This window comes from Gossypium hirsutum, chromosome D06, assembly GCF_007990345.1.
Source record: "Gossypium hirsutum isolate 1008001.06 chromosome D06, Gossypium_hirsutum_v2.1, whole genome shotgun sequence".
NCBI lineage: Eukaryota > Viridiplantae > Streptophyta > Magnoliopsida > Malvales > Malvaceae > Gossypium > Gossypium hirsutum.
The window spans coordinates 767,044-1,008,571 of NC_053442.1; the positions used below are offsets into that span (position 1 = coordinate 767,044).

The 241,528-nt window shown below is 31.1% G+C and overlaps 24 protein-coding genes and 3 non-coding genes across 55 annotated transcripts; 17 read left to right on the forward strand and 10 right to left on the reverse strand.

Annotated features, from left to right (window-relative positions):
- Nucleotides 1–6,610: 6,610 nt before the first annotated feature.
- LOC107940089 (protein RADIALIS-like 3) lies at nt 6,611–7,044 on the reverse strand. The gene has a single exon (XM_016873510.2). It carries the CDS (start codon nt 6,983–6,985, stop codon nt 6,719–6,721), a length of 267 nt encoding a protein of 88 aa, XP_016728999.1. The 5' UTR covers nt 6,986–7,044; the 3' UTR covers nt 6,611–6,718.
- Nucleotides 7,045–22,128: 15,084 nt separating this feature from the next.
- LOC121218149 (probable LRR receptor-like serine/threonine-protein kinase At2g16250) lies at nt 22,129–24,625 on the forward strand. Of its 2 annotated transcripts, none has more exons than XM_041094881.1 (2): nt 22,129–22,688; nt 22,806–24,625. In XM_041094881.1, exon 2 carries the CDS (start codon nt 22,845–22,847, stop codon nt 24,348–24,350), a length of 1,506 nt encoding a protein of 501 aa, XP_040950815.1. In that variant the 5' UTR covers nt 22,129–22,688; nt 22,806–22,844; the 3' UTR covers nt 24,351–24,625. The 2 variants fall into 2 exon arrangements, with proteins under 2 accessions (XP_040950815.1, XP_040950814.1); XM_041094880.1 differs by having other exon boundaries at nt 22,809–24,625.
- Nucleotides 24,626–28,749: 4,124 nt separating this feature from the next.
- On the forward strand, nt 28,750–34,283 carry LOC107940090 (probable LRR receptor-like serine/threonine-protein kinase At2g16250). 2 transcript variants are annotated; one of them, XM_016873512.2, is made up of 5 exons: nt 28,750–29,346; nt 29,465–31,443; nt 31,531–31,659; nt 32,374–32,402; nt 33,302–34,283. In XM_016873512.2, exons 2-5 carry the CDS (start codon nt 29,504–29,506, stop codon nt 33,901–33,903), a joined length of 2,700 nt encoding a protein of 899 aa, XP_016729001.2. In that variant the 5' UTR covers nt 28,750–29,346; nt 29,465–29,503; the 3' UTR covers nt 33,904–34,283. The 2 variants fall into 2 exon arrangements, with proteins under 2 accessions (XP_016729001.2, XP_016729000.2); XM_016873511.2 differs by having other exon boundaries at nt 28,780–29,346; nt 29,468–31,443.
- A 981-nt stretch (nt 34,284–35,264) lies between these two features.
- Nucleotides 35,265–41,409, reverse strand: LOC107940103 (5'-nucleotidase domain-containing protein 4). Of its 2 annotated transcripts, XM_016873529.2 has the most exons (18): nt 40,877–40,895; nt 40,576–40,662; nt 39,780–40,099; nt 39,605–39,682; nt 39,260–39,480; nt 38,808–38,900; nt 38,544–38,627; nt 38,143–38,259; nt 37,908–38,013; nt 37,749–37,811; nt 37,585–37,638; nt 37,339–37,396; nt 36,970–37,046; nt 36,647–36,717; nt 36,503–36,563; nt 36,342–36,401; nt 35,833–35,895; nt 35,265–35,553 (listed from the first exon to the last, which is right to left on the reverse strand). In XM_016873529.2, exons 3-18 carry the CDS (start codon nt 40,014–40,016, stop codon nt 35,431–35,433), a joined length of 1,566 nt encoding a protein of 521 aa, XP_016729018.1. In that variant the 5' UTR covers nt 40,017–40,099; nt 40,576–40,662; nt 40,877–40,895; the 3' UTR covers nt 35,265–35,430. The 2 variants fall into 2 exon arrangements, with proteins under 2 accessions (XP_016729018.1, XP_016729017.1); XM_016873528.2 differs by lacking the exon at nt 40,576–40,662 and having other exon boundaries at nt 40,877–41,409.
- A 15,692-nt stretch (nt 41,410–57,101) lies between these two features.
- On the forward strand, nt 57,102–62,989 carry LOC107940099 (DUF21 domain-containing protein At1g47330). Of its 2 annotated transcripts, XM_016873524.2 has the most exons (12): nt 57,102–57,549; nt 58,581–58,657; nt 58,742–58,825; nt 59,552–59,665; nt 59,818–59,904; nt 60,048–60,187; nt 60,284–60,371; nt 61,118–61,191; nt 61,371–61,531; nt 61,627–61,886; nt 61,988–62,034; nt 62,631–62,989. In XM_016873524.2, the coding sequence occupies exons 1-12, from the start codon at nt 57,372–57,374 to the stop codon at nt 62,785–62,787; spliced, it is 1,467 nt and encodes a 488-aa protein (XP_016729013.1). In that variant the 5' UTR covers nt 57,102–57,371; the 3' UTR covers nt 62,788–62,989. The 2 variants fall into 2 exon arrangements, with proteins under 2 accessions (XP_016729013.1, XP_040950817.1); XM_041094883.1 differs by lacking the exons at nt 61,988–62,034; nt 62,631–62,989 and having other exon boundaries at nt 61,371–61,539; nt 61,627–61,725.
- Nucleotides 62,990–64,413: 1,424 nt separating this feature from the next.
- On the reverse strand, nt 64,414–67,766 carry LOC107940100 (probable phosphopantothenoylcysteine decarboxylase). Its single transcript, XM_041094893.1, has 3 exons — nt 66,588–67,766; nt 64,993–65,340; nt 64,414–64,919 (listed from the first exon to the last, which is right to left on the reverse strand). Exons 2-3 carry the CDS (start codon nt 65,335–65,337, stop codon nt 64,674–64,676), a joined length of 591 nt encoding a protein of 196 aa, XP_040950827.1. The 5' UTR covers nt 65,338–65,340; nt 66,588–67,766; the 3' UTR covers nt 64,414–64,673.
- Nucleotides 67,767–67,977: 211 nt separating this feature from the next.
- Nucleotides 67,978–79,977, reverse strand: LOC107940093 (phosphatidylinositol transfer protein 3). 15 transcript variants are annotated; one of them, XM_041094887.1, is made up of 9 exons: nt 72,159–72,568; nt 71,357–71,441; nt 71,020–71,084; nt 70,327–70,403; nt 70,062–70,167; nt 69,636–69,812; nt 69,442–69,540; nt 69,118–69,363; nt 67,978–68,443 (listed from the first exon to the last, which is right to left on the reverse strand). In XM_041094887.1, the coding sequence occupies exons 5-9, from the start codon at nt 70,125–70,127 to the stop codon at nt 68,144–68,146; spliced, it is 888 nt and encodes a 295-aa protein (XP_040950821.1). In that variant the 5' UTR covers nt 70,128–70,167; nt 70,327–70,403; nt 71,020–71,084; nt 71,357–71,441; nt 72,159–72,568; the 3' UTR covers nt 67,978–68,143. The 15 variants fall into 15 exon arrangements, with proteins under 15 accessions (XP_040950821.1, XP_040950822.1, XP_016729008.1 ...); XM_041094888.1 differs by having other exon boundaries at nt 70,304–70,403; XM_016873519.2 differs by lacking the exons at nt 71,357–71,441; nt 72,159–72,568 and adding an exon at nt 79,843–79,977.
- On the forward strand, nt 79,833–84,421 carry LOC107940092 (uncharacterized). Its single transcript, XM_016873513.2, has 5 exons — nt 79,833–79,965; nt 80,566–80,627; nt 80,719–83,067; nt 83,143–83,251; nt 83,636–84,421. The coding sequence occupies exons 1-5, from the start codon at nt 79,857–79,859 to the stop codon at nt 84,262–84,264; spliced, it is 3,258 nt and encodes a 1,085-aa protein (XP_016729002.1). The 5' UTR covers nt 79,833–79,856; the 3' UTR covers nt 84,265–84,421.
- A 3,333-nt stretch (nt 84,422–87,754) lies between these two features.
- On the reverse strand, nt 87,755–90,740 carry LOC107940104 (uncharacterized). Its single transcript, XM_016873530.2, has 3 exons — nt 90,299–90,740; nt 88,698–88,913; nt 87,755–88,042 (listed from the first exon to the last, which is right to left on the reverse strand). The coding sequence occupies exons 1-3, from the start codon at nt 90,575–90,577 to the stop codon at nt 87,953–87,955; spliced, it is 585 nt and encodes a 194-aa protein (XP_016729019.1). The 5' UTR covers nt 90,578–90,740; the 3' UTR covers nt 87,755–87,952.
- A 2,474-nt stretch (nt 90,741–93,214) lies between these two features.
- On the reverse strand, nt 93,215–93,303 carry LOC121218975 (small nucleolar RNA R16). The gene has a single exon (XR_005915457.1). It is a non-coding gene; the product is annotated as a small nucleolar RNA R16 (small nucleolar RNA).
- A 119-nt stretch (nt 93,304–93,422) lies between these two features.
- LOC121218974 (small nucleolar RNA R16) lies at nt 93,423–93,510 on the reverse strand. Its single transcript, XR_005915456.1, has one exon. It is a non-coding gene; the product is annotated as a small nucleolar RNA R16 (small nucleolar RNA).
- A 1,957-nt stretch (nt 93,511–95,467) lies between these two features.
- LOC107940080 (uncharacterized) lies at nt 95,468–101,476 on the reverse strand. 3 transcript variants are annotated; one of them, XR_005914382.1, is made up of 8 exons: nt 101,286–101,440; nt 101,008–101,130; nt 98,367–100,198; nt 98,211–98,286; nt 97,054–97,433; nt 96,672–96,770; nt 96,111–96,413; nt 95,468–95,685 (listed from the first exon to the last, which is right to left on the reverse strand). XR_005914382.1 is itself a non-coding variant. In XM_016873497.2 (7 exons), the coding sequence occupies exons 3-7, from the start codon at nt 100,131–100,133 to the stop codon at nt 96,228–96,230; spliced, it is 2,508 nt and encodes an 835-aa protein (XP_016728986.2). In that variant the 5' UTR covers nt 100,134–100,198; nt 101,008–101,130; nt 101,286–101,461; the 3' UTR covers nt 95,841–96,227. The 3 variants fall into 3 exon arrangements, 2 of the variants coding, with proteins under 2 accessions (XP_016728986.2, XP_016728987.2); XM_016873497.2 differs by lacking the exon at nt 95,468–95,685 and having other exon boundaries at nt 95,841–96,413; nt 101,286–101,461; XM_016873498.2 differs by lacking the exons at nt 95,468–95,685; nt 101,008–101,130 and having other exon boundaries at nt 95,841–96,413; nt 101,286–101,476.
- Nucleotides 101,477–102,866: 1,390 nt separating this feature from the next.
- LOC107940079 (outer envelope pore protein 24A, chloroplastic) lies at nt 102,867–105,591 on the forward strand. Its single transcript, XM_016873496.2, has 3 exons — nt 102,867–103,155; nt 103,249–103,605; nt 105,308–105,591. The coding sequence occupies exons 1-3, from the start codon at nt 102,958–102,960 to the stop codon at nt 105,386–105,388; spliced, it is 636 nt and encodes a 211-aa protein (XP_016728985.1). The 5' UTR covers nt 102,867–102,957; the 3' UTR covers nt 105,389–105,591.
- Nucleotides 105,592–107,419: 1,828 nt separating this feature from the next.
- Nucleotides 107,420–110,885, forward strand: LOC107940105 (uncharacterized membrane protein At1g75140). Its single transcript, XM_016873531.2, has 4 exons — nt 107,420–109,692; nt 109,800–109,937; nt 110,139–110,304; nt 110,479–110,885. The coding sequence occupies exon 1, from the start codon at nt 107,564–107,566 to the stop codon at nt 109,409–109,411; it is 1,848 nt and encodes a 615-aa protein (XP_016729020.1). The 5' UTR covers nt 107,420–107,563; the 3' UTR covers nt 109,412–109,692; nt 109,800–109,937; nt 110,139–110,304; nt 110,479–110,885.
- A 4,373-nt stretch (nt 110,886–115,258) lies between these two features.
- On the forward strand, nt 115,259–117,651 carry LOC107940083 (zinc finger protein GAI-ASSOCIATED FACTOR 1). Its single transcript, XM_016873503.2, has 4 exons — nt 115,259–115,669; nt 115,761–116,163; nt 116,258–116,403; nt 117,015–117,651. Exons 1-4 carry the CDS (start codon nt 115,588–115,590, stop codon nt 117,524–117,526), a joined length of 1,143 nt encoding a protein of 380 aa, XP_016728992.1. The 5' UTR covers nt 115,259–115,587; the 3' UTR covers nt 117,527–117,651.
- Nucleotides 117,652–124,290: 6,639 nt separating this feature from the next.
- LOC107940084 (G-type lectin S-receptor-like serine/threonine-protein kinase LECRK3) lies at nt 124,291–125,547 on the forward strand. Its single transcript, XM_016873505.2, has one exon. The coding sequence runs from the start codon at nt 124,291–124,293 to the stop codon at nt 125,545–125,547; it is 1,257 nt and encodes a 418-aa protein (XP_016728994.2).
- A 21-nt stretch (nt 125,548–125,568) lies between these two features.
- Nucleotides 125,569–126,837, forward strand: LOC107940085 (G-type lectin S-receptor-like serine/threonine-protein kinase LECRK4). The gene has a single exon (XM_016873506.2). The coding sequence runs from the start codon at nt 125,576–125,578 to the stop codon at nt 126,626–126,628; it is 1,053 nt and encodes a 350-aa protein (XP_016728995.2). The 5' UTR covers nt 125,569–125,575; the 3' UTR covers nt 126,629–126,837.
- Nucleotides 126,838–134,559: 7,722 nt separating this feature from the next.
- On the forward strand, nt 134,560–137,145 carry LOC107940088 (G-type lectin S-receptor-like serine/threonine-protein kinase LECRK3). The gene has a single exon (XM_041094895.1). It carries the CDS (start codon nt 134,596–134,598, stop codon nt 136,933–136,935), a length of 2,340 nt encoding a protein of 779 aa, XP_040950829.1. The 5' UTR covers nt 134,560–134,595; the 3' UTR covers nt 136,936–137,145.
- A 4,882-nt stretch (nt 137,146–142,027) lies between these two features.
- LOC107940087 (G-type lectin S-receptor-like serine/threonine-protein kinase LECRK3) lies at nt 142,028–144,813 on the forward strand. Its single transcript, XM_016873508.2, has one exon. The coding sequence runs from the start codon at nt 142,222–142,224 to the stop codon at nt 144,586–144,588; it is 2,367 nt and encodes a 788-aa protein (XP_016728997.2). The 5' UTR covers nt 142,028–142,221; the 3' UTR covers nt 144,589–144,813.
- Nucleotides 144,814–148,095: 3,282 nt separating this feature from the next.
- On the forward strand, nt 148,096–151,188 carry LOC107940096 (arabinosyltransferase RRA3). The gene is made up of 2 exons (XM_016873523.2): nt 148,096–148,559; nt 149,824–151,188. The coding sequence occupies exons 1-2, from the start codon at nt 148,389–148,391 to the stop codon at nt 150,937–150,939; spliced, it is 1,287 nt and encodes a 428-aa protein (XP_016729012.1). The 5' UTR covers nt 148,096–148,388; the 3' UTR covers nt 150,940–151,188.
- Nucleotides 151,189–161,359: 10,171 nt separating this feature from the next.
- Nucleotides 161,360–161,466, forward strand: LOC121218967 (small nucleolar RNA R71). Its single transcript, XR_005915449.1, has one exon. It is a non-coding gene; the product is annotated as a small nucleolar RNA R71 (small nucleolar RNA).
- Nucleotides 161,467–165,868: 4,402 nt separating this feature from the next.
- LOC107940081 (J domain-containing protein required for chloroplast accumulation response 1) lies at nt 165,869–174,780 on the forward strand. 4 transcript variants are annotated; one of them, XM_016873501.2, is made up of 10 exons: nt 165,869–166,336; nt 167,359–167,741; nt 168,740–168,862; nt 169,381–169,497; nt 169,684–170,022; nt 170,877–170,938; nt 171,666–171,731; nt 172,401–172,478; nt 173,272–173,448; nt 174,542–174,780. In XM_016873501.2, the coding sequence occupies exons 1-10, from the start codon at nt 165,915–165,917 to the stop codon at nt 174,578–174,580; spliced, it is 1,806 nt and encodes a 601-aa protein (XP_016728990.1). In that variant the 5' UTR covers nt 165,869–165,914; the 3' UTR covers nt 174,581–174,780. The 4 variants fall into 4 exon arrangements, with proteins under 4 accessions (XP_016728990.1, XP_016728988.1, XP_016728989.1 ...); XM_016873499.2 differs by having other exon boundaries at nt 165,870–166,336; nt 169,684–170,064; XM_016873500.2 differs by having other exon boundaries at nt 165,870–166,336; nt 169,696–170,064.
- Nucleotides 174,781–179,001: 4,221 nt separating this feature from the next.
- On the forward strand, nt 179,002–182,082 carry LOC107940101 (deSI-like protein At4g17486). Its single transcript, XM_016873526.2, has 3 exons — nt 179,002–179,282; nt 180,953–181,206; nt 181,277–182,082. Exons 2-3 carry the CDS (start codon nt 180,999–181,001, stop codon nt 181,786–181,788), a joined length of 720 nt encoding a protein of 239 aa, XP_016729015.1. The 5' UTR covers nt 179,002–179,282; nt 180,953–180,998; the 3' UTR covers nt 181,789–182,082.
- On the reverse strand, nt 182,058–186,173 carry LOC107940102 (lysophospholipid acyltransferase LPEAT1). 2 transcript variants are annotated; one of them, XM_041094897.1, is made up of 9 exons: nt 185,261–186,173; nt 185,057–185,170; nt 184,872–184,909; nt 184,035–184,099; nt 183,882–183,950; nt 183,639–183,772; nt 183,214–183,354; nt 182,828–182,891; nt 182,058–182,356 (listed from the first exon to the last, which is right to left on the reverse strand). In XM_041094897.1, exons 1-9 carry the CDS (start codon nt 185,768–185,770, stop codon nt 182,334–182,336), a joined length of 1,158 nt encoding a protein of 385 aa, XP_040950831.1. In that variant the 5' UTR covers nt 185,771–186,173; the 3' UTR covers nt 182,058–182,333. The 2 variants fall into 2 exon arrangements, with proteins under 2 accessions (XP_040950831.1, XP_040950830.1); XM_041094896.1 differs by having other exon boundaries at nt 182,058–182,891.
- Nucleotides 186,174–188,695: 2,522 nt separating this feature from the next.
- LOC107938886 (methyltransferase-like protein 2) lies at nt 188,696–194,017 on the reverse strand. 2 transcript variants are annotated; one of them, XM_041094899.1, is made up of 11 exons: nt 193,587–194,017; nt 193,291–193,516; nt 193,069–193,199; nt 192,848–192,881; nt 192,151–192,226; nt 191,837–192,014; nt 191,643–191,732; nt 191,449–191,548; nt 190,021–190,679; nt 188,970–189,091; nt 188,696–188,869 (listed from the first exon to the last, which is right to left on the reverse strand). In XM_041094899.1, exons 1-9 carry the CDS (start codon nt 193,872–193,874, stop codon nt 190,534–190,536), a joined length of 1,269 nt encoding a protein of 422 aa, XP_040950833.1. In that variant the 5' UTR covers nt 193,875–194,017; the 3' UTR covers nt 188,696–188,869; nt 188,970–189,091; nt 190,021–190,533. The 2 variants fall into 2 exon arrangements, with proteins under 2 accessions (XP_040950833.1, XP_040950832.1); XM_041094898.1 differs by having other exon boundaries at nt 188,696–188,886.
- Nucleotides 194,018–198,201: 4,184 nt separating this feature from the next.
- LOC107938928 (NAC domain-containing protein 82) lies at nt 198,202–206,103 on the forward strand. 4 transcript variants are annotated; one of them, XM_041094901.1, is made up of 8 exons: nt 198,202–198,308; nt 199,210–199,243; nt 202,293–202,339; nt 202,908–203,076; nt 203,370–203,596; nt 203,685–203,864; nt 204,292–204,640; nt 205,653–206,103. In XM_041094901.1, exons 4-8 carry the CDS (start codon nt 202,920–202,922, stop codon nt 205,889–205,891), a joined length of 1,152 nt encoding a protein of 383 aa, XP_040950835.1. In that variant the 5' UTR covers nt 198,202–198,308; nt 199,210–199,243; nt 202,293–202,339; nt 202,908–202,919; the 3' UTR covers nt 205,892–206,103. The 4 variants fall into 4 exon arrangements, with proteins under 4 accessions (XP_040950835.1, XP_016727679.1, XP_040950834.1 ...); XM_016872190.2 differs by having other exon boundaries at nt 198,205–198,308; nt 203,709–203,864; XM_041094900.1 differs by lacking the exons at nt 198,202–198,308; nt 199,210–199,243 and adding an exon at nt 201,481–201,921.
- Nucleotides 206,104–216,248: 10,145 nt separating this feature from the next.
- LOC121218151 (uncharacterized) lies at nt 216,249–219,011 on the forward strand. The gene is made up of 6 exons (XM_041094902.1): nt 216,249–216,714; nt 217,618–217,744; nt 218,087–218,226; nt 218,310–218,372; nt 218,454–218,522; nt 218,606–219,011. Exons 1-6 carry the CDS (start codon nt 216,505–216,507, stop codon nt 218,675–218,677), a joined length of 681 nt encoding a protein of 226 aa, XP_040950836.1. The 5' UTR covers nt 216,249–216,504; the 3' UTR covers nt 218,678–219,011.
- The last annotated feature ends 22,517 nt before the right edge of the window (nt 219,012–241,528 follow it).

The following is a 241,528-nucleotide window of genomic DNA, read 5'->3' on the forward strand; positions in this document are numbered from 1 at the left end:
AATTGGCTGAGGAGTTTGACGATATCACCTTCTATTACCTCCCACGGGAGGAAAACCAAATGGCTGATGCATTAGCTACTCTAGCTTCGATGATTCAGGTGAATAGACTTGAGGCAATGAGGCCTGTTCAGATGAGTATCTCTGAGACCCCGGCTAATTGCTGCAATATTGAGGAGGAAGGAAAAGATGATTGTCCTTGGTATCAGAGTATCCTACAATATGTGAAGAATCAGGAATACCCTGATCAAGCGACAGAGAATGACAAAAGGACTCTGAGAAAGATAGCCATTGAATATGTCTTAGATGGAGAAGTGTTATATAAAAGAAGGAAGGATCAAGTACTGTTAAGATGTGTGGATGCTGTGGAAGCCAAGAAAATTTTGGAAGAAGTCCATGAGGGTATTTGTGGGACGCACGCCAGTGGTTTCACGATGGCCAGACAGATCATGAGATTTGGGTACTATTGGCCCACCATGGAAGGAGATTGTATTGATCATGCCAGGAAGTGCCACAAATGCCAGATTTACGGGGACAAAATACACGCGCCCCCTTCACCTCTTCACGTCATGACCTCTCATTGGCCGTTTTCCATGTGGGGTATGGATGTTATTGGGCCAATATCACCAAAGGCTTCTAATGGGCATCGCTTCATCTTCGTAGTAATTGATTACTTTACCAAGTGGGTGGAGGCTGCTTCATATGCAAATGTCACGAAAGCAGTAGTTAGCAAATTCTTGAAGAAGGAGATTATTTGTCGATATGGAATGCCTGAGAGGATCATATCTGACAATGCGATGAACTTGAATAATAGCACAATAGCTGAAGTTTGTAGCAAATTTAAAATCAAGCATCATAACTCATCACCGTATCGTCCAAAAATGAATGGTGCAGTGGAGGCGGCCAATAAAAACATTAAAAGGATTGTGGGGAAAATGACTGAAACCTACAAGGATTGGCATGAGAAATTATCATTTGCTCTCCTTGCCTATCGAACATCTGTTAGAACTTCTACTGGGGCAACGCCTTTTTCTCTGGTTTATGGAATGGAGGCAGTATTACCCATTGAAGTTGAAATCCCTTCTCTACGGGTGTTATCTGAGCTACAGTTGGATGAAGCCGATTGGATCCAATCTCGGTACGATCAGTTGAACCTAATAGAGGAAAAGAGGCTAAGGGCTATTCACCATGGGCAAATGTACCAGAAACGAATGATGCGAGCCTATAATAAAAAGGTTCGCCCCCGAGAATTTCGTGAAGGAGACTTGGTACTAAAAAAGATTCTTCCTATGCAAAAAGATTTTAGAGGAAAATGGATGCCAAATTGGGAAGGCCCTTATGTTGTAAAGAAGGCATTCTCCGGGGGAGCTTTGATCCTATGCGAGATGGATGGCAAAAGTTTACCAAACCCTGTAAACGCAGACTCCGTCAAGAAATACTTCACTTGAAAGAAGGGGGAACCAAAGTGAAACCCGAGAAGGGCGATTTGCTTCCTAAAAAAAAAAAAAAAAAAAAAAAAAAGGGGACTTTGGAGAGGCTAAGGTGAAAACCCGTAAAGGGCACTTTGAGACCAAAGAGGGCTTGAGTCGAAAACTCGAAAAGGGCGACTCAAGTATGGGCAGGATTGGAACATCAGGACTTGAGCGGATCAAATTTTGATCGGGGGGGATATGATGATCTTCCTTTACTTGAACCAACAAGAAAGGATATGCAACGTCTTGAAGCATTGACAGAGTATTGCAGATCTCCTGAACACCTGACAAACTCAGAAGGGTCTTCGGAAAGTTTGTACAGAGAAACTCAATCTGCGATAACTGGGGCACCTAGTTCTTATGTGTATTCTTGAAAATACATTCTTTCTTCCCTTCTTTTTGTAAAAATACACATTCTCAATACACTTCTTTGTTACCTTTCTTCCGCCATCTTTGATGTTTTATTTGGGTTATGATCAGAACCAACTTTATTCTTTATCCATTGTTATGACCTTTTCGCAAACATGTTGCATTGGAATAACGATTAATGGACTAATAAAACGTTCACAAAGGAAGTTTTGCATATTACTCTGAAAAGTTCTAAATAATATAGGAACCTGAAACAGGACTATTGTTTAGAACACGCCAATTTTAAAGGTTGGAAATATCTAAAAAGGAAGAGTCTAAGTTAAAGACTACCTTTTCAGATTTTGTTGTCTAAACATTGATTGAACAAAATGACAAGATGTCGTGTTGGTGGCAAAGCTTCAATGAGCCAAAAAACGATGTTTACCAGACAAGAAGAAAAGGTCTTCTATGAGAAGAAAATTTTGCATTTGTGCATGAGCATTTGGTATGACACCTTGGGGATGAGATAAAGGACCAAAGAGTTTCACATTCAATGTCATTGAATTGCGATAGGAGGAGATCGAGAAAAGCCATACCTTTCCACCCTTGGGTTACAATGGGAGATTGATGGTACAAATTTTATGTCCCAGTGGATTGAACTTTGACGTGCACAGTGGGGGGCAATCAGATTAAGTGTTTCTTTGGATATGCTAACCGAGCAAGAAGGCGGTGTAGCGCGTCAGTGATAAAGCCTTAATAAGCTTTTGTGTGATGATAACCTAAGCATTAAGGAATCGTTTTCATGACATTTTGCATGTCATTCATACACATCTAGTTAGGAGCATTTGTTTTATTTTGATAATGTCATCTTAATCATTAAGCATAATTAGGTTCATTATAAAAGGTCTTATTCCCCTGAGATTACGGTGGAACAGACCAAAAATTGCAGATCTTATCTCCCTGAGATTACAGCGGAGCAGATTGAATATAGTAATCCTATCTCCCTGAAGTTACAATGGAGCGGATTAAAGGATCTTATCTCTCTGAAGTTACAGTAGAGCAGATCGCACCAGGTCTTATTTCCCTGAGATTACAGTGGAACAGATTAAAAATTTCAGATCTTATCTCCCTGAGGTTACAGTGGAGCAGATCGAGGCCAGAAATCCTATCTCCCTGAAGTTACAGTGGAGCGGATTAAAATAAAGGATCTTATCTCCCTGAGATTACAGCGGAGCAGATCGAAGACACTATCCTATCTCCCTGAAGTTACAGTGGAGCGGATTAAAATAAAGGATCTTATCTCTCTGAGGTTACAGCAGAGTAGATCGCATCAGGTCTTATTTCCCTGAAGATGCAGTGGAATAGAATAAAACCACAAATCTCGTCCCCATAAAGTTGCTGCAAAAGAAGATTGAAGCTACAAGTCAGATCTCCCTGAAGTGCAGTAGATCGAAGCAACAAGACACAGTGGACTAGAGTGAAGCTGCTAGAAGAAAAGCACCACGACGAGTCCAAAACAGGCGACCGGGCAAAATTGGCCTTTCTTGGTCTTTGCTCTATTCTCGTTACACGACAATGAGCAAAGAGGGGCAGCTGTTGCAGGCCCATTTACCCGGTGGCCCGCTACCCAAAACCAACCCGAATAAAGCAGAGACCCAAGGACCCAATCTACCCAAACAGCCCCGTTACAAGCCCAAATCTACCCAAACAGCCCATTACAGCAAGGCCCAACAAAGGTCAGCATAGGGTTTCAGCTTTTCTGAAACCCTAGCTAAGGCGCCGCACGTCCCTGGGGCTCCTAACGTCTACCGCCGTTCTAGTTTCTGCCACCGACGCCACCAGCTGCTCCCATCAATTACCTGCAAGGACAGCACGCAAAGCAAGAGCAAAACAGCGCAAAATAATAGAAATAGAAAAAGATGTATCAAAATCGGCTATATAAGGAGAAAAAGAAAAAATGTAAAAGGGAAGGGTCTTTTTTTTCGGATTAAGAAGAACTTAATAAAAAAGAAGAAAAAACCGAGAAGGTAGATTACCTTTCTTTTCTGTTCCGGCGTTTCCTTTTTTGTTTATTTTTTACACTACTCTTTAAAAAACAAAAGAAAAGGGGAAGGAAGTGGACCTATTTGTTTTCGAAGGCCGGCGTCGGAGCCCGTCTTCGTCGTCGCCGGTGGAGGAAGAGACGAACGGTCTCTCCTCGTTTCCGGGTCTTGGGCTCGTCTTTCTCAACATTTCGCCATGGATCCGTGGTCTAGAGGCAGTCGGCTTCGAGAGGGACCGAAAAGATTCGATTTTGTGCCTCCGACCACCGTGCACGGTGGTCGACGGAGGGTAGCCCGATGATCGGAAGCCGCCGGATCTTGGCCGGCCTTGGAGGGCTTGAGAGAGAAGGCTCTCTGTTTTTTTTTAGAAAACAGATAAAAGTGATTTTTTTGGGCATTTGTTTTATACTTATACAAGTCATAAAACGGCGCCGTTTTGAGGCCCCCTCGACCCGCGCGGTGACCCGACCCGGGGGAAGGATCCGCGTGTTTCCTCTAAATGGCATAATTGCGCGCGCAGTCCCTCAGACTTTGCAACGCGTTGCAATTTGACCCTTGTTTCGTTCTTTTCTGTTTTTTAATTTAACCGCAAGCTTTTATTTCTTTACAATTCTAACCCTCTGCTGTACTGCATTTTGGGCTTCGGTTTATTTATTATTTTGGTCCACCCCCTTTTAGTGCACGTCACAATCTGGTCCTTTTAGTTTTTTATTTTTGCAATTTCGCCCAGTATTTTGTTTCCATTTCGACTTAGCCCTTTTATTATTATTATTATTTAGCTCATTGTTTTATTGCTATTATTATTAATGTTATTATTATTATTGTTTCTATATTTCCTATTATATTATCATTATTATTATATAAGTGCATATATATCTTATATAATTTATTTAATACACATAAATACTCACATTTTATCTATTTTATAATTTATAAAAGTATCTATATATCTATATATACACTAATTTTATATACATATACGTGCATAGGTGTACTTACATAAAATTTTTTATTAGATAATTCAAAATATATATGTATATACATACATATTCATACGTACCTTTTAATATATATATATATACATACTTACATATATTTTCATGTACATAGATTTTTGATATTTTCACGATTTTATACTTTACAATTCTAACATATGTATATGTATATTATATTTTTATTCATTACCATTGTTTTATTTTGTATTTACTATTTATTTATTTCATTTTATTATTATTCTAATTGAATATATTAATTTTATTCGTTTTTATATTTTATTGTTTGTATGTTGTAAGGTCAACTTTTATTTATTTTATGTTGATATCGCATTTCATATCATTTTTACTTTCATATTCATCATGGTTTTACCATGCATAAAAAATGTAATTTGCTTTCACTATGATTTTGTGTTTAATTTTACTTGATATAATAACATCCTTTTTTAAAGTGGCATTTCGTGTTTGGATTCAAGAAAATCATGCCCTAACTTACTGGGTTTTGATTTTCTCGATAAATCTAAATACACGAATCTTTTCAAAATCAAGTTTTGAATGATCTCGAAATTAAAAGAGGGTCGCATCCTAACTTACTGGTTGTGATCTCATTTTTAAATTCGAGATGGCTAAAATGTCTTAAATAAACTTTTTCATTCGCGTATCGGGAATTCGAGATATTGTATTCTAACTTACTGAATATGATTCTTTTTCTCGATTAACGTGGAACGTGCCCCTCTTTTCCCAAATTTTCAACACTTTAATACAAGGATCGTATTTTTAAAATTCTTTTAAATTCTCAATTTTCGACATTAAGACATTAAGTAATCAACTAGGTACCAATTTTGGGCGTATCGAGGGTGCTAATCCTTCCTCGTGCGTAACCGACTCCCGAACCCGTTTTCTAAATTTCGTGGACCAAAACCGTTGTTTTAATAAAAATCAAACCGTTTATTATAACAACCATTTCCGAGGTAACCCAATCACACCTCATATAAAAAAGGGATTGGTGGCGACTCCCATTTTTGTTTTCATTTTCCAAAACCCAAGTTGACCCCGTCTTCATCAAAAATGGTGTCAACAATGAATATCTGGTTTTAATATTTATATACATACTAGAAAAATGTGTTATTACACCATAGAGTAGATCTGATCATGAGTCAGATCGAGTTCGGGTCAGGTCGATATAGAATTTAGATTTGGGCCTGGTTCGACCTAAAAAATGGGTATAAAATTTTGCTCAAGTTCAGCTCATATTAAAAATGTTAAACCCGAGTCAAACCATAATAATTTTTAGATTATTTTTTATGTAAAAACAAATTTGTAAATATAATACATCAACTACACTAAAAATATAGAAATAAATGTTTCCCAACAAATTAAAAATATATAAAAAAAGTATCGAGATGTGATTTGAGTTTAGAAAATGAGCCTTATTTTTTGTCCAACATCATTTTTCGAGCCTATATTTTTGCTCAAACCCTCTCACTTTTCAAATAAGCCTTTAGGCTTGGGCAAGTGATCCAACCCATGATCAGGTCTACCACAAAGTTCGTAAAAATTAATATATATTTTTATTTTTAAAATGATAATAATATATAAATGTCTTTATAACCACGTAGATTCTATTTTAATATTTGAATTTTTATATATTTCTTTATCGATTAAGTTGTTATTCAATTGACTAATGATATCGAATTCAATCAAAATAATACTTAAAAATATTATAAAAAGTAAAATAACAATTTTAAAAATTGAGTAACAAAACATAAATAATAACAAAAAAAAGGCATTTATCATAACTATCCCATTTCATTATTTCCATCTACTATTTTAAAAAAATCGTAAAATGGTTCGTATTTTACCAACCCTACCTTTGTACGCTATCCATGCAATTATATCCTTTGCTACCTCCTCCTGGTTTCTTACCATAAGGGGGTAAAGGCACATTGCCAGACTCAATCTGCTTGATGTCTTCAACAAGATTGTAGTAATGCATCTTCACTTCCTCCACGGTTTTGCCCCCGACAGCGTTGGCCAGGTTCTGCCACCGGTCCGGACTTTCCTTGTCGTAAATTACCAAAGCATTTTCGAACAACTTGTTTTGCTTTGGTGTCCAGGTCGAACTTGAACCCATTTTTGCTGACTCTCAAAAGTTTAAGAGAGAAAAAATAGAAAAGGGGATGAAATTTTTAGAGATGATTTTGTATGTCCAAAATAGAATGTTGGTGGCACTTATATAGTGGAGAGAAAGGGAGAGAAAATGGTTTAATTCTAGTTTTAGCCCCTCAAAATATACTGAAATTTGAGATTTAATTTGATTTCATCTACTTTATATAGTATTAAGGGACAAATCTCATAATTATACATGAACTTTGATAATATACAATTTGATACTTGATCTTTGATTTGGTACAATTATACACATAAACTTTAATTGTGGTTCAAATATATACATGAAACCTTAATTTTGATTCAATCATACATATTTAAAGAAATAAATACTTCAATTTACTTTTATATTGGATAAATATAAATATTTTTGTATGCAATATATAAACATAAAATGTTGCTACATCAATAATTGTGTTAACAATTTGTGAGCATTGGATCAAATCAAAATTTCATGTATAAAATTGCACAAAATCAAAGTTCATGTATGAATTTGCACATTAAACCAAAGTCCATGTATAGTTTTGAGATTTATCCCTAATGTTAAAATCATATCCAAGTTGATAACATTGTTAGTTGCAACCATTGAAGTGGCGATGTGAATCTCTTTTATTGGTTTTTTTTATCTAGGATGGCACAATAACAGTAAAAGTATCATTGAGGCCTTTGTACTAAGAGTTATATTGTATTTTTCCTCATCTACTAAAAAATGGGCAAATAAGTCCCTATATGTCAAATCAAAGAGCAAATCGATCATTTCTATTAAAAATTTTATCTATTTGTAGTGTTAAAAAAAACTATTAAAAATTTCATCCTCTGTCCTGGGATGGCAAATTACCCCATCTCTTCTAATAGTCGTTAGATTCAAATATTTCATTGTATTTTATATTTATACAAATTTTAATAATTAATTATTTAAAAAATATAAATTAAGGATGACAATAAAGCAAGCGATAATAAAATTTGCCTCATTTACTTTTATCTTATGTTTATATGGAAGTTGAAAACACTTACGTTCTTGGATGTACTTTCATAACATATAGCTCCACACACTGATAACAGTAAATGTTAATTCTATTAAAATTTAGTCTTATGTGATTTTTTTTAATAGTATAAAGATTAAATTAATCCATTTAATGGTAAAATGACTAATTTAATCCAATATTTATAATAGACAGACATACTTAAAAGTAATTTGAATATCAATCAATGGGAGCAAAAATGTTAACTTCTGTTCACCTCAAGTAAAGAAATAAGCAAGGGAACAGAATGTGTGGTTAACCATAGCGTTACCAACTTTTGGGGGAATATCCAGAAAGAGGATTCATTTCAAGCACCTATCATGTTGGTCATTAGATTCTTTATCATCTACTCCACTTTAAGAATATATATTAGATCGCACACCCATATTTATAAAATCAACAAGTACCGGGTATAATGGTAAAGGCGTATTATATTCTCAATGAAGAACATTTAAATATTGAAGATGACGTTATTGGAAAGGACAGTCTTAAAATAGACCGTAAAACGGACATGAAAAGCGCCAAAAAAATATGTTTATAAAAGAAATTATATAAGAGCAGATGAAATTTTAACTTAAAATGACAAACTTGAAATTTTGGATTTATTTTGGGTTTAGATTCACTTTTATAGATATAAAAGTACATTAAAAAAAAAGTAGCCCTATAAATGCTAACTCGTAACATCAATTCAACTAGACATTTTAAGTTAGGGTGTGCTTGATAAACCATTGAAAATTGTCAACATTTACTATTTTAAATGTGTTTGATAGTCATTTTAATTTTTTACCCAATACAAACTTTTCAACAAAAATATGTTGAGTAAATAAGTAGATACGTAGAAACTTATCAGTTATTGTAAACAATATTTATTTTATTTTATTTTATTAAAAAATTAAAATAAATTATCCTTTTTTTAAAACATCTATCTAAAATAATATAAAATATTATATTAATAAGATTAAAATTAAAAATAAATAATAATTTAAAATCTGTATTGATTTTTATCAAACAACACAATTAGATTCAGTACTAATATTTATTAATTTACCAAAAAATTTAATACAATTTCAACACTTAAATTTTCAATCACGACAAAAATATATATTCATATTACATTTTCACTATATATATGTTATTTTCTATTTGCAAGCTTATGATGTTTGCATGCATTCACTCATTTCTTGCATGGTAATTTTATTTAAGCATTGTGGGTAAAGTTGATTAGTAGAAATTGATTAATTTGATGGATTCGATTATGAAAATTCATAAATTATAATTTACTGACTGAATTTATTTTAATCTCTTATAAAATTAAATTATTTTAGTATAATTAACTGTTTAATTCAATTTCAAACTTGTTCTTACTCACCCCAATCACACAACATTCTATCTTTTCTTCTTCTTCTTTTTATCCTTATCGTACCCATGTCATTATCACAATAAAGTGGTCACAATTGATACCATTTTCCTCCCATCACTAGCTTTGAGGGAATTTTTAATGATAATTCATAAAGTTGCAACACCCAAATTTTAAATTAGGACCAGATGGAGAGAGCCTTTTCTATGTAATCGAAGTTGGCTTATCTTCTTCCATGCAATGGTGATCATTGTTTGTTGACAAATCCCTATATCTTTTGGAATCCTTATCGTATCCATTTCATCTTCACAATAAAGTGGAGACGGACGGCCATAGAGCGAAAGCCTAAAAAGAAACGAGCGAATGATTTTCTATAACTATTGAAAAAATTATTAATTTTACGATAAATTATAAATTAATTTAATTAAGCCCACCTCATAAAATTATTTTTTTTTTCAATAGTTACAAAAAAAATAACTATTTTATTCATTTTCTAACCTTATGCTCATGTTAACATCTAAAATTGCAAGATGTGGTCAATTGTCCCGGCTAAAAAAATATTCCAATGTTAGGATGCTATCTGCATAACCTTTTTTTTTCCTCAAAGGATAATTCTCCATTGCGGGGGACCTAAAATGATGCATCCAACAAGCAAACAATAAGCTTTTGGGGAAATATTTGAGGAAATTTAAGCAAACTGTATAAGGAAATTCAAAGGTTGTTGATCGAGTTTGACACTTAAATTCAAATCATTTCGGATTCAGGTTATTTTTTGTTTTGGTCATTTATGGTCCGAATTGCAGCCTTTCTATGACTAAATAGAATTGAATTTTGAGATTTGAATTAGAATTCATAGTCTCTGAGAACCAGGTAACTCAAAGAATTGTTGATGAAAACCTGTTAGATAGAGGGAAAAGGGTTAATATACCATTTGATACCTGAGTTTAGTTTTAATGTTCAATATGTGTTGTAATAAAAAAAACGGTACTTAATTGGGACAAAAATAAGCTCAAGTGTTAATTGAACATTTAAGTCAAACTCAACTACTTAACTCGAACAAAAGAAAACTCAAGTACCAAATTGAAAAAAGATTTAATAACTATTTGAGACTTGAACTTGACAAGTGTTACCACATTGGGGCCTAAACGTTTTTTTTGTTCAAGTTAGTCCCTGAATTTAGTAATTGTTTCTACATTTGGGCTTGAACTTTTTTGTCCAAGTTAGCCCTTGATATTTCCTTGAAAAAAAGTTGGACAAAAAATAGTTTATTCACCCAATATGAAAACAATTGTCTAGTTCAAGGACTAACATGGACTACAAATAATTCAAGCTCTAATGTGGGAACAATTACGTAGTTTAGATTTTAATGTGGGAACAATTGTCAAGTTTAGGGATTAACTTGGACAAAAAAAAGTTTAGGCCCTAATGTGAGAATCATTACCAAGTTCAGGCCTTAAAAAATAGATTAACACTTGGAAAAACTCAAGTCCCTAATTAAAAAATAAATAAATACCAAATTGCACATTGAAACTAAATTCAAGTACTAAATAGTATATTGACCCAAAAAAAACACCTCAAAAGACCACCCAATAAAGATTGAAGTGAATAGGTCAAAAAAAAAGAAAGAAAAAAAATGTAGAAAAGGAATCCATTTTTGGTGAATCCCACTTTTGCCAAGCAAATGAAGTTCTTAAGATCACATCAATTAGCAAATTCTTCCAGGCTGTATAAAAAGGTGGAGAATCTTCACATCAATGGAGACTATCTTGCCTTTAGCACTGCTTTTCTATTAATTTTGTGTTTTAAAAGTAGTAGTAAGATACATTATACTTTTAAAAAAAATTAAATTCAGACCTTGAAGATGATGTTATTGGAAGAGGCAGCCATGAATACCCAAAAATATTAGTCTCTATTAGGAGTGTAAATAAGACACTGATACTCGCAAACTTATAACACCCCTAACCCACATCCGTCACCGAAATAGGTAGTATATTAACCCAAAAAACACCTCAAAAGACCTACCAATAAAGATTGAAGTGAATAGGTCAAAAAAGAAAGAAAGAAAAAAAAATGTAGAAAAGGAATCCATTTTGGTGAATCCCACTTTGGCCAAGCAAATGAAGATTCTTAAAATCACATCAATTGGCAAATTTTTCCAGGCTGTATAAAAATGTGGAGAATCTTCACATCAATGGAGACTATCTTGCGTTTATCATTAGCTCTGCTTTTTTATTAATCTCGTGTTTTAAAAGTAGTGGTAAGATGCATTATACTTTAAAAAAAAGTTAAATCCAGATTTTGAAGATGATGTTGTTGGGAGTGGTAGTCATGAATACTCGAAAATATTAGTCTCTATAGGGGTGTAAATAAAACATTGATGCTCGCAAACTTGTAATACCCTTAACCCACATCTGTCACCAAAATAGGGCTTCAGAGCATTATCGATCGAACAGACATAATTTCAAACATTTTATATTATATAATATTCAAGTCAAAACCAATCAAACTCATACATCCTCGGTGCCTAACCAATGTACCCTCTTTGGTACCACAATTATATCATCAAATCATATCATCAACGTATCATTCAAGTCTAATTTGTAAACATGCCAAATTCACTATTTTGCCTATTTCATGTTCATGTAAACATTAACTTAAACATGCCATAATATGACCTTAACTTAAACACATATTTTTATGTATACAACCAACCAATATTAACTTATAATCTTATTTACAATCATTTCACAAAATAACTATCAATTAGACATCCTAGGTACAAGCCGGCACATTTCAAAAGGATAAACATCACCACGTTTGAGTTCGGAACCGTTGTTGGATGCTGAATCGGTGATCAAAATTAAGTACCTAACCTGCGCACGGAAAACAAAACTGTACGCTGAGTAAAAACTCAGTGGTATTTCTATAATCCGAATATTTAAAGATAAGAAATTACAAATATACGATTGAAATATAAACACATATTAATATTTATTTATTACAACAATCATATCGTATTTCATTTGTTTCACAACTATCTCAATTCACATGCTTGCCATATAAATAGATTTTCACAATTTATTTCACATTTCTTTATACAATTGCATTATCCTTTCCATATTCATTTCATGAGTATATAACTCATATATTCCATATATTTGCAACATATTTCACATTATATTTTCAGTTCACTATATCACTTCCATTTTTCATACCATGTCATTTCAATATCAATTATAGAACTTTATTATTCACTTACCCCTATTAACACGACTCGGATTCGAACGGATACACGGATCCAACCAAACACACCAGTTTGGCACCCAGTGCCTTATTGGATAATTCGAAGTAATAAATTGACACACAGTGTCTCATCGGCTAAACTGAAGTAAATTGACAACCAGTGCCTCATCGAATATATCCAAAGTAATAATTTTGAAACCCAGTGTCTCATCGACTCGAAGTCGAAGAAAACCCTGAACTCTTCCAATCCTATGGCTTGCCATCTATATCCGACTCAACTCGATACAGTTAATAGGGTTCCAATTCACTTTTCAAATACAACCAATATTCATTTCAATTCAAATAATCAATATATTTAATAATATATATCAATTCAATCAATATAAATTTAATAAAGTCATCACATACTAAATCAATCCATTTCAATTGCAAAACACAATAATTCTCACTTCAACACTTACCATAAACATTAAATTGAATTATAACAATTAACAACTAAATTCGGATTATAGAAATACAAACCAGAAATTCCGAGCTATTCCTCGTCGACTTTATCTTTCCTCTTTTTAGTCAAGGATTCCAGTACGATGTTAGCTATGAAATTAAAACAATTAAAAAATCATCAATACAACACAATTCAATCTCATAATTAATATTTCAATTTTTATTCCATATTTGTCTAAATTTCAATTTAATCCCTAAACTGAGACTATTTTTTTTCACATTTAATTCTATATTTTCATTCAAATTCTATTTTAAGCTAAATTTAACTTCGTAATTTCACTTAAATCCCTAAATTTCAATTTTTTTACAATTTAGTCTCTATTACTCAAAATTTACAATTTATTCTACAATTCAATCCTTTTTCATTTCTAACTTAAAAATTTATCAATTTAATCCCTAATACTAAAATTATTCAACATAGACAATACTTAAAAACTTAATAATTTCTAAAATTTTGACATGAGTCGGGTAGTACTTAACACCGAAATTCTAAAAACATAAAAAAAATTACAAGAAAAAGGGACTAAATTGACTAATCAATTGAGCCTGAAACTTTAAAACCCCTCCGTCTTTCTCCTTTCTCCCTTTTGTTTTTCTTTCTTTCTTTCTTTTCTAATTCGTTTGGCTTTTTCTGTTTCTTTTTCTTTTTCTATTTCTTTTATTTATTTAATATAATACATATACTTAAACATTAAGATTTAATATTATATAATATTATAATATAGATATTTTTGTAATTTTTATAATAATATACACTTATGCCGCCTCATTTAAGAAAAATGGCATAATTTCTTCTTTAGTCCTTTTAGTTTTTTTAAATCTATAATTCAACTTTTACCATTATACAATTAGTCCTTTTACCTAATTGCTCTTAATTCATGCAAATTCACCTAACAAAAATCTAATTAACCACACACATAACTTCAAAAATATTTCTAATAAATATTTATGAGTCTAATTTACGAAAACAAAGTCTCGAAAATACATTTTTCCAACACCCGTGACTATCGGGTTGTTACAAACTACTCAAGTTTGACTCGAAAAAAATCGAACTCGATTCGATAATTATCGAGTCAAGTCAAGCTCGAGCTCGAGCTATCGGTCGAGACAAATTCGAGCTTAGTAATACTTGACTTCAACAGTTCACAAGCCTTATTGAGCTTTTCACATTTTTATATATTTAAATTATGTTATTGCCCTTAATATATATTATTAACCCTAAGCTTAATTACCAAGCTAGAGCTCAAGCTTGATTACAAAATTGGTAAACAAGCTTAATCAAGTTCGAGCTCAAGTAGTTCGATTATATCTCGAGTCAAACTCGAACTTAAAAACAAGTGCTTGATCAAGCTCAAGCGAGTATCTAGCTCCAAATTTGAGTTGATCTCGAGCTCAAGTTTAGCAGTATTCAGATTCGGCTTGACTTGATTACACCCCCCAGTCTTTATGGATTGTAAAATGGACATGAAAGATACATTGGTTCCATTCAACTTGATTAGATCAGGAAAAAAAATCAACAACCCAAATCTAAATTAACACACACCTAAATTCACTCGAACACAAAATGATCTAAGCAAGTAATTGTAAATGACTCAAACCTGAAATGTCCACGACTTGAAATAATCCAATCCAAAAACCCAAGCCTCAAACCCCAAATAACTTAATCTAATACTACTCATACCTAAAAGGACCTAATCCAAAATCAACCAAATTCGAAATAACTCAAACCCAAGATTAACTCAAATTCCCAAAATTTTAAAACTCGAATTAATTTTATTTAGATCAATTAGACCCAAAACATTGGGTGAAGTTGGACTAGGTGATTTTCAGAAGGGCCCAGTTTCTCATTTAGTTTTATCCTAAGTTCACAAACAAGTCCAACCTACAAATTTAGGCCACAGCCCAAAATTCCAAACAATATTCAGCCTATTTCTCTCTGATTTTGATTAAATATATAATGTAATAGTGAATTTTAATTTAATGTAGTTATTAATATTTTGATTTTAATTTAATTTTATATTATGAAAAGTAAATTTATTTTTATATTTGATAAATATATTATTTTTATATATAAAATTTCATCAAATCAAAATCAATATATCAAGAATCGTAATATTTATCTTTTAGTATTATTATAAAGTTTCTAACTTTTTTTTGGTAAATAATAAAATTAGAACAATTCTAAGGAAACATTAGGAACTATAGAATTCTATTTGTGGCCAACAAAAACCATCAAAAATCCTCTTCCAAAAAGTCTCTTGCATAACTTGGGGGATTGTCAAGAATAATTAATTGGTCCATCACGTTACCATCTTGCCTTAGCAATACAGTTTGCAACTTTATTGACATCCCTCTGAATATGTCTAAACTTAATTTCTCAAGGTTTCAAACACCAATCATGAATGCATCTTATTTCATCAACATTACTCACTGATGCCCAGCCATTCCAAATGAATTCAATCAACATTGCATTATCACTTTCTAACTCAACTTGCATGAATCCTCGGTTCCAAGTCAATTTCAGACTTTCTAGATCTGCTCAGGCTTCTACCTGCAAAATTTCAGTTAAACCAATTGTCATTTTGAAATCCACCAACCAGTTGGCCTCTCAACCACCTGTAAAATTTAGTTATTTCTCTTTGAAATATATATATTTTTTAATAAAATTGTATCGAATTGAAATGAAAGCGATTATAGTATTGTCTAATCGTGGGGTTATCATTGTAAATATGCACAATTATGTTTAATCTTCAATAATATTGATTTAGTCTTTTTTTAACTTAACGAATTTGGTCCTTCTACTTTTATATATAATGTTATTAGCAAGTCCAAATTAATAACATCAATAGTTGTTGTTGTTGAACTAATGACATTAAATTTTAAAATAGCCTTAGCCCTTAAGCATTCAACTTACATGACCTACAAATAATATTATAAAAGCTAAATAACATAATGGTTAACGATATTATCAATTCAAACTAGACCTGTCCATGGGCCGGGCCGGTTCGGGCCGGATTCGAAAATTTTTTTGACCCGCCTCCTAGGCCCGGGCCTGACCCGGCCTGAAATATGGGCCTGAAATCTTGCCCAGGCCCGGCCCATTTTTTAATAAACATTAAAAAATTATTTTAAAAATAATAAAAATAAAAATATTTTAAAAGTATTTTAAAATTTAAAAATAAAATAAAAATATATATTTATTATATTCGGGCCAGGCCGGGCATGGGCCAAAAAAGTGGTGCCCGAGGCCCGGCCCATTTTTTAAACGGGCCTCATTTTTTTCCCAAGCCCATATTTCTGGCCTATATTTTTACCCGAACCCTCCCATATTTCGGGCGGGCCATTGGGCCGGGCCGGGCCGCCCGGCCCATGGACAGGTCTAATTCAAAACCTATGCATAACATAATAAGAGGACTCAAAGCATGAAAAATTGTGATAGAGGATTAATTTTCAAATTTTAACATAATAAGAGGACTAAAATCAAATTTAAACCGAAGAAAATACTTCGGTTTTATTTAGCTAAAGCAAACTTTGTAAAGATAAGGTACCTTTTCTTTCCACGATAAATAGATTTAAGATTTTTTTTTAAAAAGTATTGTTCAATTGTGAACTCTATCCCTCCACTTTATGAATATTAAGAAATTAGTCCTTCTACTTTAGTTTGTCATAATTTGATCTCAAACTTTACAAAAACTAAGAAATTAGTCTAATTAAATAACATTGTTAGACCTTTTCATTAAACCATCAAATGAAAAATCAATAGTTCAATCATTTATATGCAATTAATTATAAAAAAGAGCAACAACAATTTTGTAATTTACATACAATAAATTACCAAATCCAATGGTTTAAGCTTATGCGTTTATCAACAACTAAATTAACTTTTCAGTTTTATAAAGTAGAAGGATTAAATTATAACAAATTTAAAATAAACAAACTAATATAACAAATTTAAAATAAACTAACTAACTTTTTAAATGTTTTAATATAAAACGATCAACTTCATAATTACACGATAAAAGTACCACGAATACCCTTGTACTAGAAGTCAAATCGTATTTTATCCCTCTACTTAAAAAATGGATAAATTAGTCCATATACTTTAAACCAGAAATTAAATTGGTCATTTCTGTTAAAAAATTATTTATTTGTACTATTAAAAACTGACGTGATTGAATAACAATATAATGATACATGATCTACCAGATGTTGAGGTACATGACTAATTTTTAACAGTAGCAATTGATGAAATTATTAACAAAAAATCAGTTTATTTTTTATCTAATATATAAAAACTAATTTATTTATTTTTAAAATAGAATAGACAAAATGTAATCTAATTTTTAATAGCGGTATTCATCACACTTTCACCTCGGCAGTATTATTATTACTTTATTCTTGTGTTCTTTTCTAACAGTTTTCAACTTTTTTTATTTAAAAAAATTATCTTTTTGTCGGAAATGTTTGGCAAAGACCAAGTCAAAAAACACATGCTCACACTTTCGTGGCGGCTACTGATAAATCTTGTCAGCCAACCAAATAATGAAACGTATAAAGTTGATGATTTCAATAATCTTTGTCTCCTTCATTCGTTATCGAATTGGTGGGGCCCTTGACGTGGAATAATTGGACACGTAGCCTTTCTTTTTCCTTCTTTATATGGCAATTTTAGACACGTAATTTTCATTGCTTTCATTTTCATCGTTTTCCTTCCTTTTTTTTTATATTTTCTTAATTATTGTACTGGTGAAATTCCTTGGAAGGTCCTTCTATTATAAGAATTGGATCAAATTAATCATTCTATTATTAAATAAATTGAATTAATCTCTGTATTATTCAAATAAACTCAAGTTTTAATAAAATGTTAATTCGTTATTTAAAAAATATCATTAATTGTTTAACAGATTTAACATCATGGTTCTATAAATAAAATATTTTGTTTTTAGTTGAACATTAATTGGAAAATAAATAAATTTTATGTCATTCTTTTTAAACAGTAAATGTTAATTCTGATACAATTTGACTTTATTTGATTCTTTTCAAAAGTGTTGGGACTAAATTGATTCATTTAATAGTAGAAAGATTGATTTAATCTAAATATTATAATAGAGAAACTTAGCAAATACTTTCATCTATTTTTATTTTGATCCAGTTTGAGTCTTTTTTTTTTTTAATCTGGCTTATCTTATAACATACTAAATTGAACTGAATCGATTTTTTCAGTTAAAACCGAACCGAACCAAATTTAATCTATTTAACTCGACAAATTTATTTGGCTCAACTCTTATTTTATTTTACTCGACTTATTTCAAAAAAAATTCAAATTAATTCAAGATAAAAAAAATCCTTCAACTCAACTAATTTAAATTTTCTTCAACTCAACTAATTTAAATTTTCTTACTCGATTCAATCCCCTAATTTTAACTATTATACATATACATACATTGAACATGATTATAATATAAAAATAATAAATAATTATATTTATGAAAATCATGTCATAAAAATGATTCAGATCTTTTTGCTTTCCTATCTAAATTCCATAAAAAAATAGATATAGGTGTTTATTATTCCCATGTGAACGGTTTAAAATTAAATTAATAAAATATATTTAAATAATATTATTGACTAAACAATAATAATTGGCTACGGAAAGAAATGATGTTTGATGTTACACGTGAGCGAATATATTGTCGTTTTTTAAGATAAAGTAAGGAAAAATAATAATAAAACGCGTTTGGATAAGGGGTCCACGTGGAAATCCGCGTTGAAATGCCACGTCAACGACTATCTTATTTGTTTTTTTAGGTTAATGATTTATAATTCATGAAAAATATCTAATACAAATTTTTAGAGGTAAAAGTATGTCATTGTACCGAAAGTCAGATTGTATTTTGTTCTATCTACTTAAAAAATGAATAATTCAGTCATTATATGTTATATCGAACAATAAACTTATCCTTCTGTTTAAAATTAGTCAATGTACGTCAACATGAGATATACACGCATGACATGCCATGTGTAACTATCTAGTTGTCTTGTCAATCGTGCAGATTTTGACTGTATAAATGAATGAATTTTTTAATAGAAAATGATCATTTTACTCTTTCATCTAATGTATTAAGACTAATTTATCTATTTTTTTGAGTAAAGGGAACAAAATATAATCTGACTCCTAATACATGGACCTCTATGATACTTTTTAATTTATTTAAGTACATTTTTAATTAGGTGATATATAATTATAGATTTCACATCATTATAAATAAATTTTAATAATTTTAATTTTAATTTTAATTTTTTATGATATGTAATAATTATGTTTACTAAATAAAAATATTATTTGATATACCTGAATTTTTTTAAAATAAATACGACACGCCAAAATCTCTTAATCCAGATTGTAAAATTTAAAAATCCACCATAAATAATTATAATAATAATAATTTATTATTTTTTTATTGTATTGAAAAGTACTTTGGATTAGACCTTTGACCATAAAAACTTGATCGTTGACTCCTAATAGTTGCTTCATCTTTACAAATTGTTCCATGTATTATAAAATTCCAAATTTGCTTCGTTTAAGTAATACGAATTTAAGTTTATAAAGATGGGTTAATTGAATATGCATCCCAAAATTATAAGCCAATTTTTAAATTAGTCTATAAACTTCAAAATGTTTCAATTTAATCCTTAAATTAAGGCTTAAATGAAAAATAGGTACTCAAACTATCCAACTTTTCTAATTTAGGTACCTAAAGTTTTTTGGCCAAAGTAGGTACCTATAGTTTTGTTCCGTTACCACTTTAGGTATCAACTTTTAATTTCTGTTAAAAAAATCTTTGGATTAATCAAATTATGACATGTGACATTTTTAGTTAAATGGCTACTAAGTGATTTTTTTTTTAAATTTCGAAGTATCAAACAAACAAATTTAAGATGAAATTCATACTAACAAATTTAAGACAAAATTTTTAATAATGTTAACAATTGGACCTAAAATTTAAAATATGAAAAATAGAGGGATTAAATTATTAGAATGCTTAATTCATGATTTGGCCCCTAAAGTATACCCATTTTCCCACTTTGGTACCTAAACTTTTTTTTGTCCCAATTTGGTACCTAAAGTACACACAAATTTTTAATTTTGTACCTAAAGTATGTCTTCGTTATATTTTTTAGTCCATTTTTTTACAGGTGTTAAAAAAATTATTATAGCTAATCACAAAGCACCACGTGGCATAGATATGTAAAAAAATAAATATTTTATTTTATCAAATGTATATACACATTAAAAATATAAAAATGGAAATAAATATATAAAAATTCAGAAATTTATATATAATCTAGAAAAAAATATAAATTATAAAAAATATAAAAATAAAACTTAGAAAAAATATGATAATTGAAAAAAAATTAGTTGAAATTAATAATATGATTACAAAAAAAATTAAAAAAGTTTTTAAAATATATAAAATATATAATTCTAAAATTCTAAAAAGCTATTTAAATTTCAATTTTTTTTTGCAATTACTTGAAATTTAAATACTTTTTAAATTTTTATAACATTTTTCAATTTTTATATATTATTTTGAATTTTTAAAATTTATAATATTACAATTTTAATATTTTAATATTATAATTTTCTATTTTTAAATTTAAATTTAATATATTTATTTTAAATAAATCTAATTGCAATGTGGTATTTTTCATTGGCCAAAACATGCCATGTGGTGCTTTTTATTGGCCAAAGTTGTTTAACAATTTTTTTAACATCTGATAAATAAATGGACCTAAAATAAAAGAAATTGATACTTTAAGTACCAAATTGAGACAACAAATTTAAGTACCAAAATAGATAAGCATACTTCAAGGACTAAATCATAAATTAAGCCTTCTTAAAAATAAAAATACAATAATTACAAAGAGTACTAATAACATATTTTAACATATAGTTACAAATCCAAACTGACAACTTGGTATGGGAACAGAGAGAGTGGGCCAAAAGAAAGCAACTCCATTGATAATTCTTTTTCCGAGAAAAATTAAAAATGAAATACTTAAAGAAAAAGAAGACTTTAGGTCAAATTATGATTTTAGTCCCTCTATTATATTTAAATTATAAATTTAATCTCTATTCTTTAATTTGATACAATTTAATTTTATAATGTATTTACGAAGTCCATCTCCAAAATAATTAAACACTAAATAACTATTCTGCTTAAAATCCCAAAGTTGATTTTTTTCTCCTGCACGTTCTAGTTCATTATGCTGATGTAAACGTTTTTGCATTGAAAGGGTTCTTTTTCCGTAAAAATTTATGTCATCATTGGAAATTATTTAAATAAACTAATCACATTATAAAAGCAAAGATTAAGTAAAGTTGAGGGACTAAAATATTAATTTGACCAAAACTTTATCACTTCCCTTGTATTCTCAAATCAAAGATTTCATCTTTATACTTTAAATTTGCATGATTACGCTCTCAAATTTTTTGGTGTATTTTTAAGAAAAGATATCCACCCTAACATTTTAATTGGAGTAGTTAACTATTAATGACATTATAAAACGGTTTAAATGTAAAATTGGCTCTCAAACTATATCATTTTTTCATTTATGTATTTATATTTTTTTATTAAAAGTGGTACTTAAACTATCAATTTTGTCTCATTTTATGCCACGACATGATATCAGCCAATAAGAACCTGACATGTTACTAAACTTCATACACTTTTCTGAGTAAAACGAAATGAAGTTTACAATTTAGATACCACTCTTGACCAAAAAAAATTAAGTAGTTAAGTGAGAAAAACAGTATAGCTTAAAGAATAGTTTTGTTGTCTTTAGAGGATAAATTTACATTGAATTGAAGAATAAAAAAAATCCAAATTTGATAATAATAGAGGGACCAAAAACAGAAATGAACCAAAACACTTCACTACTCAACCTCATATCATTTCCCAAGCTTTTACAATTTGATTGACTACAAGCCGCAATGATATGAAACGAAAGCATTTCATTGTTTTTTCTTTTTCACAAATCATAATCACAAATTTTGTTGTTTACCTCAGCGGCCATTCACGACTAAAATCAAAGCACCTTTTTTTTCCCAGTTTTTCCAAGTCAATGGAAACAAAAATCATAAAAATCCATCCACCATTGAAGCTAAAAACCCCATTGCTTTGCTTTTTTTGCTGAGTTTTAAGTAAATTAGGAGTATAATTAAGTGAAAAGGGTGTTAAAGAATCTTTTCTACAGTTCATTGGAAGACCATTTTTTTTTTCATTAAATAGCTTCGGTGGATAGTGAAATGAAACCTTTTTTTTTTTTTGAAACTCATTAATGGCTTATGACCCCCTATTCTCTTCAAAGCTCGTACCATCATTCTTTTATTCTTCTTTTTAAAAAAATTTCTCGGGAAACAAACAACAACCCTTTTTTAGCCATTTTAGTTAGCTTAGCTTAATCTTGAAGATTACCCTTTTTTAGCTATTTTTCATTGGTTAATTTTTTTTTGGCAGAATTCAAGTTCGTGATCGAAGGTATGAATTTTACGAAGAAACAAAAAATTTCCCATTTCTTTATTTTTATTGGATAATTTAATGGTAATGAACAAGATAAGGAACTAATTTTTTTTTGTTTTTATTTTTTAATTGAAGAAGATGACACAGAGCTTCATGAGGATTTAATTTACATCAATGGGAGCTCAAAGAAATGTGTTACCAATCTTATTTTTAGCTCTAATCTCGTTCTTGACTCATTCCGTGTTAACTCAGCGAGTTACAATAAACTCACAAACCGAACGGCGAGCATTACTCGACCTCCGTTCATCGTTGGGTCTCCGAGGCAAAGACTGGCCGATCAAAACCGACCCCTGCACCACCTGGACCGGTATCCGATGTCAAAACGGCACCGTTACGAACATCACCGTTTCCGGTTTAAGAAGAACCAGAATCGGACGGTTGTATCCCCGGTTCAACGTCGATTCATTGGTGAATTTGACCCGTTTAATCTCTTTCAACGCTTCCGGGTTCCATCTTCCCGGTTCAATCCCTGATTTGTTCGGAAACCGGTTGGTTCATCTCGAAGTACTTGATCTCCGATCATGTAATATCTCTGGTTCAATCCCTAGTTCACTCGGTAACTCGTTCCGACTCAGTTCTTTATATCTTAGTAACAATAACCTTGCTGGTTCAATCCCTTCCGTATTGGGTGAATTGAAGAACTTAAAATCACTTGATCTTTCGATTAATTCACTTACTGGGTCGATTCCATCAAGCTTTGGGTCACTTATAAACATTGAAAAGCTTCAACTTAGTTCAAATTACTTATCTGGGTCAATTCCACTTAGTTTATCTTCATTAAAAGCTCTTAAAGTCTTAAATGTCTCTGATAATAACCTCTCTGGTTCAATCCCTGTTCAATTTAGTAACCTTTCTAAGTTACTTGAACTTGATCTTAGTAAAAATTCATTGTATGGATCATTACCTGTTGAATTCACCATGTTGAAAAGCTTACAAAAGATGATAATCGAAAACAACGAGCTCGACGGTCGTTTACCGGTTGATTTGTTTTCGAATCTTGTTGAGTTACAAGTTGTGGATTTGAGTGGGAACAAGCTTGATGGTAATGTTAATGGTAGTTTTTGGTCAATGCCTAATTTGACATTCTTCGATGTATCGAATAACAACTTTTCGGGTCATTTACCAGCTCCTAGTTCTAACCATAGTGTTGCTCCGGGTGCCGTGTTTAATTTGTCAAACAATCAGTTTTACGGAACTTTGGATTTTTCGCTCGGGATGTTCAAATTCATTGATGTATCGGGTAACTATTTGCAAGGCATAGTTAATGATGGTGAAAGGAATGCTAGTGTTAACATGAATTGCTTTTATCGACCAAACCAGAGGAGTTTGGATGATTGTAGGATCTTTTATAACGAAAGAGGGTTACATTTTGATAATTCTGGGGCACCACCATCAACTGCTGCAAAATCTAGTTCTGGGAGCCGAAGATGGATATTTATCTTGGCCGGAGTACTTGGTGGACTTGGCTTCATTTTAGTTTTGGTATTGGTGCTAGTGCTGCTCTTGAGACGGTATAATACGGGGCTTATGAATCAAAGACGGAGTACCGATATAGGGCCTGTTCGGGAAAGTGATAGCGCCCCTCAACTTCCTAAAGATCCTACAAATGTATCCGGTTAACGTATAAAGTTGATGATTTCAATAATCTTTGTCTCCTTCATTCGTTATCGAATTGGTGGGGCCCTTGACGTGGAATAATTGGACACGTAGCCTTTCTTTTTCCTTCTTTATATGGCAATTTTAGACACGTAATTTTCATTGCTTTCATTTTCATCGTTTTCCTTCCTTTTTTTTATATTTTCTTGATTATTGTACTGGTGAAATTCCTTGGAAGGTCCTTCTATTATAAGAATTGGATCAAATTAATCATTCTATTATTAAATAAATTGAATTAATCTCTGTATTATTCAAATAAACTCAAGTTTTAATAGAATTAACATTCGTTATTTAAAAAATATCATTAATTGTTTAACAGATTTAACATCATGGTTCTATAAATAAAATATTTTGTTTTTAGTTGAACATTAATTGGAAAATAAATAAATTTTATGTCATTCTTTTTAAACAGTAAATGTTAATTCTGATACAATTTGACTTTATTTGATTCTTTTCAAAAGTGTTGGGACTAAATTGATTCATTTAATAGTAGAAAGATTGATTTAATCTAAATATTATAATAGAGAAACTTAGCAAATACTTTCATCTATTTTTATTTTGATCCAGTTTGAGTCTTTTTTTTTTTTAATCTGGCTTATCTTATAACATACTAAATTGAACTGAATCGATTTTTTCAGTTAAAACCGAACCGAACCAAATTTAATCTATTTAACTCGACAAATTTATTTGGCTCAACTCTTATTTTATTTTACTCGACTTATTTCAAAAAAATTCAAATTAATTCAAGATAAAAAAATCCTTCAACTCAACTAATTTAAATTTTCTTCAACTCAACTAATTTAAATTTTCTTACTCGATTCAATCCCCTAATTTTAACTATTATACATATACATACATTGAACATGATTATAATATAAAAATAATAAATAATTATATTTATGAAAATCATGTCATAAAAATGATTCAGATCTTTTTGCTTTCCTATCTAAATTCCATAAAAAAATAGATATAGGTGTTTATTATTCCCATGTGAACGGTTTAAAATTAAATTAATAAAATATATTTAAATAATATTATTGACTAAACAATAATAATTGGCTACGGAAAGAAATGATGTTTGATGTTACACGTGAGCGAATATATTGTCGTTTTTTAAGATAAAGTAAGGAAAAATAATAATAAAACGCGTTTGGATAAGGGGTCCACGTGGAAATCCGCGTTGAAATGCCACGTCAACGACTATCTTATTTGTTTTTTTAGGTTAATGATTTATAATTCATGAAAAATATCTAATACAAATTTTTAGAGGTAAAAGTATGTCATTGTACCGAAAGTCAGATTGTATTTTGTTCTATCTACTTAAAAAATGAATAATTCAGTCATTATATGTTATATCGAACAATAAACTTATCCTTCTGTTTAAAATTAGTCAATGTACGTCAACATGAGATATACACGCATGACATGCCATGTGTAACTATCTAGTTGTCTTGTCAATCGTGCAGATTTTGACTGTATAAATGAATGAATTTTTTAATAGAAAATGATCATTTTACTCTTTCATCTAATGTATTAAGACTAATTTATCTATTTTTTTGAGTAAAGGGAACAAAATATAATCTGACTCCTAATACATGGACCTCTATGATACTTTTTAATTTATTTAAGTACATTTTTAATTAGGTGATATATAATTATAGATTTCACATCATTATAAATAAATTTTAATAATTTTAATTTTAATTTTAATTTTTTATGATATGTAATAATTATGTTTACTAAATAAAAATATTATTTGATATACCTGAATTTTTTTAAAATAAATACGACACGCCAAAATCTCTTAATCCAGATTGTAAAATTTAAAAAATCCACCATAAATAATTATAATAATAATAATTTATTATTTTTTTATTGTATTGAAAAGTACTTTGGATTAGACCTTTGACCATAAAAACTTGATCGTTGACTCCTAATAGTTGCTTCATCTTTACAAATTGTTCCATGTATTATAAAATTCCAAATTTGCTTCGTTTAAGTAATACGAATTTAAGTTTATAAAGATGGGTTAATTGAATATGCATCCCAAAATTATAAGCCAATTTTTAAATTAGTCTATAAACTTCAAAATGTTTCAATTTAATCCTTAAATTAAGGCTTAAATGAAAAATAGGTACTCAAACTATCCAACTTTTCTAATTTAGGTACCTAAAGTTTTTTTGGCCAAAGTAGGTACCTATAGTTTTGTTCCGTTACCACTTTAGGTATCAACTTTTAATTTCTGTTAAAAAAATCTTTGGATTAATCAAATTATGACATGTGACATTTTTAGTTAAATGGCTACTAAGTGATTTTTTTTTTAAATTTCGAAGTATCAAACAAACAAATTTAAGATGAAATTCATACTAACAAATTTAAGACAAAATTTTTAATAATGTTAACAATTGGACCTAAAATTTAAAATATGAAAAATAGAGGGATTAAATTATTAGAATGCTTAATTCATGATTTGGCCCCTAAAGTATACCCATTTTCCCACTTTGGTACCTAAACTTTTTTTTGTCCCAATTTGGTACCTAAAGTACACACAAATTTTTAATTTTGTACCTAAAGTATGTCTTCGTTATATTTTTTAGTCCATTTTTTTACAGGTGTTAAAAAAATTATTATAGCTAATCACAAAGCACCACGTGGCATAGATATGTAAAAAAATAAATATTTTATTTTATCAAATGTATATACACATTAAAAATATAAAAATGGAAATAAATATATAAAAATTCAGAAATTTATATATAATCTAGAAAAAAATATAAATTATAAAAAAATATAAAAATAAAACTTAGAAAAAATATGATAATTGAAAAAAAAATTAGTTGAAATTAATAATATGATTACAAAAAAAATTAAAAAAGTTTTTAAAATATATAAAATATATAATTCAAATTCTAAAAAGCTATTTAAATTTCAAGTTTTTTTTTTTGCAATTACTTGAAATTTAAATACTTTTTAAATTTTTATAACATTTTTTAATTTTTTATATATTATTTTGAATTTTTAAAATTTATAATATTACAATTTTAATATTTTAATATTATAATTTTCTATTTTTAAATTTAAATTTAATATATTTATTTTAAATAAATCTAATTGCAATGTGGTATTTTTCATTGGCCAAAACATGCCATGTGGTGCTTTTTATTGGCCAAAGTTGTTTAACAATTTTTTTAACATCTGATAAATAAATGGACCTAAAATAAAAGAAATTGATACTTTAAGTACCAAATTGAGACAACAAATTTAAGTACCAAAATAGATAAGCATACTTCAAGGACTAAATCATAAATTAAGCCTTCTTAAAAATAAAAATACAATAATTACAAAGAGTACTAATAACATATTTTAACATATAGTTACAAATCCAAACTGACAACTTGGTATGGGAACAGAGAGAGTGGGCCAAAAGAAAGCAACTCCATTGATAATTCTTTTTCCGAGAAAAATTACAAATGAAATACTTAAAGAAAAGAAGACTTTAGGTCAAATTATGATTTTAGTCCCTCTATTATATTTAAATTATAAATTTAATCTCTATTCTTTAATTTGATACAATTTAATTTTATAATGTATTTACGAAGTCCATCTCCAAAATAATTAAACACTAAATAACTATTCTGCTTAAAATCCCAAAGTTGATTTTTTTCTCCTGCACGTTCTAGTTCATTATGCTGACGTAAACGTTTTTGCATTGAAAGGGTTCTTTTTCCGTAAAAATTTATGTCATCATTGGAAATTATTTAAATAAACTAATCACATTATAAAAGCAAAGATTAAGTAAAGTTGAGGGACTAAAATATTAATTTGACCAAAACTTTATCACTTCCCTTGTATTCTCAAATCGAAGATTTCATCTTTATACTTTAAATTTGCATGATTACGCTCTCAAAATTTTTGGTGTATTTTTAAGAAAAGATATCCACCCTAACATTTTAATTGGAGTAGTTAACTATTAATGACATTATAAAACGGTTTAAATGTAAAATTGGCTCTCAAACTATATCATTTTTTCATTTATGTATTTATATTTTTTTATTAAAAGTGGTACTTAAACTATCAATTTTGTCTCATTTTATGCCACGACATGATATCAGCCAATAAGAACCTGACATGTTACTAAACTTCATACACTTTTCTGAGTAAAACGAAATGAAGTTTACAATTTAGATACCACTCTTGACCAAAAAAAATTAAGTAGTTAAGTGAGAAAAACAGTATAGCTTAAAGAATAGTTTTGTTGTCTTTAGAGGATAAATTTACATTGAATTGAAGAATAAAAAAAATCCAAATTTGATAATAATAGAGGGACCAAAAACAGAAATGAACCAAAACACTTCACTACTCAACCTCATATCATTTCCCAAGCTTTTACAATTTGATTGACTACAAGCCGCAATGATATGAAACGAAAGCATTTCATTGTTTTTTCTTTTTCACAAATCATAATCACAAATTTTGTTGTTTACCTCAGCGGCCATTCACGACTAAAATCAAAGCACCTTTTTTTTCCCAGTTTTTCCAAGTCAATGGAAACAAAAATCATAAAAATCCATCCACCATTGAAGCTAAAAACCCCATTGCTTTGCTTTTTTTGCTGAGTTTTAAGTAAATTAGGAGTATAATTAAGTGAAAAGGGTGTTAAAGAATCTTTTCTACAGTTCATTGGAAGACCATTTTTTTTTTCATTAAATAGCTTCGGTGGATAGTGAAATGAAACCTTTTTTTTTTTTGAAACTCATTAATGGCTTATGACCCCCTATTCTCTTCAAAGCTCGTACCATCATTCTTTTATTCTTCTTTTTAAAAAAATTTCTCGGGAAACAAACAACAACCCTTTTTTAGCCATTTTAGTTAGCTTAGCTTAATCTTGAAGATTACCCTTTTTTAGCTATTTTTCATTGGTTAATTTTTTTTTTGGCAGAATTCAAGTTCGTGATCGAAGGTATGAATTTTACGAAGAAACAAAAAATTTCCCATTTCTTTATTTTTATTGGATAATTTAATGGTAATGAACAAGATAAGGAACTAATTTTTTTTTGTTTTTATTTTTTTAATTGAAGAAGATGACACAGAGCTTCATGAGGATTTAATTTACATCAATGGGAGCTCAAAGAAATGTGTTACCAATCTTATTTTTAGCTCTAATCTCGTTCTTGACTCATTCCGTGTTAACTCAGCGAGTTACAATAAACTCACAAACCGAACGGCGAGCATTACTCGACCTCCGTTCATCGTTGGGTCTCCGAGGCAAAGACTGGCCGATCAAAACCGACCCTTGCACCACCTGGACCGGTATCCGATGTCAAAACGGCACCGTTACGAACATCACCGTTTCCGGTTTAAGAAGAACCAGAATCGGACGGTTGTATCCCCGGTTCAACGTCGATTCATTGGTGAATTTGACCCGTTTAATCTCTTTCAACGCTTCCGGGTTCCATCTTCCCGGTTCAATCCCTGATTTGTTCGGAAACCGGTTGGTTCATCTCGAAGTACTTGATCTCCGATCATGTAATATCTCTGGTTCAATCCCTAGTTCACTCGGTAACTCGTTCCGACTCAGTTCTTTATATCTTAGTAACAATAACCTTGCTGGTTCAATCCCTTCCGTATTGGGTGAATTGAAGAACTTAAAATCACTTGATCTTTCGATTAATTCACTTACTGGGTCGATTCCATCAAGCTTTGGGTCACTTATAAACATTGAAAAGCTTCAACTTAGTTCAAATTACTTATCTGGGTCAATTCCACTTAGTTTATCTTCATTAAAAGCTCTTAAAGTCTTAAATGTCTCTGATAATAACCTCTCTGGTTCAATCCCTGTTCAATTTAGTAACCTTTCTAAGTTACTTGAACTTGATCTTAGTAAAAATTCATTGTATGGATCATTACCTGTTGAATTCACCATGTTGAAAAGCTTACAAAAGATGATAATCGAAAACAACGAGCTCGACGGTCGTTTACCGGTTGATTTGTTTTCGAATCTTGTTGAGTTACAAGTTGTGGATTTGAGTGGGAACAAGCTTGATGGTAATGTTAATGGTAGTTTTTGGTCAATGCCTAATTTGACTTTCTTCGATGTATCGAATAACAACTTTTCGGGTCATTTACCAGCTCCTAGTTCTAACCATAGTGTTGCTCCGGGTGCCGTGTTTAATTTGTCAAACAATCAGTTTTACGGAACTTTGGATTTTTCGCTCGGGATGTTCAAATTCATTGATGTATCGGGTAACTATTTGCAAGGCATAGTTAATGATGGTGAAAGGAATGCTAGTGTTAACATGAATTGCTTTTATCGACCAAACCAGAGGAGTTTGGATGATTGTAGGATCTTTTATAACGAAAGAGGGTTACATTTTGATAATTCTGGGGCACCACCATCAACTGCTGCGAAATCTAGTTCTGGGAGCCGAAGATGGATATTTATCTTGGCCGGAGTACTTGGTGGACTTGGCTTCATTTTACTTTTGGTATTGGTGCTAGTGCTGCTCTTGAGACGGTATAATACGGGGCTTATGAATCAAAGACGGAGTACCGATATAGGGCCTGTTCGGGAAAGTGATAGCGCCCCTCAACTTCCTAAAGATCCTACAAATGTATCCGGTTCCGGAGATCCATTCACATACGAGCAATTGCTCCGAGCAACCGGTAATTTTAGTGACACGAGTCTTATCAAGCATGGTCACTCAGGTGACTTATTCCGTGGCATCTTAGAAGGTGGTATCCCTGTGGTCATCAAAAAGGTCAATTCGAGCTCTTTCAAGAAAGAATCATATACCACGGAATTGGAATTATTCAGAAAGCTTTCTCATACGAGATTCATCCCGCTCTTGGGGCACTGCTTGGAGCATGAAACTGATAAGCTGTTGGTCTATAAGTATATGCCGAATGGAGATTTGGCTAATTCGTTTTACAGGGCTATCAACTCGGATGACGATAGTTTAAAGTCCTTGGATTGGATTACGAGGTTGAAAGTAGCTACCGGAGCTGCCGAAGGCCTATGCTACTTACACCATGAATGTAACCCTCCCCTGGTTCACAGGTAAATTTTATTACTTTCACGAGCTTCACAATTCCCTTTTCATTATAGTATCAATCATTAATTCTGTATTTACTTTTTTGGTTAAAGGGATATTCAAGCAAGCAGTATCCTTCTTGATGATAAATTTGAAGTGAGACTTGGAAGCTTGAGTGAAGTTCATTGCCAAGAAGGGGATACACACCAAAAGGTGCTCACGAGGTTGCTTCGGAAGCCGGGGTAAGTATCATACAAGTTACTCTATTTCACCTTTTTTTCGAGTTAGTATTAGTAGTTTTGAAACAACCGACTATACTCGGTTTTGCATTCTCTTCTTATATTCTAGCCTTTTAGTTTCGACTATACCCAGTTTTGCATCTTTCGGTATGCAGTTCCGGCACCCTATTGTTTTCACCAGTCTTTTTATCTTATAACGAAAGCACTTGGTACCGTATTGCTATGCATATTGTAAGCCGGGCCTTATTCAAGCCAATACATTGGAGTTAATACCGGATTGGCTCAAGGTTCATATGTAAGGTTGAATGATATAATCGAACCGTTAGTGGTTTGCAGGCCCAGTGAGTTGCCTGGCTCTTGACGAGTATGTTGTTTTTGACTGTTTGTGCTACGTTTGCATTTGCCGGGTTGTTTCCAATACATGTTTTACAGTATCGGTAATTTCAAAACTTGATATCCAAGGAAACCTAGACATGCACGAGGTTAGCCATACTAGTAATCCGACTCAGTTAAGTAATGGATAAGAGTTATAAACTTGTAAATGGAGTGATGAAATAGCTCGACACGTGTGTTTCTATTATTCATTAACATCCAATCTCAATGCGGCCTCGTAAATGTAAAACAATATGCATACAATCATCAAAGTTGTCAGGATTTGATCTCCGGTATTGTATATTTTGTTCAGAGATTTAATAAATTTCTCTTTGTGATATGCAGGACCTCCGAGCCAGGCCCCTCAGGTTCAGGTACCTAAAATTCTATTTCACGGTTCTTAATATATTTATTTATGTATACATTACCATTTAGTTTATGCGGGCGTGCGTATACTCTTTGTTGAGTAAAAGTACCGTGAATATCCTTTTACTAAGAGTCAGATTGCATTTTGGCCCTTTTACTTAAAAAATAGATAAATTAGTCCTTGTACATTAGATGAAAGAGCCAATTGGTTATTTCTGTTAAAAAATTCATCTATTTCTATTGTTAAAAACTGGCATGGCTAACAGAATAACTAGACAATTACTTGTGGCACACCACATGTACCTCATTCTAACATACATGAACCAGTTTTTAACATTAGAAATGGATAGAATTTTTGACAAAATGATTAGTTTGTTCTTTCATCTAACATACAAGAACTAATTTACTCATTTTTTGAGTAGAAGGGGCAAAGTGCAATCCAACTCCTATTACAATAGCCTCCATAGTACTTTTATCCTCTTTGTTGAAAATGATACGATTTGCATGGGGAACTATGAGTTATCCATAAAAACCATAGTTCCGGGCACAGGCGACGCCAGGGGAGCTGGCAGGGGACTTGGCCCCCTAAAAATAAAAAATTTCATTTTTAATCCCTTTAAAATAATAAAATTACAAATTAGTTTATAATAAAATTGCACTTTGACCCTCCAGAACTTGAAAAAATTATGTCTAGTCCCTTAAAAAATTATGGAATTATAAATTAATATATGATAAAATTACATTTTGACCGCTAAAAAAATTCTATAATTCAATTCGGGCTCCTCCCCCCAGAAATTTTTTTTGTCTTCGCCCTTGGTTTTGGGGTCAGAGATTCCGAAATATAAAACAATACATCATTTCATAGGCTTTTTTCAACATATTCTTATGTTTCTTTCGGAACGGACAGGTTCTACTTCAGCTACTTGCGCCTACGATGTGTATTGTTTCGGAAAAGTATTACTCGAGCTTATAACGGGGAAACTTGGGATCAGTAAAGTGGAAGATACATCTACGAAGGAATGGCTCGAGCAAACCTTACCATGCATCAGCATATATGATAAAGAAATGGTGACAAAAATCATGGACCCATCATTGATAGTAGATGAAGATCTATTAGAAGAAGTATGGGCAATGGCAATTATAGCAAGATCATGCCTTAATCCAAAACCATCAAAAAGGCCTTCAATGAAACATATACTTCGAGCATTGGAAAACCCGTTGAAAGTTGTACGAGAAGAGAGTTTTAGCTCCATGAAGCTAAGAACGACTTCATCGAGACGGTCATGGAACACAGCATTCTTTGGTAGTTGGAGACAAAGCTCGTCTGAGAACACCAACATTTCGGGTCAACAAAACCGAGAAGGTTTTAGTGGTATAAGGCAAGCAAGTAGAGTAGGTTCTCATAGTAGTGGGAATATCGATCACTCGTCTTCAAATAAAAGGTCTTCGAATGAAATTTTCCCTGAGCCAATCGACATACAGGACACGGAGAGGTTAGATGAGAACTAGCCGATCGAGTGTTTGCTATTTGTATCAAAGATTGTTAGTGCCGGTTCAACCTTCGGGTTTGATAGCTGTGTTACGAGGAAACCTTATAGGCTCCGACTAGGCCTAACCAAAGCAGCCTAAGCTGGCCATGACGACAAGATTGGGGAACTATCGAGTGATAGAGAATTTTTGGATATTTCAAAGCTTGTTTTGTAGTCAAATTTCTCATTACAAGCAGCATTTTTTCAGTGAATTTGTCACTTTCTATATAGAGTGTAAAGTTGCGTTAGTACTTTTTGTTGCATTATAAGTACTACCACAACACAATATTAAATTAGGGGAGAGCGTTCGATTTAACTGGTTTGATTAAAAAAATCTGAAATCCAAACTCGATTGGTCAATCTCATAGTTGAATCAATTAATCGACAGACTTGAGTTTTAATCGATTTAACATCAGTCAATTCGATTAATTAAACAAGTTGTACTCAATTTTTTTCCTTCTATGTACAATAACTTGTAGCAATTTGTTTAAAGTTTGATCAATGTTGTAAAAATTGGACAAATGATCAAATCAATTAGAGCATTAATTTTGGGTACAATTGTTGTTTAAATATAAATGGGTTGAACTGAAAGTTTTGTCCTAATTTTTATTTTTGGCATAATGATAAATTCAGTCTTCAATGTTTACATTTTTATAAATTTAACCCTTATTTTTTTTTAGCAAAATTTGACCATTAACATTTAATAAAGAGTTAAAATCACTTTTGACATAGCAAATTTTTTACCAATTTGTATCTGTTTGTTTTTTATTAAACCAACCCATCCGAACCGATTATAACATTACTTGTTTTGGTTATAAAACTTTTTTTTTTCAATTTAAGAAAAATATATATCAAAAGTTGATAAATTTGATAAATTAAATTATGAAAATTTATAATTAATAACCAATTAACTATAACATAATTGATAACCGATTTTTGCTCACCTCCTACGTTAGACAATACCACTAAACCAAAAAGTGATAAATCTCAAAATCATACATAAACAAAATATTAATTAAACTTTGTTCTAATATACAATTTTATATATGAAACTTTGATTTTATTCAATTGTCAAATTATTAACACAATTATTAATATGACATCATTTTAAATTTATATATTACATACCACAAATAATCATATTTATAACATGTATAATGAAATCAAAACTAATGTTTCACATATATATCTAAACCACAATTAAAATTTATGTATCAAATTACACATTGAATCTAATTGTTCCAAACCAAAAGGAAAAACAGAGAATCAAAATTAATTGACAAATTCTCTTGCATATCTGAACATATAATAGGGTGCAAAATCAAGGATCAAGACAAAAAGTACAAAAGCATATATGTATCTTTTTCAATCAAGTGAGAATTTAAATGAGTAAATTAAATACAGTAAAGAAAGCCATGATTGCATGGACAAGAACATAAAATGAAGATGTTGAGGCTATGTTTTTAAGCCTCCAAATATGGGTTTTTTGGGGTTTTGCTTTTTTTTTTCAAAGGGGAAGAATATGAAATTCATGGGGCATGAAATCTTCACTTGGTCTATAATACTTATCCGGGGAATACAAGCTTAAGTTGGAGACTTGGCTAGTGTATAGACAAGCAAATCTTTCGACCTGCATCGTGCAAAAAAAATTGAACAACTTCAGTAAATAACGAATAAAACGTTCCACACAGTTTTCTACAAAGTCCTATAACTCTGTTACGACCCACTGTATCATGCACATAAGTAGTTATTGTCCTCTTTGGATGACCAACCGGTCTCTCAAGGCTTTGCCACCCGAAGGTGCGAAATGAGAGTATCCAGTCAGCTGATGGGTCGTGAATCCAGTCAGCTGATGGGTCGTGATCAAACTCTTATAAGAAGGATGATGGATGGTTCGGTTTAGTCATACCTGATGGGCAAAGCGAGAATTTTGATAGCCAGTCTTCATGAGTTGTCCCCAGATCTTATGGAACTATTATGTGAAAAGATAAAATAAGCATTGTTAGTGCCTGGATTCAAGGTTGATCATGGGTAAAATATCAGAGCCCCTGGTACTAAACGTCCGATTGCATTTTGCCCCTTTTAAAAAAATAGGCAAATTAATCCTTAGATTAAAGAGCAAACTTGTCCATCTGTTAAAAATTCCATTCATTTTTACTATTAAAAACAAATCTCTATATGTCAGACATGTATCTATTTAGTTATTTCGTCAGCCACATCAGTTTTTAACAGTAAAAATGAATGAATTTTTTAACAAAAAAGACTAGTTTGCTCTTTAATCCAATGTATAGGGACTAATTTACCCATTCTTTTTAATAAATAAGGCAAACAGCAATCTGACAACTAGTTCAAGAGCCTTCATGGTATTTTTACCATTGCTCATACTATTAAGCGAATAGAAAAAGGAAGTTCCTCCACCTTTTGATGACACTCCCGTTGAGCTTGTTGATGAGCAAGTCGTGCTTGATCCCTTTGAGACTGTTTTAAGGAAGACATTGAACAAAAAAATCTGAGAAACCTTTAAATCGATATTTCATCAGGCGCTACATAAAATAGATCGATGACTTATATAGCCTAACCTCCAGTTCACCCAAAGCAGAAATCATTTTCTGTTTTTCATCATCACGAAAACTTTCAAATCTGAACAATAGGAATGCAACTCTTAACAACAACAAAAACCGAGTATTAATAACATACTTTTGAATGATAGAATAGGCACTTACTTAAGAGACCATTTCAAATGATGAATTTGATCTTCGACAAGATCACGCTCGTCCCTCAACAACCTTAGTTGCTGCATGAAAGCGTCAGTATTAATCGCAAGGGAAATAAAATACCAGTGGTAACAAATATGCATCAAAAGAAAAGCAGCAAGCAAAATGTTCATTACTAGAAAATCATTCAAGCTATGGAATTAATTGTTATTACAACAGATTCTTCTTGATGAATTATAAAAATTTACACCATATTATCCAAATAATATAAGATTGAAAGACCATTGCAACCAACTCAATTTAACATCATATAAAAAACATGTAAAACCCACCTTTCGCATATCTCTTAATTCCCAAAGCAATTTGACCTCCCTCTCAAGCTCTGGAACAACAAGCATTGTTCTCCATCCTAATCACAGGTAAATTACAAAATAAAAAGCACAATATTTGCTCATCTTAACAGCAATGAAAATAACATAACAGTCAATGAAAATAATGATGACAAACATACAGAAAATTAATTGAGGAGTGCATACTACAGAATCTAATTATATTCCATAGACTAGAAGTACTAATTGTCCCATTTAGATACCAAACTTCAAAGGTCAATCTCACGAGATTAAAATAAACAATAATGAACAATTTAAATGCTACAGAAAACAAGGAAAAAGGAGGGGATGAAGAATAAATATAATTCATACCAAGAACCTTCTTGCTCCGCAAAATATCTCCATAGATATGGTCACCAACATAAAGCACCTAAAAGAAGCAAGGAACTAATAGATAATGAAAGAAAAACAATGAAACAAGGACCTCCAAGTTGGACTCAGGGACCAAACTATGTTAGAGAATCTACTATGGACTTTAACAAGTGAAAGATTACATGAAAAGACAACATATGAAGACCACAACTCTTTTATGATTCACCAGATCAAACAAAGAATCACCTGTGAACTTGACTCTATAGAAAGCAACTTATGAAGATGAGCAACATTGCCACCCTGAAAAGTTGAAATAAATTTTAGTCGTAATCTCATAATATCTAATAATACCTTTGATATGAACAAAGAACAATCTGTCAATATCCAGTACTAGATAGTATCCAAAATACCTGGAAGACTCGGCAACTCTTGTTTAATCCCTTCAATAGAACTTCCGGCGATGTACTTCCCACCTTTTATCAAAAAATATGTTCAAATCACCAAATTACCATATGACATAGTCATACTACTGATTGAATCCAGAATTACGATAGTATATTTCAACCAACCTGGGGCATAGGAGTTCCATTGTCAGTATTGAGAAGCATTCCAGACTCAGGTTCAACCTCAAAAATATTTGCACGGTTCTCTTCATGAAAGAATCCAGGTTTTGCACTGTAAGGATACTTTCATCTTCAATGTCAGAAATCAAAGGATGAAAGCAGATAACATGTGTTGTAGATATTAATAAAAAGAAAAGAGAAACTATTACTAGTATTATGATGAACTAGGAGGAAACTAAACCTGCCAGTAACGACAACATCAAAATATTGGAGCCAATCAAAATTGCAACTGAGACTACCATCCAACGTATGAGATGCACAGAGAAAGTTCATTACAATATTTGTGTAGTCCCATAAACTGCAAGAGATGTCAATTGTTAACTTATCATTCTAAACAGCCTTAGAAAATGGAAGTCGGATATGGTAATACAAAGAAGCACTTGTACATACTTTCAATTAAAAAGCAAAAAACTCAAGAATCACTAAGTACAAAACCAAAACCATCTATAGCATGTGTGCCAAAATCTTCCAACATTAGGCAAAATCTCTTCAAAAAAAAAAAGGACAAGAAATTTGCATTGAATCCCTTACTACTTTTCATGCCTAAACAATGAAGATATGAAATCAGCAAGAGATATATACCTATTTGTCACCAAGAATGTAGAACGGCCAGAAGCCCTTAGCATTTTGAACATTGGTACTATAGAGGTATCTTCATTGATATACCTGACAATGAAATGGAAAACTAAATAAAAAAAAATCTCAAAATGCATTATCAGAAAATGTCCTAACAAATAAAAATCTGCCCCGTTTTGCCAGTTCCCTTGAATTTAAATAGAGATTGACAACCAATCTTAGTCTTAGTTGTAACTTAAAATTATAAAACCAATGTCACTGTTTAATTACCTTTTAGGATCCTTTGCAACCATCTGCTTTAAGGTTCCATCCCTGTGGCACAAATCAACAGCAGCACGAACATCTTTGTACATGTGGGAGTAACTGAAAGCATCATTTATAGTAGGGATTGCTCAATATACAAAACCTGATAAAAGGAATCAGGATTTAAGTATCTAACAGTTCTCACTTTATGTTATAATTGAGTGTCAAACCATGTAGCCTTTTTTTTTATATTACTGTTTGGCAATTATATAGTAGAATCAAATAAAAATTACAAACGTGTACTGCTTTCTAACCTAATATATCTCGTTAAAAACTACTACTAGCATGTGGTAACTACCTGTTACACTGATGGCAACTTTTCAAACATTATTTGAATTTTTCTAGAAGAGTAGAAAAAAGCAGTAACACAGAAATTTAAATAGTTATAGAATTCTTGAAGCAGTAGTTAAATTTCTTACTCAGCACCCTCAGGAACTTTTCCAGGATTATTGTCCTTATAGTCAACAAGTTGAGCAAACAAGTAAGCTTCAGCTAGTGAAAAGAGTGTATCAATGAGGGCATAATCTGGCTCATCAAAAGAATCCCGAATGAGCGTATTCCCATAGGTTCCAACTTTATCTTCCTTTGACAACTCTCTGAACCCATGGTATGCTACTTTAACATACTTATGTCGATCCATCTGTTAAAATGACAACCATCACAAGAAACAAACATAGTCAAGCACAGTAGACGACAGATAGCAACAGACAACTATTAATTCAAGCTGGCTAGAGATAACTGTAGCAGAAAATAAATGTGTCAACCTTTAAGATATTTCCTCTCTTTTTGTCTAGAACCAAGCCTCTAACCATGTACTTCGGATCAAAAGTCCACTCTAGTAACTGCATGAAATTTTATCCCTATCAGCATGCCTCCACATATCACTCAAAATCAACATTATTTCTCAGTTGGATGTAAAAACGCTTAAGCTTAACAAACCTCTGGAGGATAGCCCAAATCATACACCAATTTTCTGATTGTGCCTTCATACGCAAGGGACTCAAAAGTCTCAGGTTTATATTGTGCTAAGGTATAATCCATATCAAAGCCAACAGCAAGAATATTCTTCATATTCAGTGACCTGTTGCAGAAAATTTGCTTTCCTATATCAATTTTACATCCTCCTTCAGGAGATGACCATACATGCAGTCCCTCAACACCGTTGCTGTTGGCCATAAGATGAGATTGTGAAGCTTTATCACCTAAAATGGTCCCAGCACTATCGTCCTTTGAGTAGTGAGAGTTCGATTGATTAAACCCTGAATATATTAGCATGGAGAAAAGGAGGTTAGCACTAATGGTAAAAAAAAGATTCAATCCAATTCCCAAATCCATTAACATGTGTCTCATGCCAACAACAATCATCATGTCCCCAAAGAATGAATATTACCCAAAAGCCACTAGAAGCCTGGTTAATTAAACCAGCAACATATTCACAGCAATCATCTTAACATTTTCGATAGATTCATATGAGAATTCAAGTATTAGATATACAAACCAGCGAGATGACTCATACAATCAAATTAGTATGAACCTGAGTGCCTCATTATGCTGATAACACAAAGGTATTATTCGCTTCAGCGGCACCCAAAAAGGACAATACCTTTGCATTATCAACACAATATTACTCAATTAAAACCGTGAAGAAATTACAAAAAAAAAATCTTTTTAAAATCTAAAAACTGTACAATTTCCTAGAGACAAACAGGCAAGAAAGAAAACCTTGACATCTTACCTCAGAAGTCAAATCAAAAGATCAAACAGCGCACCCACGTTTAAGTTCCAAGCCTAAGAATCTTCCAACATATGCGCCAAGTAACACCTAAAAATTCCAATTCCTCAATCAAAACTAATCCAATTTTCCAACTAAATTAACTTTCAAACTCTATTATTCCCTCCAATTTTACACTTAAAACACCAAAAACGAAAACAATTTCCCTTAATCTCAACCACAACAAACCAAACAAAAAACAATCCAAAAAATGAAAAGGATAAATGCCACAACACATACTAAAAGATGAGCTAAGTAGTGTAACCTGCAGTGTGGATAGGTCTAATTTTGGCGGGAAATCCAGTGGAGAATCGAAGTATACGGGAAGAAAAAGGAGCGGGAAATTTAGGGGAGAAGAGGGATAAGCAAAAGGCAACGTTCTTCTTGGGAATTCTCATTGTGGTGGAATTAAATAGGCATTGTTGAGAAATTAAGTGCTAAACTGAAAAGACAAAAAAAGAAAAAAAGAAAAAGAGAATCTGATTCTGATTCTGATGACGAACACAAAAATTTATTGGGAATGTGGGAATACAAGTTGGTGATTAGATTTGTAGATAAACAACGACACGAGGAAGAATGGAAGGTGAAAAGACGAGTTAACAATTAAATTGAATTAAATTGTTCTCTGTTTGGGGGAAAGGAAAATTAATTTAAAAGGAAAGAAAAGGGGAATATTATTATTCCCATATATGAAATTGGAATCGGAATCGAAACTAGATAATGAATTAATTATCCATTTGTTTGGTTAATTGGGAAAAACGTGGAAGAGAACAAAAGGGAGGGAATTCAATTCTTTCTGATCTGAAATTTCTCGCTCTATACTGGGAAAAAGAAAATGAAAATGAAATAGGTATAATTTTAGTTTTAGTCCTTATAATATGTTAAAATTTGAGATTTATTTTGGGTAAGCTACTACTCAACTATTAGTAAATTTATTTTTTGGTCACCCGATTATGAGAAGTTACAAAATGATCACTTGACTATTTGGTTTTGTCTTTTTTGGTCACCCAACTATCTTGAAGTTTTGGGTGTTTTCATTTTTACATTAACTCACTAGTGACAAAAAATACAAAATTGAATAGTTGGGTGGCTAAAAAAAATTTATTAATAATTAGATGATTACTAGTGTAGTTGACCCGATTTAATTTCTCCTTTTATAATGCTAATAGTAGCGGTTAGACCTACTCATAAGTTGAGTTATCTACTAAAGCTCAAAGGTCTAGAAATTTAAGAAGATTTAGATAAAAAAATATTAGGTTCAAAAAATAAATTTGAGCAACAAAATTAAACCCATTTAGAATAGGAATTGAATTTGAGCTTAAACATTCAAAGTCCGAGCTCAGCTCGGGACGTCCTCTAATTTTATAACATATTATATTATATTTGTATATTGTTAATTTTATAACACATAAATTTTAAATTTATAGTAATATATAAAATATAAACATTAAAAAATATTAAGGTGTCTATATATAAAGTTTTAATAGATTAAAAGATATATAAAATTATTAAATATTAAATTAAAAATAATATAGTAAAAACTAAAATAATCTAATGAGAATTTCTAAAAATTTAGGGTAAAAGCCCTTAGATCTCATTTACAAAAAAATTATCTTAATAACCAATTTGGCGGCCAATTTAGGCTTATTAATAACACTATAAAACAAAAAATTATATATATCAAATTAAAGGAAAATGACTAAATATCAAACTTCAACATAATTGGAGTACTAAAACCAAAATTAAACCTAAAATAGAACAGCGAAAATGAAGTGACACGTGGCATCATACTTGTTAAGAGGATGATGAAAACAGTTGTACAATCTTTTGTCGTCTTTTTATTTCACCACGAGGATTACGGGATTCTGTGGTGTATTATTTGTGGACTGTTTTCTTGGTCAAATTTTATAGAGGTCCCTGAACTATGTTTTTTTATTTGATTATTTATAGTCCTTTTACTTTTAAAAATGTATATTTTCAGTAGTTCAACATTTTTCCGTGAAATAGTTTAGGGTAAACTATATTTGTAGTCACCCAATTATAGTTTTTTTTTCTTTTTGGACACCCAATTATGAAAAGTTACAAAATGGTCACCCAACTATCAATAAATTTCTTTTTTTGTGGCCCAACTATGAAAAGTTGTAAAATGGTCACTCAACTATTAAATTTTGTCTTTTTTGGTCACCAACTATCTTGAATTTTTTTATGTTTCCGTTTTTATGTTAGTCAGCTGGTGACCAAAAAAAGACAATTAAATAATTAGATGATCGTTTTATAATTTTTCATAATTAGGTGATCAAAAAATAAAAAATCCATAGTTGAGTAACCTCTATTGTAATTTACCCTAAAAAATGCTAACGTGAATATGCCGCATCATCACATGTAAAGCTAATAAATCATATCAAATTATTTGATGGTATTTGTGAAAAAAAGTTTACTTTAGTGTAAAACATACAAGTTTCTAAAAAGCAAAACATTATAAATGATCAAATTAGAATAGAGGCCTGACGGCCTGCCCGAAATATGAGAGAGTTGGGGTAAAAATATAGGCTCGAAATATGAGTTTAGGCAAAAAAACGAGGCCCGTTTAGAAAACGGGCTGGTCCTCGAGCACCACTTTTTTTGCCCAGGGCCGGCCTGGCCCGAATATATAATAAATATTTATTTTTTATTTTTTTTAATTTTAAAATATTTTTAAAATACTTTTTTATTTTTTTATTTTTAAAATAAATTTTTGGTGTTTATTAAAAAATGGGCCGGGTTCGGGCTTAGGAATTTTTTCTCGAGCCGGACCTAGATAAAATTTTAGGCCCATATTTCGGGCCGGGTCGGACCCGAGCCTAGGATGCGGGCCAAAACTTTTCCTGGGTCCGACCCGAATCCGGTCCAGCCTGGCCCATGATCACCTCTAGAATAGAGGGACTAAATCCACAAAAAAGCATAGTACAAGGATCTTTTATAAAATTTGACATTTTCAAGTTAGATTTGGTAGGGTGTGAATGAGAACATTATACAAAATATACAGGTTTGATTTGAGAATAATCAAATTTGATTCAATCATTCTCGAGTTGAGCTTAAACTCGCTTATTTATAAAATAATATTTTAATATTTATGTACATAATTTGAGGTAAAGTTTTAAACTTGAAGTTGAGTGTATAAGTAAATTCCATAATTAGTCACCTAACTTTCACAAGTTTCATTTTGAGTACTGAAAAAAAAAACTGCATTTTAGTCTTTGCCATAATTAATCTTTTTCATTTTAGTCACCCACGATTAATTTGGGGTTAGAAAATGTTATTTTATACTTATTTTAATTGTCCAACTTTTTATAAGTTTTCATTTTGGTCACTAATTCCCCTTTTTAGAATTAAGTTTATTTTTAAAAAAAGATTTTTTTTACGGGGAATTGAGTTATTTAACTATGCAGATGAAACTTAAGTTTTCACTTTAACTCAATTCCTAAAAACTCAGGTGTTTTCATTTTTACTAAAAACACTAAAATTATCTTAAAAATAATAAATTAAAATGATAAAATGATATTTTTTTATAAAAAGCTAGATAATTCCTTGTAAAATCCAAGATTTTTCATTTTACTAGAAAAAAAACTAAAATTGATTCTAAAAAATAAAGGAAATTAATAATATAAAATGGTTTTCCTATAAAAACTCAAGTATTTCTCTATAAAAGCTTAGGTAATTCCGTGTAAAACCCCATGCTTTTATCTTTTATTTGAAAAACTAAGATTAATTCTAAAAAATAAAAAAATAAAAAGAGTGTTCAAAATAAAATTTTACAGAAATTAAATAACTAAAATGAATATCGAATTATCAACAAGTGACCAAAATAAAAATAGTTGTTAACAAAAATTGCCTAAAACGAAATAGATTTATTTCCAATATTTAAAATAAAAACTTATAAAATTTGGATAACCAATTACGAAATATACCCTATAATTTATAGTGAATGTTTTTAAGTACAGGAGGCATTATTTGTTGGTGGATCATGAAAAAGAGTTGTGCAATATCATTTGTTTTTATTTGAAAAGTTTTTATTTATTTATTTATTTTTCTGGCTTTGCTTTGCTTATGGTGATAAGTGATAACATAAATAATTATTTTTTCCCCATTTGAGTTGCAATGTTGATCAAATCCTCTCCACTATTTTTAGATAATATACATTACACACACATATATATATATATGATGTATGTAGTTATTTCTTAAAATTGGTTAAATAGATTTTTTTAAGATTTAGGGAAACAGATCAATTTTGAAAAGAAAGTATGAAAAGTGTGTCCAGTTGAGTGCACTTTTTGCACAGTTGATAGAGAAGCTTATCCAGCTAGACAAGCTTTTGCTGACATGTTAGAGAAAGCGTGCTTAGCTAGATACATTTTCTTTAGAATTTTCAGAAAACACTTCTAGCTGGGCATGTTTTCCTGACATGACAGCAGAAGTTCGTCCAGTTGGACACGCTTTCACACATTCTCTCCAAAATCGACCTGTTTTCCTATATCTTAAAAAAGAAAAGGTCTATTTGATCAATTAAAATAACGACATATATACACAATTTAGCATATAATGCATCAATTCAATGTATATATTTTTCTTCACCAGAAAATTTTAAATAAATAATAATTGAAGAGAAAAAAAATCTAAATATCATATTATAAAATAAAAATAAAAATTGTATGAAATATTATAAAAGGTTTAGGCGGTATTTGATAATTTATTGAAATTTTAAAATTTATTGAAAATTAATATTTTCAGTGTCAATTGAGTCTTAATATGATTGGTTCGGGTATTACTGTCAATGCAAAAGGACATGGGTTGAAGTGCATTAAAGTACATTATCATTTTATTTATGGGTTGGGAAGGGGTTATTGATAGTTCTAAGCATTGTGTTAAAAAGAGCAGATATAATTATAACTTATAATATGATTATTCAAACAACATTGTTTAAAATGGTAAAATTCAAATATCATTAAGTGTAATTTTTTAGACTTCCCATAAAATACAAAATGACAAAAATACCCATATGTTTGTTTTCTTATAAAAAGAATGGGTTTTCGATAATTTCTCAACTGAGCTGAAACCTAAACCTAATTAATAGATGACATTAACTTAATAAACTATTTAAATGTCGATTGAGTTTTAGCTCGATTGACATAGACATAATTGTTAATGAAAGAGGACGGGAGTTCGAGTGTGCTGAAGCGCATTATCCTCTTATTTATGGTTTGAGGAGGGATTATAGGTAGTTCTAAGTATTGTGTTAAAAAGATCTGGTATGACCGAAACTTATAATAAGATTATTACAAAATATATTTAAATAATAGTATATATATTATTGTGGATTTTGATCCACCACCATGTGTAATTGTATTACATTTTGGCATATATGGTCCATAATGTGATTATCATATGGTGATGATTAAACAAACAAATATGCATGTGATAATTGTATATAATTTATTATGATAATTTATTTTTTATTTTAATTGTATAATTTTAATCAACGTGATCCAACATTCTAGAAGAGATAATGTATAAAGAGAATTTGAATAAATTCCTTTCTATATAATTTTTTAAAAAATCAATCGTGATTCATGAGGTTACATAAAGGCACTTTAAGAACAAATTAGGCACAAAAGAGAATTCCCTAATTTGAATTTATGTTTGATACATTTATAATATATAAAATGATTATATAACAACAAAAATAAAGGTAAGTAATTGATTAAGTCTCAACTCGATTGATGTCAATATTGTTATCAGTGCAAGAGAATATAGGTTCGAGTACACTAAAGCGCATTATCTCCCTATTTAAGAGTTACAAGGGACTATGATAATAAATCAAAAAAATCATGTCATTTTTAAAATAATAAATATTAATTTTATTATAATTTTTTATTGATTTTTTAATAGTATAAAGACTAAATTAATTCATTTAACAGTAAAGAGACTAATTTGATCGAACTATATATACAGAACTTATTATGCATGTAAGTTTTCAAATCGGTTTGAATATATATATATCAATGTTTATTAAATTATTCACAGCTTTTATATAAAACAAATAGTTAGGATATTTATATTTATATCAATTTTGTCATGCATGATTTATATGAATGGAATGTGAAATATGATGGTTGTATCATTAAAATATTAATTTTCGATACACTTTTCTTTTGTCCTTTTGCTTGAGCTACTTGGCGTGCTTTCGATTTTAACTATTGCTTGACACGGTTTTTATTGAAACAACAAACACTAGTTTGGGTCAATTTCAAATTTTGGTAGTTTTGGGTTCGAATTGCTTTTGTTTCTGAATGTACGAGTTTGGGGTTCAATTTTTTGTGTCGAACCATTATGATTCGGGTCATTTCAGGTTACTTGTTAAAGTTATTTCGGGTTAAGATCAATTTTGGTTTGGTTTGTTTCAAGTTTTAATTGTTCAAGCAAATATTAGTTTGGTTGAACGAATTTGAGTTGACTTTATATGGTTTAAGCAAGTTCGATCGAATCTAGTTTCGAATTGATTCTTGGGTTTGAGTTAGAGTTGACTTAGATTCATATTTTTTTTAAAATTCACATCGGCCAAATAACGTAGTGGTAATAGTTTGGACTAAAACAGTAACATTAATAATAGTAGAAAGTATAAAGACTAAATCTTCAAATTAAATATTGTATAATGATGAAAATCATAATTAAATCAAACATGCCCTATTGATTCAATTCTCACACATACCATATTGTAATAGCCCGTTTTCAGTTAAATCGGAACAGTGGTTTCGGGACCACAAATTCGAGTCCGAAAAGAAAATTATTTTAATATTATTTTATGGTCTGAATTATGATAGGAATATTGTATAAAAATTTCGTTAAGAAAATTTTACTGATTGCATGTTTAATTGATAAAATGATCAAATTGCATGAAATGCAAAAGTTGAGTTCTAGTAGCTATAAGTATCAAATAGCTATGGAATTCAAAATTAGATGTCCTTATATGGAAATAGACCATTAAGAGAAGTTAGTAGATAAGTATGATGATTCATCCATGGAAAACTAAATAAAGAAAATGATGAAATTGGAAAGATGAAATAATTAAAGATGATAAGTAATAAAAATCTAATATATCATCATTTATCATCATCTTTCCCAAATTAAAAACATGGAAACCCTAGCTATGAGAACTTGAGCTCAAGCCAACTTATTTTGCTTAATTAGGTATGTTTCTTTGTCCCATTTTTAGTAATTTTTATGTTTCTGAGATTGCAAAAGCTTAATTTAGCTATTTCGGTGATTAATTTACAAAGTTATCAAAGTATTGAAGTTTTGTCATGGATGAATATAGTTGAATTATGAAGTTTCATGGTAGAAAATGAAAGGTTGTTGATAAATAAACAACCTTTGTTAAGGAAATTTGGATGAAATAATGATTTAGGGACTAAATTGAAAAGTTGTAAAATTCATGAAAAATTTTGATTTTTGAGAAATTCATGGACTGTTATTGTTATATGTAAAAATCGACTAGGCTTGGAATAAGGATTAAATTGCATGAATTTTATTTTTAGAGCCTAGGGAAGAAATCGTCATTAAATAAAAGTATAGGGGTAAAATGGTAATTTTCCATAAGATGTGAATTGGATTGAATTGAGTATGAAATTGTATTAAATTGAGTTAAATTTACTCGTATAGATCCGGATAGATTAAATTCAGAATTGGATCGAGAAAAAGAAAAAGTATCGGATTAGTATATTACAATTCACGAACACTTGTCAAGGTAAGTTCATGTAGCTTAATTGTGTAATTATATGCTTCGATTGAATGATATGCATGTGAATTGTGTAATGTCCATGTATATAGAATTTGATCATATATCCGTAAATAGCCGACAAATATTAAGTCCCATTTGAATGAATGAAATTCGATTGGACACAGGGTTTCCGAATTGGTAGTGGTCTTACATAGGTTGCGGACATACCATAGCTCGAAAGAGCATCCCTTTATAAGCCCTCTCAAGCTTCCCGTTATATGGTTCGTGTGAGCTTCTCGATAATAGCTCTTTGGAGCATCCTGATTGGTTGTGATTATACATGTGTTGTAGACACACCACAACTCTTATGAGTGTCCTGATATATGGTTCTTCGTGAGTTTTTCGATTAAATGCTCTTTATGAGTTTCCTGATTAATGGCTCTCCGGAGCTTCCCAATATGGCTCGCTTAAACTTCTCGATATATAGCTATCCGGAGCTTCCCGTTAATGGCTCTTCGGAGTTACCCGTTATTGGCTTACATGAGCTTCTTGATTAAGGCTCTTATAAGCTTCCCGTTACATGGCTCACATGAGCTTCCTGTTATATGGCTTGATAGAGAGTTTTCTATTTATGTGCTCGTAAGAGCACTCCCGAATATGAATTGACAGATTTACAGTAGTGTACACTCCGTGTGTACTACCCATGTATCCATCGAGATTTCAAATAATTCAACGGATGGAATTCTGACATGAGAACATATAAAATCAAAATGAATCATTATCCGTATAAATATGAATTACATGGAACTTGATATTGATGAGCTTATTCTTGTTATTGATAATTACATGAAATAAATAGCTAACATGTTTGATGAGTTTATGTGCTTAGGCTTTGGGTCAAGTTGTTTGGAATGTGTTTATATGCTTATTTTATATGTAAATGACTGGTAAGTTTATTTCTCGTTATACAACCTTACTAAGCATTAAATGCTTACTTAGTTGTATTTTCTCTGTCCTATAGTATCGGAGGCTCGTTGGGTTGGAAGCTTGGCGGAGATCACTCACACTATCCACCAGCCCATTTCGGTACAAATATGAAATAAATCTTTTTGGTTATAATGGCATGTATAGTTTAACTTGTCCAATGTTGACATATAAATGTTTTGGTTGTAACTAGCCATTGGTATAACTTGTGTTTGGTATATGTTGAGATGTATATATATAGCCTTAACATGTTTGATGTGTGAGTTTGAAATAGTTAAATGATGGTAATCATATGGATGAATGGATTAAGATAGCATATTTGATAAAATATGCATATATGCGAATTTGGTCAATTAAGTAAGTTTGAATAAATGAATATATATAATGATACGTCATGCATAAGACTTGGTTTGGCTTGTTTTAAATGTCTTGAAATGGTTGGTGAATGTGTTTAAGTGTTTATGTACGTGGAAGGTGAAATTGGGTGAGAATAGCCTTATTTTGTCCACACGGGCAAAGACATGGGCGTGTGTCTCAGCCGTGTGTGACACACGGCCTAGCACATGGTCGTGTGTTATGGCCGTGTGTCCCCTACATCTTAAAAATTTCAAAACAGAATACTCAGAATTGATCACGCGGCCTGGCACATGGGTGTGTGGCTTGGCGATGTGACCCCTGCACATAATTAATGAAAATTAATATGTTCACAAGACCTAGTACACGGGCGTGTGACTTGGCCGTGTGACCCAAGTCAGAGAGTTACACGGACATGGACATGGGCTGGGACACGACCGTATGCCCTACTTCAAATGTCACACGGCCTAAGAGACGGGATTGTTACTTGGCCGTGTGAGCCACATGCACTGACCACACGAGCGTGAGTGTCCTGCACTTTGGGAAAATTTTGAGATTTTACGAAAAATTCTTTGAGTTTCTAATTTAGTCCCGGCTTGTTTTTAATGTATGTTTTGGGCCTCGAGGGCTCATATAATGGACAATATGATTAATATAGAATTGATTTCTTATATGAATGTAAAGTGATATGAAATGTCTATGTTTGATCTGTAAATTTTCAATAATGCTTCGTAACCTATTCTGGCGGCGGATATGGGTTAGGGGTGTTACACATATGGTCAATAAGCTCAAATATTATAAGGTCGATATAGGTTTGTCAATTATGATGTAAGTTTAAAATATGATTTGGTCATAAACAATTGTTCGCTCAACTCAAATTGATTTAAATTCAATTTGATCCAAACTCAAAAGTTAGTCAAATTTGAACAAATACTTGAAGTAATCATCACTCAAATTTATTTAAACCATGATCACTTGAATTACGAAACCCAAACCCGAATGATTCGAACCTAAAATAACCTAAATAACCTAAAAGTGAAATGATCTAAAATAATCCTTTAACAGCCCGAATTTTGGGCTAGTCGGAATAGTGGTTTTGGGACCACAAATTCGATGAGGAAAAAAATTATTTTCATTATATTTTTATGGTCTACGATTTCATAAAAATTTCGTTCGAAAATTTTGACGTTTGGGCACTCAATTTAGTCTTGACTAAATTGTAAAAAGTGCAAAAGTTGAGTTCTATATGTTAGAGGTGTCCAATTGTTATGAAATTTTAAATTGGAGGTCTTTATATGGTAATTAGACCATTGGTTAAGTTTGTGGACAAAAATGGGCATGGTTAGACATGTTTCCAAAGTTTTTCATTAAGGGCATTTTGGTCATTTAGTTATTCAACTGAATTAAAAACAAAATTAAAATCCAATTTTTTCCCATCTTCTCCATAAGGCCGAATTTAGCAAGGGGGAAGCCATGGTTAGGGTTTTCAAGCCTCCAAGCTCAATAGTAAGTCCATCATTGCCCCGTTTTTAATGATTTTTACGTTTTTGAGATTATCGTAATATGATTTACGTATTTCTACCATTTATTTGAGCTAGAGTTGATGTTTAAAAATTTACCCATGGAGAATATGCATGTATTTTGATGTTATATGGAAGAATATGAACATTTGGAGTATGATAAACGATTTTTACTAAGTAATTTCCGATAAAAATATCTAAAAGTATTAATTTGTAAAAGTTATAAAATGTGTCATAATTGTGTGAATAAGTGAAAATTGTGAATGGAAACTGCCATAAAATGGTTCGGCTAAGCTTAAAATGCAAGGAAATTGAATAAAAATTATTTTACGAGCCTATGGGAAAAATCGTAATTTTGTGAAACTTTAGGGGCAAAAATGTAATCTTTCCAAGTATATTTTTGGACTGGAATGAATAGTGTGAATGTTATTTAAGTTAAATGTATTGTTAAAAATCAAGAAAGACAAGAAATTGAAATTGATCGATAAAAAGAAAAGTGAGAAAAAGTAAAAAATTCCCGAATGAACCTTTGGAATAAAAAGGGATACGAATGAAGTGACAGAAATGATCACATGTGTGGCACATACTGTGTGTAGGCCACTATGTAAAAGTGAAAGTGATGGTCACGTGTGTAGTACTATGTGCAGGCTACTACGTGTACCGAAATGATAGGTCGCATGTGTAGTACTATGTGCAGCTACTATGCGTACCGGATAGTTTCGATCACGTATGTAGTACTATGTGCAACTACTATGCGTACCGGATAGTTTCGATCACGTATGTAGTACTATGTGCAGGCTACTATGTGAACTGGACATCATTGATTAATAATGTGGTTGCTATGTGCTGATTCCACCGGACATCATTGATTAATAAGGTGGTTGCTATGTGTTGAATCCACCGAGTATCTGTTATTATTCTGAAGTGTTCATCGAAAAATTAACTAAGTGTAATTAAATAATGAATATTGGTATGGAATTGAATTGAATATCGACTTAGAAATTGAAAAGTGGATTTTGAATTGAATTGTGATTGAAAGTGAAAAAGTGAAATTATGAAATAGTACATTTAGTAACAAAACAATTTAGAAAGCAACAGTTGTGTGACTTTGAAAAATCACCAAAAATGGTGGAAATTGAATTAGAGGCTGAATAATATATGAAATTGAAGCTGAATGAGTCTATTTTCACATAAAAGAAACATAGCAAGCAAAAGATTTATATATTTTGAGATATTTGAAGTTTAGTTAGATAGAGTCAGAATAAGTTTGGAATCCCCTGTTCTGACTTTGGAAAATTGTAAAAAATTTTAAAAAAATAATTATGGGATAAATTTTATATGTTTAGAATCCTCAGTGAATCTATTTTCAAGAGAAATAAACGGAAACAATATCCGAATTCTGTAAAATGAGATAATTAATTTTTAGTGAAGAGAGGCCAGAACTGTCAAGTAGTGAAACATGAGAAACTTTAAAGAATAAACTGTACTATTTGGAAAGACCAAAAATTCTGAAAATTTTATGGTAATAAGATATGTGAATCTAGTTTTGGGGAAAATTAACGGTTTTTAATTTGGAGCTCTGTAGCTCCAGGTAAAAATAATTTAGTGACTCTGACTTGGAGAGATAATTTTAAGTATACATATAAGTGAATAGTGAAACTATAAAAAATGTTATTTCTAGGAGTGTTATGTACTTAAGATGTAGAATGGAGAGGAGGAGGAGGAAAATTGAAAGAACATATGAATGATTTGTGTATAATTGGCCATATGCTCGATTATAATCGATAAACGATTGAAAAGAAATGATGTTTATAATTGTGCATTATTAGTTATGATTAAAGTTCATGTGAAGAAATAAAGTTTTATAGTATGCGTATGTGGTATACTTGGTATATGATTTGGTATGTAGCAATGTCAGAAATGGTTTATGAATTAACTCATGTTGGTAAGTTTGATACATAAATAAATGTGGTGCTTATCTATGCTTATAATGCTTATACTATATGTTTATCTGGCTAGCATATTTGGTGTGTATGCTTAGGCTTTGGCCAAGTTGTGGCTGGGTTGCGCCACATTAAATTTATAAAATTATGCATTAAGATGGTAAATGCCTATATGAAAATATGCTTGTGATCAAAAAAGGGTGGTAAGATTTAAAGTTTGTAATCTTTATTAAAATGTTTTATCATGTGGTTAGTCTTCAAAAAAAAAAAGACTAGCTTGCGACTATGGTTGAGTGTAATGTTTATATCTTGTGTGATATGCATAGGAAACGGGAGTGGAAAGGAAATGAAATACTAAGTTCATGCTTGAAGTGTAAAATGATGCAAAAAGGGGACGTTAAGTTAAATAATAAATATGTATTAGTATTGAACTTAATGAAATTGAACTGTACGTGAATTAAATGGAAATTGCAAATGATATGATTTGAATTAAATGAATTATTGTGGTATTGAAATGTATATTGGATTGAGAAATTGAATTAAATCGTGAACATGAGAATCGTGAATTAAATGAAATGGAAATAAAGTATTGAATTGCATGAGTATGTATTGGGTCTCAAAAGCCTTATTTGTTACAAATATAGTATTTTGAAGTTATAACGTGAAGATTTATAAAAGCATGTTAAAAATTTGAAGAGTTTAAATTTGAATTAAATTTTATAACTCTGTTTAACATGTTTATAAGTGTATGTGTTCTGGTAATGCCTCGTACCCTATTCCGGTGTCGAATACGGGTAAGAGGTGTTACAAATCCAATCATGAATTTCACCTAAAGTTGAAATGAATTGAATTCAACACTGATGATTAGTGGAGACCTACATGATATTTTTGACAGAATTGCAAAATTCACTTCTAACTTGTGAAGGTTTTTCTCACATTAGCTTTTTTTTTTTCTCTTTCAATGTTAAAAAATTAAATAAGGTTAAGATTATCAGTATTTTATTCGATATATGATGATATGATATTTTGAGTTAAATTTAAAATTTAAAAAAAATAAAAATTATAATAAATAAAAAAATTTAAAATCAAAGAAGTTACTAAAATTTTATTAAATAACTATTTAATGTTTGAACTTGGTAATATTCCCGGTTTAAAATTTCAAGTTAGGTTCTGAACTTGATAATTATTTCCATATTGGGACCTGAGCTAGACAACTATTTTTACATTGAAGCTGTATTTTTTTTCAAGTTAGTCCCTTTTAGCAATTGTTCTCGTATTAAAGCTTGGCCTAAACGTTAAAGTTTTCAATGAAATATTAGGGATAAACTTGGATAAACTCAAATGTAATAACAATTGTCGAGTTAAAACTTAACTTAGTCCAAAAATATTTAAACTCCTATAAAAATAGTTGCTAAATTCAAGTCCTCAATTGCTAAATTCAAGTCCTCAATAATGATTTAACCTTATTAAAAACTATAAATTATAAAAATTAAAATTTATGTAAAAATTCAAATATATTTTGGAAAAAAAAAAGAGCTAGATAAGGCTAGGCTAGGCTATTTCTTTGTAATTGCTACTCAACTTGGCTGCCACCCTACAACTATTGTAGAGTCCTCCCATCAAAGTTGTACATTTATAGGTTGCTTTTTTAAACCCATTAAAAGCAAATATTCCTACATTTTTTTGGTATTTTGATGCCTTAGGTTTCACTTTTATATTATATAAATAATTCATGTTCGGATTTATTTTATTTAAATATGTAGTTTTTTTTGTTAATTGAGTGTTAATTCAATTGATATTAGTATTATTGTCAATGTAGAAGAATATTGGTTCGAGTGCTCTAAAGCGCATTATTCTCCTATTTAAGGGTTAGAAAGGGTTATGAGTAATTCTAAACATTGCATCAAAAAGAATAGATATAATAAGAACCTATGATGAAATCAATACATATAAAAGTTAAAGTTGTTAACTTGTTGACATGAATGTCACATGACAGCGTCTATAAAACAAAATAAATATATGTATATAAAACAAAAATAATGTCACGTTAACAATAAATATATACGAGTTATCATGTGGCATCCATGTGAACAAGTTAATGACAATGTTAAGTTTACCATTTAATTTTGACTTATTTGGTAAAATGTAATAAATTGAAAACTAAATTAAACGTAAAAAAACTCAAAATATTTTTATATAGTTTAAGAGATGTGACCTATTTAAAGATCTCATTATACGGGATACTGTAAGACTCTTTTAAATCAACAATTAAAATACAAAAAAAAGGACAAAAGGAAGGACATAATGATAAATTTAGTCCTTGATGTTTACTCATTTTGTCATTTTAGTCATTATTATTTTTTGGGCGGTCATTTTGGCCCTCGACCTTTAAAATTTAATCAAGTTGTTTCTTTTTACAAAAAAAGACTAAATTGTTAAAATTTTTATTATATTGATGTGATAGCTCACGTGATATTTTACATAGATTTTATTGCTAACATAGGTAATTTTTTTAAAAATTTTTTATGAATTATACGTAGACTGCCATACCAGTGACCACATCAATGCTATTAAAATTTTAACATTTCAATAATTTTTTTTTGTAAAAAACAATTAATTTGACTAAAATTTAAAGGTTAAGGGCCAAAATGACCACCCAAAAAATAAGAATTAAGATGACAAAATGAACAAACATTAGAAATTAAATTTATCTTTATGCCAAAAAGAAACATCATTCCACCATTGATCATGACGCATAGAATTTATATCGAGAAACATGAGTTTACCTTTTAATTAATTTAACCAATTTTAACTCTAAAAAATGAGAGATTAGTTTTTAAAAAAAATATATTCGATAATCAATTTAACAAATTTCAAATCATCGAACTCACCTACGCGGCAGTAGCATAAGGCTTATCCTTTTGCCAATGGTACCTTGTCAAAAATAGGGCTGCATTTAATTCATAGGCAAGGCATGGTCGCTAAAAGTCCAAAGCTGGTTGGGACCACTTCAACTTTATGCAAATTAAAAAATATTGGTCACACCCCCACATAAACATGTACATTAACAACTATAACATGTCCAAGGCATGGTCGCAATACAAATGTTATAATATATTTTCCACGTTAAAATTTGGAAATAATATAATATTATTTAATAAAATTAATAATTATTGTTTTAATGAAAATTAAAATTTTAAAATTAGGAGACAATATAAAAATTAAAAATAACTAAAATAAAATTTAAAAAAATTAAATAGTTTGAAAATGGTCAACGACATAAGAATATCTTTACTTGATCATTTATTATATCCCATCCTTTTCTTTCGGTGGTTGTAAATTTATTAAAAAGGACCTAACATTAACATTTTAAAAAAATAAATTAACTTTTCTAATAAAAATACTAATTAAAATATTAAATTTTGAAATATTTCAACCCATAGTAATTCATATATGCTTTTTAAAAATTTTATAAAATTATAATAATTATTTTAATTTTATGAATTTTAATTTTTTTATAATTTTTAATTAATTTATTAATATAGTGTATAAGACAAATAATGTCATATCAATAAGAAATATACTTAGGCCCTCAAAAAAATGATTTGACTCTTTTTAAAAGATTAATAATAAAATTTAATTAAAAAGAAAAAAATGCTAAATCGACAAAAAATATAAATGTTAAAAGTTAAATTTGACATTATGACTTTTTACAATTATTATCAACCTGTGTTTTTTTTTTTAAGATGGTCGTCTCATCGGTTCAATTTCTGGTTCGGTTTTTTATAAAAAAAAATCAAATTACATCAAATCAATATACAAAGACTAAATCCTCAAATTAAAATGGTACAGGGATTAAAACAATAATTTAACCAAAGTAAAAGACAAAGATTTCTTTTATATATTTAATGTGAAAACAAAAATGGAAGTTGCAGAGATACGCATTCAAGTAGTGGCCAGGCTGTAGGTAAGCTGTATATATGTAAGTGCTGGTAGCGTACTGAAACTATTTTTCTATTTTCATCAATTTTTTCAGGTTCCCCAAAGCAGTAAACTCTTAAAAAATCACCCCCTCCCCCCCAAAAACAAAATCCCAACTCTTGAACTGATTTCATTTGTTTTCTCTGTTATCCGATCAAAATTCTCTAAATCCCAAAAATCCTGTTTTTTTGCTGCTCAAAAACCAGAGTTCGGGGTGTGAAAATGGCTTCTGATGTGCCTTGTTGTGGTGCTGAATTCTCATTGTATTTGTTGATCATAGTGGGGTTAGTGTGTTTTGCTGGGTTAATGGCTGGTCTAACACTGGGTCTCATGTCTCTGGGTCTTGTAGACCTTGAAGTCCTCATCATGTCTGGCCGTCCTCAAGATCGTATCCATGCTGGTATCCTTTGTTTCTAAAACCTCTTCTTTTTAGATGAATCATTGATTGTAATTTCCTTGTTTTTTCATTGTGTTAGTAGTTGGTTTCAAGTATATATCATTTATGTTTGAAGAGTTGAACTGAGTTGAATCACTGAGTCTCTTCGCCTTATTACCTAGTATGTTAGGCTGGTTGCTGAGCTCTGATTTGGTTTTTGAACCGAGTCTCGTTCACTCTTTTACCGTATGTTAGGCTGATTGCACGGTGTAGTGGATGTAGAAAGGGGAGAGAGGCTGGTTGCTGAACTCTGCATTGGTTGTTTCTTTTGCTATTTGCTTTTGATTATTCATAGTAAAAAAGACAGCAATAATTAGTTTCATGGAGAGCTTGATGCTGAGTCAACTCGAGGTTTTAGTGATTATTTGAGCTGATCTTTATGTTATCTGGAACTTGGATCGCTCTGGTTTCTAGAAACTAGAACTAGAACGCAATTTGCTACTTCTATAAAATGTCTTTGATTTGTTTAGTAGGAATGAAATACGATTTATTGGAATGTAAACTGTTTTTTTGAACTTATATGTATTGTTTTTGTGTTTATATAAGTACATAGTTCTACATATATAAATTCTTAAGTATGTAAATTTTGTGGAACTCAGATCGGTCCGGTACGATAAACTAGAACTAGAATTAGAACAGAATTCTCTACTTCCATGAAAATGTAATTCATTACGGGTAGTCTTCTCTGATTTGTTTAGTAGAAACGAAATAAGGTTTATTGAAACCTAAACCGGTTTTTTGAACTTATATGTATTGTTTTTGTGTTTATATAAATACACAATTCTAAATATATAAATTCTGAAGTTTGTGAATTATTTGTTTTACTCAATAACTTTGTAATAAACTATAGGTTAGTGGGAACCTTAGTTTGGATCATTAGTGTTCCCTATTTCAAAACATTGCTACCAATTTGAGAATCACTAGAGAGATTCGATTTATGGTAACAAAGCTTTTAGCTATAAAGAGTTTTTTTGTTTTGGTTTCTTTTCTGGCAGCAAAGATATTTCCTGTGGTGAAAAACCAGCACCTTCTGCTATGTACTCTATTGATTGGAAACTCTTTGGCAATGGAGGTTATTACTACATGAAACCGTTGTTATCATTTTCTTTCTTCAATGTTATTGGTTGTTAGCTTAATCTCCTTTCCTTCCATGTAGGCTCTTCCCATTTTTTTGGACAAGCTTGTGCCTCCATGGGCTGCAATTTTGGTATCAGTCACTCTGATCCTCATGTTTGGAGAGGTTTGTTGTTAACATATTGAACTTAGCCATCATTTCAAGGAATTTGCAATATTGTTTTTAATACATGTTTGTTGAAAATTCTAGAAAAAAGCCCCTTAAAATGAGTTTCTTACGAGCTCAAGAGAATTTTGTAAGAGATTCAGTATTATCTGGTTATAAGAGATTCAATAATTTTGTAAGAAATTTAGTAATTTAAAGGAAACATTACACTATTAGAACAAATTCGGTTATTTTAGTAATTCTAGTATTATCTTCATGCTTGAAGAGGTTGGTTGTTAACATATTGAACTAGCTGTCTTTTCGAGGAATTTGCAGTTTTGTTTTCAATACATGTTTGTGGAAAATTCTACAAAATGCACCTTAAAATGAGTTTCTTACGAGTCAATAGTATTTTGTAAGAAATTTAGTAATTTAATGGAAACATTACACTATTAGAACAAATTCCGTAATTTTAGTAATTCTAGTATTATCTTCATGCTTGGAGAGCTTGGTTGTTAACATATTGAACTAGCCGTCTTTTCGAGGAATTTGCAGTATTGTTTTCAATACATGTTTGTGGAAAATTCTACAAAATGCACCTTAAAATGAGTTTCTTACGAGCTCAATAGTATTTTGTAAGAGATTCCGTAGTTTTGCAAGAATTTCATTAATTTACATTATTAGGAATTCAGTAATTTTAAGTAACTCACACTAGAACTCTCCCCATGTTTGTTCATCTAACTGCAGATATTGCCACAAGCCGTATGCACCCGTTATGGCTTGAAAGTTGGAGCGGCAATGGCACCTTTTGTCCGCGTTCTTCTTTTTCTTTTCTTACCGATTTCTTATCCAATCAGCAAGGTACCGTGCTATATGAATCCTCTGTTATTTCGTCTTGAATAATGGTCTTTTTCTGTACCATACAACCAAGTACTGCCTAAAAGCTGTTCTTAGACATAGTTGAAATTGGTTTTACATATTATGTTTAGTTTATAAATGCCGTGTACTTTCAGGTTTTGGACTGGATGTTGGGTAAGGGACATGCTGCCCTCCTACGAAGAGCAGAACTAAAGACATTCGTGGATTTTCATGGCAATGAGGTATCGGATTCAACTTGGAAGGTTTTAAATTTCAAAGTTTAGGACCTTGTCACATTCGTGTTTGACATTGCGGCTTACGCTTAATGGTTTCATGCATTCCTTAGATTTTCTTTATCTGTCAGCACATATTATGCTTTTTTTAGGCTGGGAAAGGTGGGGATCTAACTCATGATGAGACAACTATCATTGCCGGGGCACTTGAAATGACTGAAAAGACTGCTAAAGTTGCTATGACGCCGATATCGAATGCATTTTCTCTTGATCTGGATACAAGTCTTGATTTGTGGGTTTGTGGATTCTAGTGTGTTGCAACCGTAGGATTTTACTACTCGTATGTTTTCTCATGTTTTTTTCTGGTCTCTTTATCGTTGTATTTCAGGGAAACGTTGAATAAAGTAATGACAATGGGTCATAGCAGAGTTCCAGTTTATTATGGAAACCCCAAAAATATAATCGGGCTTGTTCTGGTAAGGTCCTTTCTCTGCATAAGCTTATTGTTTCTTATAGTGTCAATTATGAAAAGTCTCTCAACTGTTTGATTTTATCTTTTCTGGTCATAAATGACTGATGGGAAGATGATGTGGCAGCTTTTAAAAATGGGCTAATAGCAACTTTAGCCGTAACATTTATACATTGTGTTTATTTAGGCTTTCTAAAAAATTTAACTCCTAATGTTTATACATTGTGTAAATTGGTCCTTTTTTTCTTTGTGACCCTTTCAACTAAAAAGCTAAAAGAAAACAAATCTATCAACTAAATTTGATCGGAAATATACCCAAAATGGAAACACCCAAAATCCAAAATAATAATTATGATTTTTTTCTCATTCTTTTAAAATTAACTCTCAATGTCGCAAATAAAAGTAAAACTGAAAAAAAATCAAATTATACAATGTGTAACTGTTGAGGGTTAATTTTTTCGGAATCAAGACTAAATTGATTCAATGTATAAATGTTGAGGGTTAAAGTTGCTATCATGTCAATTTTAAAAGCTGTCAAGTTATTTTTGTTAGTAATTTAATGGCTGGTGATCGAAAAAAGAAAAATTCGAAAAGTTGAGTGACTAACAAAGAAGAAGTTGAATAGTTGGGTGACCATTTTATAACTTTTCATTGTATATTATCATCTGCGGCATGGCTTTACTTTAATTCCTTTTTCTGTTTTTCTATCTGTAATTATAGATTCATCTCCTTGGTCTGGCTTGAAACATGCAGGTTAAAAATCTTTTAACAATTGATTCAGAAGGTCCGGTTCCGTTGAGAAAAATAATCATAAGAAAAATCCCGCGGTATAGAATCTCCTCATTTTTGTCATACTGTAAACTTTTTTAGTTAGCAATGGATATATGTCCTCTTTGGGGTTATCCAAAATCGGCTTAAAATTCAGTCAGTTATTTTGCTTTCATGTTTCCCCTACTGCGAGGACTGAGCTTAACACATTCTTCTTTGCTTCTTATTCACCCTACAGGGTATCAGTTGACATGCCACTATATGATATTCTTAATGAATTCCAAAAAGGTCACAGCCATATCGCCGTGGTATATAAGGATCTTAATAAGAGCAAAGAACGTCTCGAGTTTAAGGATAGCTGTAAGAAGCGAAGAGGCGAACCCGAGATGTCAAGAAAAGGTGAGCATGTAAGTGTTTGTCATGATTGATTCCTTACGGAATTAAGTTGCCTAATGTGGTCTTTCTGTAGTAATATAACCTGTCTTCATTTCCAGATGATCGTAAGATTGGTGTAAGTGCCCAGAAATCGGGGCTTAATTTGGACTCGCAAGATGTTCGTACACCTGCGGCTAACAATGACGGAGGTCAGCTGACAAAGAAGAGCCCACCAGCTACTCCTGCCTTTAAGAAGCGACACAGAGGTTGTTCGTATTGCATATTGGACATAGAAAATTTTCCTATTCCTGAATTCCCATCAAATGAAGAGGTAGTCGGTGTTATTACCATGGAGGATGTTATCGAAGAACTTCTTCAAGTAAATAATACCTATCATATCCTCTCGCAGTGGCCTGAGACTAGCGGTATGGTTTATAGTATTTACGTGCTAATTTCTTTCGCTATGCTTGCTTATGACAGGAGGAGATATTAGATGAGACGGATGAGTATGTTAATATCCACAACAGGTAAAATTTTCACCGTTTCTCCATGTTCATTTGGTATTGTATCTTGTAGGTAAAATTACCATAGAGGTCTTTATATTAGGAGTCGGATTGCTTTTTGATCTCTCTACTTAAAAAATAGATAAATTAGTCCCTATATATTATTATATTAAGGAGCAAATTAAGCCTTGTGTTAAAAAAAATCTATTTTTAATGTTAAAGCCACTAGTCCTCATACGTTAGCATGAGTTACATGTGACATATCATGTGTCACTATTTGGTAATTCTGTCAGCTACGCTAGTTTCTAACCATACAAGGGGATATAATTTTTAACAAACAAGACCAATTTGTTCTTTCATCTAACATAGGACTAATTTGTCCAGTTTTTTAATTATATTCGGGCACAATGCAATCAGACTTTTGCTATAAGTGCCTTTATGGTACTTTAACTGTTTCTTTTACTTTTATTGAAAAGTATAGTTCAACACGGATTGATCTTTAAACAGACCAACATCGTGTTCGTGTCCCACGCAAATGCAAGTAGTGGACTATAGTTAAGTACCGTAGTGGACTATCGTAGACGTCGAAATAATGACATTAGCAATTCATGGCAATGCAGGATAAAGATCAACATGCATGCACCTTACGAAAATGCTAGCATCCCAACCCCTGCATCTTCGTCACCCTTGGCCGCTCCAGGTCCTACACCAACCCTTTCGGTGTCCACCAGTACTTCAAATACAGGTTCACCTGCCGCAACCCTTTTCCCGATATGATGTGATAGTCAAATACGGACAAAGAAAAATATGTTAATAGTCCGTTACTTGGTAAGAATCAATGACTGACCCTACTTAGTTTTAGGTCGGAATTGCCGGTAAGATGCATGCTTTTATAGAGAACCGGTACTTGTTGAAAAACTCATATATGGACCTCATCCTATATAGAATTAAAGATGGATCATGGTTGTTTTGCCTAAAATATGCTTTGAAATCATTAGTTTCATTTATTTCATAGCAATCTTCACAACAAACTGATATACTTTGAATAAAATGCGATGAAGATAATGAAGAAATATATATATAGGGGAGGGGTAAAAGTACCATGAAGGTCTCTATCTATATTAGGAGTCATATTGTATTTTGTTCCTAGTAACAAATATGTAAATTAATCTTTGTTTAGATTAAAGAGCAAATTAGTTCTTTTTTGTTAAAAATTTTATCCATTTGTACTAATAAAAATTGGCATGGCTGATAGAAAAATTAGACAATCATGTTGTGTTGATATATTGGGACTGGTTTTTAACGGTAGAAATAGATAAAATTTTTAACAGGATCAATCTACTTTTTAATTTAACATGGACTAACCCATTTTTTAATTGAATCAATTGGACCGATGAATTTGTGACTTAACCAATTCAACTACTGGTTTGATACTAAAAACATTGGAGAGAATTCCCTATTAAATTTGATTCTAATCCAAATCTTATGAAATGACTTGGAGAATGTAAGATAAATGGCATAACTAAAAGACAAGGCAATATTGAGATTTAACATGTATTTGGTACAATTAATGTGTGTTTCATGTTTGTTTTATAGTTCATGCAAATAATTATTTTGGGATTTGTTGGCCACCACAGCCAAAATCCACCAATAAACTACTCAACTCAAGTCATTGGTGCCATTTTTCTCTCTCCCTCCATTATGATTTTGTGTATTTTTTTACGGGTTGTTTTCGTTGATCAAAGTTTAGCTGAATCTTAACAATTGAAAATTTAGATTTACAAAACCTCAACCCTTGACGTAGCGGCACTAGGTGTTTACCTTAAAACTCACTTCATGGGTTTGAGTCAAGATGATATTGTGTGCGAATTAATAATGATTTACTCCATTTAAAAGTGTGCGAGTCGCAAGTATATAAAGAAAAAAAATTAGGTTTACAGTAATCTAGAAACATTGGACTTCCATATATATATATTTATATGTAATTGAAATATATTCGTGTGTATATATAATATATAAAAGACATTTAAAACAATCATTAACTCAAAATAGTACACTAAAACACATTTGTATTGCTACGTATCAATATCAAACGGAAGTAATGGTGTGTATATATATATTATATATATCTTTGCTACTTAAGTTTAAGCCCAAAGAACTAATTTGTGTTTATTGTTTGATAAATGAAGGGTTTATTATACTTAAATCATTAAACTATTAGTAAATTTATGTTTTGGTTATTTAACTTTAAAAAATTACAAAAATGATTACTAAACCATTTGAAAGTCTCTAATTTCTAGTAATTACTATATAGAGACAACAGATAATTTTTCTAGTTTTCTCCATATTTTAATACCTTTCAATTTCATCCCCAAACTCAACACAGCATTTACATCAATCACATAAAAAAAAAGTCATGAAATTTAGCTTTTAGCAATGTGCTACTGTTTCTTTAACTCAATATCATCAGCTTGTAAGAGCAATAATGTTTCAAGTACCATTCTTCATGATATGCAAAGCTCAAAAAATGGAGGTATAAATGTACAGTAATCTATGGTAAAAATGGCTAACAAAAGGTGCACTCAATGCACAGAATCAATGGTTTACAACACACAAAAATTGTAGTATTGTTATTCAGGTTCGAAAATCGACCGACCGGCTTTTCAATCTGGTAGAGGCCGAGACTCCAAGTATAGTCTTACGGTTGAATGGATTTCAGTAGGTTCTGCCATTGCATCATCACCGGGGATGAAAGAAACTCCAAGTTCATCGACCAACATTAGATGTTTTTCCGTGAAAGGGTTTCTCCATGTGAAAGTGTTCATACCTGGAGCGATAAACATTGGTTTGCTGTAGTCCCAAGCTCGTACAATACATGTTAACAAGTTGTCACATATTCCACCAGCAATCTGCTACATAAAATGCATATGAACAAGTAATGCAGGAAGGGGATTATATCGAAAAATGGGCAAATCACGTTACCTTAGCAAGTGTGTTTGCGGATAACGGGGCAATGACCATAAGATCAGCCCATCGATAAAGTTCGATGTGAAGCACATTGTCACCTACTCTTTCCCAACAGGACCATTCATGCCTGTCGGTGTAAAGGTCTACATTGTCAGGAAGTGATTCTATATCGATGAAATGTAAAGAGGCTGGTGTCGCAACGGCTTTTACTTCTGCCCATTCAGAGAAACAATGACAAATACTTGCAAATTGTACAGCAGCTACACATCCGCAAGCACCAAGTAGAATCCGGGGCTTTCTCCGAGGAGGATCCATTGGTACCTTTCCCCTTTGCACATATTGAGGCTCAGGGTGTGCCATAACCTATACCAAAAAAGTACCATCCACATTCTTAGAAAAACTCTTTCAATTTCAATGAAAAAATGTATACCTACAAATGAATCAATCTATATGTGTTTACAATATATGATGCTCAGATTCTTCATTCTTTTTGAAGTACCCGTCTGACATTAGTGCTTGATACATGGACATGGAGACACGACCTTCAAAGATCCCTTAATATATGGAAAAACTTGACAAAGTCTAATCATACCCACGTCGGGGATATTCACACCTGAGTCGAGTAACATATGAACAATGCCGGTGCAACGAAGAACTAAAATGAAAAACCATCTACCCCAATTGTTGGCTTCATTCTTCTTGAAGTACCCCTGTCCGACATCAGTGTTTGATACACGGATATGGAGACATGACCCCCAAAGATCCCTTAATATATGGTTTTAAAACATCTAATCATACTCGTGTCGGGGACTCTCAAACCCGAGTCTAGGTAAACCTATGACAATGCCGGTGTAACCAAGAACTTACAAGAAAAACTATCTACTCCCATTGTTGGCTTCATTCTTTTTGAAGCACCCCTGACATTAGTGTCCGATACACGGATATCGATACATGACCTCCAAAGAACCCCAATGTTGAGGTTGAGGACACTCAAGCCCGAGCCTGAGTAACCTATGATAAGAATTAGAAAGAAAAACTATCTGCCCCCATTGTTGGCTTCATTCTTTTTATGTCCGACATTAGTGTCCGATACACCAATGCATAAACATGACCACTAAAGATCCTCAAATATACGGAAAAACATAAGAAAATCTAATCATACTCGTGTCGGGACAGTCACAGCCGAGTCCGAGTAACATATGGTGCAACCAAGAACTAAAAAAAAAAAACACTATCCCCCTATTGTTGAATCCATAAAAAAAATCTTATTAATTGGTATATGGAAACAATTAGATTGATATTTTTATTAAAATCTAAACCATTTTTCTCACTATTCAATGCCAAAAGGATCAAAATAAATATTACAAAAAATAATCAAACTTTCAAAATCTTCTTTCTTCTTTCTATTTCAACCCAACCATTAAAATCGGAACTTAAATAATAACCCCACAAAATCCAATTCCCCCCCCCAACACAAGAAAATAAGTCAAAAGCTGTAAATTATTGACTTGAAAATCAAAACCCACATCGAAAATTTTCATGTTACGCAACGATTATGATTTGAACAAGAACAAGATTAAAATAGAAAGTAATAAAGAAAATGGGGTCACCTGGAGAATCTAAAATATCAGCAAAAAGAAGAACAGGATCTGTGGCTCTGGAGTTGAAATTCTTTGGCGATGTACCCAAATGATTAACGAACAACGAAGAAGAAAAGCAGCTATGTTTTTGCGCAAGTAAAGAAGCGCGAGAGTGGACCTTTCAAAAATGGTGATCTTTTTTTTTTTTTATATAAAGAATTTGTTTTGGGTAAACTACACTGATAGTCACCCAACTATGATTTTTTTCTTTTTTGGTCATTCAACTATGAATAGTTACAACATGGTCACCCAACTATGGTTTTTTTCCTTTTTTAGTCACCAACCATGAAAAGTTACAAAATAGTCACTCAACTATTCAATTTTTTTGGTCACCTAACAATCTTGTATTTTGGGGTTTTTCTTTTTTACATAGCGGATGGGTGACCAAAAAAGACAATTCAATAGCTGAGTGATTAGTTTGTAACTTTTCATAGTTGGATGACTACTAATATAGTTTACCCTTCTTTTTTCACAATGTTTTGGTGAAATTATCGTTTTTATCCTTATACTTTTAGTTTCATGTGATTTAATTTTTTTTTCACGAGTAAAATATTTCTATCATAAGAATCTCATCTCCAAAACCGAAACTTAATTCTAACCATTCATATAATCATCTTTAAATCGTGACATTCAATAAATCTAAAATATAACATCCTCAAGTTGAGAATCAAAAAAATTAAGAACTCGTGTTTTCTAAAAAATTAAAGTTTGAACCTACTTTTATAAATAAATAAAAAATATTCCGAAACGACTTATAACTCTTCTAACTTAATCATAACTCATAATAATTTCATTTTAAAATCGAAACTTGTTCCAAGTAATTCTTATAACATCCCACGTTCAATAAATCTAAATTAGAAAACTTGATGAAAAAAAATGAGATCACAATCTCATGTTTGTTACTACTTTCCATGTGAGCTATAAACATGCATTCTATCAACCCCCCCCCCCCCCCATTGCTTCAATCATCAGTAGTTATGTTCTTTTGACTAAGCAAATTATTCTCTTTTACCATAAAAAGGGGAAATGACATAAAAATGAGTTAAAATATGTCATAAGTTTATGTACTTTTTTATAAATATCAAATTTAATTTTTATATTTTTATTTTTAAAAATTTAGTCCCTGTACTTTATAAATTTCAAAATTCGGGTCCAGTTGCTAACATTGTTTATTTTTCTATTAAATTTATTGGTATAACATTTTGAAATAATAAAAAAAAAACTCACCTGGTAATAACATAACTAAAAAAAATGACATTGTAATGATTTTAAATTTAACAAAATAATTTTAATAATGTTAACGATTGTACCTGAATTTTGAAATCTTAAAAATAAAGGACTAAATTTATAGAAATAAAAGTACAAAAAAATTAAATTCTAAATTTACGAAAAGTATAAAATTTGTAACATATTTTAACCCACCAAATAATGATTTTTTGGAGTAAAAACCAAAGCTGAAAATTTATACCTCATGTCCCTTAAAAGGCTATATATATTTGTTACATAATAAGCCAAGGGCGGTTAGATCAACTAGCTGCCGGTGCGAGACAGATTGGCTCGGCTGTTATCTCGGGCCCAGACTGATCCGTACCGGTAGATTGAAGTTTATTGTCAAATCCCCACAATGTGGCGGATTTAATATCATCTTGGACCATTTGCTTTGAGAATTCTTCATGGTTATATTCCAATATGGCTTTTCCTCCAAAATCAGTTGGGAGATTTTCTTCGTCAAAATAGGATCTCATTAGCTCCACACTTTCTTTGTTTTTAGGGTACACAAATTTCACCTTTTGGAAGGTTTTGGCATCGAGGAAATATTTAACAATCTGTAGAAAAATGAAAGCAAAGTCCGATTAATCAAATTCGAAAATTCAAACTAAACTAAAATTAGAATATGCCATAAGTATATGTGCTTTTTAAAAATTTGGAATTTACTTACTATACTTTTATGTTCAGGAATTAGACTCTTTATTTTTAGATTTCATAATTTAGATTTAACTGTTAACATTGACATTGTTATTATTATTTTTTTAAATTTGTTAGTTTGAGATTTTGAAATAAAAAAATTCACTTAATGGTCATGTAATTAAAAATATGACTTAATAAACTTGAATTTAACAATAAAAAAAATTATTAAAAGTTGAACCCAATTTTTAAAATTTAAAATGTAAAGCGACTAAATTCCTGAAAATAAAAATACCGGAATAAAATTCTAAATTTTTTAATAATACAAGAACTTATGGCATTTTGACCAATTAAAAAATACTCCAAATATTTAAAATGAGACTTAACTTAAAATAATTTGAACTCGAGTGTCAAGCCTAAACCTTAAACTAACCGAACCCGAAAATTTAAAACCTACTAAAAAAACCCAAGTTGCCCAATTGACCATAACAAGTGATAATGCTGGTGTAAATGCACTGATGTTATCTCCATTTAAGTGACATTCAACACTCAATAATTCAGAAATGTTGTTTTACAATGCATTAGAATTTCATACCTTCCAAAATGCTTCGAAAATTCTTGGCGGATTGTATAGAACCGCCATCGCCAACCTTTCGGGATAGTGGTTTTGTAACACGTTAATGGTGTCGCGAGCGGACTTGATCGGAACACTCGTGCTCAAGCTCCAGCCGGTGAAATCTATCAACCATACCATCTGTTCTTGACCCTCTGGAAGGTTTAATATAGCATTCTCAATCATATACACCAAATGACGGAGCTGATTGTCTAAGGATGTAGTGTTCTGCAACGTATCGGGACATGTTAGTTACGGATAACTCGAAAAAGGATTTCGGTTTTCGATTTAACTGAAGTTTATTACCTGTTTTCCCGGTCGCAATATAAGAACAGTCCTACCGTCTCGGTCGTGAAAATTTGCTCGGTATACTTTTCCAGTCTCGCCTTCTACTGCAATTTCATTCTGGCAACAAAAAAAATAAATAAAGAAATTAATCACCACCATTTATGATTTAATTCTCTTTTTACTTAACATTCAAAGGAAGAACAATATGTTACCCAACGTATTTCCTCAGGCTTATAGGTTGATCTCCATTTGAGTGTCTCTTCCAGCATTTTCTTCGATTTGTCGACATTCCAGTTTCGTGCCTCCAAGTATCTCCTCAAGCAAGCATCGGTGCAATATTTCAAACCGCGGTCGGATAGTGGTCTGAGTGCGGCTCTAAGCTCCTTAACCTGCTTGTAAGTAAAAGCAAATATCAACCAAGACAACAGAAAATATGTTTCACCCCAAAGCTGGCATTTGATGCCCTAGCTAGCTAATGGAGAGACTAACAGAAGGACCTTATTAATACAATACTAATACTCCAAGAACTTAATTAGAACATTTTAAAGTTTATTTAAGGCAGCAAATGGAGATTTGTAGACAAAAACAGAGGTTCTGCCATAGTTAAACAAATTCACTTGCAGTAAAAACCTTATTACCTTAGATTCATGCTGCAATGAATCATTCTGTTGGTTATGATGAGAATGGCTCCATCTACTAAACATTGTGACTGAAGCTAGAAATCTAGCAAAAACCTAGTGCAACCTGCAAAACATTGCATAACACTAAATTGGAACTAATTATTAAGAATTAAACAATCTCAAAGAAAACCAGACAAGTTGAGAGGAGATGACTCTTTCCAGGGAAATTTGTAAAGTGTTGTCTATCCAGAGTAACAGACCCCTCAAGGGATAGGTATAGTACTCGAATCAAGCCGAGGTTCACAGAATGAGTGCTTTAGGCAGACCACACTTTTGGAGACTTCTTCATATGGAGTTAACCTGCCCTCAACCAGACAATAAACAAATAGACACAAAATCACATCCAATAAAGCAACAAAGTAGAGGAACAAATATGATTTAGATCAGGAAATTTAGGGGTAGGTAAAAATATAATGATCGTCTTTGTATTATGTGTTAAATTGCATTTTACCTCTCTACTAAAAAAATTGGCAAATTAGTCCATACAAATTAGATCAAAGAGCAAATGAGTTTTTTCTGTTAAAAATTTCATCCATTTATATTGTTAAAAACTGGCATGGCTGACAGAATAACCAAACAGTAACACATGATATGCCACATATACCTTGTGTTGACATACAAAGACTAATTTTTAACAATAGAAATACATGTAAATTTTAAAAGAAGGCCAATTTACTCTTTAATTTAAAGTATAAAGACTAATTTAACTATTTTTTGAGTAGAGGGAACAAAATACAATTTGACTCCGACTCCTAGTACAAGGGCTTCTACGATACTTTTATCATCAATATACAATCCAAACAACAAAAAGCAAACCTTAATAATGGAAAAGATTCTTCAAAGTCAAGCAGCTAATGAAAGTCTATGGAACTTGACATGATACATGGGGAAAAATTCAGGGAGAAAAAAGATATACCTATGGAACACAGACGAAATCTTAGGACATTAAACTTTGTATAAACGACCAGAAAAAGAGCCAACCTGGTTTCATTTATTGCATCATATTCAGCATTAGATTTACAAGCATAAATTTTCACAGTAACAGTAAAACTAGATCACACAATTTTACAAGTTAAATCAATGGAAAAGGCATGATTCAACAACTGCTAAAACCTTCTAACTACTTAAAAAAAGGAATAAGATTCTTTATTCAACGATGCCATTATTAAGGGAGAAAAATAATGCCTGCTACCCTTGAACATGGGAAAGTAATAATAAAATACTTAGGGCGGTCCTGAATCAGTGAACCTTACTCTATAGATCGTGGCACCACTAGTTTGACCAAAGTATAGTTTGGATTCAACTAAAATAATTTAACATAATGAAAGAGCATTTTTCCTGTTGATGAAAAAGACAGAATTAAAACTAGAGTAAACCATAAAATACCAGGAAAAAGCTTCTGCATTCATAAAAAAGAATCTCTAGAACTAGGCTTTAAAAATTCAGTAAAAGTCATTCAACATGAAAATATGATAAAATAAAAAGGGTATTCTAAGAATTAAGCTTTATTTTTAACGAAAATACATAGAATTAAGCTGGGTAAACCATAAAATACCAGGAAAAAGCTTCTGCATTCATAAAAAAGAAAAATCTATAGAACTTAGGCTGTAAAAATTCAGTAAAAAGTCATTCGACATGTAAATATGATAAAACAAACTACAAAAAAAGGGTATTCAAAGAATTAAGCTTTAATTTTTATGAAAATACAGAGAATTAAGCTCGGGTAAACCATAAAATACCAGGAAAAGCTTCTGCATTCATGAAAAAATCTCTAGAACTAGGCTGTAAAAGATTCGGTAAAAATCATCCAACATGTAAATATGATCAAAAAACAGACAGGGTATTCAAAGAATTAAGCTCGGGTAAACCATAAAATACCAAGAAAAGCTTCTGCATTCATAAAAAAGATCTCTAGAACTAGGCTGTAAATAATTCAGTAAAAACCACTCAACATGTAAATATGATAAAGAAACAAAAAGGGTAGAGTGGAGATGAAAAAAAGAAAAAAAAAAAAAGAAACTAAAGCTGCAGCCTTGAAGTAAAACAAGAACAGACCTTCCTTGAGTCTTGCCTGAGAAAAGAAACAGAGCAAAGACACTATTAAGCTTAAAAGACAAGAAAAAGGGTTTGATCACTTGATGTTGATTTTTTTTTATCACTAAAGTAGCATGGAATTCTTCAACATGCCAAAACCAGTAAGTGAGTAGGTATGGCTTTTTATGGTTTTTTGGTCCAGAGATATTTCTTAAAAAAGAGTAGCAAAAGGTGCACGGTATTCGTGGTAAAGGAGACTTGGTTGATGTTTTATGGGTTTAGATTTTTCGGACAGGTGTTAAGGCCAAATGTTATTGCTGTCAATTTTATGACAGATTTGCAGGAAGCAGAACCTATAATTTTATGGTGAAGAAAAACTCTTCATTTTCAGATTTCAGACAGAGAGTAGACAACAGAATTTAACATGGGCAGACTGGGTAAGTAAATCTCTTTCTCACATATATATTGGAGAAGTTTATTGGTTCTTTCCAATTTTGTCGCAAGTGCATTAAATAGTGAAATCTTACCTTTCATTTAAATATTTTTTTTAAAGAGGTAACAGTTACTTTTAACCTCTACAACTTTCCTATTTTAAATCTCTTGATTTCTTTTTTCATATTAATTTTGAAATTTGGATTTTATTATACTTTGTTATTCTACTTGATTTTTCTAATTTTTTTATTTTATATAATTTTTATAAAATTTTCTGAAAAAAATCTCCTAATGCTAAATACAAAATTCATCTAATCTATAACTAATATTATCATAAAAGTAGGACTAAATTATATCAAATTAAGATATAAAAATCAAATCTCAGCACAACAAATGTATTAAAATAAGGATTTAACCATTATTTTATAATAACAGTAAAAGATCTAAACACGTTTCGTGTGAAAAAATCCCTTAAAATCATTACCTCATTTTACCAAATATTACATTATTAAAATTTTTATTTTTTTATATTATTTAAGTATAACTCACGTATTTTTATATTACCACACGTTCTAAACATCATGTTCAAAATTTTTGTTTTAAAGTCTAAACTATATCAAAACTTTTTATTTAAAAAAAAAGTGTTAGCATTTAGATGGAAACAAAGTCAACCATTGTATTTTATAGTGGACAAAAGGGAAAGAAAATAAAAAAAGAAAGAACAAATAGGAAATGAGACCCGGCGCCAGCCATAGGACACTACAGTTTAAAACAAGGTGGACACGTCGAAAGGAGAATTTAAAAATCGTGGGGGAAAAAAGGGCCAAAAAGGAGTTGCAATTTGTGTGAGGATAAGAATGGGTTGATGCTGCTGAGGTAAAAGGCATCAGATTCCATTCTTATATTAAATATGAATATACAATTTATGTAACACAGCAAGCCGTCCATGGCACATGATATTAGCAATGGAATCTGCTGCAAATTTCATAATTATTGATGTACAAAACATTACCACGATTATTTGACCGAGTTTAAATAAACAAAATATTAAAAATTTATAAAATTTAAAAATAAAAAATAATTTAATTAAAATTTTAATTTAACTCAACTGATTTTAAATAATTTTTTAATTTATAAATTTAACTATTTCTATTCCAATCGATTCTCGATTGGTTTCGATCTAATCTAAATTAAACTAACATTGAATATTATTGATATAATGACCTTACTTTCCAAGTCATAATATACAATTTTGTATGACTTAATACATAATTTTGCCCTTGTATAATAAACAATTGCTTAATACTTCGAGAATTTTTTGATTGGTTCATTTCACCACCACATTATTAACTCATCAATTTTTCGTTAAAAAAGAGAAAGCTAACTTGACAATAAGCAGTCTATGCCAAGTTATAATAAATCAAATTTGTCTGAGAAAATGAAATTTTCATAATTCATTTTCTGAAATCATATTTTTTGAAACTTATAATTATACAAAAAAAAATAAAAAATTATGAAATCTGGTGAGGTACGGAATGAAAGTATAAGTATCAAATTGACCAAAAATTTATCAAAGTACGAATTTTTTATCTATTGTATAATGGCCAAAATTAGGCATTACACTAATTTGGGATTGTTCTCTTAATCCATATGTAGAAGTGAGTTGGGTAATTTTTTGAACTATGCATGATAATTTGGTTCGATTAGATTTAATTCTTAATTTTTTCATATTAATTTTGAATTTAAATTTATTTTGATAAAATAAGTTTTGTTTTATAATTTTTAAACATTATTTTATTAAATTTTAAAGTCTTTTTTATAAATACTTCTAAAAAAATAAATTTCAAGTAAATAAAAAAGCTCTTCTATGGTATTTTTTGAAAAATGTTTAAAAAACATTTATTGTTACATCATAAAAATTAAATTAATTGTGAATTAAATAAAAAATAGAATTCAACTCAATTTGACTGACAACAAATTTTCAACTTGTATTCGACAAATTATCGAAACACCCTGATTCATGTCTATTTTTTTATATCTCTTACTCAGCCTTACCCATAGGTTTCTAAAAGATCTATTATCTATTTTAAAAAATGCACTTCTACCTGAGAAGTTTCGAGTTTGATTTTTTAAAATTTGATAATTAAGAATAAGAATAGGATTATTAGGGATTGAACTCAAACTCTCATACTACAAAATATAATATTCTAAACAAAAAAAAATTGTTGGCAAATTTGAATATATCAAATTACACTTGCAAGCAAAGGTGGACAGTAATAAAGGCCTAGAAGCCTTACCCCTATGCCTTTCTATTTTTTAAAAAAATTAATTTTTTTATTTTTTATTCGAAATTCTCATAAAAATTTTAATTATATATTTTTAAACATTAAACTTCTAAATATTTTGAAAATTTTAGTTATTTCTTCCAAAGTTTAATCCCAAAATCCCCTATTGCTTGCAAATAGCTATGACTACCTAAAGAAAATAACTCGATATTATGCACATGAATTGAGCCCGATGGGTTCGGTTCGGATCCCTAAAAATAGTTTAACTATTAAGAGAGTTAAAGGGATCCATCAGTCCACAAACCTCAATTTTTGAGCTTATGGATCCACATCAGGTTAACAGGTATGGGTTCTAATTCCTTCAGTAAAGATATCCCCAAAGCTCTTTGAGTAATAAATAGGGCCCAGAGTATTGGAGTTACCAGCCTAGTCTACACCAAAAAGTGCAAGAGCTGAGAAGAAAAAATAAACTGAAAATCCATTCGAATTTGTGATGTCTGGATTTAAAATATAAGTTGAAAACTATGGTTACGTAAACTGAATACTATTTTTATTTAATTTTAATTTTTCATAATGTAAAAATAAATATTTATAATTGAAACGATGAAAACAATTTTAAAGCACTATATAAAAAATATTTGTCAAAAATATTATATAAAGATTACTGATTATTTTTTATTTATTTAAAAATTATTTTTAAATAAATATTTATGAAAGACTTTAAAATTTTATTAAATAATATTTAAAAACCACGTATAAAAATTTAACCTTAATAATAATAAAAAATTGAACCGAAGTAAATTATCATAAAAAAGTTTAAAATTTCCGATTTCGACCAAACCGAAATCATCCCTAAACATTGCATACTCATTTCCTCCCCCAAGTTCCAAATAGCTGGACTCAACAGTCAACTAGGATGTCTTCCTAGTCACTCTATTTTGCACCCTAATCACTACTTTATCATAACCAATGAAAATTGCGGGCAATTTATCAAAAAAAAGTCAATTTTTTTTTAAATTTATCGAAATGGGCCTAGTTTTTTATTATTTACCGGAATAGGCCCATTTCCCCTAAATCGCGTCCACGTCAGCGCGAAGTCAGGGGATGTGTCAGCAAATCGTGTCCACGTCAACGCGCTTTGCTGACGTGGCAACAAACCGCGGCCTTCAGAACGCGATATGTGTCCACGTGGGCAAAGTGCGTTGATGTGGACGCGATTTGCTGAAACGTGGCCCGCCCCTGGGGACGTGATTTCGCCGTCTTTCCCACGTTAGGATTTTTAGGGTTTTCCAGATTTTTTAGGTTTTGGAGAGAAAAGTAAACAAACAAGGGATTAGAGTTTAGGGTTTCGTAATTAAATTAATTAAAATTTATTCAAAATTGGATTACGTTTCGTGTTTATTTAAGATAAAATCAAAGCAGGATGATTATCAGAAGGATTTTTGCAGTCGCGCCCGCATGTACGCGCTTTTGCTACAGTAGGTCCTGGAAAATAATTTCGAGTTGACATTTCTGAGCAAATAGTATAAAATCGCTTCTACCAGGATGTTTTATGAGAAGAATTTGTGAAATCACGCCCACGTGGACGCGCTTTTGCTACAGTAGGTCCTGAAAAAATTATTGAGTTGACGTTTCTGAGCAAATAGTATAAAAAAACGCTTCAAGCAGGATGCTATTTGAGAAGAATTTTTGAAATCGCGCCCTCGTGGACGCGCTTTTGCTACAGTTGGTCCTGAAAGAAATAATTTCGAGTTGACGTTTCTAAGCAAATAGTATAAAATCACTTCTAGCAGGATGCTTTATGAGAAGAATTTGTGAAATTGCGCCCACGTGGACGCGCTTTTGCTACAGTAGCATGTTTGGGCTGAGGCTATAAATGAGGCAAAAAATGTTCTCAAAATGCATAAGTCATAGCAGAAACAATTTAGAGAGGCAAACAATTTAGAAAAATTTAAAAGGAAATTGAGAGAAATTTTTTCGGTTTAAAAAAAATCAAATTTTTTTAAAATTATTTAAAAATAGGGATTTAAGAGAAATTTAAAAGGAAATTGAGAGCTAATTGAGATTAAATATAAATTTGAGAGAAATTTAGAAGAAAATTGAGAGCTAATTGAGATTAAATATAAATTTGAGAGAAATTTAGAAAGAAATTGAGAGGAAATTTGAGAGAGGATTTGGTTGTGAAAAAAAAATGGGAGGGGGTATTTATAGGGTTTAAATTTTTTGACCATTTGGGGGAAGGGAACGGTCAAATTTTTGACCGTTGCACTATTCACGTGCGGTCTAAATCGTGTCCTCATGGACGCTCCACGTCAGCAAATCATGTCCACGTCAGCGCGCTAGGCTGACGTGGCAACAAAGCGCGGCCTTGAAAGCGCGATTTGTTGCCACGTCAGCATAGCGCCCTGACGTGAACGCGATTTGCTGACACATCCCCTGACTTCGCGCTAATATGGACGCGATTTAGGGGAAAGGGGCCCATTCTGGTAAATAATAAAATACCAGCCCATTTCGATAAATTTAAAAAAAATTGGCTTTTTTTAGTATTTTGCCCGAAAATTGCAATGGGCACAATGAAAATGCATTGGGGAGTAAAAGAAAGGTGAAGTTATGTTTAAATCCCTCTAAAATTTATAAAATTATAAATTACTATAAATAAAATTATGTTTTTTACCTTTCAAATTTTAGAATTTCATTCTACCTCTAAATTTTCTTTCTATCCTCGCCTCCAATGCATATTGCTAACAAAGTTTCAAAATTATAATTTGAAGCTAAACACTAAAAGGTAGTTGTAAAATACTAAAGGTAGTTGTAAAATTTTAAAGAAGAAATTTAATGACAAGGTATTCAATTTCGCACTAATTTCAATCACATTAGTTAGTGTACACCAACCCAATAATAAGCTACATAAGGTACGTTTTGCCCAAATCCGATCGTAACAATAAAAAAAAATGTGTATTAAATGAAGCATAAGTAAAGTGGAAAAAAAATGTAAATTAACATATATGGAATAATCATGTTATTTAATGTATTAAATAATCGTGTTGATTAATGCATGAGTTATTTTGAATTTTTGTTCATAGATTTTTATATAATTGATAAATATTTTATATTTAAAATTTATTGAATATTTTTAAAATATCAATAATTTTAAAATGATAATCAAAAGATGGCATAGCAAAAGGGGTAGGTACCCTTGGCTAACGGATTAATTACTATTATAGTACTTTCTAAATGTAAATAGTTTAATTTAATCCTTTTTAACTTGTTTTAAATAGAAAAATTATAATTTTAATCCTTTTTAAAATTAAAAGGTATAATTTAAGTCATTTCAATACAAAATTTTTAGCTTGAGCCTCTTCAATTTTTTTAAATTGTATTTCAATCCCATCACATAATTCCTAACTTTAATCTTGCGAAAAGAGACTAATACGTATAGCTACCTTTCAATTTGATTTGGTGGTACAGCCTATCCTAATTTATGCCCTTGTGTGCTAATAGTTCTCCTAAATTCCATAAGAAGCCATTTCTTGTTGTAGACAACATAAAACAGAAATTCCTTCTGGTATCTTTTTTTTTTTTGTTATTTTATTTGTTTACCAAAATCAAATGGTGCCACATTCCTATCCAGTAGTTAGCTCAAGATAAAGACCAAAAAGTAGAAAAAAGGTATAAGGTACTTCCATCCACACATCATTAATTTGATGTTTTGTTGAGAAATATTTAATGTTAGCTCGATTTTCACTAATCACATTCAAATATCAGTAAAGCACAAGTATCTGAATTTCATTAAATATATAAAAAAATTAAAAAATATATATATTCGTGTTAAATACTCACACATGATATTCAATTTAAAATTTGAGTAACATAAAGAAGGTTTAATTATACTCCTAATTTCTTAACTCTTCAATTTTTTTTTAGAATTTTCAATTTTTGAGTTAATCTTTTTCATTTTTTTTGAATTTTTTATATATTATTTTGATGTTTTAGAAATATTTATATATTTTTGGGTGTTGTACAAAAAATTATTTTTTAGAATTATCAAAATTTTTCTAGAATATATATTTTTTTGAAATTTTGAGGCTTTTTTTTGTAATTTTCTAAATTTTAACTATGGAATCATCCTTATTTAAGTAATTAAAAAGAAAAATGAAAACAAAAAGGAGGAGTTATTTCATTTCATCACCAAAGATTTATTACTTGACACCCCTTCTCCACCCAATTTTGGTTTCTTTTGTAATGGTGGGGTCTGTTTAAAGCTCTCATCTCTCTCCCAAAAGGGTCTCACTTAATGCTTCTCAGATCACCTTTCAAAAGCCTGCCATTGCTAACTATCTTTAATTTTATTCTGTTACTTTCAACTATAAGAATATCACACAAACCAAATGGATGGCTTAAATGTTGAGTTCACAATTTTTGTATTTTGGTGACCCAAAAAAACCTTAAAGACGGTGAAAGAATAAGAGGGATAGAGACCTTGTTTCCTTTTTTTCTTTAGAATTCTAAGTTACTCCACCAAATGGTCCAAAACCAGTGTTTAGGGATATGCCCCTAAGGGCAAATGCTGCCTATTGAACATTAGTTTTTGATGCAAAGGTTTTCAGGTAACTAATGAAAAAAGGGAGAAGATGCTGGTAATTGGTAAAGAAGGCTTGGGATGGAAGCCCTTTGAAAGGGAACTTTTTTTTTCTTCCATTGCTTGGATTAGAATCAAAGTCAGGAAATGCTTACAGAGACCACTCTAGAGAGAGAAAGAGAGCTAACTTTCACGTCAACCTATCTAAGATAAATTTTCAAACTCCATTTTCATTGCTAAGAGACTGGACTTCCCAACTTACCCAACTTTGAAAGAACTCTCCCAACTAAAAGAGAGAAAAAAACACAAAAACAAAAACATTCATGTTCCTACCTCTTATCTGTAAAAAGGTAATGAGCAAAACACAAATGTAAAAGAGATTCCATCTCAGACAGTGTTGAAGGGTTACCTTGTTTACCAAACATGGCTAAGAGATCAGATTTTGCTCAGAAGCTGTTAGATGATCTTCGGTTGCGAAAGGAGCGGATGGCTGCCTCTCAAAACACAAAGGGTTCAAATGCAATGGTTGCAGGTGAGTATTTTCCTGAAATATCTGCTAAAAACAAGCATGGTTTGGTCATGAACCAAAGAATTCCAACATCCTTCCAAAACATAAGTCAAAAAACCCTGTATTCAACGTCTTCTAGATGTTAGAAAAAACAGGAGGCATGACTTACTGTCTGAACACTCACAGAAGTCATGCACATGCATTCAATTATTCAAATGTATATCCTAGTTTGAAAGCAGTTATTGATTCTAACTCCAATATAATTACTCTGATATAGCTGGCCCTTTTACCTGAAAAAAACCAATTCTTAGCTGTTGGGGACTTTGACCAAAGAAGTTTAGAGGGTGTAGAATCGTTTGATCTTTTCTTTTTTAAGGGAATCTAGCTTTGTCTGGTATACGTTGTGCAGCATAATTGCTCCACTTAGCTACCTCTTCCAGACTAATTGTCTCCAATTATGATTTGGAACCATTGCACCTAAAGTAAAACTTAAAAATGAGAGAACTTTTTATTGCATAGTATGACATAAAGGAGAGTTTACCAGGTTGGTGGTGTGTTTGATCCCTGTGTTAGGTAACTCAAATGCATAATTTACTCTGTTCCTTTTGTTGCGTGTTTGAGCAGATGCATATGCTTACTCCAAGTCAACCTATAAATCATCAAGGGAACCAAAGGCAGTCAAAGCTGTAAGTTTCCATTGATAAAGCATAGTCAGTTCATACAAGAAGATTAATTAGATAGTAAATTTTCATTTAGTTAAATGTTTGGCTCCTCCAGAGTGGTTTTAGAGCTGGAAGCACACAAAACAGGCCTAGCGGAGGCAAGAAATCAGTCACCACTGGGCAGACATCAAATCAGATTGTTCCTTTTGGTGGAGGCCATAAGGCGGAACAAATGGGAGATCTGTCAATGGCCCTGACTTTTGCACTCGAAAATGGAGGAAAGATAAGAACGGAGTCTTCCAGAAACAGTTCAATATTCAGTTTTCTACAAAACATTGGTAGGAGACGGATGGACTATGGGAAGATGGAAAGAGGAAACAGAGTAGTAAGTAGGCATCAGCCTTCAAGTAGCCAACTCCCTACTCTGTCTCATATACACATTGAAGAAATATCAAGGGGTGCACAAAAGTTAAATCAGATCCTCCGGGCCTGCTCTAATGGTCTCAACTTTGACAGATACTCGATAGAAATTGGACAGGAGCTGTTGAAAGGAGCAATGGATTTGCAAGAGTCTCTAAAGTTGCTTGTCGACATGCAGGAAGCTTCGGATTACTTGATAACACCACAGAGAAAAAGTCGGTTAACATTGCTAGAGGAGGATGAAGATGATGATGAGAACACCATCACAATAGCTGACCAGAAGCAATTGAGTAGACCCAGATTTTCTTTTGATAGACCCTCAAGAAAGTATAATGACATTCAAGAAGTTGCAAAGACAGAACTTAAGCTGAGGCTGGCAGCTCTTACCTACTCTACAGATGTTCCTAATTCCAAACATGAGAAGAAAGGTTTAGGTGCCTCAAATTTACGTTCTCACAAGCGATCAGTTAGCTGTGGTACTGATGTTAAAACTCTTAGTGTATTCTCAGAACAAAATCACTCAAGTTCATCGCAGTCCAAACAAGAAAAGTCCAGAATTCCAAATGTAATCGCAAGACTAATGGGGATTGAAGAACTTCCAGGAAATGTAGATTCAAAGGTCAGTACAAAAAAGGAGTCTGGAAATCAAAAATTAGAAGGGACAACTACAAAGAAACCTGCGAAGGGGAGTACCAAGAAGGCTGAACAAAGGGAAAAAGATTCCACAACCTCAGTTCTCCCACCAGCAAAACAGAAGGCAACACTACCCAGCAAGATTCCACTGGTTCAGGATACAGTTACATCACAAGCAGGAAAGACGTTGGCTACTAGAAATGGTAGCACAAGGGTTGATGTTCATGACAAGTTACCACCTCGAAAGGACTTGGAAGATGTAAAACCAGTGATAAGCTTGAGAAAAGGCATGATTAACGTAGACAAACGACAAAGTGACTCTGCCCAACTAAATCATAATTCTGGAAGTAGAAAAGAAATTCAGGAGAGAAACCATGATAGCATAAAGCACAGGGAGCAGAAGTACACTGAAAGAAGTGAAATCAAGGAACCAGTTTTCAAGGATGAGATGCAACAGATGATACCATATATGCATAAAAGATCAGAATCTACACTTACATTGCTAGAAAAGCCAGAGTACGGTGAAAGCATGCTTCATGGGGAAAATAGTTCTGCTAACAAACTTCGTTTAGGCAATCAACAAAAGCTTCAAAATAATCATGGATTTCAACAGGTGCACATGCTCCAGAAATCTGAGCCTCAAGAGAAAAAGCGTCAACCGGAAGAAAGAGAACAACAAAAACAGAAATTGCAGGAGAAGAAACAAAAGAGACCTGAATCGGTATCTAGCAATATCTCCAAACCAATGTCTGGTGCAACCGATTTGCAAAAGAAGCAGCTGCAACTGAACCAAGCAGCAACTAGTAGGAAAGGCTCCACCGAACATACTGATGCAACACAACTCAATGGATTGGTGAATGGTAGGCACCAAGAAAATCCAGCCGGTGAGAGGAGTTCAAGAAACTTAAATTTCAAAATTAAAGATTCATTAAGCAGAAACTCCAGTCAGCATTCAACTCGAGGAGATGTAGAATCTGAATCAGCAAAAGCTCGCATCCCGTTTGCTGTGGATGAGAAACCTGTTCAAGTTCAAACAACAATAAATGGGAGAAGAGCAAAAGGGCATAAACTCGAGGTCCCTCGAAATATTGACGAAGCAAAGACCAAAAAGAGTGCAAATGTTTATAACATGCCGAGGACAATGAAGAATCAAAGTTCCAATTTGCAAGAGAGAAAACAGACAAGGCAGGAGAAACCTGCTATCTCAAGAGAAGCAGATCATGAAGCCAGCAGGTTCGAAGAAGCAGAAACACAGATCATTAGACCCAACGTGTCAGTAGCAAGCCCAAAATCATCACGCGTAGCACAAGAACTGCAGACAGAAGCACAAAAAGATTCAATTTTGCAGAGTCGTTTAGAAGATGAATGCCAAGGTCAAAACGAAGAACAAGTTTTAGCTACAAAACATAGCGTAAGATCGCCATAACTGTACTCATTAACCAACTATATTAGTCAAAGCCCAAATAACTGTTTCGATCTTATGCAGTGTCAGAATACAGTGCCAACATTTACAAAAGAACAGCAAAATCAAGAACCTGGTTTTGGCAGAGACGATGAACATGAGGTTAAAGAGAGTGTATCTGATCCACTTCAAGGTAAGTACAATTTTGCAGATCTTTTCTCAAATTTTCAAATTACAATTCATGAATGGTTTTTTTTTTTTTTCTCATTTTTTTCATTTAACTGAAGTGTCTAAAAAGATGAGCTTACACCAACTTCTAACATATACTACTTCAGAAAAAGTGAATGCACATAAAAACAAACATGCATAATTTCCCACTTCACTATATGGAAACTAACCGAAAATAGTCGACTACATGCATAAGATACCACCCTCTTAAGGAAACGTCAATTCTTCTAATCATTCTATCAATTACGGCATGGTAATAGCAGTATCAGATGTTTTCCTTTTTATTGTTTCTGGAGGGGTGGTTTTGGAAGAGGAAGAAACTTATCTGCTAAAGTTCATTGCTTTTTAGGAACTCGTGAAGAGAGCACAGAAAATTCTTGCATCCCACAGCCACAGAATCAAAGAACTTCTATGGCAAAGAAGCCAGAGCCACTAACAGAAAGTGAAAATCACCTCAAGCAGATACTTCTGAAAAGCCAACTATTTATGAACACAGCAGAGGCGCTTTTCAAACTCAACATTCCTATCAGCATTCTTCATTCAAACAGCTACGACCATCACATCGACCAAGACAGCAAGCTCGTTTTAGACTGTGGCTACGAAGTAATGAAAAGGAAAGGAAGAAGGCAGGAACTAAGTGTTCACCCATTTCTAAAGGTACCCATCACTTCAAACAAAGCAAAATCCTTGGATGAGTTGGTCAAACAAATGTGCAAGGACTTTGATAAGTTGAAGTTATATGGAAAGGACGGCAGAGAAGATTCTCCCTTTGAAGACTACCAACCCAAAATGCTTGAGGCTGATGTCAACAACAAGGAACCAGATCTGAATTGTATGTGGGACTTGGGTTGGAATAACGCCATGTTTGGGTTTCTTGAGAAAGATGATGTTATCAAAGATGTGGAGAAGTATGTGCTTAATGGACTCCTAGATGAGATTACCAGAGAACTTTTCACAAGCATAACTGTCACAGTTTAATTGTAAAACCAAAAAAAAAAAAAAAAAACAAATTAAGCATAATTGCCTGGTTTTGATGTTTCTGTTTGTATCACTAAGAAAAAATTTTCGATAGCTATTTCTTTCCCTGTAAAGTACCTAAATCTGTGATTCTTATTTGCATATTTCCAGTTTCCAATTGTTTTGCATATAAATAATGATTACATCATCTCTCCCTCCCTTGAAAGTACTGTTTTATCTAGTTCTATATACATTTAAAGGCAAATTTTATCACAAAACTGAATGCGTAACCTTAATAACCTAACAAAATTTCAGATCATTACCTATATATATATAATCATAATTGCCTGGTTTTGATGTTTCTATTTGTATCACTGAGAAAAAAAATTGATAGCTATTTCTTTCCCTGAAAACTACCTAAAAATGTGATCCTTATTTGCATATTTCCAGTTTTCAATTGTTTTGCATATAATTAACGATTACTTCATCTCTCCCTCCCTTGAAAGCACTGTTTTATTTATTTATATATGCAAATTTCATCACAAAGCTAAATGCATAACCTTAAAAACCTAACAAAACTTCAGATCATTTCCAAAACAGAAGGATCGTAATAGAATAATGGTCAAGCATACCAGATCTTGATCTAGACGAAAATGAAATGGAAGATCGATTATCCGCACCCGTAATCTGCTCTGAATTTCAAAGATTCAACGTAAAATTTCGAAGAAACACCGGATATTGCACTTGAATTGCGAGAACTACTGTTTATTTTTTAATTTTTTATCCGAAATCCCTCGTAAATTCAAACTTCTCTTCTCTTTTTTTTTCTTTGATTTTTCGTTGCATTTTCGCGCGGCAAAAAACCAGAATTGTTACTCTTTTGTGCGAGGCCCAAAAATATTTTATGGACCTGAATATAAAAACCCAGAGGGGGATCCTCATTAAGACTTAGGGGCCTTGGTCCCCAAAGTTTTTGAAAATTTTAGTTATATCCTTAAATTTTTCTGAAATTTTTAATTAGGTCTCCCTAAAATTTTTGAAAATTTTTAAATATTTCAATTAGACTCTTCAATTTTATTTTTATTTTTTGTAGATTTTCAGAAAACCTCTAAATTTTTGAAAGTTTTAATTAAACCTACCAACATTTTTGAAAATTCTCACTGAAACCCTTAAAGTTTCTAAAAATTTTAACTAAGCCATTCAAAACTTAATTGCAAGATGCACCACTAAAAAATCCCTAGACAATATAGTCATTTAGCCTATCATTTTGTGACATATTTATTATGTAATAATAAATATATTCATTAAAAGTACATGTAAAACATAAATTAATGTTTGGTTTAAATAGTAAAAATAGACATTTAACATTTAAATCTATTATGTGTGATTTTTTTAATTATAGGAATATAAAAAGGCAAAATAAAATAACACCACGATGATGTAACGTTCAAAGAATTATAGAGGCGTATTTACTAAGAGCGAATTACATTTTACTCTTTTTTACTTTAAAAAAAATGATAAATTAGTCCCTAGACATTTGATTAAAAAGCAATTTGATTAAAAATTGGCGTGATTGACAAAATAACTAGATAACTACACATGGCATGCTACGTGTACCTTATGCTGACGTGCAGGGACTAGTTTCTAATAATAAAAATGGATGGAATTGTTGATTGAATGACCAAATTACTCTTTGATCTAACTTATAGGGGCTAATTTGATTTTTTTTTTAGTTGAGGAAGCAAAATACAATATAACTCTTAATATAAGTCCTTGACTCCTTGTTCTTTTATGCCATTTAAGTAAAAAAAAAAAACCTCTTTGAAGAAGTGGCCCTTCTAATTCAAAAGGTTGAATTCTGCTATTAGTCACTGTAATTTGTGAAAGTTATGAATTTAGTCTGTGCACTTTAATTTAATTGAATTTAGTCCCTATACATTGGCGCAATGGTTATTTTTAGTTACTGTACTTTTTGAATTTTGAAATTTTAGTATTGACCCAAACGAAAGCAATTAATTTCATTTGGTTAAATCAATTATTAGTCCTGTACTGTGCATACAATTGTATATTTCGTCCATATTCTCCAACTAGGTCATTCTAAGTCCCTGTACTTTCAAAATTTGAAATTTTAGTCTTAGTGTAAATGACAGTCGTTAATCTATTAACTAGATTTGTAATGAATAATATGTGAAAATAATAAGCTAACATGACATTACACATATGATAACGAATTTGCAGCACTAGATTATGGAAATAGCAGAACTTAACTTAATAAAATTAATAATTTGGTGAGGACTGAAATTTTAAAATTCAAAAAATACGACGACTAAAATTAATTAAATTAAAGTATGAAGATTAAATTTACAATTTCCATACAATAAAAAGAAAAATAGAAAATTTTAACCAATTAAAAAACTACTTATTTCTTTTCTCACAAATTTGTATTTTACTATCTTTTCTATTTTAATAAATATTTTTCTTTTGAAAAATAACTTGATATCATTATTTCTAATAAAAAGAAATATGCAGGCTTAAAAAAAAGACCTACAACTTTGGTAATTTGTTAATCATTTTTAATACCTTGATTTTTTTCATGCTTTTTATGCATTAAATTAATTACATTATTATTATTATTATTATTATTATATATTTTACATTATTGTTCCACTTATAAAATTCTTCAATAATATTTTAAAGGAATAAAGTAAAAATCAACATTTTAAAATAGACTCTTTAATAATTTTTTTATCAAATTTAAAGAATTTTTTTACGCAATTATCAATTAGATTTCAATAGTTAAATAAAAAAAACTAAAATATTGATATATGAAACAAACGGACCAAAATTTAAACGTGCGAAGAGTGTTGTCCATAAAATTAAATTACCTAAAAAATTCAAGATATCATAAAATATTATATATAAATATATAATCAGGGGTGTTCAAATGGTTGGTTCGGTTAATATCCGAACTGAATTTTTTTCAAATACATTAACCGAACCGAAATATTTCGGTTAATTTAGTCTGTTAACTAAATTAACCAAAAATTATATGACTTTGTCTTTTCGTTAAAATAAATATAAAACATATAAAAAACACATTGCTAATATTCATTTTTTTAATAGTTCAAAAAACTTTAAATGGAGGTGACAACAACAAATAAAACATTAAAAACAACTACATAAGTCTTGAAAGTTAACAACCAAATACTGTATTATATATAATATATATATTATTTATTTCGATTAATTACCAGATTTTAAACCGGATTACCCGATAACCAAAATTTCAAAAAATCATTAACCGACTTCCAACTAAACTAAATTCGACCACCGACCGATTAATTAAATTAGGTCAATTAATTCAGTTTTAACCAATCTGTGAACACTGCTATATATAATATACACATGCAAAAACCATTTTTGTTCCTCCATTAGGTTCAAAAACAAAATAAAAAATATCAACAAATGTTTGATCCGACGATAAAATGCATCGGATTCTTAAAATAAATGATTCAAATTCGAATTCTAAATATAACATTGATCAAAAAGTCAATTACGAACCTCAAAATGATTAATCTTCCTAAAACTATAAAACATACATAAAAAAAAATACATTGGAACTTACAACAAAAGCATCCATTTTTATTTTATTTTTACAGTTAAGCTTATAAAAACACTTTTTTTTTTCTGGTAATTGCAAGGCCAAAATTTAGGACTGCAAATTCCCATTGGAAATAACCTTCTCTTTCTTTTTATAAGCTTCTTTATTAGTCTTTTTTCTCCCTTGACTGCTGCTAATCTGTAAATTATAACATCACCGACAAATATATGAGAAACTTTAATGCATTTAATTATAATTAATCTTATTTATATTATTTGATAAAATTTATATATTTTATATTTTTTTATTTTTTAATTTAGATTTTAGGGTTAATTTTAATAAATTTAACAATCAACTTTCATCAAATACACCCTAAAACTCGAAAATATTCATTTTAAAAAATTGAACACAAGTAAAAAAATTTATTCTATTTAACAAAATCATAAAAATTATTTTACCAAATATAGCTATCACATTGAATTAAAAAATAGAAGTATCGTATTAGAAAAAAAAGATTAAAATGTGTAGTAAGTTGATGTGCTTTTCGAAAATTTAAAATTCAAGTACAACTGTTAATAGTATTAAAATTATTTTGTTTTTGTTAAAATTAGGTTCATTGCAAAATCTTTTTTTTTTTCCTTTCAAAATGTCACACCTAACAAATTTAACGATTGAACTTAAATTTTAAAATATTAAAAATAAAGAGATTAAATTCTAAGAAATAAAAGTATAAGAATTAAATTCTAAATTTGTGAAAAATATTGAGACTTATGCCATATTTTAACCTCGAAAAGAAAACGTTAAAACTTAAATATCAAATGATACATTAAACCGAAAAAAAGACAAGACTGACCTTTGATTGAACCGAGGGGGGAACAAGATTTAGGGACTGCATAGATAATTTAGCAATTTCAGATATGGCATTATCGCGAACTCCATTAACATCACTTGATAAATTCTCATAAGCAGCTTCAAAAGCATCAAGCCAAAATCTAGGCAAACGAATGCTTGTGCTATGTGTATAAACATCCCACATCTTCCTCACTACCTTCTCTCTTTCCTCCAATTCCTATTAAACCAAAATAAAAGAAGGGTAGGATTAATTTTGACCCGACCTCGAAAATATAATTAATCTTATTCAGGATCGGACGGAGTCAAGCTCTCAACATGTCCAATATTGTATCCAGTGGTAGATTTTGGCTCCATTAAGTACCCGAATACTTAAAGAGACGGTGGATCTACAAAACGAGAGTGTACGACACTCAAAGCCAAAGGAGGGAGAGAGCAAGCAATGGTCTCGACCCCAAAAAATAAAAAAATATTTATATAATTGTTTTAGCTTTTATAAAATTGTAAAATAATAAAACGATAAAATTACATATTGAGTTTTAATTGTTTTTTACTCGTTTCCGACCGTAAAATAACTTTTTAGTTCACTTATGGGTAGAATTACCCATAAGCCAGGTTGAGTTCAAAACAAACCAACTAAAAAAATATAGACGAGTTTCTTAGGCCCAACCCAAAAAATAATGCTAAAATTTTACCAAAATTAGTTTAGATAAAAATGTTAAAACTCACCTGATCAGGCCATATTAAAATCTTTTATATTTTTTATATAAAAAAATTAAAAAATATAATAGAATCAAATCCACTAAAAAGTTTTCAATAAATGCAAATTTTTAAAAATATATATATACTTGAACAATACTAAAATTGTACAACTTAGCGAGTAAATATTTTTATATTAGTAATAAAATTAATAATAAAATAAAAATTATATAATATTCAAAAAATAATAATAAAATAATAACAAATCAATGAAAAATCAGTAACAATTTTTATCTTTTACAAATTTGAATTGAGTCGGGACTGAATCAAAAAAGCTTATCCGGAGTCCGGCATATTTAAAATGCAAGCCTTACTTTTTAAACAAGCCATTTTTCGAGCCAATATTTTTACTTAAATTCCTTCACTTTTCAGACAACTTTGGATCGAAACGCTGCCCCCGCCATGGACAATTCGACTTTAAGCATTAATGCTGCTATAGGGCATGATTCGTCTTTTCTACTCTATAAACTCATCGTCTCAAGATACTTCTTCAAGTACTCGAATTCGAAGAGAAAACTTCTCTCGAAAAACAATACTGAACGTGTTGAGGGTCGGAATAAAGCAAGATTTCAGAGAAATTATTATTCAATTTTTACTCCCTTAACAATATTCTACCTTCGCCCACATAGAGAAACTAGAATCATAAGAGAAATTACTGAGATTTCCATAGCACCATTTCGGAGAAACAGACCCGGTAAAACTCGATCCGAACTCGTAATGACCCGAAATTAACTCAAAAGCTTACGTGACCCAGCCGGCCTCAAATTCACAATTCTACCCACAAATCCAAGCAAAACCGAAACAAAAATCCAAAGGAAAAATTTGAGAAAAGATTCGATTACTTACAAGAACATCAAGATCTTCACGAATGGAGAAATCAAAGTCGTAGGAGAAACTAGTGAGATTCCCCGAAGACCATTTAAGAGAAACAGAACCAGTAAACATGGACCAAAAAGCAAGTAAGATGATTGCAGTCAAAACCCAGAATTTGTACCCATTTTTACCAAAGAAACCAGCTATAGAAGAAGTCGAAGAGCTATATTTTTTTAAAGGAGTTAACGCCGTTGCTTGTTGTTGGGAATGATGGATTGATATTGAGAACGATGTGGGTGAATTCTGATTCATTTTATTTAGCTCTCAAAAAAACCCACAAAACACCATGAATTATGAAATTGAAAGCTCTTGTGTTTTTTTATAGTGAATTTTAAGTGTTATTAGATATAGAGAGAGAGAGAGAGGAGAGAGAGGGACGCGGGGGGGAGGAAAGGGAGGAGAAAGTAGGTGAGGGGTCATAATAATGGGTGGATAGCTGGTTTTAGCTTAATTTATGTTTTTGGTCCCTGTGTTGTATTTAATTTTTTAAATTTAGTTTATTTATTTATTTTAATTTGATATAATTTGGTAGTATTACTATTATTTATAAGTTTCGTATAGCGATTAGAGTTTAGGATTTAAAACAAATGAAAAATGATAGACAAAAAATAAAGGGATAAAAGTAAACTACGATCCTCAAAACAATGTTGTCTCTCACACTATCTCGAACCACCTCGAAAACCCCGTTCATTGAGGAGAGCAACGGGCCATTGTGCAACGTTGATCTCTCCTTAAAAACGCGTGCTGTTGAGCTCCTTACAAGGGAAATACACGCATAAATTGAATTAATCAAACCACCAGTAGTTTAGATGATTTAATTAAATAAATAACTAATAAATTAAAAAATATTCAACTGACCCATACTAGCTCCCAACTCAACCAATTCAAAACTTTTCTATGCATGGATACCCTCTTCTATTACTGAACCAATTCAGTTTAGATAACATCCCCCAACAAAGACTCCCACCATCAAAACTACCCATAGAGAAAATTTATTTTTAAAGAAATCCAAATCATAAGTTTGAGCTCAATCTTTTTAAACGATAATAAATCAATAAAGGAACATTTCAATTACCACAATATCACCTAAAGCATACATTAATAATTATTAAAATAATAAAATTATGTCAAATTAAACTGTATGGACTAAATACATAAATTAAATATTATACAAGGACTAAAATCAAAATTTGACTCTTTAGAATCTACCGACACAATGCTTGTTTTTGGGTGTGGGTCCTATAAGTACAACGCTTAGACTACCGCGTTCCTTGCAGTTGACTTTTGTGTTTGTGACGTTGCTAACTACAAGATTAAGTACAATAAATTTCTTTGTTAAAATATGCTTTTAGTCACTGTAGTTTAACAGAATTACAGATTTAGTCTTTCTGTTTAAAATGTTAAAAATTAATTCCTCTTATTTTTCCATTTAAAATTCCCAATTTAATCATTATAATTATAAATATTTTCTATCAAAATTTATAAACTCAACATATTAATTAAGTTACTTTTATGTGATGCAACACATGATTAACAAAAAACTATCAATGTCATTAATGATTAGATTAAGAATTTTTCAATATTTACCTAAATTTTTTTATCATATCCGCTTTTTTTTTATATAATGCATAAAAACTATCCATAATCGTTCTCCAACCTTTAAATAAAACTACACTGATAACAATATCAATACTAGTTAAACCCAAATCCTTCTTTATTAATAAAAATATCAATACTAATCGCACTAAATCTCAACCAACTAGATTAAGACATAAAAATTAGAAAGATTAAACAAATAAAATTTTAACTTTCTAAGTAGAATAATTAAATCTCAAATTCTATAAAAATGCAAAAACTAATATCATATTTTAACCTAAAATTTTGGTCTATTCTTCTAGGAGAAAAAAAATTTTGTTTGATTTTTAGACCCTTAATGTTTTGCAATCACATTACACTCTATTAAATTGCAATTAAATTACAAACTATGTAATTCAATTTTAATACAATTGTACTCACTTGACATTTATATCATAATTTAAAATATTACTGTTAAGGGGAGGTTGATCTCGAACCCTCAACGGAAAATGTTGTCGCGCTCAGAAGTTTTTTCAATTGATAGTTGATATAGATACGACAAACAAGCTCACAAGAAAGATGACAATATTACCAGAGTAGGATCATAAACAAATTCATCAAGATTCATGTTGGGGTTGAGGAGGGGAAACACTCACTCTAGAAAAAAAAAATCATAAATTTCCAAAACTCATCTGAAAAACAAAATCTAAAATGTAAATAAATCAATTAATTATTTACTTCAAAACAATTTATAGCAACACTCAATTATTTAATAATGTTAGATTAAAAATAGGCCATTTTTTTTAGAAATGAACAGTTTCGGAGAAAGAGCTTGAAAAGGCATCCAGCTAGGCGAGTTTTCCAAACATATCAGCATGAAAACTTGTCCAGCCGGATGCACTTCCAAGCTCTTCCAAACTTTTTTTTCGACATAATCAGTTAGGTTAGCCTTAAAAACATACTAAAATTTGAAGAGAATAAAATCAGAAATCTCGTGTGGAAAGTGCCACTCATTGCACCAATGATGGGTGCTGCGTTTGCACGAACATCGATTTTCATCCTGTTTTATTTCTTAAGATAAATACGTAATATTGAAATTATGATGTTATTAGTAAAATAAAGTAGAAAAAGGTTTAACAATTTAATTAAAAATCAGAGAAAATTCACAAATAGGGAAAAATGCAGACATCAATGGCATCAGATTCAAACCACACGTCTGCTTCTTCTCTTCATTGAAAACAAGTGCCCTTAAAATCATAATCAGTTCAAAAAATTAGGGTTTCAATTTGTTTTTTTAGAAAAACTAAAACAAAAAATGGCATCAGAATATCAATAAGCGAAAATTTTGAATCTACACGGTTTAATCAGAGTGTAGGATAAGATAACATTCATCCCTTGCCACCCAATAAACTCCAAAAATAAAAACCCTAAAAGAATTTAGAAATATTTGAAACAAAAAAGGGGGAATTACACAATCAATTCAAAAAACAAGCCAAAAATTGAAAAAAAAATGATTAAAAGTAAAGGCATCAGATAATAAGCGGAGTTCATTAATCTACATTTGATGTTTCAGTATATATAAGCAATAAATTTTAACATCATTTGCCTTCACTTCCAAATTCCCACAATCAATTCAAAAAGAAGAAAAATAAACAAAAAATGGCATCGGAGTATATATAAGCGAAAATTTGAATATACACCGTTTAATCAGAGTGTAGAATAAGTTAAGTATCCATCCCTTTCCATTCAATAAACCCCACAAAAAACCCTAACAATTTATAAAAATAAACAAAAAAAGAGAGAGGAAAATTTGTAGGTAAGTCCATTTGACACCAAGGCAAAGAAATAGAATGCAATGGGCTGGTAAGCTTACCCCTTTTTTTTCATTATCTGCATCTGTTGTATATCTTCCTTAGCAAAATCATTTGATATTTTTGCTGAGAAGAGAAGAGGATAAACAGATGCAACGCCTTAAAGAGGAAAAAACTATATTTTGCTTACGAAAATTCTATTGAATCAGGAATTCAAAGAAGGGAAAGCTATGAGCAGAGAAGTGGGAAAATTCTTTGGAGGCGGCAATTTGATAAATAGGAGAGGAGGTAGTGGGTTTTTATAAAAGAAAATTTACGAATTAGGGTTTTATTGGGCTTTTTATTTGGGCTTCCTAAACGAAATAACTATGTTTTCTTTATTTTTTTTATCTCACTATGAAAAATTATAAATCAGTCACTTGATTATAGATGTGCTCATAAGCCGGGCGGCCCGGCTGAAATATGAGAGGATTCGGGTAAAAATATAAGTTTAGACAAAAAAATGAAGCCCGTTTAGAAAATGGGTCAGGCCTCGGGCAACACTTTTTTGGCCCGGGCCAGCCCGACCCGGCCCAAATATAATAAATATTTTTATTTTTTATTTTAAAATACTTTTTTTATTTTTTTTTATTTTTAAAATATTTTTTTATTTTTTTAATTTTTTTTGGTGTTTATTTAAAAATGGGCCGGGCAAGACCGGGCTCGGGCTTATGAATTTTTTCCCGGGTCGGGCCTGGATAAAATTTTAGGCACATATTTTGGGCTGGGCCGGGCTCAGGCATAGGACACGGGACAAAATTTTTTATGGGCCCAACCCGAACCCGGCATGGCCCGACCCATGAGCACCTCTACTTGATTATTAGTAATTTTCTTTTTTGATCACCTAATTAAGAAAAGTTATAAAATGATCATTCAACTATTCAATTTCATCTTTTTTATCACTCAACTATCTTGAATTTTTCAGTATTCTATTTTTACTAGAAAAGACGAAATTGAATAACTGAGTAACCATTTTATAATTTTTACTATAAAAACTATCTTTAATTTTTATTTGTTCAAGCTTTGACCGATCTTTGTACTAGCTTTTTTGTTGAATGAATTTTATATGTATATGCTTGAATATGATGTGATTAAAATTGAAGCAATATTCATGTAATGAGTACACACATGTTAAAAAATGGTCAATATATTTTAAATACGTCCCACATGAAATTTTAGTTAAGAAATACAGTTTAAACTAATGGCTAAGCGGACAAAAATACTATAATACAATATTAATGCTTTGATAACTCAATTAAGTTTTTTGAAACTTAGGGACCAACTTAAAATTTAAACCATTGCTTGAGGACATTAGATGTAATTAACCCTTAGCTTTTTGTATTTTTAAATTTAATGACACTTAATTTCTTTTGTTATAATTCGAGACGCAATAATTAGTGGATTATCATTTGAATTAGGATAAAAGATGTAATCAAATTATTCAAATATTGTTTGCTATCTGATAGAGCATATCATGTTTGATAAGCGTTCTTCTTTTTAAGTGCCATTACATTGGAGAGTAACACAATTTCAAGATTTTAAGAAAAAAAAGTTTGATTTAGATCCGTTTGAAAGAAAATTTAACTTTTAAGATATAAAAATAAATATTTTATATTTAAAATAATAAAAATAATTTAATTTTTTAAAAATATTTATAAAAAATATCTTGAAATTTTGTTAAACAATATTAAATTTATAAAATAAATTTCATTTTATCAAAATAAATCTTATTATGAAAAATTTTTTGTTAAATAATATTTGTGTTATTTTGAAACTAATATGTAGAATAAAAGAATTTTGCGCTCGAGCCTGGGTGATTTGTATCGAGCATATTTACGGAGAATCTAACAAAGCGGCTAATCCCTTGGTTGGTATGATGTTTGACTACCAATTGGGTCTTCATGAGTTTGCTTCTCCTCAACAAATTGATATTTCCTGAATAATTTATAAGACAATGTTGATGTAATTACTATTCTATAATTTGCTACTTTTTTTTCTTAAAAAAAAACCTAAAACCAAAAATTAATATGAATAAACCGAAAATCAAACTTGAACCGAATTATAATAATAATTTTAAAAAATCCAAAATATCCAACCAAACCAATATCACCTTAGTATATTAATAACCTACCATGCATGTATAAATAATATATTTTTTTCCAATAAGAGTAAAGGATAAAGAGTTTTCTGAAGATCGAAATCCAAATTAATTGATCAGTTCACTAATGATTCCATTCAACATAATTAAACATTATTACATTCATCCAAATATGAACAAAACAAACAAATAGCAGCAGAACATCTCACAAATTTAAGTACCCCTCAACTCATGCATATATATATATGCAATAAAAACTAACCTCAATGGAGTCAATGGCGTGGTGTCTTTATTTGCCGCATATTCTGGTTGAATCAACTTGGTATGTAACAACACAAGGGGTCACTGCAAAAACGTAAGAGATGCCCTAAAATCAAATTCAACCAGATATCTCTGTTTCTACAGTGCCACATTGTAGTAAAGAAGCTGTGTTGCTGCTGTCCATATCATCCTTAAAAACCTTGATATGGCAAAGCTTTCCACCGGCCTCATCAGCAAAGGTGATCTTCCTTTCTTTTTGGATTACACGTTCGGAAGCAGCAGTGTCGGAATCCTCGGTTAGTTTCTACAAAATTCAAGTATCCAACCATTGAAGGAATCAGCAAAACTAGTAAGCTATACCTAGCATTGCTTAAGGTTTTCAAAACTGAACCAGTGATTGAACTGATTAAACATGATTTCCGATTTCCAATTTTCTATTAGTTTTGTTTTCAAAAATAAATTAAAATTAAAATTAAAATTTTATACATGTTCGAACCGGAAATCCAACTAGTTCAACCAACAATTCGGGTTTCTTTCTATCACGAAGAAAGGAGAAATATACCATAATTTTACAGAAACGGTTGCAATCTCTTGCCATCATTGAAAGCCATTTTCTTACAGTTTCTTCAGCTTTTGTTGCACTTTCAACAGCTATCCTGACCTGTCATAGCGTAAAACGAAGTTAGATATGTAAACATCATGCATCTAACCAAATATATGAATACCAATTAAACTTTAACTTAATTAACATCGTTGTTGCAACATGTAAGAGAATGTAAGTTCAAATGTGCTTAAATACATATTATCTTCCGATTTAAAAGCTCAAGGACCTTATAGGTAGTAGTTGGAATTGTATAAAGAATATCAGACTTAAACTTTTAAAGGTAATATATGTATAGGTCATTATGTGTTCATTAAATAACCAAGGTTGTGCATCAACACACCTCATCAGCATTTTCTGTGGCTGCAGTGGTATCCAACTCAGGCTGCAATTGCCCCAGCACAATATCTTTCATGGACTTCAACTCAGTTGTGAGTTTAGTTGCTAAAGATTCAATATCGCGCATTTGTCTCTGCGTGAATGCAATGGCACTTTGCGAACAACGTTGGAGAGTGGTGCATGCACTGCTAACATGTGGTGCCGTACGAGATGGATGAACCTTGAGAATGCCCTTAGGGGGGGATCCTTTCTTATCTTGTTTTGCACTTCTCATAAATGGTTTTGGCTTGATAGTGGCTCCATCTCTCCCTAACTGGTCAAGGCCATGAGCTTTTAACATCCTATGATTGGTCTGCTTCCCAAAGTATAATTTCCCTCTACATTCTGATATTATCATAAAAACCAATCAATATCAAGCAGATATGGAATGCAATAAGGACAAACCTAGTTTGAATGGGAAAAAAAATCCAATTATGCAGATCATGAAATACTTAAATTTAAAAGTTTCGTGAGTTCTGAGATCTTCTGTAATTTTAGAGGCAAGAGATATTAGATGTTTGCGAATAAAAATAAACTATATGGAAACAATTAATTGGACATATTATGAACTCTTTCTTTTTCTTCACATTGGCCACTGTTTACTTCTTTTGCTCCAAATGCTTACAAGTTAATTGAATAAACCATTAATGAAAATAAATAATAGGATTTATATTTGATTAATTGACTGTGTATTGTTCTATGCACAATCAATAAACTTGATGATAACACATCATCAGAAAAATAAAATTAACCCTGATTTCCAAATATTGAAATCATACATTATTAGTCCATCAAATATTAACCCAAATTTCCTAACTCAGTGTTGACTATAAAAACATATGGCTATCTTGACTTGTATGAAGACATGATTAAAACTCAACTCTTGTCAGACACTAGTTCGACACAAGTTCAAACCATATGACCCTACCCCCAACCCTAACATTGTATCAGAATAAAATATATATATTTCTGATATATATATATGGCTACCACTTATTTGTTCAATAAATTATGATGAAGCAATCAATTAATATTAGGAGTTTCAATATTTTGAAAACCACTTTAAAAGACAGTGCATAAAAGTCAAGATCCCAATCTAGTAACAAATTTTTGCGTACTTACGTTGACGCTCATCTTCATCCAACCCAGTTAACTCCATAGCCCGACAAAGCCGTTCTTGGGAGGTTGGAGAAATGGCCTGAAAGTCAAAGCATTTAGTTAGAAAAAAAAAGCTTCAACAGAATATGGTAGAGTTACTTAAACACACGTTTTGCACACCTTTCTATATGAAAGAAGCCTTTCCGGATGATGTTGCTGATTCCTTTGATCATAATCTGGATCTCCTGGTGATGTCATAGGCTTATCCGAAGCATCGTCATTAGTTGCCATGGAGGCAGGCAACTGGGATTGCTTCCCTGCTGAAGAAGAAGCGCCAAAGACAGGGACTGAATGTCTTGTGAGATTCAGGCATGACGAACTCCGATGCAACCCATCGTCGCTGGAAGGACTGATGGCACTGTTTAAAGGCCAACCATGTGCAGTTCTGCTCTCATGGGAGCATGTACTACCTTCATTGATATTTTCCAAGCATTGGAGGCTATCATCATTGTCTGTCTCAGGTACTTCAGTTCTGTCATTACTGCTGGTTTGACAAGCCGTCTGGTGGTCAGCAGAATTATTTATAGAGCTATCATCCAAATCAGGAGAACAACCCTTGGTTGGAGGCATTGACTCTGGGGAAATATCATTAGGTAAAGCATAGACCGTATAACTTTCTTGTCCAAATACTTGCGAGCCTGAACATTGGTAACTGATAATTTCTGGACTGTCTACCTTAACAATCTCCCAACCGGAAGAACTGGCACCAGATTGAGGAATAACATCAATATATTCACAAGACACCCCATTCGAAACACTGCGTACAGGTTCTTCTACGGGAAACAATGTACTACCTCCTCCTAGACCACAAGGAATGGCTATCTCTGGAACTCGAATCAAACTATAACCATTATAATCCTTTGTTGGAGACATTAATTCTACGGGGACATCATAAGAAAGAGGACGGGAAATATAATCATCCTTTCTAAATTCTGACAGGTCAGAGTACTCATAACTTACTGTTTCTGGACTGTCTACCTTTACAATATCCCAATTAGAAATATCCCAATTAGAAATCCCCACATCATATTCTGACTCTAAATTTCCCCTGTATTCATAGGACACTTCATTAAGCGAATCGTATTGAGGTTCTTTTGTAGGATAAGGCACCTTAGTCTCTGAACTATATACATTAGCAGTTTCAGGAACTTCATTAGATACAGTAACAGTAGAATCCACTTGCTTACTGTGACTAAACCTTGGAACAGATGTAACACCGAACATGGTTCCACATTTTGAGTAACATGGCTCAGGAACCTCAACTTTGACAGGTGCAAGCGAAACCCCATTTGGAGATGAAACAGAGACGCTCTTCCCTGAAGACTTTCTCTTCCTCTTCTTCATATTCTTGGATAGTTTGGATTTCAAACTAATAAGAGGCTCTTCAAGATCATATCCATCATCCTCGGGCAAAAAGTTCGGCAACTCATGTTCCACACTAGAGCAAGTTTTCATGGTTTCTTTATTTAAACCAACAAAGTTCGAGCATTTTCTTTTCTTTGATTTACAGCTCTTCTTAAGCTGTCTCAACGTCATATTGACAAAGCTAAGATCATGCAAGTCGCCAATTCTTTCATCACCATTGTTACTCCAATTCAAATCACAATCTTCAGGTTCGCTTTTGATTTTTACTCCTCTCACCAAAGAGAAGGCTGTGGTCTCTACCTCAACCCCATTACATTCGGTTGGCGAGCTCTCTAAATCATCACGTAGATGAACTGTTGGAACTTGATCATGATTTTCGGTGTCTCTTAAATTGTATACTTCCTTGATTTCCTTAAATTTGAGTGCTGGTCGTCCACGAAAATCCACATTCATGAACTTTGCCACAGAACCACCTTTAATGGCATTGATAAAGTGAAAATGGGTCAAGCTCCTTAACTCCATCAGATAGTATTGTTGCTGTTTCTGACTCTAGCCTCTATCATTCAAATTTAGGCTTGAATGCTTGCCTGCAACACAGAATTTTCATTTTTTAATAAACTTACTTGTGATTAACCAAAGCACTAATTTCAAAATAACTAGCCAAGCATCAGCAAGGATTAAAATTGCAAGTCTAACTTTTTCTAGATGAAATTGAAATCCCCTTTCTCCAATCTTACCCCGACTAGAAAAATAAAAGGCAAATTAATGGCAATAAACTGAAAATTGGCACTAAATAGTCAAATTTGTGTATGAAATGGTTTACTTTCAATGAACCCTCTGAAACAACTTTCGAAAGCTAAGGTAACCTTAGAATACAATGTTCAAGCAGAACAATGTCACCACAGACAAAACAAAACATAACATGTATATAAGCACGATGCTAGCTTTAATTTTGAAAACATCGAAGATCCAAAGAAAAACAAAAACGTGCAGTTGCAATGGAGAACTGTTAATTCCATCTGTAAGACCGCAAATTCATGGGATTAAACGATGAGTGAGCTAATAATACAAAAACAACCGCGTTACCCTTTTCAAATGCAAATTATTTGTTAAAAAGAGAACACTAAATGATTACTCTCTTGGCTCACTGATATAAAATTTACCAATGCTGGAACCGATTTAGAATGTCTGAAAACAGATACGTCAAGAACAAAATTAAAAAATTACAAAAAAAGGGGTAAGATCTGAAAGTTCCAGATCTATGCTGTCGTTAATTTCGAAAAAAAATCGACATTCCAAAGAGAAAAACTGCGATTCCATTGGCAAGAACGCAAAATTCATGGAACTAAGCGATGCGTGAGCTAATAGTATCAAAACAACAACAACAACGCTTTACCTTTTTCAAATGCAATGTCTGCAAAACGGAAACACTATAGGAAGAACTACAACCGGTAACCTAATTAAGTTACAGCTTACAGTCCTGGACCACTGATATTGATATTCCAATGCTGAATCAGATCTAGAACGTTTCAAAACAAATGTGTAAAGAAAACAAATAAAAAAATTAACAAAATATAATATCCGAAAGCTCCAGATCTACCTAATATTTTTCAAATCTAGACACTCAAAAACAACTGAAACTTGTTGTAGAAAAAAAAACGTGCATACACTCACCTGAGATTGAAGACTTCTTTTTCCTAAGGGGAGAAAACGAGAAGGGGGAGAGGAGCTCGTTGAATTGCAGCTTCGTTATAGATGGAGTGAGTAACAAATGTTAGGGATTTAGGGGCTGGCTGGTTAAAGAATTTGGGGGGAGGGGGGGAGTTATGATCTCCCGCCAAATTGTTTGTGGCGGGAAAATGTATGAGCGGTAAAAGCCTTGAATTGGGTCTCTTTTAGTGAAAAAAAATTAGCGGAAAAAAGAGTGCGCGTGGTTACGAGGCGCGTGTAATATTATATACTTGGGATAATATAATTTTTGCCCCTGAACTTGTTAATTAGGTTCACTTTGGTTACCTATACATTTTTTTGTGCACTTTAGCACTTTAACTTGACAATTGGGTCCAATTTGGTACTTCAACATGAAAAATCTAAAAGTTTGATAATGTGGCAATCTGAGATTATGTCACATCATCACTTGAAATTTTTAAAAAATTATATAATTTTTAAGATGTGTCACATTTAGTCTTTTAATAACTGGATAGGTGATTGAATAAGTCAGAATACCGGTTCTCGATTCGACTAGTTTAACTATTCGACTAGTTTAACTAGTTCGATAGCCAGACTAATAATAATTAATTAATTAATTAATTAAAAATATAATATATATATTAAACTAATTCAACTGAATATTTTTGTCCTGGTTTTCAATTTTTACCAATTTCAAACAGTTTTTGAGTTAATCGGTTCAACCCCTTTGCTCAGACCATTATACCAATCAATTTCACACCATCAATTTTTAACAAAATCTAAGTACATAAACCAAAATGGATCTAGTTGCAAGTTTAAGGACCAAAGTGGATAATACAAAGTACAGGTACCAATGTAAACATAATTATCAAGTTCAGGGACCAAAAATTATATTATCCTTATATATTGTAATTATTATGTGATACTAATTACATAAATAAAGAAAGAAAGGAGGAAATTTTGACATATCCGAAAATGAACTAGGTCTTGAATATTGATATCGATCTATATTCTAAATAAAACTAATTTTTTAATTCATTTTTTAAGTTTAATATTTTTATCCAAAAATTTTAAAATATTATACAGGTTTCTGAGTTTGGGTGAGAAACCTAACCTTTGTATATGTATAAGTATAAGCAAGACATTTTTGTGCTCGTAGACTACTAAAATTCAATTTGAAAAAAAAGGCACCAATTGTATAATTTAACCTAAATTTTTTATTTGGAATGATGATTTAAAATATCATGTCTGTTTAATATTACACCATTAACGGTAATTTTTTATTAAATGTTACAACAAGTTAACGTAAGTAATCAAAATGTAACATTTCAAACATAAATGACTAAAATATAACCTGGGGAAAATAAAAATGACTATTTTGATAAGTTTCCCTATATATATTTATTTTAGTCTATTTCGGAGCCTAATTTCCATTTATTCGATCCATCTCAAATTTTAAACTAGCCAACTAGCTTGCATTAGATAATTCGGCTTTAAATAATTTAAAATTTTGAATGGAATTAGCCCTAAATAAATTTAAAATTACATTGAAAACCAGAGCCTTAAAGCTGTAACAATTACAAAACGAGAAGCCCTCGACATTTTCACCTTCTCCTTCAGTGCCTCACAGTTCCTTGTTACCTTAAAGAACAAAAAAATGAAAGCGTCTTTGAAAGGAAGGTACGCCAATGAAAAGAACACCGCCGGCGCTACATTGGTCGTCAACGCCGGCGATGTTAAGCTACGCGCTTCCATGAGTGACGCCACTTTCGTCGACGGTCCTAGCCTCAACGGCTTGACTTTAGCCGTTGAAAAACCCGGTTTTTTCATCGTCGACTATGACGTCCCCAAAAAGGCAAGCTTGCTTTATCTTAAACAGCAGTTTTCCCTTCGACTACACCTTCAAAGAATCACTTGACTTGCTAATTACGTTTTTTTCTTGGGTTAGGATTTTCGGTTTCAGTTTATGAACACAGTTAGGGTTGCGGAGATGCCGTTGAAGCTCACTTACAGTCACTGCAGAGGGGATAACCGGACGGCAGTGGAGGGGGCGTTTATGTTCGATTCGGCTAACACGGTGTCGGCTAATTACGTGCTTGGTACTAGGAACTGTAAGTTGAAGTACAGTTACGTGCACGGTGGGGATACCACCTTCGAGCAATGCTATGATTGGGGGAAAATGGCGTGGGATTTCGCGATTTCGAGGAGGGTATACGACGACGTTTTTAAGGCAACGTATCAGACTTCGAACAGCGATTTGGCTTTGGAATGGTCGAGAAATTCCAAGTTCAATGGGACTTTCAAGGTTTTTTTTTTTTTTTTTTTTTTTGGTATTGGTTTTTTGTTTACTTTCCATTGCATGGTATAGTGTTAGTGTAGATTAGAGAACTTAGAAGAGTTTCACAGTGACTGATGTGGTTTGAGGAAATGAGTTTTGAGGATTAGACCTGCTAATTATGCCCTATCCCGGACATCTGATCCGATCAATATGAGTTTAAATCCAATTCAATCTGGTTTAATCCTAAAAGTTCAACAAACCGATCAGGTTCAACCAGAATTGGGAATGACACAAACTTGAAATGACTGAACTAGTAACCCAAAATAATCTGACTTGAAGTGATAATGATCCGAAATGACCTGACCATAAAACCTGAATGTCCCAAACCCGAAAAGGCCTGAATTCAAACCAGATTGAGGAGTCTAATGAGGATGGGTTGTTGAAGAAATTGAGTGCAAGAGTGAAAACTGAAGTAATATTAATCATAAGAAATGTGAATTTGGGGTTTGAGAAGACATTTTTCAGCAAAAATGGTGTTTTTCTAAACATGGCTGCTTAGTGTGGTGCCAAGGAAAAACATTAGTAGATAAATGCTGTTTCTTTATATTCTGAAATCCCTAGAGACTCCATTGTTTTCTTGATTCTGTCTTCTGTTGTTTGAAGAGAGGTAGAATGTGGTCAACTACTCATTTAACTCACTACTGGATTTTTTGCTTGAAATGTTGAGAAAAGCATGTGAAGCAAACAAGGCTGTGGATTGCTTTGATCATTTTGCTTATGGTGTCTATGGGTATTTGCTTGTTTTTTGAATTTGTTTATGGCAAGGTTTGTAACTAGTGGTCCAGAATTTGGGGAATGAAAAAAAATGCCAGTGTTGCTTATTAGTTTCAACCAAGTAAATAACAATACCAAAAATGAATTTAGGTCATGTTGCTTTTAAGGCACTGAATCTCATGAAAAATGCTGGGATACCATGCATCTCTCTCTCTCTCCCCCTTTTTGCATTTCTATTACATTTAATTATCGTATGTAGGTTAGAAATTAAGTTTTGACTTTGGGTGACTCAATACAATTTGTTGACATGATGACTGCTGAGGTTTTTTGGTTAAAGGGAGGCTACATCCATATAGGGATCTCAAGCTTACAGGTAGAACTGTCAATTGGTTTGTCGGATTAGTTTTGGATCGAGTAAATTCATATTTTTCGGTCCAGAACATTATGGAGTCGGTGCATAAGAGTTATTTGTTCGAGTCATTTCAAGTTTAAGTTTGTTTTGGAACTGGTCAGTTTGGTTCAGATTGTTGACTTTATATGGTCAAATCTGGTTGGTTTGATTTGTGTTTGGATTGATCGGGTCGGATTTTCGAGTTCAAGTTAGAATCAAGTAGTCTACTTGCTGGTGTTGCTGATATTTTAACCTTAAACATATTAGATATCACATTTTAAGAGTGGCTGCATGGACAAGTCTAATTGCAATTGTTGTTGCTATTTGAAAATTTTTATTAAGCTCCAAAAATTTTAATTAAGCCCCAAATGTTTTTGGAAATTTTCATTAAGCCTCTAGAATTTTTGAAAATTTTAATTACCCCCTCCCCCACAGACCAAAACTTAATTCCAAAATCTTCTGCAGTGTTTACTTAATAGTTAGTCATGTAACAGCATGACCTAAGGTATTTATCCCTTGCCAGAGATGATTTCTAACCATGAATCATTTTTCATTTTTTTCCAGATTTCAGCATACATGAACCTGGCTGAAGAGTCTAAGAACCCTAAAATTATTGCTGAGAGTAGTTGGGATTTGGAAATTTGATTTGTTATTTCGGTTACTTTACATTTGGATAAAAACAGGGTCTTGTTAGCTGCTTCTCCCACATAGGTCCATTACATAGTTTTGCTCCTAAAAATTACCATCTGTAATGGGCTAATGATAGCTCTGTTGTTGGTTGTACCATACCAGCTGCACTATCCATTCGTTAAATTATGAATATCAGAATTATGGTTTTAGTCCCTCTACTATGTTGTTTGATATAATTTGGTCTATTTTTATATATTATAATATTATTAATAGGTTCAAACTTCAAATTGATAGAATTGATAGTTGTTAATAAAATTACAACATTGTTTTTTCGTAATAGCATTAACATGTAAATTAATTATTGGTTGGACATGATTGAATAATAATAAATCCATGTCATCACTTTAATGGCCCCGAGTTGTAACACTTGCCCCAATGTAATTGGTTTTGCACCAATTCTAACCGAAAGTGCACACAGTTTCAACAATATACTGGTGTAATTAACTCTCTTTTCTGTCTCAGTTAAGTTTTTGGTCTGTATCGATTGCATCGGCTTGTTCTGTCCAGTTCGTTTGCATTGGCTAAGGCATTGTGTATTGACTGGTTCATGTAAAATAGTTTGTGTATGCATATTTTATATTTAAAATTTATTTAATATCATTCATTTGATATTTGTAAATTTATATATTATATATATTTTAAAAAATATTAATAAATTTAAAATGGTAAAACGAAATAGAAAACGAGGTATCTATCAATGCAATATTGACAATTTCGTCTTGCCCTCAATTTTTTGTCCTGTCTTAGTGGATCAATCCTTTGTATCCAACATACTTAGGGTATTTTTAGATAACGATACGTTTATTTTCGGTTAGATTAAAAATAACGGTAATGATAAAATTAGTTACTATAACTGTGAAGTAAATGATTTTACCGCTCATGAGTATAGTGAATCCAAAATCACTCTTAAATAGCTAACTAAGCCATTAAAGAATGGAATAAAAATAAATAAAATAAGAAAAAAATAAAAATAACAATAAACAATAATATAAACATAAATATTCATTTTATAAATTTATTTTATAAATTATAATAACAAAAGTAAATATTAAGACCTTAAATTCAGTTCAAACACTATTTTATTTTATGTTTACTCAATTCAATTGATTTATTACATCACTAAAATCATAAATAAACGGATAAAGTCAAGGTCAAAAAATAGTACTACAGTTTCTTTAATCTGCATGGCATGATCCGATTGGATCACAGGAAAATAACAACTAAGTTGATCTGACTGAATCATTATCATCAAAAGATTGTTTTTTTTTTTCAAAATCCTCAAAAGATTTTTTATTACCAAAAAACCGTGATCTTTTATCTCCAAATTCCTTGCCTTAACCTCTAGAGGGTGTTCAGACCGAAATAATATTAATCGAATTAATTAATTTTTTAAAATTTTTAACTGTTAATTAAATTGAAAATTTTTTAAAAAAAATTAACTGAACTGAAATTTTTTGGTTAATTTTGTCGATTAAATGAATTAATCAAAAATTATATGTTTTTTTATTTTTGGTTAAAAATAAACCGAATTACCCAAATTAACTGAATTGAATCACTAAATAATTTAAAACATTACATAAGTCTTTGAATTTTATTTTTATTTATTAAATTATTTGTTTAGACTTTTAGACTTTAGTTTTAGTTTTAGAATTTTATTTTTATTTATTAAATTATTTATGATTTTTATGATTGGGTTGAGTTGGGTAATTAGGTTGGGTTGGATACTTGGATTTGGATTGGGCTTAAGTGAATAGTAGACCTATTTATATATTATAATTTTATTTATTAATTTTTTCGGTTAAACCAAAAAAATTCGGTTAACTAAAAAATTAAAAAAAATTTAATCAACCCTCAATTAAAAAAAATCGATTAACCAACCAATTAACCAAATTCGATGAATTAACCGGATGTTTTCGATTTTACCCCAATTTTACACAGCCCTACAAACTGTCTCATAATGTCTAAAACCATTAAAAAACCCAAGTCAAAAAGTTGCTTACTAACAGTTTCCCCACATCAAATTTAACATTAAAATTATCATTATATCCAAAAACACACACACTTAAGATCTGGGTTTATCTAGAATCATTGAATCAACACTACCTTCAATCAATATTTTGTTCCTTTCCAATGGCAAATCCCCACAAATCCAGGTTCTTTCTTTTCTTCTTCCTCATTTGTCATTTCATTTTCATTTCTACACCTTTTCCCACTGTTTTAGCAAACTCTAAGCACGAATTTAATGATCCCCATGAAGTTTTATTGCACAAACTTGAAGAATTGGTGAAGAATCTTAGTGAAGTAGTTTCTAGATTAGAAACGAAGGTTTTAAAGGAATCTTCAAAAATTGATGATGGGGTTGGAATTAAAGATGAAATTAGTTTAATAAAATATGATGGTAGGATGAAAAATCAAGGAGATGAGGAAAAAAAGAAGGGTGTTTCGGTTACGAAATACAGTCCGTTTTGGTCTGAGAGGTTTCGGTTTATGTCGGCTTTGAAATTAGGGTCCGCCGCGACGTGTATTAACATCTTGCCGTTTCGTGATTATGAGGGATTTAGTAAGTATGTTGGTGTTGGAGATGAAAGAGGAAGGGTTTATGTGTTTTTAAGGAATGGGGATGTTGTAGTCGAGTTTTATACCGAATGTGAATCGCCGGTTGTAGCGATGGTTTCATATATGTCTGTTTATAAGAATGAGAGTTTTGTTGTTACGGGGCATCGAAATGGTGCGATTTTGATGCATAAGGTTTATGAGAGATTGAATGGAGAAGAGTTGAGTTCACTTGTAATGGAAACGGTTGGTAAATTTGTGGAAGGAAACCGGTTACCGATAACTACATTGGAAGTTCATCATGTTGGGAGAATGAGGTATATTTTGTGTACCGATCTTAGTGGGAAAATCCAAGTTTTTAGAGAAGAAGGAACGCTTTATGGTTCCGCCATGCCAAGAAGTAGGCCACTTGTGTTCTTAAAGCAAAGGCTTTTGTTTTTAACAGAGACAGGTGCTGGGTCATTGGATTTACGGAATATGAGAATTAAGGAATCAGAATGTGAAGGGTTGAATCATTCTCTTGCTCGGAATTATGTTTTTGATGCAACAGAACGGTCTAAAGCTTACGGTTTTACATCCGATGGTGATTTGATTCATGTTCTGTTGTTGGGTGATATTATGAACTTTAAGTGCCGGGTTAGGTCCAAGAAAAAATTGGAAATAAAGGAGCCTCTTGCATTTCAAGCTATTAAAGGATACTTGATTATTGTCAATACTGAAAAGGTTTTTGTGTTTAACGTTTCTACCCCGCATTACGTTCGAGCCGGTGTGCCACGGCTTCTTTTTTCTGCCTCTTTGGATGAGATCAAGTCATCGTTTTTAACTTACCAAGTGATGGATACAAATAAAGAGAGAGTACAAGTGATGCCCGTAATAGCCAGTGATCGTGAATCACTAATTGTTCTTGGACTTGGAGGCGAGTATGTGGGGATGTATCGGTCTAACCTTCCGGTTCTTAAAGGGGAATCTAATACAATGCTATGGACCAGCCCGGTGTTGTTTTTCATACTTTTCTTATTCGGGGCATGGCAATTCTTTGCAAAGAAGAAAGAGGCATTCACTTCATGGGGAACCGATGATCCTTTTAGCTCCTCATCAGCTACAAATAGTGCCCCATTAGGATCTAACACTGGTGAGAGGCCATTTATAGATTCTTCTTCACGAAGTTCCGATATGGTTGACTTAAGAAGCAGCGGTCTTCGAGGTCGACGCTATGCATCTCCTTCTCGGTATCCAAGTGGAGCTACTACCACTTCTTTCAGGCGGAATTCTGCTGATCCAATCTCTAGACCTGCTCCCGTTGATCCAAATTATCGAGCTGCTCCGGAACTAAATTATAGGGGTTCAACCCTTGAACCAACCGGCTTTTCTAAACGAAGAGAGAGTTTATTCGTGAACCCCCAAGCCACGGATGACAAAAGTTAAAACTCTTACAAAAGGAAGGGTTCTTTTAGATTCTTTTGGCTGTTCATAAAGATATTATGAAGCCATTTGAACCTGCCATGTTGTAATTTTAGTTTTTTTTATAACTTAAAACAATAATAAATGAAAGAATTTTAAGCTCGATCCTTTTTGAAGGAGACTTTTGAAAACCATTTTGTCCTTGATGATTCTTTGATTTTGTTTTAGTAGGTTTTTATAATTCTTTTAATTTGATTTTTGGAAGCTCGGATCAGTTCATGCGGCTATTCATAAGTGTTTAACAGGTCAGTTTTCGGATTTGAATCTTAAGATATGTTTTTAGCTTGTATTTTATTAAGGGAAAAGTTTATTCGTACCAACTTATTCATTACCAATGCATTTTTTCTTGCAGGCTTCTTATACATGACCCTGATCAGCAGTTAGGCGCAAATGGATCAAATGAGGTTGTACTTCACTATTGAAACTCGAAAGGGCATTTGTGTTACTGTAATTTCAGTGGCTGTTTTCGTAAAGCAGAGCGTTCTTATGGGTACGAGCACATGCTTTCTTTAACTCGGTTAACCCGGATAGTCTTTGCATTGCCTATTATGTGTTGTATTTGAAGATGGCTTTTTATTGCTCTGTTTAGTGCTTCATAGTCGATAACCGTTTCCCTTTGATTATACTGTACACGCTCAAATACTTCTACGAGTATTGATACGGAAATTTCTTGCCTTTTATGGCTGTATAGGTCCCAGTATACAACTCCAAAGACCACTCCATTCGCTTTTTGAGAGAGACATAGGAGAATGGCTGGAACCATCCATTCTACGTTTTAACTGCTTGTAGGGCTACCTTTATATTGACACTCATTTTATACCGACACTCGTGACTTGGACTCAAATACCGGAATCAAGGTAATTCGCAAACTCAAGGCCCGTGCCTTCTGCTTGTGAATCTGATTGACTCTTAAATCAATCTTGGGATTTTCCCGTTTCTTTTTCTTGATGTCATATGTTGTGGTCTCATAATTCATATATATGTTGGAAGCTGTGGTTGCTTATAAACACGAGCTCGTTGTTCTATTGCAGAGTTTGTTGACATGCTTTTACAATCCAAGAAGGATCCGGCCAAGTGCACTGTATAGGTTTACAGCCATTAATTCGAATCCATTGTCGATTCAGTGCCAAAGGTAATCTTTCCATGAACCCGTGTTCTTGTCGATTTTCCTTTCTCGTCGAAAAATTATCAATGAAAAGAAAGAAATAATAGGGTTACAAAACTGTTCGTAACAAGGACTTTCATTGTTACATTTTTTACTCAGTTTTGGCTTCTGAGTGTCGGATGTGTCCGACATGTACCCGAACATGCATATGGTTAATTTTGTAGTTGTAGCCAATAGGGCTAAGAAAATAAAATCGAGTAACTAAAAATTGACTCGAATTGTGGTGATTGGATGGTTTTGGGAATATACAATTAGTCACTCAATTATTAGCAATTAGCCACTCAATTATTAGCGTGCTCATGAGTAATAGTGAGTCGACATAACATTACACTTGTGATAATATGTTTGGTAATCAAATTTTGAAAATAGTATGCCTTAATGAATTTAACAATTACCGTTTGGTCTGGTTATGACCGAAATTTTAAAATTCGAAAAGTAAAGGTACTATAAATAATTAAATTATAAAAACTAAGTCTACAATTTATGCATAATACAGGGACTAAAAATAGAATTTATCTTGGAGTTTTGCAATAATCCCAACTAGAAACCTCTTTTGAAATGTATCATATTGTAATCATACTTTGCTTTGGATTGCACATGCATGCCACTTTAAAAGTCCTAATACATCATTATCCTCGATAATTTGTGGATTATGACTAAAATTACATTGCCCCCACTTCTTTACCATAATAATAATAACAAAAAGAAAACTTTTTTATGAATATTTATATTTAAAAGGTAAAATATTATAGAGGTCTTTATAGTAGGAGTCAAATTTTATTTTGCTCACTCTATTAGAAAACCAGGTAAATTAGTCTCTATAAGTTAGATCAAAGAGTAAACTGATCATTCTGTTAGAAATTTATTCATTTCTGTAGTTAAAAGCTAGCCCCTGTGCATCAGAATAAAGTATATATGTTATGTGTAATTGTTTGATTATTCCATCAGTTTTTAACAGTCAAAATGGATGAATCTTTTAACAGAAAATATCAATTTGCTCTTTGATTTAACGTACAGAGATCAATTTGTCATTTTATGAGTAAATGAGGTAAAATGCAATTTGACTTCTAGTACAGGAGTATTTATAGTATTTTTACCTCTTTAAAGATAATATATCTGTATTACTTTTAACAAATTAAATAATGTCAATCAACTCTTTATTTTATGGTAAAGTTGAAAATTATAAAAATGTGAGGTCTTTCTAAATTTTTTAAGAAAGTGAGTCATTATTTAGTTCCATATTTTTTGGTATTTTTTTGTATTTTATGGTGGATATTTGAGATCTGTAGTTATTTCTTTTAAGAATGTTCTCTTGGTTTGCCCCTCAATTTTTGGATTCTTGCATTTCTCCCTTGAATTTTTTTAAAAAAATTTAATTAACCCATTAATTTTTGAAAATTTTAATTAATTTTGTTTTTGAAATTGTCATTAATCTCACAATTTTTTTTAAAAAAATTAATATTAATCCCCAGTTTTTTTTTAAATTCACGTTAAACTCGTAAAATTTTTGGAAATTTTAATTAGGCCTTTAAAACTTAGTCCTAAGATCTGTCATTACTCTTTAAAATTCAAATTTACATCCTCATTATAAGAATACAATGTGCTTTACTAATGCATTTAATATTAATATTTAGTTTAAATTTGATAATAATTGATTTCGATTAAAACTATAAAAATAATTAATTAAAAATAAATTAATTAGTAAATTATAGACAATGCGGCTTTCAGTAAAAAGTTGACATATCAAACCAATAATAATACTAATAATAAATTTAATTTAAATTTTTGTATAATTCAAAAATAAAAATATTAATATAAAAATATTAAAATTTTAATGAGGTTATTAATATAACAATCTACGTATAATTCAAAAATAAAAATATTTAAAAATAAAAAAATTTTAAAAAAAGTTTATAAAACCTTTTCGAAAATGTAATCATGTTAATAGTATAAATTATCACGTGAGTTACTAAGTCAATGTCATTAAAATTTTAATAGTTCAATCAATTTTTCTGTCAAAAAAAAGAAATAATTTGATTAAATTTTAAAAGTTGAAGGCTAAAATGAAAAAAAAAAGAAAAAAAATAAAGGTTACAATGATAAAATGAATAAACATTAGGGACTAAAATTAAATTTACACACGTGTTTGCCTTAAACACATAATGCATGTTGAAATTTAAATCCCTCGTCATTTTGCAAAAACCGGGTGCCCTTTTTGCCTTTTATATCACAGTATAACATAGGTTTACTTTTATTTATTCGTTGTATCGAGGATTTTGGTTTTGTGAGTTTATATGATATTAGTGGAAGACAAAATATGGGGATAAAATTGCGTATTGACATATAGAAGAAATTCATCGATTTTTAACAGGCTACACTTTAAAGCTTTTTCTTAAGAGAAAGTCTGACTTCTCCTTGATAAGATCAAAACTTCTCTACAAATTTGGCCACGTTTCTCATTGACCCTCCACCTTATTTTAAATCAGGTGACATGATCATGTCTGTTGCTAACTCGTCTAGGTATCAATAGAATGGTAAAAAGTATATTTATACGTATATTTATTTTTTAAATAGGAAAATAATATGTTTCATCACATTTAAACTCACGTCTTTTTGTATTGGTAACAATGGTGATGCTAACTGAGTTAAGACTCAATATGCGATATCAAGTTTTTATTTATATATATATTTTATTTTCTGAAAAACGAGAAATTAAATTATAATAATAAAAGTCTACAAACTTAGGGTCAGTTCTTCATTACTTTTAAAAAGTACTATGAAAAAGTGTTTTTGAAAAGTTTAGTTTAAAATTTGAGTGTTTAGCATTGCTGTCAAAAAGTACTTTTGAGAAATAAAATATCCATTTTAGACATATTATTATCAAGTAACAAATATGTATTTAAATAATATTTAAATTAGTTAATATTATTATATTTTAGTAAGAATATAAAAAAATTATTATAACTTGTTAATATTTTAATATATGAAATATAAATTTTAAATAATTTTAAGCAATAAATATTAATTATTTATAAAATTTAATTAGAATATATAAACTATATTTTAAATATTTAAATATAATCATTAAATATTTGTAATTAGTATTTTAAAAAATATTTTTTATTTTTAATTAATGATTTCAATACATTTATAATTAAGCACCAAGAAAAAAAAGTATTATGTTATTAGAGAGGTAAAAAAGTAATTAAGTATTAAAAATACTTTTGAGAGAGAAAAAATTAAAAACTTCAGCCAAAAACAACTTATTCTAAATAACTCTTCTTTTAAAACTACTTTTAGAATCAAAAATATTTTTTTTAAGTAACGAACCATCGCTTTTACTATAATAATATTTGATTGCATAGTTGATCAAAACACATGTGGGATTGTGTCAGAAAAGTCCAAAATGTCAGCCATCAAGTACGTTGAAAATTTTATTTTTAAAGGGGTCTAATTGACTTTTGGGACGAAACCCAAAGAAGGATCACAAACTATTATGCAGGGGGAATTTAACTAAACGACAACCACCGTCAAGTCGCGATTTCTCCAGATAAATTTAGAAAGCAGGAAAAGTTGACACGTGGCGATCAGATTTGGGAAACCCCCCACGTTGAAGCATAGCTGAGTTTAGCGTTGGTCTAATTCTTATTTTAGTCCGACTACTATGCTAGGATTTGATATTTAATCCTATTATTTAATTTTGCATAATTCAATCCCTTTATTCTTATACTGTTATTAATAGGTCTATTTTCTATTTAGTAAGAGGAGGAGAGATTGGATTATCTAGATTTAAATATTAGATTTTGCTGAGTGTTTTAGAGTTTATCATCTTCAGATGGGTTAAACTATGTATTTATATAATACGGATACTGTTCATAAATGTGACATCATGGGTAGGTTACCATGCATGTCGAGACATACCCTAATCTAGGCTTATCACATGTTAATACAGCATTGGTTCACCTTTATGATGGTACGAACCTACATAATGTGGTCTCATAAAATTATACGATGTGGGTTCACCTATATAATGGTGCGAAGCTACATCATGTGGTCTCATAGAAGCGTATGTGAACTCAAAGGGAAAACTGTGTAGAGTTTGGGTCAGGACCCAATCGGATAACGGATCAATAATAGTATCATAACAAATCTCATGTTATTAAGAAGGTTAAAGTGTAATTTTATCATTATATTAATATATCATTTCATAAAATTTTAAGGGGTTAAATTACAAATCTTCCATTTATAAGGGGCTAAGGACATTTCGTAGCCCTTTGCCTTCGTCCGTAACTTAATACAAGATTTATGCTTTTGTCCTTCCAAAAAAAATTTAGTTTTATTTTTACCCCTTTAACAAAAATTCTCTGAAAATTTAGTTAATCCGATTCGACTAATAATAAATTTACTTGTCAATCGAGTAATTAAAATTGTTTAAAAAAGTTTTATGTCATCACTTTAACGTTATCAACTAACAATATCATCGATATGGATCTGCTAATAACATTATAAAATCAAAAGAACAAAATAAAGTAAAAAAAATAGAATGCCGGGACTAAAATCATAATTAAACAGTTATTGTAAAATCTGGCGCCACTTCAACTACTTTCCTTTTTAAGTAATAATTTGCTTCTCTTTTACTTCAACGCCTCTCTGTAATTACTGACACCTATGGAGCCGCCATTTGAGACTCTCCTCGTGCTCTTCCCTTAGTTGAAAATCATGAACTTTCATTCAATTACCTTCATTAAATCATTATTTTTCTAGTGTCTATCATTTTCCTCGTGGAAAGTGAAATTTAACAATCATACCGTTGAAAAACTTGAAAATCCAAGCCAACATTTGCGGTGAACTGTTGTTTTGAAACCCACGAGAAACTGGGTTTTCATTTCTTTAAGCTTAAAAGAAATTCTGGGTTGTTTTTTATTGGCCATTTTGAGTATAGAAAAACATGGCAAAGTTTGAAAATTAGTCATCAATGGCGGTTTCTCTCATTGAAGCATTTCAACAGACAGATGGTGTACAATCGAAGAAGAAAAGAAATCTCCCTGGAATGCCAGGTGAAATTAAATAAACAAAAACACCCGATGTTTAAATTTCCATATATCTTCTTTCTTTGAATCATCTTTTTGAATTTTTGAATTATTTTAGATCCTGAAGCTGAGGTAATATCACTATCACCAAAATCCTTACTAGCCACCAACCGTTTCATTTGCGAGATTTGCAACAAAGGCTTTCAACGTGACCAAAACCTTCAACTCCACCGCCGTGGACATAACTTACCGTGGAAGCTCCGGCAAAGAACCGACGGCAACGAAACACGAAAGAAACGGGTCTACGTTTGCCCAGAAACGAGCTGCGTACACCATAACGCGGCTCGCGCCTTGGGCGATCTTACCGGCATAAAGAAACACTATTGCAGAAAGCACTGCGAGAAGAAATGGAGGTGCGAGCGGTGCTCTAAAACGTACGCCGTTAAGTCCGATTGGACGGCCCATTTAAAGAGTTGTGGCACCAAAGAATATAAATGCAATTGTGGCACTGTTTTTTCGAGGTATCGATGCGTTATTTTCATTTCATAATTGAATTGTACGAACTTATGATGATGATGGTGGTGGTGGTGGTGGTGGTGGTGGTGTTTGTTGTAGGAGGGATAGTTTCTATACGCATAGAGCATTTTGTGATGCTTTGGCTGAGGAAAACGCCAGGGCTCAAGCGGCGACTTTTTCACCGCCGCCGTTAACACAGTCGACTACGACTATGGTTTCGCCGGGATTGTCAACTCAGAGTTCAGGTCAAATTTTTGTTATCTTATTTTATATGCGTACTTTAATCATTACATGCAGGGTTTCTACTAACGCATACATCGAAATTGAGATAACAGATTGGGTTAATATATCATTTGGTATTTGAGTTTAGTTTTACTATTCAATTTGGTACTTAAGTTTGTTTTAATTTGGTACTTAAGTTTGGCTTCAATGTTCAATCTAGTACCTAGACCAAACGATATCATGTGGCTTGATGAATATTTGACACGTGTTCTAGTAAGAAACATAGATAATTGGGACAAAAAAGAAAAGCTCAAGTACCAAATTGAACAATGAAACCAAACTTAAGTATTTTTCTAAGACAAAAAGACCTAGTATCAAATTAAACATTGAAATCAAAATCAGGCACCAAGTAGTATATTAACACTTGTTTTTTTAACATTAGCATTTTATTGAGTCGCCGAAGATAATTAACAGTGTTAACAATATGGACTAACCAATAATTTTATAAAAGGAAGAGGATCAGATTTGCGTAATTAAAATACAAAGATTAAATTCATAATTTCAGCATAGTAAAGGGACCAAAATCAGAATTTTACTTTTGTTCCCTTATTCCACTCCATATATGCTTATACAGAAATGCTTGAAATTCCAATGGGACTTTCACCACCAGATCCACCACCGCCAACCACCAGCATCTCTGCTTCAAACGGCGACGTTTTAGTTACCATATTTGCATCAACACCACCCTTAGAGACCACATCTCTTTCTCTTTCCTCCCCTCTCTACCTCTCCAACAATAGCTCCTCCTCCATCTTCACTGCACCGTCACTTCAACCAGCCATGTCCGCCACCGCGTTGCTACAGAAGGCAGCCCAAATGGGTGCGGCGGCGACATCGAGCCCTTCACTACTTCGTGGTCTAAGCTTTGCAGTACCATCATCATCATCGACAACACCCTCTACGGGACACAAGCCTACGTCGACGCTTGATCTTCTAGGGCTTGGCATTTGCGGAGGCGGAGGCGGAGGCCGCGGTGGAACTTCAAATGGATTATCTGCTTTGTTCACTCAATTTGGAGGTGGCTTCAATGGTGAACCAGCTGCTACGACGTCGTATGGTGCACCCAATAGCTCATCGTTGCTTTAGAGGTACAATTTTAATTTTGAAAAGATTTCGGAGATCCGTACAGTTTCAATATCGGTTTGTATTAATATGCATTCTACAAAATTTTGATATTTTAAATTAATTTTAATATATTTTTTTGTTCTTTATCATACTTTTTTTATATTAATATAAAAAATAAAATATTAATAAAGTTATCATTTGAGTCTTAGCTCGATTGACATGAGTATTATTGTTAATGTAGAAAGATTTGAGTTCGAGTGTGTTGAAAGTCATTATCTTCCTATTTATGGGTTAAGAAGAGATTATGAATAATTCTAAGTATATTTTAAATTAATCATTGATCTTCGAAATATTCTAATTAAATCCTTAAACTATCGATATTGTTAAATTACGTTATTGCCTTTAATATATATTATTAACCCAAATCCAAACATAATTATTGAGTCAAGCTCGAGCTTAAATATAAAAATTGGCAAACAAGCTTAATCGAGGTTGAGTAGCTCGGTTTTATCTTGAATAGAGCTCGAGCTTAGAAATATATGTTCGATCAAGCTTGAGACATGTATCGAGCTCTGAATTTCGAGTCAAGCTCACTGCATGATTGCACCCCTATGTTAGATCCCGTTTATATCTAACATGAATCATAATTTTAAACATGTGGATCAAATTATAAATACGCATATTTATATGAACAATTTGGATCTAACTGTTAAAAACAGTGTAAATAATTTTATATTTGTATAAAATATCGTAATATTTTTTGTTCGGATAACAAATTAAATTAAAATATAATAAAACAAGTAAATTGGTAATTATTGGACCATGCACTTAAAACTCCATTTGTTTGCATTTCTTTTTCTTGGAATCTAATTTGTTTATGCTTACCAGTAGCCTGACTCTTAGTGCATTTGTTTGCTGTCTGAATGTCAATTCATTTAGGCTGTTTTTGTGTATTTTTGTTCGGGTATAAATGAGATACTGATATTCATAAATTATTTGAGTTCAATTTGAAAAGAGTTTGAATTCAATTCGGTAATTATCGAGTTTAGCTTGATGCATCAATCGAGCCAAATTCAAGTTTAGTAATAATTTGTTCAATTAAATTAATCAAATTAATTGAATCATGAACCAGGAGCGACGCCGGGGGGTTGGCGGGGACCTTGCCCCACTAAAATGGGAAATTTTGACTTTTGACCCTTTACAATTTATAAAATTTTAAGTTGGTATAGGTAAAATTACACTTTGACCCCCAAAATGACAAAATTTTGATTTGATCCTTTACTTTTGGGATTAATATGTATAGATATAATGAACTTAATTAGTGGGATATTTGTGCTTTGACTAATGTATATATTTGGTGTTTTGAACATACATATCTGCCTATGATTATTTTTAATGTATATGTTGTGTGGTTGGAATTGAATCGATTCGGTTGGTTAGATCGGAAATTGGTTAAAAATATCATTTTTAAAATTTTTTAAACACTTAGTTAAAAAGATCATTAGTGTATAGTAATACTATGAATGAACCAATATTGAATATTGGTAATAATATTAGCAAAAGAACGTTCTTCTGTGTTTCCAGACATGCCGAGCTCCACATATTCTTGTAGGGGATCGATTCTGTAAAAGATGGGATCAGTAAACGGGAATTCTTCGAAATTCAATTTTTATGAGATCGTTAATATTGTACCAAATATATTTTTAGAGCATATTGAATCAGTATAGTACCAAAAATCTTGTGTTTTAAAAGTTAAATTTTTTTATATATTTTTAAAATTATTAATTTAATTTGACCACTGATCAAGTTAAAAAAACCTTAACGATTAGTATGGGGAACTACATTGTTACTATAATGGCTTTTTTAGAACGCCAATGCGATACAAACATCAATGGATACACGGCATAAGTCATCCAAACGTTGCTTTACACTACAATTAAGAGAAGAAAAAAAGGAGAGGGAAAAAAAAGTTGTCTCGAGTTTGAACTGTAATGGCCTGAATTTTTAGGGGTGTCGGAATGGTGATTTGAGATCACTAAATCCGAAAAATGAGTAGAAAATATTATTAATTTAGTGAGTATAAGTTAAATGTGAAGTTAGGAAAATTTTTGAAATAGTGAATAGTGCACTAGAAATAAATATTAAAATAATTAGAATAAAAAACGAGGTATCGAGACCTCAAAGATTTTAAACCAAGCCATAAATATTTTTATAAATATTTATGGAGTGTTAAAAATTTAGAATTAAAGTTTCGTCAAGAAATTTTAAAGTTCCGATAATTAATTGAACAAAAAATACTAAATTGTAACAAATGAAAAATTATGAGAAATGATTAAATAGCTTAAATGATAAAAGAAAGAGGGCTTAAAAGGGAAATAGACCCAAGGTCTATTTGGGCTGGACGGCAAATGCATGAAATCAGCAAGAAAATAAGGAGAATTAATGGAAAAATTGGAATATTGCAAAATTTACTTAATAAAGCTAGGATCAAAGTGGAATTATCTAGATTTCTCTTTATTTTTATGCATTCTCATCAGCAAAAACACCATCGAAGGGTTTCCTTAAGCTGGTTCTTCATATATTTACTACAAGTAAGTTCAATTCTTGATTATTTCTTGAAATTTTTGTGTTTTTGTGACTTTTACAACTAGGCCCACTTGTTGAATTCATTAGTTTTTGATTCTATGAAAGAAATTGAAAGTTGATATGAATATGTGCTGGAAGTATATGATGATTTAGGATGAAATTAGAGCTTTAAATTGTTTATATGCCGATTTTATTGAAAGAATTGAATAGAAAGTGAATGTTTGGGACCTAATAGTAAAAGAGTTTGAAGTTAGAGTTTTATGTGGAAATTCTGAATTTCAATAGTTGTGAAATAAATTATAATGTCTAGCTAAAGTACTAATTGTGAAAAATTAGCTTAATTGAGGGGTTAATTAAACAAGGACTGAATTGTATGAACTGTGAAATTTGGGGCAAAATGGAAATCAACATTTTGCACTAAAATAGTTTTGGACAACAGCATTAGTCCAACTTTGAAAGATCACCAAAAATTGTGGGAATCGAATTAGAGGATCAATAAAATATGAAATTAAAGCTTATTAAGTCTAGTTTATTATAGAAGAAATGGTGTAAGCAATGGAATTGTAAATCATGAGATATAATAAATTTTGTGAGACAATGTCAGAATGATTTCAGGTTCCCCTATTCTGAATTTGGAAAATCATAAAAAATTGAATAAAAAATTATTAGGGGCTTAAATTTATATATTTAAAATCCTGAATGAGTCTATTTTCAAGAGAAACAAACAGGAACATCATCCGAATCCCGTACGAGGAGATAATTAATTTTTAATGAAGAAGGGTCAGAACTGTCAGACAGCAGAACAGTGGTGACTTTAAAGAATAAACTGTACTTATTGGCTAAACAAAAAATTCTAAAACTTTTATGGTAAGAAGATATGTGAGTCTAGTTTCATGGAAAATTAGCGGATCCTAATTTGGAGTTCTGTAGCTAAAGATAAAAATAATTTAGTAACTATGACACGGATGGACAACATTGAATATACATAAGTAAATAGTGAAATTATAGATAATGTTGCTTATAAGCGGGTTATAAACATTAAAGATGTGAAATAGAGTGAAGGTGAAGTCAATACCGATAAGTGAATGATTTTACAATGATAGATCAAGAACCCGAAGCAAGTCGAGGAAAAGAAAAAGTAGCTGATTAGTCCCTGAACTTTCACAAATTCTGCAAATCGACTCGGGTAAGTTCATATGGCTGAAATTTAATGGTTAAATGTTAATTTCATGAATTATATAATGTATGATGAGATATATTTGTTGATGAATTGAGAATAAAATAACAATGAGAAAACTGAATAAATGATCAAATTGAGCGGAACGTCGAATTTGAGTACTTCTGATCAGTAACCAGTGACAAGATCTGATCAGTGACAAGTGACAAGTGATAAGTGTGACCCGTGTAAGACCGTGGCAGGGCTATGGCTTCGGAAAGTGATAAGTGATCATACGCAAGACCATAGTTATACTATGGCAAAGTGGAAGTGAAGTACTCAATTTTCTGTAATCGTTTCTTAATTTGATTAAGGATGGTAAGTGACAAATGGACCCAAAAAAATTATAGTAAATGGATAAGTAGTAGTGAGTTTATACTAGGGGACTCACCAGTGATTGTGGTTGACAGGTAAATTTAGTAATGGTGTATAATGTATAAGTGTATGAATGTTTGGTAAGATTTATGTTTTATGCCTATGAACTTACTAAGTTTCTATAAGCTTACTTGAGTGTATTCGATGTCACTTGTAGATTGACGTGAAAATATACGGAGGATCCGATCAACACTGAGGATCACACTATCCAGATTATCTCCGGTAGCTTTTGTAAATTTCCTTTTTGATTTATATGGCATGTATATAGTTTGATGATTATATAAATGCCAAAACTTGTTTAATGAATATGTATTAAAATAAAGAGTGATGAATATGCTAAATGGTATAATTATAATAGAAGTATGATTTGATATCAAATTGATTGAAATGGATTGGTTGGTTTGGATTAGTCTCGGTTTTAAAAAGTTGCAGGGAATGTTGGATATTTATAAAGGGATTATATTGAGTTCATATAAAAAAGAAATTTGAGATTTTGCGAAAAATTTCCTATGGTTTCGATTAAATCCCGGTTTGGTCCCGAAGTATGTTTTGAGCTTTGGAGACCCATCTAAAGGACGTCATGACATGTTTTAGTAAATGAATAGTAATTAACTCGTAATAACAGAAAATTAATTTAGTAAAATCCGGTAATGCCTCGTACCCTATTCCGACGATGAATACGGGTAGGGGGTGTTACATGAACTTATGACCAAAGTTTTCAGAATCAGATCAACGATCAAATTGGTCTAGTTATTAATTTCATTGATTTGTATAGTTTGATTAAATAAATTATTGAAAAGTTTAAAATAAAAATAAAAATTCCTATTCAACCTGTGTTTTGCCTAGTTCAACCAATTTGTACCCATTCCCATGTCAACTAGTCTAATAACTTTTTTTCGGACCGGTGATCAATTGCTTAGGCTACCAATTCGTTGGTCCAATCAATTCAATTAAATAAATCATTAAAGATAAAACAAAATAAATCCATTCAACCAGTTCAATTGGTTTTTTGCCTGGTATTACTGATCTGTACTGGTTCCCAATTCAATCAGTCTAATAAATTTCTTTTGATCGGTGGTCAAATTGTTCAGTCCACTAGTTTACTGTTCCACTCAATTCGATTAAATAAATAATAAAATACATTAAAAATAAATATCCGATTCAACCACCCAATTCAATCAATTTTTTATTCGATTTAACTGATCCATATCGATCCTCAAATCAACCAATCTAATAACTTCATTCGTTACATCTTAATCAAACATCATTTTTGTTTTTAAATTTAAATCTCGTTATATGTTTTTATTATATCTGCTTTTTTTATACAATTCTAAAATTACCTATAGTCCCTTTTCAACTCTTAAATAGGAAGACTCGAACTTATATCTTTTTATACTGAAAATAATATCGATGCAAATTGTGCTATTCAAATATACTTTTCTATAAGAACCGAAGACTTGAAAAAAGGGCAGTAGGTTAATTGACAATAAATTAGTAACGTTGGTTTTCCGTTAACTTAGTACAGTCAACCAAAGAAAAAGACCGTAGAAAAGTCCTTAATCGTGAAACTCAAGGCGTGTACTTTGTTCAATCTTTTATATGCTTTTCTCTTCTTAGACCAGGAATTTTAACGACTTAAAAAGACTTTGAAAGTTCAAATTCTATTATTAGTCCTAGTAAATTATGGATTTAATCCTTATTTTATTTTTTTATCAATTTTAGTCTTTATATTTTTCGTATTTTAAAATTTCAGTCCTGACTTAAATTGCAGCCTTTACATCGACTAGGTAAAAATTCTACTATTAGTCTTGTTCTATGCATAAACGGTGGATTGAAATTCCAGTAATGGTTAAAAACAACCGTCACTAAATCCAATAACTAAAAATGTGGCTTTTTTGTGTGTGTGAATATTACGTGAAAATAACAATCAGGCATAACGTTGCACATATAATAATATAATTGGTGCATAATATTTTCAAAACAGTAAAATATAACGATTATTGTTTGGCCAAGACTAGAATTTTAAAATTAAAAAAGTGAAGGTAAAAAACAAGGGTTAAATATCAAATTTATATACGAACTTTGATCCAATATGTAATTTAATACATGAGTATTGATTTAGTGCATTTATACGTATGAAACTTGAATTGTGGTTTATATATATATATATATATATATGAAACTTTAATTTTGATTCAATTGTAAACTTTGATTTTGATTTAATTGTATACATTTTAAAAAATGAATACAAATAATTATTTTTATATTGGATTAATATAATTATTTGTGTATGTAATATATTAACATAAAATGATGCTAATTCGATAATGTTATTAGTGGTTCGTGAAAGTTAATCAAATTAAATTTTCATGTATATAATCACATAAAAATAATGTTCATGCATCAAATTGTACATTGCATCAAAATTCATGTATGATTTTAATATTTATCTCATCTAAAAAAAAGTTTAAGTACAAGGACTAAACCGATAATTTAGACTAATCCTCCTAATGCACTATTGACAAGGGATCGCATTTACATTTTTTCCTTACAAGCACAGAAAAAAAAAAGGAAAGAAAAAGAAAAACAAGCTTTATCTTCCACTTTAATGGCGTTTCTTGTTCTTCTTCTTCTTTTAAATTTTGTACTTAATGCAACAAATGCTCAATCAACAAGCTCTATTATCAAACCAGGTTCTTCTCTTTCACCCATTAATAATCCATATTTGCTATCGCCGTCCGGCCAGTTCGCTTTCGGTTTCTACCGATACAAAAACGGCTACTCCGTAGGAATATGGTTCGAAAACATCCAGCAGAAAACAATTGTATGGACGGATAACCGAGATGCCTCGCCGTACCCTAGCGATGTCACATTGGTTTTAACCACCGAAGGTACCCTTATTGTTCGACCAAAGCAAGGTCAAGACGTACTCATTGCCGATACTAGTAGTGATGACGTGTCACGGTTAGCAACTTCGGCCTCGATGCTCGATTCGGGTAACTTTGTTTTGTTGAATTCGAGTGGTGGCATCGTATGGAAGAGTTTTGATTTCCCGACCGATACCATTTTACCAGGACAACGTCTAGCGGTGACCGGTAAGCTCGTTTCGAGTGTTGCCGTGTCGGATCATGGTAGCGGAAAATTTCTAATTCTTATGCAAACTGATGGGAATTTGGTTCAATACCCTGTTGGAGCAGTGGAACTTGGTGCTGGTTATTGGGATACTGAAACATTTAATGCTGGAAATGGTGTGAACTTGAATCTTGATGGTAATGGTCACCTATATTTGTTAAATGATACCGGGTTCAACATCAAAAGTATTAATACGAACTATGTTAATGCCTCGGGTAAGTCCGTGTATCGTGCAACAATCGATACGGATGGTATATTTCGATTGTACTCACATAGTTCTAACCGATTTGATGATTGGTACACCGAATGGTCATCCTCTAATGATAGATGTAATCCTTTGGGCTTGTGCGGTGAGAATAGTTATTGTGTTATGATGGATGAGGAACCCGTTTGTCAATGTCCTTTTCATTTCGATTTTATCAATGAGAAGCGACAGGAATTGGGTTGCCGAAAGAACTATAGTTTAGTTGCTTGTGACACAAGAAATGACCAAACTTTTGATTTTCTTGAGGTGAACGATGTGTCTTGGAAAGATGATGCGTATTTGAGTCTCTCGTCGAAGACAAAGAACAGTTGTAGGGACGAGTGTTATCGAGATTGTAGTTGCGAAGCTGCTGTCTTCAAGAACGAGTTGTGCAAAATGATGAAGTTGCCCGTTACGGTTTGGGAGGAGAGGATTAAGTGGTCAAGTTACCACATTTTTAAAGATTGGAGGAGAACTTGCTGGTGTTGAGACAAGGAAAAGGAAAAGGAAGCTAAGAATGGATATGTTAATCATTAGTGTTGCCATGGCATGCTTGACGCTTGGGTTTCTAGTTGTAGCAACGATCGGCGTTCGAAAGCATCGTGCTCATGTTCGAAAATACAAGCGTGTTTTGCGTTTGGTAAACAATCGAGTTGCTGAAGATGTTGCCTTGAAATCATTTTCCTTCGAGGAGCTTAAAGATGCAACCAACAATTTTGTGGACGTGATCGGTAAAGGAGCTTACGGGACGGTTTTCAAAGGGGTGATATTCGATGGCGAAAGAACAGTAGCCGTCAAGAGACTGGAAAAAGTGGTGGCCGAAGGTGAAAGAGATTTCCTGAATGAAATGAAAGCCATCGGGAAAACACATCACAAGAACCTCGTTCGATTGCTCGGTTATTGCTACGACGGGACTAATAGGCTTCTGGTTTACGAGTACATGAAAAACGGTTCTCTTGCAGATTTTCTTTTCAAATCGAGATTAAAGGTAAATTGGGAAGGAAGAGTCGAAGTAGTATTGAGTATAGCGAGAGGACTTTGTTACTTGCATGAAGAATGCGAGACTCAGATTATCCATTGCGATATCAAACCCGAAAACATCCTAATGGACGACAAAGGGTACGCGAAAATTGCAGATTTTGGATTAGCCAAGATATTGATGCCTAACCAATCTAGGACATACACTGAAATCCGAGGGACGAGGGGATACGTTGCCCCAGAGTGGCATCGAAACTTACCAATAACCGTGAAAGCCGATGTTTATAGCTTCGGAATAATGCTGTTCGAGATCATTTGTTGTAGAAGGAGTGTGGAAGCGGATGTTCCGGAAAACGAACAAGTTCTTGCATACTCGGCACATGATTGTTTCAAGGCTAATGAAGTGGAGAAGCTGGTGCAAAATGAATTTGTGGAGAAGAGTAAATTGGAGAAGATGGTTAAGGTCGGATTATGGTGCACCCAAGATGAAGCATCGTGTCGACCGTCGATGAAAAAGGTTATCTTGATGCTAGAAGGGACGGTTAATATACCCGATCCTCCACTCCTTAGCTCCTTTGTTAGTTCTCCTTAGATCATGTTTGTGTCACAAGTTAAGACTTTAACTTTGCCAAGCGTAAAAACCATAGTATCCATGCTTATATAGTTGTGAATTACACTAATGAATCACACCAGGTATATACATATTTATATATGTATATATTATCAGCCTGATGAAATTTACAGTGTAATCAATAAATTTTTCTATAATATTAGAACAGAGGAAGATGTTTAGATTTTGAATCTTGAATTTATTGAATCCTTCTTAAGAGGTAAGAATATATCTTCAGTTAATTCGGTTTTTATATATCAAGAATCTAATGAACTAACTAAACTAATAAAATTGAATTAACCAAACTGAGTTGAATGATATTATCTTCCTATTTATGGGTGAGGAAGATATTATAAATAATTCTAAGCATATTTTAAATTAATCATTGATCTTCGAAATATTCTAATTAAATCTTTAAACTATCGCTATTGTTTAATTACGTTATTGCCTTTAATATATATTATTAACCCAAATCCAAACATAATTATTGAGTCAAGCTTGAACTTAAGAACAAAAATTGGCAAACAAGCTTAATCGAGCTTGAGTAGCTCGGTTTTATCTTGAATAGAGCTCGAGCTTAGAAATAGATGTTTGATCGAGCTAGAGGCAAGTATCGAGCTCTAAATTTCGAGTCAAGCTCACTGCTTGATTTCACCCCTATGTCAGATCCCATTTTAGATTCAATATGAATTATAATTTTAAACATGTGGATTAAATTATAAATACGTGTATTTATATGAACAATTTGGATCTAATTGTTAAAAACAGTGTAAATAATTTTATATTTGTATAAAATATCGTAATATTTTTTGTTCGGATAACAAATTAAATTAAAATATAATAAAACAAGTCAATTGGTAATTATTTGACCATGCACTTAAAATTCCATTTGTTTGCAGTTCTTTTTCTTGGAATCTGATTTGTTTATGCTTACCAGTAGCCTGACTCTTTGTGCATTTGTTTGCTGTCTGAATGCCAATTCGTTTAGGCTGTTTTTGTGTTCTTTTGTTCGGGTGTAAATGAGATACTGGTATTCGTAAATTTTTTGAGTTCAATTTGAAAAGAATTTGAATTCAATTCGGTAATTATCGAGTTTAGCTTGAGGTATCAATCGAGATTTCAAGTTTAGTAATAATTTGTTCAATTAGATTAATCAAATTAATTGAATCATGAACCAGGGGCGACGCCGGGGGGTTGGCAGGGGCCTTGCCCCCCTAAAATGGGAAATTTTGACTTTTGACCCTTTACAATTTATAAAATTTTAAGTTAGTATAGGTAAAATTACACTTTGACGCCCAAAATGACAAAATTTTGATTTAATCCTTTACTTTTGGGATTAATATGTATATATAATGAACTTAATTAGTGGGATATTTGTGCTTTGACTAGTGTATATATTTGGTGTTTTGAACATACATATCTGCCTATGATTATTTTTGATGTATATGTTTTGTGGTTGGAATTGAATCGATTCGGTTGGTTGGATCGGAAATTGGTTAAAAATATCATTTTTAAATTTTTAAAAAAAATATTTTTTAAAAATAATTTTTATAGGTATCCGATCACACTTAGTTAAAAAGATCATTAGTGTATAGTAATACTATGAACGAACTAATATTGAATATTGGTAATAATATTAGCAAAAGAAAGTTCTTCTGTGTTTCCAGACATGCCGAGCTCCACGAATTCTTGTAGGGGATCAATTCTATAAAAGATGGGATCAGTAAATGGGAATTCATCGAAATTCAATTTTTATGAGATCGTTAATATTGTACCAAATGTATTTTTAGAGTATATCGAATCAGTATAGTACCAAAAATCTTGTGTTTTAAAAGTTAAAAATTTTCATATATTTTTAAATTATTAATCTAATTTGACCACTGATCAAGTTAAAAAAACCTTAACGATTAGGATGGGGAACTACATTGTTACTATAATGGCTTTTTTAGAACGCCAATGCGATACAAACATCAATGGATCATAAGTCATCCAAATTTTGCTTTACACTACAATTAAGAGAAGAAAAAAAGGAGAGGGAAAAAAAAGGTTGTCTCGAGTTTGAACTGTAATGGCCAGAATTTTTAGGGTGTCAGAATGGTGATTTGAGATCACTAAATCCGGTAAATGAGTAGAAAATATTATTAATTTAGTGAATATAAGTTAAATGTGAAGTTAGGAAAATTTTTGAAATAGTGAATAGTGCACTAGAAATAAATATTAAAATAATTAGAATAAAAAACTAGGTATCGAGACCTCGAAGATTTTAAACCGAGCCATAAATATTTTTATAAATATTTATGGAGTGTTAAAAAGTTAGTATTAAAGTTTCATCTAGAAATTTTAAAGTTCCGATAATTAATTGAACAAAAAGGAGTAAATTGTAACAAATGAAAAATTATGGGAAATGATTAAATAGCTTAAATGATAAAAGAAAGAGGGCTTAAAAGGAAAATAGACCCAAGGTCTATTTGGGCTGGACGGCAAAGGCATGAAATCAACAAGAAAATAAGGAGAATTAAGGGCAAAATTGGAATATTGCAAAATTTACTTAATAAAGCTAGGATCAAAGTGGCATTATCTAGATTTCTCTTTATTTTTCTGCATTCTCATCAGCAAAAACACCATAGAAGGGTTTCTTTAAGCTGGTTTTTCATATTTTTATTGCAAGTAAGTTCAATTCTTGATTATTTCTTGAAATTTTTGTGTTTTTGTTACTTTTACAACTTGGCCCACTTGTTGAATTCATTAGTTTTTGATTCTATGAAAGAAATTAAAAGTTAATATGAATATGTGCTGGAAGTATATGATGATTTAGGATGAAATTAGAGATTTAAATTGTTTATATGCCGATTTTTTTGAAAGAATTGAATAGAAAGTGAATGTTTGGGACCTAATAGTAAAAGATTTTGAAGTTAGGGTTTTATATGAAAATTCTAAATTTCAATAGTTGTGAAATAACTTATAATGTCTAGGTAAAGTACTAATTGTGAAAAATTAGCTTAATTGAGGGGTTAATTGAGCAATGACTGATTTGTATGAACTATGAAATTTGGAGCAAAATAGAAATCAACATTTTGCACTAAAACAGTTTTGGACAACAGCAGTAGTCTTGAATAAAAATAATTAGGGGCTTAAATTTATATATTTAAAATAATGAATGAGACTATTTTCGAGAGAAAAACGGAAATATCATCCGAATCTCATACGATGAGATAATTCATTTTTAGTGAAGAAGGGTCAGAACTGTCAGACAACAGAACAAAGGTGATTTTAAAGAATAAACTGTACTTATTGGATAAACCAAAAATTCTGAAAATTTTATGGTAAGAAGATATGTGAGTCTAGTTTCAGGGAAAATTAGGCGGATCCTAATTTGGAGTTCTGTAGCTCAAGATAAAAAAAATTTAGTGACTATGACATGGATGGGCAACATTGAATATACATAAGTAAATAGTGAAATTATAGATAATATTACTTATAAGCGGGTTATAAACATTAAGGATGTGAAATAGAGTGAAGGTGAAGTCAATACTGATAAGTGAATGATTTTGTAATGATAGATCGAGAACCCGAAGCAAGTCGAGGAAAAGAAAAAGTAGCTGATTAGTCCTTAAACTTTCACAAATTTTGCAAATCGACCCAGGTAAGTTCATATGGCTGAAATTTAATGATTAAATGTTAATTTTATGAATTATATAATGTATGATGAGATATATTTGTTGATGAATTGAGAATAAAATAACAATGCTAAAACCGAATAAATGATCAAATTGAGCAGAATGTCAGATTTGAGTACTTCTGATCAGTAACAAGTGACAAGTGATAAGTGGTAACTTTAGCTACACTTATTTGATCAGTGACAAGTGACAAGTGATAAGTGTGATCCGTGTAAGACTGTGGCAGGGCTATGGCTTCGGAAAGTGATAAGTGATCATACGCAAGGCCATAGTTATACTATGGCAAAGTGGAAGTGAAGTACTCAATTTTTCGTAACCATTCCCTAATTTGATTAATGATGGTAAGTGACAAATGGGCCCAAAAGAATTATAGTAAATGGATAAGTAGTAGTGAGTTTATACCAAGGGACTCACTAGTGTTTATGGTTGAGAGGTAAACTTAGTAATAGTGTATAATGTATAAGTGTATGAATGTTTGGTAAGATTTATGTTTTATGCCTACGAACTTACTAAGTTTCTATAAGCTTACTTGAGTGTATTCAATGTCACTTGTAGATTGACGTGAAAATATACGGAGGATCGGATCAACACTGAGGATCACACTATCCAGATTATCTCCAGTAGCTTTTGTAAATTTCTTTTTTGATTTATATTGCATGTATATAGTTTGATGATTATATAAATGCCAAAACTTGTTTAATGAATATGTATTAAAGTAAAGTGTAACAGCTCGATTTCGATCCTATTCGGAATAGTGGTTTTGAAACCACAAATCCGAGTCAGAAAAATTTTTAAATATTATTTTCTGTGTCTATAATTCGTGAATTAATATTTCTAAAAATTTCGTGATTTAATTTTACTGTTTGTGTGCTTAATTTGATAAAAGGACTAAATCGCATAAAGTGTAAAAGTTCTATTTTACAAGCTAAAGGTGTCTAAAAGCTATAAAATATTAATTGGAGGTCCCTAATGTGCAACTAAGCCTTGTTTAGGGTGGTGGCCGGCCATAGGGACAAAGAAAAGATTTGGTCAATTGGTTAGGTAAAAATTTGGTGACTAAATTAATTTTTATCATAAAATAAAGAAAAGAATGATATCATCTTTTCTTCTCCACCTTCACCACCGAAAATTAGCAGCAAAATAGGGGTTTGAGAGCCAAAAATTTCGGAAAGCTTTTCTCCTTACAAGTAAGTGTTCTGATGACCATTCTTTGATAATTTTTGTACTTTTGGGAACCCTTGTAGCTTGAGCTAGCTAATGAGGGGACTATTTTGCAAAATGGTTGGAAGTCTAGGGTTTTGCCATGTGAGCCTTTATGTTGGTTGCTGCATTTTTATGGAAAAAAATGAGTCTTAGTTGTTAAATAAACAACTTTTGTGAAAGGTGTTATCATGAAAACACCTAAAAGGACCTTTTTGTAAAGGTTATAAAATAGGTGTTAAATATGTGAAATAAATAACATGTATAGTCTATACTACTTTTTGAAATATATTTTGAATGATGTATATATATACAATGAGCCATGCAAAAATGGCTTGTTTATTTTGATATGTATGGTTTCATGCTTGATTAAATAACATGGTTAATTGTTTGGATTGTGTTTCGAAAAAGGTTGAAATAGGGAACTAAAGTTATTTCATAATGATTAGCTATTGAGATGGCTAATTAAGAATATGTTTAGTGTTATGTATGCCTAAATGCTAGTTAATACAAAGAAATTATGAAAGAGTAAAAAAATTTGCAATGGAATAGTTTTTTTTTCTTGGACAGGAGTAGTGATGTGATTTTCAAAAATTCATGAGGATATTAGAAATGGAATTAGAGAGTGAATTAGGTATGGAATTAAATTTTATCGAGTCTATTTTCATATGAAAGAAACGGTATAGGCAAATGAATTTTATATTATGAGATATTTGAATTTTAGTGAGATAAGGTCAGAATGATTTTGTAATCCCCTTGCCTAACTTTGGAAAATTATTAAAAATTGTACAGAAAGAATTATGAGTTATAATTTATATTTCCTGATTCCTAAGTGCGTCTATTTTCAGTAGAAACAAGCGGAAGCACCATATAAAATCTGTACAATGAGATAATTAATTTTTAGTGACGAGAGATCAGAACTGTTGAACAGTGAAACATGGGAGATTTAACTAATAAACTGTATTAATTGGCCAACCCAAAAATTCTGAAAATTTTATGATAGTAAGACATATGAGTCTAGTTTTAGGGAAAATTTACGGATTTAAATTTCGATTTTTTTAACTCGAGTTATAATTAATTTAGTGACTACTGCGCAGTTGAACAGTTTTATTGTGAACAGTGAAATAAATTATTTTTAATTTGTTTAAGTATTTGGAAAATTTTTAATGTTCCCTGTTTGGACCCGAACAGTTTTCATTGCATGTTTTAGGGTCTCGAAGATCCTTTTTAGGGATATATTGATTGAACGTGAGTGAATTAATTTTAAAAGAAAATTTTTATGCTCCAATTTAGTAAGTTAAGTTAGGTAACGCTTCGTGCTCGATTTCGACAACGGTCTCGGGTAAGGGGTGTTACATAAAAAGTGATGAATATGCTAAATGGTATAATTATAATAGAAATATGATTTGGTATCAAATTGATTGAAATGGATTGGTTGGTTTGGATTGGTCTCAGTTTTAAAATTTTGCAGGGAATGTTGGATATTTATAAAAGGATTATATTGAGTTCATATAAAAAAAATTTGGGATTTTACAAAAAATTTCCTATGGTTTTGATTAAATTCTGGTTTGGTCCCAAAGTATGTTTTGGGCTTTGGAGAACCATCTAAAGGACGTCATTACATGTTTGAGTAAATGAATAGTAATTAATTCATAATAACGAGAAATTAATTCGGTAAACTCCGGTAATGCCTCGTACCCTATTCCGACGATGAATACGGGTAGGGGGTGTTACATGAACTTATGACCAAAGTTTTCAGAATCGGATCAAATTGATCAAATTGGTCTAATAACTTCCTTCGTTACATCTTAATCAAACATCATTTTTGTTTTTAAATTTAAATCTTGTTATAGGTTTTTATTATATATGTTTTTTTATACAATTCTAAAATTACCTATAGCCCTTTTTCAACTCTTAAATAGGAAAACTCGAATCTATATCTTTTTATACTGTAAATAATATTGATACAAATTGAGCTATTCAAATATACTTATCTATAAGAACCGAAGACTAGAAAAAAGGACTAGTAATAGTACAGTCAACCAAAGAAAAAGACGGTAGAAAAGTCCTTAATCGTGAAACTCAAGGCGTGTACTTTGTTAAATCTTTTATATACTTTTCTCTTCTTAGACCAAGAATTTTAACGACTTAAAAAGACTTAGAAAGTTCAAATTCTATTACTAGTCCTTGTAAATTATGGATTAATCCTTCTTTTATTTTTTATCAATTTTAGTCTTTATATTTTTCATATTTTAAAATTTCAGTCCTGACTTAAATTGCAGCCTTTACATCGACTAGGTAAAAATTCTGCTATTAGTCTTGCTTTATGCATAAGCGGTGGATTGAAATTCCAATCATGGTTAAAAACAACCGTCACTAAATCCAATAACTAAAAATGTGGCTTTTTTTGTTTGTATGAATATTACGTGAAAATAACAATCAGGCATAACGTTGCACATATAATAATATAATTGGCGCATAATATTTTAAAAACAGTAAAATATAACGATTATTGTTTGGCCAAGACTAGAATTTTAAAATTAAAAAAGTGAAGGTAAAAGCAAGGGTTAAATATTAAATTTATACACCCAATATTTAATTTAATACATGAGTATTGATTTAGTGCATTTATACACATGAAACTTGAATTGTGGTTTATATATATGAAACTTTGATTTTGATTCAATTGTATACATTTTAAAAAATAAATACATATAATTATTTTTATATTGGATTAATATAATGATTTGTGTATGTAATATATTAACATAAAATGATGCTAATTCGATAATGTTATTAGTGGTTCGTGAAAATTAATGAAATTAAATTTTCATGTATAAAATCACATAAAAATAATGTTCATGTATCAAATTGTACATTGCATCAAAATTCATGTATGATTTTAATATTTATCTCATCTAAAAAAAAGTTTAAGTACAAGGACTAAATCGATAATTTAGACTAATCCTCCTAATGCACTATCGACAAGGGATCGCATCTACTTTTTTTCCTTACAAGCACTGTAAAAAGAAAAAAAGAAAAAGAAAAACACAAGCTTTATCTTCCACTTTAATGGCGTTTCTTGTTGTTCTTCTTCTTTTAAATTTTGTATTTAATGCAACAAATGCTCAATCAACAAGCTCTATTATCAAACCAGGTTCTTCTCTTTCACCCATCAATAATTCATATTTGCTATCGCCGTCCGGCCAGTTCGCTTTCGGTTTCTACCGATACAAAAACGGCTACTCCGTAGGCATATGGTTCGAAAACATCCAGCAGAAAACAATTGTATGGACGGCTAACCGAGATGCCTTGCCGTTCCCTAGCAATGTCACATTGGTTTTAACCACCGAAGGTACCCTTATTGTTCGACCAAAGCAAGGTCAAGACGTACTCATTGCCGATGCTAGTAGTGATAACGTGTCACGGTTAGCAACTTCGGCCTCGATGCTCGATTCGGGTAACTTTGTTTCGTTGAATTCAAGTAGTGGGATCGTATGGAAGAGTTTTGATTTCCCGACCGATACCATTTTACCAGGACAACGTCTAGCGGTGACCGGTAAGCTCGTTTCGAGTGTTGCCGAGTCGGATCATAGTAGCGGAAAATTTCTAATTCTTATGCAAAGGGATGGGAATTTGGTTCAATACCCTGTTGGAGCAGTGGAACAGCTTGGTGCTGCTTATTGGGCTACTGATACATTTACTGCTGGATATGGTGTGAGCTTGAATCTTGATGGTGACGGTCACCTATATTTGTTAAATGATACCGGTTTCAACATCAAAAGTATTAATACGAACTACGTTAATGCCTCGGGTAAGTCCGTGTATCGTGCAACAATCGATACGGATGGTATATTTCGATTGTACTCACATAGTTCTAACCAATTTGATGATTGGTACACCGAATGGTCATCCTCTAATTATAGATGTGATCCTTTCGGTTTGTGCGGTGAGAATAGTTATTGTGTTATGATGGGTGGGGAACCCGTTTGTCAATGTCCTCTTCATTTCGATTTTATCAACGAGAAGCGACAGGAATTGGGTTGCCGAAAGAACTATAGTTTAGTTGCTTGTGACACAAGAAATGACCAAACTTTTGATTTTCTTGAGGTGAACGATGTGTCTTGGAAAAATGATGCGTATTTGAGTCTTTCGTTGAAGACAAAGAACAGTTGTAGGGACGAGTGCTATCGAGATTGTAGTTGCGAAGCCGCTGTCTTCGAGAACGAGTTGTGTAAAATGATGAAGTTGCCGTTACGGTTTGGGAGGAGAGTATTAAGTGGTCAAGTTACTACATTTTTAAAGATTGGAGGAGAACTTGCTGGTGTTGGGACAAGGAAAAGGAAAAGGAAGCTAAGAATGGATATGTTAATCATTAGTATTGCCATGGCATGCTTGACGCTTGGGTTTCTAGCTGTAGCAACGATCGGCGTTCGAAAGTATCGTGCTTATGTTCGAAAATACAAGCGTGATTTGCGTTTGGTAAACAATCGAGTTGCTGAAGATGTTTCCTTGAAATCATTTTCCCTCGAGGAACTTAAAGATGCAACCAACAATTTTGTGGACGTGATCGGTAAAGGAGCTTACGGGACGGTTTTCAAAGGGGTGATATTCGATGGCGAAAGAACAGTAGCAGTCAAGAGACTGGAAAAAGTGGTGGCCGAAGGTGAAAGAGATTTCCTGAATGAAATGAAAGCCATCGGGAAAACACATCACAAGAACCTCGTTCGATTGCTCGGTTATTGCTACGACGGTACTAATAGGCTTCTGGTTTACGAGTACATGAAAAACGGTTCTCTTGCAGATTTTCTTTTCAAATCGAGATTAAAGGTAAATTGGGAAGTAAGAGTCGAAATAGTATTGAGTATAGCGAGAGGAATTTGTTACTTGCATGAAGAATGCGAGACTCGGATTATCCATTGCGATATCAAACCGGAAAACATCCTAATGGACGACGAAGGGTACGCGAAAATTGCAGATTTCGGATTAGCCAAGCTATTGATGCCTAACCAATCTAGGACATACACCGAAATCCGAGGGACGAGGGGATACGTTGCCCCAGAGTGGCATCGAAACTTACCAATAACCGTGAAAGCCGATGTTTATAGCTTCGGAATAATGCTGTTCGAGATCATTTGTTGTAGAAGGAGTATGGAAACGGATGTTCCGGAAAACGAACAAGTTCTTGCATACTGGGCACATGATTGTTTCAAGGCTAATGAAGTGGAGAAGCTGGTGCAAAATGAATTTGTGGAGAAGAGTAAATTGGAGAAGATGGTTAAGGTCGGATTATGGTGCATCCAAGATGAAGCATCGTCTCGACCGTCGATGAAAAGGGTTATCTTGATGCTAGAAGGGACGGTTAATATACCCGATCCTCCACTCCTTAGCTCCTTTGTTAGTTCTCCTTAGATCATGTTTGTGGCACAAGTTAAGACTTTTAACTTTGCCAAGCGTAAAAACCATAGTGTCCATGCTTATATAGTTGTGAATTACACTGATGAATCACAGCAGGTATATACATATTTATATATGTATATATTATCAGCCTGATGAAATTTACAGTGTAATCAATAAATTTTTCTATAATATTAGAACAGAGGAAGATGTTTAGATTTTGAATCTTGAATTTATTTAATCCTTCTTAAGAGATAAGAATATATCTTCAGTTAATTCGGTTTTTATATATCAAGAATCTAATGAACCAACTAAACTAATAAAATTGAATTAACCAAACTGAGTTGAATGATATTATCTTCCTATTTACGGGTGAGGAAGATATTATAAATAATTCTAAGCATATTTTAAATTAATCATTGATCTTCGAAATATTCTAATTAAATCTTTAACCTATCAATATTGCTAAATTACGTTATTGCCTTTAATATATATTATTAACCCAAATCCAAACATAATTATTGAGTCAAGCTCGAGCTTAAGTACAAAAATTGACAAACAAGCTTAATCGAGCTTGAGTAGCTCGGTTTTATCTTGAATAGAGCTCGAGCTTAGAAATAGATGTTCAATCGAGCTAGAGGCAAGTATCGAGCTCTAAATTTCGAGTCAAGCTCACTGCTTGATTTCACCCAATGTCAAATCCCATTTTAGATCCAACATGAATCATAATTTTAAACATGTGGATCAAATTATAAATACATGTATTTATATGAACAATTTGGATCTAATTGTTAAAAACAGTGTAAATAATTTTATATTTGTATAAAATATCGTAAAATTTTTTGTTCGGAGAACAAATTAAATTAAAATATAATAAAACAAGTCAATTGGTAATTATTTGACCATGCACTTAAAATTCCATTTGTTTGCAATTCTTTTTCTTGGAATCTAATTTGTTTATGCTTACCAATAGCCTGACTCTTTGTGCATTTGTTTGCTGTCTGAATGTCAATTCATTTAGGCTGTTTTTGTGTATTTTTGTTCGGGTGTAAATGAGATACCGGTATTCGTAAATTATTTGAGTTCAATTTAAAAAAATTCGAATTGAATTCGGCAATTATCGAGTTTAGCTTGAGGTATCAATCGAGCTGAATTCAAGTTTAGTAATAATTTGTTCAATTATATTAATCAAATTAATTGAATCATGAACCAGGGGCGGCGTCGGGGGGTTGGCAAGGGCCTTGCCCCCCTAAAATGGGAAATTTTGACTTTTGACCCTTTACAATTTATAAAATTTTAAGTTAGTATAGGTAAAATTACACTTTGACACCCAAAATGACAAAATTTTGATTTAATCCTTTAGAATTATAAACATATGGACTATTAAAATGGAAAAAAATACATTTTAACTTTCATAAAAATATACAATTTAATTTCGACTCTTCTAAAAAAAAATTTCTAGCTTCATCCCTACTATAAATTAATAGTTTAACTGATCTGATTACAAATTCGATTTCGAAAATCTTCGTGTGGCATGTAAAGGTTCTCAAGGCATGAAACATGGATGAAAAATGACTTCCATGCATACTTTTGGGATTAATATGTATATATAATGAACTTAATTAGTGGGATATTTGTGCTTTGACTAATGTATATATTTTGTGTTTTGAACATACATATCTGCCTATGATTATTTTTAATGTATATGTTGTGTGGTTGGAATTGAATCGATTCGGTTGGTTAGATCGGAAATTGGTTTAAAATATTATTTTTAAAATTTTTAAAAAAATTATTTAAAAAAATGATTTTTATAGATATCTGATCACACTTAGTTAAAAAGATCATTAGTGTATAGTAATACTATGAATGAACCAATATTGAATATTGGTAACAATATCAGCAAAAGAACGTTCTTCTGTGTTTCCAGACATGCTGAGCTCCACATATTCTTGTAGGAGATCGATTCTGTAACAGATGGGATCAGTAAACGGGAATTCATTGAAATTTAATCTTTGTGAGATCATTAATATTGTACCAAATGTATTTTTAGAGTATACCGAATCAGTATAGCTATCCTTCCTCAGACACAACAACACAATTTCAAAAAGTGATAATTGCTTTTTTAATAAAAATCTTGTGTTTTAAAAGTTAAAATTATTCATATATTTTTAAATTATTAATCTAATTTGACCACCGATCAAGATAAGAAAACCTTAACGATTGGTATGGAGAACTACATTGTAACTATAATGGCTTTTTTAGAACGCCAATGCAATACAAACATCAATGGATGCACAGCATAAGTCAGCCAAACGTTGCTTTACACTACAATTAAGAGAAGAAAAAAAGGAGAGGGAAAAAAAAGGTTGTCTCGAGTTTGAACTTATGACCAAAATTTTCAGAATCGGATCAACGATCAAATTGGTCTAGTTATTAATTTTATTGGTTTGTATGATTTGATTAAATAAATTATTGAAAAATTTAAAATAAAAATAAAAATTCCTATTCAACCTGTGTTTTGCCTAGCTCAACCAATTTGTACCTATTCCTAGGTCAACCAGTCTAATAACATTTTTCCGGACCGGTGATCAATTGCTTAGGCTACTAGTTCGTTGGTCCAATCAATTCGATTAAATAAATCATTAAAGATAAAACAAAATAAATCCATTCAACCAGTTCAATTGGTTTTTTGCTTGGTATTACTAATCCGTACTGGTTCCCAATTCAACCAGTCTAATAAATTTCTTTCGATCGGTGGTCAAATTGTTCAATCCACTAGTTTACTGTCCACTCAATTCGATTAAATAAATAATAAAAATATTAAAAATAAATATCCGATTCAACCACCCAATTCAATCAATTTTTTATTCGATTTAACTGATCCATATCGATCCTCAAATCAACCAATCTAATAACTTCCTTCGTTACATCTTAATCAAACATCATTTTTGTTTTTAAATTTAAATCTCGTTATAGATTTTTATTATATCTAATTTTTTTATACAATTCTAAAATTACTTATAGCCCCTTTTCAACTCTTAAATAGGAAGACTCGAACTTATATCTTTTTGTACTGAAAATAATATCGATGCTATTCAAATATACTTGTCTATAAGAACCGAAGACTTGAAAAAAGGGCAGTAGGTTAATTGACAACAAATTAGTACCGTTGGTCAACCAAAGAAAAAGACGGTAGAAAAGTCCTTAATCGTGAACTCAAGGCGTGTATTTTGTAACGACTTAAAAAGACTTTGAAAGTTCAAATTCTATTATTAGTCCTTGTAAATTATGGATTTAATCCTTATTTTATTTTTTATTAATTTTAGTCCTTATATTTTTCGTATTTTAAAATTTCAGTCCTGACTTAAATTACAGCCTTTACATCGACTAGGTAAAAATTCTGCTATTAGTCTTGTTCTATGCATAAACAGTGGATTGAAATTCCAGTCATAGTTAAAAACAACTGTCACTAAATCCAATAACTAAAAATGTGGCTTTTTTTGTGTGTATGAATATTACGTGAATAACAATCAGGCATAACGTTGCACATATAATAATATAATTGGCGCAAAATATTTTAAAAACAGTAGAATATAACGATTATTGTTTGGCCAAGACTAGAATTTTAAAATTAAAAAAGTGAAGGTAAAAAACAAGGGTTAAATATTAAATTTATACACGAACTTTGATCCAATATGTAATTTAATACATGAGTATTGATTTAGTGTATTTATACACATGAAACTTGAATTGTGGTTTATATATATATATGAAACTTTGATTTTGATTCAATTGTATACATTTTAAAAACTGAATACATATAATTATTTTTATATTGGATTAATATAATTATTTGTGTATGTAATATATTAATATAAAATGATGCTAATTCGATAATGTTATTAGTGGTTCGTGAAAATAATCAAATTAAATTTTCATGTATAAAATCATAAAAAAATAATGTTCATGTATCAAATTGTACATTGCATCAAAATTCATGTATGATTTTAATATTTATCTCATCTAAAAAAAGTTTAAGTACAAGGACTAAATCGATAATTTAGACTAATCCTCCTAATGCACTATTGACAAGGGATCGCATTTACTGTTTTTCCTTACAAGCACTGCAAAAAAAAGAAAAGAAAAGAAAAGAAAAACACAAGCTCTATCTTCCACTTTAATGGCGTTTCTTGTTCTTCTTCTTTTAAATTTTGTATTTAATGCAACAAATGCTCAATCAACAAGCTCTATTATCAAACCAGGTTCTTCTCTTTCACCCATTAATAATTCATATTTGCTATCGCCGTCCGGCCAGTTCGCTTTCGGTTTCTACCGATACAAAAACGGCTACTCCGTAGGGATATGGTTCGAAAACATCCAGCAGAAAACAATTGTGTGGACGGCTAACCGAGATGGCTCGCCGTTCCCTAGCAATGTCACATTGGTTTTAACCACCGAAGGTACCCTTATTGTTCGACCAAAGCAAGGTCAAGACGTACTCATTGCGGATACATCGACTAGGTAAAAATTCTGCTATTAGTCTTGTTCTATGCATAAACTACAGTGGATTGAAATTCCAGTCATAGTTAAAAACAACTGTCACTAAATCCAATAACTAAAAATGTGGCTTTTTGTGTGTATGAATATAACATGAAAATAACAATCAGGCATAACGTTGCACATATAATAATATAATTGGCGCATAATATTTTAAAAACAGTAGAATATAACGATTATTGTTTGGCCAAAACTAGAATTTTAAAATTAAAAAAGTGAAGGTAAAAAACAAGGGTTAAATATTAAATTTATATACGAACTTTGATCCAATATGTAATTTAATACATGAGTATTGATTTAGTGCATTTATACACATGAAACTTGAATTGTGATTTATATATATATATATATGAAACTTTGATTTTGATTCAATTGTATACATTTTAAAAATGAATACATACAATTATTTTTATTTTGGATTAATAAATTATTTGTGTGTGTAATATACTAACATAAAATGATGCTAATTCGATAATGTTATTAGTGGTTCGTGAAAATTAATCAAATTAAATTTTCATGTATAAAATCACATAAAAATAATGTTCATGTATCAAATTGTACATTGCATCAAAATTCAGGTATGATTTTGATATTTATCTCATCTAAAAAAAAGTTTAAGTACAAGGACTAAATCGATAATTTAGACTAATCGTCCTAATGCACTATTAACACGGGATCGCATTTACTTTTTTTCCTTACAAGCACTGCAAAAAAAAAAAACCACAAGCTCTATCTTCCACTTTAATGGCGTTTCTTGTTCTTCTTCTTCTTTTAAATTTTGTATTTAATGCAACAAATGCTCAATCAACAAGCTCTATTATCAAACCAGGTTCTTCTCTTTCACCCATTAATAATTCATATTTGCTATCGCCGTCCGGCCAGTTCGCTTTCGGTTTCTACCCATACAAAAAAGGCTACTCCGTAGGCATATGGTTCGAAAACATCCAGCAGAAAACAATTGTATGGACGGCTAACCGAGAAGCCTCGCCGTTCCCTAGCGATGTCACATTGGTTTTAACCACCGAAGGTACCCTTATTGTTCGACCAAAGCAAGGTCAAGACGTACTCATTGCCGATACTAGTAGTGATGACGTGTCACAGTTAGCAACTTCGGCCTCGATACTCGATTCGGGTAACTTTGTTTTGTTGAATTCGAGTGGTGGGATCGTATGGAAGAGTTTTGATTTCCCGACTGATACCATTTTACCAGGACAACGTCTAGCGGTGACCGGTAAGCTCGTTTCGAGTGTTGCCGAGTCGGATCATGGTAGCGGAAAATTTCTAATTCTTATGCAAACTGATGGGAATTTGGTTCAATACCCTGTTGGAGCAGTGGAACTTGGTGCTGGTTATTGGGCTACTAGTACATTTAATGCTGGATATGGTGTGAGCTTGAATCTTGATGGTAATGGTCACCTATATTTGTTAAATGATACCGGGTTCAACATCAAAAGTATTAATACGAACTACGTTAATGCCTCGGGTAAGTCCATGTATCGTGCAACAATAGATACGGATGGTATATTTCGATTGTATTCACATAGTTCTGACCGATTTGATGATTGGTACACCGAATGGTCATCCTCTAATTATAGATGTGATCCTTTCGGCTTATGCGGTGAGAATAGTTATTGTGTTATGATAGATGGGGAACCCGTTTGCCGATGTCCTCCTCATTTCGATTTTATCAACAAGAAGCGACAGGAATTGGGTTGCCGAAAGAACTATAGTTTAGTTGCTTGTGACACAAGAAATGACCAAACTTTTGATTTTCTTGAGGTGAACGATGTGTCTTGGAAAGATGATGCGTATTTGAGTCTCTCGTCGAAGACAAAGAACAGTTGTAGGGACGAGTGTTATCGAGATTGTAGTTGCGAAGCCGCTGTCTTCGAGAACGAGTTGTGCAAAATGATGAAGTTGCCGTTACGGTTTGGGAGGAGAGTATTAAGTGGTCAAGTTACTACATTTTTAAAGATTGGAGGAGAACTTGCTGGTGTTGGGACAAGGAAAAGGAAAAGGAAGCTAAGAATGGATATGTTAATCATTAGTATTACCGTGGCATGCTTGACGCTTGGGTTTCTAGCTGTAGCAACGATCGGCGTTCGAAAGTATCGCGCTTATGTTCGAAAATACAAGCGTGTTTTGCGTTTGGTAAACAATCGAGTTGCTGAAGATGTTTCCTTGAAATCATTTTCCTTCGAGGAACTTAAAGATGCAACCAACAATTTTGTGGAGGTGATCGGTAAAGGAGCTTACGGGACGGTTTTCAAAGGGGTGATATTCGATGGCGAAAGAACAGTAGCCGTCAAGAGACTGGAAAAAGTGGTGGCCGAAGGTGAAAGCGATTTCCTGAATGAAATGAAAGCCATCGGGAAAACACATCACAAGAACCTCGTTCGATTGCTCGGTTATTGCTACGACGGGACTAATAGGCTTCTGGTTTACGAGTACATGGAAAACGGTTCTCTTGCAGATTTTCTTTTCAAATCGAGATTAAAGGTAAATTGGGAAGTAAGAGTCGAAATAGTATTGAGTATAGCGAGAGGAATTTGTTACTTGCATGAAGAATGCGAGACTCGGATTATCCATTGCGATATCAAACCCGAAAACATCCTAATGGACGACAAAGGGTACGCGAAAATTGCAGATTTCGGATTAGCCAAGCTGTTGATGCCTAACCAAACTGGGACATACACCGAAATCCGAGGGACGAGGGGATATTTTGCCCCAGAGTGGCTTCGAAACTTACCAATAACCGTGAAAGCCGATGTTTATAGCTTCGGAATCATGCTGTTCGAGATCATTTGTTGTAGAAGGAGTGTGAAAGCGGATGTTCCGGAAAACGAACAAGTTCTTGCTTTCTGGGTGAATGATTGTTTCAAGGCTAATGAAGTGGAGAAGCTGGTGCAAAATGAATTTGTGGAGAAGAGTAAATTGGAGAAGATGGTTAAGGTCGGATTATGGTGCACCCAAGATGAAGCATCGTCTCGACCGTCGATGAAAAGGGTTATCTTGATGCTAGAAGGGACGGTTAATATACCCGATCCTCCACTCCTTAGCTCCTTTGTTAGTTCTCCTCCACGCCTTAGCTCCTTTGTTACTTCTCCTTAGATCATGTTTGTGCCACGAGTCAAGACTTTAACTTTGCCAAGCGTAACAAACATAATGTCCATGCTTATATAGATGTGAATTACACTAATGAATCACGGCAGGTATATACATATTTATATATGTATATATTATCAGCCTGATGAAATTTACAGTGTAATCAAGAAATTTTTTTATAATACTAAAATAGAGGAAGATGTTTAGATTTTGAATCTTGAATTTATTGAATCTTTCTTAAGAGGTAAGAATATATTTTTAGTTAATTCGGTTTTTATATATCAAGAATCTAATGAACTAACTAAACTAATAAAATTGAATTAACCAAAATGAGTTGAATGATATTTTTTTTGAAAATTTATTTATAAAATTAATTAATTAATTAACTAAGATGGGTTGGGTTGGGTTGGGTTGGGTTGGGTTGGGTTCTATTGGGTAGGGTAGGCTTGTTTTATAGTTGGGCAATTTAATTGGGTAAGGTTATTTACCAAAATTAATTAATTGGGTTATTTTATATTTCACTATTTTTTATAATTAATTAATTAATTAATTATGTGGTTGGAGTTATTTTATATTTGAGTAATTTAATTGGGCTGATTTATTTTATATTTTGGTTGGCTCACATATGTATAGATTTATTTATGAGTAGGACCGATTTAAAAAGTGAGAGGGTTTGAGAAAAATATAAGTTAAAAAAAATAGGTTTTAGCAAAAATATAAGGCCTATTTAAAAAACGGGTCAAGTCTCGGATAAAATTTTTTAATCCATTTAGAAAATGGACTGCTATTTTCCCACTGTTTCGCTATTATGTTGGTACTATTTTATTGTTATTATTTGGATATTCTATAACTTTTGTTTTATTGTTAATTTTGCTATTATTGTAGAGACATTTGTTTGTTAAGTTATATCCATCTTAGTGTTATTTAAGTATAACTAATTTAATTTAATTTAATTTAATTTCAATTTGTTGGGAAATATTTATCTTAATGTTTTTAGTTTTTTTATATATTATATTTTTTTATAATTTTTTATATAAAAAATATAAAATTTTTAATAATGGTGGGCAGGGCCAGACTCAGGTTTCAACATTTTTATCCGGGTTAAGCTTGAACAAAATTTTAAGCTCATATTTTGCGTCGGACCTGAACCTATCAAGTAAGCCTAAAAGTTTTGTTAGTCTTCGGCTTAACCCATAGACACGTCTACATATGTATAATTGAGTTTTTTTTTTTTATTTCAACTTTTTGAATATTGGTTAGATAAATATATTGAGTTGAATTTAATGCTTAATCGATTTATCGATTTAGATATTCATAATTGATAACCAATTCAATAAATTCGGTTTAATTGATATCTTACACACTTCTTTCAGAAAATGTTTACATGAACCAAGTTAAATTCAAGTTCAGTAACATAATTTTACAAATAATTTATCTCGAACTTATATTACTTAAATTTCAATACGAATATCAAATATGAGTATCAATCAGATACGAATATGATTGAAATTTTCAAATAAAAATTCATATAAAATTTTCATAAATGTTAGTAAGCGAGATGATGCTCTGCATGTTCAAATCACAACCATTTCTGTAAATATTATTAAATGCAATTTTTTTTTGTCAAAGAAAAACAAGACAAAACAAAACTGTCGTAAGTCTTTGTTTCTTTATTGCTTTATTAATGTCATAAAATAAGTCCTATCTAGCAATAGGCATCGGCCTAACTTGCAATTACTATTATCATGGTTTTATTCGTAAATTAGCCCTTAACCTATACTATAATTTTTAAATTAATCCTTAACGTTTCTTTTGGTAAGAAATGATCCCTTAACTATCAATTTTTATCATATTTATTTTGGAATAAAACCATGACCTCCAATAAAACTTTGCCATGTGTCATGTTGTTATTGGTTGATATCAATTTTGAGGTAAATTGAGATAAATTGATAGTTTAGGGTCTACTTCTTACTAAAAAAAATTTATGAAGCAATCTGAAAATTAAAATATAATTTAGGGTTCAATTTACTAATAAAACATGACTAAAATAAAGATAAGCTGATAATTTGTTAGAATAAGCTAATAAACAAGCTTTTGAATTTTACAATTTTATTTAAATAAGCTCTAATATCTTTGGTTAAAATATTCCATCGGTCTCTCTACTCTTTTCAAATTTGAAATTTGGTCATTATACTTTTATTTTTATGAATTTAATCTCGCTACTTTTTAGAATTCAAAATTCAGGTCTAATTGTTAACACAATTAAAACTTTTTCGTTAAATTTATTGGTGTGACATTTTGAAATTAAAAAAGAAAACTTATTTAGTAGCCATGCGACTACAAAAATAATGTTACAATGAACTTTAATTTAATAAAATAAATTTTTTAAAAATTTTAAAAAATAGAGTAATTAAATTACTAAAAATAAAAATATAAAAATTAAATTCTAAATTTAAAAAGGTACAGGACTTAAAACTAGAGGTGCTCACGGGCCGGGCGCCCCGGACTGATGGCCCGCCCGAAATACGGGAGGGTTTGGGTAAAAATATAGACCCGAAATATGGGCTTGGGTAAAAAAATGAGGCCCGATTTAAAAACGGTCCGGGCCTCGGGCACCACTTTTTTGGCCCCGGGCCCGGGCCGGCCCGAATATAATAAATATATTTATTTTTTTAATTTTTAAATTTTAAAATACTTTTAAAATACTTTTTTTAAATTTTTTTAATTTTAAAATATTTTTTTTAATTTTTAAAATAATTTTTTGTATTTATTTTAAAAAAGGGCCGCGCCGGGCCGGGCTTGGGAAAAATTTTAAGCCCATATTTCGGGCCGGGCCGAAATTTTTTATGAACCCAGCCCGGCCCATGAACACCTCTACTTAAAACATATTTTAACTAATATTTTTTTATAAATAAACTTGTTGACTGGGCAAGTAACTTGTTTGTACTAAGTCAAGCTTGGCCAAACTTTTATTCATTTTGGACTGATATGATCCAAATAATAAAAATATTTTTATTTAAATTTAATTATAAAATTTATTTATATATAAACTTAATTTTTAATATAGTATTTTTTTTTGAATAATTTCATTATAGATTCGGATCATGTTTGCTCTTTTTTGACATAATGTTTAAAACTACCAATCATCCATTCTCAACTCATACATAGGAGGATAATGCGCTTCAACGTACTCAAACTCACGCCCTACATTGACAATAATACTTATGCCGATTGAACTAAGACTCAATCTGCCAATAATGTAGTATTATATCAACAATGTTAGAGCAAAATTCAGGCATCAGATTAGAATTTTGGTTAAAGGTAAAATAATCCAATTGTAGTAATTATCGTATTAATATTTTAGCCAATTTGTTTATTTGGAAATTTTGGATCTAAGATAATCCAATCCCACTCGGCACGCTAATACAGTACCAAAGTCAACGAATCATTTGTAGCCGTCCGATCATTTCCTTGTACCTAACAATTTTAAGTTTTATCAAAGATCAAGGATCTAAATTCCATCTTTTACAATGGTCGCGAAAGCACCAAATCTAACCTCATCAATGTTCTTTGCTAAAAAACCAAAAAATATATATATTTAAAAAAAAAATTCAACTTCTCAGCAACGACTAAGCTTATTTGTGTATCTCTCTGAATAAAAATTAAATAAATCCCCAAAAAAATTAAAAATAAAACCCAGAAAAATAGTAGCTTAAATTCGTCAACTTTGCTGTAGATTTTAAGCAAAGACCCATTTTTCTTCTTCATCTCTCTGTTTTCGCCGTTCTGTTTCAGTATTGGGACCAATGGCGGTTGGTCGTAGGGACAAAGCGGCGTCGTTTCGTGTATCCCGAATCGTCGTAGCCATTGTGATCGGAGTTCTCCTCGGCTGTGTCATCGCTTTCCTTTTCCCTTACGGCCTCTTCAATCCCGCCGCCTCAGTTCAAAATCGTCGAATCGGGAAAACGAATTTCCAGGTTTTTTATAAACCCTCCCTTTTAAATTTCGTTTTAAATTGTTCATTTTCTTGGAATTTTATCGATTAATGTTTGATGTTTAGATGGTTAATGAGTTAGTGTATCAATGGGGCTGAGTTGACTTTCAGATCAATGAGTGTTCTTAACTGTGTTGACTCGTTCTAGAGTGGGAAAAAGGATTTGATTTTAAGATCTGGGTTTTCAATGAAAAACCAAATGATTTGAATTAACTTGATCTCTTAGTAGGAATTTTACTTAGCATCTATGTTGATCGGACTTGGGTATAGGTGTCCAATACAGTAGTGTCGGACACGAGTTTAGAGGTCATATCTCTATATCCGTATGTCGAACATAGGTACTACAAGAAAAATGAAGAGTCTGAGCATCATAGCTTAGCATGAACTAAAACTAGGTAATGGCAGTGATAAAATCTTGATCTCTTAGTTGGAATTTTACTTAGCACCTATGTTACTCCGATTTGGGTGTAGTTGTCCAATACTGGTAGTGTCTGATATGAGTTTAGAGGTTGTATCTCTGTATTTGTGTGTCGGACATGAGGGTCAGACACAGATACTTCAAGAAAAATGAAGAGTCCGAGCATCATAGTTTAGCACGAACCAAAACTAGGTAATGGTAGTGATAAAATCGTGTTTTCTTATTTGGAAATTTACTTAGCACCTGTATTACTCGGATTTGGGTGTAGTTGTCTGATACTAATAGTGTCGGACACGAGTTTAGAGGTTGTATCTCTGTATTACAGTGTTGGACATGAGTGTCAGGCACAGATACTTAAAGAAAAATGAAGAGTTCGAGCATCATAGCTTAGGACAAACTAAAACTATGTAATGGTAGTGATAAAGTCTTGGAACATAGTTGATGGCTTACATTTCCATTGGTTATGGTAAGCCTAATATCCTTTAGGCTTTAGCCTTGGTTTTTTTTGTTTGATATTTTTGTCTTGATTGAGCTTAGTTTGGCCAACCTTTTGTTACATAAAAATGTCTAATGCGAATTACTAGCTTTGAGATATAAGTTTATAGTATGCATTTGTGTCAACCGAGCCCGTGTTGTAATGGAAAATAATTCTGTTGAATGGAATCTTGGTTGACATCAGGTCCCGGTTTGATCCTTGAACACACCTTAACCCCCTCATTCTTAATGGGATGTCCGAACATTGAAAATTTAGTCATGTTTTTTTCCTTTTTATTAATTGTTTGATGGGGGTATGGTTTTGCCTTTTTTCTTTGTCCTGGCTATTTTTTAGATTGGTTCTTCGTCATGTGAATCCTCGGAGCGGAGTAAGATGCTGAAGTCTGAAATCGTATCCCTATCAGAGAAGAACTCCGAATTAAAGATGCAAGTCAGGGATTTGACGGAAAGGCTGCAACTGGCCGAACAAGGAAAAGATCAAGCTCAGAAGCAGTTTTTGGTGTTGGGTGAGCAGCATAAAGCTGGACCTTTCGGTACTGTCAAAGCTTTACGAACTAACCCAACTGTTGTTCCCGACGATTCCGTGAACCCAAGGTTGGCTAAGATCTTGGAGAAAGTAGCTGTTCGGAAAGAGCTTATAGTTGCACTCGCCAATTCGAATGTGAAAGAGATGTTGGAGGTTTGGTTTTCTAGCATCAAGAGAGTCGGTATACCTAATTACCTAGTTATAGCTTTAGATGACCACATTGAAGAGTTCTGCAAATCGAATGATGTCCCGGTGTACAAGAGGGATCCAGATTCGGGTATTGATGCCGTTGGGAGATCAGGAGGCAATCATGCTGTCTCTGGATTGAAGTTCCGGATTTTAAGGGAGTTTTTGCAACTGGGTTATAGCGTCCTTCTCTCGGATGTTGATATAATATACTTACAAAACCCATTCAACCATCTTTACCGGGATTCTGACGTAGAGTCCATGACTGATGGTCACAACAATATGACTGCTTATGGATATAACGATGTCTTCGATGAACCTGCGATGGGTTGGGCACGTTATGCTCATACAATGAGAATATGGGTATACAACTCTGGTTTCTTCTTTATAAGACCTACAATCCCTTCAATCGAGCTTTTGGACCGTGTAGCTGATCGGCTAGCTAAACAACCAAACTCATGGGACCAAGCCGTTTTTAATGAGGAACTCTTTTTCCCATCACATCCGGGCTACGAGGGACTACACGCCGCTAAGAGAACCATGGATTTCTACATGTTCATGAACAGCAAGGTCCTATTTAAAACAGTAAGGAAAGATGCTAAACTCAAGAAGTTAAAACCCGTAATCGTTCACGTAAATTACCACCCGGATAAGCTTCGAAGAATGAAAGCAGTGGTAGAATTCTTCGTTAACGGCAAGCAAGATGCATTGGATCCATACCCAGATGGCTCTGAGTGAGATAGCAACAACACCATCAAGGATCTCATCTCGACCTACGGATGATGGATGGACTCTCCGGTTCTCGCTCGTACCAAAAGCTACATGATTATGGGTATGTAATTCTGATATTATCTTACGAGAAGAGTGTCTGAACATCTTTCTTTACTCACTTTCTTTTTAACTTAAAGCTTTGTATTACTTGCTGTAACTTTTTTTGTCAAACTTTACAAGCAGTTTAATTAGTACACTTGTGCTATATTATGCAAACTAAGGTTTTGGTTGTTTTTTTTTTCCATTATAATTTGTTTGCTGCATTGTCTTGTCTGCATATTGTATTGCCTGTTTAGTTTAGTTTTTTTTTTCCTCAAGACTGTTTGTGATGCGGTCGTTGAAAGCACCAAAAATATCCTATCCCTAATAAATAATAAAAAGAATAGTAAAAGGGAAGTAGGGTCAAATCCTCAGGGACTGGACTTGCAAAATATCTTGTTTCGTGATATCCCAGGCAGAGTCTTGCCCAAGACAACCTGCGTTCCTAAAAAAAATAAAAACAATAGAAGAATTAAATTGTTGGATCTAGAAACGAAAAATAAAATAAAAACAGAATTAAGAATATTGAATTGAAAATTAGAAAAAAAATAAAAAATAGAGTTGAGAGAAAGAAAATTCTTATGGGAGATTCTAGCATCCAGTTGTCTCGTTCCGCCTTGGGTTAAATCCTCGGCTTTTAGATGATCCTTCCTAAACCGAATAAGCCAGTTATAGTGGAAGAGGACGCCTACGACCACCAGCTCCAATGATTTAGACTTACAATTTGGTGGAACCTGACTCTAGCCAACAATCGCTTCTGTGGGATCGTCTTATGCTAGATCAACGCTTCTCAATGGCGAATCCCACGCCATTTTGTCTCTTGGGCTCGCCAACCTCTGACGCAGTAAGCTAACGAACCGACTGTGCAACCTTCCCAAAACATACAAAGCGGCCGCCTTTGCATACGTTGAAAAGCTTACTTCTTAAGGGACATGGACGGAAGCGTCAGCCCCATAGTGCGGAGAAACGATGAATACTCGTTGAGAAGGCTAAGTACGGATTCTAAGCCTCAATAACCCTTTTGGGGATTTTTGACAACCTTCGGCTAGATGGGTTTAGTGGCTCATGGTTGTGGTAGAAAAGAAAATAAATAAAATAAAATAAAAATAAAGATTTTATTGAAAAGAAATATGAAAAGAACAAAAGCCTAGACTTTTGGGGAGAGAGTGTTTACAGAAAAAGAAAAGATGGGCCCCCTTTTGAGTCACTTCACCCCCTATTTATAGTGCTAGGGGAAATATTCTAATTCTACTTAAATTCCTAAAAGATAAATACATTTAATTGAAGATAAATAAAGATAAAATAAAATCCTAAAAATAATCCTTAATAATTATCTCAATATTAATTATCCTAATATAATCAAAATAGAGTTTAATAAAATAAAATCTCTTCTTTTTGCATTTCAACCCTTGTGTCCTCCATGCTTGCACTTTTGGCACCAACTTTTCCTTGTGTCGCACATTGGCCCATTTTATCTCTAAATTCACGCTTTTGGCCCTTAATTTCACTTTTGCCTCAAATTTAGTCCCTATGAGATAAAAGATCATAAATAGCTCAAATTAGCAGGATCATACTCAGAATAAATACATAATTAATACATAAAAATACGTTATTCTAGAGTGTTATCAAATCCCCCCTACTTAGCCCATGCTTTCCCTCAAGTATGGTTCTTATCTACTGTGAAAGTTAGATTCTGCCATAAAAGAAATACAACTCCAAAATTTTATAAAAATCAGTCAAAAATGCATATGAAAAATAAAGAGAACCCTAAGCTTGCTTTAAGTAAAACAGAAAAAGTTTTTCACTTAATACACACAAAAATTAGAATCAACTTGAATTATTTAATGAAAATTAGGTAATTTACCAAACCTACCAAGACACCCTATTTGTTTCCTCCTTTAGTCCCCAAATTATTTTTTTCTTTCTTTTTTTTTTGTTTTTTTGTTTTTGTTTTTTTTTTTATGCTTTAGGAATATACTGAACCTTTTGACACGAAGAGAGATGACAGCCAAGCACCCCACCCCGGTTACTCAGCCCAGCAAACTCCTAATTTATTATAATTTTTCTTAAGAGCACATCAAACCTTTTGACGCGAAGAAAGATGACAGCCAAGCACCCCACCCCGGTTAATCAGCCCAACATGTTCTTAAAAATTAATTCCGGTTAGCGGAGTTTTACCTAACACGTCACACAACCTTTTGACGCGAAATAGGATGACAACCCAAGCACCCTACTCCGGTTACTCAATCAGTCACGTTTTTAAGCTGCACTCATAACCACGGAACATTAAATGACATTAATAATAATTTTTTTTATGAGGACTTTAGAGAAAATAATAATAATAATCAAGTGTCAAAAATAAGTTTCAGTAATTACCTTAATAGTCATCAACATATTTTAGCATGCAAACATATTAAGTGTTCACTTTGTATTTAAACTTGATCAATTTTACGAAAAGCAAGATAAAGTTAACTTTATGAATCACAATTATTTTTACTCTAATAAAAATAAAACAGTGGAGATGGCATCAATTATGAAAAATTCGTAATTTTCTCAGAAAACAAGAATCATGCTTGTAGGTCAAACAGTAGGCAATTCTTGGTAAAAATCTTGGGCATGAAAAGAGGCAGGAGATGGACAAAATAAAGCCTCAAGCAGCAACACCAGCCAAAAATAATCACAGCAACAGCAACAATAACCAAAATCACAGCAGAAAATGATAGTAATAACGAAGAGTACCTCCCCCCTACTGAAAGCACATTGTCCTCAATGTGGACGAAAAGAAATAAATAGGTAGAAAAGTTTAGAAAAACTCCCCGTATGATCACAAATGCTAGCAATGAGCTTGGTCAGTTGCTGGCCAAAGGTTTCAAGTCAGGCCTTAATGCGCTTTAAGTGTTGCTTAGCTGTTTGCTTCATTTTTTTTCTAAGCAAAAGAAGAAAAATTGATTAATATCCAAATAAGTAATAAATAATAAAATAAAGTAATAAATAAAGTAAAGAAAAATAATAATAATAAAATAATAATAAAAATTGGGTTGCCTCCCAACAAGCGCTTGTTTAACGTCGTTAGCTCGACGCCGTTATTGGTTCTATGGTGGTTCCAAATGGATTTCCTCAACTGTGTGGGCTTGAAAATTCTCATAAAATGGCTTCAACCGCTGGCCATTGACTACGAACTGCTTTCCAGATTCTTCACTCTCTATTTCACCCGCTCCATGTGTGAACACTTTAGTAACAATGAAAGGTCCTTGCCATCGTGATCGAAGCTTACCTGGGAATAACTTTAACACGGAGTTATAAAGTAAAAATTTTTGTCCTACCAAAAAACGCTTCTGAGCTATTCTCTTATCGTGAAATAACTCTGTTTTGTCTTTATAAATGTAAGCATTCTCGTATGCATCATTGTGAATTTCTTCTAACTCTTGGATGTCTAATTTCCTTGCCTTTCCTGCAGGTTCTAACTCCAACTCTGGTGCCTGTATAACAGAAGGTAACCATTTAATATTTGGAGATAATAACTCATTAACAAATTCAATTTCATTAAGTTCATAATTATCTCCATAAATTGGCTCAAAATTCTCTTCCACCAAAGAGTCAATTATGTCGATACGATTTACGCTCATTATTTCGCTTGGATGGCTAATGGCGTTGTAGACATTAAACTTTACGATCTCCCCATCAAACTCCATCGTGAGAGTTCCACTTCGAACATCAATTTTAGTATTTGCTGTACTAAGGAACGGTCGACCTAGCAGGAGATCTGAAGATCCAGGAGTGTTATCCTCCTCCATTTTGATCACATAAAAATCTGCAGGGAAAATAAGCTCGTTAACTTTTACCAGAACATCCTCAAGGACTCCTTCTGGATGCACAACAGACCTGTACGCTAATTGGATGATAACACCTGTTTTTGTCAAAAAACCTGCGTTAAGTGATTCATAAACAGAATATGGCATTACATTTAGAGCACGTTTGGTTCGCTGTATTGGATTAGAGCTGTATTGGATTAGAGGTGTAATGGATTAGAGGTGTAATGGAATAGAGGTGTAATAGCAAATCAACTGTTTGGTTGAATGTAATGGAATAGAGGCGTAATAGTAATCTTGTGTTTGGTTGAATGGAATAGAGGTGTAATAGCATAATGGAAAAAACTAAAATGACTAGAATACCCTTACCATAAATTTGTTTTGGTAAATGATTATTGTTATTGTTATTTAAATTTTAATAAGATTATTAATATCAATAATAAATAATTTAATCATATTTAAACATAATTATTATTAAATATATTATAATTAAAATATATAATTTAATAAAATTCTTAATAATCAATATTCTTATATGAATTTACTCAAATCATAATATATGATACTATAAAATATAAATTAATATAATTATTATTAAATATATTATAATTAAAATATATAATTTAATAATATTATTAATAATCAATATTCTTATATGAATTTACTCAAATCATAATATATGACTGTTATTGCTTGTGATATTCTTATATAAGAATAATTAATATTCTTATATATTATTCATGTCTGAATATAATGCTCTCATACAAAATTTTTCAATTCATAATTGTTCTACAATTTGAAAAATGAATCTTTTTAGATACTTAATTCAGGGCAATGTTAGAAAAGCAAATATCAATTCCCATCATCATGTCAAACCTTTAGGTTGAACAAAAGAGTAAAAAGGGCACTGCAGCTTTAAGATTTGAATTAACAATACAACTCTGATTCACTTTAGCAGTCATTCCTCCCTAAAAACACAGATATGAATGATCAGTCTTAAAAAGAACAACAGCTCAATTTTACTAGATAGAGATTTGCATTCATCAAAATCCATACAGGTCTGGCAACAAAATACCCCTCCCCTACTACTGTCTCATAAAAGGAAAGAGAATAAAAACACCACCTTAGAGTTCCAGAGTAATAATATAACACTGTATAGCTGACATATTTCATAACGTTTTCATCTAAATTACATGTCCAAGGACCATGACATAAACAAATGCCTGGACCATGCTTTACACTGAATAACACGATCGCCCAAATAAGTAGCATTTGATTTCAGTAACTAATGAACACATACAACAGGTACTTCGAGTGCAAAGTTCATGAATTTCTTCATAAGTCCACATCTGCCATTATCACACTTTGTCAGTAGTCAGTTGCCGGTATTGCCATTTCGAATTGCACGACGAAACTCAGCTAAGAAATCCATCTGTGAGCCAGATGAAGGCCCAGTATTGTTTGCTGGGGACATCATCTGAGGAAAAGCAAGTCAAATGCATAAGGAATGGGGACCGTGAGAAGAAGAAGAGGTGAAGGATGAAAGAATACCTGATGGGGAAGTCTGAAATTCCTCCAGGCTGAATCACTAATTCCAGAGTATAGAACTGGTCTTTTTGAAACAAGGAAAACCACAGTAAAAGGAAACAACCATTATGGAAGAAAATATCCATCAATAAACAAGAATGGAAACAAGGTCAGACATAAGGAGAAATAGGAGAAACAAAAAATAGAAATAAAAAACGACATGACAAAGGATGCCCAATATGACACTCCCAAGATCCTCTAAACAACAGGCAGCAAACACAGAACTGCTTGCAACCACAAACTAAAAGAACAAAGATAAGCATATTATGCGAGCAAAAAGAAAAAAAAAGAAGCAAAATATGCTATAGCCTATAGGTACATTTCGACATAAAACTTGCTGCCATACTAAAATCCATATCAAATTAAATAACCTACAATTTAAACAATGACTTTGCTCTAATACTGGGAAATCACATCAATGCATATCAAGATACACACTAAATATACAAGAAGGAAGACATCTGATATTGAAATACCATCAATCTGCAAAGATGATCTCTTTACAATAAAGTCTCTATAGCTATTCATACAAGAATATGTATAACAGCTTCGACTAACAGCTACTATTAACTCCTTAGCAGACTATAATGGATAGCAAATAGTTACAATTGAACCAATTGTATAACACTCCACTTGAAGAAGTGCTAAGCCTTGCAGATACCTATCTCCACCAACCACGGGGCTTGCATTCCATTTGTAACATCATATTCGGAAAATGCTAATTCACAAGCTTGCATGAGTAGTGGTTTCTTCATAACATGAGCTACCCCGAATAAAGACTGCCAGGAAGAACACAAAATAGTACAATGAGCCATCTACGAATGAAAAAATTGCTTGAGTTGTCTTTTGGACCAAAATTAAGGTGAATTATCATAACAGAGAGAATTTGGATGCTTATGCAAGCTAGTAGTGATCAACCGAAGGTAATATAATAGCAGCATTATGAGTAATGACAATGTTACCATGGTCATGGCCGGTTAGCAACACACTGTACGTAAAGCTAAAATTAAGATAAAAATAAACAGAAGCACGAAAATTCTAGGGAGGTAAAACTGCAGCTTACCTGCTTGAATGTAATTGATGCATAAAAATAAACCGAAGGAAATCATGAAGTTTAACACAGCCACTGCACGAAGAGATCATTAAAAACTATTAAAAGAGAATGGAATAGCTGCAAATGATTTTCTTAAAGGAAAGTAAACAATAATGTTGAACAATTCAGAATATAACAGATGTGCAACAAATGATAAAAAATAAAATATACTATGCTGAACAATTGTATGGAATTCTCACTTGTATAAACTCAAACATATCAAATATATATATGTAAGTAGTAATCAAAACTTACCCTCCAAACAAGAAAAAACCTAGAAGTATATAAGCTTCATTACATGTTACCTTGGTAGAGCGAAGGATGACTCTAGTTGATGCTCAAGCTTCTTTGAGTTCAATAGACCCAAGTCTAATAAACGCGAAGATTCTTGTTGAATCCAAGGACCAAACCAGATTGCACATAAAATTGCTCTTATTCAAATACTTTTAGTAATTACAATCATGGAGTAAGTTGAGTATACACTTCTAAAAGGACTAATAGCCTATCAAACTAATATGGAAGTCCAAAGCTATGGTATGGTTGTAAGACTAAACACTTCTGAGTTCATTGCAGTTCCTCATATCTAGCTTTCAGTTTTAGGTACTCCCTGTAGCTGCTCTGTGACAACAAAGATTAAGAATCATATGTTTTAGATTTTTAATCAGAATTTTTACGACAATCTATCAAACAGTCTGGGGTGTGGACATATGCTGTAACTCGTGATCAAAGAAATTAAAGTCACTGGCCATAGTAGTACTGGCATATACACACAAACCAGATCAATACTAAGCTAAACATATATATATACATATACACACAAACCTCCAAAGTAGCATTGGCATCTCGAATAGCAGCATTGGGCTTTTTCATCTTAATGTAAACACTGGCTGAAAGGAGAAAAAAGAACACTAAGCAACTGAAATCATTCTATCAAATATAAGAAAATAAAGATAAGTAAATAAATGGCTAAAATTCAATCCATGCGAATCTACAATCATATGGTCAAAAAGTTAAAATGCACAAATGGAAAAGGAATTTAATTAAATGGTAATTGACATTATCATAACAGCTAACCAGAACAGGGTCAAAAAATCATAACAGTAAATCCACACATGGCCTTTCAACTATGTTAAACAATAACCTATGGTACAACACAGTGATGTAACATGAAAGAACATAATATGCACTGCAGCACATAGATAGATGCAGATAGGTTATGAAAGAATTAGCATGGATTAAAATTGTCATTTTGAATTTTTCTAATTCCTAGACAATTCACTAACAAGAAAAAAATGCAGAAAAGTATTCAACAACTGTGAAAAAGAAAGATTCTCTACTTCAGCCGATGGTAAAAAGAGTGTGAAAAATCAGTTCATCTTCCATAGACATAATAAAAAGTAATGGTACAAACACTGCAATGAAAGGGGAAAACTAGGAAAGAGAAAAGTAAGTAAATTTTGCAAACCTTGAGATGCTAAAGTGGCAAGACAAACATCAGAGAGCCCGAAATTCTTTAGACTCATTGATTCATCAAGACTACAACAAATAACATCAAGGGAAAACATTGATTCCATTTTCATTAGTTCTTAATAATAAAGATTTTGCTAACCAGTGTGCAGCTAATAATAACAGTTTTAGATAACACGAAATAATTCAAGGATACAGTAAAGGATCCTCATCCAAGCTCTTAATTACTGAATTTGTGACGGAGAAACATCTGTCATTTGAATCCAAAACCTCTTCTTCCTCTTCGTCATTTTCAATTTCAACTTCTAATTAAAATAAAAAAGTTAAAAAGTTCCACATTATTTTCTTAAAGGAAAGTAAACAAAAATGTTCGTACAGGGGAGATAACCCAGAGGCTTGAGGTGATTTTTGAGATGGAGAAGATGCGTTTGGTTATTGTTGAAGATTTGATAACAGTGACCTAAGAGTTCCTCGAAGGAAACGGTGTCGAGGGACATGGATTCGAGAAGGTTGAGGTCGGCAGTGGCGGTTGAAACGCGGCGGTTTAGGCATTGGACGAATGTCGATGAAGCCGAATCTGAGTCCCGAAAAGTATTATCAAAATAAAAAAAGAACAATTTCGTTAATAGAAGGGGGAAAAAGTACTTCAGAAAAAAAAAGAGGGGGTAAGTGGGTAACCAAGAGGGATGGGGCGGCGGTCGATGGATTGCTTAAGAGCGTCGCAGCTGCTTTGAGGTGATTGCAGAATGAGCCGAGGCTTTTACTCAAATTTGTTATCAAATCTTCCATTTTCTTTTGAGATTGTCCCTCACTGTGTTTTGAAGGTATGAGTCCTTCTGAAAGGTATGCAAAAAGAGGGAGAGAGGGGAAGATGATGATGAAACGGTGGTGGCCGAGACGAGAAGAAACGATGACGACAGATTAATCAACGGAATCAGTGGGAAATGGGAGGAGAAAATGATTAGGACGGAAGAGGAGAGGGTCGGGTAGGGAGGGAGGGTAAAACAGAGAGATGGGGAGGGAGGCCGGGCGTAATGGCTAATACAACGATTTGAGAACGGATTGTAAAACACGGGAATTTGGGGATTAGGGGCGTAATGTAATACGCGCGTAATGGCTAATACAGCGAACCAAACGCCGGATTAGGGGCGTAATGTAATACGCGCGTAATCGGGGCGTAATGGATTGGGTAATACGGCGAACCAAACACGCTGTTATAGAAGCCCCTAGATCACACATAGCCTTTTTAATTCCCAGATGGCCTATTTTGCATGGTACTGCAAACATGCCCCTATCCTTGCATTTTGCCGGCATTTTCCGCTGTAATACTGCGGATACATTCTCACCAACATTCACCCTTTCATTACCTGTCAATTTTCGCTTGTTAGTGCAAAGCTCTTTAAGAAATTTAGCATACCGTGGTATTTGTTTGATGGCATCCAACAGCGGAATGTTGATCTCGACATTTCTAAATGTTTCAAGAATTTCCTTGTCCTCTTTACCTCTTCGACATTGGATGAATCGTTCTGGAAATGGAGGTTGAATTTTAGGCAATGGAGACTTTGGTCGGACCTGTTCGTCTTTTTCGGGTTTTTCCTGGGCAATTTTTTGGGTAAGATTCCTGTCAGGAATCGATTCCAGTACCTTTCCGCTTCGTAACGTCACTGCATTTGCATTTTGTCTAGGGTTTGGCTCTGTTTGCGACAGCAGCTTCCCTTGAGAGGTTAATTTCTCGATCGATGTGGTCAACTCTCTGATGGATGCCTCGGTTTTTTGTTGGAAATCCTTCATCTCTTTTTGGAAATTAAGATTTTGCTGTTGAAAATCAAGAACATTAGCTGCTAACTTATTGACCATGGTTTCTAGAAAATTACCTGAACCTTGCGGCTGTTGTGAAAATTGATTTTGGTATGGCTGGTTATTTTGTAGATTTGCCCCATAACTTAAGTTAGGGTGGTCCCTCCATCCTGGGTTGTAGGTATTAGCGTAGGGGTCGTACTGCCTTTGTGGTGGCCCAGGGAAATTTCCAACAGCATCCAGATGGACCGTGGCATCATCATACAAACTGGGACATGCATCAGTTGTGTGATCAGGTGTAGTACATATTCCGCATAATCGAGCTGTCTTCGCTTTTTCTGCAATAAGAGAATTCATCATATTAGTAAGTCTATCAACTTTATCCTCTAAGGTTGAATTACTTAGCTGGTGAACCCTTCTAGGGGGTTCAGTATTGGCTCGGAACTGCTGAGAATTTGCAGCCATCGTGGAGATCAAGTCTCTCGCTTGTTGGGGAGTCATGTTGACCAATGCTCCTCCACTAGCAGCGTCTACCATATTCATCTCCATGGGCTTCAAACCTTCGTAAAAGTATTGGAGGAGAGATTGCTCTGTTATACCATGTTGTGGGCAGCTTGCACACAACTTCTTAAATCGCTCCCAATAATCGTAAAGGGACTCAGCTTCTTTTTGCCTTATTCCAACGATCTCTCTTCTTAGCTCAACTGCTCGAGACGCTGGAAAAAACCTGTTCAGAAACAAACGAGATAGATCAGCCCAAGTTGTAATAGATCCAGGGGGTAAATAAAATAACCATTCCTTAGCGGAATCTGCTAAGGAGAAAGAGAAAGCACGCAATTTAATCTGATCCTCAGTTACCCCCTGAGGTTTCATGCTAAGACAAACCATATGAAATTCTTTCAGATGCTTGTGGGGATTTTCATTTTGTAACCCACCAAAAGTTGGCAATAACTGGATTAAACCTGACTTCAATTCAAAATCAGTATCCATAGTAGGATACGCGATGCATAATGGCGGTTGTTCTGTTGGAGCTTCGGCCAGTTGCCGAATTGTTTGAGCCATTGGTTCGTGTGCTAAATTTGGGTTTTCGTTAACCCTAGCGTTAAGCACTTCTTCTGGTGAGTCGACTTCTACTTTTTTGCTTTCAAGTGTTCGAGTAGGATTTTCGTTAACCCTAGACTCAGCTTCGTCGTCGACTTCTATTTGTGGCGGTGGGTTACTTTGAGTTCCAACCACCGCTGACTGCTTTTTTCGTAACTTTGTCTCCTTGCGATTGGCTCTAGCAGTCTTCTCAATTTCTGAATCGAACGCAAGAGTACCTGGAGCAGATCTGGTCATAAGAAACAAAAAAACAAGATTAGTACGTTGCCAGTCCCCGGCAACGACGCCAAAATTTGATGCGGTCGTTGAAAGCACCAAAAATATCCTATCCCTAATAAATAATGAAAAGAATAGTAAAAGGGAAGTAGGGTCAAATCCTCAGGGACTGGACTTGCAAAATATCTTGTTTCGTGATATCCCAGGCAGAGTCTTGCCCAAGACAACCTGCGTTCCTAAAAAAAATAAAAACAATAGAAGAATTAAATTGTTGGATCTAGAAACGAAAAATAAAATAAAAACAGAATTAAGAATATTGAATTGAAAATTAGAAAAAAATAAAAAATAGAGTTGAGAGAAAGAAAATTCTTATGGGAGATTCTAGCCTCCAGTTGTCTCGTTCCGCCTTGGGTTAAATCCTCGGCTTTTAGATGATCCTTCCTAAACCGAATAAGCCAGTTATAGTGGAAGAGGACGCCTACGACCACCAGCTCCAATGATTTAGACTTACAATTTGGTGGAACCTGACTCTAGCCAACAATCGATTCTGTGGGATCGTCTTATGCTAGATCAACGCTTCTCAATGGCGAATCCCACGCCATTGTCTCTTGGGCTCGCCAACCTCTGACGCAGTAAGCTAACGAATCGACTGTGCAACCTTCCCAAAACATACAAAGCGGCCGCCTTTGCATACGTTGAAAAGCTTACTTCTTAAGGGACATGGACGGAAGCGTCAGCCCCATAGTGCGGAGAAACGATGAATACTCGTTGAGAGGGCTAAGTACGGATTCTAAGCCTCAATAACCCTTTTGGGGATTTTTGACAATCTTCGGCTAAATGGGTTTAGTGGCTCATGGTTGTGGTAGAAAAGAAAATAAATAAAATAAAAATAAAGATTTTATTGAAAAGAAATATGAAAAGAACAAAAGCCTAGACTTTTAGGGAGAGAGTGTTTACAGAAAAAGAAAAGATGGGCCCCCTTTTGAGTCACTTCACCCCCTATTTATAGTGCTAGGGGAAATATTCTAATTCTACTTAAATTCCTAAAAGATAAATACATTTAATTGAAGATAAATAAAGATAAAATAAAATCCTAAAAATAATCCTTAATAATTATCTCAAAATTAATTATCCTAATATAATTAAAATAGAGTTTAATAAAATAAAATCTCTTCTTTTTGCATTTCAACCCTTGTGTCCTCCATGCTTGCACTTTCGGCACTAACTTTTCCTTGTGTCGCACATTGGCCCATTTTATCTCTAAATTCACGCTTTTGGCCCTTAATTTCACTTTTGCCTCAAATTTAGTCCCTATGAGATAAAAGATCATAAATGGCTCAAATTAGCAGGATCATACTCAGAATAAATACATAATTAATACATAAAAATACGTTATTCTAGAGTGTCAAACTTTTTTTGTCAAACTTTACAAGCAGTTTAATTAGTACACTTGTGCTATATTATGCAAACTAAGGTTTTGGTTGTTTTTTTTTTCCATTATAATTTGTTTGCTGCATTGTCTTGTCTGCATATTGTATTACCTGTTTAGTTTTTTTTTTTCCTCAAGACTGTTTGTTTCGGTATTCATTCGGTCGTTTCGGGTTTTATATATTAAGAACCAAATAAATTGACTAAAACTTAATTTGGACTCAGTAATTATCGAGTTAAGTTTGAACTCGAGCTATCAATCAAGTTGAATTCGAGCACTATGATACTTTGTTTAGACGGCTCATTAGTCTTATTGAATTTTTCATTTTAATATATTTTTATATTATGAAATATATTTGCACTTACTAATCGAACTGGGGTAGGTTACTTAAGTCTCGAGTCGAGTTCAAGCTTAGAAATTTATGTTCGATTGTGTTCAAATTTCTAATTGAATAGAGCTTGACGTTGTCCCTATGTGAGTTTGACTCAACTTGATTACACATCTACCCTTTTCTCTCGAATGTAATCTAAAAATGAATTTTGGCTTTTATAACCGAACAGATTAAATTAATTTATTTAATAATTTTATTTTTAATTTATTTTAAACATATTTTAAAAGAAAACAGGAAAGAAAAAGCGATTAACCGATTTAATTGATCAAACAAAATAAAGTTAAGCCGATTTGGTTAGGTTTAGGGGCGGATACAAGGGACCCAAAATTGAAAAATTGCAATTCTAACCTTCAATAAATGATCAAATTATAAATTAATATAGGAGAGAAATATACTTTGGCGCCTCTAAAAATGAAAAACATTCTTTTTTTCTTTTGGTATAGAAAAATATTTTATTTAGTCCTTCCGAAAAAATAAATTAATACATAATAAAATCTATATTTTACATTTTAAACATTTATAAATCATTTTTGATCTCTTAAAAAAAATTTGGGTTCACCCCTAATTAGGTCAATTAAAACAGTTAGAGGATTATATATAAAAATAAACTAAACCAATTAAAAAAAGATTGGGCCCCTAATTGGATAAGCTTTAATGTTAAGTCACCATTATATTCCTTCTTGAAGAGGAAAAAAACAGATTCGAGGACTAGAAAAGGAAAATCATAATAACAGGCTATGGATATATAACACAGATTTGCAGAAAACGAAGTGAGACAAAACATCGTACCACAAAAATTCATGAATTAATGGCTGCCATGAGATTTTATTAAAATGGTCTCCACTTAATAACAAAATAAACCCTTCAATTTTTGGCATTTTTCTACTCTTATCCATAAACAAACTGACAAAATCACTTTAAAGCCTTTGTGGCTTCAAATCTTTGGACAAACAGGTAACAACCCCCCCCCCCACCCCACCTTTGAATTTTTGGGTCTAATTTGGCCTCAATCCCTTTGCTTTTTGGACTTTTGAAATTTAATCCATTCTATTTGCCTGGTTTGAAAATTAATTAATAACATTATTGATTTGAATGTATCTATACTGTTCTTTTAAGTGCTTAACTGAGTTTATGTCACCTGGTTTCAATTCAATTGGAAAATTACCAATAACTCTGTTGAGAAATTACCGAAAACATTATGTTCTTTAATATCTCAACGATACTAGAGTTATTTGAATCAAAGTTTCATTTGTTTTTTTATCGATTTTTTTTATAAATATATTACATCATGGGTGTGCCAATATAGGGGTGAAATCGAGCTGAACCAAGCTTGAATATTGGCAAGCTTGAGCTTGAATTCTACTTGAAATTTGGAGCTCCATACTTAGTTCAAGCTCAATTGAACATCTATTTTTAAGCTAGAACTCGACTTGAGATATAATCGAGGTACTTGAGATCAATCTCAATTAAGGTTGTTTATTAATTTTTGTACTCTAGCTCAAGCTCGAGCTCGATTAAGCTTGTACATATCCAAGCTCAAGCTTAAGCTTGGCTCGATAATTAAGCTTAAGGTTAATAATATATATTAAGGGAAAAAACTAAATTTAATAATATAAAATATTCAAAATATATACTAAAAATAAAAATATCAATAAGACTCACAAGCCAAGTATTACTAAGCTTGGAATCGGTTCGACCAATAGCTCTAGTTATTCAAGCTCAAACTCAGGTTAATAATTACTGAATTAAATTTGAGTATTCTCTTAGTGAAACTCAAATGATTTGCGACCACCAATGTCTCATTTACATCCACCGCATACCATAATCTAGTGTTATTAATCGAACTTCAATTTTCAAATTATACAAGCCAAAGGACTAAATTTCAAAAGTCTGAAAAGTACAAATACTAAAGCATATTTAAACCTTTTCCCTTTTTTGGTCCTTATAAAACAATTTTCATTCGTTTCATCAGTTTTCCTCTGCAAAATTTGACAGTTCGTAAAGCATTTGAAGATGCAAGGATTTTCACATAAAGAACAAAACGGTGTCGCTTTAAGCTCAGATATAGACTTTAATGACGTCTTCGGCGGTCCGCCGAAGAGGAGATCGTCGATGCACGAGACACGACGCCGTTTTAGTGAAAACAGGGATTCATCATCTTCATCATCATCTTCATTCGGTTCAAGTGATGAAATATCTTTTTCTGCATCGTCGAAGAATCCATGGTTGTCCGGTTCAAGTGAAAAACCAGTGTTCGGCGGTGAAGAAGGGATGAACCAGCGGAGGCACTCGAATGCTGATTTCTTTAATGATATTTTTGGTGGGAATAATGATCGGTGTTTGAGTTCTTCGCCGAGGAAATATGAAATGAAGGATCCTTTTGCACCACCATCCATGGCGGAGCCTTTTGCTACTTCATTGCCTAGTCGGTTCAGGTTCGGTTCTCACCTTTTCCTTTTTCGGCTTTCATTATGTTATATTGCTTAGCGCCAGGGGTGAAGCTAGCAGGGGCGAATACAAAAATTTTTTTAGCGAATTTTAAAATTTTAACAGCTCAAATATAATTTTTTTCATTTTTAGAGGATCAAAGTACAATTTCACCACATATTAACTTACATTTTCATCATTCATAAAGGGACTAAATTGAATGACTTTCATTTGGAGACCAAGGTCCTTGCCTGCCCCCTAAATTCACCCTTAGAAGCCAGGAAATTTTTGTTGAGGGTTGAAATTAAATTAAATTTTTTATGAGAGTTAAAATGTAATTTTTTTATTGTAAGCTTAAAACTTTATGATTTTTAAAAAAGATTAAGTCATAATTTTATCATTTTAAAAAGGTTAAAATGTAATTTTATTATGTATTAATTTATAAATTTTTAAATTTTAGTGGAGTTAAAATGTAAATTATTTATTTTAGGGGTCAGGTCCTGGTTGTCCCTTCTAATGTTGCCCATGCTTAGGGTGGAGAAAAAAAATCAAAAAATCGAACATCGACTCCAACCATAGTGTTTAGATGATTTTTAGAATAGAAATTAAAAAATTATGATTTTCCATAGCCGAACCTTTTGCTACTTCATTGCTTATTACCAGAGGCTAAAGCTAAAAATATTGTGTTAAAAATATTTAAATTTAATGTTTTATATTTTAGAGGGCTTAAAATAGCAATTGTACCATTTGACCAAGGCCAAAATTAAAATTTGAAAAGTAGAGGGACTAAATTCTTAGAAATGAAAGTATATGAACTAAATTCCAAAATTTGAAAGCGTACAGGGATTTATGACATATTTTAACCTTTTTTTTAAAAAAATTACAAGCATTAAATTATAAATATGACCATATTAGAGTGACCAAAACCAAATTTAACCTTTTACGATTTTTCAACAAATTTTGGCATGAAGCTCGTGCTCTATTTACTCCAATGGCTTACTTTTTTTGCTGCCATTTTGATTTTCCCCAGCCTTTTGAACAAAGGAATTGACCTCCCAACATCTGCCTCTCCACAAAACAAGGTTAAAGCTTCAAATAGCTTAAGCTATTACGCTACCAGGCACGATCACGAAACAAAAAGCAATTCAATCGAAGATTCAAATGGTTCTAAGATCTCCAACAATGGCGACAAATTGCAGAGATGCTCAAGTCTTAAGGGATGGGTGACATGCGATAGCAGATCGGATAATTGGTTCGTCTCCGGTGATAGAACGTCGGTGAATGCTAAATCTTTTAGAATCGATTCGAGAAATGGAGACGGAGAAAGAGTTCGATCTATTAAGGAAGATGATCGATCCCTTTCTCGGCCTCAGCTTAAAACTCTGGAATTGCTTTTACATGAAGACCAACAAGGTACGGATGAATTTGGGTTGGGTCAATTTGAGCTTAAATTCTTTTGAGTATTTTGGGTTCGGATCATTTAAGTTTATCTTAAGTTTTTTAAGTTTGGATTTGACATTATGATTAACTCATTCAAATTATTTCAATTTTATTTGTTTAATGGTAAACTACACCAAATGTTACTAAATTATTAGTAAGTTTATATTTTGGTCACTAAATTTTAAAAAAATTATAAAATAATCATTAAATTATTTGAAAGTTTTTATTTAAGTCATTGGATTGTTAAAAGCATTGTTGCATATGCTTCTCTGTTCGCACTGCCTGTACCGATGAAAGTTCTTATTCCCCTTCTTTCTACAGTTCAATTTTTTTAATGAAATAATTTTGAATATCACGAATCTACGAATCAAAATCTAAACAGTTTTTTTCTTCGATCTCCTACATTGGTCTTCAAATCGACTTGGATCTAAGATATATTCTTCTACTCGTTGATCGGTACTGACCCACCATACCGATCATCGTATCATCACTTAGAACTTGTTAGTCGGACTTTTAAAAAAAATTAACAGTCCAGTGGCTTAAATAAAAATTTTCAAATAGTTCAATGACTTAAATGAAAATTTTCAAATAATTTAGTGACTATTTTGTAATTTTTTAAAACTAAGTAACCAAAACATAAACTTATTAATAATTTAGTGATCTTTAGTATAATTTACTCTTATTTTAATATTTTGGGTTGGGATAGTTAGAATTATAGACTTTCTTTTTTTTTTTAGTTCATGTCATTTTATTTTGGATTATGATAGATTTAAATAATTTCTATGTTGGTTTTAACGAATTCGAATTATTTAAATTCTTTTATTAAACTTAATTGAAACAAATTCGAATTTAAATTAATTAAATTGAATTTTCAAGTTTAAATTAAAATTGAAATCCCTAATTATACCCATATGATGCATTTTGGTGCTTATGTGCTATTTCTTATACTGTTTTTATTCTACATTGTGCAGGCAATGATGAGATGAATAGATATGATGGAACAAAAGACATTTCTAGGAAGAGTTCAAAGAAGTTATATGAAATTCTAGATGTTGAAAACATCAATATGGAAGCCAATATAACAATAGTAAAAGGTAGTTTTGAGTATTTTGGATTGGATATTTGAGTTTAGGTTATTTTGATTTATTAATTTAAGTTATTTTATTTTTATTCTTGTCTTATACTTAAGTTCAATTCATTCGGGTTTGGGTCATTGTAGGTTTTAGTCATCTTAAGTTGATTATTTTGGGTTCCAATCATTTCTGTACTGGGTTGGTCAATAACAACGGAACATATTATTATGTTTTGGGGACTACTTAAAATTTTCAAAATTTCAAGAGGTCTAATTGAAATTTTTAAAATTTTAGAGTCTTAATAAAAAAATTTGGGATTAACTTTTTAAAATGCTTAATTAAAAATTTTTAAAAACTTAATTTTAAAAAATGGGGAGGGGGGGAGCCTTCTAGCTCCAACAACGTTCCACCCTTAATTGATATCTTCAAGTTGATACTTTTTTATGATGAAACTGGGTTAAATTGAATTTAAATTTAAATTAATTAAACTGATTTTTTGAATTTTGGTCAGAATTGATTTTCATATTGTTTTCTTGTAGGTAATGATGAGATGATCAAGAAATTTCATGATATACCATATGATGAAAACATCAAGAAACTAAATACTACAAGAAGTGCTAATTCCACCAATATGGAAGCCACTACAAGAGTAAAAGGTCATTTGTTTAAGTAATTTTTAATCGAGATCATTTCAATTTGATACATTAGTTCAATTTATTCGGATTTAGATTATTTCGGGTTTTGACCATTTAATTTAAATTTTTAATATTTTATAATTAAATTAGGTAAAATCGTGTTTGAATTCAAATTCGGATTAGAATTGATTTTTCATATTATTTTAGTACATCATGCAGATGAGAAGAACAAGAAATTACATGAAATTCTAGATGATGGAAACATCAAGGAACCAAATACTACAAAAAGGGCCAATTCCAACAATATAGAAGCTATTACAACAAGAGCAAAAGGTTCACCTAGGAACTCATGGGATAATGGGAAAAGCAAAGTTAGAGGAAAGGTCAAAGAATTCATCAAAATTTTCAACCAAGATGCTTCACCAAAGCCAGAGAATGAACCAAATCATCTTCAAATGAATGAAAATGAAGTGAAATTTCATATGCCTACAATGCAAGAGAAGAAACCATCTTCCCAAGTTGCCATTGCAGATCATATGAGTAAAGGTGAAGCACAAAAGAACAACAATGGTTCATTAATAGATCATGGTCAGTTTATCTTATTCTTCTACTACTTTATGCATGTTGGTTTAGGAAAGGTGAATTTGGTTGGCAGATCCCTCTATTAGAGAGACCAAATCAAGTTAGTCTTACAATTAAATGAAACAATTTAGTTCTTATACTATTAATAACAATGGGTAAACCACATTAGTAATGACCCAACTATAAAAGTTACAAATGATCACTCAAGTCTTTAATTTTGTCTTTTTTGGTCACCCAACTATCGTTGATTTTTGGGTCTTTTCATTTTTACATTAGCCAGCTAGTGACCAAAAAAATACAAATTTGAACAGTTGGCTGACCATTTTATAACCTTTCATAGTTAGGTAACCAAAAAAAAATTTACTAATAATTGTGTGACTATTTTAAACTTTTCATAGTTAGATGACCAAAAAATAAAAATAAAAAATTATAATTGAGTGACCTCTACTGCAGTTTACCCAAAAAGAATCAAATAAAGCTATATTTTAAAAGTATTTTTATGATTTTGCAAATGAAAAAAACTAATTTTTTCCATTTTTAAACAGTAAATATTCCGATTTTATCTTATTTAATTCTTTTTAATAGTAGAAAGTTTAAACCAATCCATTTAATAATAAAAAAACTAATTTAATTTTATCTCTATAATGGAGCGACTTTTATTATTTGCACTAAATATCTCCCAACTATTTTTTTATTATTATTAAAGAGATAATTGTCAAAATCGAGCCAAACCAATTAATTAAATTAAAAATTAGTAGTTAAACTGATTCGATTATCAATTTTAGAATTTAATTATCTACTTACTTTATTGGCATCAGTTTCTAATGGCTTCAACACTGTAATCGAAGATCCTGCAAAATCATCCGAGGACAACTTTTTGGTACGTCACCTATCCATTTCCATAGCAATAGTTGAGTTAATGAGTGATATGCTTTTCATATATATATATAAATTATATAAGAATTTTAATTTAATATGCAATATTGTATATGAATGTTGACATAATGTGTAATGTCATATATGAATTTTGATTTTGTGTGATTTTATACATAAAATTTTGATTTGATTCAATTTTCAGTAATTACTAACAATATTATCAAATTAGCACAATTTTATATCGATATATTACATACACAAATTATTATATTAATCCGGTATGAAAATAAACGTATGTATCTATTTCTTTAAATGTGTACAATTGAATCAAAATCAAAGTTCCATGTATTCATATGAACCACAATTCAAATTTTATATGTATAATTACAAAGTTTATATATTAAATTGCATATTAAAATAAAATTGATATAAAAATTTGTTATTTATTTTCTTTTTTTTTATATTTGACCCCACTTAACTTGAATATAGTTTCGATCCAACTTGATTTAATCTTAAAAAATTAACAACTCGAACTTGTTCAATCTGAATTCAAATTAATTTGTACGCGATTAATTCAAACTTGAAATCACCCCGGATTGATGCAACACTTAAAACCGATTCGACCTGTTGAATTGATGAATCTAATTAGCCATTAAAGCATGTAGGTTTTCTTTTTTATATTATGATTTTGGTTTAACCCTAATGAGATGCATATTTTGGTTTAAGAACAGATTGAAGACCAAACACCAGAAGAGAAAATTTTCCCAGATTTTGGTATTGATCCGGAAGAAATCAAGGTAATGTAAAATGCTTTTATAATTAAGGAAACATAATTTTTGGCCCCTGAATTTGATAATTAGTTCCACTTTGATACATGTACTCTTTTTTGGTCCATTATAGCATTTGAACTTGACAACTAGGTCTATTTTGGACCCTAAACATAAAAAAAAAATAGTTTAACGATGTAGTACAACTCCAGAGTGTTATATTCAGTGTTTTAATAATCTAATTGGTTGTTGAATAGATCACACCATCAGTTCCTTATTCAACCAGTTCAACTGATTCAACTTTAAAATTTTAAAAGTTAAAATTAAATTTTTTTATTAAACCGATTCAACTTGTTCAACTATCGATTTTTGTCCCGTTTTTAATTTTTACCAATTTCAAGCAGTTTTCGAGTCAAGTGGTTCATCTCCTTTATTCGGAATGTTATATCAATCAATTCTCGATCCGTCTGATCATGTTCCAATAACATCGATCACATCATCAAATCTTAACAGAATCCAAGTTTAGGGACCAAAATGGATCTAGTTAACAAGTTCAAGGATAAAAAAAAATACAGATACTAAAATGGATCTAATTGTTAAATTCAAGGGAAAAAATCACATTATTCCTTGTAATAATTATATAAAAAATAACTCCCATTTTGCTTCACATTTTTCAGCCTCTTACATTATTTAATGCAGGCCATTGATGCTAAAATACAGCAATGGTCAAATGGAAAACAAGGAAACATCCGTTCACTGTTGTCAACCTTGCAATATGTAAGTAGCAATGGATCCAACTTCAGTTATTATTAGCTCAATTGGCCGTGTCGGATCGGTTATAGATTGGATCAAGTTTAATTTGGATTATAAAATTTTTAGGTTATTTTGAGTTCAGGTTTTATTTTGGGGTTAGGGTCAAGTCATAGTAAGTTGTACTTTTAAGACATTTTAGGTTACATGTTTTAGACCATTTTGAGTTTCAGTTATTTCAAGTTTTGATTGATCGGATAGGATTATTGACTTTTACAGTCAAATGAAATTAGATCATATTCAGATTAATCGGATTAGATTTTTGAATACAAGTAAAAATACTGTCCCAAAGGAATGTTACGTGCCGTATGAAGCAAATTAAAAGAAATACCTAATAATATAGCTGATAAAAGGACAGTCATTCTTAAGGGAACACAAGTTTTGTCAATTAGGCGGGTCAGGTTGGTTTTATAACAGTTAAAATCAAAATTTAAAATTTTCGAGCCATTTCGGGTTCAAGTCATTTTGAAGTTTAGACAAGTTTTAGATCTGGATCATTTCAAATTCAAGTTGTTTTAGATTTGTGCTATTTAAGGTTCGATTAGTTTTGGGTTAAGATCATTCAAGTTTGCTTCTAGGATTTTTTTTTTTAAATCATCTTGAGTTTAGGTAATTTCAAGTTATTTTGAGTTTTATTTATTCGAATCGTTCAAGATCTTGATCATTTCCGGTATTGATCATATTCTAAATTTGAGGCAAATCTAAAGAACTTGCCTTTTGCCTTTGAAAGACTAACAATGGTTGCATTGCAAACACACAGGTTCTTTGGCCTAACAGTGGTTGGAAGCCAGTGCCTCTCATGGACATAATTGAAGGACCTGCAGTGAAAAGATCATATCAAAAAGCTCTATTGTGTCTACATCCAGATAAACTACAACAAAAAGGTGCTGCCTCAGATCAAAAATACATTGCACAAATTGTCTTTGATTTTCTACAGGTAATATTATGATTTCCTATTCAAATATTTATCCACGTATTGATACAACTGTCAAATGGACGAGTCGAATTAGGTTTGGATTAGATTTATCAGTGTATGATCAATTTGAGATTTTATAATTTTTGGGTTACTTTGAGTTTGGAAGTTTTAAAGTTCGGTTTGTTTCAGAGAATCATTTAAGTTTAAAAATTAAGTTTTTTTCACGTCGTATAATATCAAGTTTAGGTCATTTTGAATTTTTTATTTAGATCATTTCAAATTTTAATCATTTTGAGTTTGAACTGTTTTAGATTAAAATTATTATTTTTATTTAAATTATCAATTTATTATATTCGAATTAATCGGATTGAAATTTTAAATTCTGAATTAAATTTGTGTCAAGAGAAGTAAAGCTTTGGAATTTGGCTATGGTGCAGTTGCTGGCCTACCAAATTTGTCTAATATGATCAATTATTGTACTACAAACAAAGTCCAAGCTAAGACAAGTTGAAATTTCATACAATGTTGCTGACCAACATGTCTTCCTATTAGGGCAATGGCATTTAGACTTGCCAATTGTTGGCTCTTCTTAGGCCAGCCCTTGTTTTTTCTCCTAAATTATATCTCATTTCCATATTGATTCTTAAAGTGTTTTTTTATTGAGAAATTGTCTCTAAATTATCAGTTTCATTTTATTTTAGTTAAAAAAAAGTGTACAAGAATATGTCATGTGTCATGTTTATTCTTATTGGTTAACATAGTTTTAAGAATAAATTGAGATAAAATTAAAAATTTAGATACGGATTTTAAAATTTTTGGATTAGTTCAAGTTTGTATCTTTTAAAGTTCAGATCATCTAGGTATGTGAAATTTGGGTAATGTCATTTCAAGTTTTGATCAACTCGAGTCTTGTCATTCAAGTTTGATATTCAAATTAAACTATATGAGATTTACTTATTCCGATTAATTTTAAATTCGAATTATTTCAAGTTCAAATCATTTTTGAATTTAAACTGTTATTTTTTTATGACAAAATCGAATTGAATATTACTTAGATCGGTTTTCGGATTTAACGCAATACAATTATGTGATTTTACCCTCTTTGGAATCTCAGGATGCATGGGCTCATTTCAACTCAGTTGGTTTAATGTGATTTTTCACTTGTGCGACGTTCCACCCGCCGACAAAAGGATGCAAAATTAGGTGCTCAATATTGGGGTTAAGGCATAATTTTTTATTCTTTATAGGTTGTTTTACTTTAAAATGTAGATTTTCTAACTTAAATATACTTGAATTCTTGTCCCACAATATGTTTGGAATATATATAAAAACCCTAATAAAGATTACTTCAAATTCTAATATTAGTCTTTGTATTTTGCGAATATTATGGATTTAATCCTTGTATTTTAATTTGATCATTTTTAGTTCCTGTATTTTTTAAATTTTAAAAATCTATTTTCACCAAATGATAATTGTAAATTCATTGAGTTAAGTTTTGCTTTTTTCGAATTCTGATGTGTCAAACATATTATCATGTGTAGGGACGAATTCAGAAAAATTTTTTAAGGGGGAGGAATTGAATTATATTCTTGTGAGGTTAAAGTGCAATTTTATCTTGTATTAACTTATGATTTCATCACTTTTGAAAGGACTAAATATAAATCTTTTCATTTTGGGGGTCAAAGTATAATTTTTACCACATAATAACTTTTAATTTTGTAATTTATTAGGCGACTAAAAGACAATTTTCCATTTGAGGGGGCCAAGGCCCCTGCTCACCCCTCTAAATTCGCCCCTGCACATGTGTAATACAATGCCAGCTTGTTATTTTCACATATTACTCACTAAAAATCCAATTAATTGATTAACAACTGTCATTTGTGCCAAGGTCGAAATTTCAAAATTCAAAAAATATAGGAACTTAGAATTATCTAATGGATTAAATCTATAACTGTATGTATAGTATAAGACTAATAATTGAATTTAACCAAAAGGATTTAATTGTTTCTATTTAGATAGGACTAAAATCAACTAATTCAAAAAGTACAAAGACTAAAATTGATCAAATTAAAATATAGAGACTAAAATTACAACTTTCACAAAGTATAGGAACTAATAATAAAATTTAACCTAAAGATTGAATTTGCCTTTTTTTTTTTTTACAAAGTCCAAAGTTTTTCCACCAAGTTGTTTAATGTTACTTTTAAATTAGGCAAAAAGTAGAGATAATTAGTGGGGGAGAAAAATCTACTTTTGAGGTAATTAGTGTATATATTACTTTTTATGTTAAAATATCTTTCAAGTTTTTTATATTTTTCGTAAATTTGAAATTAAGTTTTTTATTTCTTTTTAATTTAAAAATTTAAGTTTAATTATTAATATTATTAAATTTATTCTTAAATTTATTGGTGGATCATTTTAAAATTAAAAAAAAACTCACTTAGTAATCATATAATCAACAAAATGACATAGTAGACAATAATTTAACAAAAGAATTTTATCAATGTTAACAATTAGACTTTACATTTCTAAATCTAAAAAAAAAAGCCGAGGACTAAATTATTAAAAATAAAAATAGGAGGACTAAATTCTAAATAAATGAAGAGCACAATGACTTAGAGCATATTTTATTTTATTTATTATAACTAAACCTATTTAAGGGTCAAACTACTACTCGTCGAAGTTCAAATTTAGGAGAATTTAAACAAAAATATTAATTCCGAAAAACAATTTTAAATACCGGCAAAGCTCGAACTCTAATATTCAAATCCCAAGTTTAGCCTTACTTTTTTTCTCAAGTTTTAATCTTCATCTAAACATAACAATATAATTCCAAAATGTATGATTATATACGATAAAATCACACTTTAGCCTCCAAAAAAATTTAAAAAAAATTTTAATCCCTTCAAATTTTTATATTTTTATTTTACCTAAAAAATTTAAAATTCACCTCTTCCGATAATCTTACTTTCTATGAATCAAACTAGGTTCTCGTAATATAATCCCAATCAATTTCAAAATTATTGGAAATTCCTTTTTCAAATTAGGGTTTTGGTAGGAATTTATTTTTGAAATTCAAATAGAAGTAATGATTAGAGGGGCATGTGCCACAGTCCACATGATTCAATAACAAAGGCTGGCTTAGTTTGAACAATAATGGGGTAGTCTTAAAAGACTATAAAGGTGAATTTCTTCATCTTGTTTTACCTCTCTGTCTCCTTCTTTGTCCCCCAAAAAAACTTCTTGTTTTTACTTTTTTTTTTCTTTTATAAATTTAGTTTAATTTGATAATTAAATTTTTTAGTTTAAAAGAATTAAATTATCTTTTTTAATGAAAATATTGATTAAAATATTAATTTTTCAGTAATTTTTACGTGACAATTTGTGTGACAAGCCATGGTGCTTTATTTTGACATGATTCTATTTATCTTATATGTCATATCAACAAATAATTTAACAGTTATAAAAATATTCAAATAAAACATAACAAAATAACTCAATGTTCTTTAAAAGAAAAAAGCATGAAGTATACGTGGATTGAGATGTAGGCTGTCATGTTTAAAAATTTAACATTTTAGTCAATATTTTTGTTAAAAAATAGCAGTTCGACTTTTTTTGAAAGGTTGATGATCAAATTCGACTCTTTTTAAAAGATTGAGAGCCAAATTTAGCTTAAAAATTAATAAAAGTTCTGACTTTGGTAAATGCTTGCTTAATTCCATCTCGCCTCATTATAGGTTCTTATTTTACCTGCTCTTTTCGACATAATGTGTAGAACTAACCATAGCCTCTCCCCACCCCTTAAATAGGAAGATAATGCGCTTCAGCCACTTGAGCCCATGTCCTCTTGCACTGACAATAATATCAATATCAATCGAACTAAGACTCAATCGACATAATTTCATAATATTAAAAATTGAAAAATCTTAGTAAAGAGAACGGATATAATTAATGTCCATTTAAGGGCATAACTAATGGTAAGCAGAGGCCTTGATGGCTCTACTTAAGTGAACTAATAATAATTTTAGTCCCTCCTAATTATTAAATATTCAATTTAAAACTTTTTTTTAAGATGAAATTTTTGTTTTCACCCCTCTGAATTTTAAAATTTTATTTCAGCTCCCTCAATACTGAATTCTTAGCTTCGCCCCTACATCCATCACCTCTAACTCAGCCTACTCTTGGTAGCTTTGATGCGTTTTGACTAGGACAAACTTGTCGTTTCACATATGTCTTTGCTATGAAAACAGGGTCTCTTCCCCACTACTATATCTTTTGTCCCTTTACAATGGATATATATATAAAGGAAAAAGGTTAGCAATTGAATTATCCATTATTGATGGCATTATAATATTATGCCAATTTATTACAATCAATCATTTGAACTCAAGAAAACAAAATAAAGTGATAATAAAATAAAACTTATGTGTACTGTTAATATCATTTTTAATTTAAAAAAATGTTAAAGTGATGATAAATGTTGTTATTTATTTATTTTTTGGGTTTTAAAATATATATTAAAATTATTATTTGATACATATATTTTTTAAAACTATAGCTGTTAAAACTGGATCATTCCCTTAAAAGAATCAACCAGTACATTGATATGGAGTGAAGGAGAGAAAATTGAGTGACTCGTTAACCAATAAAATTTTATTTTGTAATTGAAATTGGATCAATCGATCCAAAAATCTGCTAGTACACGAATCTGGAGTAAAGGAGAGAACCAATTGAACCAAACTTTAAATAATATAAAAAAACCAATTGAGCTTATATTTGACCCAATTTATATATTTTTTTAATTTTTACTATTTTTTAATAATTTAATTAATTAAATTTGAATGGGTAATCAAATGATGGAAGCGAGAATCAATTACTTAACCAATTTGATCGCCAGTCCAATTCTAAAAATTGGAATTGTATTTTAAGAAAATAATAATAAAAGAAGTAAACTAATAAATAGAATAAAGGGTAAACTACGTCTAAGGTTACTAAACTATTAGTAAATTTATGTTTTGGTTACTCAATTTAAAAAAGTTACAAAATGGTCACTAAACTATTCAAAAGTTTTCATTAAAGTCACTAAGTTGTTAAAATCACTGTTGTATGGCTTTCTTTGCTCGTACCATTTACGCAAATCGAAAGCTCTCTTTTCCCTTCTCTTTTATAGTTTAATTTTTTTTTTCAAGAAACAACTTTGAACGCCACGAATCTGTGAACCAAAATTTAAACATCTTTTTTCTCCAATCTTTAACAGTGATCATCAAACCAACTTGAATCTAATGTATGTTCTTCTACTTGTCAATGGGTATCGACCCACCTTATTGATCATCAAGTCATTGCCTGAAATCCATTAGTCGGACTTTTTCTTAAAAAAAAATACTTAAAACCCAATAACTTAGGTAAAAACTGTTGAATAGTTTGGGGACTTAAATAAAAACTTTCAAATAGGTCAGTGTCTATTTTTTAACATTTTAAAGTTAAATGACTAAAATATAAATTTACTAATAATTTAGTGAACTTAGATTGAATTTACCCTAAAATAGAAAAGAAAAAAGAAAAAAATAAACACAGAAAAAATTTAAAAAAGAATGAAGAAAGAAATAATATATCTGGCTTTGGCCCCTTCGTCTACTTCTTAATAATGCTTAAAAAAAAGCTTCCAGTTTTGAATATATGCTCTCCAAGCTTAACATTTCGTCTTTTTGTGAACAATCTTTCTTCTTCTTTTGATTTTTTCACCCTAAAAAAAATTTGAAGCCTTCTGTTCAATGCAAGCTCGCTTCGATTCTTTAATGGCGAGTTTTCTCTTCATTGGGTCACTGCTTAATGGCCTTTTTTTCTTCTCTAAATCTGTAAGCTCTCTTCCTCTCTCATTTCCCATTCTTTTTCTTTTCCTTTAAAAAAAGATGCATTTTTCTTTATGGGATTATTGATTAAAATTCTGGGTTTAAATCTGTTTGATCTAGTAACACTGTTAATATTTTTGTTTAATTTAATTTCTTTTTTTTCTCAACATTTTTAGTAGATCTGAAGTGAAAATCCTTCTTTATATGCAATTGATTCTTTTTAATTATTATGTTGAAAAGATTAGTGTTTTTGTGAAATGAATTTGTAGAATGTAGGACTTGATAGTTAAATTTACTGCAACAAAAAAAAAAAAAGAGTTGCCATTTTTGTTTAGATTATGGATCATGCTTTATTGGGCTTCTTTGTTCTTCCCCCCCCCCCTTAATCTCCATTATCATTATCTGTGTGTTAGTATGATGGATTTTATTAGGTTAAAATGTGCCTATAATCCCTGTCTCTTCAAAAATTTGGAATTTAAAATCTTTACTTTTCAGATTTTAAAATTCAAATCTAATTGTTAAGTTGTTAAATTTTTTTTTAACTACTCACTTGGTAGCCATGTGAAACTGAATTTTGAAATCTGAACCTAAAAATACAAGTACAAGGACTAAATTTCTAATTTTTGAAAAGTACAGGGACTATAGGCATGTTTTAACCATTTTTTTATTTATATTTTAGTTTGGTTTTGACTACTTAAATGATTGGAATTTAGGGTTGTTGGTGTTCATTATCTTTTAAATTTGTATAAATATATTTTGTAAAATTAATTTAATACATTGATGATAAAGAATTAAAGATAGTTGCTAACCATTATGGAAGTCTAGTGAAATTAATCTTTTTTTTTTATATCATATGACTTGTTCAATTCCTTCCTTGTAGATCAAAATCGGTAAAAATCCCATGGAGACCCCTATATTAAGTGTCAGATTATATTTTGGTCCCTCTACTTAAAAATGGGCAAATTAATTATTGTATGTTAGATCAAAGAGCAAACTGGTCCTTCTTGTTAAAATTTTCATCCAGTTTTACTGTTAAAAACTGGCATGACTAACAGAATAATCAAATAGTGACAAGTGGTGTATCATGCATACCTCATGCCGACGTACATAAACCAATTTTTAACCGAAGAAATGGATGTAATTTTTAACAAAAGGATCAATTTACTCTTTGATTTAACATAAAATGATAAATTTGCCCATTTTTTGAGTAGAGGGAGCGAAATGCAATCCGAACTCCTAGTATAAAGACCTCCATGGTACTTTTACCAGCAAAATCCATACCTTCGAACTCTTGAGAGGATAAATAAACCCTTAGGCAATGAGTTTTTTTTCGGTGTTTCAAACCGTTCCGATCCTTGATATTTGTTGTTGAATGAGGGATTTCATATGCAACTTTTTTTTTTAAGGCTGAGAGTTTGAGACCTCCATTGTATTGTTATGGTGCCTTCACTCAATGAGTTGTCTTAGGTGAAAAAATACTTTTTCGAAGATGGTATTTGTTGCAATCTTCATTACGAGGACGATGAACGTGTTCAAATGCCAACACGGAATGATTGTGGTTGCTATAATCGGTTGCTATGTTTTTGGTACCCATTGTTGTCTTGTTTTGTTTCTGTGATGATTATGAGATAGTTTTACTTCGAATTATATAGCTAATATCGGGTAATTTACTCCAGGTTGTATAAGCATTAATCGGAGTCTGGTTTTGTCTCTGAAGAATATATGGATTTCGAGAAAAAGAAGAGATGGAAACTGGTGGTGCCACGTATTTTGAAAATCAAATCAGCATCTCGTTGTTTTTTCCAAAAGGTGAAACCAACTAATTTCAATCCGGGCTGTGCACCAGTGTTTCTCAACGTCTATGACTTAACCCCTATGAATGGCTACTTTTATTGGGCAGGCCTCGGTATCTTTCATTCCGGTGTGGAAGGTAAGCTTTGTTTCTGTCCAATGCAAGCTGGTTTAGCTTTCTCTGATATCCAAACTGGATTCTTGTACAGTTCACGGTGTGGAGTATGCATTTGGAGCTCATGACTACCCAACAAGTGGTGTTTTCGAGGTCGAACCACGACAGTGCCCGGGTTTCCAGTTCCGAAAATCAATATTCATTGGGACAACATCGTTGGATCCTATCAAAGTACGGGAATTCATGGAGCGTAATTCGACAAGGTATCATGGAGATACGTATCACTTGATCGTCAAGAACTGCAACCATTTCTGTAAGGATATTTGTCACAGGTTGACAGGGAAACACATTCCGAAATGGGTAAATCGGCTTGCAAGAATAGGTTCAATGTGCAGTTGCATTCTTCCCGAAGCCCTTAAGACTTCAGTCGTGCGGCACGATCCGAATTATCAACCTTTCGATAGTGAGAAAAGGAGGCTGAGATGCGCATTTAGTTGCCTATCTTCGGTTTCCATGCGGCAAAAGTCCTCGTTACTCCTACAATCACCCTTAAGAGGCTGCTTTCCACCTTGGGATTCGAAGAAATCGAACAATGTGTCATGTTGAAAAGGTAAGACAACCAATCGGGTTTTAACATTCATCTGCAATTTGAGATTTTCTTTCGGTGTTTGTCGTCTTAATTGTGGGATGTATGTTCTCATGTATGTAACACTAATGTGGTGTTAAAATCTTGTTTCAAAGTGTTCTTTTGGTCTCTAAGACAATGTAATTGATTTAATTCGTTGATTCGGGTGAAAGATAAAAGGGGAAGGACGATATGTATCGGCTCGAATTGGTGGTCGGAAACTTGCTGAGCCATAGAATCAACAAAAGTGTTAAGCAATGAATGGATTTCTCTAATATGGTATTGGCAGGACAATGTTAATAATGATACAAACGTTTCTGATACATTGATCTCGTAGCATCATGCCTACCTGAAAATCATACAAGTAATGTTATATGTTGTGGATATAACGCCCAAAGACCAGAATAACACAGTTGACAGTTGATTCAAACCGATGAAAGCCCCCATTGACTTATAAAAATCTCAGCTCCTCGACTGCAAAGGTGATTAAATGACGAAACACTATAGCTTCCTCTACTGACCATAATTAACTCCCTGGATCTATAGCAGCTGAAAATGAATAGACATCAAAGTTCAAAGACATGATTTAAAGAGATGCATGCATGCATGCATACATGCATACATATTAAGACAAATGTAAAAAGAGTGGCATGCATGCATACATATTAAGAAAAAATGTAAAAAAGTGGCATGCATGCATACATACATATATACACACACATGCACATAGATACGTGCATATTAAGACAAAAATGTAAAAGAGTAGCATTTCAGTTCTTTTAAGGAAATTTGAATCTGTATTTATAATCTTTATCTAATGGCAACAAGTACCAAGAATAAAGTTTACAATACAACAGCAAATGGCGACGAGAAACAAACCCTACGGTTTAGTCAGTGCGTTCATGGAAAATACCGGTGCAAACTAAGGAACTTAACTGAGACTCGATATTTGTTTGGGAGCAAGGCCAAGAAATTATCAATCGTCTTTCTGATGCAAAACACTAGGCAGGCGATTATTACCATTGAGAGCAGCATGATATATTCGCTTCTCGGCCAGTCCTATATCTGACATTATCAAATTACCCTGCAACCACAAAATTAAACTGAGAGTTAAAGACTGGCATCAACATGAATGACGATTCGACTAATTGTGTGCCATGTTACCATAAGATTTTATGGTCATTTTACTGCATATCGGTGACTACACGGCACAAGAAATATCAAATGTGGCTCAACGGGCTTACATCCATCATTAGTTGGTTAAGATAGATATTTTCTCAAGGGTCAGTTTAGCTTTAATGGTAACTGTGCAGAGTGATGGTAAGAGAAGTATCTAAGAGCGCCAACAATCAATCAATATGACTAAATATTTGATGATCCGATAAGACGGTTCGATATATGCATACCTCAGTTGCCATCAATCTTCGGACATTATTGGCATATAGTTTCGGATCGTCCTTCTCTTGCTGTGAGGGGTAGTAGGTTGGTAAGTGCATCACTTCCATGTGATTTACGAATTGGCATAGAAGAAAAACAACATGACGCACCTACGGAGAACAATACAGAACATTAGCAGCAGCATGGAAAAAACTGGTAAAGTTATTATGATTTCATTGTTTTCTTGCATGAAGAAATAAATCATGCTATATATTGTCCCTGTAATCTTCCATCTTAATAACAATTTCAATGTATTACATAGCTACTTAATCAAAGGAACAAATAAATTTTGCTCTATTTTAGTAAAATAGAGGGATGAAATTCACAATTAGACCAATAGATTTATTATCAAAATTTATAAAATCTATATTGAATTTGCTCGAGAAATACTCACCCCTGTTATTGAATCCCAGGCTGGACTAAATCGTTGGTATGGATACCTTAATATAACAGGCACCACAGGTGCTCCGGCCAAAAACGCACCGGTCTTGAACGAGAGAAGGTAATCCCCATTGGTTGTAGTTCCTTCTGTTGTCAAAAGAAATACAAATCAAACAACTAGGAAATATCAGCTACGGTCATACATAAATACGTACATACATACAAATGTACATAGCAGATCAAAACGACAGTTAACCTGGAAAGAGCAACATCATTGGAGCAGATCCATTACGATGAGCTTCACGAACTCTGTCAGTCACAACACCTGAAAGAAATACCGTTTATGCATTGTACTTTAGATCAATAGTATGTGACGAAGAGCACGTTTCAAGGTTGATATTTGTTCTACCTGCAACACCTTTGAAGTCTGAGGATTTTGATTCTCGCTGGACGTAGACACAACCAAGGCATTTACTGTAACAAACAAGCCAAAATATCATTCACAATTCTAACAGAACCAAATAAATAGGTAACCGTCAAAAAAAAAATTTGCAAGAATGCAACTCTTTCCGAAACAAAGACATGTATTCGGATAATAACCATAAAAGACTAAATTGTAACAGAGTTAACATTTAATCTCTATACTATTAAAAATGATCAAATAAGGAGGGGATCAAATTAGTCCCTCTACTACTAAATGCATCAATTTAATCTCTATATTATTAAAATAATCAAATAAGGCTAAATTGTAACAGAGTTAACATTTATTGTTAAGAAATGACATGAAATTTTTTTTTTCCATTTGCAGTTCAACTCCAAACAAAAGATTCCATTTGTAAATCCATAAAAAAACTTTCAAAATATTAACTTTGTTAATAGCAAATGACATTTTTAAAACATTAAATATTATCTGTTGAAATTTGAATTTATTTGATTCTTTTTAATAGTATGGGACTAATTTGATCCAATCCCTATAATAGAGAGATCTGCCAGGTACATTCACCTAAGGTATTGTATTCTCGAGGTGTCTCTGCTCGGTTTTAGCCCTAAGATTTTGCTGAACGGGGTGACTCACATGGTCACGCCGAGAGCTTAGCAAGTTCACATGACCATGCCGAGAGCCAAAAGTAGCTCAAGTGGTACCTAGACACCACGAGAATATAATACCTGACATATTGAGAGGGTCTCCAACCCCTCAGCAAATTCGATAATGAAAAAAACGACTACAACCGAATCACAAACTCACCTGATGAGACCAACTAGAGGAATTTTAGCCACAGATCTCTTCAGAAATAAAATCCAAGGGTTCCAATTGAAAAACAAACAAACAAATAAACCAGAAACAAATCAGTTTAAAGCAGCAAAATTTAAATTTTAACTTTTTATAACATAATCAAAACTATAAAAGAATGACTGATAAGTTAAACAAACCTTAGCAACAAAGCTTGGAAAAGAAGAGGACATATGATATAAGATATCTAAATATGAAACATGATTAGATACAATTGCCCCAGGTTTTTCTTGCTCTTCTAATTGATGGGTACCCTATAAAAAATCACACAAAAAATCATTAAAAATTTGAAGTTTTTTGCATTTAAATCCTCCTTAAAGCTATCAAATTGAACTTGGTATTACCTCAGTTTTTGAGTTCTCTTTGGTATTAGCTGAATCTTTATGAGTTTCAGTAATCCAATAAAATCCTACCACAAATAGCAAAGACCTAGAGAGAAACCGGCCCGACCGGACAATCACGGCCCGCCGCCACCCACCCAAGTGAGCATAACCCTCTTCTTCCTCCTCCTGGTTCGGGGCAGAGAACATAGTACAAATTCTACAAATCATATAATAAACAACCACAAGGGACATCCCAAAAACGATTCGAAGGGGAAGCAACGTAACGAGGGAGATCCCAAGCATGATTTTCTCCTTCAATGGGAGCTCTCCACGTCCCATGGTACCGTACACGTCGTTACGAACGTAAGCAGCGAATTTCTTCTCGAGCTCGTGGATGTTGGCGGCGGCGGTGGATGAGGAGTCGGGTTTGAGTAAGGGGCGGTCGTCTTTGGAGGAAGTATCGTCATGGGTCGGATCGGGTTGTTGAATCTTCGCCGGTTTCGAATCCAAGTCCTTGAGTTCGGATTCCATGCTGCTTTCAAAAAAAAAAAAGGTACAAATTCGGATCAAATTTTGTGCAAGGAAATTTGGGTTTTGACTATTTGAAGAGATAATCAATGGGTTGGATTTGGAATTTGGATTTGACTAGGGAAGTGAAGTGGATTAAAAGAGAGTTTATGAATGGAAAGGAGAGGTTTATTTGGATCTGAGGAAATAGCCATGGATTCTGTTTTTTTTTTTTTTCCAAACACTAAATTTTCGCTATATTCTATCCTAAACCAAGGTTTATGACTGCGGGAAATGGCGAATCAAATGCCCACAAAATAATGCATTTTTTTTTCTCAATATAAAAATATGAAAGAATTCGAGTTCATGAAGGTTCCCCATCTTGGGTTGGTGAGACTAGAGAATGAGCCGGTTCATCAGTTCGATTAGGGTAAATTACATCGAAGCTAAGTAAACTATTAGTAAGTTTAAGTTTTGGTCATTTAATTTTAAAAAGTTATGAAATAGTTATTGAACTGTTAAAAAATTTTCATTTAAGTCATTACGTTGCTAAAATCATCAGTGTATATCATTCTCTATTTGCATCGTCTATACCAATTAAAACCTCTTCTTTCCCTTCACTTCTACAACTTAAATTCTTTTCATAAAATAACTTTAAACATCATGAATGTACGAATCAAAATTCAAACAACTTTCTTTTTTTATCTCTAACATTAACTGTCAGATCAACATTAATCAAAGGTATGTTCTTTCACGAGTACTAATACACCAATCGTACTTTTTTTTAAAAAAAACTTAACAACCCAATGATTTAAATAAAAATTTACGAATAGTTCAACGATTTAAATCAAAACTTTTAAATAGTTCAATAATCATTTTGTAACTTTTTTAAATTAAATGATCAAAATGTGAAATTGTTAATAATTTAGGGACCTTATTTGGAATTTACCAATTGAATTAATGGATAAAGCAAGAACTTGGTAATTTTTTTCAATTTAGACCTAAATATTTTTTTCCCTAAATTGGCATTGTAAATTGACAAATTTTTTTCAATTTTGGCTATATGACGACATGGCACTTTGATATTGTTTAATGCCACTGAGGTTACACTTTAACCTAGCAAATAGTGCGACATTAGGCAATGGCTTCGTTTGTGGGTGGCCCGTGACAATCACATGAACCAACTCTAAAACAATTTGTCAAATGTTCAGGGACCAAGTTGAAAATATTACCTTATCCCTTAAATTAGTTAAATTAAAATTTTGCTTCTCTCCAATTCAAATAACACTCATAACTAGAAGTTGACCTATTTTCATTGCTTATAAAATTAAATTAATCATCATAATCAACTTTGACCAAATCTAGTGAATTGAAAATTAAAGCAATGGCAGGTCCGATTAAAAATAAAAATGAAGTTTTGATTAATATTACCATTTAACCCAAACCGGTTTTTTTTTCTATTGTTTCTCAAAGTATTAGAAATAAAGCACAAATAAAAGTCAATTTGGATTGAGATTAAATTTTCATATATTATAAAATTAAAAATAATGGATATATTAAAATTCGCTAAGTAGTGGACTCTAACTTTATATAATTAACTTTAACTAAATCGATTAAATGTTCAAATTATATTTTATCTCTCTATGATTTAAAAATTGATCTTTGTATATTAGTATGATGTACAAAGATCAATTTTTAATAGAATAATTAATTTTCACATTGATCTAATGTATAAGGATTGATTTACTCATTTTTTCAGCAAATAATGCAAAATACAATCTAACTCGTATTACAGGAGCTTTATGGTACTTTTACCATTAAATTAAATATATGAATGATTAAACCCGGTTCGAACCGAGTTTTAAGATGCAGCTATCAAGTAATTCGTTGAGAGACCAGTTTATAGGATTTGTTTTTTTACGTATTAAATTTTTATTGGATAATCCCAGTTCTAAAACCGTCGACATTACGCCACGTAATTTTAATGAGCTGGCCCATTTGTCCGAAAAAGACCCGGCTTGGAGCCGTAACTAATTCGGCTTCCATTTCACAGCATTTTATTTTAATTTTCCAAAAAATTATCATATTTATCAAATAGTAAATCATATTAAGGATAATAAGTCGAAGTTATCAAAAATATTACGAAATTTTTCAAAGTGATAAAATATTATTAAAAAGTTAATCTATCGTATCAATTAATTACAAAAATCAATATAAAAGTCACCCAAATAATTAAAACTAGTGTTGTGATACACCCCCTTATGCCCGGGAAAAAATAAAGAATACAAAATAATATTTAAGTAATGATTTTTTTTAATTTTAATAATTAGTAAAAAATGCAAACAATTTGATAAAAAAGAAAATAATACTAAATTCTAATACACTCACAATATGTTAAAATGATTAAAAAATATATTTATAAAAAAATTACGTAAAAATCAAATAATTTTGATTGAAATAGTAAAATTGATGATTTAAGAAATTTGATGTCTTAAGTTCACATATTATCATTTGTGAATTTATTTTGAATTTTAATTATTTTTACAAATTTTATATAAAGTTATAATTAAAAAAAAACAAAACAACATCATAATAATATTCGTTACTTTTAAAACAAAACAAAGATATTTTTAATTAATTTTCAATTAAATTTGTGTTGGTTAGCTTGTAAGCAATAGACTAATTATTGAACATACAAAGTTTAAGATGGTGATTTTTAAATTAAAATTTTTGGGTCAAGTATAGATAAAATTCATCATGTTCATTCTGCTAAAATATTCTTCTTAAATTTTAACTATTTATATACATTCTAAAACATAATTTTTTAATAATATATAACATATTATCTAATTTTAAAAATACTTTTTTATATATATTTTTATTATTTTTTTAAATTTCATAATATATATTTGGCTTAGATTTGTAGAAAAAGAAAATATATCAGGTAGGTTGAGACAAAATCAAAAGTATTATTTCAAGGTCAATTTCATCCTATAATTAATCCATATATTTTAAATATAATCTACTTTAAATCTGAAATGCCCAAACTAACAACTAAACTGTCGGAATGCTCACCTTGCAGACAAAGGACGATATCAAACAAGCTTGGAATGTTCTTTCCCACTGAAGAAAAACAAGAACTGCAAAACCAAATGAGTCCGGGAATAAAATCTCACTATCTTCTTGATATTTTCTCGTACTCCTATCGAGAGTTTTGTCTTACCTAATTGCGTCACATAAACGTAGAAGGACAAAATCTCAATGTCCATGGCCATAAATTCACAAGAGACTCGAAGACGCAAAATGGATACTGGGTCTACCACCTAAAGGAGCTGATTTAGCTACCTGTGATCCAAAAGATGCACACAACGTTAGAAAGAAGCACAACCTTCCTAAAATAATAAAAGTTGCGGTGGTTAGAACAAGAACTAGGAAGATTAGACAAAGGGGACAACTTCAAGGCAAAGTTTGTACTAAATGCATTGAGAATAGGGGTCTAAATGAGAGAATGGAACTCACAAGCTACTCGAGTTCACTTGAAAAAACTTCAAGCTCGATTCAATAATAGCCGAGCCAAGCTCGAGCTATCAATCGAGCTGAATTTGAGCATAGTAATACTCGACTTGAATACTCGCGAGCCTTATCAAGCTTTTCATATTTTTATATTATTAATTTACATTATCACCCTTAATATATATTATTAACCCTAAGCTTAATTATTGAACCGAACTTGAGCTCAAGTAGCTTGATTATATCTCGAGCCAAGCTCAAATTTAAAGTTCAATTGAGCTTGAGCTGAGTATCAAACTCCGAATTTCAAGCTTGAGCTTGACAGTATTTAGACTCAGCTCGACTCAATTACATCCCGTAATCGAGAAGATACTATCCCTGTTTTCCATCCGAGACCTTTCAAAACTAAAAGAGATGTACAGAGAGTAGTGGCTACTTATCAACTTCTCAATAAGTTAGATGTAAAAGATTGATTAAATGTTATTGTAATCTATATTAGATAGATGAGACTAACATTGCATCAGCTTTACTTTCAGCCACATTATGTCTCTTTCTTTCGGTATAAACAACCATCACGTGATGTTGCAAAAAATATATATCATACGAACTTTTCTAGTTTTTTCGGATAAGCCAAATTATAGAATCGAGAATCAGGGTGTAACCTTGCCATAGTGAAGACAATTCTGCAACTTACAAATAAACCACAAAATGTAATAAAACAGAAGTGAATTTAACTAAGCAAATATACACAGAGCATGACTTACAGGATCATCGGCAATGCTTCAAATTCCGTGTAACCATCCTGGAATATCACCGGCTATTCTTTAAAATTTTGTGTACTAGATACAGAAGCCCAAGGAATCTGCTGTTCCTTTCTTGCCTAACATAGTAAATCGAAGCAGTCCAACTCAAAGCAAACTGGAGAGGAGAGCAATCACTATGTGCCCCTCAACCTTTTACAAGGCCCAATTAAATTCAGTGTCCCAATCGCTAACATGCCTCTGAAATCTGGATATAAAAATATTCAAAGTTCTCTAATGACAACTAAAAGAAACATATGAGTTCCAGTTTCTGCTTCTTGGTTGCACAATATAGTAATATACAGCTTTTGTCTTCAATTGAAAGGCTCCATTTGCTCATTGTATCTGCCAACCTGTTAATAACAGCCATCCAAGCTAGAATAGTGTGCTTTGGGATTTGACATTAGAACCAAGCAATCTATATGCCAGGTGACCTTAGTATGTAGATTCCAACAAGATGGCATTCCCCTGGAAAATCTATGTATTCACTGTCTCAAAATATCTCGAGTCCTGAAAGTGAAGAGGTTCATTTCCCCAAGAAACCCACCCACCTAACATTTCTCTAGCAAAGAGTTCAATACATCGAGCAGGTTTAACTCCAGGAACGTGGTCCAACAGTAATTCTATAAAGGGAAAGAAAGAAAAGAGTTAATATGAGTTAAAATTCAAGCACTGAGTTGCCATGTAAAAGTTGGTTATCACAATAACAGAGGCATTTACTTCATAAGCATAAAAAAATGAATTAACTCCTTCTCAGATGATATATACGAAAGAAGAAAATAGGTAAAAGACCTCTTCAGTCCCTCTCAATTTCAATATCGAGCAAATTAGTCCCTCTCAAAAAATTCGAAGCAATTTAATCCCTATCAATTTTGAAAGTGAGCAATTAAGGGCAATTAATCATAGTGTTCCATCAATTGTACATAATTTTGATTGATATGATAACAAATTTAGCCCTTGATGTTTACATATTTTGTCAATTTAGTCTTGGTTCTAAAAGTTTCAACAAATTTAGTCTCAACATTTGCAAATTTACACAAATTTTGTGGGCTAAATTTGCTAAATCAAAACCAAATTGAAAGAATGTGTAAACTTTGAGGGGTACATTTGATATTATACCAGTCGAAATTATATACAATTAACGCAATGGTTAGTCTTTAGTTGCTCAGTTTAGAAATTGACAGAGATTAAATTGCTCCACTTTTTTTTAGAGGGACCAATTTGCTCAATATCAATATTGAGAGGGCCAGAAAAGATATTTTTTACCAAGAAAACATTAAGAAAATAGTTCATTTTTGGTCAAGAAAATCTCCCATGGCATGGTGAAAGAGTAAAAATGCTTGCAACCATATATTATGGGAACTATTAAGTAGTCCATCAATAAAATAATACCTCCAATTGGGGGTTTCCTAGAGTAACCTCCAGGAATGCTTATGATAATATGTTCATCTTTTATCGACCTAAATACTGAATGGCAATTTGAATCCATTTCCTGCAAAAGTTCCACAGTGTAAGCAACAAAAATAATCTAGTCAAGAGCAACCAACAATTAAAAGCATGTATAATGCATAGCTTATGTTTATTACTTTTCCTTGACAGTATCCCAGGAGAAGACATTCATATGGCCGATGATGAAAGAGGTCAAGATCACTGATCAATGAACCGTCTCCTTTCACCTGAAAATCTCAAGCAAAACCCAATCTAAATGATAATTTGCAAATCAGCATTGTTTCAACTTCGTGCAAAACACACACGAAGACAAAAAAGGTGAGAGAGTCACCTTCAACCAGTAAATAGTAGACACATATCTAACTCCCCATGCAGGGAATAGCTCTTTCTCAATGAAGGAACGCAACTTCTCTCTATTTGTCACCCATAAGGCCACAAGTGCACCCCCTCTGTGTGTAAGTTGCTTAATGGGAAGGGATAAGAAATACCGGTTTGGTAATGTTGGGTACCTGAAGCAATCGGGAAATAAAAACACAGGTGAAAATATATTGACAAGAAGAAACTCACAAAAATATGATCAGGAAGGTATAAACTGTCAAAAGCAGTAGTGATGTGTTTGATACATTGAAATATGTGATTACATACACTGATTTCTGACGAGCACTTCCGTTTTCCCATGGAGGATCAATAACCATAAGGTTGAAACCACTATCAGATTCAGCTGCATAAGCACAAAAAAAGGAAGTCGATGTTCATCTTAATTATATGTGTCACTGGTTCTTAGAGCAGCAAAAGAAAAACTTAGCAAATGTAAGGGTAAAGTACCATAGAGGCCCCTGTACTAGGAGTCAAGTTGTATTTTGCCCTCTCTACTCAAAAAATGAGCAAATTAGTCCTTGTACATTAGACCAAAGAGCAAATTAGTCCTTCGTGTTAAAAATTGCATCCATTTGTACTACTAAAAATTAGCATGGTCGATGGAATAACTAGACAGTGACGTAAGGTGTGCCATATATACATCGTGCTTACGTACAAGGACCAGTTTTAACAGCAGAAATGGATGAAATTTTTAACAAAAATATCATTTTGCTCTTTGATCTAACGTACAAGGACTAATTTGCCTTTTTCTTAGTAGAGGCAAAATGCAATCTAACTCCTAATACAAAGGCCTCTGTGGTACTTTTACCCAATAATGACGCATGATATCAAATAGAATAAAATATAAACACAGAACCAGATAACATGTTGGAATCTCTCAACATGAATTATAGCAATATGATACATGTATATATATATATAAAGTTGCAGCCTAAAGAGAATGGACTTGATGTGCAATATTTACCGGGTATTATGTTGCGAAGCTGCCCCAAATCCGACTTCAACATGATCAAGGACACAACATATAAGAACATATCAGACATTATAAGAAAGAATCTGAGACAATTTGGAGTATAAAATCTACTTTCAACAGAATCAAAACGATATAACAGTTAAACCATTCTCGTGAATTCTAAGTTTCAAATATCTTCCTCTTAAGCATTTTAAGAAAGAAAATCAACACACCATGTAGAAACAACTCATGCTGGGTAATACATAACGCCTGTTCAGAAATTCAGCCTCCACTTCTTCCGGCGTGTCGTTAACCACTAAATTATTAAAAACTGGAAGCACTCTCCGTTCATTGATTCCATTTTCTGAAACAGATATGAAACTAATAACAAAAAAATTCATAAAAAATACAAAACGTTAATCACTAAACCAGTGAACAAGGACTTTTAAACAAACCTCCATTATCAGTCTCGCTTTTCAGTCTACTAAACTTAAAATCAAGAGTTATATCATACAAAGCAGCTTGCCAAACTCTTCCAAGCTCAACGAAAGAATGCTCTTCATCACCACCGCTTAGCTCCGTTGAGGAACAAAAATCACTCCTTATTTTGCTCATAATCGCTGGAAAATCAGCTGATACGAGTAAAGATTCATGCGCCTTTAACAATAAAGGCCTCACCTCCTAAACCGAACATAAAACAAATTAACCGAACAGCAAAAAGAAATTAAAAACAAATTTTTTAAAATTTTACCTGGTGACGCTTATCTGCGGCTTGTTCTTTTTCATTGAGTGAATGAGGTTGTTTCTTCGGTTTTCGTTTTCGCTTCTTAGAATTGGAGGGGAGATTAGGTTCTTGAGCGGAGTGTTTGGATTCAAAGAAACGGGAATAATAGGATGAAGGAGATACGCGAAAACGAGTGTAGGATCGGTTAAGTATTCGAACCGGGTCGATGAAGACAGCATTGGAATTCGGTAGTTCATAAATGCCGGAATCTAAGAATCTGGATAGCTCGTCACTTGGTTTCGATTCGATCTCCATTTTCAGAGCTCTCAACTGAGTCAAATCAGCTACATGCCTAGGCGCCTTTGTTTTGCTGCTTGCTCGTCGACTCACTGGAGTAGTTCATTGTGGGTGGTTAGTTGAGATTGGGCTAGACCTGAATAATTGGCTGGTTCGCCATTTGTCGGCCTAATCATACCCTAAATACATAAAAGGTTTTATGCTCGGATTGTATTTTACTCCTTTATTTAAAAATACATAAATTAGTCAATGTACGTTAAATCAAAAAATAAATCGATCACTCTGTTAAAGATTTTATCTATTTTTACTATTAAAAATTAGTCTTTATATGTTAGCATGAGGTACAAATGACACGTCATATTTAACTATTTGGTTATTTTGTCAGTTGCGCCAAGTTTTAACTGTAGAGATGGATGAAAATTTTAATAGAAAATGACCAATTTATTTTTTGATCTAACGTATAGGGACTAATTTACCCATTTTCTAAGAAAATGGACAAATTATAATTTGACTCCCAGTATAGGGGGCTTTCATGGTAATTTTAACATTTGATAATGGTAGCTAATATTGTATTACTACCATCCTTACTAGTTGGTATATATTGTTTTAGTCCTCAATCGATATCAATTAATCTAAGTTCCGTTTTTGTCAAGATTCCGATGTGTTTCTCTCATTCTGGCATATACCAACTTATAACTGCCCATACGATTGGTAGGGGAGAGCAATCAGTTTAATTGGTCAATTATGTCATTTTTAAAACCAACTTTAATATGAAAAAATCAACTTGAATGACTTTAATTGAGAAAACCAACCAAACTAAAGCAATTTTGATTCAACTGGTTCTGTCAGTTTTTTCGATTTACTTGATCTTTGGTTTATGGTTATTAGTTATGTCAGTTTTTTTTTCGATTTACTCGATCTTTGGTTTATGGTTATTAGGTTAAGTTTATATGGTTGTATATCTATTATATTTTATAAAATAAAAAACTATTTAAAATAATTTTAAAATAATATAAAAGAAGTCAATTTTTCCAGCCAGTTCAGTTTTGAGATTCAAAATTTGATAATGAACCGAATTAACCGAAGTCAAAACTGGTCAACTCGTCCTACCCAACTAAAACGAAATCGAAAATTTGAATGCGTAGACTTCTTAAGTTAAAACCGAAAATTGCTCTCCCCTATCAATCGGTACAAAATTTTGATATTTTAAATTTAACTTTTTTCTATCTTGAACATTTAAAAAAGATACATTAATTATGTATGTGAAAATAAAAATATTGATACCCGAAACAATACATCAAAACACATCAGTGATGGTACATACTAGACCTATTCACGAGTATGATTGTTCGTACATAATTTAAAAAGATTTGGACAAAAACATTAAAAAAAAATAAGTTCAGATAAACTTTAGGTTATTTTTATATATTATTTAATTTATAACATAAAAAGAATAAAGGCCCTACATACGTAAAACCATTAGGTGTAAAATAAAATATATATATATTTTATGATTTTACCGTGAATGGAAAAATTGAAAGAAAGGGAAAGTAGCGTGGGAATTGAGAAAGAAAAAAGGAAAGTTATAATTTAATCTCAATGACATATTTTTTTATATTTAAAATTTTAATAAATGAAAAAATATATAAATTATTAAATATTAAGTTAGAAATAATATAAATAATTTTCAACAAGATTATAAAAATAATATGAGTATGTTCAAACCCATATTTTTAACTAAACCAAGTTTAGACAAGTATGAAATGTTTTAATGTCATATTTAAACCGAATTAACTAGACCAATGAATACCTCTAATACATATCAATATCAATGAAAGAACGGGTAAAAGTATCAAGAAGTCTCTTGTATTATGAATCAGATTGCATTTTACCTTCTATACTAAAAAAAAAAAAGAAATAAATTGTATTTTACCTTATATACTAAAAAAAAAGAAATAAATTGGTTATTCCTATTAAAAATTCATTCATTTCACTGTTAAAAATTGTCTTGATCGACAAAATAACCAAACAATTACACGTGATGTATCATGTGCACTTTATGCGGACATATAGGGACCGATTTTAGCTGTAAAATGAATAAAATTTTTAATAGAACGATCAATTTGCTATTTAGTCAAACGTACAATAACTAATTTATCTATTTTTTAAATAAAAAAATAAAATATAATTCGACTTTTAATATAAATATTTTCACGATACGTTTTATCGATAAAAAATGATTGATTTAACTCAATTTAATAGTAAAAAACAATAACTTGTACCCGAATATGTTGATTGATATTTTTCGTTATAGAATCTCGAGTAATCATATAGTTGGTATATTGATTAATGATTAGAGACCGTATATTCCAAAAGATTACAAATTCGTGCAATGATTATGTCTTAATTTTAAAATTAAAGGGTAAAAATTAAAATTATACATAAATTTTGATTCAATATATAAATTGATACATGAACTTTCATTTAATATAATTATACATGAGAAATTTTGATTGTGACCAAAATTTATATGTGAAACTTTAATTTTGATTCAATAATACTCATTTTAAAAAATAAATATATTAATTTATTTTTTATATTGGATAAATATAATTATTCGTATATGCAATATATAAACATAAAATGTTAATATATCAATAATTATATTAATAATTTATGAGGATTGAATCAAATCAAAATTTCATGTATAAAATTGTTCACAATTAAAATTTGTGTATAAAATTATATGTTAAACCAAAATTCATGTATAATTTTGATATTTAGTCCTAAAATTAAAAAATAAAAACTTTGTTTTTCCTTTAATTAAAACAAAATTGTGTACCTAACCAAATTTCTAAATCTAAATTACTTTAGGGTAAATTACACCTAAGGTCACTAAATTATTAGTAAATTTATGTTTTGATCATTCAAGTTCAAAATATTATATTGTGATCACTGAACCATTTGAAAGTTTTCAGTTATAACTCACTGAACTATTTAAAATTTTTATTTAAGTCACTGAACTATTAATTTTTTTATAAAAAGTTCGACTGATGAGCTCCAAGCAACAATTTGATGCTTGGTAATGCTTGGTAAGATGAATCAGTACCCATCAATGAGTAAAAGAACATACATTAGATCTAAGTTGATTTGACGATTAGTGTCAAATATCCAAGAAGAAACCTGTTTAGATTTTGGGTCATAAATTCATGACGTTCAAAGTTGTTTCATAAAAAAAACATTGAACTGTAAAAAGAGAAATAAAATGAGAGTTTTCAATTGATGCAGATGGTGCGAACATAGAAGACCATAAAATAACGATTTTAATAGCCTTGTGAACTTAAATTAGTACTTTTGAATAATTCAATAATTATTTTATTTTTTTTAGAGTTGAGTAATTAAAATATAAATTTATTAATAGTTTAATTACTTGGGCATAATTTATAGGTACTCGTGCTCGTTAAAGTCAGCTCAATCAGGTAAAATTGGAGGTTGACGAAGTCAAAAGACACTTAACGAAGAAGGAAGCTTCAGGAAATTGACGGCCCCCAGATAAGCTATTGGAATTTGTTGGGATAAAGTATCATTCACTCCTTGAAATTGATAGTTTTCTCACATTAGTCATTGAATCTTTTTAGTCCACATTAGCTAATTTCTCAATTTAAATTTTGAACTTAAATTTTGTTAAGGGTTTATTATGTGGAGCTTTGATATTGTGCCATATCATCACTTAATTTTTTTTTAAAATATTTTTTAATTTTGATGTATTTTTTAGATTTTATATAAAACTTTTAAAATTATCAGGTAATTACGTGATACAATCTCAAAATATTATATCATCATAACTTAAAAGAATCTATGTTCATGATCAAATTGGGAAATTTTAGGAAGTTTTAGAGGCACTTTGAAATTGTGCCACATTATTCCTTGAAATTTTAAAAAATAAAAATAAATTTTCTTTTTAATATTTTTTGGTATTAGATTTTATATAAAATTTTAATCATTTTCAAGTAATGATGTAGTGCAATATCAGAATGCCACATTATCATACCGTAATTAAATTCAAGTTCAAGTACTAAACTGAGAAAATTTTCCAAGTTTCAAGACTAATGTGGAAAAAAAGTTTAGGGACCAAGTTAAAATTATTATCAAATTTAGGGACTAAATGTTGCTATGTCCCTTTTTTTGGGTGAAAATTCCTCTTCTTCAACTTGATGCTCGCACGAGCAGAGCCAATAACGGCAGCCACGTCATATCTCCCGCTTAATTTTTCCTTTTATATAAAAATGATAACGATCATCCTTGTTAACTGTGGGCGAGGTAACTAGTAACCATGGTTAATGTACAGTTAAAAGCAGAGCCCCTCGTCTATAAATAGCTCCCAAAGCTCCGCTGTTTCCTCATGTCGTAGATGAAGCTGAGTAAGTCTCTTCTTTCTCCTGTCGTTTCAAGGTTAGAGATTCCCTCTTCTTCTTCTTTTTGTTTATTTCATCTGATTATAAATCTTGCTTTAATTTGTTGAACACACTATTTTGATTCGTAAACATATTGTGATTCTTCTTTCTTTTTTTTTCAAGTAAATGACGGATCGATGATGAAAAACGTGAGGAAATTGTTGTTTCATTTACCTTTTTTTTGGAGTTTTTTTTTGGGTGATGCAAATAAATTTAAGCTAATCCGTCATGATCTTAGATTAGAATTAGTTCTCTGTTCTTCTTTGAGTCTGTTATGTTTTATTTATCCTTTCATGCATTTCTTCAAGATAATGCTTAATTAAGCTCTTCAAATTCTGCTCTGTGATTCTTCTTTTCTTTGTTTTCGTTTTTGAAGTTCGTTATTGACGAATCCAGCTTTAGTTTTTTTTCCCAAGTAAATTACTGATCGGATTATAAGAAACGTGAAGAATTTGTTGTTTCGTTTAGCTTTGTTTTTGCCCTTTTTTTTTCCGGTGATGCAAATAAATTTAAACTAATCCGTCATGTTCTTAGATTAGAAATAGCTTTCTGTTCTTCTTTGAGCCTGTTATGTTTGATTTATCGTTTCATGCATTTTTCTCTTTGTGTTCGTCTTTGACGAAACCAGCTTTAGTTTTTTTTTTTTTAAGTGAATGACTGATCGGAAAATGTGAGCAAATTGTTATTTCGTTTACCTGTGTTTAAGGTTTTCTTTTTCGGTCATGCAAATTAATTTAAGCTAATCCGCCATGATCTTGGATTAGAAATAGTTTTGTAATCTGTTCTTCTTTGAGCTTGTTATGTTTGATTTATCGTTTCATGCTTTTCTTGGAAACAAGACGAGATTTGTGCTTTCCTTTTAACTTGATTTTCGATTTTTTTCGATTTTTGCCAAACAGATTGAACGCTGGAAAAAGCTGGCTTTTCTTCAAGGTAATAATATTTAATTAAGCTCTTGAAATTCAACTCTGTTTTGCTCTTTGTTTTCGTTTTCGAATTTCGTTGTTGACGAAACCAGCTTTAGTTTTTTTTTTTTTTTCAATTTTTTTTTCCTGTTTGGATCCTCTCTTTCAAAACAGTTAATTTTGGTTACGGTGACACCGCAACTCTCCTTGGTTGGCGTCTGCCCTCGCGCAAAGGACGGTTGTTATTTAGAATTGGCTTAAATACAAAATTGGTCCTCAAAGATATTATTTTTCTTACTTAAGTACCTAACATTAAAAAAAAAACTGGTATCTATTATCTAAACTATTAATTTGAACTTATTTTACTGTGATAAATCTAAAAACGACATATGAACTTTAGATAGTTGTGTAATACTATATATGAACTTTGATTTCGTATAATTTTATACATAAAATTTTATTTTAATTTAATTTTCACGAATTACTAATATAATTATCGATACAACATCATTTTCAGTATACATATAGCAAAACAAAAAATTATATATATTTAATATGAAAATATATTGATGTATTTATTCCTTTAAATATGTACAATTGAACCAAAATTAAAGTTTTTTTTGTATATATTTGAATTGCAACCAACTGTCATTTGTATAATTACAACAAATTAAAGTACATGTATTAAAATACACATTGAATCAAAGTCCATATACAGTTTTGAGATTTATCTCTATTTTAACTATATATATATGATACCAACTAATAAAAACGTGACATGTGAGCTGTTACATGCTCTTATTGGATGCCATACACTTTTTGAGTAAAATTAAATGAAATTAACAACTTAAATACCACTTTTGATTAAAAAAAATTTAGGTACGTAAATGAAAAATGATATAGTTTGAGGATCGATTTTATAAACATTTAGAAATTGATAAGCTTAAATTTTAGGAAAAATCTCAAAATTATACGTAAAGTTGGTTTCAATATGCAATTATATACATAAATTTTATTTTGATTCAATCATATACATTTAAAAAAATACATCAATTTATTTTTATATTAGATAAATATAAATATATGTGTATCTAAAATATAAACATAAAATTATGCTATATAAATAATTGTGTTAATAATTTGAGGGAATTAAATCAAATCAAAGTTTCATGTATACAATTACATATTAGACTAAAATTAATGTATAATATTAGACCAGAATTAATGTATAATTTATTTTTTAATATTTTATATAATTAGTAAAAATTTCTCTGTCGTCATAAAAACTTTTATTATTCTTGATGTTGTTGGCGTTGGTTGTGGGTTGGATGTCCTTAACCAAATCAGAATCCGGAAATCCTTCCTAATGCATATGGCACCAAAACCCGTTTACTATTACACTCTTTGACCTCGGAGCTTTTTAATTTTGATTTTAAAAATCAGGTTTTTTTCATTTATATTTTAAAATAAAATAAAATACATGCCTGTTTCCTCCAACGTTGACTATATTGTAACATTCCAACCACTTATAGTATACTAAACTTGTCGGTCCAAATATGCATGTGAAAAGAAATAAGATCTTACTATTTAATTAAATTTAGAAAAAGATCTTACTATATAATTATAGCGATCCCAAACAATAAAAGAAATACTTTTCATTTGGATGCCTTATGAGGTACGTTTTTATGATTGAACTCTTAAGTCTTAATCATAAAATTCAATACATTTAAACAAAGGCATAATTTTTTTTATTCTATTGGGGTTATAAAATTTAAGTTGAGTTTCAAGCATAATAATCAATATTATTTAAAAATGATTACATAAAACAATTAAATTAAAATTTGAGATTTGAAGAATAGAATTTGATAAAAATAAGTATTAAGTGTAATTATAAAATATATTACATTTTTTAAAAATAAAATGCATGTTTAAATATATACCATAAAACAAAAGAAAAATTCAAAAAATTAATTTATATTCTAAGTTTATCTAACTATAAATTAAAATTAAGTATTTTTCTTGATGTGAATTAAAAATAATTATTTATTCATTATAAAAAATTATTTATTTAGATGTGGTAAAAGACGTAAAGATGTACTTTATTGGTTTTTTTAATTAAAGATGTACTTTATTGTTATCATAGTAATAATTCTTATTTATTTATCAATAATAATAATTGTCTTCATATGGGGCGAAGAATCTTTCGTGGGCTGAGCGATTGATACACGTACATATGATTTACAGCAGGTTGTCGAAAACTTAATCCAATCAAATTCACAAAACATAAAATTTAACCTTTTTAAGTAGAGCTAGAATCTAGTGGACTATTCTAGAATTAATCAACCTCTCGTTTTCAAGACAAAGGACTCGGTCTTTTGTAAAAACTTCAATGACTCTCAATCTCACTTTCTGGGCGAAATAATGTTGTCAATTCTTTTTTCCCTTCGGAAAACAGACACAAGTAAAATCAAAGCAAGCCAACTAGGATAACCCATGGTTAGTTTCATCCAACAAGAACTTCCCACGTGCTGGCATGTTGTTGCTTAATGCTTAACTAGGGGTTTATTCAGGTTTTTGCTTATAAAAATTGAAGGATTTAACGTCGTTAGATAGTAGTACTATTAGAAGAGAGTGGGTGATTAAAGGAAACAAAGCAAGGCAGGCCGGCTCTCAACTCTCTCTTCCTGTTGCTCGTCTTAGAAGCTGGTATAAGGATTTTCCAATTTTCTTCTCCTTTGTTCATTATTGATCGGTGATCAGTGTTTCAACCGAATATATAATTTGTACGTGTAAAATCAGCTGAAATGATAAAAACCAGTTAGCTCTGTTTGGTTGGTCAGAAAAGGAAGGAAAAGAAAGGAAAGTGGAAGACTTTTCTTTTCAATATTTTCTGGGTGTTCTTTTTTTCAGTAGTGTACGTTAAATCAACCAAAGTCGCTGAATTATGGAACTCGAAAGCTAAAATATACTGATCTTTTTTTTCTCCCCTCTCCCCCTTCACTCTGTTGAAAAACCAAAAAAAGTAATCAATCATAGCTTGCAGCTGATCAATTTTGTTCCTTTGATTTTTCTTTTAGCTGATTGAACGCAGGCATCCAGCCGCTTAACTCCTTCATATAGTGAGGTAAGCATATGTCCTTGGTTCCCCTCCTTAATAAAGAGTTATATATGTGCAATTGTTTGATTGTGTTTATGCTGAAAAAAACTTTCCCCTCATTATTTTTGAGAAATAATTCTATCTGACTCAGAATATATCAAACGGGGGAAGAAAGAAGCTCCCCATGATTAAGATATATTGATTAAATCTAAAAGTTTTGCCTTAAAATAATTAGTCCGATTTTATCCTTTTCTGTGTCAATATTATCTGGATAAATTTTGGTGTTCCATTGCGCCCTTGGAGTTAAAAGAAAAATAATTTAATTGGTTGCTTGGTCTTGGTCTATTCAGAGATGTTCATTATCAATCAACAAAATGGATAGCTTTGAAGGATTCTACATGATTTTATATGTGCATATAATGTATCATCTACTAGTCCTTTTTGCGAATTTTCAGTTTAATGTATTATTATTTGTTGATTAGTAGTACAAGCTTTGATATCCACTAGCTTCAAAGGCCTTCCTTTTTATAGTTGCACCCCATAGGCTATAAACTCCTTGGTGATGTGTTTTTTTTTTTTTTTTGTCTGAAATCAGAATCAGATCACCATGAACGCTTCAGCAGCTTCCCTATCTGCGTGTATTGCTATCACCAGCACTAATGAAGAGCTCTTTATCGGTCTCAACAAATTGACTAGTGGTTCTCCTCTACCGTGCAATGTTATCGAAGTAAATCCTTACAGCTTCAAGCCCGAATACTTACCAGGTAAGGACCATTGTTTTTGCCATAACTTACCAATAAATTTGCTATAATCTAACAAATTGCATCATTAGGAACAAATAAGCATTTCTCTTTCTGACTCTTTGTTTCAATTAATGTCTCTTTCGGAAAATGATAAGGTTTTGTTTCTATTATGCCATCAGTGGACTATCACTTTGTCTGCCACTTGAAGATAGATGTATGTTCAATATATGTGTTATGCATTAAACATATCCTCATTCATGCCAACTATGATGCAAGAAGATCAATCTCTGATCTTACTTAATTACTGTATGCAGATGGTATGTGGTTTTTGACTAGCTCAAATGATAACACTGATATGGAACATGGCCTCTGGAAGGTCAAAGAGGAGGCCCGTGAAGTCTTCTCAAACTCTGATATTATCGGTTGGAGAACCACTCTTGCGTACGACAAGGGTCAAGTCTCTCATGAACATAAAACTGACTGGGTGATGCAAGTTTTCAGCGCAACTCAAAAGAGATTGTGCGACGAAAATGCAAACAAGGTACTTTACTAAAACAGAATGTCCTACAAGCTTACAGTTTAATACATTTGTTCTATTTCAGTTATCAACTCAACCTGCCAGTCATTAGCCGGTCTGGTTGGATAATATGCAGGAAACCATCTCTATGTGTAGAGTTTTTCTTGTTCCGAGTGACGAAATGCAGGAGAAAGTGTCTAGTGCTCGTATTGGCACTGAAAATCATTTACCACAACCTCCTATTCTGGAGGCTAACTGCGGTACGGGAATAGGTTCCTCGAGCAACCATCAGGTATCTCATCGTCTGCACACTTACTTTTCTTTGGTCAGTTTACATAAGTCTTTCCAGTTGAAGGCTAATTCAACCAAACTATCAATTTGGACATTTTGCTTTAACGTCGAATATATCAAAACCACCAAAAACATCATGAAGGGGCCCCTAAGACATGAATTATTTATAGCTTCTTAAGTTGTGAATTGTTCATAGTCTGGCTGAAGTTCAACCGTGGTTGATTACAATGTAAATTTTTGTGTTAAGGTTAAAAAAACTGGACCGAATTACTTTCAGAAACTAAAAATCGAATAGTTTGAGTCTTAGGATGTCATCTAAGATCGATTAGATACCACTAGACAACTAAATGCATCTCATCAACATCTTTGAATAATTAAGTTCTGTTGCTGTTCTGTTTGTCTATTTGAGGTGTAGCCATTACTTGTAGGTGAACAAGCATGATGAGAAAGAAGGATTGGCTGTTGCAGGGACCATTCCCGTTCCAGAGCATCAAGATGAAAATGATGTTGGAATGGATTGTTTCACAGATGCTTATATTGATTCTTTTTCACGTGGTGACTTTCTGGAAATGAACGATCTCGTCAACCATGTATCTTCTTCGAGTTCCGGTAATTCAAGCGCTCCAAGCATGTCGTCAGATGAATGTTTCGACTCAATGGCTTTCTTACAAGATCTAGATCAAGACCTAGTTTTGGAACAGAATGACATGGGTAAAAAGCTTAATGTCTCTGCATCCAACAGGTTGGACGAGGTGGTTTTGGTTCCGGCTGCTTTAGGTATGTCAACTTTTCTGACTTATTTCATTACTTGACAACCATATTCGTAGTTTAGTTCCGTAGACAATATTTACTACTCCTAGCATGTCATTTTATGTCCTATTATATGCCTTTAACTGGTGAGATATGGTATCATGATATAGCCATGCATGAAAACTACAAGGGGAGGGCGAAGGTTTTGATGGTATAAAAGGAATTATTTCTTTAGGTCCTTCAAATTTTATTTTGTATGATCGTATAGAGACCTTTAAATTGTCAAGTTAAGACTAATAAATAGACCCTTAAATTTTATTTTCGGTCAGTTAATCTTCTATTAATTTGGGTGGTATTTATTTAAAGATCCCATAGGGCGAAGCCAGAAAATTGCTTTAGAGGGCCAAAAATAAATAATAAACTTTTGGAGGTCAAAGTATAATTTTTTCATTATACAAACTTATAATTTGACAAAATTTAAAGGGCTTCTATAACAAATTTATCTTGGGGAGGCAAGGCAACTCCTTGCACTATCCTCGCCTCTGATACTGTAGAATCCTTTTAAATCAACGGTTAAAATAAAAAAATAGAAAAAAAAAAATCAATCCAGTGTTGATCATGCCACGTTCCATTTGCATTGAGATTGAGAAATGTGAGTTTATCTTCTAACCAATTCAACAGGTTTCAACGTTGATTTCCAAAGAAAAACAACTTTTGCTAACACAATTTTCAATTTTTTTGACGGGACTTGCTTAAACGGCTATAGTTTTTTTAGTTTTGTCTTATAACCACAGTCGTTGATTTAAAAAGGATTTCACAAGATCTCACTATAATAAGATCTCATGTTAGATGTTACCATCAATTTGAGTTATAAAAAATTACAGATTGTTGTCATTACAAGTCGAGATCATTTCGGGTTTTTAGTCACTTCAAGCTTTGAATCATTTCGAGTTATTTGTTCAAGTAATTTCGAGTTGCTTTTTCAGAACATTTGAAGTTGGGTCAGTTAACTTGTGTATGCGTTATTGGTTTCTTGCAGGATCTGTTGTTAGTATTGAAGGCAACGATTCGTCTAGTAATGAATTGTTAAAAACCACTAGCTCTGTACCTAATTCAGCTAATAACAATGAGATCTCAAAGCATGCTATGGGGAACCAAAGGGATGAAGGTCCATCATCATCATCATCTGCTAAACCGAAATCTAGTAGAAGAAAGAGAGATGCTTTGGGTAGAGTGAAAGAGCTTCGAAAGAAGTACTTATGCTTTATGCCATTTTAGATCTCAGAGGTATGTGTTTTTTTTGTAAGATAATTAAATTATGAGTATCACAAGTGTAGATTAAATTATAACTCTCACCTAGCTCTTAACAAGCTAAGCGACTTATTACGCTATTATCATATTTTGTGTGTAGATTTTTACTGTTATGTATTACAGCCTTATTCAAAATCAGGGCCTAAACAAAAATGAATGAAACTTAGCATTGGTCCCCATCTTCAATTTTCTTATTACATTTTCTAGAAACCACTAGATTTTATATATTTACAATTAACTCTCATAAACCTAGTTGGAGTGAATTACTGTTAACTCATACATCACAAATCGGACTGCCCCTGTAATTTGAACCCCTAAAGTGAATTTCAGAATAAACACTTACGGTGAGTTTGGATGGGCGGTGCGTTTACTTGCGGTTAGTGTAAAAACAGCGGTGGCGGTGAGACTAGACACTGTAGCGTGAGACAAAAAGTAAACTAAACGCACCGCACCCAATCGCCCATCCAAACCCACCTTTAGTACCATTCAGCCAGTTGATCTGATAAAAAAAATAACTCGAATTCATTTAATTTAAACTCAAAACAATTTGAACACAAAATGACTTGAATTTTAAGTGATCAAAATTCAAAATAATTTCAATTCATAATGGTTTAACTTGAAAAACCTAAACTTCAAATTTGAATATATTGAACTTAAAATAACTTAAATTTAAAATCGATTTGAGTTAAAATTTAATTTTACCTAATAATCATATAATCCACCTCATAATCAACATTCGTTGATGTTGAGATTCACACACGATAACCGCACATGATTGGACTCAAAATCTACCTATAAAATTGTGCATGGCAAGTTTTGAACTTAGGTACTAAAGACTTTTGGCTTTTGTCTTTGACAATTGAGCCAATACCTCATTGACTATTGTAATGATCTAAACGATACAGGTTCAAACACACTTAAATGCGTAATATCTTTCATTTTATGGATTAAAAGTTATACCTTATAGTAATATAAAATATTAGTTTGAAAATATTTATCTTTTTATATTTTAATATGTCTATAATAATACATACTCACGAAGAAGATGGTAATATTTAAACTCAACAAAAATCACATTTAATTTTTATATTAATCTTTTTATAAATTTGTTACATATTTTTTTCTTCCAAATTATAAATGTGTCATAACCTTATAATTTAAAAAAGGCATAATGATAAATATAACCCTCAATATTTACATCTTTTGTCAATTTAGCTTTTATTCTTCTTCTCTTTTTTTTTAGCTAAATTTGACCATCAACATTTAAAAAAAAGCCCTATTTGACCATCAAACTTTCCAAAAAAAGTCTAATCGTTGTTTTTTAACAAAAATACTAATTAAAATATTAAATTTTCAAACATGACAATCTATATGTACTTCATGCTGTTTTATTTAAACTTTTTAATTTTTATTTTATTTTTTAAATATTTCTATAATTTTTAAAATATTTATTGACGTGACATATAACATCATTAAAAAGAATAGCTCAGTTAATATTTTGTTTAAAAAAATTAAGATCAAATTTAATTAAAAACAAAATAAATATCAAATTAATAAATATATATATATATATTGAAGAATAATTTAAAAAAAAAACCCTCAATACCCAACAACCGCTTTAATTAAAAAGAAAATCTTTGCACCTACTAAAGCTAGCTATTATGTTTTCAAAGCTTACCCTAAATAAACAACAGCCTACCGACAAGAAAATACTAGTGAAGCTCATTTTACCTACAACGACCACATGTCTGCACAAATTTTATTTATTCCTTCTCTATTTTTCCTTTAAAACTAAATGCTCCCTCAATCCACTTCCATGTTAGGTCCATCTGCCAAATTTCTTCTCAATTTTGTACCTCTAAATCTCAACAAATATCAAACACATATTCCCATTTATCTCTCTCAATTTTGACTTAATTTGCGACTTTAGTTCCACCAATTTCAAATCTTAAACTATTCAAATTTAAAATAATGAAAAAATACAAGTAAATGAATTTAGAAATTATTTTGTTATTGGGGTTTGAATTTTTTTTATCAAATTCGGGCCTGAAACTTCGTAATTGTTTTCACATTGAGGCTTGAATTATTTTCTAAATTAATCTTTCATATTTCCTTCAAAATCCTGAATTTCATGAACAACTTGAAATGATTCGACTAAATGAACTTAGTAACTATTCTTACATTAGAGTCTGAACTTGGCAATTGTTTCTACATCGAGGCTTGAATTTTTTTTCCAAATTAGTCTTTGATATTTCCTTCAGAATCCTAAAGTTTAGGGCCTAATGTAGAAACAATTGTCAAGTTCGGGTACTAACTTAGACAAAAAAAAGTGTAAGCCTTAATGTGGGAACGGACGCCTAGTTCAAACCCAAACGTGAGAACAATTGACAAGTTTAAGACCTAACTTAGATAACAATAAAAAAAGAATAATAATTTAACCCAATAAATAACTCAAATGACCTAAACATGTAATAACTCAACCCCAAGTTGACCTGAATTAAAATGATTCAAAAAATTTATAACCTAAATTGACGTGATCCAAATTAACTTAACCGGAAACCATCCCAACCTATATAAAAATAGAACTCTAATTTAAGGTCAATCATGGCTCAATAATAAAATTGTATGGATTTCAAGTTGATTCTCGTAAAATTTAAGATTCGATCTCTATATTTTAAACCTCTTTTCTTTTTATTATTGTAATGTAATCGCTTACTTGCATAAAAAATCGAGTAAAGCATAAAACAAAGCGATGATCCACAAACATCGAATGAAAATAATCTGGGTTAGTGGGCGGAGTAGTGTTGCAGTAGTTACACAGTGTGGAGCCCCAATGTCCTGTCTGCTTTTCCTATCACGCCTTGTCATTTGCTCTTTTGCTTCCATTTCACATTTTGCTTTGCTCTCCACATTCGTTCATATTATACATGAGATAATCTCACTTTTGATATCTATACTTTTATAAAATGTTCAATGTGGTACATAGACTATCAACATGTGCTTTGGAGTTAATTCCAACAGACATCCCCAAACTATGACCGTCATTTTAAATTGGTTCTTAAACTTTAAAATGTTCTATTTGAATCCTCAAATTATGAATGTTATATCAATCAGGTTATTTCTTCGTTAAAACTGTTGATTTAACTGTTAAATGACATGTCAAATATTATATAGCTCAATTTAAAATGAAAAATTAAAAATAGAATGTTGTCGTATAACTTTTAAAAGTAAAAAAGAAACATAAAGTAAAATTGGGGGGGGGAAGAGTGAATGATAAAGCTTTAGTAAAAAATTTGAAAACCTCAACACTGATATTTTTAAAACATTCATTTTTACAATACTCTTTTTTTTTCCTTACAATTTTCATTTTAAATTATGATAAATAAGATTTGACATGTCATTTAACGATTAAATTAACAGTTTTAGTAATGGAAGGACCTAATTGATATAACCTCAATAGTTTGGGGATGTAATTAGATTGATTTGAAGTTTAGGGATTAATTTAGAATAAGGCTAATAGTTTGGGTGTTTGATGAAATTAACTCTTTGTTTTATTATGGTACTTGTATTTTTGTAAATTGTTCAATGTGATATATGTACTTTGAAAACGTCCAATATGGTACATGAACTATTAATATGTGTTTTATAATATGGAAGAAATAAAAGAGAAGATAACAATAATAGAAAGGAGAGAAGACAAAGATCAGCAACAACCGGCACGAGGTTGGTCACGCCATTGGTTGAAGGAGACTTAGGGTTTGAAAAGATAAGAGAAAAAAAAGTTTTTTTGATAAATTTGATAACTATTAGAGTCCTAATGATCACTGTCAGTCGTTACTTGCATTTTTTTTTGTTACTTATGCTTCATGAAAATTAATATTTTCAAAATTAGATTGATGGTCGAATTGGTTAAGCCACTAGTTCGTCAGTCTAATTGGTTCATCCGGTTCGATTAAATAAATTATTAAAAATTATAAAATAAAAATATTAAACATCCGATTCAATCGCCTAGTTCAATAGGTTTTTGTCCAGTTCATACCAATTTTCAAATTAATCAATTCCATGCCCTTCTTCAAATCGATATCCCGATCCAATTCAATTCAAATAATCTTGATGAAAACTCGTCATCTTTTTCTACCAGCTTTTCAGAAATGAACATTTCTTTTACACATACAAAAACAACAACAACGACGACAGCAATAACATACCATTGATATTCTTACCGTATCAACCTCTAACAATGAAAGTATACCGTCGCAAAAAATGAAGACAAAAAAAAAAAATCCCTTTGCCCGCACATAGCGATACCATTGTACTACAAAATTTGTGTTTAGTCTAAAAGATTATGCCACTGCTAATCTCTCCCGCCAAAATAAAAAAGCCTTTCGCTTTTGTTTGATTAAACTCCATTATTATTAGGTCACTATTAATTTAATTTAATTTAGGGTAAATTATAAAAATAATCATTTATATTTGAAATATTATGTTTTTGTCACTTACATTATCGTTTTGCTACGAAGTGGTCACTCTACCGTTGAACTCCGTTATATCCCTAACAGCAGTTCTATGTGGCAGTCCGAATGGATTTTAAATGTCAACTTGAATATCCAGTTGTTAGGATGAAAATAAGTTTTTAATTAAATAAATTTAATTTGGACTGCCACGTAGGACTGCCGTTAGGAAGGTAATGGAGCTTAACTATAGAGTGACCACTTTGTAACAAAATAATAGCGTAAGTGATTAAAATATAACATTTCAAACATACGTGACTAAAATGTAATATAAGACAAACAAAAGTGACTATTTTTGTAGTTTACGCTTTAATTAATTAATTAATTTTTTTATTCTTCACTTATTTGAACGATTCGGTGCTCCCATGCTTATAATAATCACTGTCGGATCAAATCCATACAATCAACTTCTTATCCTCAACGGCTCTCATAAATGCTCGAGGGCATATAATAATAATGGGTTAATTTCAAAAGACATCCCCTTGGACCAGATATTAAAAATGTAAAATCAAATCGGTTCAAAACACAATAAACCGATAAGATAATTGGATAAATTTTATAAAAAAAAGACCTCTTTGATATTGAGCAAATTGATTTCCTTCTAAAAAAAATTCAGAGCAATTTACTCTCTATCAATTTCAAAAGCAAGCAACTAAAGACAATTAATCGCAAGATTAATGTTTTTTCGTCAATTGTACATGTTTTTTTTATTGGTATAATAATAAATTTGGCCCTTAAAGTTTATACATTCTGTCAATTTGGTCTTGATTTAATAAATTTAACCTGCAACATTTACGCATTCTGTCAACATTGACACAAAACATATAAACATCAATGGCTAAATTTGTTATTATAACATTAAAAAATATTTACAGTTGAGGAAAAACATTAATGTCATGATTAATTGTCTTTATTTGCTCACTTTCGAGATTGATATGGATTAAATAGCTATCATTTTTTTTGAGAGAGACTAATTTGTTTAATATCGAAATCGAAAGGGACTAAAGAGGTTTTTTTCCAACAAAGTTCATACATGGCATTTGCACATGATGGGACTCAAACCTGGGTGTTTAAACCTTAACTATCAATGTTAAGGCCTTACTAACAATATTATAATTGAATCTTCAAAGTATCAATATAATATCAATTATGTTTTTTTCGTCAATTTAGTCACTAGCTCGGGTGTTAAATGTTAGTTCAAATATAAACACACGTAATTAGATTGTAAATGGATTTTTAAAAATTACCTAAAATATTAACAACCCAGTCTATTTTTTAAAATGTCATATATAAATTTGTCCATATACTAAGTAAACACGAGTTGCAATTTTTAAATATGTCATCTCCGGTGTTCAAACACAAAATTTTTTCGGAATTAATATATACGGAGATATCTAAACTTAATAATTTGTACTTACTCGGTACCTAAACTTTCATTTTGACCCGATTGATACCTAAACTTGAAAATCATAATCCAATTTAATACTTTTCTTAAATATATGACTAACACCATTAAACAAAGTTCAATATTATAATGATAAAAAAATCATAGGCGAAAATGGATTGACGGTAGCTAGAGTCCCACGTCTCATCTTGAATGGACGGATGTGATCCACCCATTGTGGCGGGAAAATAAAGTGAAAGAAGAAAGGGTTATTTAAACTAGCATTTTTTAATAAAAATAACATACATATAATACAAATATCTTAATATATTGAAACTTTGGATTAATTGCAATGAATGTCCTCCAATTATGACTCATATTTTAAATTGATTACAAATTTCAAAACATTTTAATTGGATATTATATTATTCATTTAGGCGTTAAATATTAACTCAAATCTAATGTCGAGCATACTTAAAACACACAACCAATGATGCCCTGGTGGTATTGGTAATGTCGAGACCATGAGACTTTAATGGCCTATATTCGACTCCCACCTTGTGAAAATCATACATGGGTTCTATTTAGAATTATCCGGACTTAAACCATATCATGTATGGATCCTAAATTTGGGTTATTTAGTTCACGTGCTTCTATCTATAGTAATTTAGTCCATTTACTTTCCAGATTTTAAAATTTAGATCAAATTGTTAATACTGTTAAAATTATTTTGTCAAATTCAAGTTCATTACAACATTATTATTTTTTTAGTTACATGGCTACCAAAGTGATTTTTTTTTTAATTTCAAAACGTCACACCAATAAATTTAATGAAAAATTTTAAAGGTGTCAACAATGGGACTTGAATATTGAAATCTAAAAAGTAAAGGGACTAAATTTGAAATTTGAGAAGAGTACAAGGATTGATGAAATATTTTAACCACTAAAAAAGACTTGATTGATACGATATTAATACTTTAAAAACTTAATTAAAATATTTTTTAAGTTTTGAGATCAATTTAGAATTTGAATGATGCTTTGGGGCTATATAATGAATTTGACCCTAAAAATGATTAATCACATCATTATTATTCCCCCAACAAAGACAAACGCTGACGGCAGGTAGCGCCTTCCACGGGAAGTGGGACCGGCCTCCATTGTGAACTCCCGTTTTCCGTTACGTTTCTCTCTTGTCGTTTCCTGTATAGTCAAATTACCGAACGAACCGACATGAATAAAATTGGTCGAATTTTGCTTTTAAGTCTCTTTTTTTTGTACATTTAAAGTTTAGTCCTTTTATTTTAGGCATAATAATAAATTTAGCCTTTAACGTTTACATATTTTGTCAAATTGACTCCCATTCTTTTTTTAAAGCTAAATTTGGCCTTCAACCTTCCAAAAAGAGTCAATTTACTTTTTTTAATGAAAATGTTGACTAAAACATTACTGTTTTTTTGACAATATTGGCATGACAACCTGCACGACACTTCATGTTAATATGACACTATTTGTCCTATATGCTACGTCAATAGGACAAGGCCAAAAGCTTACCTTTGGGAGGCCAAAATTAAATTATAAAATTTCAAAGGGTTCAAAATGCAATTTTATCTCTATATATACATTTATTTTAGAATTTTAAAGGGATAAAATTAGTTTTTTTTCATCTTTGGAGGCAAAAGTATATTTTTACCATTAAAATAGTTTATAACTTCAAAAACTTAAAGGGATTAAAATAATATTTTACCATTTTGGGGTAGGGGCAGGCCCTTACCTGCCCTTTGGCATTTGTCCCTGCATGGCAACAAATAATTTAAAAGTTATAAAATTAAAAAATATATAAAAAGTTCATGAAATTAAAAAAACTGAGTATAAAGTACACGTGAACTGCCATACGAGCTTTCATTTTAAAAGTTTAACATTTTAGTCAGTATTCCCTTTAAAAAACAACAATTCGATTCTTTTTAAAATGTTTATGGTCAACTTTGACTCTTTTTAAAAGGTTGATGATCGATTTTAGCTCAAAAAAAGAATAATGGCAAAATTGACAAAAATGTAAACGTTAGGAGCTTAATTTGTCATCATGCATTTATTTTATTTCCAGAGATTTAGTTATTCTACTTTCCACATTTCAAAATTCAAATTCAATTGAACCCCATGTGATGGCCTAATGGTCAGGGTGTTCACCATTCCAGGTGTGGTCTGGATTCGAGTCACGCTAATCGCATTTGTTGATCCGGGCTTTACCTTATTCTTGTAATTCACCAAAGAAAAAAAAATCAAATTCAATTGTTTACGTCATCAAAATTATTTCATTAAATTCACAAGTGTAATATTTTAAAATAATAATAACTCATTTAAAAACATGAATAATTTGATAACGAAAATAATAATTTGATTTGTATTTTTAACTCTAAAAAATAAAAAGGATTAAATTGATTAAAATAAAAACAGTGATGCTAAATTTCAAATATACCAATAATGCAGGGGTTTGAAGCATATTTTAATCAATAAAATTATAATTAAAATATTTTAAATCAAGCAATAATACAATCTGTCATTGTTTTACTTTAATAATGTTTCATGCTATTGCTAGCTTCTTTAATTTCTACAAAATTATTCACATTTTTCATTAAATGTGCTTTAATGCATTAATTAACATTTTGTTTGAACACTAAGAAAACGAAAGAATGATAAAAAGGGCTTTCACTTGAATAATATAAAATGAAACCGTTGTGTTGGGCCGATGGTTAGGGTGTTTATTGTCCAAGGCTCGAGTTGTGCTAGTCACGTTATTGTTAAGGTTTCACCCTCCTCTAATTCACAAAAAAAAAAAAACTGTTAAAACTGTTCAAAATTTAAAATTCAGGTCTAATTGTTAAAACTGTTAAAATTATTTTATTAAATTCAAGTTCATCACAATGTCAATTTTTAATTTTATTGCTACCAATTGAGTATCTTTTTTTATTCCAAAATGTGACACCTAACAAATTTAATAAAAAAATTAACAGTGTTAATAATTGGACTTGAATTTTGAAATCTGAAAAATAGAGGATTAGATTCTTAAAAACAAAAGTATATGGACTAAGTTCTAAATTTGCAAATAGCATAAGGACCTAAGGCATATTTTAACCAATTATAAAGTAGTGTAATGATAAAATTACCTTTTGATCCTTCAAGAGTTTATAAATCAATTATGACTCTCCTAATTTTTTCTACCTTCGTCTCCGACCGAAACGTTAGCAGTTAAATCTATTTGGTTAAATTTTGCTATTATTTATGTACTCTGTATAAAGTTATAGATTTAGCCTATGTTTTCCAATTGGATCATTTTAAATTTCGAAATTTCAATTTTGACGCAAATAACAGCCTTTTAAATCCATTATTTGACTCTTTTTTTATGAGCAATATATGAAAATAACAAACTAACATAACATTAACATGTGATAAAATGTTTGTAGCATCGGATTTTAGAAATAATAGAATTTAATAATTTAACAATTATTATTTGTTTGAGACTGAAATTTTAAAATTCGAAAAGTACAAAAATTAAAAATAACCAAATTAAAGTGTAAGGACTAAATTCGAAACTTATGTATAGTATAGGGACTGATAACAATTTAACTAAAGAAAGCAAATGTTTGAAATGTGAAAATAGGGGCAATAACGTCGTTTCAAGAATCCCACAAACTCCTATCTTTTACAGCAAGTCAAACAGTGAACCCCCTTAAAGGACAAAACCGCTATCTAATCAAAAAGAAAACCGCTTGTGGTATTGGAAACCTGCTGCAAACAAACCGGCATCCTTTATCTCGGGCTAATTTTGAATTTCATCCTTCTAGTTTACAAAATTAAGAAATGAAATCCTTTATTTTAATTTATTAAAATTTGATCCTCATATCTTATGCATAAATTTAGTAGAAATAAGCAATTTATATGCAATTAAATAAGGAATTTTATTATTCAAATAATGAATGAAAATTCAAATATCTAAATCCACCTTATAATTTTTATTTTATATAAATAAAAAGAATTTTTGCATATTTGGGGATCCAAGAAATAATTAGAAAATTTGGCATCGGTTTTTGCAAATTCGAATATCTGATGGATAATATTATTTAATTCGAATTCATATTTGGATAATAATACTCGAATAGTTAATTAAATCAAATTTCAAAGCTGATTTGCATATTCGAATAATTCAGAAAATACAGATATACGACCAACTGTGGATCAAATTCTAACAAATTAAAATAAAGAGATTAATTTCTTAATTTTTATAAATTAGAGGGATGAGTTTCATTTATCTCCCATTCGTTTCCTTGATTAAGCAAACGAAAATACTAAACGAGTACGTGTCGTTCTTTTATTGGTCAATTTCATGTCGTCGGGATCAATAGCCAAAAAAATGAAACCAACCAATAATCAAATACCAATATTCACATCCTCTCTCACATATTTGGTTTTTTTTTCTCTCACTAAGGAAAAAAACACTTTTTTTTCTCCCTCAAAAAGACAGTTTCTTTTCTTTCTTACACACACAACAAAATTCCAATAAATTCCCTTAATTTCTCTCAGTTTTTGCTTACGAAAATACTTTATACGTATCCACCAATGATCTTTCGATCCAATGTAATTTCGACCCATAAAACACGCTTGATTTGACTCACTGAGTTGGAGAAAAAATTATGATGGAAGCAATGGAGAGTTCCGTCGTCAATGGCGGTGGTTTCACTCAGTTACAACAGAGCTATGGAGATAGTAGTGAAGAAGAGCTATCGGTGTTGCCACGTCACACTAAAGTGGTTGTCACTGGGAATAACCGTACCAAATCGGTTCTTGTTGGTCTTCAAGGTGTGGTTAAGAAAGCTGTTGGACTTGGTGGATGGCATTGGCTGGTAAATTCTTTTTTGAATTTTTTATGGAAATGGGGGGATTTTGGGTGTTTTTTCTTTTGGTTTATAATGTGAATTCAAATTTGAATTTGAATTTTGCATGTCCTGTTGTATAAGATTTGTTTTGAATAAAATTGCAAATTTAGCTTTTTATTATCTAAATTTGCTTAAATTTTGAGGTTTTGGATTTGGGGTTTTGATTGCATGTAAGTGTGTATCAATGGATCTGGTGTTTTTGAAGTGTTTATAGCTAATGTATGATGTTATCATTGCATTTGTACAATGAATCTTAAATTTTTTTGGGGGGTTTTCTTTATTTTTTAATCTTCTTCAAAGCATTTCTATTTCATCTTTTTTTTGAATTTTTTTTTTAAATTTTTAGGAATTTATTTTCATGTTGACATTACTTTTTTTTTTTCAATTGCATGTTTAGGGTATTATTGAGATCTTGTTGGAATTGATTTGGTAAATGCTTAAGAACCCCATATTTTATGTTCTTAATTCTGATCTTGGTTCTGCTTGGATATCAATCTCCCAAGAGCTGTATATGTGTGTGTGTGTGGTGTGTATTTGCTTATCTTCAACCATTCAAACTTGCAGTCCATATTACTGAGTGTAAGTGCTGAATGTATCTGGTCCATTCGAAAACTTAAAGAAAATGAAGAGTCCGAGCAACCTAGCTTGCAATCATTTCTAAACTTGACCTTCGTTAGCTTAGTTTTCAAGAAAATCTGCCCCAAATTTTCTATCATAATCATACAATTTTCTATCTTATTTTGGTTTGGTAGTTTCCCAATGTTGGTGTTTAATTGATTTGTTAATTGGACCATATTAGTATATTAATCATTTTACTTTATAGCTTATAGTGATTAGTGATATTTGTTTATCTAATTAATAAAATCCCAGGTTCTTACAAATGGCATTGAAGTAAAGCTACAACGAAATGCCCTCAGCGTAATCGAAGCTCCCACCGGTAACGAAGAAGATGATGACCTTGAGTTCGGGAACATGCAGTGGAACGGATCAGACTTGGGTGAGCCTTTTTTTTGCCTCTCTTTATGCCCTTTTGTCGTTTGAGTCTAAATTTGCTTGTTTCTATGTTCTTTTTCGAGCATTATGCTACGCCTAATGATGCTTAAGGTTGTGATATAAGATTACCAGTATTTTAGCACTTAAAAATGCTTTTGATATTGTGATTTTTGGATGATAATATTCTCTAGTGAAAAGTAGTTGAGGTTGGTGCATAGGATCCATTGTGTCTTTCACCTTTAACTTTCACTATTTTTTCAAAAAGCTCCATTGTCTCATTTCTTTATCTTTTTTTATTGGTCCCGCCATTCTTACCTATTTTTTTGCTCTATCTCTCGATTTCCAGCATCGGATGACACTCAAAAGTCCCATAGGTCGAGACATAAGTCGCATAAATCGACGGGGTCTTCTCACAAAACTACGAGCAGGTCTCTTTCCTGTGACTCACAGTCTAAGAGTTCTGTTTCGACACCCCAGGGGTCCACGGTATATATAATTTATAAAACTCGGTTTTTTGCTTTTTATCGGTTTTGCCAAAATATGTTAGTTATATATATATTTGCCTATAGAAAGTTGACCTCAGCAAACTAGAGATGGCTGCTTTATGGAGATATTGGCGACACTTCAATCTTGTAAGTCCGTCCGTCCTTGGTTTTACTGGCACCGCCTTTTAGCTCGTGTATAATGAATCCTTTCTCTTTGCTATTTTCTAGGTGGATGCCATTCCCAATCCGTCGAAAGAACAACTAGTTGATATTGTTCAAAGGCATTTCATGTCACAGGTAACTGAATTGTATTTTGGGATTTAACGGTTTTCGGGACAATGTTGGATTACCTAACAAAAAATTACTTTTTCTCGGTATAGCAAATGGATGAGCTGCAGGTGATTGTGGGATTTGTTCAGGCTGCAAAGAGATTGAAGACCGTTTGCAAATGAACCTCAGACGATCCAATGCTAACAGATACTCAGTATCGTAATATCCTCTTCCCCCCCTCGGTACATTCGTTAATGATATCTGTAACATATGTATTCGCAGATCGTTTATCCTTCTCGTTCTTAATTAAGTAGGTTTAGTATTCGAGTTCGAGTTAATAGAGAGGTTCAGTTCCATTTTGGTAGAATAGTTTAATGTAGATATAATCCAAAACCTGTTTTACAGAGACCCTCTAAAGAAGTCCCCTTTGTGGCTTCTTTTCTAAAAGCTTTTGCTTGAATGTATCTCTGACTTGGGGAAGTGGATTTCTTGAATTGTATATATTCTTATTTATTATTCCTTTGTCTACTTCTTCTATATCATATATATACATATATTATATACACTTGGCCAGAGGGTCGGGTTGGTTTTGGATAGGGTTAATTTGAATCAGATTAATTTGGGTCAATTACACTTAGGGTCATCAAACTATTAGTAACTTTACATTTTGGTCACTCAACTTTAAAAAGTTAATAAAATGATCAGTGAATTATTCGAAAGTTTTCGTTTAAATCACTTAACTATTCGAGAAGTGTTTAAAGTTAATTGATCAAAACGTAAAATTTTCAAGTAGTTAAGATATCAATATCAACTTGGGGCCCTGCCTTTCTCTTTTCTTAATTTTTCTCCCTTTTGATAAAACTTTAGAGGGTTATGAGTAAAAGTAATCAAAACTTAATATAAACAAAGCATCTAACAAGCTCGATACAAAACAAAGACCCTAATAGTTCGAGCAACACAAGAAGATCCAACAACAACAGATAAGAGTTGAATTACATTTTGTCCTTTTTATTATATAAAATAAGTAAATTAGTCCTTTAAATTAGATTTAGAAGCAAGTATGCCATTTTGTTAAAAGTTCCATCTATTTTTATTGTTTAAAATTAGTTTATATATGTCAACATGAGATGCACATGTAATTGTCTGGTTATTTTTTCCACACCAATTTTTTAAAGTAGAAATAGATGAAAATTTTAACAAGAAAAGCTTTATTTCCTCTTTGATTTAATGTATAGGGACTAATTTGTTCATTTTTTAAGTAAAGAGGGTAAAAAACAATTTGATTCTGAACATAAGACTTCCATAACACTTTTACCGAGTAAAAGAAAATTAAAACCAATATATTGATAGCCATACCATCAAAGTGAATAAAATTACCTTAATACGAATTTTTTTCAAGCCCTCGCTCTCGTAGCAATGGAGACGTCATTATTAGCCTAAAATAATAATATATATAAATATTTAATTAAATAAAAAAACTTTAAATTTTTTTTAGAAAATATATAAATATCAAAATTTGAATTGCAGATAAATTAAAATTTTAATTTAATTTTAATTTTAATTATTTAGCTAATGATTTTTTTAAAATAAAGAAAATTCAATGCAATTAGGATTGTATCATCCATAGCCCTCAATTATAGATTCCCTTTTTGGTTCATTACAGCTACTAATACAATAATTTTTTATAGCCTTTTCTCAAAGTCTAATAAAAGCACTCAATATGTAGCTATTATCTAGAGATGGCAATGGGATGGGATTGGACGGTTTTTTATTTGATTCGGACTTGATTTAATTTGTATATTTTTCGTTTTGATTTGATTTCAAATTCGATTTTGTTTTAAAACTAATTATAAGTTAAAATAAGATATTTTGGTAAATATTTCGAGATAATGCTGATTAAAACCCGAACCAAAATGAAATTTATCGTTATCAAATCAGGTCGAATTGGAACCCATCGAGTTCAAATTATTTTACCATCCATGCTCTTATCCATTTTTACTAATCCCTTAAAAATTTACTAAGATAACATAGTGGTTGATGATGTTTTTTAGAACCAAAATTAAGAAGAAGAAAAAGGGTTTGGTATCTTTTTTTTTCCATTTTGATCCACATTAGTTATAGAATTTGACAATTCTTTTTAATTTAGTCCCTAAATTTGAATTTTATTAAGGTATTATAGCGTGATACTCTGGTATTGTGCCCCATTTTAAAATTTTCTTTATAATTACTTTGTATTCTTTAGATTCTATATAATTTTATTTTAGAAAAAAAGGCGATGATGTGATATAATCTCATGTTATCAATGGAATCCAAATTCAAGGACCAAATTGAAAAAAAATTGAAGCAAAGTTATGAAGTTTGAGAGTTGAGTGTCCCCACCACCACCAACAGTACATTTAAGGGCAAGAAAATTCAGACATTGTAATGAAGATGGGTGAATTTGTGCATTTGTTGGATAGTTGTGTGGGTGATAATTTGCCTACTTTTCCCTATTTGTAAACAAAAGGAAACTACTAACATTACTAACTGTACTAACCTTAATTTAAAATAATTAAATGGTCCCATGCCCCATGTGCCAATCTACTTTTTATCTGAGCTGAACTCGGGTTGTTTCGTTCATTTTTGTTCGACTTTCTATTAAGTAATAAGTGATTATCTACTTACTTATTTTATAAATTTTTTTATTAAAATCTTATATTAAGTAAAAAAAACTATGATTATCAGACACATTTAAAATATTAACATCGAAAAATTTCATTTTCAATGAAATAAAAAAATTCAATAGTTTATCAAACATATCCTTATTATAAATAAACTATTTTAGAGACAAATCTCAAAACTACACATGAACTTTGATTTTTTACTATTTTATACATGTAATTTTTTATTTGATCCGATTCTCGTAAATTATTAATATGATTATTGATATAGCATCATTTTATGTTGATATACCGCATACACAAATAATTATATTTATTCAACATAAAATTAGTTTGATTTGTTGATTTATTTAAATATATACAATTGAACCAAAGTTTCATGTGTCTAATTACACTAAATTAAAACATATGCATCAAATTATACATTAAATTGAAATTCATGTGTAATTTGAAAAAATTTCCAAATATTTTAAGGGATAAAATAATAATTTTATTACAATTGTCCCACTTTTTCTAAAACGGTTCGGGTTTTACCATCCTTAGTATATTCCCTTAAGCTTGGATTGCTATAAATTCACAATGTGCCCACACAACAACCTGAAGACCCATTGCCCCAACTGAAAATTGAAAGCATTACCCCATATTTACACAAATTTGGTCTATTTTTTTTTAGCTTGTTTTGCTTTTGTTTTAATCCATCAAACACTTTTAAAGATGTTCATAAATTATTGTGTTTTTTAACTAAAAAAAATTGCTCCGACTTTATGTACTTTTCGTATTTCAAAATTCGAGTCCAGTTGTGAACGTTATTGTAATTCTTTTGTTAAATTCACTATTGTAACATTTTGGAATGAAAAAAAAATACACACTTAGTAGCTATATACCAAAAAAACACTGTAATGAACCTGAATTTAACATAAGAATTTTAACGATGTTAACAATTGGACTTGAATTTTTAAATCTTAAAAGTAGAGGGACTAAATTCTAAATATGCAAATAGTAATGGGCTTAGAGCATATTTTAACATAAAAAACTTAAATGCATCACTTCACTGGGCTGTATAGCCCAATTATTCTATAAAACTATTTTGGTCCAAAAGATGTATTTGGATTTAGGATCATAATGAGAATCAGTTCAAAATAATTGGGCTCATTATTTCATTAAATATAGTGGAGAGAGGGTTCAAAGTCCCTCTTCAAACTGAAACCTCGACTGGTTCCCGATCCAATTAATATGATCGTCCAATCTAGTTTAAGTTGACTTGATTTATTCAAATTTTCAAGTTTTTTTTTACAATTATATCAATAATTATAATCAAAACTAACACCAAAAATACTGAACTAAATAACTAATTCAACAATTACTTAAATTCAAATTAACTAACTAAATTTAGAGGATAATTCTCATATTTATAAGGATAAGACTCGAAACTAAAATCTTGAAATTCCCATAACCTCGAATTTATTATTTTAGTCAAGACTTTATCGACTAGATTTTCAATTATTTTTAAATATGATTGCTTGAATGAATTGGGTTAAATCCGAAATTGGGTATAATCATAAATTTTGTTATTAAAGGTTGTGGGAGCAAATCTAATACCCACTCCACTTTCATTTGTATGCATATATATATATATATATATAAACAAAAAAAAATCCAAAAGCAAATATTATCCCACTAATTTGCCCAACAAAATTCCTAAATTTAGTAAACTTTATTAGTGGAGTATTAGAACAAAACATCAAAATAATTCCTCCATTTGCATGCTTTTTATTGATTTTTAATTATTTCTCAAAGTGGATTTTTCAGCCACTTGTCACGACATTTTCAACCTTGAAAGCAAAATTATTTTATCAATATAATTATTTGAGGGGTTATCTCCTATTTTAAATTATTTTAATTACATCTCTATATCTATTTCGATTAAAACTTTTTCAATATTATTTTTCTATTTACGAGACTTGAATTTAAGATCTCAATTAACCTAATAAATGTTCAATCGGTACCGATTTTAAAAATATTAATAATTATATATTTTTAACATTATTGATAGAGACCAAAATTTTCACCAATATAAAAGGAAAGGAACAGATGTGAAACAGGCTAAATTATTTAATATCTCTTAATTACGCATAAAATAAATTTATTTGGATTCTTGTAACCTAATAATTTTGTTTTATTAACATCATTTCAACAGCCATTTATAACCATTGGATTATTTGACCACTTGATTAGATTATTCTAATCTAATGGCAGCTAGATGGCATCCATGTTCTCTTGTAATGTGAGAAATTCCACATTACAATATAATGAAGTAGGACCTGGAATCCAATTTGCCTATGTCTTATATAGCCAAAAATAAAAATTTACATTTATAACAACACAAAAATGTAACTTTGCTGTAATAATGTCGGCAAAGAGCTTCTTGTTGTGTTTTCTTTTATCTTGTTTTGTAAGAAATACCCATTTGGTTTCTGGGTTTAAAACATTGTCCCCAATTATAACTAGAAGATGGAGTATTTAATATATTGGTAGTGTATTTTTATTTTACGAGTAGTTTTATAAAATTGACATTTGTCTTTTATTTCTTAAATATATAGTTTAAATATTTTATTGTACCCCTATAAAATACGTGTAACTCTCTGATATTATTTGTGGAGTTTAAAAAGGTTACTAGACGTGTACAAATAATTTCCATAAGTAGTTTATTTGATTTTGTGTTTTTTGAGTTACCCTTTTCTTATGAAATGTATTTGAATTTTTGGGTAAATTGTACCCAAGGTTATTAAACTATTAATAAGTTTACGTTTTAGTCACTTAATTTAAAAAGTTACAAAATAGTCACTAAATTATTTGAAAGTTTTTATTTAAGTCATTAGGTTGTTAAAATCATTGTTGTATGGCCTTCTTTTTTCAGACCGCCTGCACTAATCGAAAGCTCTCTTCGTTCTCTTCTATAGTTTAGTTTTTTTTTCATGAAATAGCTTTGAACGCCACAAATCTGCAAATCAAAATCCAAACACCTTTCTTCTCTAATCTCCAACATTGATTGTCAGATTGACTTGTATCTAAGGTATGTTCTTTTACTCGTTGGTGGGTACTGATTGTCGAATCGTGGCTTGGAACTCGATAGCCGAATTTAAAAAAAGAAAAACTTAACAACCCAATGACTTAAATAAAAAAAACTTTTAAATAATTCAATGATTTAAATAAAAACTTTCAAATAATTCAATGACCATTTTGTAACTTTTTAAAGTAAAGTGACAAAAATGTAAACTGATTAATAATTTAGTGAGCTTTTGAATTTCTTGCGAGGGATGAAAAAGGCTAATTTATGAGCCTAGTGGACCAAAAAAATCCAGCATTAAACTCTTTTAAATTTGTAGGTTGCATGAATCGGCTTTATTTGGTAAAATAGGATATTGGCCACGCAAAGTTTGAAAGGATGCAATTTCACTAATTTAATTTTGATATTCATGTAATTAAAGGAAATGGTTAAATTCACTATTAATCCTTGAATTATTGCTTAGATTTTAAATTGATCTCAAATTTCATTTGTTCATTAAAAACCGACTAGAGCGTCATAGAAGTATTACAAAAGGGCTTTCTATCAAGATAATAAGTACTATTTTAGTGGACATATTGTTTTTGTCTTGATATTGGTACGTACCAGTATCGGCATGGTGAGAAAAGAAATTGGAGCAGTTCATGGTCCCATACTAGTGAAATATGTTTGATTAAGTCTTTCACGGGATTGGGTTTATTCTCCAAAGGTGGTTAAGAAAGGTGATTGTAGTCCGGGCTAATCAAATCGGTCCATCTATTATTAACTGGATCAATTTAGCCTTATACTATAAAAAAGAATCAAATATGACCAAATTGTAATAAAGTTAACATTTACTATTTAAAAATGACTTAAAAATTATTTTTTTTCATTTCCCGTTCAATTTCAAATAAAAGATTTTATTTACAAAACTATAAAAACTTTTAAAATATTAAACCTGTTAAATAATAAATGACATTTTTAAACAATAGGAGATAACTGTGCAGGTCCTTGGCCTTCCAAAATGGTAAAAAAAATAGTGGTTTAGTCCTTCTAGAAATCATAAAGTTATAAGTTAATGACATGATAAATTTGCATCTAGCCTCCTTAAAAATTGTAGGGTAAATTACACTAAAGGTCACTAAATTATTAGTAAACTTTTTGGTCACTCAAACTCAAAAAGTTACAAAATTGTCACTAAACTATTCAAAAGATTGCTTTTAAGTCACCAAGTTGTTAAAATCACTATTGTATGACTTTCCTTATTTGCACTGCTTACACCAATTGAAAGCTCTACTTCCCCTTCTCTTCTACAATTCAGTTTTTTTTTCATGAAAATAGCGTTGAACGTCATGAATCTACAAACTAAGATCGACTTGGATCAAAGGTATGCTCTTCTATTCATCGATGAGTATTGATCCATCGTATCGGTCATCGAATCACTGCTTGGAGCTCACTATTTTGACTTTAAAAAAAAACTTAACAGTCCAATGACTTAAAACAAAAACTTTCAAATAGTTCAATGACCTAAATGAAAACTTTCGAATAGTTTAGTGATCATATTGTAACTTTTTGAAGTTGAGTGACTAAAACGTAGACTTTCTAATAATTTAATAACCTTAAATGTAATTTACCTAAAATTATAATTCAATTTTGGCTCAAACTGAAAAGACATGAAAAATGACACTTGGGGTTGTCAAAAATTGCAAGAAAAAAATGAAACAAATATGTAAAAAGCTGTCTCAAAAGTGAGAATCGTCATCCCATCACAATTTGGGACCACCCTTTTTCTATGTGGGCTAAAACTAGAAATATATGGCAGCATCCAGTTTAGGTTAGACCCACCTGTATCCCTCTTAAGTTCACTAGCCAATGTGGTGCTGCTCCTTTGTAAATAATTAGGGGCGCTTTCCTAAGGTCTAAACCCACTTGCAACCAAATACAAAAATGGTGAGGTTTCATAAATGTTTGTGATTTTATTAGGTTAAAATAAACTATAAGTCCTTGTTGTAACACCCCCAACCCGTATCCCTCATCGGAATCGGGTTACGGAGTATTACTGGAGTTTACAGATCAAATAGACAGAAATTTCAAACATTTCATATCATCAAAACAAGTCATCAAAGCGTCATTTTAATCCAAATTATAAACATACCAAATCCAAATCAACTTGCCTAGTTCATGAGCACTTAAACATAGAATTAAATTCACATGCACCTATCTAGATTTAGTTCAATTTATCATGCCATAATATGGCTTCAAAAACAAACACATATTTATATGTATAAAATCAACTAAAATTAAACTTATAACCTCATTTACAATCAAACCACAAAATAACTATTATTTAAACACCCTAGGTACATGCAGACATAAAGGATAAACATCACCACATTTGAGTTCGGGATCATTGTTGGATGTTGAATCAGCGATCAAAAGTTAAGTACTTAAGCTGCGCACAGGAAGCAAAACCATACGCTGAGTATAGACTCAGTAGTATCCATTATACAATTCTTATACTTGCTATATAAATAGCTTTTCACAATTTATTTCATAATTCATTATACAATTGCAATATCCATTCCATAGTCATTTCATGAGTATATAACTCATATATTCCATATATTTGCAACATATTTTACATTCTATTTTCAATTCACTATTTCACTTCCATTTCTCATACCATACCATTTCAACATCAATTATAAAACTTTATTATTAATTTACCCCTATTAACACGACTCGGACTCAGACAAATACATGGATCCAACCAAAACACACCAGTTTGGCACCCAGTGCCTCATCGGATAATTCAAAGTAATAATTTGACACCCAGTGTCTCATCGGTTAAAACTGAAGTAAATTGGCACCCAGTGCCTCATTGAATTAATTCGAAGTAGTAATTTGACACTCAGTGTCTCATCGACTTGAAGTCGAAGAAATCCCTGAACTCTTCCAATCCTATGGCATGCCATCTATGTCCGATTCAGCTCGATACAGTTAATAAGGTTTCAATTCACTTTTCAAATACAACCAATATTCATTTCAATTCAAATAATCAATATATTCAATATATATACCAATTTAATCAATATAAATTCAATAAATTCATCACATACTAAATCAATCCATTTCAATTGCAAAATACAATAATTTTTACCTCGACACTTACCATATACATTAAATTTAATTATAACAATTAACAACTAAATTCGGATTATAGAAATACAAACCAGAAATTCTGAGCTATTCCTCGTCGACTTTATCTTTCCCCTTTTTAGTCGAGGATTCAGTACGACGTTAGCTACGGAATTAAAACAATTAAAATTCATCAATACAATCCAATTCAATTTCATATTGCATATCTCAATCTTTACTCAACATTTTTCTAAATTCCAATTTAGTCCCTAAATCGAGACTAATTTTATTTCTTCACAATCAATTCTACATTTTCATTCAATTTCACCTTTTAAACTAGATTTAACTCTCTAATTTCACTTAAATTCCTAAAATTTTAAATTTTCACAATTTAGTCCCTATTACTCAAAATTTACATTTTGTTCTACAATTTAATCCCTTCTCATTTATAGCTTAAAAATCTATCAATTTAATCCCTAATACTAAAATTATTCAACATTAACAATATTTAAAAAACTCAATAATTTCTAAAATTTTGACATGAGTCGGGTAGTATTTAACACCGGAATTCTAAAAACATAAATATTACAAGAAAAATAAACTAAATTGACTAACCAATTGAACTTTGAACAATTGAAGCCCCTAAAACCGTGGCTTTCTCCTTCCTTTCTTTCCTTTTTCTTTTCTTTCTTTCTTTTTCTTTTTCTTTCTGTTTCGTTTCTTTCTTTTTATTTATTCTTTATTTGTTTTATTATACATTATTATTTTATTATTTTGTTTTATTATAATGTAATATATATACTTAATACTTAAGTATATATATTAACTTAAAAGTTTTATAATGATTTCACAAAAAAAAAAAATCTACCTTACGCCGCCTCATAAAGAAACAATGGCATAAATTTTTTTAGTCTTTTTAGTTTTTCTCTAATTTATAATTTAACTTTCACCTTATATGCAATTTAGTCCTTATAACTAATTTACTTTTAATTCAAGTAAATTCACTTAACCGAAATCTAATTAACTACACAACTAACTTCGTAAATATTTATTATTTATAGGAATAGAGTCCCGGGAATGCATTTTTTTTAATTTGGTTCTTGTTAATTAATTAACCATCAAAATATTAAAATTTCTTAAAGAAACTGGTGGCCCCGAAACCACTGTTTCTGACACTATTGAAAAATGCACTGTTACACCTATTCTCTTCACAAATTTGGAATTTAATCTTTATATTTTTCAAATTCTAAAATTCAAGTCCAAGTGTTAGCAATGTTAAGTTGTTTTTTTTGTTAATGTGGTTGGTATGACCTTCTGAAATTAAAAAAAAAAAACTCATTTGGTAACAATGTAACTAAAATAAATAACCTTGTAATGAACTTATATTTAAGAAAATAATTTTAGCAGTGTTAACAGTTCGACTTGAATTTTGAAATATGAAAATTAGAGGAACTAAATTCCTAAAAATAAAAGTACAAAGACTGAATTCCAAATTTACAACGAGTACAAGAATTTGTGACATGTTTTAACCATTTTATTTTCCTTTTTATCTGGGTTTGGTGGGGAATATATATATATATATAAAACTTAGGGTAGGTTTGGATGGGCGATTGGGTGCGGTGCGTTCAGCTTACTTTTTGTCTCACGCTACAGTATCGTTATAGTATCTAATCTCACCGCCACCGCTATTTTTACACTAACCGCAGGTAAACGCACCGTCCATCCAAACTCACCGTTAAATAAGTACGAGTACAGTAACGAGGTACATTGCATTTTAAGGGAAAAACACTTAAATTTAGATTATGGAGATAATATTATTAGAAGGAATGGTAATGAACCCTGAAAGGATTAATTTTCATGATTTATAAAATTTTATGGACCCAAAAAAATAAATAGGAAACAATCAGGTACAGCACCATGTTGAATTTATGGGATGGCCCTATCTTGCTTTTAAATAAATTCACGCAGCTTTTTTTCTGTTTTAGTTCGGCTTGTAGCATTGTGGCTGTGGTACCCCATCCACCATTATCTATTTCTAAAGGTTCAATCCCCTCATAATATTTTTCCTCGTATTAATAATATATAGGTTAAATTCTTTGGTTAGTTCCTATACTTTACGTAAAGTCCGGATTTAGTCTCTATACTTAATTTTAGTCATTTTTAGTTTATATACTTTTTGAATTTTAATATTTTAGTCCTGACCAAATAATTGTTGTTAAATTCATTAAGTTGCTACTAAAGTTGTGTGACCCTTCCCGTCATTTGTCAAAGAAATAAAATAGAAAGGCAAAATAGGAGGATCTGTGGCGGCGAAGGATTGAGAATCCGTATAGGACTAGACATTGATTATAACAGGGTTGTTTAACCCTTAAATAGATGTAGTCGAACTTCTCTTGTATAGTGTGTTTTTCAACATAGTGAATTTCTCCTCCTCTGCTCGTGGTTTTTCTCAATAAGGATTTTTCACGTAAAATATGTATGTTCTTATCTTTCTTTCTTATTGCTTTGCGGTCATTCTACTGTCACTATCGACATTTATTATAACAAATGCGTTATGGTATTTCCAATTGTGCGTGTAATGCCATGTCAACTTGCTAAAAAAATCCTATTAATTGATTCAATGGTTGTTATTTGTGTCGATATTAAAAATCTGAAATCTGAAAATCCAATTGGAGAATATGGACTAAATATATAACTGTATGCATATTGTCAAACTAATAGCAAAATTTAACCAAACAGATTTAACAATTACCGTTTGAGTTAAGACTGAAATTTCATAACTCGAAAAGTACATTGATTGATTGACTAAATTAAAATACAGAGACTAAATTCACAACTTACGTAGATACAAATACCAACAACAGGATTTGAATATATAATTAAAAGGTCAAATTCTACTATTGGTCCTTATACAATGAATTTTTTAATCTAATTTGGTCTCACTTTAATCCTTGTTAGAAATTTGAATTTTGGAATTCTAAATATGGATCCTATGAACCAATTATGAAGCTATCTTTAGACCATTGGCTTTGCTATTTCACTTGTTAGCCAAAAAGATCCATAGGCAAATCTCAAATGGCGATAGGTAACCTAACACATTCAAAGCTAAAAAGTACAAAGAAAAAAAGCACATTATCAAAGAGAAACTTAAAAAAAGGAAAAGGAAGAGCATAAAAATGGCTCAAATCTGGGGAACTTTTTTGGCATGATACAACTTTTTTAAGGCATACCAAACATTTTAAAGGAAATGACAAATTGCAAGTGCTACCCATAGTAATCAAAGCAACCCCATTTGAATAGAATTTCAATAGGGAAGTTCAAAAAGAGATTTTTACATTGGCTTAATGTGATCTCTTGGGTAGTGAGTGAAGTAAGGAGTACGATATTTTTTTAAGCAAGATTTCGTGTTTGAGTTCTATGAGTAGAGAAAATAATGTTGAGAGGGTGTTGCTTAATGCTTAGGAGTTTGACCCAACTCGATTTTGAATTTAGTGGAACCCAACTCGATTTTGAATTTAGTGGAACTATGAATTGGTGGCGAAACGTGCCATTAAGTTTGGGATGGGGCCTACTTAAAATTTTTAAAAATATTAAGGGTTTAATTAAAATGTAAAAAAAATGAGAATATTAATGAAAATTTTTAAAAATTTTGGAGGACCTAATTAAAATTTAAACCTTTTGAAAGGCTTAATTAGAATTTCTAAAAATTTTGAGGGGTCTAATTAAAATTTTAAATTTTTCTAAAGCTTTGGGTGTTCCTTAGGCTCTGTCTTGCCTATCATTGTGGTCTAACTTGCCTTGACTCTGAATTTAGTCGAATCATGAGTCATGATTCAGTGTGGCGCTATTAAATACCAAAAAGTCTTGAAAAAAAAACATAATAATAAATTTAGCATTTAACTTTTGTCACTTTTGCTGATCTTCAGAATTTAGTCAAATTCCTTTTTTTAAATGTAAGAGTTGACTGAACCATTAAAATTTTAACCGTGCTGACATGGCACTCGCGTGGCAATTCACATATATTTTATAAAAATTTAAAATGGCTACGATATTCAAAAAAATCAAAAAATCAAAAAATCCATGTCATCAATAAAATACACGTAAATTGTCATATAGATTGCCACGTTAGTGCCATTAAAATTTTAATAGTTTGATTTTACGTTGAAAAGAATGACAATTTGACTGAATTTTGAAAATTGAAGGCTAAAGAAATAAAAAAGGAAATGGGGCGAAAATAACAAATGTATAAATATTAGGGACTAAATTTATTGTTATTTAAAAAACAATATTCTCACTTTAATCAAGTTCTTTAATTTATAACAAACCGAACCAGAAAGGTCTTGATTTCAATGCTTTTAGGCCTGATTTGCCTTTGTTAATAAAGCATGGGGTTGATGGATTATGACATATGATCATATTAATCATATTTAATTTGCACCAAAAGCATAGTAAACTTTTAATTTTCAATCAATGTATAATTTTATTGAACCCGTGTTAGCTTGATAGTTAGGATGTTCATTGCCCCAAATGTGATTTGAGCTTGAGTTACTCTAGTCGCGTTGTTGTTTGGACTTTACCCTCCTTTTATGATTGACCAAAAAAAAATTGTATAATTTTATTGATTGTGATTGATTGGTGATAATATATTAAAGTAAAATTAAAAAAATGTTTTTAAATTTTTGCACATCGTGTCAGCATCTGAATCACAAGGTATAAAATTATTCACTCCCGATGCATTAAATATTAACTTAAGGGAGTGATACATTTATGCAAAACTATTTTAGTTTTTCACATGTTGAATTTGTCGACATAATTGTTCTTGTCATGCATGTAAATTTTCAAATCAATCTGATATATCTATTATATCATTGATATTTAATGATTGAAAGGTTATTACGTAAAACAATCAGTTTGACATTTAACTTGATACGCATTATATGTGTGAACAGAACATGAAAATACAATTGTCTGATTGTTAAAATATCAATCATACAGAAAAAAAAAAACATAATGATAAATTTAGCCCTGATTTTTTTAATCATTTTAACCCTCAACATTTAAAATCTAGTCCAATTGTTTTTTTTTAAGATAAAAAGTTGACTGAATCGTTAGCATTTTAATGGCACTGCTGAGCAGGGGCAAAACCCAGAAAGTTTTGTTGGGGGATCGAAATTAAGTGATAAATTTTGATAAGGGTTAAAATATAATTTCACCATTGTATTAACTAATATCTTTATAAATTTTTAAACGACTAAATTAAGACCTTATCATTTTTAGGCGCCAAAGTACAATTTTACTTTTATTAATATATAATATTATACATTTTTAAAGAGTAAAAAAGTAATTTTTTAAATTGAGCCCTCTCCCGCCTTTCCTGTTGATGTGTGACAACTCACGTGGCAGACTATCCATATTTTAAAATTTTCAAAAAAAATTATAAAGTTCATAAATTAAAAGAATTTTAGTGTAATAATAAAGTACACGCTTAAAATTGGACTTACCTAATATATATGAATAGAACATAAAATATAATTATTGGGTTATTAAAATTAAAGTCGATTAAGTTTTAACTCAATTGGTATGAGTATTGTTGTTAATGTAAGAGGACGTGGGTTCAAGTCCTCTCGTCTATTTATTAAAGACAGGTATAAATAGTTAGTAGGTAGAAAGTCAAAATTGAAATGCCCCCAATAAAATATCATTTAAAAGAAGCTATATTATTTGGCAACACCGAAAGATGTTGACTTATATGTCTTGACCTTTAACAAACATGTTCCCCCTTACCTATTTCATATTATAATTCAACTTGTTTGGTGTTCTTAAGGTAATAGAAGAAGAAAAAGAAAAGGTTTAAGGAATCATGATTACATTAATAAAATATTTGTATTTAAATTTTTAATTTAATTTTTAATATAAAAATGTATAATAATAAATTTAACCCTTAATATTTATTTATTTGGTCACTTTAGCTCTTTTATTTTTAACCGTGACTTTCAACCTTTAAATTTTGGTCAATTTATTTTTTTGGATAGAATAGCATAATGAAATGTTAAAGTTTTAATAATACTTATATGTGTGGTAATTCACGTGTACTTCATTACTGATGATGATTTTTTTATTATTATAATTTTTAAGTAATTTTAATAATTATATATTTGTAATTATTATTTGTAATTAATATTAGTTTATGATTTTAAGTTTTGGGTAATCCTCTCTCGTTATATAAAAAGGAATAATGTTAAATTTAGCCCTTAATATTTATTTATTTTGTCACTTTGGGTTTTTTTTATCACGACTCTCAACTTTTAAAATTCAATCAAATTGTTTTTTAGACAGAATAACTATCTGGACTGTTAAAATTTTAACAACACTCACATGATAGTCTACCCGTACCTCATTATTAACGTGGATTTTTTTAATTACAAAATTTTAAAATTTTCAATAATTATATATATACTTAAAATTTATGAAGTGCATGTAAATTGACAAGCAGACTACCATATCGGTGTTGTTAAAATTTTAAAGGTCTAGTTAGCCTTCTCCTCCCCCACCCCCAATAAAAGAAAACAATTTAATTAATTTTAAAGATTGAAAGTCAAAATAATTAAAAATAATATCAAAATAACAAAAAAATATAAACATTAAAAATTAAATTTATCATTATACCTAAAAAAAAGTTCGGATATATTCCATTTTCTAAAGCTAAATAAAGAGCAACTTTTCTCTTTTAATATGAAAAAAAAATCCCACTTAATTGGACGAATTAATAGGATTAATTTTAGATTCATTTGATTTGGATTGATTTTGAGTTTGAAAGATTTTAAAATTTTTTTATTAAGTGATTTTGAGATTTTAATCAGTTTATTAAAAATATTTTGAATTTAAATTATTTTTAATTCATATCAATTTAGGTTTCGATTAATTTAATTTCGAGTTAAAAAACTTAAAATGTTAATTTTGTATAATTTAAATTAGATTGGATTCAAATTTTTTAATTACTTTGTTATAATAAACGTAGATAATGACAGTAAAACGATTGTAAAGCAATAAGAAAAGAAACATAAGAACACACAGATTTTATATGAACACTCTTTCGGGAAAAAATTACGGGCAGAGGAAAAGAAATCCACTAATGTTGAAAAATGAATGATACAAGAGGAGTTTCGACTACATCTATTTAAATGTTGAAAAACCCTATTCTAATCAAAGTCAAATAGTAAAAGTATGACCCTTGGCCTCTCGGCTCCACAAATCCTTTTATTTTATCACTGTATTTATTTTCTTCAACAATTGACGAAATTTAAATAATACAATCTCTAATATACTCAATAATTAAATGCCAAAGGTCAATCTTCCCCAGTTCAAAACTGCCAGTGAAGTTTGCATATTCAATAGTTTTTTACATATGGGTTTTATCTATAAATTTCAGTGTCGTTTTGTTTGTAAGTTTGTAGCTCAATCATTTAATCAACAATTATTTTTCAAAATTGGGGTTTTTTTTAATGAAATAAACAATTGGACAGTTTCTTGGAGTTAAAGTTAGGTTGATGACCAAATAAACAAAATTTAAAAGATTGAATTTTTTAGAATTTTTTTGTTATACTAATCAAAATTTAAATAATAATTTTTTTAGAATCATGATCAAATTGATAGAATATGTAAATGTTGAAAGCTAAATTTGTTATTATATAATTAAAAGTATGGCAAATTGTTGGAAAAAACTTTGCTGCTAACTTTCGAAATTGATAGGGATCAATTTGCTCATTTGTTTTTTATACAAGTCAGGTTGGTTTTTAAGTTAGGTTTGTATGAATTATGTCAATTCATGCTTCAAAATTTCATAATCATTTTGGTTTGGGATATTTCGAGTTCGGGGTTGGGTCACTTCTCATTCATGTCAATTTGGGTTTTGGTTAATTTGAATTCAAGTTATCAATTAGGCATTGGCACTGTTGGTGATGACTGAGGCCCCGAGGCTTTAATGTCCTATGTTCGACTCCCACTTTGCGTAAACCAAGTGAGAGCTATCTCCATGTATATTCCAACATAAACATTCTCACCATGTCCGGGTCCTTTCCAAAATTTATTTTAATTTGGCTTTGGCTATATTTAATATATTTGTTCAGTTGCGCTCTGTAATATTTGATTATGATTATAATTGATTTAAATATGTATTAATTGAAGTTATAAACTAAAAAAACGAATTTAACATAACTTTTTATAATAAAAATATTAAAATACACCACAAGTCTATGTGTTTTTGTAAATTTAGAATTGAGTCCCTCTACTTTTCAGATTTTAAATTCGAGTCCAATTGTTAACAATGTTGAAATTATTTTGTTAATTTCAGGTTCATTACAATGCCATTTTTTTAGTTACATAGCTGCCAAGTGAGTATTTTTTTTTATTTCAAAATATCACACCAACAAATTTAACCAAAAAAAAAAACAATGTTAACTACTGGACTTGAATTTTGAAATCTGAAAACTAGGATTAAATTCTAAATTTGTAAAGAGTACATGGACTTAGTATATATTTAACCTAATAAAAAATGGGTCGGTTGAATTTAAGTCTAGATTTTTTAATTAATTAATAAATAGTTAATTCCAATATAATCTTTTCTATAAATTTTACATTTTTACATTAATTAATTGTCCATGTTATGGATATTGCCCAATTAAGTTTTTTTAATTACAATTTCGTCCCCAGTTCAAAACTGTCTGTGAAGTTTGCATATTCAAATAGTTTTTTAGACATGGGTTTCTATCTACAGATTTTAGTGTTATTTTTTTATTAGTTTGTTACTCAATCATTTAATTAAAAATTTGTTTTTCAAATTAGGGTTTTTTTAATGAGACTGAAATAATAATAAAAATTGGGCAATTTCTTAAAGTTATAGTTAGGTAAATCACCAAATAAACAAAATTTAAAAGCTTAATTAAATTTATTTTTTTGTTGATAAGGTGGATGAACTGTATTCTAACAAAAGTTGGTGAGCAAACACATTAGAAAGACAATGATATGATTGTTTTTAGAAATATTTTATGGATATTTTTCATCACATCATTCATGATCCGTTTCTAATTATTTAATGATATTTCAGTAATTTTTTTGTATGCCATTAACACATAATATTGATAATTTTTTTACCCAGAACCCTGAACCTTGAATAAGTTCAAGATTTGGGGTTCGAGTTCATAATTTCGGTTCGAGATTTAAGATTTTGGGTTTCGAGTAAAAAAATTACCAAAATTATGTCTTAAGGACATGGAAAATATTGCCGAAATGTTATTAAAGAGATGGGAAGGGTTCGTAAAATAATTTCTCGATTGTTTTTTTATGTTGTAACAAACTCTAAACTAATAACTTTTTTTTTTAATTTGAAATTTTTTTAACAATTGGTTAGGGGAAACACCGAAATCTAACCAACTTTTTTTTCATTGATTATCATATTATTGTGTCATCCAAATATTTAACTTTTTAATATCTTTATTTGGATATAATTAAAAAATATAATTTTTTTAATATATAAAAAGGAAAATTTACATTTTAGGTCTTTTAATTTAGCATCAACTTTCATGTCTTTAAATTATTATTATTATTATTATTATTATTATCAATTAAGTCATTTGTGCTAGTAATTCTTATAAAAAAGTTGACATATATGGCCTCTTATGAAAAAAATTTAAAAATATAAACTAATTTAATGATAAAATTATTTATTGGCCTATTTGAAATTTTATAATTTAAATTTTGGTACTTAAAATTTTTTACTTCCTTCACCGCTAGGCTATTGATTGCAAATACTTAACGAAAGATGGCATAAGTAATTTGTTCAGTGATAACAATAAAAGAAGTTCGATGATATAATTTAATAATAAAAAATAAAAATTGAAATTCGTTCTACTCGAATTAGAAATTGACTCAAATCTGGAATGATTTGAACTTGAAATTAACATGATCCGAACAAGTTACGTGAAAAATGACTCAAACCTAAAGTGACCAGAACCCAAAATGATACGAACCCTAATACCTAGACTTGAAAAAAAACCTAACCTTAAAACCCAATTGACTCAAATCTAAAACAACTTAAATCTAACATTACCCAAACCCGAATTTGATTTGAACTAGAGGCGAATTTAAAGGGAGCAAGCAAGGGTCTTAGCACCTCGAAATGGAAAAATTACCTTTTAAACCCCTAGTAAATGAAATTTTTAAAAATTAATGTATGATAAAATTACATTTTAACATCCAAAAAATAAAAAAGATTTAGTCCCTTAAAAAACATGAAATTATAAGTAATACAAAATAAAATTACACATTGACCTCACAAAAAATTATAATTCAATTCCACCCTTTTTAAACAAATTCCCACATTTACCACTTTACCCATAATTCGAACCAAAATGATCCAAAACCAACCCACTATATATCAATGATGTTTGAATCGGATCAAACTAACCGAGATATTGATCCAGAGAATGGCTTTGAACTAGTTAAATTGAATCTTTTTATTTTTTAATAATTATTTAGTCGAATCGATCAGACCGTTAAATCGGTATCTTAATCAATTCGACTACCAATCTGAACTGGGTATATATATATATATGTGTCTTAGTTTAATACATCTTTGGGAGAGAGATTCTTGGATCTTTAGTCTTTTTCTTGATTGAGATTTTGTTGGGGGTTACCTTTTTGACAAACAAAAATAGGAATCGTTGTTGAAACCAAAATTGTAGTTCACGTAATGTCCAAACAAAACCTCTTAAAATCAAATTTGTTTCAATTTCATGTGACATAAAAAGTTGCCTTTTTCATTGTTGAAAACCAAATGAAACCTAAAATGTTTGCATTGCTTTCGCTTCCTACTTAATTAATCATTCCTTCTTTCTTTAATGTTCAATTTCACTCCTTCAAGTTATCCCAAATCCTCCCTCATTTACAACCCATTTTTGCCCAATCTTATATATGGCTTAAAATATCTTTAAGCCCCTCTACTTTTTGTTTATTTAAAATTTAGTCCTTTGAAGAATTTTGTCCATCTACTTTTTCGGATTAAGAAAATTTAAGTCCAATTGCTGACACCATTCAATTTAGGTTTAAATATACCATAATTTCCTGTACCTTTTGAAGATTTAGAATTTAGTTCATTTATGTTTCGAATTTCAGAATCCAGGTCCAACTGTTAAGGCAGTTAAATTTGTTGGTGTGACATTTTGAAATAATAAAAAAATACTCACTTGGTAACCATGTAATTAAAAATCAATGTTGTAATTAATTGGAATTTAATAAAAAAGTTAGCAGTGCTAACAGTTGAACTGAACTTTGAAATCTGAAAAGTAGAGGGATTAAATTCCAAATTTTAGATGAGTATAGGGACTTATGGCATATTTTAACCTTAAATTTATTATGTTAAATTTATGTTCATTACAACATCATTTTTTTGGTTACATAGTTACCGAGTAAGTGTTATTTATTACAAAATGTCAACCCAACGAATTCAACATGAAAATTTTAACGATGTTAACAATTGGATTCTAAATTTTGAAATATGAAAAAGTAAAGAGTACAATGCCTTTGAGCATATTTTAATCATATATATTATAAGGGAAAAAAGGTAATGATTGTTTAAAAATTGATCCGAGACTTATATCAAATAAAGACATAATAAATCATATGTCATAAATCACTAAAACAACTCTCGATATAACACATTTTTACATTTACACATTACATATATGAATAATTATATTTATCCAATATAAAATAAATAAATATATATCACAATTTAAATTCCTTTCATATAATTACACCAAATTAACCAAAATTTGTGTATCGAATTACATATTTAATAAAAAAAATATGTTAAATTTGACTTTCATCGTGGGACCAAAGTGTCCTATGAATAAGTGACACCGCAGCCGTTGATTGCAGTAGGGTCCACTGACATTAATTTCGATCGAATCGTCTTATGAAATTTAATACAAATTAATAATTTTCAATTTAACTTTTTATCATTTATTAATATAAAAAGCTATTATTATAAAAAGTAAAATTTTTGAGGGATTAAAGTGTAATTTTATCGTTATTAATTTTGCTCTTTTAGATAATTATTTGGTACATTAAATAATATTTTGATTCTTTCTTTATGTTTGAACTTATACACTGAGGAATAATGGAATATAGTTAAATTATTATTTTTATTTTAAAAAATGACATTGATGAATTATTATTCATAAAATATATGTACCAAAAAAATTCCATAAAATACATATATATATCTTTAATTTGCTAAAACTCATCTTTCGAATTAATAAATAATTAAAACAAAGAACTAATTTTATTCGATATCTCCAAACTATGTTTTTCGTTTTAAATTGGTCATTAAACTTCAAACCATTTTAAGTACATCCTCAAAGTATCAACGTTGTATAAATCGAGTCTTTTTTAGGGGTGTAGACCTTTTAATTTTTTTAAAAAATTTAAGTTAATAAAAGTAAAATTGCACTTTGGCCCCCCTAAATTATAATTTAATCTTTTAAGCTAGAAAAATGATAAAAATTTGATTTAATCTTTTAAAAATCATAAATATATAAGCTATTAAAATGGTGAAATTACATTTTATTATCGTAAAAATTACAATTTAATTTCGACTTCCTAAAAAATTTTCTAGCTTCACCACTAGTCCTTCTGTTATTAAAATCATTAACTTATCCGTTAAATAACATGTCAAACATTATGTGACATAATTTAAAATAATTTAAAAAAATAAGTATTGTAAATAATTTGGTTTTGAGAATTTCAAAGGTTTTATATAAGATTTTCAAAAGTTACGTGACAACATTCTACTTTTATTTAAAAATTTCTTTTTAAATTATGTCATCTGAGATCTGACGTGTCGTTTAGCAGTTAATTTAATGATTTTAGTGTTGATTAATATATAACCTCGATAGTTTAGATATATAATTAGAAGGAGCTTTTTCTATAAAATGTCTTATTCAGATCATGCACATCTAATTTAAAAAATTTATTTAAAAGTTAAAAAAGTATTTTTTTATTTAAAATTTTTAATCCAATTATAAACATCTAATATCTGTCAAAATTTATCAATTTGATATATTTAATTTCCGTGAATCATATGTCACGTCAAAATTTATTAATTTTGACTAAATCTAAAAATGCAAAAAAAAAGGACACATAACATATTCTTATATAAATTAAATATATAGGATAAGGACCTTAAAAAAATTAAATGTTGAATAGGGATCTAAAACAAAACTACAAATTGTACGTGATTCACATAAATTCATGTTATATAAATTAAAGTTGAATTAAATAAATTGGATATGTAAAAATTATGGAATTAATTATTATATATTCCAATTAAGTGATCATCAATACAGATCAGAGGAGGAAGATTCTTTTTAGGGATTCACCTAAATCTAAAATTTATTTTATGTCAATAAAATTGTAGCATTTATTTTGCATTAATTTATAATATAGTACGATATAGATATAACTAAATAATTTATTAATGGGATTTTAATTTTCAAATCAAAGAAATTAAGAGACTAAATTATCAAAAATTAAGGTTTAATATATTATTTGGTACTCGAGTTTGACATTTTTTTTAATGTGCTATTTGTGCTATTTTTTGGTCTAATATGGTACTTATGTTTGACAAAAGTTATATATTTTGGTACCCAAAGGTAACGATGCGAATTTTTTAATATTAAATTTGGGTTTTAGGGTTGATTTGATGAAAGTTAATTGTTGATATGATTAAGTTTGGATTTTTCATGGTTTGTTAATTGAATAACTGAATGTGACTTAATTTTGTTTTTAGTGTTAATTCGATAAAAGTTAATTGCTATTATTATTAATTAATTATAATTTTTATCAAATCAACTTTAAAACCTAAATTTAACACTAAAAAGTTATAATTGTTACCTTCAGGTACCAAAATGTATAACTATTGTTAAATACAAGTACCATACCAAGGGCGTAGCTAGGGGGCTGGCAGGTCCCCGCCCCCCTTAAAATGAAAAAAAATAATTTAATTTTTTAAAAATTATAAAGATATAAACTATTAAAATGATAAAATTGTATTTTTACTATTGTAAAAATTATAATTTAATTTTGGCCCCCTTAAAAGAAATTTCTAGCTTCGCCTCAGTACAATATAGGATCAA

Bases quoted from the DNA above. Each gene is read 5' to 3' on its own strand.
- LOC107940089 (XM_016873510.2), bottom strand. From the start codon at position 6,985: ATGGGTTCAAGTTCGACCTGGACACCAAAGCAAAACAAGTTGTTCGAA.
- LOC121218149 (XM_041094881.1), top strand. From the start codon at position 22,845: ATGGGAGCTCAAAGAAATGTGTTACCAATCTTATTTTTAGCTCTAATC.
- LOC107940090 (XM_016873512.2), top strand. From the start codon at position 29,504: ATGGGAGCTCAAAGAAATGTGTTACCAATCTTATTTTTAGCTCTAATC. The intron at 31,660-32,373 runs GTAAGTATCATA...TGTGATATGCAG, and splicing joins AGGTTGCTTCGGAAGCCGGG to GACCTCCGAGCCAGGCCCCT. The intron at 32,403-33,301 runs GTACCTAAAATT...CGGAACGGACAG, and splicing joins GCCAGGCCCCTCAGGTTCAG to GTTCTACTTCAGCTACTTGC.
- LOC107940103 (XM_016873528.2), bottom strand. From the start codon at position 41,009: ATGAGAATTCCCAAGAAGAACGTTGCCTTTTGCTTATCCCTCTTCTCC. The intron at 38,014-38,142 runs GTTTAGTTTCCT...GTATCCTTACAG, and splicing joins GATGTTGTCGTTACTGGCAG to TGCAAAACCTGGATTCTTTC. The intron at 37,812-37,907 runs GTTGGTTGAAAT...TTTTGATAAAAG, and splicing joins ATGGAACTCCTATGCCCCAG to GTGGGAAGTACATCGCCGGA.
- LOC107940099 (XM_016873524.2), top strand. From the start codon at position 57,372: ATGGCTTCTGATGTGCCTTGTTGTGGTGCTGAATTCTCATTGTATTTG. The intron at 57,550-58,580 runs GTATCCTTTGTT...CTTTTCTGGCAG, and splicing joins TCAAGATCGTATCCATGCTG to CAAAGATATTTCCTGTGGTG. The intron at 58,826-59,551 runs GTTTGTTGTTAA...ATCTAACTGCAG, and splicing joins TGATCCTCATGTTTGGAGAG to ATATTGCCACAAGCCGTATG.
- LOC107940100 (XM_041094893.1), bottom strand. From the start codon at position 65,337: ATGGCACACCCTGAGCCTCAATATGTGCAAAGGGGAAAGGTACCAATG. The intron at 64,920-64,992 runs GTAACGTGATTT...TTTATGTAGCAG, and splicing joins CCGCAAACACACTTGCTAAG to ATTGCTGGTGGAATATGTGA.
- LOC107940093 (XM_016873519.2), bottom strand. From the start codon at position 70,127: ATGTTTAGTAGATGGAGCCATTCTCATCATAACCAACAGAATGATTCA. The intron at 69,813-70,061 runs GTAATAAGGTTT...ACTTACAAGCAG, and splicing joins CATTGCAGCATGAATCTAAG to GTTAAGGAGCTTAGAGCCGC. The intron at 68,444-69,117 runs GTATGAAATTCT...ATTTTTCTACAG, and splicing joins TTTTCGAAGCATTTTGGAAG to ATTGTTAAATATTTCCTCGA.
- LOC107940092 (XM_016873513.2), top strand. From the start codon at position 79,857: ATGGCTAAGAGATCAGATTTTGCTCAGAAGCTGTTAGATGATCTTCGG. The intron at 79,966-80,565 runs GTGAGTATTTTC...GTGTTTGAGCAG, and splicing joins TTCAAATGCAATGGTTGCAG to ATGCATATGCTTACTCCAAG. The intron at 83,252-83,635 runs GTAAGTACAATT...ATTGCTTTTTAG, and splicing joins TGTATCTGATCCACTTCAAG to GAACTCGTGAAGAGAGCACA.
- LOC107940104 (XM_016873530.2), bottom strand. From the start codon at position 90,577: ATGAATCAGAATTCACCCACATCGTTCTCAATATCAATCCATCATTCC. The intron at 88,914-90,298 runs GTAAGTAATCGA...TTGGTTTAATAG, and splicing joins GTGAAGATCTTGATGTTCTT to GAATTGGAGGAAAGAGAGAA. The intron at 88,043-88,697 runs GTCAGTCTTGTC...TATAATTTACAG, and splicing joins CCCCCTCGGTTCAATCAAAG to ATTAGCAGCAGTCAAGGGAG.
- LOC107940080 (XM_016873498.2), bottom strand. From the start codon at position 100,133: ATGGAGTTAAGGAGCTTGACCCATTTTCACTTTATCAATGCCATTAAA. The intron at 97,434-98,210 runs GTAAGTACGCAA...TGATAATATCAG, and splicing joins GGATGAAGATGAGCGTCAAC to AATGTAGAGGGAAATTATAC. The intron at 96,771-97,053 runs GTGTGTTGATGC...ACGCTATGACAG, and splicing joins CCACAGAAAATGCTGATGAG to GTCAGGATAGCTGTTGAAAG.
- LOC107940079 (XM_016873496.2), top strand. From the start codon at position 102,958: ATGAAAGCGTCTTTGAAAGGAAGGTACGCCAATGAAAAGAACACCGCC. The intron at 103,156-103,248 runs GCAAGCTTGCTT...TTCTTGGGTTAG, and splicing joins ACTATGACGTCCCCAAAAAG to GATTTTCGGTTTCAGTTTAT. The intron at 103,606-105,307 runs GTTTTTTTTTTT...ATTTTTTTCCAG, and splicing joins AGTTCAATGGGACTTTCAAG to ATTTCAGCATACATGAACCT.
- LOC107940105 (XM_016873531.2), top strand. From the start codon at position 107,564: ATGGCAAATCCCCACAAATCCAGGTTCTTTCTTTTCTTCTTCCTCATT.
- LOC107940083 (XM_016873503.2), top strand. From the start codon at position 115,588: ATGGCGGTTTCTCTCATTGAAGCATTTCAACAGACAGATGGTGTACAA. The intron at 116,164-116,257 runs GTATCGATGCGT...TGTTTGTTGTAG, and splicing joins TGTGGCACTGTTTTTTCGAG to GAGGGATAGTTTCTATACGC. The intron at 116,404-117,014 runs GTCAAATTTTTG...ATGCTTATACAG, and splicing joins ATTGTCAACTCAGAGTTCAG to AAATGCTTGAAATTCCAATG.
- LOC107940084 (XM_016873505.2), top strand. From the start codon at position 124,291: ATGGCGTTTCTTGTTCTTCTTCTTCTTTTAAATTTTGTACTTAATGCA.
- LOC107940085 (XM_016873506.2), top strand. From the start codon at position 125,576: ATGGATATGTTAATCATTAGTGTTGCCATGGCATGCTTGACGCTTGGG.
- LOC107940088 (XM_041094895.1), top strand. From the start codon at position 134,596: ATGGCGTTTCTTGTTGTTCTTCTTCTTTTAAATTTTGTATTTAATGCA.
- LOC107940087 (XM_016873508.2), top strand. From the start codon at position 142,222: ATGGCGTTTCTTGTTCTTCTTCTTCTTTTAAATTTTGTATTTAATGCA.
- LOC107940096 (XM_016873523.2), top strand. From the start codon at position 148,389: ATGGCGGTTGGTCGTAGGGACAAAGCGGCGTCGTTTCGTGTATCCCGA. The intron at 148,560-149,823 runs GTTTTTTATAAA...GCTATTTTTTAG, and splicing joins TCGGGAAAACGAATTTCCAG to ATTGGTTCTTCGTCATGTGA.
- LOC107940081 (XM_016873499.2), top strand. From the start codon at position 165,915: ATGCAAGGATTTTCACATAAAGAACAAAACGGTGTCGCTTTAAGCTCA. The intron at 169,498-169,683 runs GTCATTTGTTTA...ATATTATTTTAG, and splicing joins AGCCACTACAAGAGTAAAAG to TACATCATGCAGATGAGAAG. The intron at 170,939-171,665 runs GTACGTCACCTA...GTTTAAGAACAG, and splicing joins CATCCGAGGACAACTTTTTG to ATTGAAGACCAAACACCAGA.
- LOC107940101 (XM_016873526.2), top strand. From the start codon at position 180,999: ATGGATTTCGAGAAAAAGAAGAGATGGAAACTGGTGGTGCCACGTATT. The intron at 181,207-181,276 runs GTAAGCTTTGTT...ATTCTTGTACAG, and splicing joins CTTTCATTCCGGTGTGGAAG to TTCACGGTGTGGAGTATGCA.
- LOC107940102 (XM_041094896.1), bottom strand. From the start codon at position 185,770: ATGGAATCCGAACTCAAGGACTTGGATTCGAAACCGGCGAAGATTCAA. The intron at 184,100-184,871 runs GTGAGTTTGTGA...TGTTTGTTACAG, and splicing joins CCTCTAGTTGGTCTCATCAG to TAAATGCCTTGGTTGTGTCT. The intron at 183,773-183,881 runs GTTAACTGTCGT...TTTTGACAACAG, and splicing joins AATGATGTTGCTCTTTCCAG to AAGGAACTACAACCAATGGG.
- LOC107938886 (XM_041094899.1), bottom strand. From the start codon at position 193,874: ATGGAGATCGAATCGAAACCAAGTGACGAGCTATCCAGATTCTTAGAT. The intron at 192,882-193,068 runs GTGTGTTGATTT...ATCATGTTGAAG, and splicing joins GCATGAGTTGTTTCTACATG to TCGGATTTGGGGCAGCTTCG. The intron at 192,227-192,847 runs GTAAATATTGCA...GTGCTTATGCAG, and splicing joins GCTTCGCAACATAATACCCG to CTGAATCTGATAGTGGTTTC.
- LOC107938928 (XM_041094901.1), top strand. From the start codon at position 202,920: ATGAACGCTTCAGCAGCTTCCCTATCTGCGTGTATTGCTATCACCAGC. The intron at 203,077-203,369 runs GTAAGGACCATT...TACTGTATGCAG, and splicing joins CAAGCCCGAATACTTACCAG to ATGGTATGTGGTTTTTGACT. The intron at 204,641-205,652 runs GTATGTCAACTT...GGTTTCTTGCAG, and splicing joins TTTGGTTCCGGCTGCTTTAG to GATCTGTTGTTAGTATTGAA.
- LOC121218151 (XM_041094902.1), top strand. From the start codon at position 216,505: ATGATGGAAGCAATGGAGAGTTCCGTCGTCAATGGCGGTGGTTTCACT. The intron at 216,715-217,617 runs GTAAATTCTTTT...ATAAAATCCCAG, and splicing joins TTGGTGGATGGCATTGGCTG to GTTCTTACAAATGGCATTGA. The intron at 218,373-218,453 runs GTAAGTCCGTCC...GCTATTTTCTAG, and splicing joins ATTGGCGACACTTCAATCTT to GTGGATGCCATTCCCAATCC.